General features: G+C 45.9%; 3 protein-coding genes, 1 non-coding gene and 4 pseudogenes across 19 annotated transcripts in view; 6 read left to right on the forward strand and 2 right to left on the reverse strand.

Annotated features, from left to right (window-relative positions):
- Window positions 1-17465: 17465 nt before the first annotated feature.
- Window positions 17466-37021, forward strand: LOC147099992 (uncharacterized). Of its 2 annotated transcripts, XM_085968554.1 has the most exons (6): window positions 17474-17533; window positions 24679-24738; window positions 25616-25779; window positions 27551-27707; window positions 33099-33240; window positions 36720-37021. In XM_085968554.1, exons 2-6 carry the CDS (start codon window positions 24681-24683, stop codon window positions 36955-36957), a joined length of 759 nt encoding a protein of 252 aa, XP_085824680.1. In that variant the 5' UTR covers window positions 17474-17533; window positions 24679-24680; the 3' UTR covers window positions 36958-37021. The 2 variants fall into 2 exon arrangements, with proteins under 2 accessions (XP_085824681.1, XP_085824680.1); XM_085968555.1 differs by lacking the exon at window positions 24679-24738 and having other exon boundaries at window positions 17466-17533.
- A 5650-nt stretch (window positions 37022-42671) lies between these two features.
- On the reverse strand, window positions 42672-42744 carry trnar-ucg (transfer RNA arginine (anticodon UCG)). The gene has a single exon. It is a non-coding gene; the product is annotated as a tRNA-Arg (tRNA).
- Window positions 42745-46864: 4120 nt separating this feature from the next.
- Window positions 46865-90155, forward strand: polg (polymerase (DNA directed), gamma). Of its 3 annotated transcripts, none has more exons than XM_085968560.1 (24): window positions 46866-47105; window positions 47184-47239; window positions 48881-49491; window positions 50196-50391; window positions 52023-52190; window positions 53263-53409; window positions 54833-54912; window positions 55776-55958; window positions 56473-56615; window positions 58584-58707; window positions 59424-59648; window positions 61027-61144; window positions 62411-62497; window positions 63034-63159; window positions 64914-65074; window positions 72012-72065; window positions 72950-73067; window positions 77873-78008; window positions 80923-81169; window positions 82449-82571; window positions 85114-85282; window positions 86031-86239; window positions 86851-87011; window positions 89612-90155. In XM_085968560.1, exons 3-24 carry the CDS (start codon window positions 48902-48904, stop codon window positions 89674-89676), a joined length of 3630 nt encoding a protein of 1209 aa, XP_085824686.1. In that variant the 5' UTR covers window positions 46866-47105; window positions 47184-47239; window positions 48881-48901; the 3' UTR covers window positions 89677-90155. The 3 variants fall into 3 exon arrangements, with proteins under 3 accessions (XP_085824688.1, XP_085824686.1, XP_085824687.1); XM_085968561.1 differs by having other exon boundaries at window positions 46866-47089; XM_085968562.1 differs by lacking the exon at window positions 47184-47239 and having other exon boundaries at window positions 46865-47105.
- fanci (FA complementation group I) lies at window positions 89532-185815 on the reverse strand. Of its 4 annotated transcripts, none has more exons than XM_085968558.1 (38): window positions 185747-185815; window positions 182858-182982; window positions 181628-181700; window positions 180988-181118; window positions 173919-174072; window positions 173658-173715; window positions 168385-168426; window positions 168112-168235; window positions 167769-167854; window positions 167340-167472; window positions 161354-161446; window positions 156476-156612; window positions 155813-155993; window positions 155183-155270; window positions 154286-154416; window positions 152812-152882; window positions 148614-148728; window positions 147488-147610; window positions 146972-147040; window positions 144945-145046; window positions 142288-142470; window positions 140284-140405; window positions 138514-138678; window positions 134871-135050; window positions 134233-134399; window positions 125136-125215; window positions 124880-124945; window positions 118687-118738; window positions 117986-118113; window positions 112261-112329; window positions 111284-111380; window positions 103398-103582; window positions 100564-100620; window positions 95804-95863; window positions 94864-94953; window positions 93324-93419; window positions 91302-91433; window positions 89532-90050 (listed from the first exon to the last, which is right to left on the reverse strand). In XM_085968558.1, the coding sequence occupies exons 2-38, from the start codon at window positions 182939-182941 to the stop codon at window positions 89985-89987; spliced, it is 3990 nt and encodes a 1329-aa protein (XP_085824684.1). In that variant the 5' UTR covers window positions 182942-182982; window positions 185747-185815; the 3' UTR covers window positions 89532-89984. The 4 variants fall into 4 exon arrangements, with proteins under 4 accessions (XP_085824684.1, XP_085824683.1, XP_085824682.1 ...); XM_085968557.1 differs by having other exon boundaries at window positions 111284-111377; window positions 124829-124945; XM_085968556.1 differs by having other exon boundaries at window positions 124829-124945.
- An 11231-nt stretch (window positions 185816-197046) lies between these two features.
- On the forward strand, window positions 197047-198693 carry LOC147099996 (UDP-glucuronosyltransferase 2A1 pseudogene; annotated as a pseudogene).
- Window positions 198694-201257: 2564 nt separating this feature from the next.
- On the forward strand, window positions 201258-210825 carry LOC147099997 (UDP-glucuronosyltransferase 2A1 pseudogene; annotated as a pseudogene). Of its 2 annotated transcripts, none has more exons than XR_015073802.1 (2): window positions 201258-201433; window positions 208002-210825. The product of XR_015073802.1 is annotated as a UDP-glucuronosyltransferase 2A1 pseudogene, transcript variant X2 (transcript). The 2 variants fall into 2 exon arrangements; XR_015073801.1 differs by lacking the exon at window positions 201258-201433 and adding an exon at window positions 204831-204919.
- Window positions 204829-236374, forward strand: LOC147099998 (UDP-glucuronosyltransferase 2C1 pseudogene; annotated as a pseudogene). 4 transcript variants are annotated; one of them, XR_015073803.1, is made up of 5 exons: window positions 204829-204919; window positions 221007-221179; window positions 223653-223740; window positions 233134-233222; window positions 233971-236374. The product of XR_015073803.1 is annotated as a UDP-glucuronosyltransferase 2C1 pseudogene, transcript variant X1 (transcript). The 4 variants fall into 4 exon arrangements; XR_015073804.1 differs by lacking the exon at window positions 223653-223740; XR_015073805.1 differs by lacking the exons at window positions 204829-204919; window positions 221007-221179; window positions 223653-223740 and adding an exon at window positions 229912-229997.
- A 24646-nt stretch (window positions 236375-261020) lies between these two features.
- Window positions 261021-288358, forward strand: part of LOC147099999 (UDP-glucuronosyltransferase 2A2 pseudogene) — a 32035-nt pseudogene continuing 4697 nt past the window's right edge. The window contains exons 1-2 of one of the 3 annotated variants that reach the window (XR_015073808.1): window positions 281358-281494; window positions 284991-285052. The product of XR_015073808.1 is annotated as a UDP-glucuronosyltransferase 2A2 pseudogene, transcript variant X2 (transcript). Of the gene's footprint in view, window positions 261124-281357; window positions 281495-284990; window positions 285053-288358 lie in introns of those variants that run through there. The other 2 variants (XR_015073809.1, XR_015073807.1) reach the window with 2 other exon arrangements.

Below are 288358 nucleotides of genomic sequence, written 5' to 3' on the forward strand. Positions count from 1 at the left end.
TGGTCGGAGCAGAGAACCTGTCCGTGTACTGGGCTGTATCAGTTATTACTCTGAACTGGCCTATCTACTGGACCGGTCACTCTAGTGGACTGGTTCCAGTTGGGGAGTGGTTGGGGTTTCAGCAGCCAGTTGCAATGCCCAGTACCGAAGCCGATGAATGTGTCTGTAGGCGGGTTATTGGCGATTGTGGCAGGGATTCGGACTCGAGCGATCCCTCAGGTCTGGGACCATTTCTGACTTTGCCCAAATCAGCCTTTGATTTTCCTCAGTGTCTCACAATGTACATTATTGTCACGGGTTTCTGTCGTTTAAAATTCAATTTTAGTATAAAATACATTTCTTTAAAATTACAAGGATCCCGAATTCCCCAATAAAGGAGGATGCGGGAAACTTTCTCACCTTGACTAGCAGAAAACAGAATTTACCGTGTATATATATTGACAATCGCAAACTTCAGCCACCAGGACACCCTAATGCAATCTTTTACGAACGTTATATTTTTCATTTAAATGATCTGTAGCAGAGATTTTTTTTTGCATTAACTTTTTAAAAACATGTAAATTCTATTCCGAGTCTCCTCCTCCACAGACTTGAAACTATAAACCTAGAAGGGTTACAAGTGTGGGTACAAATCAGTCAGTGAGCTTGCAGTGCACAACTTGCAAAATACACAAATGTTTCTTGAACTTTCAAACTTACTGTGTGCCACTTGTTTGCTCTGTTCCCTCCCGCTGCCGCTGTGACTGGACTCCACTTGGTGACTGCGCGGCGCTGAGCCGCGGCTCGTGTCCGCCATCTGCCGGGCGCGCTGGGGAACTGCAGCGGGGACGGGTGCTGACTGAACACTGGGAGGGACAGAGATGAGGCCCATAAAGATGACCAAAAACAGCAGACAGATAGTTTGGGGTGCAGTCGCTTTGCTGCTATCACAGTTTCGGCAAGCCACAAAAAAAAAGGGATTTCACAAAGCAAAAGAACAGCTGTGGCTCAATGGGTAGCACTCTCACCTCTGAGTCACAAGGTTGTGGGCTCATAGTCCTACTCCAGGGCTTGAGCTCAAAAATCTAGGCTGACACTCCAGGGGAGTGCTGAGGGAGTGCTGCACTGTCGGAGGTGCCGTCTTTCGGATAAGACATTAAACCGAGGCCCCGTCTGCTCTCTCAGGTGGACGTAAAAGATCCCATGGCACTATTTCGAAGAAGAGCAGGGGAGTTATCCCCAGTGTCCTGGCCAATATTTATCCCTCAATCAACGTAACAATCAACATAACAAAAACAGATTATCAGTTCATTATCACATTGCTGTTTGTGGGAGCTTGCTGTGTGCAAATTGGCTGCTGCGTTTGCTACATTACAACAGTGATCACACTCCAAAAGTACTTCATTGGCTGTAAAGCACTTTGAGACATCTGGTGGTCATGAAAGGCGCTATACAAATGCAAGTCTTTCTTTCTTTTTGACTCACACTAAATTCCACTTTTAATTGTATTATTATTAACAAAATTAACAATAATAAACACTTCTGCTTTCTCCATCCCATTCATCCTGATGACATTCTGTTGAATCGAAAGATCTTTTTATGGGGAAATTGTTTTGATTCCCAGTGTGAATGGGTATTGTTGAGGACACTCTGAATCTAATAAATGGAACAGCTGTTTACAGTAGAGAGTCCCAATTAACAAGAGTTTAAGTGTACTATACACATCAATGTTAAAGTATTTAAAAATTGTTTTTGTTTCAGAACTCCCAAGAGATTTGCAGATTTGTAATCATGTGCTTTCCTATCAAAAAATCTCAAACAAAAGGCAGTTGGGTTTTTTTCTCTCCAGAGGGGCTGTTTTTGTTCGGGTACAGTTCCACAATCCAGCCGCCTTCCAATACCAAGTGGCTCAAGCAGCCATTCTGTGTCATCCACGACAGCACAGCTATATTCAGTGCCCTCATCACCAACGTTCACCTCCATGTTCTTTCCAGCAGGGATTACTGGGTAGAGGATAGGAGCAGGAAGCCTGCCTGATTTCCCCCCTTGCTAGCCCAGTGGGACTGAGGTTAATCGTAGTGTCCTGGTCCTGTCACCCCAGCCTGTGGAGCCAGCGCAGACCATGGAGGAAACATGGGATTTTTCATCTTCCCATTGTGTACATTTTATTTCCACACTGACTAGTACTCCTACTGACTGAGACAAGAAAAAAAAGACTTGCAGTTATTTGCGCCTTTCACAACCACCGGACGTCCCAATGCGCTTTACAGCCAATGAAGTACTTTTTGAAGTGTAGTGACTGTTATAATATAGGAAACGCGGCAGCCAATTTGCGCACAGCAAGCCCCCACAAGCAGCAATGTGATAATGACCAGATAATCTGTTTTAGTGATGTTGGTTCAGGGATAAATAAAGGATTACATAAAACAAGATGCAAGTTCTTGAGGTTAGAAACCATTAGTGATGACAAAAGAGAGAATATTACACCATCACACTGAAGTTGTGACTGTTATTTCACAAAGACAGTTCTACCAGCACATGACAAGAATCAAGGTCTTTCTCATAATTGAAACATACTTCAATAAAACACTATCACGTGTGTGACATTTCAAGAGTTATTTAGATAAGTTTCTAAACAATGTTCCCTATAATCTGCATGGCTGCGCAGTGCTCCAGGGAACCCATGCAGCCAACTTGCTGGCTTTTCAATATGAAAACCGCGCATTCGCAGTATTTTGAATGGCCCACGCGGTCCCTTAAAGGGGCCATGCAGGGCCAAACAAAATTAGAGGGAACATTGTTTCTAAAGTAATTCCGGAAAGTGAAGTGTGATAATGCATTGCACTGAGCTATTGCTTTTAATGACCACACACTGAGGGATCACATCAATGGCCAGTGAAATTACCAACAGAGTAAAAGTACCTCTACCCTCCCAGTCCTCTCTGAAGTCCTTGAAGTGTTGCTCCTCAACTTCATGCTGATCTCTCCAGTTTGAATCCTTTCAGTCTAGTTTCCACCCTGCCTACAGCGCGAACACCATCCTGGCCCAAATCCCCAACATTCTTTACAACGTTGTCAGTCCACGTTCTGCTTTACTTTTCCATGGCATTTGATATGATCCACAATGCCATCCTCCTCCACTGTCTCTCCTCTGTGATTCGCCTCTTGTGGAAGTGCCCTTGTAAAGTTCCAATCTTCACTGTACCAATGCAGCCAATATATCTCCAACAATGGATTCTCCTCCCGCCCCCACATGCTCACCTCTGGAGTCCCCCCTAGAGGGATCTAACCTTGGCCTGACCCACTTTCCCATCTACATCATGGCCCTCAGTGGCATCATTTGCAGGCAAGAAGGTCAGCTTCCATATGTATGATGATGACTTCCAACTATACTTCTCCACCACTTCCCTGGACTCAGAACTGCCTGTGTGCTGCCAAACTGCCTGACTTAAGATGTGGATCAGTCAGAATTTCCTCCAACTGAACGTCCATTTTTGCTGGCTCAAATCATCCAAAATTCTGCCATCCACATCCTGTCCCACACACCTGATGAACCGATCACCCTCTTACTGCCAAAGCCAATCTAGGCCCAAATGGAGGAATATTGCTACTAAGTGAATAGTGATTGGAAAATATATTCAGTGTAGATATTTCCTTTCCATTCCTCTCATCGGCATACGTCTAGCCACATAGCCCAGGTTGGAGAGCCTAGAACTAGGGGGCAGAGTTTCAGGATAAGGGGTCGACCATTTAAGACTGAGATGAGGAGGAATTCCTTCACTCAGAGGGTTGTGAATCTTTGGAGTTCTCTGCCCCAAAGTGCTGTGGATGCTCAGTCGTTGAGTATATTCAAGGCTGAGATCGATAGATTTTTGGACTCATGGGGAATTAAGGGATATGGGGATAGGGGAGGAAAGTGGAGTTGAGGTCGAAGATCAGCCATGATTTTATTGAATGGCGGATCAGGCTCGAGGGGTCGTATGGCCTACTCCTGTTTCTACTTCTTATGTTCTTAATTTCTAAAAGGAATATGTTTCTATCCAGGACCATTACATGGACTGTTCTTTGAGAGTGCTGAAGAGTATTAAAATAATTGTATGTGGGGGAGTGAGCTCTTCCAGCTCATCAGATTAAGAGGCGATAACATAGGAATGCAACACTTCTGATACCCAATGGTAGCATCAGGTACTCCCATGTTAGGCATAGCGTGGTTAGGTGTGGAGTACGGCTCCCACACAGGCAGCAGGGTGCTGAAAGGGACTGATCATTTATAGCCCATTACAGTCTAGGCTCACACATGACACATCAGCGGGGTGCTGGGAGACTGTTGGTACCCAACAAGTATCAGTGCCTTTAGAGGAGGAGAAAATAAGGACAAAAAAATATCAGTTGCTGTTGACTTACATTAAAGTCAGAGGGGTCTAAATTTAACATCGCTGTCCCCGTTTTATGGGCCTAAAGCAGGCACAACAATAACCAGCAAAGGCCGGGATTTCGGGCCACTGCAAAACTGGTCGGGGCCTTTTATTGGGCAGCCCCGACAGCCGCCTGAAATGAGTGCAGGCCTCATTTCAATATAGAAATGAGGCTCATGCTCATTTCAGACTCGGACTTCTAAATTTGTTTGCGAAGCTCAAACTTCGACTGGCATTTCTGGGATTTGACCAGCCTAACTCGCGGTCCTTAAAGGGACAGCTAGTTGCCGGCTGCTCGAAAAAGGCTAAAAAACTTGGAAAATGTTCAGTATTTTGTGGAGTGAGAAGGTGCAGTAATGCTCCTCCTGGCTCCACAAAACAACTGTGGGTCACTACCGGCTCACCTTTGCTCTCCCCCCCCCCGCTCCCTATGTCACTATTTCGAAGAAGAGCAGGGGAGGTCTCCCCAATGTCCTGGCCCAATATTTATCCCTGAATCAACATCACTAAAACAGATTATCTGGCCATTATCATATTGCTGTTTGTTGGAGCTTGCTGTGTGCAAATTGGCTGCCGTGTTTCCTACATTACAACAGTGACTATACAGGTATTTCAAAAAAAGTACTTCATTGACTGTAATTCACTTTGGGACGTGTTGAGGTCATGACAGGCACTATATAAGTCTTTCTTTTTCCCGAGTGTCTCTAGCTTCTGGACTTAGCTCTGGACATCGGCGCGGGCTAAAATTTGTACGGCCTCGAAATTTGTACATAGAAACATAGAAGATAGGAGCAGGAGTAGGCCATTCGGCCCCTCGAGCCTGCTCTGCCATTCAATGCGATCATGGCTGATCATCCAAATTCAGTACCCGGTCCCTGCTTTCTCCCCATATCCCTTGATCCCTTTAGCCTTAAGAAATATATCCAAATCCTTCTTGAATATATTTAATGAATTGGTCTCTACTGCCTTCTGTGGTAGAGAATTCCACAGGTTCACCACTCCCTGGGTGAAGAAATTCCTCCTCATTTCTGTCCTAAATGGCTTACCCCTTATCCTTAGACTGTAACCCCTGGTTCTGGACTCCCCAACCATCGGAAACATCCTTCCTGCATCTAGTCTGTCCAGTCCTGTCAGAATTTTATAAGTTTCAATGAGATCCCTTCTCATTCTTCTAAACGCCCCCAAAATTCATAAGGCCCTGACAGGCGAGCTGCATCGGGGCATCTGATTTATTCTAAGGAGACATGAGGATGAATTCACTTCGGTCCCCAGGCCTCACCATTCCATGCGCTGCTGGAATCACACCCAGTTTGGGTCTTTAGGTTAAGGAATCTAGGCCCCCCAGAGTTTTAAGGAAAACGGCAGAGTTCAGAGAGAGAGAGAGAGAATTTGCAGTATCTTGATGCCTCTTTTCTGATGATTCCGAATTTGAGGGCTTTGAATTAGAGTGGAGGTAGACCAGTGAAAAGGGCCTTTGTTGTCAGGAACGTCAGGCTGTCTGCTGCCTAGAGGGTGGCTCGTGCAGCTTTATCAAAGATGGAAAAGATGTGCGATCCCATTGTGACTTTTCTCACAGTACAGATGTTTCAGAGCAGTTTCAAAAGGCATCTTATTCATCTAAAATGTTTTACACAGTGACCACACTTAAAAAAAACCTCTATTGTATATCTTTATTGAAGGAACACGATCGCCCTTTGGTTCCACTGCAAGCTCAGTATTTGACACTCAACATGGTAAAACATGTTCATCATCGCTATTGTGACAGTTCATGTCATTCTCACGTGTTGCCACAATTACACATCTCCTCCTTAAGACTGCAGCAATGCATTAACACACGCAGAAGCTTGTTATCGCTCTCTCACCTCTTGCCTCCAATGTCTTTCTCACTCAGTCATAACCTTTCCTACAGACTGTTTAAAGATTGATTCTCAGCTAAGCTGTGTTTAATTTCTCTGCACCCTCGCTCACCTCAGCTGAGGTGAATTCCAACAGCTCATCTTTGAATTTTTGTACCAACTCCAAATTCTCTCTCTGTTATAACCTCTCTTGTCTCTCTCTCTCTCTCTGTTATAACCTCTCTTGTCTCTCTCTCTCTCGGTTATAACCTCTCTTGTCTCTCTCTCTCTCTGTTATAACCTCTCTTGTCTCTCTCTCTGTTATAACCTCTCTTGTCTCTCTCTCTCTCTAATATAACCTCTCTTGTCTCTCTCTCTCTCTGTTATAACCTCTCTTGTCCAATTCCAATTCCAATTCCAATTAAAATGCTTTATTGGCATGAAAGTTTACAGAGAACCATATTGCCAAAGCTTACATAGCAAAAAGGTACAGTTTTCCAACATTCTGTAGGTGTCAATCGATTTGACATTTGTTGGGTACATACAATATTACTTTTAAACAATATTAATTTTAAACAGTCTTTGTACTTCATTTGGTACGTTCAATATTAATTTTAAACAGTCTTAATTTTAAACAGTCCTCAGGTTGTGACATGTTGTTACATATTTGGCCCCAAGGTATGGTCTGTCTCCTTCTCCTAGGACTAATCTCAATTTTGACAGATCATCCAATTCCTTGAAATCTGGGGTTATTTGGCTTAGCTTGTTGAATAATATGTTTCTTGATGTGTTGAATTTTTCGCATTTTAGGAGGAAATGCATTTCTGTTTCAACCTCGCCAGCCAGACATTGATCGCATATTCTATTCTCTCTAGGCTGCCAGGATTTCTTGTATCTGCCTTTTTCAATTTCCAGTTGGTGGTCGCTTAGTCTGTACCTGGTGAGGGTCTGTCTCTGTTTTGTGTCTCTGATGGTCGTGAGGTAGTCTGCCAGTTTATATTCTCTTTTTAGGGCCCGGTAACATTCTAATCTGCTTTGGCTTTCGGTTATTTTGTTCCAATGTTCCAGGTAGGTTTCTTTGCATTTTTTAATGATTTGGTTCACTCGGATTGGTGTTTGGACGGCTGTGTTGGTCTGGGGCTGGTCAGGGTCCGGCTGAGTACTTAGTTTCCGTAGCAGCTGACTCAGGGGACTCTTTTCTGGGTTTAGCTCTTGGGTCTGAAAGGCTTTGAAATGAAGGGTGTCTGGGGAGCTAGATTTGAGGTGATTTAGGAAGTTTAGTGCTCGTTTTTGGATGTTTATTATCAGTGGGTATCTGCCTAGTTCGGCTCTGCATGCATTTGTTGGCGTTTTTCTTTGGGTGCGAAGGATGCTTCGGCAGAATTCTGCATGTAGGGCTTCTATTGTATGTTTTTCCCATTTAGTGTAGCTTTGGTGATTTAGCGGGCCCCATACTTCACTACCGTACAGTGCAATGGGCAGGATTATGCTGTCAAATATTTTGAGCCAGATTTTGATTGGGATTTGGATGTTGTAGAATTTTCTTTTTATTGCATATAGGGCTCTTCGGGCTTTTTCTTTTAGTGCATTCACTGCTATGCTGAAGCTCCCTGATGCTGTAATAGTTAGACCAAGGTAGGTGTAGCTCATAGTGTGTCCTATAGTGATAGTCCTATTGTCTCTCTCTCTCTCTCTGTTATAACCTCTCTTGTCTCTCTCTCTCTCTCTGTTATAACCTCTCTTGTCTCTCTCTCTCTCTATTATAACCTCACTTGTCTCTCTCTCTCTCTGTTATATTCAATTCAATTCAATTCAATTCAAATCGCTTTATTGGCATGATGACAAGGTACATCTTATGTTGCCAAAGCATCAAAAAACATTCATGGTTGTACACAAAAATACAGATCTACCCATACAGTGTATAAACAGATATATCCCTGAGAGTATAAATATACATTCATATAATTTGTATATACTCTTTTCTTATATTTAGTGGTTGTCCCTCTGTTTATGGCAAGCTGTAACATAGTGTGCCGCTAATGTTACACAATTTCTCTCTTCCCCTAGTAGGTATGGGAGTTTTTGGTCGTCATTCAGATTTCTGAATTCCGGGCATATTTTTGTGAATTTTGGGTAGAAATTCTCCCTTATGCCCTGATATTTTCTACAAGCTGTGAGGAAGTGCATCTCTGTCTCCACCACTCCCTGACTGCAGTGAGAGCATATCCTGTCCTCTCTTGGTAGCCGGGTCTGCCTGTGTCTACCTTTTTCGATCGCCAGGCTATGTTCACTAAGTCTGTACATTGTCAAGGTTTTTCTCAGTTTGCTATCCTTTACCATGGTCAGGTAATCAGCCATGTTGTATTGTCTGTTTAGGGCCAAGTAGCAATTGAGTTTGCTTTGGGTTTTTGTTGTTTCTGCCCAATATGACAGATATTTTTCCTTTTGCTTAGCGACGATTGTGTTGGGTCGAATTCTTTGTGTTACCCTGTCACTGTCCTGGGGCTGGTTATTGTTAGTAGTGTTAGTAGATACTTCACTGAGTCCCAGGACTAGTTGACTGAGGGTATTCTTCTTTATGGTCCTCTCTTGGCATTTCAGGGCTTCGTAATGATAGCATTGGGGGTTGCTCATTTCTAGGTGTTTCCAAAATTTGGTGGCTCTTTTTTGGATAGTGATTATTAATGGATATTGGCCCAGTTCTGCCCTGCATGCATTGTTTATGGTTTTCCTTTGAGTCCGGAGGATACTTTTACAGAATTCTGCATGTAGGATCTCAATTGGGTGTTTGTCCCATTTTGCAAATTCTTGTTGTGTTAGCGGTCCCCACACTTCACTGCCATAGAGTGCAATTGGTTCAATTACTGATTTGAAAATTTTGAGTCAAATGCTAATTGGGATTTCTATTTGGATTGATTTTTTAATGGCATAGAAAGCCCTTCTTGCTTTCCCTTTCAGTTCATTCACAGCCAGATGGAAATTTCCCGTAGAACTGATTTTTAAGCCCAAGTATGTGTAGTTAGTGGTTTGTTCAATTTTGGTTGTTCCTAGTGTGAAATTTATTTTGGGTCCCTGATGTCTGGATCTTTGCTGGAACACAAGGACTTTGGTTTTTGGGGGATTTATTGTCAGGGCCCAGGTCTGGCAGAACGACTCCAGCAGATCCAGGTTCTGCTGTAGACCCTCCTTAGTTGGTGACAGCAGAACCAGGTCATCTGCATAGAGGAGGAATTTAACCTTGGATTCATATAGGGTGAGGCCGGGTGCTGTAGATTGTTCAAGTAGTTTTGCCAATTCATTTATGTAAATATTAAAGAGTGTCTCTCTCTCTCTGTTATAACCTCTCTTGTCTCTCTCTCTCTCTGTTATAACCTCTCTTGTCTCTCTCTCTCTCTGTTATAACCTCTCTTCTCTCTCTCTCTCTCTGTTATAACCTCTCTTCTCTCTCTCTCTCTCTATTATAACCTCTCTTGTCTCTCTCTCTCTCTGTTATAACCTCTCTTCTCTCTCTCTCTCTGTTATAACCTCTCTTGTCTCTCTCTCTCTCTATTATAACCTCTCTTGTCTCTCTCTCTCTCTGTTATAACCTCTCTTGTCTCTCTCTCTCTGTTATAACCTCTCTTGTCTCTCTCTCTCTCTCTCTGTTATAACCTCTCTTGTCTCTCTCTCTCTCTATTATAACCTCTCTTCTCTCTCTCTCTCTCTATTATAACCTCTCTTGTGTCTCTCTCTCTCTGTTATAACCTCTCTTGTCTCTCTCTCTCTCTCTGTTATAACCTCTCTTGTCTCTCTCTCTCTCTCTGTTATAACCTCTCTTCTCTCTCTCTCTCTCTATTATAACCTCTCTTGTGTCTCTCTCTCTCTGTTATAACCTCTCTTGTCTCTCTCTCTCTGTTATAACCTCTCTTGTCTCTCTCTCTCTCTGTTATAACCTCTCTTGTCTCTCCCTCTCTCTGTTATAACCTCTCTTGTCTCTCTCTCTCTCTGTTATAACTTCTCTTCTCTCTCTCTCTCTGTTATAACTTCTCTTCTCTCTCTCTCTCTGTTATAACCTCTCTTGTTTCTCTCTCTCTCTATTTGATTGAAACCACAAGAAAACATCCCTTGGAAATGGTCACGGTGAGTGAGAGGATGCACTGTTTAAGGCTGCAAAGTCTAATGGCTGTTAAGTTAAAAACTAGGTGAGTTCATATAGGGGTCAATTAAGAGACCACAGATATTCTGGCTTCAGTATTTTGTGTTCCGGGATTGTTTCTTTACACTTTCCTTTGTAGTATGACTCAGAAATGTAAGTGTGACACTTGAAGGGTGGCAGAGAAGTGTGACGAATAGGAAATGCATATTAGACATACTGTTGAATCTGGCAGGGCAGGTTGAGAAAGCGGTTAAAAAAGCATACGGGAATCCTGGGCTTCATAAATAGAGGCATAGAGTACAAAAGCAAGGAAGTTATGATGAACCGTTATAAAACACCGGTTTGGCCTCAACTGGAGTATTGTCTCCAATTCTGGGCACCGCACCTTAGGAAGGATGTGAAGGTCTTGGAAAAGATGCAGAAAAGATTTACAAGAATGGTTCCAGGGATGAGGGACTTCAGTTACGTGGATAGACTAGAGAAGTTGGGGTTGTTCTCCTTAGAGCAGAGAAGGTTGAGAGGAGATTTGATAGAGGTTTTCAAAATCATGAAGGATCTAGACAGAGTAAATAGTGAGAAACTGTTCCCATTGGCGAAAGGGTCGAGAACCAGAGGACACAGATTTAAGGTGATTGGCAGAAGAACCAAAGGCGACATGAGGAAAAGCTTTTATAAGCAGTGAGTCGTTAGGACCTGGAATGCACTGCCTGAAAGGGTGGTGGAGGCAGATTCATTCACGGCTTTCAAAAGGGAATTGGATAAGCACCTGAGGAAAAAAATTTGCAGGGCTACGGGGAAAGGGCGGTGGAGTGGGACTAGCTGAAGTGCTCTTGCAGAGAGCCGGCATGGGCTCAATGGGCCAAATGGCCTCCTTCTGTGCTGTAACCATTCTATGATTTTTTTATATTGTAGATAGATAGAGGGTCATTATTCCTATGAACACTCCTATCTTGTACCTCCCAATCTCCAAATACAGCATCCTACTCTCTGCATCTTCACTGTGCTGAAATCAAAACTTCTCCTGCACTAACTCACTTTTCCCCAAGGACTTCAAGCTACAAATTCCCTCTTGCAATCTGCAGACTTTTAAACCCAAAATTGGCATCACCTAATCATTACTTCTTCATTTGCCTTGTCTCCTCTCCTGTTCTTATCAACTCTGGCAGTCTCCTGCATATTGGGTATTTTTAATGGCAACAGTGGAACTGGACAACCAGCGCTTTAACTCATTGATGTCTGACATTGCATTTATGCAACATTTTTATTTTTTGTTAAAACAAAGAGCAAAAATTACTTCCATCCCCACAATGAGGACTGACAATGACAGGGGCGTCAACAGTGACATGAATCGCCATCTACGACAGGAAGCACTGAGTGTGACAGGGAGCTCCGAGTGTGACAGGGAATTCCGAGTGTGACAGGGAGCTCCGAGTGTGACAGGGAGCTCCAAGAGTGACGGGGAATTCCGAGTGTGACAGGGAGCTCCGAGCGTGACAGGGAGCTCCGAGTGTGACGGGGAATTCCGAGTGTGACAGGGAGCTCCGAGTGTGACGGGGAACACCGAGTGTGACAGGGAATTCCGAGTGTGACAGGGAGCACCGAGTGTGACAGAGAGCTCCGAGTGTGACAGGGAATTCCGAGTGTGACAGGGAGCTCCGAGTATGACAGGGAATTCCGAGTGTGACAGGGAGCTTCGAGTGTGACAGGCAGCTCCGAGTGTGACAGGAAATTCTGAGTGTGACAGGGAGCTCCGAGTGTGACGGGGAATTCCGAGTGTGACAGGGAGATCCGAGTGTGACAGGGAATTCCGAGTGTGACAGGGAGCACCGAGTGTGACAGAGAGCTCCGAGTGTGACAGGGAATTCCGAGTGTGACAAGGAGCACCAAGTGTGACAGAGAGCACCGAGTGTGACAGGGAGCTCCGAGTGTGACAGGGAATTCCGAGTGTGACAGGGAATTCCAAGTGTGACAGGGAGCTCCGAGTGTGACAGGGAGCACTGAGTGTGACAGAGAGCTCCGAGTGTGACAGGGAGCTCCGAGTGTGACAGGGAATTCCGAGTGTGACAGGAAGCAGCGAATGTGACAGGAAATGGTGAGTGTGACAGGGAGCACCAAGTTTGACAGGGAATTCCAAGTGTGACAGGGAATTCTGAGTGTGATCGGGAGCTCCAAGTGTAACAGGGAGCTCCGAGTGTGACAGGGAGCACCGAGTGTGACAGAGAGCTCTGAGTGTGACAGGGAATTCCAAGTGTGACAGGGAATTCCGAGTGTGACAGGGAGCTCCGAGTATGAAAGGGAATTCCAAGTGTGACAGGGAGCTCCGAGCATGACAGGGAATTCCAAGTGTGACAGGGAGCTCCGAGTGTGACAGGGAGCTCTGAGTGTGACAGGGAATTCCGAGTGTGACAGGGAGCTCCGAGTGTGACAGGGAGCTCCGAGTGTGACCGGGAATTCCGAGTATGACAGGGAGCACCGAGTGTGACAGAGAGCTCCGAGTGTGACAGGGAACACCGAGTGTGACAGGGAATTCCGAGTGTGACAGGGAGCTCCGAGTGTGACAGGGAGCTCCGAGTGTGACAGGGAGCTCCGAGTGTGACAGGGAATTCCGAGTGTGACAGGGAGCACCGAGTGTGACAGAGAGCTCCGAGTGTGACAGGGAGCTCCGAGTGTGACAGGGAATTCCGAGTGTGACAGGGAGCACCGAGTGTGACAGAGAGCTCCGAGTGTGACAGGGAGCTCCGAGTGTGACAGGGAATTCTGAGTGTGACAGGGAGCTCCGAGTGTGACAGGGAACACCGAGTGTGACAGGGAATTCCGAGTGTGACAGGGAGCTCCGAGTGTGACAGGGAGCTCCGAGTGTGACAGGGAGCTCCGAGTGTGACAGGGAATTCCGAGTGTGACAGGGAGCACCGAGTGTGACAGAGAGCTCCGAGTGTGACAGGGAGCTCCGAGTGTGACAGGGAATTCTGAGTGTGACAGGGAGCTCCGAGTGTGACAGAGAGCTCCGAGTGTGACAGGGAGCTCCGAGTGTGACAGGGAATTCCAAGTGTGACAGGGAGCTCCGAGTGCGACAGGGAGCACTGAGTGTGACAGGGAGCACCGAGTGTGACAGAGAGCTCCGAGTGTGACAGGGAACACTGAGTGTGACAGGCAATTCCGAGTGTGACAGGGAGCTCCGAGTGTGACAGGGAGCTCCGAGTGTGACAGGGAGCACCGAGTGTGACAGGGAACTCCAAGTGTGACAGGGAGCTCCGAGTGTGACAGGAAACACCGAGTGTGACAGGGAATTCCGAGTGTGACAGGGAGCACCGAGTGTGACAGGGAATTCCGAGTGTGACAGGGAGCACCGAGTGTGACAGGGAATTCCGAGTGTGACAGGAAGCAGCAAATGTGACAGGAAATGGTGAGTGTGACAGGGAGCACCAAGTGTGACAGGGAATTCCAAGTGTGACAGGGAATTCTGAGTGTGACAGGGAGCTCCGAGTGTAACAGGGAGCTCCGAGTGTGACAGGGAGCACAGAGTGTGACAGAGAGCTCTGAGTGTGACAGGGAGCACTGAGTGTGACAGGGAATTCCAATTGTGACAGGAAGCAGCGAGTGTGACAGGAAATGGTGAGTGTGACAGTGAGCACCAAGTGTGACAGGGAGCACCGAGTGTGACAGGAAATGGTGAGTGTGACAGGGAACTCAGAGTGTGACAGCAAGCTCTGAGTGTGACAGGAAGCTCTGAGTGTGACAGGAAATTCCAAGTGTGACAGGGAATTCTGAGTGTGACAGGGAGCTCTAAGTGTGAAAGGGAATTCTGTGTGTGACAGGGAATCCGAGTGTGACTGCGAATTCTGAGTGTGATAAGATGCGGCTATGGTGATAGAGGATTCCGAGTGTGACAGGGAATTGAGTGTGACAGGGAGCTCCAAGTGTGACAGGAAGCTCTGAGTGTGACAGGGAGCTCCGAGTGTGACAGGGAGGAAATTCTGTGTGTGACAGGGAATTCCAAGTGTGACAGGGAGGAAATTCTGAGTGCGACAGGGAATTCTGAGAGTGACAGGGTGGGAACTCCAAGTGTGACAGGGAATTCCGAGTGTGACAGGGTGGGAATTCCGAGTATGACAGGAAGCACTGTTGCTGTATATTTCCCTAATGGAACTTTCCTCATTCAAAATACACAGAAATTTATTTCATACACGTTAAATGACAAGAAACAGAATCAGAATTTGAAATCATTCAGTGTTGAAACAGTTAATTTGAGTTTGAACTTTATTTTTTATTAATTTTATGTGCAAGGTGAGAAACATCATTGCTAGAGAATGAAAATCTATCAATTTTTGGGGCGATTTTAACCCAAGTTGCTCAACAGAAACCTGGCGAGTGGGCAGTTAAAATCACCCTGGGCTCTTACCTGTCTGAAAGCCGCCCTGATCGCAACATCTGAAATTTTAACCTGCTCTCCTGAGCAGGCAGCAAGGACACACGCCCGGAGCCAAAAGGGTCCTTCTTTATATATGCATGTTGCAGCCCGATGACAAAGTTGAGACCCGACTGTAATTTTAACTCAGGCTAAGTGAGGAATCCACCTGGAGTTAAAATCGGGACCTATATATATGTGTAGCATTTGTGGGACAGATACAGCATGGGTTAAGATATAAAAAGACCACTGAGCACTCGGCTTTAATCAACTGTTTCACAACCATGAGATTCTAGTTACATCACTAGTTCCTGGTTACAGAAACATCCTGAGCAAGCTGGGCCCACGCCCAAGTATTTATACTCCTTGGATGGCGCCACCAGCTGGCCGTCCAGTGTTATTTCATGAGTCATGATAAGATTCATGACAGGTTAGATGCAGAGTTATGCTCCCTCTCCAGTATCAGTAAATTACTTCAAGCCTTAATGACATAGTATTACATAGAATTTCCAAGGGATGCCCCTTGCATTATATGAACATACGAACATACAAATTAGGAGCAGTAGTCGGCCACTTGGCCCCTCGAGCCTGCTCCGCCATTCAATAAGATCATGGCTGATCTGATTACTCCGCATTCCCGCCTACCCCCGATAACATTTCACACTATCACTGTGGCACTTCTTTTCCTCATACAGGCTATGCATGTGGGAGGGTGAGTGAGATTACTAAATTAGTACGCCCAATCTCAGTTTTACACAGGGCCCTTACAGCATTCAATAGAGGCAACTTTCAGCCCAATCACTCTGGCCTGGATTTCAACCCAGGTCACAGATAGAAAAATATACGGCCTGGTTTTAACCCCCCCCCCCCACCCCTCCCACCGCACCCGAAGCGAAGTGATTAAAATATCGGCAGCGCGGCACTCACCGGAGCCATTTTAACAGCGTTCCAAGGTAGCGTGTGAGGCCTTCGCCCCAGCTAGGTGAGGGCTTCATTGTCGTTCAAAAGTCGGGGTCTGATGACGCCAATCTAGGGTTGCCAACCCTCCAGGGTCGTCCTGGGGTCTCCAGGAATTGAAGATTAATCTGCTGGACCCTGCTGCGAGAAACACCTGGGAGAAAAATCATTGGGGCATGAAAAAAAAAGTGGGGTTTTTGTTCATTTTTTTTTCAACACTTAGCTTTATTAGTGATTAAAATATTGGAGACGGGGAAAAGGAGTCTGTTTGACCGAGCAAGGCATTTGGAGGCGGGAAGTCATGTGATGAAACCTCCCGGAACACGTCCAATCAGAGTTGGCGACCCTACATCAAACAGGCCCCAACACTAATTCAACCGGCAGCAGCGAGTTTGGCGCCTGGTGCCAGCCTCGCCAGGAAAACTCGGCACAGAGGATCAGCAGGCCTAGAAGACAGCTGATAAGGTAAAAATATTTGACCTTTAAAAGCTTTCTCTGGGGGCCAGGAGTACGTCTCCGGGTCCCACAAAGGATCCTTGGCCTCCTCTGCCACTAGCTTCCCACGATCGCCTGGAACCCTCCCTTCGTCTATTTTGAACGTTGCGGCTGGTCCTCAGCTGTGGCCTCCTGCCACACTCAACAGACTCCCGCCGGCCGGCCCGATGTCATTGATGCCAGGTTTGGGCGGGAGTCGGGCCTGGTCTATTTAAATGAGGCCCGGGAGTTAAAATGGCCCAGGCCTCATGTCAAGAGGCCCACACTTACCGCTTGCCCTGAGTTAAAATTGGGCCTATAGTGTGTAAATCACTAATCCAACCAGTTTAGGCTTAATTTTAACAGTATTAATTTTTACCCCATATCATATGCTGGTACTTAATGATTCTCTATTATGCCTAAACCATTATTGCTGCTAATCTGAGGCATTTGATGTATGATTGTGGATTCATAGGTGGACGTCAAATATGGATGCCCACTAGACAAAGATATTTGTTCCGGGGGCTCGGTAGCTTTCCATCGCACAATTTTGCCCCTCCTCCACCGACACACATAAGGAGATATTAGGACAGGTGATCAAGAGCTTGGTCAAAGACGTAAGCTTTAAGGAGCGTCTTAAACAAGAGAGAGTTAGAGAGGTGGAGAGGTTTAGGGAGGAATTTCATAGTTTGGGGCCTAAACAACTGAAGGCACGGCCGCCAATGGTGTGGCGATGGAAATCGGGGATGCACAAGAGGCCAGAATTGGAGGAACACAGAGTTACGGAGAGTTGTAGGGCTGGAGGAGGTTACAGAGATAGGGAGCCAAATTTAGAACTCATGTCAGGAAGATTTTTTTACACAAATAGTGATCGGCAGGTGGGATGGATGTTTGGGTAGGGTAGCGGAGACTAAAACCCCTGGAATCATTAAAAAAAGCATTTGGATGCTGTGATGGCAGAACTGTAGGCGCTGGTTGAATGATGAGCTAGGATGGGCTGAATTTACTTCCTCGTCTGTACCCACCCTGTGTGAGACAATCTTCTGGAGATGGTTTCACAAATCTTGCCTAAGTGCACCTCTGCTGACATCCCACTTGAATCACACAAAATATTCAAAATCACTTCAGATCTATATAGGCTGTGCATTGTAAGTGAGCAAGTAAATACCAGCAAAGCTGGAACACTTATTCTGCCTGGGCAAGGTTCTTACCCAGCCTGGTGAATTCAGCAGCACTATGTGCAGTCACCTAGCAACCAGCAATGTAAACACAGCCCATTCCATGGCTCAGAACACACCTTGATCACAGGCTCCTGGGGTTTTCACAGACCAGAGTGAGTAATTCATCTCATTTTTAAAACATTGAAAACAATTTTGTTTCACTAGAAAATGTGTTCAAGCTGGTTCAGGCTGTGAGTAGCTGAGCCATGCTAACCCATATTTAATCCCTAGTCTGTGCTATTAGCAAGATAACGGTAGGGAGGATATTCAGTGTCAGCTGTGGCTCAGTTGCTACCACTCTCGCCTCAGAGTCGGAGGTTTGTGGGTTTAGAGACCCACTCCTGAGACTAGAGCGCAAAATCTAGGCTGGCACTCCAGTGCAGTACCGAGGGAGTGCTGCACTGTTGGAGGTGTCGTTTTTCAGATGAGACGTTAAATCAAGGTCTCATCTTCCCTCTAGGTGGATGTAAAAGATCCCACGGCACTATTCGTAGAAGAGCAGGGGAGTTCTTCCCAGTGTTCTGACCAACATTTATCCCTCAACCAACATCATTAAAACAGATTACCTGGCCATTATCTCCTTGCTGTTTGTGGGGCCTTGTTGCGTGAAAATTGCGTTTCCTACATTACAGCAGTGTTCAAAAGAACTTCACTGGCTGTACAGCACTTTGAGATGTTCTGAGGTCCTGAAAGGCATTATAAAAATCCAAGTTCTTTCATTCTTTATAACTGGTCTCAGTGACATTGGGATAGGGAAGGGCAAATCGTCCAGGGTTCCTTTTTCTGAGTGAGAAAGATAGAAAGATAGAAAGAAAAAAAGAAAGAAAGGAAGAAAGAAATAGAGAGAGAAAGAAAGAAAAAAGAAAGACAGACAGACCGACTTGCATTTCTATAGCGCCTTTCACGATCACCGGACATCCCAAAGCGCTTTACAGCCAATGAAGTACTTTTGAAGTGTAATCACTGTTGTAATGTAGGAAACGCGGCAGCCAATTTGCGCACAGTAAGCTCCCACAAACAGCAATGTGATAATGACCAGATAATCTGTTTTTGGTTATGTTGATTGAGGGATAAATATTGGCCAGGACACCGAACTCCCCTGCTCTTCTTCGAAATAGTGCCATGGGATCTTTTACGTCCACCTGAGAGGGCAGACGGGACCTCGGTTTAACATCTCATCTGAAAGACGGCACCTCCGACAGTGCAGCACTCCCTCAGCACTGCACTGGGAGTGTCAGCCTAGATTTTGTGTGCTCAAGTCTCTGGAGTGGGACTCGAACCCACAACCTTCTGAGTCAGAAGGTTGTGGGTATCCAGTTACCCCTACGAAAAAGTGCGTGTGGGTGTGTGTGTGTGTGTGGCATGAAGACAGTCAAGCTCGACTGCGATACTCGTGACTGTTGAATAACCTGCTGACACTCACAATCCAGGCTCATGCATGAAGAATAGTATCATGGCTCAGCTACCAGAGGACAGCCAGGATCTGTACAACTGTATCCCAGCAGAGAGTCATCTCCTTCTGCAGAAGGAGGGGGAGTAATTGTAAAACAAAACTCAAGGCATTGCACTGTGCATAAATGAGGTGCTCATACTGGTGGCTATTGATTTCTATTGGCTCGTTTAATTCTGTATCGCCCAGATTTGCAATATGCAAAACTTACTGTGATGTCCCTATAAATTCTCGTGAGAAAGAAAGTCTGGAAATAAAGATCCCATCTGGCACCTTCATGGGACTTTGAGCCGGAGCTGAAACAATGCCAAATGGGTCTGTTCAGCAGAGAATGAGTTCATGCAAATGAGGCTGAGTAGACGCATAGAATGCTGTTGATTGGCCGACAAGTACTGTAAAACCCACAATAGAGGCCCAGTTTCACACAGTCGCCAGAACCCCTCATTGTTCTGTCCTGAAACTGCTGCTGTGACAGGAGGGAATCACACAGTGCCAGCAGCGAAACTCAAAAAGTTTGCCATAAAAATATTAAATGAACGCGTTGTTTAACAGTAACGCCGAACTCAAAGGCAGGAATGTATCTCTCCCTTCAGCCCATTATTATCCACTTTCGTATTTTGTTTCACATTTTGTGAGCACACAGACCCTGGTTTGATGAAATCCATGATACACATGGGTCTTTCAGTTCATTAATGCCTAATTGAATTGATTTGGTTGAGTACGAGACTCCCTTGTTTGCATTTTATGACTGGCAGGCCTGCTGAATGAATTGTTTCCATGTGTGGTATGGGAGTACGATGCCACCAGCGGGCACACTGGGTGCCATGGTTACGATGCAGCAAGCGTGCCAGCATGGTGACATCATTTTCAGTACTGGCGCCTATCGTTGCTGGGAGACTAAGAGCTGGGCTGTGAAATCATTTTTTTCTTTAAAAAAAATCTAAATACATAGCTTAGAGTAGGCACAGAATGTCACATCGATGCCAGGCAAATTCAACTGATAGACAGACCTGGGCTTAGTCTGTCTCCATCCGCTTAATAAAACAGCACTGTTACTGCTCTGCTACCATTGAGGGTCCAATGCTCTCCAACTGAAATCCATTTACATGGACTGAATATGAATTTGAAACAAAACACATTCTCCATACCACCCCCTCCCCTTCTTAGTAGTAAAAAAGAAAAAATGTCTTGCATGTATATAGCGCCTTTCACGACTACCGGACGTCCAAAAGCACTTTACAGCCAATGAAGTACTATTGAAGTGCAGTCACTGTTGTAATGTAGGAAACACGGCAGCCAATTTGCACACAGCAAGCTCCCACAAACAGCAATGTGATAATGACCAGATAATCTGTTTTCAGTGAAGTTGATTGAGGGATAAATATTGGCCAGGACACCGGGGATAGCTCCCCTAACTCCCCTGCTCTTCTTCGAAATAGTGGCATGGGATCTTTTACGTCCACCTGAGAAGGCAGAGGGGGTCTCAGTTTAACGTCTCATCCAAAAGATGGCACCTCTGACAGTGCAGCACTACACTCAGTACTGCACTTATGTGGCAGCTCAAGTCTCTGGAGGGGACTTGAAACCACAACCTTCTAGACTCAGAGGCGAGAGTGCTACCCACTTTTTTTAATATATATTATTTATTGAACATTAAAAACATTTACAACATTGTGATCATTCCATTGTATCATACCAATCCATTCCGCCGCTCTGCACAGCCATTCCTCCACCACATATTAACATCAAAACCTGAAGTTTAATTTGTTTCCCATAACATATACTAATCTATTGTACTTTAAAAATTGATCAATAATCATAGCTCTGAATAAGGGAAGTGTGCCTGATAACCCCCCCATCATTTAATCGCCGGCCCTTCCCTCCTCTCCTGCTCCTTCCCAACTTTTCGGGCAGCTGTTGCTTTCTCCTGCAGCCTCCGGCTCTTTTTCACCTCCTGTTTGAACCTTCCCTGCAGTTTCAGCCTCTTCCTTACATTAGGTTTGAGCTGAGGAGCTGCCCTTTCTCCCTCCTTCTGCCCCTCACTAACCTTTCCCTTTCCACATGATGCCACCCCACCCCCCACTGCCATGTCTCTGTCCCCCTCTGACTTCTCACTCTCGAGCTCTTCTGTAACCTCCCATCCCTGCTCCCCGTCAGATACATAATCTCCCTTAGAGAGTCTTCCTGCCATCACGGTTTCTCCAACAGTGTCACTCCCTTCAGCCTCATCTCCACTGCTGATCCTTGCTCCCTGTTTCTTCTCTCTCTGGGTCAATGGCGCATTTGCACCTATCTTGCTCCTTTCTGGCCTCTGTCTCCCGCTCCCATCCTGCTGCCCCTTTAAGGCTCCTGCCTCTTGCACCCTCTCCTTGTCTTTCCCCCTCCTGCTCCCCGAGATGTCTGACTCCCCGTCTTTCTTTGGAGCAGTTACACTTACCCCGCACCCCGCTCCCGCCTCCTCTCCCCCCGTGGACACCAGATACTTTAGGGAGAGGCGAGCCGTATTATGGCTCATCTCTACCCTCAACCCGCTGCTGTCTTTGTCCTTTTCCACTGTACTTGGTGTGTTTTCCACCATCTCCATCCTGTTCTCTGCTCCGCAATTTTCAGCCTCTTCCTGCGCTCTTTTCTCCTTCCATTTACCAGTTGTGTCCTCCGCCTGCTCCGCTCCTCCAGCTGTTCCACACACACCTCCTGCTCCTTCTCCTTCTCCCATCTCCTCGTCACTCAAGGGGCTTCCTTCTGCTACACACTCACAGTGGGTGGGGCCTTTGTGACACGCCCCACAACTCTCTACCTTGCAGCTCCAAGCGATGTGTCCAGACTCGCCGCAGTTATAACAGTACAAGTCTGGACAGTTTCTTACAAGATGGCTGTGTCCAAGACAATAATAACAAACCTTCATACAAAAGCAAAATACTGCGGATGCTGGAAATCTGAAATAAAAACAGAAAATGCTGGAAATACTCAGCAGGTCAGGCAGCATCTGTGGAGAGAGAAACAGAATTAACGTTTCAGGTCGATGATGAAATAACAAACCTTCACCTGGTTATCCTTCAGTACCTGGAGGTCTGCATGCCTTCCATTGTCTCAAATTTCATGCTATACGGCAATGACTTCACCCCTTCTGGGAACCACACCTTTAAATAACAGGTTCCATCTGCTACCGGCATTCCTGGATAGTATCTCCTCTTCATTGCTGAGCAAATTTTAATGTCCCACGACTCCAACGTTTTTATTTGCACATCGTCCTCAATATAAACCGGCAGGTTTAAGAATGAGACCACTGCCTCTTCAGAATATAGCAGAGATACCTCCAAGAACTTATCTCCAAACTTGAAACTCAGTAAAAGTCTTTCCACCTCCTCTCGGCCACTGACCGTCACCTCGAACCCAACATTCGGCTTTGGTCGGCAGGCAAAGCAGCTTCCCTCATTGCAGTGCTCATGTACCGCCTGTATAATATCCCAAGCTCGTACAGGAAACTTTCTGGTATCCGGCACGGACGGGACCGACCTGGTGCCGGTTCATCAACAATTCCGGATAACCGAACACTATAGTAAAAGATACGGAGTTCAGAGCTCTGTATAAAGCAACAAATCCTGTTGCTCAGCTTCAAAACAATCGGCACAAGTTGCAAGCATCTCTGTAGCTTAGCAACAGCTTCAGCTACACCCTTGCACAGCAACAAATGGAGTTTAAAAAGGTAATAAAAGTAATAAAAGTTAACGGAACCAACTCCTGAATTTTGCCAGTGGATAGAGTGTTCCAGTTATTTAGGGGCCGGTTAATCAAAAGTTTCCTGTATCTCCTTATCCTCGCACTGAACCACCACCAAGTTTTCTTTTCCAAACCTCCTGGGGTCCCGGCCCAAATCTTTGGGCCTTTTTTCTCCCTTCCCCTGACATTTTCTCCCCTGATTAAATTTATCCTGGGAACATTGTCCTCTGAGGAGCCCGGCACTCCTCAGCTGTTGTTTAAGGTCCAAAAAGGCCCTAAAACCTGAAAAAAAAAGCTACCAACTTTTTACAAACTCACTCCAACTCCCTGCAGTAATCAAGCAACCAGCAGCGCCTGCTCACTCCTAGCCCCTCCCACCTCGAGAGTGCTACCCACTGAGCCACCGATGATACCTAGCAGTGTGGTTATGACATAGACCCCAGGTTTGATCCCTAGGCTGTGTCAATCTGAACTGAGGAGGCAGTAGGAGATCTATAAATGGCCTCAGCATCCTTGAACTAGGAAGCAAAACAACCGCTGAAAGTTCCAGCTCCTTATCACTGCTCCATCACCCCTGTTGAAAAATACACATGTGTGGATATCGGGTGAGATGAGGACAGGATTGGGATCATGTATGATGCCTCCTCAACAGCTTGTTCATGCTTACACGTGAAGAATAGCCACTTGACGGAGGTGCCTGGGGAACCGTACCCCAGGGCAGGTTAATATCTTCGGAAGAGGAGGGGAGAAACCTGAAGGTGGAAAATAAAGAAAGCTGAACTTAGTTAAATTGACACTGTGATGACACAGAGGGGATTTTCACCCCCACACAATGTTCTGGGACCCCAGGGGTTAACTGTTTGGTGTAAGATGTTTCATTGTATTCCCATGGCCTTGTTGCTATGACAGCCGAATAGTAACGGATCTCTCTCACTACAACATAGCTTGCTCATCCTATCCTCCCCGAGAACAGGCAGGGAGCAAGCGCTCAGTTCTGTTCTACGGGGAGGTTCAGAGCGTGAGTTAATCTCTCAGGCCTTGCCTGCAAAAGCCAAGATGGCACAATTCAAAACAACTTTATATATTTGTCAAAAAAAAATCATTTTCCGCTTCCGTTGTCCTTTAGCTCCCCTCCTTTTCTGCAGACTTTTGTTGAGTGATGGTTCTAGAGGTGCTGGTCACACACTGGCAGTTCACTCAAGTGTGAATCTTCACACTTCACCTGTGAGCCTGGGCAGTAAGTGTCACTGAGCGGGGGGTGGGGTCCTCAGAAGCCAAGCCTGATCCTGGTCATCACCCAATGTCCACACATGCACTTTCTAGCAGGGGTCTGTTGATAGTGCCAGCCGTGGTTCAGTGGGTAGCACCCTTGTCTCAGAGTCATGAAGGTCATGGGTTCGAGTCACCCTCCAGAGACCTGAGCACTAAGATCTAGGCTGACACCCCAGTGCAGTGCTGAGGGAGTGCTGCACTGTCAGAGGTGCCCTCTTTCAGATGAGACATTAAACTGAGGCCCCGTCTGTTCTCTGAGGTGGATATAAAAGATCCCATGGCACAATTTCAAAGAAGAGCAGGAGAGTTATCCCCGGTGTCCTGGCCAATATTTATCCCTCAATCAACATCACTAAAAAAACAGGTTATCTGGTCATTATCACATTGCTGTTTGTGGGAGCTTGCTGTGTGCAAATTGGCTGCCGTGTTTCTTACATTACAACAGTGACTATACAATACTTCAAAAAGTACTTCATAGGCTGTAAAGCGTTTTGGGACGTCCGGGGGTCATGAGAGGTGCTGTAAAAATACAAGTCTTTCTTTTTAGGAGCAGGAACCCTGGTTGCTATTCCCCTCCCGAGCCCAGAGGTGCCGAGGCCAGTTGTAGTCCCTCCTGCAGCCACTCTGCCTGAGATCAGCTAACACAGCACAGACCAGGGATGCAACCCGGGACCCGCCTAGTCTGTGTGGCGCAGTCACATATTAAACTGACCAATCTGACCGTTGGGAGAACTGCCTGTGCAACCTGCCGACTGTTATTTCAGCAGAAGGAGCTGTAGCAAAATCACTTTTCCCATTTTTTTTTTCTTTTTACAGCAATGATCAAACCAGCAACTAAGATGAAGAAGTCATTTCTCAGTGGCTCTGTTTACACAGGTCAATAAATTTGGAGTAATTCTCGCATTTGTATACACTGTTAAGTTGATATTTCATTGTGGCATTGAACAGGGAGGAGGGCAAGGTCAGTCAAGGTGAGAAAATGGAATTCAAGTTACACTATGGAACATGGTCACAGAACCTCTAAACATGTCAGTCATCTTCAAGGTGATACTTGTCTGACGAAAGGTCATCGACCTGAAGCGTTAACGCTGCTTCTCTCCCTACAGATGCTGCCTGACTTGCTGAGTATTCCCAGCATTATTTCAGATTTCCAGCATCCGCAGTACTTTGCTTTTGTGATACTTGTCTTGATGGTCACCTGGGTAAAGACAACATCAGAGTCTCGTGGCCAGTTACCCATGGCCCAAAATCTGTCTGCCCTTTCAATCCTTTTCTCCGCCAATTTTTCTTCCCTGCACCTCCTCTCCTGAAACGAAAGCAAAATATTGCTGGAAATCTGAAATAAAAAACAGAAAGTGCTGGAAAACACTCAGCAGGTCAGGCAGCATCTGTGGAGGGAGACACAGAGGTAATGTTTCCTGTTGATGACCTTTCATCGGAACTGGAAGATGTTAGAGACGAACAGCTTTTAAGCAATGGCAGAGCCAGGGAAAAGCGGGCAGGGAAAGAACAAAAGGGAAAGGTCTGGAATAGGGTGTGGGGCATTAAGGAGTGATTAAATGACAAAAGGGATGATGGTGCAAGGCAAAAGTGTGGGGGGGGGGGGGTTCTGGACCCATCTTTTGTTTCTTTACTTGTCCCACTATCACCCCCTTTTGCCTTGCATCTGGATTGTGGTTAAGGAGCAAATCAAAATATTGAATTGCTGACTATAAAGCTACCTACAAATTAAATAGAAGTGTTTAAATCCCAGATTTCAGAGCTAACCGTGAAAATGAACGGAGTGAAGATTTTCATAAAGATGTGATTCGGGCGAATCTTTCCCCAATTGTCGCACAGCTCCAGATGTCACCAGTGTTCTACAGACTTCTACGGGAAAAAGGGATTCTGTCTGACCAGCAGATCCAAGTAATCCAGGTAAAGGAGGAAAAAAATGTGCGTTTTAAATTTAAAAAAGTGGAAATGCCTAATGACAGTGATGCAGGTGCTAAAATTGGCCTCAGTATCTCTGGACTAGAAAGGGCAAAATCAGCTAGACTTTCTACCCTTGCATGCTACTCAGTGACTTGGGCTGATGTCGGCAGAGAATGGGATCAGGCTTGGCTGTGATGCCACTCATTGTTAAAGATGCTGCCAACGCTCACTGTCTAGACTCACAGATAAAGACTGACAACGAGGTTGAGGTGCTGGATAGCTGCCGGCACCTGTGGAATTGTACCCAAGCAATAGTCAGCAGGTTCACGAAAGAAGGGGAGAAAATGGGGGGAGGAATCAGAGAAAATTAACTAAACTAAACTAAACAAGAGGTTACTTTGGAGGGGCAGTAAATAAAGGGTGATTTTTTTTTTGTTGCACTTGCTCCGTTGTTAAAGAAAAGAAAGACTTGCATTTATATAGCGCCTTTCATGACCTCAGGACATCCCAAAGCAATGAAGTACTTTTTGAAGTAGTCACTGTTGAAATGTAGGAAACTCGGCAGCCAATTTGCACACAGCAAGCTCCCACAAACAGCAGTGTGATAATGACCAGATAATCTGTTTTTGTTATGTAGATTGAGGGATAAATATTGGCCAGGACACTGGGGAGAACTCCCCTGCTCTGCTTCGAAATAGTGCCACGGGATCTTTCTCGTCCACCTGAGAGTGCAGACAGGGCCTTGGTTTAACGGCTCATCCGAAAGACAGTGGGGGAGAAATTCGGTATCGCCCCGTTTGGGGTGCAATTATTGGCTGGGCGCAAAGTTTAGCACCTAGCGCTAATTATCGCCTCCGACTGCAAACTTGGCTTCTATCGCGCCTGGAGGTGGTTGGAGCGCTAAATCAGGTGCTACACACCTGTCTTAAGGTGCAAAGGCCAAGGAGCGAGGCGCTACCTCAGAGCGCGGGCGAAGCTCATGTGATATCAGTCAGCAATGGAACACAGACACACTGGCGCCGGCCAGTTCTTAAAGGGAAGGGTCGATCTTGCTCTCCATCCACACCCTGCTCATTGCAGCCTCGAATCTCGGCCTGGAGAGACCTGTACATCAAATCTGCTGGAAAGAACAATGGAGAGGCCCAGGGAAAGAGCTCAGAGTGCAGCCCCCATAGTCTCTTCTAAATCGATGCAAGGAAGGTCAAATCAAAATGAACCTGCAAAGTGCTGCTCAGTACCCAAAACTCCTTCACACAGTGTTGAATCTCTCCAGAAGTCTCTCTCTCTCTCTCAGAATGCGTGGTGCAAAAATGTCAACAACAAAAAAAGGCAGGAAGCGGTCACCTTTAAATAGCACTCCCCCAGTCCCTTCCTGACTGCAAAACGTTCCCCTCAACCTGTCATTGCTAGTGGCAGGCAGTAAGGCGGGGAGCGCCACTCAATATCCAGTCCGGGGCGCTACCAGGGTGTTGCACGCTCGACTGACGTCACGATCTGCTGGTGTAGGAGATCATGGCGGTAGTGTTTAGTGCCGCCGCAAAATGTCTGCGCCCCATTGGCAACCAAATTTTCCCCCCAGTAACTCCTACAGTGCAGCACTCCCTCAGCCTAGATTTTTGTGCTCAAGTCTCTGGAGCGGGACTTGAACCCACAACCTTCTGACCCAGAGGCAAGAGTGCTAACACTGAGCCATGGCTGACACTGTTGAAATGTAATTTTAGTTTCTGAATTTTAAAAAAAAATTTACGTTGTGTTCTATCCCTTTTTCCTGCAGAGGGAAAGCAGCCAAGAGTTTAAAATTGCAAAACTGCTCTCACTGTTGGAGGGGGAAGGATGTTGGGTCTTGAAGCCATTCTCTGATCTGCTGAATGAGACAGGCTACATTCAGTTGGCCAAAGTCTTACGCAACACAGCATTAACAAGGAGCCTAGGTAAAGAAAGCTGATGTAAACTAGGAATGGTTATCTTTATTTGCATGGGAAGCACGTCCCAACCGGGAGGCTCGAGGATGGCCCGAAATTGGGCTTCCGGGCCTCCTTTCAATAATTTGGCCAGTTAATTCCAAGTGTTGACCACTGTTTGTTTGAAGAAGATCTTCCTGACGCCAGTGCTAAATGTCAGGAATGTCAGTGTCAGCACTGACGTCAGGAAGTTCTTCTTCAAACAAACTTGGAATTATATTCTGCCAGTGCCTCTTGCACCTCCGTAGGCAGCTCACCCATCTCCGAAAATGAGACAAGCGGCCCTCAAGTAAGTGCCGGGAAGTGGGGGTAGGACAGCAGGGGTGGGGGGCGGTGGGGGGGCAATCGCAGCTGGCAGCAACCATCGGGAGTGCCGTGGAGCTGGGAGGAGCACTCGCTGGCTCCATATGAATTTCAAAAAGGCAATTAACTTACTTACCTTCTCGGTGGGAGTCACTGGCTAGGCCGCATCCTCGCCTGGAAAATCAGAGCATGATGGCCAGCCTTTTCCAGGGCAGCCCAATCTCCCTGAGAAGTACTAAAAGAGGCTTTAGGCCCCCTCATTAGCATATGCAAGCGGCCTAACGCCTGGTTTAGGTGGCCACTCATCAATCATGGATGATTGGTCACCGACCTGAAACGTTAACTCTGTTTCTCTCTCCACGGATGCTGCCTGGCCTGCTGAGTATTTCCAGCATTTTCTGTTGTTATTTCAGATTTCCGGCATCCGCAGTATTTTGCTATTATATTCGCTTTTGCCCATTTTGAGCGTTCGCTGAAGACCAATTTCACCCCCAAAATCTAACATTATTCATTCTTGAATGATGCCCGTTTTTGACACAACATTTTTAATGTTCCCAGCAGCTCAGGAAACATCATATTCAAAAATGCATTTGATCCGAATGAGACGGGACCTAAAGAAGTATAGAAAATAGTTAAAGGTACAGAAACTGTAAATTTGGAACATTACTTCAAATTAACCCATAACATTCAGACACTCACAACTTGCAAAAATCAAATTTAGCACTGACGTCAGGAAATCATTCTTCAAACCAACAATGGTCAACACTTGGAATTAACTTCTGGGTAGGATAGTAGGTAAGAGGCTTGCATTTATATAGCACCTTATCACATCTCTCAGAATCATCTCAAAGTACTTCACATACAATAAAGTTCAGTGACTGTTAAGCAAGCACACACTACAGCCATTTTGTACACAGCAACATATCACAAGTAGCAATGAGATAAATGACCACTTAATCTGATTTTTAGGTGTTGGTTGAGGGAAAAATCTTGGCCAGGACCTCGGGAGGACTCCCTTCTCTTTTTTGAATAGTGCTATGGGATCTTTAACACCCACCTGAACCATCTGACGAGGCCTTGGTTTAATGTCTCACGTGAAAAACAGGACCACAGCAGTCCCTCAGTACCACTTTACAGTGTCAGCCTAGATTATACACTCAAATCCTAGAGTGTGGATTGAACCCACAACCTTCCAACTTGGAAGCAACGATGCCATCAGCTGAGCCAAGCGAATACAAAAATCTTGAAGTCATTTTAAGATAGCTGGATGTTGTGATGGGGTGAGCTAAGGTGGACTGAACAACCTTGCTCATCTGTGTCTGTGGTGTGATCTCTATCTGTATTTATCCTCATCAGCCTCAATTAAATTCAAGCTTATTTTTCACTGATGTGGAATCAAGATGTGCAGACACGGAGATGCCAATGTTTTAATCGCTGGAGGACTTCAGTAGCACTTCTGTATTAAAATGTAAAAACAAATCTAATCCTACTTTTAGATTATGTAAAGATTAGTTAGAATTCAAATTCAGATGTTTCTGGCTTTTTGTTCAAAAGAAAGACTTGCATTTATATAGCACCTTTCACAACCTCAGGACATCCCGAAGAATTTACAGCCAATGAAGTACTTAGAAATGTAGTCACTGTTGTAATGTAGGAAACACAGCAGCCAATTTGCACACAGCCAGCTCCCACAAACAGCAATGTGACAGTGACCAGATAACCTGTATTTTTTTAGTGATGTTGGTTGAGGGATAAACGTTTGCCAGGACGCCGAGGAGAACTCCCCATTCTTCTTTGAAATAGTGCCATGAGATCAGTTAAGTCCAGCTGAGAGGGTGGATGAGGCCTTGGTTTAATATCTCATCCGAAAGACAGTACCTCCAACAGTGCAGCACTCTCTCAGTACTGCACTGGGAGTTTCAGCCTAGATTTTGTGCTCAAGGGGGTGATTTTCTCAATGGGAAGCTTTTGGAGGCGGGACTCCCACTTGTCGGGTTTCAGTCCCGCCTCCATCAGCTTCTGGCCAACCAGCGGGATTTTCCCGATTGACCTTGTTAAGCCCGCCCGGCGGGCTTAGCAGGCCAATTAGGGCGAAACCGGTTGTAGAGCACGTCAACGTATGACATGCCATCTGTCAAGAATTTTTGAAAGAAGAAATGTCATCGTATGACAGCTCTGTGAAGCTGTCAAACACTGACATTCTGTGTAGTTTGATGAGGTCCTGCATACAAGGCCTCATCAACCTTCTTTCTTTTACAGAAATGAGATGTTTGTTGCATATGAGAATGCAACGGACATCTCTCATCTGCAACACAGAGGTGCGAGACTCTCCGCATACAAACCGACTGAAGCCTGCAGGAAGAAACAAAGGTAAGTATACTTTTAATAACACTTAGGACTTACCTCAAATACTCACCACTACACTCTTGCACCCATCACTTACCTTCACACCGCACTTTTGCAGCCCCCCCCGACCCCCGCAGACTCTCTAATCGCCTCGGTGACCCTGACGGGTTTCGGAGTATTCGGGAAGCCTGCACCTGTGAGGGCAAAAACGGGATAATCCTATTTTCTGCCTGTTAACAGGCAGTTAATAGGCTTTAATCCTTTCCCGCCTCCAAGGAGACGGGACCCGGTGCGGGACGGCAACCTGCCTCTTGGGAAGGAGGGTGCCTCCATACCCGCCTCCTCGGGGCTGAGAAAATCACCTCCCAAGTCTCAAGAGTGGGACTTGAACCCACAACCTTCTGACTGATAAGCAAGAGTGCTACCCACTGACCGTCAAGTCAGGTGTTAAAAAAGAAAGACTTGAACGACTTGCATTTCTATAGCGCCTTTCACGACCACCGGACATCTCAAAGCGCTTTACAGCCAATTAAGTACTTTTGAAGTGTAGTCACTGTTGTAATGTGGGAAACACGGCAGCCAATTTGTGCTCAGCAAGATCCCACAAACAGCAATGTGATAATGACCAGATAAACTGTTTTTATTTTGTTGGTTGAGGCCGGGACACCGGGGATATCTCCCCTGCTCTTCTTCGAAATAGTGCCATGGGAACTTTTACGTCCACCTGAGAGAGCAGTTTAACGTCTCATCCAAAAGACGGCACCTCTGACAGTGCAGCACCCCCTCAGCACTGCACTGGAGGGTCAGCCTAGATTTATGTGCTCAAGCCCCTGGAAGTTAAAACCTGCAACCATAATGATAGTAGGCAATGCTACCTGTGACTGGTTTATGTCGATTGATGAGCAATAGTTACGTAACCTGCCCACCTTCAGAAAGTGCCAATGGCTTCGGGTAAATGAGCACCTGGAGGAGGGGCGTGGGACCCTCAGTGGAAGAAATGACATCAAAAAGCGGATGAACTAAACCTTGTATTACCCAACGGCCTCCACAACCTGCAAGCTGTGATGCTTCTGCAGTACGTAAAAAGTTAATGAAACTGGAAAGTCTGAAACACAGCACCAGGGTTCTCAAGAGGTGTGGAGGATAGTCACAGGTTTTTAATGACTGTAAATTGTGGGAGGAAAGGAACAGTGAGGGAGATAGGAGGTGAACATTTTGGAGGTGCTAAGACTAGAAGATAATGCATTTTTTAAATTCATTCATGGGATGTGGGTCATCACTGGCGAGGCCAGCATTTATTGCCCACCCCTAATTGCCCTTGAGAAGGTGGTGGTGCGCTGCCTTCTTGAACCGCTGCAGTCCGTGTGGTGAAGGTACTCCCACCGTGCTGTTAGGGAAAGAGTTCCAGGATTTTGAATTAGCGACGATAAAGGAACAGCGATATATTTCCAACTCAGGATGGTGTGCGACTTGGAAGGGAACTTGGAGGTGGTGGTGTTCCCATGCGCTTGCTGCCCTTGTCCTTCTAGGTGGAAGAGGTCGCAGATTTGGGAGGTACTTTCGAGATAGTGAAGATGTACCGAGAATGAAGGGTGTATAAAATGGTGCGTTTGGAGCCCAGGGGAATAAGAAAGACAAGCTCAGAGGAGCATTGACTTCATTAATATGAATAAAACATCTTACGTTATCGTATCTCCCAAACTACTGTATGGATAATGAATCAGTGACTATTATTACGTGGGTAAATATAGCAGCCATTTTACACACAGCAAGGTGGCACATACAGCAATGAAGTGAATGATCAGTTAATCTGTTTTTGATGGTGTTTGTTGTGGGAGACATGTTACGCAGAATATCTCCCTGATCTTCGTTGCATAATGTAATGGGATTTTTAATATCCACCTGAATCATTGGAGTAAGAATTGTAACATTTTATACAAAAGACAGCACCTCCAACAGTGCATAGAAACATAGAGCAGGAGTAGGCCATTCGGCCCTGCTCCGCCATTCAATGAGATCATGGCTGATCTTCCAAACCCTAGCACCTGGTCCCTACACTGACAGCCATCCCACCCAAGCCCTATCCCTGTAACCCCACGTATTTAATCCCCCCTAACACTAAGGGTCAATTTTTTTATCATGGCCAATCAACCTAACCTGCACATCTTTGGACTGTGGGAGGAAACCAGAGCAAACCCACGCAAACACAGGGAGAATGTGCAAACTCCACACAGACAGTCACCTGAGGCTGGATTTGAACCCAGGTCCTTGGCGCTGTGAGGCAACAGTGCTAACCACTAGGCCACTGTGCTGCACTCCCTCAGTACTGCACTGGAGTGTCAGCCTAGATTATGAGTTCAAGTCTCTGGAGTGGGACTTGAACCCACAACTTTCTGCTTCAGAAATGAGAGTACTACCGAGTGAGAGAAACTAACACCTAAAGAGCGTGAAATGTTCAAGGCTAGGGGTAAACGAAGAATCACTTAGCGTATGACTAAGTGTTTTCTTAATGACAATTCCTCCATCACCCAGTCCCTTACTGGTTCAACAATTGCAACCGCAAACACTAAGACTGAAATCTATTGTCTCTCACATTCATACAAATTCTACCCTCATATTTTGTCTATTTCCATAGACATAGATGGCTATAATTTTCTATTTTTGAACTGGTTGAGCGACAATCTCACAAATGATGCTTGTGTGTGTTTACAGAGAAGCAGGACACTGGCGGTAAGAGAGCTAAACTATGGAGACAAATGCAAACCCTTGAACAAGAGCTAGAGAAGGGTTATGTGGAGGAGGCACTTACCCTCAAAAAAACCCTGGGAGACATGAAGAGAGAGTATTTACTGCGGTAACATAATGCCATATTATTATAATTACATATTAGCATGATTCTGATAATGGTAACCAATGCCATCAAATGTGCTTCCGGTTATATTTCTTTAGAACCATTTTAATTTTATAAATTCAAGTATGAAGTTATGTTTTTTTTCAACTTTTAAAACAATTTTACTTGAAGATGTTGATCACCAGCAGTGTTTTTTTAAGAAGCATTGGAATATTTACTCCCTGCAGGGTCCGATCCAATATGTAAAATATGTAAACATAACAACGCATGGAACAGGAAAAGGCCATTTGGCCCAACACACACAGTTCTTCAACAATCTATCCTATCACTGATACTATCCCAACCCTTCAACCATCTATCCAATCATTAACAGTATCCCAATTCTTCAACAATCTATCCTATCGCTGATACTATCCCAACCCTTCAACAATCTATCCCATCACTGATACTATCCCAACCCTTCAACAATCTATCCCATCACTGATACTATCCCAACTCTTCAACAATCTGTCCTATCACTGATACTATCCCAACCCTTCAACCATCTATCCAATCATGAACAGTATCCCAACTCTTCAACAATCTATCCCATCACTGATACTATCCCAACCCTTCAACAATCTATCCTATCGCTGATACTATCCCAACCCTTCAACAATCTATCCCATCACTGATACTATCCCAACCCTTCAACAATCTATCCCATCACTGACACTATCCCAACCCTTCAACAATCTGTCCTCACTGACACTATCCCAACCCTTCAACAATCTATCCCATCACTGATACTATCCCAACCCTTCAACAATCTATCCCATCACTGACACTATCCCAACCCTTCAACAATCTGTCCTCACTGACACTGTCCCAACCCTTCAACAATCTATCCCATCACTGATACTATCCCAACCCTTCAACAATCTATCATCACTGATACTATCCCAGCTCTTCAACAATCTCTCCTATCACTGACACTATCCCAACCCTTCAACAATCTGTCATCACTGACACTATCCCAACTCTTCAACAATCTATCCCATCACTGACACTATCCCAACTCTTCAACAATCTATCCCATCACTGACACTATCCCAACTCTTCAACAATCTCTCCTATCACTGACACTATCCCAACCCTTCAACAATCTGTCATCACTGACACTATCCCAACCCTTCAACAATCTATCCCATCACTGACACTATCCCAACCCTTCAACAATCTGTCATCACTGACACTATCCCAACTCTTCAACAATCTATCCCATCACTGATACTATCCCAACCCTTCAACAATCTGTCATCACTGATGCTATCCCAACTCTTCAACAATCTATCCCATCACTGATACTATCCCAACCCTTCAACAATCTGTTATCACTGACACTATCCCAACTCTTCAACAATCTATCCCATCACTGACACTATCCCAACCCTTCAACAATCTGTCATCACTGATACTATCCCAACCCTTCAACAATCTATCCCATCACTGATACTATCCCAACCCTTCAACAATCTGTCATCACTGATACTATCCCAACTCTTCAACAATCTATCCCATCACTGATACTATCCCAACCCTTCAACAATCTGTCATCACTGACACTATCCCAACCCTTCAACAATCTATCCCATCACTGACACTATCCCAACCCTTCAACAATCTGTCATCACTGACACTATCCCAACTCTTCAACAATCTATCCCATCACTGATACTATCCCAACCCTTCAACAATCTGTCATCACTGATACTATCCCAACTCTTCAACAATCTATCCCATCACTGATACTATCCCAACCCTTCAACAATCTGTTATCACTGACACTATCCCAACTCTTCAACAATCTATCCCATCACTGACACTATCCCAACCCTTCAACAATCTGTCATCACTGATACTATCCCAACCCTTCAACAATCTATCCCATCACTGATACTATCCCAACCCTTCAACAATCTGTCCTCACTGATACTATCCCAACCCTTCAACAATCTGTCTCATCACTGATACTATCCCAACCCTTCAACAATCTCTCCTATCATTGACACTATCTCAACCCTTTTAGCATTCTGCTCAGTTTGCACAAATTTCCTTTGTTCCCCTAAAAGTAAATCAAGCAAAACTCCTGAATATATCCCTAATCCCACATCCTGCATTATCCATCCTTGGCTGGCTCCCTTCCTTGCTATGACAGTTCGATCATGCTCCACACAGCATTCAGTCATCTCTAATCACCAACAGCTTATTTTTCACTGATGCAGAACCACAATATGTAGATTTGGACATCAATGGTTTAACCCTCAAAGCTCTGCAGTAGTGTTCTGTGCTAAAATATATTCAAAAAATAGGATTCCATCTTTTTCAGCCTAATCAAAGATTACTTAGAATTTAAGTTCAGACATTTTTTGGCCTATTGTTAAATAAATGGAGGGAGATTCTGTTTTCAGTGTCAGCTATAAGACGTAAGAAACAAAGACTTGCATTTATATAGCGCCTTTCACAACCACCAGACGTTCCAAAGCTCTTTTCAGCTAATGAAGTACTTTTTAAAAAGTAAATTAAAGTATGGATAGCAATATAACTTCATCAGTCACAAAATCAATTATTTTACATATATTTTCCCCCAATTTTCTCACACCTTTTCTGAAAGTGCTAATCATTTGCTGTGATTCAATTCCATGGGTATTTATTGATTGGCTACTTGGGCATAGAGATGGACAGCCTTTCTATATGTGTGAGCTTGGATTGTAGCCCTGGTTTTTCAAGTCAATGGAGTGTAAAATCGGGTGGGGTGCAAAACGGGTGACCAACCCAAACCCGCCCCATTCCTGCCAGGCGGGTTAGGTTACAATCGAAGCTAGTGAGTGGGGAAGGAATCACAGCCAAGCCCAATCCAGCCCCCATCCAGCAATCGCACACGGACATGAATATACATCTTACCCTTCTAGAGGGCCACAAGGGTGGTCCAGAACATTTTCTGATCAGGACGTCATCAATCATTGTGAAGAAGTCAACAGTTTCACATTGAGCTGATTATTTATTGCAATCTACCCCAGCCACCAGACTCCTCCGGGCCCCACAAGGAAACCTTGGCCCACAACTGCCTCGGCCTTAACCCTCCACCCTCCTTCCCCCCTTCCCCCCACCCCCCGACCCCCGAAGGGGATTCTGTGCAGAGCCACTTCCCGACGGTCCCCGGCAGCAGCTTCCATGCCACGTGATTTTAATGTCCGGGCAGCCATTACTTGGCCCGTTTCTTCGGGAAAACAGCATGGTGATGAAATTGACCCCTCAATGTCCAGGCTCACACATGAAGAATGGACACTTGGGCATGATGTCCAACATCTGTGGAACTGTGTCCCAGCATGTGACAGCACCTACAGGAAGGAAGGGGAGAAGCTGGGCTAGGGGTGGGGTGGGGTGGGGGAGAGGAATAAAATGCTCTTTGACAAGACTAACCGCTACATAATAACTTTCAGGTTGCAGGATTTGGAAAATGAGTTGGTTTTCGTGGAAAGGGAGCAAGATGTGGCCAGAAGGGAGCGATATGTGGCCTTTCAGGAGAGAGAATCGCTACTGAGACAGAACAAGGAGCTTCTGAAAACATTAAAACACTTGCGCCAATCCCTGGAACACCAGGAAAGCAAATGGTGTGGAGAAGCCCAGACCAGTCAAGCACTGCTCTATAAGGCACCCACCAGAAACAAGTGGAATTAATTCCCGATGGTCCCAGCAGAATTTGATATTCACAATAATTAAAATGGCTCACTTTGCTAATCTTCTGAAATGGTTTGGGTTGCATTATATATACAGTGCACTAGCAGATCTGCCGTAGTCTTGTTCCTGATGTGTAAGAGTGTGCTGTCTGAAGCGTGACAGATGTGATGCTTACTGGAACTGTACAGTCTATGCAAGATTCTTTATACATTATATAAATACTGGGGCGGAAGGTGAAATAAAAAAGTCAGCAAGAATGTCCAGCAAAAGAATATAGAACAGCAGCAGGGGTAGAAACAAATGTGCCTCTTTCTTGATTATTTTGCTTTGAAAAAAAACCATGGGTGGTGTACCACAGGAGCAAGGGTTTGATTTTGGCCCAGACTGATGGGATTAAAGCCTCCCCTTTCTGCTGGCTGTAAGATTTTGGGCCAGTCCCAACCCAGTTCCTTGTGAGCCTTACAATGTCAATTCTCCAGCCCAACAGATAAATAAATTTTTTTTTTAGCGATTCCAACCGCACCACAGACTAAACGTCCTCCAGCATTTCCTGCTTGCGAGCTCTCATCATTTCCACCTTTGCCCAAGTCATCGTCCATCTCATGAACCACAGGTCTATGTCCAATAATGGACCTTTCTCCTGATAGATGGAGCAGTTTATCCTTCATTTCAAAGATGGCCACACCATGTTATTAGCCTCCACATTGCCAAGATCACCAACATGTTTTTCTTGGTTGTCTGGTCCACTGTGATGTTTTGCAAAAGGGATGTAAAAGGGTTTTTGCAAAAACAGCTCTGAATTCAGCACTAAATTTCTAACCCCACTCACAGAAGCCATAGGATGACTGATATGAGATATTGAAAAATATAGTGGCCCTGCATGGGCTGGACTACTGAGGTTGGGATAAGTTGTTAAGTTAGACCAGAGGGAGCTTTCCTCTACATCTAATATGTACTGTACCTTACCTGGGAGTACTTAATGGCAAAAAGAAGGAGCTTTACTCTACATCTAACCAATGCTGTCTGTATCTTACCTGCAAGTGTTTGATACTGGCACGGGGTGCCTGGAATGGAGAATTGTTCTATTCCTAATAATAACATCCCAAGTGAACACCAAAACAATTTTTTTCTTTTTAAGCGATGTAACGTTTCTGTTAGGCCTGCAGCTGGCAGATGTCATTTAACATAGATTAACGTAGTGTTATGCACATGGGCAGGGCAATGCTAAGCATGTTTACACCATGCAAGGTTGCATGCTCAAGGCTGTTGAGCAGAAGAAACATAAGAACATAAGAATTAAGAGCAGGAATAGGCCATACTGTCCCTCGAACCTGCTCCGCCATTCAATAAGATCATGGCTGATTTTCGACCTCAACTCCACTTTCCTGCCCTATCCCCATATCCATTAATTCCTCTGGAGTCCAAAAATCTATCGATCTCAGCCTTGAATTCAACAATTGTGCATCCACAGCACTTTGGGGCAGAGAATTCCAAAGATTCACAACCCTCTGAGTGAAGAAATTCCTCCTCATCTTAGTCTTAAATGGCCTGCTCCTTACCTGAGACTATGCCCCCTAGTTCTAGACTCTCCAGCCAGGGGAAACAGCCTCTCAGCATCGACCCTGTCAATCCCCCTCAGAATCTTATATGTTTCAATGAGATCACCTCTCATTCTTCTAAACTCCAGAGAGTATAGTCTCAATCTACTCAATCTTTCCTCATAGGACAGCCCTCTCATCCCAGGCATCAATCTAGTGAACCTTCGTTGCACTGCCTCTAAGGCAAATATATCCTTCCTTAAACAAGCAGACCGAAACTGTGCACAGTACTCCAGGTGAGGTCTCACCAGAGCCCTGTACAATTGTAGCAAGACCTCTTTACTCTTATACTCCAACCCTCGAGTGATAAAGGCCAACATGCCATTTGCCTTCCTAATTACTTGCTGTACCTGTATGCTAACTTTCTCTGTTTCTTGTACCAGAACAGCTAAATCTCTCTGAACACCAACATTTAATAGTTTCTCACCATTTAAAAAATATTCTGTTTTTCTATTCTTCCTACCAAAGTGAATAATCTCACATTTCCCCACATTATACTCCATCTGCCACCTTATTGCCCACTATATTATTACCTGTCTATATCCCGTTGCAGGCTCTTTGTGTCCTCCTCACATCTTACTTTTCCACCTAGCTTTGTATCATCAGCAAGCTTGGGTACATTGCACTTGGTCCATTCATCTAAGTCATTAATATAGATTGTAAATAGCTGAGGCCCAAGCACTGATCCTTGCGGCACCCCACTAGTTACAGCCTGCCAATCTGAAAATGGCCCATTTATTCCTACTCTCTGGGGGCGATTTTCCCAGCCCTGGGGAGGCAGGTATGGAGGCGGGACTGCCGGAAAAATGGCAGAATCTGGGAGCGGGTACCCATCCCGCCCCCAACTCGCCTCCGTGCCATCTTCCCAGGAGGCGGGTACCCGACCCGCGCCGGGTCCCGTCTCCTCGAGGCGGGAAGGGGATTAGTGCCAATTAACTGCCTGTTAACAGCTAATTAACAGGCTAATCCCTCTTTTGAGCCCTAAAGTGTGGGCTTCCCAATGGCTCCGAACCTCGCCAGGGTCAGCGCGGTGAGCCATGGGTCAGTGGGGGTCGGAGGGGCAGAGATGTCCGGTGTGCAGGTGAGTGATGAGTGTAAGTGTCGAGAGGTAAGTGTGTGAGGTGAGTCTAAAGTGTTTTAATAAGATTACTTACCCTTGCTTCTTCCTCCAGGCTTCATCCCTTTAGGCCGAGGAGCTGCCTCACCCTCACAGCAGAGATGACAGAATGGCTGCTGCATTCTCCGATGCAACAGCCATCTGATTTCTGCTCAGGAAAGAGGTTTGGTGAGTCTTGAGTACAAGGACTCACCAAAGAACAGAGATTGTCAGTGTTTGGCAGCTTCGCAAAGCTGTCAAACAATGACAATTCATCTGTCAAAAATTTTTGACAGATGAAACGTCATACGCTGACGTTCTCTGTCACCAGCTTTCACTTAATTGGCCTGCTAAGCCCGCTGGGCGAGCTTAACAAGGTCAATCAAGGGAAAATAGCGTGGGTTGGCTGGACATCGATGGAGGCGGGACTAAAACCCGACAAACAGCAGTCCCGCCTCCATCACGTCCCCATTGATAAAATCACCCCCAAAGTTTTCTGTCTGTTAACCAATCCTTTATCCATGCTAATACCTTACCCCCAACCCCATGTGCCCTTATCTTGCTTAACAACCTTTTATGTGGCACCTTATCGAATGCCTTTTGGAAATCCAAATATACTACGTCCCTTTATCTACTCTGCTAGTTACATCCTCAAAAAACTTTAATAAATTTGTCAAACACGATTTACCTTTCATAAAACCATGTTGACTCTACCCAATCAGATTACGATTTTCTAAGTACCCTGTGACCACTTCCTTCATAATGGATTCCAGCATTTTCCCGACGACCGATGTCAGGCTAACTGGCCTGTAGTTCCCGGTTTTCTCTCTCCCTGGAAAGACCTGGACATTATAATACATGAACATCGGAAGGTGACTAAGGCTATTGCAAAAGTATATAGGCCTAGAAATTGATGCTTGGAAACCTAAGGCCCCAAAACGGTTGGCAGGAAGCTCATGGTACAATTCCGTCCAGAAGTATACCGACCGCCATATTGGTTAAGGACAAACACGAGGCGTCCTTTACCCACGCCTAAAGCAGGCGATAGGCCCTTTGCATATGCAAATAAGGGGCCTAACATCTGCTTGAGGTCCCCTCTCCAAGATTGGTTTACCCTGAGGAAGCCTGCGGGAAACCAGCCCTAGGGATCGCCTGCAACAAATAAGGTGAGTAATTTACCTGAATGTGGAGCTGGGAGGAGCAGGAGTGCAGTCGCTGCAACCCCCAATCACAGACCCCTGGCCTCCTCTCCCAACCCCCAATTGCAGACCCCCGGCTTCCTCACCTGACAGCCCACGCACCCAACCCTGACACCCCAATCTCCCTCATCCCCAGCCTCAACCCCGCTCCTTCTGCCTCTCCGGCCCCCAACCCCTGTCTCCCGGCCCCCACGGCTCCAGACTCCCTCAACCCGATCCCAACCCCTGACCTAACCCTGGCTCCTGAGACTCCAGGTGCCCAACCTGATCCTGACCCCCGGTCCTGCGCACATTTAAGGAATTCCATTCCCCTTTATCCGTTTACTCCTTTTGTTCCAATAAATGAGTGGATAATTAAAATCTCCTGGAATAACAATTCCTACTCACCTCCCTGATCCTGTCTCCACCCATGCCTCAGCCCACCTTCTGCTGAAACCCTCATCCATGCTTTCGTTACCTCCAGACGCGACTATTCCAATGCTCTCCTGGCCGGGCTCCCATCTACCACCCTCTGTAAACGTGATCTCCTCCAAAACTCTGCTGCCTGTATCCTAATCCGCACCAAGTCCTGTTCATCCATCAACTTGTGCTTGCTGACCTACGTTATCTTCCGATCCACCAACGCCTTGATTTTAAAATTCTCATAATTGTGATCAAATCCTTCCATGGCCGCGCCCCTGCTTATCTCTGTAACCTCCTCCAGCCCTACAGCCCTCCAAGAACGCTATGTTCCTCTAACTCTCACCTTTGTGCATCGCCCACTTCCTTTGCCCCACCATTGGTGGCCTTCAATCACTTAGGTACTGAGCTCTGGAATTCCCTCCCAAAACCTCTTCACCTCTCCATCTCTCTCTCCTCCTTTAAGACTCTGCTTAAAACCTACCTCCTTGACCAAGCGTTTGGTCATCTGACCAATGTCTCCTTCTTTGGCTTGGTGACAATTTTTGTCTGATTATGCTCCTGTGGAAAGCCTTGAGACGTGGTATAAATATTGCCCTGCTCTTTTTTTCCTTACCTATTCTGTCCCTACTAGTAATGTTGAAGTGTTAATTTCCACTCCTGCCCAGTTTGCAACCATTTCTGTTAGTGCTATTAAATCTATATCTTCCTATGACAGAATTCGTTCTAATTATTTCCCACATTCTGAGGATCACAATATATGCACTGTATTTTTTCCTTCATAATTTAAGCTACTCTTTTTACATTGATTTTTTTTTGTCCGTGATGATTGACAGACATTTTTTTAGCATGCTGTCCTGTAGCAATACCAAATTGAATTTCAATTAATTCAGAGTTAAGTAATTACAATGCAAGTCAGAACTACGTGTATGATTAAATAGGGGCACAAAACTAAGATCATAGTCAGAAAAATGAAGAGAAAGACTTGCATTTATATACCGCCTTTCACGACCAATGGACGTCCTAAAGTGCTTTACAGCCAATAAAGAACTTTTGAAGTGTAGTCACTGTTGTAATGTAGGAGTCAGGAGAATTTGTTTATGCGGAGATTTCTTAAGACATGGAATGCCCTACCAGAAACAGTGGTGGTAGCAAAATCCATAATAACTTTTTAAAAGGGAGGCGGATAAATATTTGAAAATAAAACAGTATGAGGGTTGGGGAATATGACGAGGTGGATCGAGAGGCTTGTACAGGCATGATGGGCTGAATGGCCTCCTGTGCTGTAAAATTCCCTGATGCTGACTTGTTCTGATGAGGGATACAACTCCAAATGCATTTAAATCAGTTACTTTCTCCACTGCTGAAAGCTGCAGTTAAATTTGGTTAAAAAGATTTAATTATGGAGTGAAATTAAAAATTCGACCGCGGCAGGACTCGAACCTGCAATCTTCTGATCCGAAGTCAGACGCCTTATCCATTAGGCCACGCGGCCGACAAGCAAAAGGGTGGCAGCAGCATAGAAAAGCACTCGGAGCGCCGACTGGCCACGCCCCTTCCTTCAATTCAACCGCGTTTCGGAGAAAGACATGGATCCATCGAATACGAGGACTTTTTTTTCCCTTTTAAGTCTATTGGGACAAAATTTAACATGTTAGTGTTTATTTTGGCAGCGCCGGTTGCAACTGTCGCCCCATTTTAAATGGATTTAAAGATGAAGCGCGCGGGCATATTGTGATAAAGCCGGGGGGGGGCGGGGGGGAGGGGGCGACTGGTCCTCCTCTCCCTACACAGCGCCGCCTGGAGGAACCTGCGTTCAGCACACATCGCTCCCCTGCAGGAAACATCTCTCCGCTCAGAGCGCCGCCCTGGCGGATCTACGCCTCCCTGCAATAGGTCTGCACCCTCAGGATCTCAACCAAAGGGCAGAGAGCCCCTTGCTGGAACCTGCTGTCCACATTCACTGTGCTGCCTGAAATTATGGTTGACCAGGAAGGCTGCAGATTCCATCCCAGCTCTGTGTTGAGATGCTGATCTCAACCAGAGAGTTGTACTGGTGTAAAAACAGAAAATGCTGGAAATACTCAGCAGGTCAGGCAGCATCTGTAGCGAGAGAAACAGAGTTAACGTTTCAGGCCGATGACCCATCAGCAATATCTTGGAGGTCACCATTTACCATAGGCTGAACTGGATCAGCCATATCAACACCCGTGGCTACAAGAGCAGGGCAGAGGCTGGGTATCTGTGCCGTGGCTCACCTCCTCACCCCTCAATGCCTCTCTACCATCCTAGTCAGGTGTGTGATGCAATACTCACCACTCGCCTGGGTAGGTCCAGCCGCAACAATACTCAATAAGTTCAACACCATCCAGAACAGAGCACTTCACTTGATCAGTGCCCCTGCCACTGGATTCAATATCCAATATCTCTGGTGCTCTGTAGCTACAGTATGTATGATCTACATTGACCAGAAACTTAACTGGACCGACCACATAAATACTGTGGCAACAAGAGCAGGTCAGAGGTTAGGTATTCTGACCCCCCAAAGCCTTTCTACCATCTACAAGGCACAAGTAAGGAGTGTGATTCAATACTCTCCAATTTCCTGGATGAGTGCAGCTCCAACAACACTCTAGAAGCTTCTTCGATCCTTCATCATCGCTGGGTCAAAATCCTGGAACTCCCTCCCTAACAGCACTGTGGGAGTACCATCACCACACGGACTGCAGCGGTTCAAGAAGGTGGCTCACCACCACCTTCTAAAGGGCAATTAGGGATGGGCGATAAATGCTGGCCTTGCCAGCGACACCCACATCCCATAAACGAATAAAAAAAAGGAATAACTGCAGCAATTCATTAAGGTTACATCGACAGCACCTCCCATCATCAGTGGATCAATATCCTAGAATTCCGTATTGTGAGTTGAAATTTACAGTGCATGGGTGATAGGAGGCCAACGAGCAGAGCATCAGAATAGTTGAGTCTGGTGGTAATAAAGACATGATGATTTCAGGAGCAGATAAGTTGAGGAATGGTTGGAGGCTGGTGCTATTGCAGAGGTAGAAGTTGGCAGTCTTTGCGATGGAGATGATATGGGTTTGAATTACATAAGATTACATAGGATATACGGCACTGAAACAGGCCATTCGGCCCAACCAGTCCATACCGGCATTTATGCTCCACTCGAGCCTCCTCCCATCTTTCCTCATCTAAATCTATCAGTGTAACCCTCTATTCCCTTCTTCCTCATATGCTTGTCCAGCCTCCCCTTAAATGCATCTATACTATTTGCTTCAAACACTCCCTGTGGTAGCGAGTGCCACATTCTCACCACTCTCTGGGCAAAGAACTTAGCTCGGGTTTAAATAGGATGGCATGGTTGCAAACAGTTTGGTTTGTCCTGACACAATGGCTGAGGAGCAAGTTGGAATGGGTGGTGAGGGTAGAGTTTGTGGCGAGGACTGAAGACCACGGCTTTGGTCTACCCAAGATTTAGCTTGAGGAAATGACAGCTCATGCAATACTGATTGTCGGAAAAATAGTCTGACAGCACAGAGGCAGTGGAGAGGTGTTGGAGAGGTAGAGCTGGATTTTATCAAGGTACATGTATAAGCTGTGCATAATGTCACCAAGGGGCAGCAGGTTGATGAGGAAGAGGAGATTACCAAGTATGGATCCTTGGGGGACACCTGAGGTGATGATGCAGGGATAGGAAGAGAAGCCATTGCGAGAGACGATCTGTCTACAAGTGGATAGGAAAGAGTGGAACCAAGCAAGGGCAGTCCCATCGAGCTGGACAACGGAAGAGAGACATCGGGGGAAACATAGAAACATAGAAGATAGGAGCAGGAGTAGGCCATTCGGCCCTTCGAGCCTGCTCCGCCATTCAATGAGATCATGGCTGATCATCCAAATTCAATACCCTGTCCCTGCCTTCTCCCCATATCCCTTGATCCCTTTAGCCTTAAGGAGAAGAGTGTGGTCAATTTTGCCAAAGACGGCAGAGGTTGAATCACAGAGAAAGCTAAAAAAAAAAGGTCTGTTCAAACTAAAACAAATACATGTGAATAAAACTGGTTTTAATTTGGAATTTGGAGATTTAGCACTCAATGTCCTGTGGTGCCCACCAGACATGAAAATCATTGAGTGAACTGATGGACACAATTTGTTTGTACTCTGTGGTCACCCAGCATGTGCCAGAGATCAAATCGGTTCAATTAGATGCTGCTTTGGGGGGAACCTGCAGGTTTTTCCAGATATATGATATAAGAAGGGTTAAATCGCCTTTCCTATCCGAGAAGATTTTTCTTTTCTTGTGAAAAGTCTAACGCCATGGCAAGTTGGCAATGTGGGAATACTATGGGCTGCAGCTGGAAGTGCCTGAAAAACTGTCTCACCCTTGGTTTAACTAACACTGTAACATAATACTATTCAGTTGAAAAGTGATGATTTCATCAGGTTTATAGTCAGCAAGGCCAGAATATGGGTAAAAGTGAGAACCTGGAAAAAAGGTAGACAAGTTGCAAACCCACTGGAATGAAGGGACCTGGGTCTATTTCTTTAGGTGTTTTTCTTTCGGGGGGTGGAACATATCTAGCCGAGATTAATGAAGTATTAACCCGCTAGCAAAAAAGATGTTGGAATACAATCAGAAAATATTGGAAACATAAAGCAAGTTCATCAGCACTATAAAGTGAGTTCCGCAACCAGTGGGCACTGCAAGGAATAGAGTGTCTGGTAGACACAAATAACAACATCATGATTTCGATTTTATAAGTTTTCCATTTTTAATTAAAGAACTTGCATTTCTATAGCACTTTTCACGACCTCAGGACGTCCCAAAGCACTTTACAGCCAATGAAGTACTTTTGAAGCGTTTGTCACTGTTGTAATGTAGGAAATTAGATTTTATGTTTGAATTATTATATTAGTTGTGCTTCCTCACGAGGGAGCACTTGTAAGTTTGTTTTCCTGTTGATGACACTCCCAGTGACACCCTTATATGACACTCCAGTGCAGTGCTGAGGGAGTACTGCTCTGTCGGAGGTGCTGTCTTTCGGATGAGACTTTAAACCGAGGCCCCCGTCTGCTCTCTCAGGTGGACGTAAAAGATGCCGTGGCAATATTTCGAAGAAGAGCAGGGAGAGTTCTCCCCGGTGTCCTGGCCAATATTTATCCCTCAATCAACAGAACAAAAACAGATTATCTGGTCATTATCACATTGCTGTTTGTGGGAGCTTGCTGTGCGCAAATTGGCTGCCGTGTATCCCACATTACAACAGTGACTCCACTTCAAAAGTAGAGCGGTTTGAGACGTTTGGTGGTCGTGAAAGGCGCTGTATAAATGCAAGTCTTTCTTTCTTATCGGCCAACTAAAAAGAGGTACTGTAAAGAGAAGAGACAATTAACATTTTAAGTGTAGTCACTTTGTCAAAATCATTCTATTGAAGGGTCTCATTAAACTGCCTTTTTTTCTCTTTGCCGAAGCTGACAGTCCTGCTTTGTATTTTTATCATTTTCTTCCGAACTTATGAATGTTCGAGTTGGGTTCCTCGCAGTCCTGCAGATGGCAGTGTGGCTAGAGGTTTCCAACGCTTCATCCGAGGCCATCATTTCCTTTCCTCCTTTGCATTCGGCTGGAAGTCAAGTGTGTTTCAGCTCTCCATGTGTCGAGGTAGCTGCGGTGCAATGTGATGTTTGCACCATGATTTTGTTGGGCTCACATCACTAGGCACCAGAGGAGAGTCAGCTTTCAATCTTCAGAGTGGGATGCATCAAAACCGATGTGTTCAAACCAAAAACCGAGCACTTAAAGAGACTTTTCACAACTCTGCCTCTGAGTTTGTATCTCAACTGGTGCGTTAACTTAATTTATGGTGAATTGAAATGCATTTTGTTTTTAATTAATGAACGCATTCCCAACTTTTATTTCAGGGACTCGGTGAAGCAGTGACCTCTGCTCCAGCTGCCAGACTAACTGCGAGATTCAGGTGCGTTTGCCTCGCCAAGTGCAGAGCGTTTTCGCTGGAGGTCGATGGGAATCGGAAGAGGGAGGCGCTTTCTTGCACACAAGGGGCGTGTTTTCAATCAGGGTTGGGTGCAGCACTTTTGCCAAGGCTAAAACCAGATGTGGGGAGGAATAGGGACGGAGGGGGTTAGGAGTGAGGGGATTGGGAATAGGTGCAGGGTATCAGGAACAAAGGTGGAGGGGAATCAGGATTAGGGAGGGGCAAATGAGTGCTCAGAACTTGGGGTCTGCTAATGTTTTGTTTTGCTGTTAATTAAAAGAAACAACAACCTGTATTTATACAGTGCCTTTAAGGTAGTAAAATGTCCCAAGGTGCTTCACAGGAGCGCTCTAAAACAAAATTTGACACCGAGCCACATAAGGAGAAATTAGGGCAGAGCTTGGTCAAAGAGGTAGGTTTTAAGGAGTGTCTTAAAGGAGGAGAGAGAGGTTTGGGAGGGAATTCTAGAGTTTAGGGCCTTGGCAGCTGAAGGCACGGCCATAATGGCGGAGCAATTAAAATCAGGGATGTTCGAGAGGCCAGAATTAGAGGGGTGCTGATATCTTTTGGGGTGGGTTTGTGGGGCTGGAGGAGGTTACAGAGATGGGGAGGGGAGAGGCCATGGAGGGATTTGAAAACAAGGATGAGAATTTTTTTTAATGGAGGCGTTGCTTAACCGGGAGCCAATGTATGTCAGCGAGCACTGGGGCGATGGGTGAACGGGACTATTGGGTGAACCCCAGGAATTAATCAATCCCTCCACGCCATGAGGCTTCAGTGGAAGTGGAAAAAATTGGCTTCTATTTTGAAAAAACAGACTTTTGATGTTTAGTTTTACATTTTGGACATTTTAGGGCAGTTCACAACGCCAGTTAGGACTGGCTGGGAATGCTGAATAAACTGAGAAATGTAGTGACAGTCGAGATATGAGAGCTTGATCTGACCTGTAAAACTGCATGAATATTAATGTTTAATTACAACCTATTTGAAATCTTGTCATTACACAGTGCAACCTAATGAATCATGAACAGCGCTTTGCTGGGTCCACACTCCACAGCTTAAGATGTTTATTTTTGACCCTGTCTCCTTGCATCATACATCATCCCCACGTGCGAGGACATGCAGAAGCCTAGCTCATAGTACTCTGTGACTGGCCCAGAGGTGCTGCTTGAGGGCAGCCCAGGCTGAGCCATCCTCCCTTGCACAGTTTGGGGAAACCGCCCAGTGTTTGTGGCCCACCAGTATCTGATGGGAATTTGCCAAGTGGAGAATCGCATACGGTACCCCTTCTGGATTAGACTGGGGATAGCAGCTGATCAATAGTGTTTAGATTGTGGTCTTTAAGTGAGCTGTCAGGTCAGTACAGTGCCATTATTAATTAATTATGGTTATTTTTAATTCTACCATTGCCTCTCCATGTAGCAGTGACTGGGGGGGAAAAAAGATGTCTAAAGATTATTCCAACTACACGCCATTCAAACTGCCAGTGTAGCAATGAGACAAAGCATTTTGATCATTTTCTGGTTTTATTTTGCTTTTTTTTCCATTTCATTTGAGAATAGAATGATAGGAAGAGTAAAAGCTTGTTCACCTTGCTCCCTTTCCCCATTTCTTGCACTGTAGGAATGATGAGCGAGAGATAGAATGAACCATCTGTTATTGAAGAGGACATCACTGGCAGCGTTGCTCCCAAAATGGAGGGTCACCGCATCAAGATGGGCCAACAACTCTACTGCAAGCTCCAACCCAAAGGAGTGTGCCGATCATGGAAAAACTCAGATCCGTATGAATCCATTAAATATCCAGATGCTGTCCAGTGGTCTCCATCAGCAGATCTTTGGAGATATCCAGGTTGAGTATTTGGAGGAGGCAGTCCAGAAGAGCATTGAGCACCTCAAATGTCACAACCTCTGGGGCAAGGAAACCTCCATACTACGTGATGTTGAATTGCAGCTGCCCAAGATGCACGGCAGCAACATTGACGAGCATTTTTGTATTCTTGCTCAGAAGCAAAGCTTCCCTTACTTGGAGGCAGCAAATGAACTCCTGCAGTGTGACCTCCCTGCGATGCCCTCAGAGTGGACCTGGGCAGTTGGCTGGACAAAGTATGGTCTGGATGGACAAACAATACCTGTGGACTTTCCTGATGACAAGGCACTGGTGTTTGATGTGGAGGTGTGCACATCTGAGGGCCAATGCCCAACATTAGCTGTAGCTGTCTCTCCAAGTGCCTGGTAAGAACTTAGTCATAAATGAGAGAGAGAGGGGAATTTTATGCTCCATGCGAGGGAATGAAACCTTTTTTTACTTTGTGCACCCAGTGTTAACAAGCTCTCCTTGGTAAGCACAGCACTAGTTAGATACAGAGTAAAGCTCTCTTACCGCCAGCCTTGGAAGAACTTCATTTCGTGAACTCTTGCAGTTTCATTGCCAACTTAGTGCTAATTTGGGGACTATTTTACATGCCCCCGAGGAACTAGGTTGAGAGTGACCAAGTAATTTCACTTGGGACCCTTCCAACCAAGAGGCATAAGACTTGCATTCTATCAATCTGGGTTTGATTAGAAATCAGGATCTATAGATTAAAGGTCATTCCACCATACCACCCACTTATTTGGGACCCTTACCCAGCAAGTAAAGAATTAGGCAGGGTTCCTGCTAGCCATTGACCACTACCAGAAACTGGGTGGGTGATCGTATTTAAATGCGATGTCCACAATGGTCAAATGCCCTCCTGACACTCGCCGTCTAGCCTTGTAATTGAAGAATATGCATTTGGTGGAGGTGCTGGATTGCGGGCAGTGCCCGTGGATTTGTATCCCAGCAAGAGTCCGCATCTTGAGAGGCGGGGCACGTAAGGCCTTGGCTATAATGTGTGATGTGTAAAGCTGTCTTGCATTCAGATTGGATTCTGTATATGCCTTGCCTACTCCTCCAGGTACTCCTGGTGCAGTAAGCGTCTCATTGAGAAGCGGTACACCTGGTCCAGTCAGCTGGTCCTGGCCGACCTAATTCCCCTGGAGACATCTGGAAACTCCACCAATCCACCGAGAGGCGACAGGCCAGAGAAACTGGTCATTGGCCACAATGTCAGCTATGACAGAGCAAGGGTCAAGGAGCAGTACCTGATGAAGGTGAGTCCGCCGATTGATAAATGTTTTTCTCCGACAAATCCTTTGCCGGATTTCCAGCACCTTCTGTCAAAGGCATCTTCAGAGTGAGAAGTTGATGGCAGAAGATACTGGAAGGATTCTTGCCACTGTACCATCTCATGAAGAGTATTAATGTGATGGCTAGACAAGGAAGCTCCTAGGTTTGATCTTGGGCTGTCCTGGGTACTCTAACTGGCCTCACCGCCCCTGGTCTAAGGAAGGGGGGGGGGGGGGGGGTTAAAAAAAAATCAGCCTGGGTTGCTGCTGCTGATTGCTATGTGGAAAGTGTGTGGGTGTTGGGTGAGGACAATGATTGGGATCAGCTGTGCTGTGGTTCAATAGCTTGACAAAACACTTTTTAACGATAGCCACGTGGGCAAGCTTCCAGAGAGTGCCCGGCAGCCATAATATAATACTGCCGAAGGAGCCCGAGGTATTAGAAAGCAAGAAAATGATTTTTTTTAAATAACTCAAATAGCAAGGAGAAGTAGGATGAAAGATTTAATTTTAGTTACTAGTCAATCTCCTGTGGCATTGCACATGGAGAGTCAAGATCAAGAGTAGCCTTGGGTGATGTGGAGGGTGGGAGATAACGGGATCAGGGCATACGGATGTATTTTAGTCCCTATGTTAAAGCCATCAACTCTGTCCTTATTTTTATATAATAGTTTGCTTTCATGTTATTGCTTACAATTGAGTTGAAAAAGTTAGCACAGTTTGGGAAGCAGAAAAGTTGAGTTGATTGGAATAAAGGAGTTTCTCTGCAGTACAGACTGAGGAGCTCAAGTACTACAGCGACACCACAGGCTGGAGGGTATAATTACATTGAGAAGCTTACATCAACAGGTTTCCATTATAAATGTGTTTATAGGAATTTATCATGGGAAAAGTTGACACAAAAGTGTGACAAGAAGTAGTTAAGTTTTGTAATTAGGGAATCCATTAGACGCAAAGTTTTTAATGCATTATAGATGAACTCCGCTCGCAATTGAAGTGGGAGGAGTATTACACAGTACATAGTATTTACAGCACAGAAACAGGCCATTCGGCCCAACATTCATGCTCCACATTAGCCTCCTCCCACCCTCCTTCATCTAACCCCTTCAATATATCCTTCTATTCCTTTCTCCCGCATGTGTTGATCTAGCTTCCCCTTAAATGCATCTATACTATTCGCCTCAACTACTCCCTGTGGTAGTGAGTTCCACATTCTAACCACTCTCTGGGTAAAGATGTTTCTCCTGAATTTCCTATTGGATTTATTAGTGACTATCTTATATTTATGGCCCCCTAGTAGTTGACTAACTAAGAGGGTGTCCTCACCATCATTCCCTTTAAGTTGCACGGCTGTGCAGCGCTCCAGGGATTCCGCGCAACTGGTTTTTCAATGCAAAAATCGCGCATGCACCGTATTTTGAATGGCCTGCGCAGTCCCTTAAAGGGGCCGCGCGGCGGCAAAAAAAAAAATCAGAGGGGACATTGCTCCTCACACTCATGTACTTTCCTTCTTTCTCCCTCCCTGGTCACTTTTTGCTGTTTCTGTGTGACTGTATGCTCACGATTAGTGTCTGACTGCTCACGTAACGTGAACTGTATTCACTCTGTGTCTGCAGGGGACAGGGCTGCGCTTTCTGGACACCATGAGCTTGCACATGGCTATCTCTGGCCTGACTGGCTTCCAGCGCAGCCTCTGGATGGCGAGTAAAAAAGGGAAGAGGAGGGGCCTGGAAGAAGTAAAGCAGCACATCAAACGGACCACCAGCAAGCCCAGAAGTCCGGGGGTAAGTGCCGCAAAATAACCTCATCTTGCTTGACTAACAATCAAGCCATGAAAATATTCAGAATCTGGAGCAAGAGATAAAGTGAAAGGAAACACAAGTGACTTTAATCCTAGTGTCACGCCAAAAACAGAGCTGTACCTGGAGGAATCTGGTCTGTACCAGGACATTGTACAGCCATCCATATTGTCTGTCCGTAGGTGGGAATACTTTTACCTTCTGTGGCTTCCAGGTGACATATCTCGCCTCCTATAGGTTTTCCTGACTTTTTCTACTTTATACCTTTTTTATAGAGGGGTATTTAAGTAAGTTTCCACCCTTTTATGGAGGTATTTATTTAGATGCACTTCCCCCTGTATTTGTTTAATTTTTATTCTTCATTCAGAGGGCAGATATGTGCCTATTCCGAGCTGCTGCTGCCAATGCCCTCTGGTGGAAGTGTCAGGAGCAACCCAGGTCTTGCCCTCTACTCTGACCCCCTTCTCCCTGCTGGAGTTTCTATAGCCTCCATTGTCACCTCAGCACTTGACCGGGCTCGGAGTGAACTCAACTTGCATCCATCCTCTGAGGCACCAAGCTTTTCCTCACCTCAGTAGATGTTGCATTCAGATTAGAACAGTAATTTAACGTGCATGTGCCTGTGGGGTGGATGGAGAACACTTCTCACCGGGAGATAAACGTGAACTCCATTTCCACTGCCGTAAAGGGTATCCTGAGGTGAAACATCAGTACAATCAATGGGCTGAAGGCCCCGAGCCAGTGTTCCATCATGGCAGACACTGAGACTCCCGGGTCTTTTGCTAAGTGGCCTTGATGAGGTTAGGCAGCCTTAGGGATTTTATAATCCAGTGGATTTTGTACCTGCAATTTGGGGAAGAGGAGCTACCTTTCTACTGATGTGGAATATAAATGCGGGTTAGGCACTCTGATTTGATTCATTGCTCTCCATTGACCCTGTGTGTTTCTAGCCCCTGTTATCAGTGGGCTTGAAGTTACGGTGGGATTCATTATTAAATATTGGAGCGGAAACAGACACATTTGCTGGCGGCCCATGTTTGTACTGTTCTTCTGGTAGGTTGGAGCCTGGGACTGGGTGAACATCAGCAGCATCAATAACCTGGCCGATGTCCACGCACTCTACGTGGGGGGAAAGCCTCTCGAGAAGGAGGCTCGCGAGGTTTTCATCAAAGGCACCATGAAAGATGTTCGGGAGAACTTCCAGGTAAAACAACAATGTAGACCGCTGGTTACTGTGACACTTTATCACATAACATGCGCCGTAGCAAAGGATCCAAAAACATTAGGCTGTTTTGTAGATGTTTCTTTTTTAAATATATAGAGGCAGAATTTGCAGTCGGTGTGACACCGACTGTATTATCCTCATTGTTGGCGCAGAGCCGGGCTAATTGCCCAACAATTCCGCATGAAAATTTTACTGCTGGTGCAAACAGGCGCGGAGCCAGAAGATTGTGGGTTGAATCCCACTCCAGAGACTTGCGCACATAATCAAGGCTGGTACTTCTTTCAGAGGTGCTGTCTTTCAGAGGAGATGTTAAACTGAGGCCCCCATCTGCCCCCTCGGGTGGATGTGCAAGAGCAGGGGAGTTCTCCCCGTGTCCTGGCCAACGTTTATCCCTCAACCAATAGATCACAGAATCACAGAAACCCCACAGTGCAGATAGAGGCCATTTCGGCCCATCGAGCCTGCACCGACACATATCCCACCCAATCCCCGTAACCCCACATATATTAATCCCCCTAACACTAAGGGTCAATTTATCATAGCCAATCAACCTAACCCGCACATCTTTGGACTGTGGGAGGAAACCGGAGCACCCGGAGGAAACCCACGCAAACACGGGGAGAATGTGCAAACTCCACACAGACAGTCGCCCGAGGCCGGATTCGAACCTGGGTCCCTGGCGCTGTGAGGCAACAGTGCTAACCATCTGATTATTTATTTCATTGCTGTTTGTGAGATCTTGCTGTGCGCAAATTGGCTAGCGCGTTGCCTACATTACAACAGTGACTACACTTCAAAAGTATTTAATTGGCTGTAAAGCGCTTTGGGACGTCCTGAGGTTGTGAAAAGCGCGATATAAATGCAAGTTCTCTCTTGCTAGGCAAACGTGCCATGCTGTAATTACACCCTCTTACCTATGGTGGCGCTGTAGCTTCTCTGCCTGTACTGCAGAGAAATTCCAACCAACTCAACGCTCTCTGCACCCTGGTCCAATTATCCTGTCCTCTAACCCTGTTTCACCTGAAGGCCACTCTTGGTCTTGACTCTTCATGTGAAATGCCACGGGAGATTGAGTTAGTATAATTTGAAACGATTTATTAAAGATTGAGGAAACTTGAAATCTTCTGTCTTGAAGGAGATAAGTTTAAGAGATGATCTAAATAGAAGTATTTGAGATAAGTTAATAGTATGAAAAAGGAAACCCAGCATATTACTTTAAGGTAAATTGCATGAGTAGAACTAGGCAACACAGGTTCTTAATTAGAATGCAGTTCCCGTGGGAAGTATCCAGAAAAAACACAGGCAGACAATTTATCTTTTACATGAATTGCTTTATTTTTTAATACCACATTTTGTGTGTAATATTCCAATGCGATTTGTGCTTTTATTCCACTGGTTACAGGAGCTGATGCGTTACTGTGCACTTGACGTTAAGGCTACCTATGAGGTGTTTTGTGAGGAGCTTCCACTCTTTCTAGAAAGGTGAGTCGTCTTTTCTGAGCGACTGATCTCGTCTCTGCTTCCCTTGTTGACCGGCAGCCAGAGTAGGCCAGTCACAGGGCGACAGCGACTGCATCGCTGGATCTCCCTCTGTAAAATCTTCTGCTCAAACAGTTCGAACAACAGTGATTCTAAAAGAACACTAAAAGCACTGCCTAGTGCGATGCTGAGCCCCGCACACAGACCAAAACGGTCCTAGACTCAATCCCCAGTCGATGCGAGCTGATTTCAGCAGGATTTTGTTAGAGGTGTTCAATTAAGCCCCTATGTCCCTGAGCTAGGACGGGTTCCTGCTCCCAAACACTGTCCAGAGACTCGCTGCTGGAAGTGCATGTGTGAGGACAGAATTGGACTTGGTTGTGATTTTTTCCCCCCACCATTGTTGAATAGACTGCCAACATTTCCTGTCACGGATCATATTTGGGTTGGGAGCCATGGGGCGACTGGGACCTGTAACACTGTACCCTTCGGAGTTGAGGGGTATCTATTACAGCCTTAGTGCCTGCTGAATGTGAAAAGTGAGGCCGGTTTAACTCGGATATTGCTATCTGGTATAGATGCTGTCTGCCTCCTACACGTCTTGCTGCTCGGATGGATTGGCGGTGTAGACAGGGTGGTTGGTCTCCCCTTGCTCAATAGACTTACTCTGCATTGAGGTGGATGATACCCTGATCCCCTGTTCGAGGACTTTTCCCTGGCAATCCAGTTAATGAGTAAACAACAGGACCCACAGCTGGGGACGTCACTAGCCAGAGCCCTAGTGAAGGGCGCTGCTTCCTCGCTGGGCAGTTGGACTCATTCTGCGCCACACAGAGCACTAACTGTGGCTTCTCCTTTCTGATTAGGTGCCCACACCCGGTGACTTTTGCTGGCATGCTGGAGATGGGGCAGTGTTACCTTCCCATAAACCACAACTGGAAGCGATACCAGGATGAGGCGCAGGGTACGTATGAAGAGCTGCAACGGGAGATGAAGCAGTCTCTCATGAACCTGGCCAACGATGCCTGCCAGCTACTCTACAATGAAAGGTGCGTTACTTTATTTTAAAAATTCACTTGCCAGAGCCCCACCAGTAAACCGGGACTCTATCGTGCTTGAGCACATAATCTAGGCTGACACTTCACTGTAGTACTGAGGGAGTGCTCCGTTACCGGAGGTGTCGCTCTTCAGATGAGATGTTAAACCGAGGCTCCATCTGCCTGTTCAGGTGAACATAAAGATCCTGTGGTACTATTTGAAGGGGCGCCTCGCAGGGAGCTCTCCCCATGTCTTAGCTAACCTTCCTCCCTCCCACCCTCCCTCCTAATGCAGTAAATACTGAAAGGGCTACGGTTTGGCAGGCATTCAAAGAGGAATTGGATTGATCACTGACTCATCAGGAAGTAGAGATGCGTGTTTCACTTTGCGGTCAAAGGTTGCAAAATTGGTCAGACTGCGACCCCTGATAATGGACCAAAGTGGTCCTTTCTCGTTTGTATGGTTGATAGATGAGGCAAGTGTTGCTGTCATTATGCACCTATTCTATGTCTCCCTGATTTTCAGGTACAAAGATGACCCCTGGTTGTGGGACCTTGAATGGGACACCCAGGAGTTTAAACAGAAGAAGAACACAAGGAAAAAGAAAAAAGGGTCGATCGGCACCAGTGAAGTTGCAGGTTGCATCTCAGCGGTGACGTTTGAGGAAGGTCAGATAACTCTGGAACTTACTGTTTGCATTCATATGACATTTGTTGTCTGTTAAACTCAGCTTTAGGGGCTCTGGATGTGAAGTGTTCATTCAGTGTAGAGTGCACCTCGATGATGGCATTTGAAGAAGGCCAGATAGTGATTGTGGGTGAGGAGGCTCTCATCTGTTTATCCTTCTCCTCTGCTTGGAAAGGCTCTAGCGAAATGAGGCTGCACTGTTGGGTTTATCAGAATTCCAGTGCAACACTTAAGTTTTGCTCCTGTGACATCAGAAATGGAGGCCACTGCCACCTTCATTATGTCACTGGAGCAGAACTTTATGATGTCACATCTGGGGGTTCCCTGCTAAATGGCTGCACACAAGCCATCTCTAGCCACCACTTCAAAGCATAAAGCACTTCAGCAAGGGAGGAATTTTCCTCTCCTGTTCTCCCAAGCTCCAAGTGGTCCATTCTACAGACGTTATCCTCGCTATGCTGAAATGAAGGCTCATTGCACCATCTCCTACTCTCGCGCTTTTCCAAGATCACAAAACTGCAACTTTTTACATACATAAGAACATAAGAAATAGGAGCAGGAATAGGCCACTTGGCCCCGCGAGCCTGCTCCGCCATTCAATAAGGTCATGGCTGATCTTGGGCTCAAAGCCACTTCCCTGACTGCTCCCCGTGACCCTTCACTCCCTTATCTTGCAAAAATCTGTCTATCTCCACCTTAAATGTATTTAATGACCCAGCCTCCACGGCTCTCTGGGGCAGAGAATTCCACAGATTTACGACCCTCTGAGAGAAGAAATTCCTCCTCATCTCAGTTCTAAAAGGGCAACCCTTTATTCTGAAACTATGCCCCCAAGTTCTAGATTTCCCCACGAGGGGAAACACCCTCTCTGCATCTACCTTGTCGAGCCCCCTCAGTATCTTATGTTTCAATAAGATCACCTCTCATTCTTCTAAATTCCAATGAGTATAGGCCCAACCCGCTCTCAATATTCACGCCCTCCTAAATCTAAAGACTTTTAAAAATCAAGCTTGGAGTCACCTAACCGCTATTATCTTATCTTCTCTTGCACCGTGGGCCATGGTCTTTCACTTGGGTGACAACGTATGTTGGGAATTAAGCTTTTAGTCACCCATCGTAATATCTCCTTCTTTAGCTCAGATTCAATTTTTGTCTGATTTACGCTCCTGTGAAGCTCCTTGGAATGTTTTACTACGTTAAAGGCACTGTATAAATGCAAGTTGTTGTTGTTGAATCAGGGAACGATTTACTTGAATATACCGGCCCATTAACTGTATGTCTTCAACTGATGCCGAGGAGGATTTGCTCATCTATCTGTATACCTCTGTATCTTCCTGTGCACTTGTGTTGCTCAGTGACTGGATGTGGTAGAAGTAGAGTACAGGATACTATTGGGATGGAATTTGATCTGTTGGTGGGTTGGATCTTTAAACCACATTACACATGGGGAATGGGTAACAAAGTGCCAGCCTTGGCTCAGTGGGCAGCATTCTTACCTCCTGAGTCAGAAGGCCGTGGGTTCAAGCCCCACTCCAGAGACTTGAGCACACTGTCGGAGTTGCCGTCTTTCAGCGAAGACAATAAGCAAAGGCCAGGGCAGACGTAAAAGATCCCATGGCGCTATTTGAAGAAGAGCAGGGCATTTCTCCCAGTATCTTTGCCAATGTTTATCCTTCAACCAAAATCACTAAAACAGATTGATCATTATTTCATTGCTGTTTATGGGATCTTGCAGTGCGCAAGTTTGCTATCACATTTCCCTTCAGTGGCTACACTTCAAAAGTACCTCATTGGCTGAGGTTGTGAAAGACGCTATATAAATGCAAGTTTGTTCTTTCTTGCTGTTTGTTCATGGAACGCACTGCGTCCCTCCCACCTTGCTACAGCCTACTGTTCGTTGTCAGTTTACAGCTGAGGTTTCTTCTGATGCTGTAGTTCTATTCTTACAGATCCAGGGCCTCCCTCAGAAGAAGAGGAGATGAAGGCTCCCGAGAGTAGAGCCCTCCTGGAAAATCTGCAACAGACAGTCAGCCTTCTTCCAAAGAGGAGACAGCACCTACCAGGCCATCCAGGGTCAGTGGGCCACATTCAAAAATAACTTTGAGCCATGGATGGCGCCATTGTACACAATGTAGTTGTAAGCCATAAAGGCCAGGGAGATGACAGGTTCATTCCCCAGTCTATGTCGAGTTAGCTGATCTCAGACATTGTGGTGGTAGAGGTACTCTAATTGGTATCCATGTCCCTGGGTTAGAGAGGAGAAGAAACAGCCAGGGTTCCTACTCCTGACTATTAACTGACCCTTGCTGGAAAGTGCATGTGTGTGTAAATTGGGTGGAGACAAGGTCCCACCTGGCTGTAGTGTCTACTGACACTCATTTGTCTCGGCTCACACGTGAAGAATGACGAGTTGGGCAAGGCAACAGACAGTTATTAGCAATGTTCCCTTTCATTTATTTTTGGGTGCGCGGGCCCTTTAAGGAGCTGCGCGGCCCATTCAGATTTCTGCGTGTGTGCAGTTTTTCCGATTGTGAAGCCAACAAGCGGCCTGCGCGGGACCTCCAGCGCGCCATGCGGCCGCGCAGCTTAACGGGCACATTGGTTATCAGTATCCGTAAAATTATAACTCGACATTGAAACTTGTGTTGAAGACTGAGTTTGGTCAGTTTTAGGCTGAGGAGTATTGTTGGTTAAGGTAAGGCTGTTGAACTCAGACATGAGGTGGCACAGGAAACGGCTAATAGAGGCTTGTAAGCCATTGAATCCATTTCCTTGCTGTGCTCTTCCAGATGGTATCGAAAACTATGCTTGAAGTGGAATCATCTGCAATGGTTGCCAGGGCCCAGCCTCATTAGTCTCCAGATGAGAGTCACTCCGAAGCTGATGCGCTTGACCTGGGATGGATTCCCACTGCACTATTCAGAGAGCCATGGGTGGGGCTATCTGGTCCCGGGAAGAAAGGACAACCTCCTAACTAACCCTAATGAGACAGATGCACCTTCCTGTCCATACAAGTAAGTAAAGACTTTTTTATCCATACAAGTAATAAGCTGCCTCCTATCTGACAGAGTTTATTGGACAGTTAGATGACTGTTATTCCCTGGTTACACTTAGAGGGTTTGTGCATGCCTTTCCCAGGGCTGCCCTGATGCCCTAGTAGCACCAGCCAGTGTGATACTGAGCCATACGATCCATTTTCAATCTTTTTATTCATTCATGGGATGTGGGCATTACTGGCAAGGCCAGCATTTATTGCCCGTCCCTAGTTGCTCTCGAGAAGGTGGTGGTGAGCCGCCACCTTGAACCGCTGCAGTGCGTGTGGTGAAGGTGCTTCCATAGTGCTGTTAGGGAGGGTGTTCCAGGATTTTGACCCAGCGACGATGAAGGAATGGTCTATGCTGAGCTAGCTGATGTAGCCTTGGGCCAGGGAGGGCAAAATTAGCCAGGGCCCTTGCTCCTGATGAGTATGTATTAACTCCAGTCTAAGCTCATAGTGATTTGCAAAAGGAGGGAACTCAGAAAATTCCAAACAATTGGTCCTATTTACAGGCTATAAAGCCCATTAAACTGTCTTTTGAAACATCATGCCTTTGTTACCTCTAGACTTGACTATTCCAATGCACTCCTGGCCAGCCTCCCATATTCCACCCTCCATAAACTTAAACTCATCCAAAGCTCAGCTGCCCGTGTCCTAACTTGCACCCAGTCCCATTCACCCATCACCCCTGGGCTCGCTGACCTACATTGGCTCCCGGTTGAGCAATGCATCAATTTTAAAATTCTCATCCTTGTTTTCAAATCCCTCCATGGCCTCGCCCCTCCCTATCTCTCTAATCTCCTCCAGCCCCACAACCCCCCCGAGATATCTGCGCTTCTCCAATTCTGGCCTCTTGCGCATTCCTAATTTTAAACGCTCCACCATTGGCGGCCGTGCCTTCAGCTGCCGAGGTCCTAAGCTCTGGAATTCCCTCCCTAAACCTCTCTGCCTCTCTACCTCCATTTCCTCCTTTAAGACACTCCTTAAAACCTACCTCTTTGCCCTACTATCTCCTTATGTGGCTTGGTGTCAAATTTTGTTTGTTAACGCTCCTATGAAGCGCCTTGGGACATTTTGCTACGTTAAAGGCGCTATATAAATGCAAGTTGTTGTAGTTAGCATATCCATACATAACTTTTACCTCTTGTTGCAACACTCCCCCACCATCCCCCTTTCCCCCCCACCCCCACCCCCTCACACCATTCTGGGCAGTCCTCGTGCAAGATCTGAACATTAATCTTGTCTTTTCTCTTGCAGCCTCTGACAGACCTGCCGTGCATTTTCCGTTTTATTTCAGATGTCTGGCAGTGGCGGGGTTTATCTTTCTATCTGAATTTCTGCTCTTTCTTTGTCAGAACCATTGAGATGTTGCACCGAGAACATTGCAAAAAGAAAGGGAGAGAACAAACTGAGCCGCTAGAGACGCCCTTCAGCGATGAGTTCATGCTGACGGAGAGCAGTGTGTGGGAAATGGTGAGAGCGGGGAAAAAATGAATTAAAGATGGTTGCGATCTATAATTTAATCTTCCTTTCTGTGTCGTACCATATGAACATCCGAAAATGCCGGACAGGAAAAGACCATCTGGCCTGTCCCATACTGTTGTGATGCCTGATTCATCAGGTCAAGAGACTCCCAACCCCGCCTAGGTGCCATTCTTGGGTAAGGGTATTAAGGGATAGGGAGCTAAGGTGCAGTTGAGGTATAGATCAGCCGTGATTTAATTGAATGGCGGAGCAGGTCCGAGGGGCTGAATGGCCTATTTCTGTTCGTATGTAATCTCCTGGGAAAAGCAAAAGCCCAAGGGCCAATTAGGGAAAGTCATAATAAGCTGTCCCATATTTTATATATAAAACTAAAACTGTAAATGTCAAGTTTAGAAAGCTCAGGTTCAGTCGTGATTCCATGCTGTTAGTAGATCTCCTTTGGGGCAACATTAAGTACTTCATAGTTAGCCTCAGTGCCCCTGGGCTCAGGATAGAACAAATCAGCTTGGGTTCCCACTCCTGATTGTTATCTAGTGATCTTGTTAGAAAGTGCATGTGTGGGGTTTGGATGAATGCAGGAACATCAACAACAACAACAACTTGCATTTATATAGCGCCTTTCTTCCCAAGGTGCTTCAAAGGAGCATTAACGAACACAATTTGACACTGAGCCACATAAGGAGATATTAGGACAGGTGAAGAGGTAGGTTTTAAGGGGCGTCTTAAAGGAGGAGAGAGAGGTAGCGAGACGGAGAGGCTAAGGGAGGGAATTCCAGAGCTTAGGGCCGAAGCAGCTGAAGGCACGGCCGCCCAATGATGGAGTGATTAAAATCGGGGATGCTCAAGAGGCCAGAATTGGAGGAGCGTAGAGATCTTGAAGGCTGGAGGAGGTTGGAGAGATAGGGAGGGGCGAGGCCATAAAGGGATTTGAAAAGAAGGATGAGAATTTTAAAATTGAGGTGTTGCCGGACCGGGAACCAATATTGGTCAGCAAGCACGGGGGGTGATGGGTGAACGGGACGTGGCTACGATGGCCACCATGGTGAAAAAGCAGACGACATTCACCGCCTAGGCTCTCTCCTGAAGAATGGTACCAAAGGGAGAACAGTGCTGGTGTAGGACTGCACTCCAGTAGGAGTGAGTGCTTCCGGGGGAGGAGGGGAGCAAGTCAAACAACAAATTGGCATTGTAATAGGATGTAAGCAGCAGAATTCTTTGGGATTATTGTGTGACGAGTTTATCTGTTGCCACCAGGTGGAGGAGCTGAGCCACTTGGAGCCTGAACACGAAGCTGATTTCCAAGGGTCTGGTAAGGGGAGCGGAAAGAAGATTTCTGAGCAGGTGAGTCTGTTTAAAAATGTTCTGGTATTTTCCTCGGTTTGTCTTCTCATTCTGAGAGGTGCTTTAGAATGAGTGAGCAAGTCATCGATCTGGCATTCTCTCACCCGGTGACTTGCGGCAAAAGGCCCCCATCTACCCCCTCGGGTGGATGTAAAAGATTCTTTCTCCTTTTATCTTAAATTGTGCATGTGCTTCCAGTCCGCTTACCGTGAGAGTGGCAGCATCATGCAGGCCTCGCTGTGACCTGGTGTTCATCCATCTGTTCGCCTATCATGACTGCCTGATTTTGATTTACAATTGGTTTTAAATATTGTAACAGTGCTTATATTAAGATATCATGATACCCCCAACAGGTTCATAACACCTCTTGTCTTTCCCCCGCCAGAAAAAAATACTCCGTGGTTTTAAAAAGTCACGTGGTGCTTGAGCTATTGCCCTGCATTGTAAATTGCCATGGTTACTGATTTATTCCACTACATCAGTTGACTTAATTTCCAGTGATGCAGAATGTCATTACTCTGTGTTTTTTATTTTAGGATCAAAATGGAGAGGCACAGCCGCAATCATTTCTTGAGGACAGCTGCCAGTCATATCACCACGGCAACGGTCCGTACAGTGACGTCAGCGTGCCTGGATGCTGGTTTTTCAAACTTCCACACAAGGTTTGTTATTTTCCCTTCCCGGGTTGATTGTTTCCTGTGCTTATTGTCTCCTACGCTGCCTGGCTATGGGTTGAGCTGATGGTGCCAACCTTGTTTTGTCCCAGTTTTCTCCTCTTGTCTCCTGAGGTTGCTGACTCTTGCTGGCTTATGATTCCACACGTACAGACACCCTCTAATACCTCATGCAGCTGCCCATTCGTCATGTCTTTCCGCGAGTATCGGCAGACAGTGCATCATCAGCAGCAGCATTTTTGCATTTACATAGCACCGTTAACGTCGGAAAACATCCCAAGGCGCTTCACAGAGCCTGACTCGAACAATGGAGGTTGCGCCAAAGCAGGAGATATTATCAAAAGCTTGGTCAGAGAGGTGGGTTTTAAGGAGGCGAGGCAGATGGCGAGGAAGAGGGCTTTTGGGAGGGAATTCCAGAGCAGGAGGTCCAGGTGACTGAAGGCACAGCCGCCAGTGATGGGGCGAAGGGAGGGAGGATGCACAAGAGGCCAGAGTCAAAGGAACAGCGTTCAGGGGAGGAGTTGTAACGCTGGATAGGGTGAGGCCAGGCCACGAAGGCACTAAAACATGAGGAAATGTGGCGAGGGGCTGTGATTATTGAACCGCTGGCAGAGTCCAAAGGCACAATGGTGGGTGGAGTGACCAAGATGAGAAGGAGGTTGGCGAGGTTAGCTCACTGCATGGGAAGGTTGGACAAGAGAGGAGGCGGGTGCAGTTTGTGACACCTTGGTGTGTGCAAATCAGCTGCTGCATTTACTGAAACAACAACAGTGAGGGCACAATCTAATACAGTATTGTGGGGACATTTGCAAGATATTATAAGTTGCTATATAAATGCAAGTTCTTTCTGCCAGCAGAGGCACTGGATGGGGATGATTTTGGATAAGTTTTCCCTCCCCAATTCAAGACCAACTACAGCACCACAACTGATGGCTCGCCTAACCTCCGCTAACTTGGCACATACCAGGGATTGAAGCTGGGGCCTTTCGTATGAATGGTTTACTACCACACTGGACCTTTGGCCACTGAGCTATCAACAGTGTTTGGCAGCCGCTATTCTGCGCCCAGAGCTGCCCCTCGGGAATGCTGACCAAGCTGCCTGCCCATACTGACACGATGGTTTTCCATGACCGCTGGGACTTGAACCTGTGACCTATGAGCTTTAGAAAGAAAGAAAGACATGCATTTCTATAGCACCTTTCACGACCACTGGACGCCCCAAAGCGCTTTACAGCCAATGAAGTGCTTTTTGAAGTGTAGTCTCTCTTGTAATGTAGGAAAAGCGGCAGCCAATTTACACACAGGAAGCTCCCACAAACAGCAATGTAATAATGACCAGATAATCTGTTTTAGTGATTTTGATTGAGGGATAAATATTGGCCAGGACACCAGAACACTCTTCTGCTCTTCTTTGAAATAGTGCCGTGGAATCTTTTACGTCCACCTGAGAGGGCAGACGGGGCCTCGGGTTTAACGTCTCATCTGAAAGACGACACCTCCGACAGTGCAGCACTCCCTCAGCACTGCACTGGGAGTGTCAGCCTAGATTTTTGTGCTCATTCTCTGGAGTGGGACTTGAACCCACAACCTTCTGACTCAAGAGGCAAGGGTGCTACTGATTGAGCCACGGCTGACACACTTATACTTTAGTTACCCTTTTCACATGTTCTCCGTATTGGGATAGAAATAGGTGAGGTGATGGAGAAACTGAATGTGTGTTTTCTTCCTTATATCTACTTCAGGACGGGAACCAGAACAACGTCGGAAGCCCCTTCGCGAAGGATTTTCTCTCGAAGATGGAAGATGGCACGTTGCAGGCGAGCACCAGTACAACAAATGCGGCCAGGGCGCTGGAAATCAACAAGATGATCTCGTTCTGGAGGAACGCCCAGAAAAGAATCAGGTGATGGGTGATCGCCTCTCTTGTTTTTACCCACGTTTACTCATTTGCCATGCAGTCTCTGCCCATGCAGTCTCTTCCCAACACCTCCAAGTTCAGCTCCAAGTCACACATCATCCTGACTTAGAAGTATATCGGCCATTCTTTCGTCGTCGCTGGGTCAAAATTCTGGAACTCCCTCCCTAACAGCAATGTGGGAGCACCTTCACCACACGGACTGCAGCAGTTCAAGAAGGCGGCTCAACACCACCTTCTTGAGGACAATTAGGGATGGGCAATAAATGCTGGCCCTGCCAGCGACGCCCACATCCCATAAAAACGAATTAAAAAACCCACAGGGGTGTGTGCGCAGTGCAGGCTGTCTGGCTGCAGGGAAATGTGATGCTGCGTTTATCACATTTAGGAAGCTGGTTTTATAAGTCTGGAGCAAGTTTGATCGTGAATAACCCTGGCCACATCCAATTTCATGCAAAGGGTCAGTGTTTTCTCTGGTTTGAATTGTTCATGTTCAGCTAAATGAGTGTTGTCAGTGTCTGGGAACCGAAGTCGGCATTCTCTGTCAGCGTCAAGCAGATCGGATCAGGTGCAGCATAGGTTGGAGGCACAGTTTTTAAAAAAAGACTTGCATTTATATAGCACCTATCACGACCACCGGACGTCCCAAAGTGCATTACAACCAATGAAGTACTTTTTGAAGTGTAGTCACCGTTGTAATGTGGGAAACGCTGCAGCCAATTTGTGCACAGCAAGCTCCCACAAACAGCAATGTGACAAGGACCAGATATTCTGTTTTTGAGGAATAACTATTGGCCAGGACACCGGGGATAACTCCCTTGCTCTTCTTTGAAGTAGTGCCGTGGGATCTTTTACATCCACCTGAGAGAGCAGACGGGGCCTCGGTTTAACGTCTCATCCGAAAGACGGCACCTCCAGCAGTGCAGCACGCCCTCAGTACTGCACTGGAGTGTCAGACTAGATTTTGGTGCTCAAGTCCCTAGAGTGGGACTTACACTACAGTTGTGGGTTCATGTGCCTTTAAGTCAGAACTACTTTTTACAGCTCCTGTATACTGTAGTACCGGCAGTGACCACACCGGTATATAAGCTGTGCGCATGCCTCTGTACCCCAGTCTAGAGATTACCCTCCTCCAGTAAAGACCTGTTATTTGTTAATGTACAGCATCCGTGTGATTATTTATCCACTGAACCATGGATCTAACAGTGGCGACGAGTGTCGATTCGAATCTACCTGCAACATTTTATTAAAAAAAAAAAAAAAAAAATAGTCGAGTCCAGGAACACGGGCGTCGACCGCGAGCAACCGCCCAGCAGTCAGGCAGAGATCCAACTTCGCTGGGGAGGCTGTGGAGAGCCGGGCTTGGTTCCCCAGCCACAACGAGTAGTAAGAGACCGACGACAGGTCCAGAGCAGACCCTTCCCGAGCAGCAGCGGCTGGAGCCGACCGACGGCAGAGAGAGAGAGAGCCGAGCAGCGTCGACGGGGTAAGAAAGAGGGTGAAGAGAGCAGGGCGCAGCCGGGGGTTGATCACCGAGCGGCGTCGAGGAAAAATACTGCAAACCGGAGAGAGAGAGGGTAAGAAACAGCCGGGTTCTAGACTGAGCGGTGTCGACAAATATCAAGAGAAGAACGCGCAGAGCACAGCCAGGGATCACGGGCTGATCAGGGTCCGCGGGGCGAAGCAAGGGGAGACGCCATTGAGCCGCGGAGAAGCAGGGAGAGCGCGGGAGACGCCATTTTGCGAAGCCGCAGCGGAGAAGACGGGCGAGCGTGGGAAGGAAGGAAAGCGCGGGAGATGCCATTTTGTGCCAGCGGAGAAGGGGAAGCGCGGGAGGCGCCATTAGTGATAGTTAACGCACAACCAAGGATGCCGAAGAGTGGCAGTATCTCTACGTTCGACAATGAAGTCGAAGATTGGGCGACATGTGGAACGTATTGAGGTGTACTACAGGGCGAATGAAGTGCCAGATGCTAATAAAGCACTGGTTCTGTTAAATTCCATGGGTGCAAAAACTTATGGGTTACTGCGAAATTTAATAACCCCAGAGAAGCCGGTAAACAATTTTGAAAGCATAGTAGAAATCCTACAGGACCACTTAAACCCCACACCGCTGCTGATAGCAGAATGATTTAAGTTCCATAAAAGGAACCAACACAAAGATGAAAGCAATGCTGAGTACCTAACGGAACTGCGCAAGCTATCGAAATACTGCCAGTTTGGAGCGGGACTAGCAGACACGTTAAGGGACAAGTTTGTGTGTGGGCTACAAAGTGAAGGAACCCAGAAACGGCTTCTATCAGAAAAGGACCTTACGCTGGACAAAGCTTTCAGTATGGCAGTATCACACGAAGCAGCCGCAAGGGGCGCTGCAGAGATACAACGGAGACCGCAAGAATATGGCACCAATGAAATTACCTATGGAACAGGGAAGTGCTATCGCTGCGGCAGAACAACACATGACCAGAAAGATTGTTGGTTCAAGGACCAAGTGTGCAGACAGTGTGGGAAAGCAGGACACATAGCAAGAGTCTGCAGGTCTGGGAAGAAAACCAACAGTAAGAAATCTCCACAGGAGAAGTACAAAAAGGTACACCAGGTGACGGACAGTGGTTCAGACGAACAAAAAAGTGACCCAGACTCCAGAAGCAAGGAGCTGGGTTGTCTAAAACTACATAATGTAACCGAAATGGAGGATCACCAGACTATCTGGGTTACACTCAAGATAGACGGAGTCCAAGTGGAAATGGAATTGGACACAGGGTCAGCTCTAACAGTCATAAATCAAAGAGACTACAAGCGGCTATTTTCACACATACCCTTGAAAGCTACAGAGATTGTCTTGAAGACGTATACGGGGCAAAAAGTCTACCCCAAAGGGAAATAAGGGTGAAAGTGACATATAAAGGTCAGGAAATACCTAAAATGGATATATATGTATTGCCAAATGGAGGACCACCACTGCTAGGACGTGAATGGATCCGAAAGATACAATTAGATTGGCATTCCATACAGGCACTGACGGTTGAGGCCAAAAAGGATGACGACGTCACACCTGGACGACTGTCAAAAATACTAACTGACGCAAAAGAAGTGTTCCAGGAGGGACTAGGAACACTAAAAGGAATAACAGCAACAATTAAAATAGAGGAAAATGCAAGCCCAAAGTTTCTGAAGGCCAGACCAGTGCCTTATGCGATCAGACCAGCAGTTGAAGCAGAGCTGGAACGGTTGGAACGTTCAGGAGTACTGTCCAAAGTGGACTGGAGCGAGTGGGCTACACCCATCGTTCCTGTAATGAAGAGGTCGTTGAGTAATACGCCTGGGGAACCAAAGAAGGTCCGCACCTGTGGGGATTTTAAGGTGACAGTGAACCCAGTCCTTCACACGGTGCAATATCCGCTTCCACGAATTGAGGATATTTTCGCCTCGCTATCTGGTGGTAAACGCTTCACCAAAATTGATCTAGCCCAGGCGTACTTGCAAATGGAGGTAGAAGAAGCTTCGAAACATTACCTTACGATCAACACCCATAAAGGTCTCTATCAATACAACCGGCTGGTGTTTGGAGTAGCCTCGGCTCCGGCTATCTGGCAAAGGGCGATGGATCAGGTCCTGCAAGGGATTCCAGGGACCCAGTGTTATTTGGACGACATCTTGGTCACGGGCGAAAATGACGGTGATCACCTCGCTAACTTGGAGAAGGTGCTCGCCAGATTAAAGGAATATGGGCTACGAGCTAATCGCCACAAGTGCGAGTTTTTCCAGAAACAGATCTCGTATTGCGGCCACGTCATCGATGAAGAGGGGTTACATAAGTCCCCTGACAAGGTTGAGGCAGTAGTCAAGGCTCCAGCACCGGAAAATGTGTCACAACTGAGGTCGTTCCTCGGGCTGGTAAACTATTACCACAAGTTCTTGCCAAATTTGTCTACGGTATTACACCCACTGAACACCCTACTGCAAACAGGGGTACCATGGAAGTGGGATGATGAACGTAGACGAGCTTTCCTGAAGTGTAAAGAATTGATCACATCAAAAGAGGTGTTGGCCCATTTCAACCCAGCACTACCAATTCATTTGGCATGTGATGCATCACCCTACGGCATTGGAGCGGTGCTGTCGCACAAATTCCCAGACGGGTTGGAGAGGCCAGTAGCCTTTGCGTCTCGGTCACTAACCTCAGCCGAGCGCAACTACGCCCAGATTGACAGGGAGGCCCTCAGCCTAGTATGGGGAGTAAAAAAATTCAACCACTATCTGCATGGGCAGAAGTTCACCTTGCTGACTGACCACCAACCAACCACTTGTCTCCATCTTTAATCCTAAGAAGGGCGTGCCAGTAATGACTGCACAGCGGTTACAAAGATGGTCCCTGTTTCTAGGGGCGAATCAATATGAAATAGAATATAAAGGCACGAAACAGCATGGGAACGCTGATGGGCTATCGCGCCTGCCACTGCCTACGGCGGAGGAAGCACCAGCAGTGGACCCTATCGAGATATTTTATTCGTCGATAATTGAACGATTGCCAGTAACAAACGCGGATATAGAGAAGGAGACCCGCAATGATCCGACGCTGTCACGGGTATATGAATTGACGGTGAGGGGATGGCCAACACATGGCGACTCACTGTTGCCAGCATTCTCATCCAGAAGAGAACAGCTGTCAGTATGCCAGGGGACAGTGATGTGTGGATCCAGAGTGGTGATTCCACCCAAGGGAGAGAGTGCTAAATGAGTTACATGAAGGTCATCTGGGGGGAGTGAAAATGAAAAGCCTTGCTAGGGCTTATGTGTGGTGGCCGGGAATCGATCAACAAATCGAAGACCTAACGAAGAGCTGCTTAGGAGGCCAGAAGGTCCAAAATGCACCACCACATGCCCCTCTACACCCATGGGAGTGGCCCTCCTCTCCATGGCAACGGGTGCACATTGATTTCGCTGGTCCATTCATGGACTCAATGTTCTTAATAGCAGTGGATGCTCATTCAAAGTGGCCTGAGGTGATAAAGATGTCTTCAACCACTACAGAGAAAACGATTGCAGTCCTACGGACCATATTTGCCAGAAACGGGTTGCCAGAGCAGATCTGCTCTGATAATGGACCACAGTTTGTGTCCGACGAGTTCCAAAAATTCACGAAAAGGAATGGGGTAAGGCATTACACATCCGCCCCGTATCATCCAGCCACCAATGGATTGGCTGAGAGGTTCGTACAAACCTTTAAGAAGGCGATAAAGGCCACGTGCGACGAGGAAATTCCACTATAGCATAAGCTGGACAATTTCTTATTAGCCTACCGAAACATGACACATGCAGTTACCAACCAGACCCCGGCCATGATGTTCTTTAACCGAAGGTTGAGATCTCGCCTGGACTTGCTCAGACCAAATGTGCGAAGAAATGTTGAGGACAAACAATTCCAGCACATCAACGAGAAGCCGACAAGGAGCTTCAATATAGGGCAACCAGTCTTGGCCCGGGACTATCGAACAGAGAAGTGGCAACCCGGAACGATATGTACAAGGCAGGGGCCATTAATGTACACAGTGGATGTCGGGGAGAACATTGTGAGACGCCACGTCGATCAGATCTTAGCATCACAGGAATGTGTCAACCCCATGTCTCGAATACCTGGGGATGAACCCGACATACCGGTAGCATCTACTTCAGACCCAGTAGCAGTGGAGCCCGATGAACTACCCGATGAAAAGGGGTCAGAATCGCCTCTGCACCAAGAACAAGAACCTCTGGAAAGGTGCTATCCCGAAAGGGTCAGGAAGCCGCCCCAAAGACTGAATCTATAAATGGACTTTTGTTATTGAATGTACATGTAAAAATGTAATTGTTATTTGAATATTAAGGGGGTATTATTAATCTAAAAAGGGAGGAATTGTAGTGTATGTGCCTTTAAGTCAGAACTACTTTTTACAGCTCCTGTATACTGTAGTACCGGCAGTGACCACACCGGTATATAAGCTGTGCGCATGCCTCTGTACCCCAGTCTAGAGATTACCCTCCTCCAGTAAAGACCTGTTATTTGTTAATGTACAGCATCCGTGTGATTATTTATCCACTGAACCACGGATCTAACAACAACCTTCTGACTTGGAGGCGAGAGTGCTACCCACTGAGCGACGGCTGGGCCACAGCTCCCTCTATTCTGTTCCATCAAACTTTCTCGGGTCATTCCATTTTAGGCAGCCACTGTCAGCATCAATCTCTCCATGTTCAGCTCAAACACATTTAGATACAGAGTGAAGCTCCATCTGCTCTGCATCAACAATGTACCTCAGTCCCAGCTTCCGAAAAAAGCACCCGTACTGCACCAGTGTCACCGTTTATATTTTGATTTCCCACGCTGGCCATTCTGCAGGCTCTGCGACCAATATTAATAATTAGTCCTGAATTTGGGATAATTTTCTGCTGCGGACGCACGTGTACAAAGAACTGAGCCACCCGAGAGTAAACTTGTCGGTCTCACCTGAGACTGTCGAGAGGAAATGTCGTTTCCAGTGTCAATCAAGCACTCCCCCTGCTGGCCAGGTAGCCACACAGCAGCACTGTTTAGTTACAGATTGCTTTCTTTGCCTTAAACACGTGACAAAAACCACAGTCCTGCATAGGGAATATTTAACTTCTCTGTGCTTGCTGAGAAGTTGACAAAATGTCAAAGGGCACAGTGAATCGCTCTCCCTCCCACAGAGTATTATGTACTTTCAGGATCTGTATGAACTTGCTTGCTGCGCGGCCCCAGATGTGGGGTCCTTGCTGTAGCACGAATTGTACCATATGTCGAGCTTCTGGGAGCTGGGATTTCAGGGGATATTAACGTCAATGTTATCAGTCCTGGTAAACATGTTAACAGCAGGAGGCTGTTAAACTATGTAATGAAATAACATCAATTCGATTCCTTCTGCAGTTCTCAGATGGTTCTGATGCTGAAGAAAAGCGAACTACCTCGAATAGTCACCAGGTGTGTAACAACAACAATAACAACATGCATTTATATTGCCCCTTGAATGTAGTAAAACGTCCCAAGGCGTTTCCCAGTAGTGATACCAAACACAATTTCACACCGGGCCACATAAGGAAATATTGGGGCAGACAGAGGTAGGTTTTAAGGATCGCCTTAAAGGAGATAGAGGTTATGGGAGAGTATTACAGAGCTTGGGGCCTTGGCAGCTGAAGGCACGGCTGCCAATGGTGGAGCGATTAAAATTGGGGATGCTCAAGAGGTCAGAATTGGAGGAGTGCTAATATCTCGGAGGGTTGTAGGGCTGTTGGAGATTACAGAGAAAGGTGAGGCCATGGAGGGATTTGAAAAGCAGGATGAGAATATTATCACCAGTCCTTGTGCTTTTTATCTTGTCGCTTTTCTCCTCATCTCTACTGACTCCTTGCTGGGGTCTGGTTACTCAAATGGATGCCATTCAAGTGCCTGTTCTTCCATTTGTGAACCTAGAGATTGAGAGTCGACCGGCTATTTTACCAGGGAGGGCATCACAGCCGAGCCCGGTATTGTCTCCACCCGAGGTTCGCGCAAACTTTCCAACTGGGATTGTTGGATAAAGGCACGGAGCCGAGGCTCCTCTACACAGCGAGGCGAGGACAATCTGCTAGGAAACCCGTCTGAACTAAAACATACTGGGGGATGGACCCTCTTGGACAGGAGTCGCGCTCTGTGCACTGAGCCCTTTAGTGACTCCCTATGGTTAATGAACCTTCTCCAGGGCAATTCGGGACGGGCAATAAATGCTGGCCTTGCCGGTGACGCCCACATCCCAGAAACGAATTAAAAATAAAAATTATTGGAATATTGACCGCATCCTGTTAAATGTTTGACTTTCACAATTGCAGGCATCCTGCTTACGACGAAGAGAACGGTTATGGAGCCATTTTGCCACAGGTGATCACGGCTGGCACAGTGACCCGACGGGCGGTCGAGCCAACCTGGCTAACTGCCAGCAACGCACGGGTACGGGAGGGTAACTGAGAATGTTAGGAATATGGACTTCTTCCTCTAAACACTGTTGATAACCGGCCCATTCCTCACTGTCCTCATCTGAAGGAAATGGCTTGATGGGACAGTGTAGAGGGAACTTTACTCTGCGTCTGACCTATGCCGTTCCTCGGCTGGGTTGCTTAACGCTAATAATCAATGCAAAATGTTCACATTTCAAGCATTTATCAGTGTCGGCCGTGGCTCAGTGGGTAGCACCCTCGCCTCTGAGTCAGAGGGTTGTGGGGTCAAGTCCCCACTCCAGGGACTTGAGCACAAAAATCTAGGCCGACACTCCAGTGCAGTACTGAGGGTGTGCTGCACTGCTGGAGGTGCCGTCATTCGGATGCGACGTTAAACCGAGGCCCCATCTGCTCTCAGGTGGACGTATAAGATCCTGTGGCACTATTTCGAAGAAGAGCAGAGGAGAATTCTCCCTGGTGTCCTGGCCAATATTTATACCTCAATCAACAATAACGTCACTAAAACAGATTATCTGGTCATTATCACATTGCTGTTTGTGGGAGCTTGCTGTGCGCAAATTGGCTGCCACGTTTCCTACATTACAACAGTGACTACACTCCAAAAAGTACTTCATTGGCTGTAAAGCGCTTTGGGACGTCCGGTGGTCATGAAAGGCGCTATAGAAATGCAAGTCTTTCTTAATATTGCAAGATATTGTAAACTAGGGCACAGTTCCTATTTTATTAAAGATTTCGGGGAGCCTGTGATTCAGGTGCCAGTGTTTTGCTCCTGACTAGGTCAGACTGTGCTCCTGCAGCTGGTCATTAATAGAAGTCCTTAATTGTGTAACAGCCTCAGAATTAACGACATAAGCATCAGTTTTAAAAAAAACTCTTTTTTGTACTGTCCTGAAAACACCAACTTTTGCCAGGCCACAATTCCCCAGCTGCCCTCTGTTATCTGACCGAAGCAGCCATTCTTCAAGCATGAGCCCAAACACTGTAGATACTCGAGGTAATGTTGACTTCGTGCGATAGTGTAAATCGGACGATAGCGAATCGGCAGCCCGTTTCACATCTCTTCCCATTTTTATTTCCATTGACTTGAATGGAAATATAAAACGAGGGATGTAAAACAGGCTGCCGATTCGCTATTGTCTGATTTATACCATCGCACAACAACAACTTGTATTTATATAGCACCTTTAACGTAAAACATCCCAAGGTGCTGCACAGGAGTATTTTAAGACACAAAATTTGACACTGATCCATATAAGGACATATTAGGGCAGGTGACCAAAAGCTTGGTCAAAGAGGTAGGTTTTAAGGAGCGTCTTAAAGGAGGAAAGAGAGGCGGAGAGGTTTAGGCAGGAAATTCCAGAGCTTAAGGCCTGTGCAACAGAAGGCACGGCCACCAATGGATGAGCGATTTATAATCGGGGATGCTCAAGAGGGCAGAATTAGAGGAGCACAGATATCTCGGCCGGGGGGGGAGTGGATTGTGGGGCTGAAGGAGGTTACAGAGATAGGAAGAGGCAAGGCCATGGAGGGATTTGAAAACAAGGATGAGACTTTTGAAATCGAGGCGCTGCTTAAGGTAACAAAGGCATGGATGAGGCTTTCAGCAGCAGATGAGCTGAGGCAAGGGCGGACACGGGCGATGTTACGGAGGTGGAAGTAGGCGGTATTTGTTATGCTGCGGATATGTGGTCGGAAGCTCATTTCAGGGTCAAATATGACACCAAGGTTGTGAACAGTGTGTTTCAGCCTCAGACAGATGTTAGGGAGAGGGATGGAGTCAGTGGTTAGGGAACGGAGTTTGTGGCAGGGACCGAAAACAATGGCTTCGGTCTTCCCAATATTTAATTGGAGAAAACTTTTGCTCATCCAGAACTATATGTCGGACAAGCAGCCATTTAGACACCGTGGAGGGGTCGAGAGAAGTAGTAGTGAGGTAGAGCTTGGTGTCGTCAGCGTACATGTGGAAACTGACGCTGTGTTTTCGGATGATGTCGCCAAGGGACAGTGTTAATGAGAAATAGGAGGGGGCCAAGGATCGATCCTTGGGGGATACCAGAGGTAACGATGCGGGAGCGGGAAGAGAAGCTGTTGCAGGTGATTCTCTGGTTATGACTTGCATTTATGTAGCACCTTTAACATAGTAAAACGTCCCAAGGCGCTTCACGGGAGCGATTATCAAACAAAATTTGACATCAAACCATATAAGGAGATATTAGGGCAGATGGCCAATAGCTTGGTCAAAGGGGTCGGTTTTAAGGAGTGTCTTTAGGGAGGGAATTCCAGAGTTTAGGGCCTACGCAGCTGAAAGCACGGCCACCAATGGTGGAGCAGTTAGAATAGGGGATGAGCAAGAGGCCAGAATTGGAGGAGTGCAGATATCGGAGGGTTGGAGGAGGTTAGATAGGGAGGGGCGAGGCCATGGAGGGATTTGAAAACAAGAATGAGAATTTTAAAATTGAGGCGTTGCTAGACCGGGAGCCAATGTAGGTCAGCAAGCACAGGGCTGATGGGTGTTTGCATTGGTGTTTACCAAGGAAGAGGACTTTGCTAAAGCTACAGTAAATGAGACAGTTGCCGGGACACTGAATGAGATAAACATAGATAAAGAGGAGGTACTAGAAAGGTTGGCAGTACTTAAAGTGGTTAAGTCACCAGTCCAGATGGGATGCATCCTAGGTTGCTGAGGGAAGTAAGGATAGAAATTGCGGAGGTGCTGGCCACCATCCACCAATTCTCCTTAGATACAGGTGTGGTGCCAGAGGACTAGAGGATTACAAATGTTACACCCTTGGATAGACTAGAGAAGCTGGGGTTGTTCTCCTTAAGATAGAGAAGGCTAAGAGGAGATTTGATAGAGGTGTTTAAAATAATAAAAGGTTTAGACAGGGCAAATAAAGAGAAACTGTTTCCAATGGCTGAACGGTCGATAAGCAGAGGTCACAGATTTAAGGTGATTGGCAAAAGAACCAGAGGATTTGAAATGCACGGCCTGATAGGGTGGTGGATACAGATTCACTGGTAGCCTTGAAAAGAGAATTGGATAATTTCTTGAAGAATACATTGCATGAATAATGGGGAAAGAGCGGGTTGTGGGACTAACTGGATTGCTCTTCGAAAGAGCTGGCGCAGACTCGATGGGCTGAATGGCCTCATTCTGTGCTGTATTATTCTGATTCTATGGGTGAATGGGACTTGGTAATAATAATAATCAACTTTATTGTCATTGTTGGTGCACAAGTGCAGTACAACGAAATGTAGGCTTGCGGCTCCCGAGAGTGTACATTTAGATTAAGACATTTAAACATTCAACATACATTTGGCTTGTAATACATTAACATAAACATAACCATAATAAAGTGCATTGGCAGATGTGCAGGCTTTAGAGTTTATTTGTGGAGTTCAGTAGGATGACAGCCCTGGGAAAGAAGCTGTTCCTAAATCTGGTCGTACGGGTGCGAATGCATCTGTAGCGTCTCCCAGATGGCAGGAGGGTGAACAGACTGTGGCTGGGGTGGGTAGGGTCTTTGATGATGGACCGTGACCTCCGTAAACAGCGTTTCTGGTATATGTGCTCTATGGTTGGTAGCCGGGTGCCGGTAATGTGTTGGGCAGTTTTGACTACCCGCTGCAGGGCTTTCCAGTCATAGTAGCTACAGCTGCCATACCATACCATACTGTGATACAGTTCGTCAGGATGCTCTCTATTGTGCAGCGGTAAAAGTTAGAGAGGATCAGGGGTGACAGGTTACATCTCTTCAGCCTCCTTAGGAAATATAGGTGCTGCTGGGCCGCCTTCACCAGAGAGGAGGTATTGAGGGACCAGGAGAGGTCTTCCGTGATGTGGATTCTGAGGAACTTAAAGCTGTCCACCCTTTCCACCACAGCCCCATTGATGTGGATGGGGGTGTGACTTCCGCCTTTAGACTTCCTGAAGTCCACAATGATTTCTTTGGTTTTCTTGATGTTAAGGGCCAGGTTGTTATCAGCGCACCACTTCACGAGATGCTGGACCTCCTCCCTGTAGGCTGACTCATCGTTGTTGGTGATCTGGCCTACTACCGTGGTATCATCCGCAAACTTGATGATGGTGTTGGAACCATGCACAGCCACACAGTCGTGGGTGAAGAGGGAGTAGAGGAGGGGGCTCAGCACACATCCTTGTGGGGCCCCCGTGTTCAGGGGGTGGGGGGGGGGGTGGGGAGGTGTGGTTACCTAATTTGACAGACTGGGGTCTGTGTTAGGAAGTCCAGGACCCAGTTGCAGAGGGAAGTGTTCAGGCCAAGAGTGTGGAGTTTGGTGGCCAGCTTGTTGCGAGTTGGGATACAGGCAGCAGAGTTCTGGCTGAGCTCAAGCTTATGGAGGGTAGAATGTGGGAGGCCGGCCAGGAAAGCGTTGGAATAGTCAAGTCTAGAGGTAACAAAAACATGGAGGAAGGTTTCGGCACAAAGTCAAAAATACCCCAAGTCTCTGCAGACTATTCAAAGGGTGTGGGGGGCTGGGTGGCATCACGGCCAATCCCAATCTTACTGTTATTTAACATCCACACATGTTCAGAGGGTCATTGGGTAGTGATCAAAAGCAAGATCGTCAGGTAATTTTTCCCTGTCCCTAGCCCAATTGTCCTACAGCTAACTTCACACAGATTCAGAATGGAATTTTCCTGGTCTACACAGCACATTACCGCCCAGGACCATGCATTTACTCACTGCGGTGCCATCATGGGAGCCATTATTATATTATTAACCCAACGAAGAATGTAAATGGATTGCATTCCTTCCCCCCCCCCCCACCTCACAGGCCGATCGTGTGGGCAGTGAACTAAAAGCAATGGTTCAGGTGCCTCCTGGGTACCACCTGGTCGGAGCAGATGTCGATTCGCAGGAGCTGTGGATTGCTGCCATCCTCGGTGAAGCCCATTTTGCTGGAATACATGGTAAGCAATGTTCCCTCTTATATTTTTTTTGGGGTGCGCGGCCCCTTTAAGGGACTGCACGGCCCATTCACAGTTTTGCGCATGCGTGATACTGTACATTGGAAAAAACCGGTCTGGGGCTGCTGGGTCCGGCAGAGAGGGCCACGCACCTTATAGGGAACGCTGATGGTAAGCTGGTCACACTGTTAGAGGTGTCATCAGACTCCTAGAACCACAAACTCCAACAGTGGACTACATCAAAAGGTTCAGGTGTTGATCTCATTTACATAATTTACATATCGAGGAAGCACTCCCAATTGATTTTTTATCATGCACAGATCCCATGATCACATGGCCTTACAGCCTGAAGCCATGATGAGTTATTTACATCTTTCTACTTTTTATATTAAGGGGGTGGGTAAAGCAGTAATGCTTGATGGGAAGTGGGTGGTGGGACTCTGGCCTCTTGTGCATCCCCCCTCCCTTTGCCCCACCACTAGCGCAGGTGCCTTCAGCCTTCTAGGCCCCATGCTCTGGAATTCCCTCCCTAAACCCCTCCACTTCCCTCTCCTCCTTTAAGACCTTCCTTAAAACCCACCTTTTTTACCAAGCTTTTTGTCACCTTTCCTAATATTTGCTTTTTTGGCTCGGCATTCATTTTCATCTGATTATGCTTCTGTGAAGTGCCTTGTTACTGTTTTTCTATGTTGAAGCTGCTATATAAATGTAAGTTATTGAACTTTTTTTTTACATTGGGATTTATGTGTGAATCCCCACTTAGACTGTTGAAATGCAATGCTGATTGTTAGGGTCTGAATGAAGTGCATTTGGGCAATCTCAGTTACTAGTGGGGATGGGCTTACAGCACAGTACTGCAATCTCGCTCAGGCCAGCATCGAAGCTTTGACCACGCTCGATCAGCTCCGATGGATGGGTCACATTGTCGACATGCCCGATACGAGACTCCCAAAACAAGCGCTCTACTCGGAGCTCTGACACGGCAAGAGAGCCCCAGGTGGGCAGAGGAAAGGCTTCAAGGACACCCTCATAGCCTCTTTGGAAAAAGTGCAACATCCCCACCGACACCTGGGAATCCCTGGCCCAAGACCGCACAAAGTGGAGGAGGAGTATCCGGGAAGGCGCCGAACACCTCGAGTCTCTTCGCCGGGAGCAAGTGGAAGCCAAGCGCAAGGAGCGCACGTCAACCCAAACACCCCACCCACCGTCTGCCCCACCTGTGACAGAGACTGTAGGTCCCGCATTGGACTCCTCAGTCACCTGAGAACTCATTTTAATGTGGAAGCAAGTCATCCTCGGTTCCGAGGGACTGCCTAAGAGAGAGACTGCAATTTGGCACTAAAGGAAATTACAAATTTGGGTCTGCCGTTGATACCTTCTTGGGTTCAATGGCATTCGTCACTCCTCTAAGCATTGTGCACATGTTGTGTTTATGGGACTTGACTTGCACTGCCCTACAATAGCAGGATTGTAACCAACCCCTTTGTGACTAGAGCTGGATTGTGTCTTCGCACGCCTGCTTCTTCAATCTCTCCAAAGGCAACCAACAACAACTTGCATTTATATAGCGCCTTTAACACAGGAAAACGTCCCAAGGCACTTCACAGGAACGTAATCGGACAAAACTTGACAAATTTCTAAAAGGAAAAGTTGACCAAGCAAACACTTGGTTGTATAGGGCCAAATACAAATCGATAGTAAAATCGATCAGTAAAGTGAATATACAGAACAGTAGTTATAATCGGACATACTTCATTCAATCAGCACATTACGTAACACAAAATAAAGAAAATGCCACGCTTCCTCACATCAGTGAGCTTTCTTACTTGACTTAAACAAGAGGACTTCTAACTGTCCTTCAGCATTTCTAACCGTTTAGATGCAGTCTTTGCGGAACCTGACTACTTTGCAGCGTTCTATTTCAAAAATCCGACTCTTTCTCTGTGTCCCTGTCTCTGTTTTATCTTCCTTTGTTTACAGCCAAAAAGGAAAGCTGCCAGACACTCCCCGCCGAGTGCTCAGGAGCAGAGACTTGCCAATGCAACCGTTGTGACGTGTTTATCGATTAGAGACACGTTAACAAATTACCTTTTCTTTAGTCTTTGGGGAATACAATGAATATTAACCACCTTTCATTTATAGGTGCCTTTTTTCTGCATGTGCTGAATGGCCATTTGTCATTGTTGGCTTTTCTTAAGTTCTACAATTATTCCAGTAATGACGGAACAAAGCGGGAAGGTGACCCATTTACAGGAACATATAATGGACCAGTGTGTATGTACATACAGTGATAACAATCAGTCTTGAATTAACTTATGGGGGCTGTCTGGGGTTTAAGCAGAACGATGGGCTATCTATGTAGGCGGCATATAGTGACCCCACTATTCCTGGCTAGAATGGAGTTAATTAGGTAATTCCCCCATCTATCACACCTGGAGACTGCACTGCTGTAAGGGACTGGGATTGATTTTAAGCACATAATTTGTATGTAACTGTCCTCCACTCACTGTATTTGGCTGGAGCAATCACCATGCTTTTATCGGGAGAAGTTGCTGCAGTTTCGGTCATAGATTCTGTTTGCTGTATTTGGTAGAACTCTATAAATAGACTCTGTAGACTGTTTGCTGTAGTACGCTGTTCAAACGGACTCTATTTACTCAGTAAATAGAGTTTGTTTGAGTCCTGCCTTAAGTCCCACCCTGCCTCCAACTCATTGGCTGACAGTGTCGCCAATAGACACACTGATCTGTGTACACCCTGGTGTGCCAGGATAATGTGGATACTTCTCCTCAGCGGGATCCTCAAAAATGGATTTTCGCTCTCGCTGTCTCTGATGTAATTAGCCAACAGTTCAGCTTGGCGACTCTCCTACCTTTTGGCGATAAAAGACGTTCCACCTACCCCTCTCTCCCCTCAGGCTGCACTGCATTCGGCTGGATGACACTTCAGGGGAAAAAAAGCAGTGGTACGGACCTGCACAGCAAGACAGCTGCCACTGTGGGAATCAGCCGGGAGCACGCCAAGGTTTTCAATTACGGACGGATATACGGTGCCGGGCAGCCATTCGCGGAACGGCTCCTCACGCAGTTTAACCACCGTCTGACGCCTCAGGAAGCCGAAGAAAAAGCCCGGCAGATGTACGCAGCGACAAAGGGCATCCGGAGGTAAGCTCTCTACAGTCCAATTCACTCTTGGTGACAAATAATCTGTTTACAGTGACGCTCGTCAGCCCTTTGACAGTGCTGGAGAGCATGAGGCTGGGGAATCCAGGGACCACACCAAGCACCTCTTGGGTGGGTACCATTTGTGTCACTTGATTTTTCAGTTTTTCACACTAGCTGATTCAGGTTGCACATTCGTGTTAATTTTGAGTGTGATTTTGTGTGCAGACACACCCATTTCTCTTCCATTAGGATCCTTGACTGTCATCTGAGGAGACATTTGTCCTGTCTGCCTGGGTTGGATTAGATGGGACTGTGAGGAAAGAACTCATTGTACGTGAACAGTTTAGGGAAACGAATCCACACTGAATTAAATTGATTACTTTTCAGGAATACTGTATGTCTATTTGTGCCTCCTCTTTTCCCACCACTCAGTTTTTCCACCTCTGCCACCTATTTTTCTCCATCTCTCATGAAGGCAGTGACTCTTGGAGATATAGCTCCACAAGCACCAAATATTCTCCTGTACCTCACCCAAGTGAGTCTAAAGCATGAGTGTCGGTAGCTTGTCCTGATGCAAATCCTGGTGTGCGCTAACTGAGCTACATCAGCAGTGGCTAAGGATACATGCACAATACAGATTAAAGCAGACAGTGATTCAAATATTTATTTAGAGAATTAGGCGATTACTTAACTGTTAATGTTTGTGGAGTGGCAAGTCGTCTTCATCGAGTCCACAAACACAAATATATTGACGTTTTCCTCCAGTATAATAAACTGGATGTGAAGAGTTTAAATGACAGGTAAAAAGGAGGAGGATCAGGGAAGGCCATTGCAGTGGACAAAATAAATGTTTTCAAGAGATGATTTCTAGTGAAAAGGAGGGTGGGAGGGACTGATCTCTGAACAAGAAGAAAGACTTGCATTTATAGAATGCCTTTCAGGATGTCCCAAAGCGCTTTACAGCTAATTTTGAAGTTTAGTCACTCTAGGAAACACGGCAGCCAATTTGCACACATCTGGATTTTTTTTTTTTTACTGATGTTGATTGAGGTGATCAATATTGGCCAGGACACCATCCACAAACAGCAAATAAAAGTATGCTGAAGTTGTCCTCTGATATAATAAACTAATGATGAAGAGTTCAAATAACAGCTAAAAATGAGGAGGCAGGCTCGTTAAGCCAAATGGCCCAAGAGTCTCCTTTCATGACACTAATATTAAAGAGCAGAAACTGAAGTGATTAAGCCTGAATTCCGTCTGCTACTTTGGTTTGAAACAGGTGTGTGCTTTCAGAAGATGGGGAGTGGCTGGTGAAGGAATTGGGCATCTCTGTGGAGAGGGCAGAAAACGGAACCGTCTCTACCGCAGACGTGCGGAGAATCCAGAGAGAGGCTGCAAAAAGGTCGGTGTGCTTTTGGAAATTGGTAAATATCTAAATATAATAAATGTATCTTGCTAGCTATGTCAGTGACTCTTCTAAAAGCCATGGGGTTATTGCTATTTGCAGCCTGCCTTTACTTCCTCTGTGGCTTTCAACAGACTGCGTGTTTGACTGTAGGGTACTGACTGGCTATAGGGTATTGACCTTTCTGGGATTCAACTGCCTCCTTTTCTTGCTCTTTGACAAAAAAGTGAGGGAATGCTATTAGGAGGTAGGAATATCCTAGCAATTGAAATTCCTATTAAAATACAAGTATTGAGCTAGTAAAAAAATACTGCTCACAATGGCGATTGAAATCAATAGCTCACCATCTAGGGGAATCGCATATCCCACCGTAGTGTATTGGAGTGGGCTCTAGACAGGAAGTTAGTACTGGTATGTAGTTATATTAACATATAGAAATACTGCAGTGTCCAAATGTAATGTGTGCATTTAGTTTGCCTGCAGTATTTATCTTTCTTAGGCAGTCCCTCGGAACCGAGGATGACTTGCTTCCACGATAAAAATGAGTTCGCAGGTGACTGATGAGTCCAATGCAGGACCTACAGTCTCTGTCACAGGTGGGGCAGACGGTGGTTGAAGGGGCGGGCGGGTGGGGTGCTTGGGTTGACGTGCGCTGTTTGCGCTTGGCTTCCGCTTTCTCCCGGCAGAGACTCGAGGTGTTCGGCGCATTCCCGGATGCTTCTCCTCCACTTTGTGCGGTCTTGGGCCAGGGATCCCCAGGTGTCAGTGGGGATGTTGCACTTTTTCAAGGAGGTTTTGAGGGTGTCCTTGAAGCATTTCCTCTGCCCACCAGGGGCTCTCTTGCCGTGTCGGAGCTCCAAGTAGAGCGCTTGTTTTGGGTGTCTCGTATCGGGCATGCGGACGACGTGACCCGTCCATCGGAGCTGATCAAGCGTGGTCAAAGCTTCGATGTTGGCCTGAGCAAGAACACTGACGTTGGTGCGCCTATCCTGCCAATGGATTTGCAGGATCTTGCGGAGGATTATACATGCAGGGATAGGCTCCTCTAGTTAACATAAGCGAAAATGTCAGACTATAAAACAGGAAAACCAGAGGAAATTACACCTGATGAAATTAAAAGTTATTTAAGTGTGTCCAAGGTAAATCGAAACACGGTTTCTTTTGGTGCCACTGGACGCTGTAGTAGGATTGTTAAGTTGGCCTTTGCCTCTGGGCAGCGTTCTGTTGATGCTGAAGACTCAAGTGGCTGAGTACAACAGAACCCTAATCAACAGGCAGTGCCACAGAATGTTGGGATGGAGATTTGCATCTTTCCATTGATGCACTATTCCATGTCCTCCAGCCCAGTGAGTTTCAGCAGTGGCACTGATCAAACAAATTTTGTTAGTACAGGGAGGGGGAAAAAAGCTGTGAGAAGTTATCCAAGGAGGTGTATAAAATTATTAGGGGCCTAGATAGAGTTGATAGGAAGGACCTATTTCCCTGAGCAGAGTGGTCAATAACTAGGGGGCATAGATTTAAAGTAATTGGTAGTAGGATTAGAGGGGAGTTGAGGAGAAATTCTTTCACCCTGTGGGTTGTGGGGGTCTGGAACTCGCTGCCTGAAAGTGTGGTAGAGGCAGAAATTCTCGATGCATTTAAGAAGTACAGGAGACTTTGGTTTATCCGGAGGTTGTATGTCCGGAAACCTCGATCTACCGGCAGAAATCGGGAGCTGTTTTGTTAGTTTTTTTTTCTTCTCGTGGCTTTTTTTTCCAACAGTCAGGCTCTGGAAAGTCTCTCTGAAGCTGTTGCTAAGCTACAGAGACGCTTCCAAGGTACGGGCCGACTGTTTGAAGCTGTTGCTGAGCAACAGTGTTTGTTGTCAGATACGGAGATGAAAACCTCCGTGTGCTTCAACATTAACGCTGGTATGTCCGGCAGTTTTGATAGATCGGCAACAGCTCGGGCCCGTCGGTGCCGGATATAACAACGTTTCCTGTACTTGGATATGCATTTGAAGTGCTATAACCTACAGGGCTACGGGCCAATAGCTGGAAAGTGGGATTAGGCTGGATAGCTCTTTTTCGGTTGACAAGGACACGATGAGCTGAAAAGCCGCCTTCTGTGCTGTAACTTTCTATGATACCCCTCACAGCAGTTTGTGAAGAGACTCAAGAGACAAAGTCAACTATGACCTCTGGGGACTCATAGGGTAAATACTATGGGGTTCGCCCCATGGACAACAGACTAAAAGCCAATTTCTGGTCTGTGCTGAGTTGACTAATCTCAGCCAATTGGCTCGGTGCCTTTGGGCTAATTGCATCCCATTACAACCCAGCACCGTTAAGGGTGGGTAGCAGGGATTTGCCAAAATAAAATTGTACCAAGTTCATCCAGAGCCCCCAAAAGCCGGGTACGAGCCTCCCTGCTTTATTTCTCTAACTCCGTTCATTGCTGTTCTTATGTTCAGTTAGAATCTCCACTCATTGCTGTTCTTATGTTCAGTTAGAATCATTCAATAATTTTAAAGTATTTTCTTTCACCTTTGACTGTACAGGTCTAACGGTGCCAAGTGGAGGGTTGTGAAACAGCGGGTCTGGAGTGGGGGCACAGAGTCCGAAATGTTCAACAAATTGGAAAGTATCGCCACATCCCACTCCCCCCGCACTCCAGTGTTGGACTGCTCTATTAGCAGAGCTCTAGAACCGGGTGCAGTAGGATATGAGGTATTGCTGACCCTTTTAATCTGATTCCTACTCTTCGTTTCAAAAAGGTTTCATGTAGCAGTGTCTAAAAACCCACAAGCACAAATGGCATTTAAGCAGGAGCAGCATTAATCCATCTGACCTCCCTCATTCTTCAGACTTTTAAAGCTTAATCTAGAATCCACCTAAATGCAACATCCTGCACTACCTTGTCTTGTCCTCCTATACTTTGCAACCTTGGTGTTTTTGCATTGTGGACTTAGCCCCTCTCAACTTATCAATAAACAAATGCTCCCAGGCTATGACCAGATTTTTCTTTGTACGATGTGAACTTTTTCCTTTTATGTACAAAAGTGAAAATATGAAGTTTGGAAAATGTGCAAACTGTGACTTACCCTTCTTCTGCACTTTATTTTCTATGATTCAATGAGAATATAAGCATGTTTAAAAAAAAAAAAAAAAAAAAACTTTAGGCCTATCCAAAAGGGACTACAGTGGTCTTTCCAAGCTTGTACATTGCTAAGTTCCTATAACTATTCAAAATGTAGGTAATGGTTGTCTCTCTGTTTCAAAGAAGGCTGCTGGCCTGAGAGTTGTTGAAACCTGAACTGTTCAAACGCAGGCCCATGGGGAGGGGAGGAGAAAGAGTGAAAGCAATTCCAGTTGTGATATTTTAAGACTTTTTACAGCAAAAAATTTGATTCATACACCCTAGACATGTGGAAGTAGTTCTGACCATTTTGATCTGCCATTCCTTCCCCCTCCACAGTTCATGACTAGCCGTGTGAACTGGGTGGTGCAGAGTTCGGCTGTGGATTACCTACATCTGATGTTGGTGTCCATGAAGTGGTTGTTGGAGGAGTTCGGTATTGATGGTAGATTCTGTATCAGCATTCATGATGAAGTCCGTTATTTAGTGAATAGTGAAGATAGATATCGAGCCGCACTGGCACTGCAGATTACTAACCTCCTAACACGGTAAGAGACTTGCTTTATCTTTCGATGTTACTTTGATTTCAGGCAGGTACTCATGCAAAACTAAACTGGTATTTTTGTCATCTCCAATGGCTCAGTTGATACGCACACTGTCCAGTGTGGAACTGAGCGATACACCTGAGCAGGTCTCAAGTTCATGTCTGTTCCTGTGTTGAGTTAGCTGCTTGAGGGTGCTGCATTTGGCTCTGTAATGGGGAGGATGTGGGGTTGGGATATCAGTCATGGTTCCTGCTCCTGACCCCGTGACCACCTGCTTAAAAGTACACGTGTGGACGCAAAGATCAGGCTTAGTTGGAACTTCCCCCTGCTGTTAATTGCCTCCCACCACTCACTGTCTATACCTAAAACGTGAAGAACGGCCACTTCGGTGAGTCGCTAGAGGATAGTCAGTGTCCATGGAACTGTACTTCAGCAAGAGTCAGCGTCGTCAGGACAGGAGAAGAATAATTGGGGAAAAATAGGCAGGGAAATTTATTGTAATGTTGGGACAAAAGACAGTAAATAATCTGCAAGCTGCACTCCAGATATAGTGTATGAAATATTTTGGAGGCAGACCTGAGCTAACAGTGAACCCCATTTCTTCTCATTTCAAGCTGCATGTTTGCCTACAAACTAGAGATGCAGGACCTCCCACAGTCTGTAGCATTCTTTAGCGCAGTGGATGTCGATCAGTGCCTGAGAAAGGAGGTGACGATGGATTGTGAAACTCCATCCAATGTCACAGGACTGCAGAGACGATATGGGATCCCACAAGGTACAGTTGTCAGCCGTGCATGTGTGACAAATTGTGAACGTTGCGCTCCTACCTGAGAAATTGAATAAAATGTCAGATAAAATGTAGAATGAATGCTGGTAACTTGAAACAAAACAATAGAAATGCACAGGAAGGCAGAAAGAGAAAGATAGGATCAGAACTTAATTATGTCTATCTTTTAATTGGATGTTGGGGCATTTTTGGTTACATTTACAATGAGAGATTTTCAAACTTAAGTACTCCCCACCCAGATAAGTTTATTTTTCCAAACTTATTTCAACCATCGTTGAGAAATTTTCCATTTTAACAGCTGTGAGGGCCCCGCAGTAGTAAGTTCCTGATTTTTAAGGAGTGGAGAAGCCACGATTAATAAATGGAAACATCACAGGTTAGCTTAGTATCTTGGTGATACCTGCTCTAAACATCCAAGTAATTATTATTCCACCTTCGGCAGTAGACACCCCATTTTAAAATTTTTTTAACTTCTCAGATCAGCGTACTTTCTCTCCTCCTCAGTTACTCTTCAGCCACTAGGCAGCAGTAAAGCATTTCTCAGTTTCAAATATATCAGTACATTAGTTAGCTAACAAATGCAACTGTTGCTTCACCTCAAAGCCTATGGTACAAATCAGGCAAACTATGTAGTGTATAGGAGCTGACACTATTCTAGACTACAGTAACTGTGATTTTCGGAAAGAAGCCAATCTAATTGAATTTTTCCAGATTGTGAAGGCATTTGACAAGGCAGAATGTTCACTGTGCGGAAATGTTCAAATCCCAGGGGATGTAGGTTACAAATTAGAAATTGGCAGCAAGAAGGAAAGTGAAGGGACCATTTTCAGCCAAAGGCTAACTGAGTTACCAGGGAAGAGCATTGAAGTAGGCAGTGATACAATTGGATTAATCTCTAGAGAGAAGGTAGAGATGATCTGAAATAAATGGACAACGTTGTTGGGTCGAATGAACCTTTTCGTGCTGCTAAAATGTCTTCTCGTCTGTGATGATCAGGTGCTACGTGGGTTTTGACTAACTCATGAACACTCCACTCAAAATTAAGTACTTCACAGCCCCTTAGGTTGAATATGACACACACATCCACGTGCTAGACAAGCGAACAAATTGGTTCCTCTACGGGAGGCTTGCAGTTCTCTGGTCTACAGCGTACAAAAGAATTGACAGAGGGGCTTCCAGGAGCTGCACAGTACCAGATGTTAATTAATTATCAGCTTTTACTCTTTGCTTTAAAAGATTAATGTGGCACCACTTTAGTCATTATCTTTTGGAGCTTACAAAATATACATCTGCGTTTTTTGGCACCATCTGGAAAAAATAAATCTTATAAAAAGTTCTGAATGCTGGCAAATGGCCCATTCAACACTCTACCTGCCTCCCACAAGCATAGCTTTTGTCAAACTCTCAAGCAGTGGATTTGATACTGACTATAGCCAAATCCAATCTTAATCCACCCCTTAAGATGGATAATAGTTCTTCCTAATATGTGGTTATATATTAAACTATCTAAAACTGGAGTACTGCAGTTGGCATCTGAGCTAGGGAGGAGAAAAATCAGGCAGGGTTTCTGATGATTACTATCCCATGAATCCTGCTGTAAAGTGTGTAGCTTCACTCACAGCAGTGATGTCCCCCTCCCTCAGTTGAATAGCTTTAACACTCAGTCTAGGTTCACACAAGAACAGCATTCTGGTGAAGTAGTAGTGAGACTGTATCCCCAGCAAGGGTCAGCACCTTCCAGAGGTGGGTAGAAAATTAAAACTCTAAGCCTTTTTTCATAGTTAGGGCTGCACATTCTTAAGAATTCAAATCTTCTAGTCTATTAATGTATTGTTGATTGGGAACAAATCCTCCCTACCTTACAAAGGAATTGGATGTCAAAGCCACTACTAAAAGTAAAAATGGGTCTTTCAACTGCTGCCCACTGCAGCAAGCTAACCTGATGTTCAACTGGTAGAATCAACATCTAGCTGGGCTGAACCATACCAACTAGGTCTACCGTTCTGTGCTAAGTTAGCTCATCTCAGCCAAGGTGACAAGAGTTGCCACAATTGACCTCAATTCCCCCAGCAAGACAAGGGAAGTATCAACCAGGATTATCATTCCAAATAGATATATCCATTGGCTCTGTTGGGAAGTACATAGTGACAGGATTCGGCTTGACTGAGTTGCCCCAGTAGTTGAAAAGCCTGTCAACATTCACTCAAAATGTAGGCAGTTGGATGAGGTAGTGGAGTTACTAGCACCTGTGGACTGTACCCCAGCAAGCGTCAGTGCCTTTCGCAGATCACAGGAGGAGGGATATCTCTCCTGCCGCTGCTGATACCATAACCCCAATGCCTGAGACATGCAAACTTTTGTTGAAAAATGAAATCTCTTCACAAAAGCAAGAAACACTTTCTTCAGAGAACATGTCCACCGAAATGATTGATTATGGAATTGGCTCTCCTGATCAGGACATGTTCATGAATAAAAGACAGCACCTATTACATGGAAAAGTAACACGAGTTAAGGTTTTGTCACTTTTTAATACTTGTGCACTTTTCAGTTTTTACATTTTTTATAATATATACTTTTCTTTCCTGCAGGAGAAGCATTAGATATTTATCAAATCATTGAAAAAACAAGTGGGTCTCTTAACAAAAGAAAATAAACACAAAACAGGAATTCCTCAGACCAAAGTGAAGCAACGATACAGCTAACCCAATTTATCAGGTCTCAGTTGAGAGTGTGGTATTTCTCTGCTGCTCAATTTGTACAAATTGATGAACCTTTGAGAATGTCAAGACAACCCCATGAAAATCACGTTGGGAAATTATTTGCATAAGTGTGACAGAGGCTGAACTGAGAGGCTGGAGAAGGATGATTACATTTTGAATGGTTCAGATCCTGCGATGGGTGCAAATTTGACCCCAGTGTCCTCACTTAGTGGACACCCCATCTGCCTTTGCTGTTACAGTTTCATCTTTTTCTTTTTTTCTTCTTTGGTTCTCTGTTTTCCTGGTTTTCATTTACAGCGATATTTGACTAAAGAAGGACAGTAAAAAGTTCTGCTGTATTAATTGTACAACATACAAACCTCTATTTAAATGTATTTGCTTCATTTAACACAGAATTTCAGTAATGCTGTAAGACTTCTCTCTTTCCTGTGCTGTAATTACTATAATTGTATCACGATGAGCTATGAACAACCACTTGGCAAATCAACATGATCATTTCCCACTGATTGTTCATGGGTCAGGGATTAGCACCATTGGGTAGCAGTAATAACTGGGTACATTTAAAGTCTCAAGATGAGCACGCTACTTGGCACAGCTCTCACTATAATTGTGTGCTCCATACTCATTGAAGACATTCCTCATTACCAATCAGAAGGGAGTTGACTCACATTTAATCGAAGCGTACAGTTCAGACTTCCTTTTCACCCCTACGGTGTGGAATTCCTGACACTAATATAAAATCCTCTCGATTTGTGGGTTAATTGCTTAACATATGAACATCTGCATTTTTTTGGTATGTAATAAGGTAAGAATTGTCTGGTTGCTATATAGGTAGTGATATCAAAAATGCATTCATAAATCTCCTTTTAGAACACATTTGAAATCATCACAGTGACCATGGCAAGTTTGCTTACCACTTACCCGCCCCCACCCCACGATTTAAGCTGCACTTTATATAAATTATGACAGACTACATTAAAACGCTGAGTAACCAAGATACAAATAGTTATTCAGTGACTCTTTAAATTCTTTTGAACTAAAGTAAAATTGTTTCGTTAGTTAAAAAACTGCAATTGACGTGAAATATTTAAAGTATATAATGGGAATAACGATCATGAAACAGAGGGACTCATTATCCCAAGACCATTTACAGTCCCTGTTCATTTCTACTTATAGCCCTTGACAGAAGTGCTGCACCATGTGCCTCTAGCTTCCATTCAGCCATCCCAGATGACATTCAGTGCTTGCTTTCTTTCTTTCTTACTCCCCAGCAAAAAAAAAAACACAACCATGGAATACTATTAGGAAGTAGGGTTCTCTCAGCTCCCATACAAGTAAAAAAGGCCACATTAAAATAGAACTATTCAATAAATTGCTGACCCTGTACTTCCTCCCCCTTTTCCTCTGGTATTGCAAAGTGGAGGTACGTCCCCAGTGTGGGGTTTTGCACCCTCCCGCCATGGTTTGGTGTATTACAGCAGTCGAGAGTAATCTTTGAATGGGACATTGCTTGAGATGTGTGCAAACTGACCTCACAAGAAGAATCAAAGTGCTTTACCTGATCACCGCCTTCGTTCTCACCATCCTGGATTTCCTCCGCTTCCTGTTCTTGAAGTGCTGCATCCAACGTGGCTGCATTAATCCGGAAATCTCGTGACGTGCTGAGCTTCATATACTGCATCAAGTTCACCTACAAGAGGAAAAAAAATCTTAGACTGAGGAAGTGCAGAACATTGGATCACATGGGCTGTAGCAGCTTTTCAAAGATGACTTGTTAATTCATTTGTAACAATCAAGGCTGATCCCACAGAGAAACAAGATACAGTAGTAAACAATACAAATTAAATTGCAACAGTAGAAACAAAGAAGCACAGATTCAAACTAATGAAAGATAGTATTAGAACATATCAATAAGTTCTTCACACAGCGTGATCAACGTGTACAATAGACTTCCAGATAGGATAGTAAAACCCTGTAATCACTTAAGGACTAGTTGGACACTGGTTGGGCGGCAGGAAGAAAGTGAACAACTGCAGCATCTTTCTGGAAGGATGGGCCGAGTGGCCTTCACAACAGTATGTAGTGAAAAAGAACCAGCTTAGCTTGGCAAAGTTGTAAAGCAAGAACTACATGTTGCCTCAATTCTCCCCATTGATATATTATCAGAAATGTGTGCTTTGTAAAGTGATTCAATTGCCACGGCTGTCTCTTCCAGATTATTCTGAATATATCTACAGCTTTACCAGCTGCTGCCAACCCCTTATCTGAAACAGAATAAGGCAAGGGATACACTTGAGAATCAAATCTTGCAATGCTTTTTCCAAATGATGTTTCCTAGACTTATTCAAGGGGCAGTTAGGCGGTCAAGGGGAGAATATAGGTTTCCCTGGATTAATGAAATGAACGGGCCAGATGTCCTCATCTGTATCTATTCTTAAAAGTAATCATTTTAAGTTTGTGGATCTTCGTCTCCCTGTGAATCGGAACCAGTCTGTGGCTTTTTTTTAAATAAAAGAGACAGCAAATCTGAGTTTAAAAACTCATACATTTTTGCACTTTACCATGTTTTAAACTAGCATCACAGTAACCAAATTCAGCAGTCAGATCCGTGATCACAATGCAAATTGAAACTATGGGCCAGATCAGTGTACTAAATTCCAGTAGCAGCCATCTTACTGGCACCATTGGTAGAAAGCAGCAAAATACCCATACCATTAATTGCACTAATGTCTGTTGTATGCCACTTTGAGCTATTGTGATATATTTGAGGAAAAAATCATTTTCTTTGCTGTGAGGTAGGTACATTTTCAGAAGAAAATTTTTCAACACTCCATTTGTCATGGGCAAATGTACTTTGCAATGTTGCAACAGTAGCAGAAAAAAAACATCCCTTGTCCTGATTCAGGTTTAAGTACCAGCTTTTTGTTTGCTAATTTTTACATAGTTTAAGGGTCTTTATCTGGTGCACTGTATGCAGTTTTGGTCAGTTGATACGAGAAAGGATATTACTGCCCTTGAAAGAGTACAGAGAAGAGAGCAACATGTTTCAGAAATGTAATTGAGGAGAAAGGTTAAGGAAGTTGGGTTTGTTTTCTTTGCAACACAAATGATGTTTTCAGGATTATGAACAGGTTGGGAAAACTGATCCAGGCAAATTGTTCAGTGATGAAAGGCTGACATCACAGGGGACTAGAATTAAAACCAACTTTGGAGTAAGGAAAATCAGAGGTTTTACTTCTTCACCCATAGGGTAGTCAAGTCATAGAATAGGTCACCAGGAAAGAATATTGAAGATAGTATAAATGGGCTCAAGGCAATTTGTTGTATTGCTGGAGAGAGAAAGAATTGAAGGATATAGACTTGTTGGGCCTAATGGCTTTTTGCCTGATTTGTACATACAGGTGCCACAAACAGGATTATAAAGGAGATTAACTGCCCTAGGGATAAACTGTTTATATTTCCTTCAGCGTCTTCTGTCTCTCCACGATTATTTGTTTTTCCAGTCAGAAAAATTGCATTAAGTAAACTCATTGCAAATCAACACTATTTCCCCAAAAGAAGTAGGAGGGCAGCCACCTACCTTTGATTTCTTGGTAAGGTGAATCAGAAATTTCTCATACTGCTCAATGGCAAATATCAGGTTGGGTATTGGCTTGGTTTCACGGAGCACTCGGGCCTGAAAATAGAACGAGATGAGACGTAAACTACTGTCAGCCTGAAAGACTACATGCAGGTCAATGAAAGGGGCAGAGTATTGATCACATCATGTCCTTTGACAATGCCCTAAGGATCCACAATTATCCATGAAGATCTCAATGGTTATTAGCAAGTTATAAATTTATTTCACAAGTGCATGTTAGAGTAACATTTTGCAAATGACAACACCAGAACTCAAGCCAGAGGTGAGGCATTTTGTGGACAAACTGGCATTTCCAATAGCCTAGGCCTAATGGTTCAAAGCACCACGTGGCATAGTACGGAGCCACAGAAGGTCTCCTGTTCGATTCCTAGACTAGGTTGAGTTTATGGATCTTCATTAGGCACTTCTAACTAGCTTCTGTGCCCTTGGGTTGGAAGGCAGAGGGAAAAAACCTGTGTTCCCACTGGCAATCACCATCCAATGACCTCTGCTGGCAACCATGGATCTGCACCCCAACAAGAGTCAGCACTTTCAGGAGAGGAGGTGAGAAAACTGGTGGGGAAGAAAAGGTATTCCAACATGGAAGCATTCCGCTATGCCACACAAGAGTGAAATGAAATAACCAAATCCTGCCACAGAATGAATTTGGGCAAAATCTCAACACTAAAATACACTCAGAATTTCTTTCATTTATAATTAATTCTATGTAACCATTACTGTTGAAACTAGTTAATTAAAAAAAATCTTTTACTGAAAATTGTGTTCATAAACATCAAGAGATACTAGGATAAGGCTTGGCTGTCATGCCCTCCATAGTTGAGCAGCTGGCTGAAGCATACCATCTTGGACTCGCACACAGTGACCATTTAGCTGGGCCGGTGGGCTGCCAACACCTGTGGAACCACACCTCAAAAGTCAGGAGGGGAAAGCTAAAAGAATCAGATCCTTACACCTGCCATAAATTGAATCTATTACAAGTACTATACCGTTTCTAACTTGCTTGAATTGAATTCTCAGTGCAATGCCCTTGAACCCTTCTGAAGAATGATACCTATTTGTGCCTACTGAATATATTTTTAGATAATGTAATAGTTAATGGTCATTATCCCTCTTAACATGGGTCAGAGTCATGAGTAGAGATATAGATGTATATAATTTTCATGTAATATATGTAAATAACTTTAAAATAAATTGTATGAGAGGGACAAAGCGCCACAAGCTCAAACCAGTAAATGGCAAATTTAAGATTGATATCTGGAAATTCTTCTTCATACACCGTGATCAACACTGGGAATGGATTCCTCGAGAGTCATGGAGAAGAAAACTCTGGAATCATTTAAGAACCATTATATGATGCAATGGGAGGACTGTAGGGTCATTCAGGATGGATGGACAAGATAGCTGAATGGCCTTCCTCTCTGTATTTATGTTGTGAAGAGAAGGCCTCTGAACTGGGTTATAGATTTTACAGATCCTATACCGTTGCTGCGGTGATGGCTGCCATCTCCTTCTTCTTGTCCTTTTTTTTTTCTGCGCCTCCTCCGAAGCTCACCGTCTCACTCTGGATATTCTATTCGGGAAGCAGAGTTAGAATTAGAATCGCCGACAACATGTTCCTTCCCCTGCCCTGCTCCAAAACAGTAATGAAATATTCACATAGTTACAAGAGCTACAACCTATTTAAAATAAATGGACTTCAAGCTATGATTTGAAACTTTGGGGGTTTCCCCAACTAGTAATGGTTGACATTTCAAACAGAACAAATGCACAACTAAAATACAGATTTTTTTTTCAAAAATAAATATTAAAATAAGCTAAAAGAGCCCCCATTTTCATCATAGCTATACTGAATTTAGTCATTTATTTACATTAAACAGGTTACATTAGCTCAGGTAAATAAATCGCTTGGTGTGCCACAAGTCAATAAGTGCAGGTTGCAAGTTCAATCCCTGGTCTGTGCCGAGTTGACCAAGATCTCCAAAGGTGCTACAACTTCCTTTGGGTTGGGGGGAAACATCAGTCCGAGTTTCTGCTCCTAATTACTATCCGATGACCCTTACTAGAACGTACATGTGCATGCATCAGGTGAGAACAGGATTAACCTTGGTTGTGATGTCCCTCCCCCCCCCCACTCCAGTCAAAGTCTGCTGACTTGGGTGAGATGCAGGAGGGCAGTAAGCTGCACATAGAATCATACTTCAGCAGAAATCAATACCTTCAGGACAGGAAATGCATGTGTTATTTCTTTAGATAATGAACAGAACTAAAAATCATGAAACTGACTGAGTTATGTAACATAACAAACATCCAACACTGGCCATCTGCAAACAAATATTAAACTCCAACTTAAAATGTACCAAAATTGCTATAAAATCATATACAACTGTATGAATAAATACTAAAAATGAATTGTTACATACCTGAACATAGGTTATGAAAGCATAGCATTGTGGGGTCAGGTGTGATCCTGAAAGTTTAACCTAAAGGCAACAGATAAAGGACTTTAATGTACTGCTCAATTGATTGTTTATCATATACCTAGATTCCATAAAGGCAGAGAGTGAGAACTTTAACACGTTACGCCACGTGGTGGCGGGATGTAGGTTTGCTGTCAGGTGCTGCTCAGTTCCTGATTTCGCTGCAACGCTGTGGGAGGTGCCATGCTCCGCACGACAGAAGAAAAATGAAATAAAAATCAGAGGAAGCATCATCTCTCGGTTCCTCTTAGGACACTGGCGGAGCCTGAGAGCAGGTCGTCCCTCAGCCTGATGTGGTTTGCGGCCCACAGCAGAGGGATTCTATACTGCTCTTTGACCAATCTTTTAATCACCCTATCATTTCACTCAGTGGCTTTGCATCCATTTTTTTGTAACCCCTTCACGGTTCTTTAGATATATGTGAGATGTGGTCTCTGTTGTAGACAGTATTCTATAGTCCAGTAAGGAGATCACTACTACAATGGCTTAATTCTAACTATCTTACTTTATAGTTTTAACATCAGACAGTATAAGAAGATTACAGGTCAATGAACTAAATTAGACATTTGCATACATTAGAATGACTCTAGACATAATAAACATACATTCTCCATTTACATGGATTCAAAGGAGAATCTGTCCCTGTGTCCAAATTCGAGTGCACTCTTTCGTTGGCGCGCTTAAGTTGCAGCTCATGGTATGTATAATGTCTGCAAGACTTACGACTCCGAACCCCTTCGTTGAATTCTCTTCACAATCACTGAATCCCACTTTGAGTTCTGGATGCAGAGCACACAGCAGCCGCTGGAGTTGGTGACTCTCTGCAGCTTTTCCAAGTAGCTCCCCATCAGCACGAGGCAAGCAGCTCTCCCCAGACCTCTGCCTTGCAGATCTGGGTTCAGACGACGATCCCCCTTGCAGCCAGCCAGTTCAGGATGCAGTGCTACTAATACGAAGGGCGGCGGCCGAGTTTGGAAGCCCGGGACGGGATGCGGCAGCCATTTGCCTCCTGAGCCCTCTTTTCAGAGCTCCTGCCCTCTCCTCTTCCAGTCGCTCTCTTTTTCCCGCTCGAAAACCCCGACTCCACCCCTTCCTCCTGGGGTTTCTGCCTGGAGACTGCCAGCCTCACTGTCTGCAACAGTTGATACTGGTGCAGAATTATGGAAAGTCTGCTCTTAGTCACATTGTGTCCTTAAAAGTTCTTGCCGTACCTTCACAGGGGCAACTTTAACCCAGGGATTTATAACAATGATAATACAGTGTCTAAGTTAAAGATTGATAACCATACTTAGCGTACATAACATTTCCAGTGGGTATTACATTTTGATTTGCCAGTGAAGTACCTTGGGATGTTTTTCTATGTTAAAAGGTGCTTTATAAATGTAAGTTCTTGAATGCATTATGCTTTGGATGGCAGGACAGCAGATTGTAGCTGCAACTTCCCACAGGACAAGAGCCCAGTATTGCCTGTGCCAGCAAGGATGGGCAAAGAGGATCAACTGCTTCCCTACAAGGATGAAGGGGGGGAAAATACATGAACTGCCAGACAAGCTCCCGGGACACCCTTAATCGTTTCCTAAGCAACTACTGGTAGAAGACTGGGGCTAGCTTTTCTGCCTTTCCTTCTGGCTGGGAAATGGTGCACGAGCTGGAGGGGGAAGATATACATTAAAAAAAAAGCTGGTTCCGCCCAATGGCTCTGTGGATAAATACACTGGTGTGTTACTGAGGTATACAAACCAGGAAAGTCTCAGGTTTAATCTCTGATCTGTGCTGAGTTAACTGATAACAACTGGTGACTTAGGAGTGGTGCTAATTGGCCTCAGTATCAGGGAAGGAGAATCAGCTAGAATCCTGACTGATATACAGTGACCCTATGTTGGAAATTGCGTGTGCCTACACTTCAAGTAAGGACATGAACACGTAAGGACTGTGATGCCCTCCATGGTTTAATAGCCTACTGACACTGTCCAAGTAGAGATACAAAGAATGGGCACTTGCGTGAGGTACTGAAATGCTGCCGGTGCCAGTGGAACCAAGTCACGCGTTCAGGAAAGAAAAAAAAAAATGATGTAAATCAAGGCCCGTAATTTCCGATAGGAGGCTTCCTGCCTGCGGACGCCTCCTATCGGAAAAAAATCTACGAACTTACCCGAGGGCTCCGCGGACACTTCTGCTCCTGGGCCTGTCCACAGTCGAAATGCGCAGGGCCCACGTATCCCAGGGGCGCATGCAGTTCGCAAGCGTCCCTGGGCTCACGTGGGCCAAGCCAGCCAATAGGAGGAGGGAATCTCCCTTCATACTTTTGACAGATAGACCTGTCAAATATATGAATGGCGATCACCGCAAAAAGACACTAAAACATTAATTTTTTTTTAAAATCACGTTTTAAAAATGTTATAATTACATTAAATTAAATTAAATATTTTACAGAAAAATTAATTTTTTTGAAAAAAATAATGTTTTTTACGACGTTAAAAATAAACGTACCTTTTTAAAATTATAAATGAGTAAATTTTTTTTAATTACTTTTTTCAAACCCTTATTGCTGGTAAAAGCAGAACTTACGCCTGCTTTTACCAGGCCTAAGATTTCTAAGGGTTTTCTGCGGGCGGAGGTTCTGCAGAAAGCGGAACTCTCCCCCCGCAGATGCCCTTCTCCAGGGCAGACGTCCGATCTGTCAAGAGCATTCTTGACAGATCGGAAATGCCGGTTTTCAGCGCATGCACTTCACATGCCTGAAACCGGCATTTCCGATGTCCCTATGGGTGTGTACACAGCGCGCACACACCCGTACACAGCCCGTACACAGCCCGTAGGCATCGGAAAATACGGGCCATTATTGTTTTAATCTATCCCACCAACTAGCACTGGGGTCGTTTGTTGCTCTGGCGCTACCAGTGCATTGTTTTGCTGCCCTCTTGTGGTACCACTGCTTGTAAGAAGAATGCAACACCTGACATTATCAGCAACTGAACCTCTGCTGACCTGACATGTACTTTGTAGACTTTAACTATAAAATACACAAATAAGAATCTATACAATGTGTATAAAACATCAGGGTATACAGCAAATTTTATTAAAGGGGTACTGTCTTAATTGAAAACGCAATTGCATTTGGGGAGGGAGAACTGCTGTAGGACATCATGTGCAGATAGATGTCACAATTATTCTTTTGGAGACACACTACATCATTGTGTTCTTCATTTGCTAACAAACGAGAAAAAATGTACCCAATGCTTTTTCATAAAGATGGTGCTCTTTTAAATAAATACTCCACACCTTTCACGAGAGAGAGAGAGAGAGAGAGCTGTACACCAACTGAGATCCCTTTGCCCAGCAATTCATCTGGGAATCAGGACAGGCCCAGAATACAAAGAAAGTAATGAGGTGCACAGAGGAAATATGGTAAAAAAAACTTGCAAGTGATAGCATTAAGAGGAATAGTGCGGTAAAGGGAAATGTGGGCCCAATAAATATAGATGCATATAAATATAACGACCAATAAGGAAATGGCAGACTTGCTGAATGAGTCATTTTTAATTGGTTTACCCAGTGGAGAAAGGACAAAATACCAGTAGTACAGGGGAACCTAAAAGTAAGAACTGGGGAAGAACTTAGTAGATTTAATATAAATAAGAAAATGGCAATGGAGAAAATAACTGAAGATAGACAGATCTCCAGGACCTGATGGCTTCCACCCCAGGGTATGAATAGAAATGGGGGGGGACAATTACAGATGTGTTAGTCATAGGGGAGCGAAATTGGGTGGCTTTGCGCCTCCAGTTAGCGCCCCCAGGGGGCACAAATGGCTTTGCGACTGGGCACGGCGCTGACATCGACTCCCACCATATTCGGCAGGAGTTTTGCGGCAGCGCTACAGCGTTGTGCCCCGATCTTCTTTGCCCGGAGATCGTGACGTCATCGCCCTGGACCCGAAATTGACTTCCGCCCCCTGTAGCAGCGCTGGGTGAAAACGCCAACAGCTGCAGGAGGCGTGCATCAGTTGGCCGGCCGCTTTGGGGGGTAATGATTAAAGGCGAGGTGGTTGAGGCAAGTAAAAAAAAACTTACCTTTCTTGCTCTGCTTTTTTTCGTGGGTTCCTGGCCACGATCGATCAGCCCAGCACTCTGCTCGAGTTCCGGGCTGATCGCACGGGATCGCGGCTGCCTTGGTGGTCCAGGTAGGTAATTTTTCTATTGCAGAGCCTGCAGCGATGGCCCTTCCCTTTAAGGGAGGGAAGGAGCCTTTGAATGTGGCAGCGCTGCACGGCCCAGTGAGCAGCGCTGCTGAAGTCTCCGCCCCGCCTGCTGCTGACTGCGCTCCAAGAAGGAAGTGGAGAGCTTGATTTAGCAATCCACTTCCTTCTTAGAGCATAAAACCGAATTTTTAAAAAGTTTATAAGCATTCGCGCCTGGCGTTAATTTTCCAAACTTTTAAAATTTAACGCCCCAAATGGGGCTATAATGAATTTCTCCCCCATAATGTTTCAAAGTTCTTTAGGTTCAGGAATTGTGCCTATGGATTGGAAAATTGCAAATATCACTACTTGATTTAAGAAGAGAGGAAGGGACAAACCAAGCAACCACAGTTTAAATTCAGTTGTGGGGAAGTTACTGGAATCGAACACCCCACATCAATGTTTTTTATTTAAAGACAAGGGGGAGGCAGCTTCAGAAAATAATCAATAGTTTGATACTCACCAGCTTCTCAAATCTTGCAGGAAGACATGCCACATGTCCCGTGTAACCCTGGATATACTGGGTGGGAGGAGAAAAGACATGAAAAGTTAAAATACCATATAGTCAAGTAAAAAAGCATTTTCTCATATAGTCAGGATGTTCAGTTCCTCCCATCTACCCAGGGGTACTGGTTCCCCAGGCACTTACATGTAATACTATTAAAGCAAAGGTGCTCCTCCCCCGTCCTCTTCCCAATCTACACGATCCCGGTTAGATTGGCCAATTGGTGCACCAGAGAAAGGTGAACACAGACAATTCTTCCTCCTCCTTCGTGTAACTTGCCCAAGAAACATTCAAAAGGAAACTGGATTGATTCCGGATTTAGCAGGGAATGGAGTACGTTTGGGGTAAGAAAAAGATGAAGCATGGTCAGATTGGATCTTGAAACTGGGACTGAACAATGAAGTGAGGTTGTCTGGCTGGCCAAACTCATTCTCTGTTGTGATTGTTTTGACAGAAAAATTGTCAGCTGTCCACCTATAAAGGAGAAATTAATGGGACTGAAAGCTGATAAATCCCCTGGACTTGATGGCCTACATCCTAGGTTGACTATAGAGATAGTGGATGCATTTCCAAATTTCCATAGATTCTAGAACGGTTCCCGCGGATTGGAAGGTAGCAAATGTAACCCCACTATTTAAGAAAGGAGGGAGAGAAAAAACGGGGAACTACAGACCAGTTAGCCTGACATCAGTAGTAGGGAAAATGCTCGAATCTATTGTTAAGGATGTGGTAACAGGGCACTTAGAAAATAATAATAGGATTGAGCAGAGTCAACACAGATTTATGAAAGGGAAATCGTGTTTGAAAAATCTGTTGAGAGTTTTTTGAGGTTGTAACTAGCAGAATAGATAAGGGGGAACCAGTGGATGTGGTGTATTTGGATTTTCAGAAGGCATTCGATAAGGTGCCACACAAGAGGTTATTAAACAAAATTAGGGCTCATGAGATTGGGGGTAATATACTAGCATGGATTGAGGATTGGTTAATGGACAGAAAACAGAGAGTAGGAATAAACGGGTCATTTTTGGTTGGCAGGCTGTAACTAGTAGGGTACCGCAAGGATCAGCGCTTGGGCCTCAGCTATTCACAATCTACATCAATGATTTGGATGAGGGGACCAAATGTAATATATCCAAGTTTGCTGATGATACAAAGCTGGGTGGGAATGTAAGTTGTGATGAAGATGCAAAGAGGCTTCAAGGGGATATAGACAAGCTAAGTGAGTGGGCAAGAACATGGCAAATAGAATATGTGGAGAAATGTGAAGTTATCCACTTTGGTAGGAAAAATAGAAAAGCAGAGTATTTTTTAAATGGTGAGAGATGGGGAAATGTTGGTGTTCAGAGGGACCTGGGTGTCCTTGTACACAAATCACTGAAAGTTAACATGCAGGTACAGCAAGCAATTAGGAAGGCAAATGGTATGTTGGCCTTTATTACAAGAGGATTTGAGTATAAGAGTAAAGACATCTTACTGCAATTATATAGAGCCCTGGTCAGACCACACCTGGAGTATTGTGTAGTTTTGGTCTCCTTACCTAAGTAAGGATACACAGGAAACTCTTTTTTATCCGGCACCGACAGGACCGGCGTGGTGCCAGTTTATCAAAAAGTCCGGATTACCGAGAGCTATAGTTAAAAGGTATGAGAGCTGAGAGCTCCGTATACAGCAACAAACCCAGGCTTCCCTGTTGCTTAGCAACAGGTGCAGGAACAATGGCCACAAGATCCAAGCGTCCCTGTTGCTTAGCAACAGCTGCAGCCACACCCGATTGCACAGCCACAGATCGAGGAACGGCCAGTAATATGAAGTAAAACTTACCTGAACCTACTCCTGAATTTTGCCGGTTAACCGAGATTTCCAGTTATTTAGGTGCCGGTAAATCGAGAGTTTCCTGTACTTGCCATAGAGGGAGTGCAACGAAGGTTCACCAAACTGGTTCCTGAGATGGGGGGGGATTGTCTTATGAGGACAGATTGAGTAGACTAGGCCTATATTCTCCAGAGTTCAGAAGAATGAGAGGTGATCTCATTGAAACATACAAAATTCTTACAGGGCTCGACAGGGTAGATGCAGGTAGGATGTTTCCCCTGGCTGGGGAGTCTAGAACCGGGTGTCACAGTCTCAGAATAAGGGGTCGACCATTTAGGACTGAGATTAGGAGAAATTTCTTCACTCAGAGGGTGGTGAATCTTTGGAATTCTCTGCCCCAGAGGGCCGTGGAGGCTCAGTCGTTGAGTATATTCAAGACAGAGATCGATAGATTTTTGAATATTAAGGGAATCAAGGGATATGGGGATAGTTCAGGAAAGTGGAGATGAGGTAGACGATCAGCCATGATCTTATTGAATGGCGGAGCAGGCTCGAGGAGCCGAATGGCCTACTCCTGCTCCTATTTATGATGTTCTTATGTATGTTCTTAAAGGCACACAAATGATTTTGCCTGCAAGAAAGTTTCTTGCACTTACCTACTAAGCCATTAAAGGAACCCCCACTTTTTAATATTTATTATTTTTCCCCTTCCCTTTTCTTTGCTCTCCCCGTCACCCCCATCACGACTGTACGGTGAAAGAGACAGGAAATTCAGGTTGGGGCTATGACGTGGTGGTTCGTCTCACCATTCAATTTCACCCCCTTTCTCACCACTATCCTGTACGATTTTGAGCAGGATACCAAAAGAAAATCCACCCATAAATGCATTGCTCACAACACCTCCTGTCCTATTGTAATCATGGCCCAGTATATTTCTCAGTATTTATCAGGATTAAGCAGCACCAGCTCTGCATACTTACATATTTCACTAATGAGGTGAGAATGTTGTACATTTTGGCTAGCTCCTTCAGGAGAATGTCCACACTGCTCCCAGATGGAATGGATGTCTGGATCAGCTCATGGAAAGCAGTCAACAGGGTGCCCAGTTGAAGGACTATGGCTTTCTCTACAGGTTCTCTCACAGTTGATGCTTGAGAGTTCTCATCTGGGATGGAGAACAAATTTAATATTTAATATGAGCAGCCAAGTTGTTGAGAGCTTGAGTTACAACCTTTAACCCCCCCTCCCTGTGTCAGCTGTGGCTCAGTTGGTAGCACACTCACCTCAGAGTCAGAAGGTTGTGGGTTCAAGTCCCACTCCAGGGACTTGAGCACATAAAGCTAGGCTGACACTCCAATGCAGTGCTGAGGGAGTGCTACACTGTTGGAGGTGCTGTCTTTCGGACGAGACGTTAAACCAAGGTTATGTCTGCTCTCAGGTGGACGTAAAAGATCCCATGGCACTATTTTGAAGAGGAGCAGGGGAGTTATTCCCAGTATAACATAAAACGCTGGAAAAGCTCAGCAGGCCAGACAGCATCCGTGGGGAGAGAAACAGAGTTAACATTTCAGGTCTGGGACCCTTCAGAGCTGATGAAGGGTCCCAGACCTGAAACATTAACTCTGTTTCTCTCTCCACGGATGCTGCCTGGCCTGCTGAGTTTTACCAGCGTTTTCTGTTGTTATTTCAGATTTCCAGCATCCGCAGTATTTTGCTATTGAGTTATTCCCAGAGTCCTGGCCAATATTTATCCCTCAACCAACATAACAAAAACAGATTATCTGGTCATTATCACATTGCTGTTTGTGGGACCTTGCTGTGCACAAATTGGCTGCCGCATTTCCCACATTACAACAGCGACTCCACTTCAAAAAAAGTACCATTGGCTGTAAAGCGCTTTGAGACGTCCGGTGGTTGTGAAAGGCACTATATAAATGCAAGTCTTTCTTCTTTCCCTTGTATCTCTGACAGTTCTTATTGGTTATGTAGTCACCTCCAGTTTGCAGTCAATTACTACTAAAGACTGATTCCATTCAAACGGATCCCCATTTATCACCTTACAGGGATCTAAAAACATGCAGCATATATAATGAACATGAATACAGTTCAAAAGGGCAACAGACCCTTGCAAGAAAGTGTGCATATATGTGGATATGGGGGGAGACAGGAATGAACTTGGCTGTGATTCTCTCTCCTCCATGATAGAATAGTCTGTTAACACTCACTGTGCAGACAAACAACAACTTGCATTTATATAGCACCTTTAACGTAATAACATCCCAAGGTGCTTCACAGGAGCATTATCAAACAAAATTTGACACCTAGCCACATAAGGAGATATGAGAACAGATAACCAAAGCTTCGTCACAGAGGTAAGTTCTAAAGGTGCGCCTTAAAGGTGGAGAGAGAGAGTTAGAGAGGCGGAGAGGTTTAGGGAAGGAATTCCAGAGCTTAGCACCTAGGCAGCTGAAGGCACGATCGCCAATGGTGGAGCGATTAAAATCGGGGATGTGCAAGAAGCCAGATTTCGAGTAGCGCAAAGATCTTGGATGGTTATAGAGCTGAAGAAGATTACAAAGATAGGGAGGAGCAAAGCCATGGAGGGATATGAAAACAAGGATGAGAATTTTAAAATTGAGGCGCTGAGAGTTAGGATACGGGCAGCAGAGTTTTGGATGAGCTCAAGTTTATGGAAGGTGGAAGATGTGAGGCAAGCCAGAAGAGTGTTGCAATAGTCTAGTCTAGAGGTAACAAAGGCATGGATGAGGATTTCAGCAGCAGACGAGCTGCGGTAGGGGCAGTGTCAGGCGACGTTACAGAGGTGGAAGTAAATGGTCACGCTCATGGAGCAGATATGTGGTCAGAAGCTCATTTCGGGTCAAATACAACTCCAAGGTTGCGACTGGCCTGGTTCTGCCTCAGACAGTTGCCATGGAGAGAGATGGAGTTGGTGGCTAGGGGACGGAGTTTATGGCGGGGACCGAAGTCAATAGCTTCGGTCTTTCCAATATTTAGGTGGAGAAAATTTCTGCTCATCCAGTACTAGATGTTGGACAGGCAGTGTGACAAATTAGAGAGACAGTGGAGGGGTCAAGAGTGGTGGTAGTGAGCTGGAGCTGGGTGCTGTCAGCGTACATGTGGAACCTGGCGTTGTGTTTTCAGATGATGTTGACGAGGGGCAGCATATAGATGAGAAATAGGAGGGGGCCATTGTTGGACTCCAGAGGCAGCCTTGCAGGAGTGGGAAGAGAAGCCATTGCAGGTGATTCTCTGGCTACAACTGGATAGACAAGAATAGAACCGGGTGAGTGCTGTCCCACTCAGCTGGACGATGGCAGAGAGGAGTTGGAGGAAGATGGTGTGGTCAACCGTGTCAAAGGCTGTAGACAGGTTGAGAAGGACTAGGAGGGATAGTTTACCACAGTCGTAGTCATAGGATGTCATTTGTGACTTTGATGAGAGCCATTTCAGTACTGTGGCAGGGGCGGAAACCTGATTGGAGGGATTCACACATGGAGTTCTGGGAAAGATGAGCACAGATTTGGGAGGCGAGAACACATTCAAGGACTTTGGAGAGGAAAGGGAGGCTGGAGATGGGGCAGTAAGTTTGCATGGACAGAGGGGTCAAGGGTGGGTTTTTTGAGGAGGGGGGGATGATGGCATTATTGAAGGGAATGGGGACCAATGTTCCCTTTAAGCTGCGCGGCTGCACAGCTCTCTGGACCTCCCACACAGCCAGCTCACCGGCTTCGCAATAGGAAAAATTTTGAATGGGCTGTGCACTCAAAAAGAATTAATGGGAACATTGATGGGGACAGTACCCGAGGAGAGAGAACCGTTAACAATATCAGCTAACATGGGTGTGGTAAACCACTGTTGTTGTTGTTACACACTGTTGTACCTATGCATGCCTCAACATGTCTCGGCTGGCTCCACCCACACAGGCCCAGGTATAAAGGTGATTGACCTGCAGCCCCCTGCTTTCTTGGAACCCAGTCAACCACGAGAGGCATGCTCTGTTCTTTGCTAATAAAAGCCTTTAGTTACTCTCTTAACTCTCAGTCTTTTATGAGTAATTGATAGCGCATCAATTTTATTAGCAAAAACAAAATGTCGACATTTGCTGAACAGCAGGCTGCTGCACCAAACGCTGAGCAACAGGAGCTGCTGCGAGCCCTCAGACCAACATGTCTGGACCTAGACCCCCAAGAAGCGGGTTCGGCTACCAAATTCGCGCATTGGCTGTGTTGCTTCGAGGCCTACCTGCAAGCCTCAACTGTGACCCTGGACGAAAACAAGTTGGAAATCCTGGCCTCAAAGGTGAGCCACCAAGTTTATACAATAATCCAGGACGCGACGACCTACGCGGCGGCTATCGGTCTGCTAAAAGGGCAATACGCACGCCCGGTAAATACGGTCTATGCCCGGCACCTCTTAAGATCCCGCAGACAGCAGCCCGGGGAATCGGCGGAGGCCTTCCTACGGGCACTACGGATACTCGGCCGAGACTGCGATTGCAAAGAAGCATCAGCCGCAGCACACACGGAGGGACTGATCCGAGATGCTTTCGTTGCAGGTCTAAGGTCCGACTACTCCCGGCAGAGACTGTTGGAAAAGGGAGAAATGGACCTGAGAAAGGCAGTGTCCCTCGCGCTCTCGCTCGACGCGGCCCACAGGAATATGGACGCCTTCTCCCCTAACCGCTCCGCAACGTGGACGCCACAACCTTGGGTCATGGGACCGCCACCTTCAACTGCTGCTGCGATGTCCAAGGCACAGAAATGTTATTTTTGTGGCCAGGCAAAACACCCCAGAGCACGCTGCCCGGCGAGAAACGCTACCTGCTCCGGCTGCGGGAAGAAAGGACACTATGTCAGCGCCTGCAAAGGTAAAACCGCTAACGCCAGCAGCGCCGCGTGCGAACCGTGGGGGCAGCCATCTTGTCCGCCATCTTGGGCTCCCCCAGCCGCGTGGGGATCGGGACCATGGGCGCCGCCATTTTGTCCGCCATCTCGGACGTCCCCAACTTCAACCACGGGGGACCCGGACTCAACCACCGCCTCATCTGACGACCACATCGACTCGCTCGACCATACGCTGGCCTCCGTGACGCTGGACCAATCTCTCCCTCATCAACTGTCCAGGTCCATGATGGACATTAAGGTAAACGGCCGCGCCACTACCTGCCTTTTTGACAGCGGGAGCACGGAAAGCTTTATCCACCCCGACACGGTGCGCAGTTACTCTCTCCCGGTCCTGCCGACGCGACATCGGATTTCTTTGGCTTCCAAAGCCCAGTCAGCGGACGTCGGTGGCTACTGTGTAGTGACCCTTTCAGTAAGGGGCACAGAATACAAAAATTTTAAACTCCTGGTCCTGCCCCATCTTTGCGCTGCCGTTCTACTGGGGTTGGATTTTCAGTGCAACCTTAAGAGTGTCACATTAGCGTACGACAGACCCCTCCCCCCACTCACAGTCTGCAGCCAGCAGCTTTTAAATCGCCCGCCGCGCACCATTTGCAGCCTCTCCACCCTTAAAGTCCCCCCCCCCCTTGTTCGCTAACCTCACCCGCGACTGTAAGCCCATCGCTACCAAAAGCAGGCGTTACAGTGCCGGGGATAGGAGCTTCATTAAATCCGAGGTAGCAAGACTCCTGAAGGAAGGGATTATTGAAAGTAGCACCAGCCCATGGCGAGCACAAGTGGTGGTAGTGAAGACTGGCGAAAAACAGCGCCTAGTTATTGACTACAGCCAGACGATCAATCGCTACACCCAGCTAGATGCATACCCACTCCCCCGCATATCTGACATGGTCAATCAGATAGCACAATACCGGGTGTTCTCGACGATTGATCTGAAGTCAGCATACCACCAGCTCCCCATCAGGGCTGAGGACCGCCAGTACACAGCTTTTGAAGCTGACGGTCGTCTCTACCACTTCCTCAGAGTTCCCTTCGGCGTCACCAACGGGGTTTCAGTCTTCCAACGGGAGATGGACCGGATGGTCGACCAGAACGCGCTCCAGGCCACTTTCCCCTATCTAGACAACGTCACCATCTGCGGCCGCGACCAGCAGGACCATGATGTTAATCTAGAGAAATTCCTCCGTACGGCCCAGCGGCTGAACCTAACATACAACAAGGACAAATGTATGTTTCGTACCAAGCGCCTTGCCATTCTTGGCTGTGTAGTGGAGAACGGAGTCATCGGCCCCGACCCCGACAGGATGCGCCCCCTTATGGAGCTCCCCCTCCCCCACTGCCAAAAAGCACTGAAGAGATGCCTAGGGTTTTTCTCGTACTATGCTCAGTGGGTGCCCAACTATGCGGACAAAGCCAGACCCCTCATCAAGTCCACCTCCTTCCCCCTGACAGCAGAGGCCTGTGCAGCCTTCACTCTCATAAAAGGAGATATTGCGAAGGCCACAATGCACGCAATGGATGAGTCCATCCCTTTCCAAGTGGAGAGCGACGCATCCGACTTTGCCCTAGCTGCAACCCTTAACCAGGCGGGGAGACCCGTGGCCTTTTTCTCAAGGACCCTCCAGGGCCCCGAGATTCGACACTCCTCTGTCGAAAAGGAGGCCCAGGCCATTGTGGAAGCTGTGCGACATTGGAGGCATTACCTGGCCGGAAAACGATTTACCCTGCTCACTGACCAGCGTTCAGTAGCTTTTATGTTTAATAATAAGCAGAGGGGCAAAATCAAGAACGACAAGATCTTGAGGTGGAGAATCGAACTCTCCACCTACAATTACGATATCTTGTACCGGCCCGGGAAACTCAATGAGCCCCCAGATGCCCTATCACGTGGTACATGCGCCAACGCGCAGGTCGATAGACTGAAGACCCTCCACAATGACCTCTGCCACCCGGGGGTCACCAGGTTTTTTCACTTCATCAAATCCCGTAACCTGCCCTACTCCATCGAGGAGGTCAGGACCATGACCAGGAACTGCCAAATCTGTGCCGAGTGCAAACCGCATTTTTATAGGCCAGACAGAGCAAGCCTGATCAAAGCCACGCGCCCCTTTGAACGGCTGAGCGTCGATTTTAAAGGGCCCCTCCCCTCCTCCGACCGCAATGTGTACTTCCTCAACATAATTGATGAGTACTCCCGTTTCCCATTTGCCATCCCTTGCTCAGACATGACCAGTACCACGGTCATTAAATGTCTGAATGACCTCTTCGCCTTGTTCGGTTTCCCTAGCTATGTTCATAGCGACAGGGACTCATCCTTTATGAGCGACGAACTCCGGCAGTACCTGCTCTCGAGAGGTATCGCTACAAGCAGGACCACCAGCTACAACCCCCGGGGGAATGGCCAGGTGGAAAGGGAGAATGCGACGGTCTGGAAGGCAGTCCTTTTAAACTTGAAATCTAAGGGCCTTCCGACCTCTCGCTGGCAGGAAGTCCTCCCTGCGGCGCTCCATTCCATTCGGTCACTGCTCTGTACAGCCACCAATGCTACCCCTCACGAGAGAATGTTCTCCTTCCCCAGGAAGTCCACATCGGGGACCTCGTTACCGACATGGCTGACTTCTCCAGGACCCGTCCTACTGCGGAAGCACGTGAGGTCCCATAAGACGGACCCCCTGGTCGAGAGGGTGAGCCTCCTCCATGCCAACCCTCAGTATGCTTACGTGGTGTACCCGGACGGGCGGGAGGACACAGTCTCCATACGAGACCTTGCACCTTCGGGTGCTCCCGAAACACCCCCCTCGCCATCCACCACTACCCACGCCTACCCCCAGTATGCTTACGTAGCGTACCCGGACGGGCGGGAGGACACAGCCCCCACATGAGATCTCGCACCTTTGGGTGCCCCTGAAACACTACCATTGCCATCCACCACTACCCACAACCCAACCCCGCTAGACGGCATGCCGCAGCCCCAGGACCCGTCATTGACCACCCAACCACTCAATGAGACGCCAGACTCAACGTTGGATGCTGCACCATCACCGCCGCCACCACGACGATCAGGACGGCATACAAGGCCACCTGATAGACTTACTTACACGAACCTTTAGTACACTTCACCCCGCCGGACTCAATTTTAAACAAGGGGTGAATGTGGTAAACCAATGTTGTTGTTGTTGTTACACACTGTTGTACCTATGCATGCCTCAACATGTCTCGGCTGGCTCCACCCACATAGGCCCAGGTATAAAGGTGATTGACCTGCAGCCCCCTGCTTTCTTGGAACCCAGTCAACCACGAGAGGCATGCTCTATTCTTTGCTAATAAAAGCCTTTAGTTACTCTCTTAACTCTCAGTCTTTTATGAGTAATTGATAGCGCATCAATGGGGGGGTCAGGAAAGGAAGATGGGTGGCCATCAGTTTGGTGGGAGTAGGGTCGAGGGAGCAGGAGGTGGGTCTCATGGACAAGATGAGCTCGAGAGGGCATGAAGAATAGCCACTTGGGTGATGGAAGGGTGACTGAAAAACATGGAACCGTATATCAGCACAAGTCAATGCCTTCTGGAGCGGAGACGAGGAGAGAAAACAGGTAGGGAGGTTGAAGTAAACGTTTTCTCTCAGGTATGCACGCTTCATTTTCTGGTCACACCTCTCAGAAGCCTGAACAGTTAGCCCTCTAAACACATAATCAAAACAAGAAGTTAGTGCAATGAGACTATTGTAGTCACTCTCCCAAGTATTGCAAATACTTCACCTTCAGTGTTAATCTGAGGTCAGTTATACCAGCTCCTTCACTGATGAACTAAAAGGGACTAAACTAAAACACTGTATTATATGACTAGTCAATTATGGGCTTAGACAATCTTGTACACTGCTCCAGTGACTCCCTGTTGCATTGCGAAGCCACTCACTGGTCACCTGCAACTATCTATTCTTCCTTTACCTGTCAGCTCTTTGTCAGAGCTCAGCTGACCCTTCAGCTTGGTGATGAGCCAGTCGACTTCTTCCAGGACCTTCTCCGCTTGGGACAAAACCAGCTGCTACAAAAGAAAAAGAGATTCGTGCAGCAACTACTGATTTCGGTAACTAAATATTCTTTGTACAGTGGTTAATTCAAACGAGCATAAAACTCATTTAAAAAAGGTGTAAAACAAAATGCGATGCTTTTGTAGCAATGTCGTTTTTTGTTTGTTGACCAGATGGATTTTATTAAATGTCAAACATGAGGGAAATACTGATGCTGGGCTGTCTCATCTCTAACAGGCAAGTTCCCCTCCTAGCCAGATACCATCCTGACTTGGACATATATTGCCATTCTTTCATCATCACGGAGTCAGAATCCTGGAGTTCCCCACGGAACACTACTGTGGGAGTACCATCGCAAAGACTGCAGCAATTCAAGGCGACCCACCACCACCTTCTCAGGATAACTAAGGATGGGCAATAAATGCGGCCACACCAGCGTCACCCACATCCCAAGAACAACTTTTTTTTTTTTTTTTTTTATAAAGGCAGCTTAAAGTACCACTGGCAAAGCCAAGGGATGAGCAGACTTCTCGAATGCAAGAGGTGAGTGACCTAGGCAGACTAGGGAGAAATCAAGATCCTCGCAAGGCTGCAGCAAAAATGCCAGTACTGCATACTAACTCTCCAGCACAAGAGGCCAATCGTCACTCCCTGCCCTATGGAATTCTCTAAGCCACTCCCAATTTGCTATCTCTCCCTGGCTTCAAAAGCCTCTTAGAAACAGATCTGTTTGATCACGGTTTTAGTCTCCCTCCCAAGTTTCTTCATTCCCTCACCCCCTTGTAATGCACTAAAGAGACGTTAGTTTATGAAAAGAGCGCTATGTAATTGCAAGTAGTTATTGTATCAAAAAAATGCAGCCATTTTTCTGAGGGCCTGGTACAATGTGCTTACCACCACAGTTGGAGCTGCAGTTTTCGAGTTCACCATGGCAAAATGGGATTGGTCCTCTATTTCAATGTCCTTTAGAACACAAGAAAACAACATGGTTATTGCACAGTAAACAGCAAAGCACAACCACCCAGTATAAGACAGGAACCAGTTGAGCATGAATAATGCAGAATACTGTATACAGATAGATAGGTATTCTGGTTGCTTTGTGTACCAACATCATAAATAATTGCAGGAAGATTTCCTCTGTTTTATATTTCTAGTGAAATTGTAAAACACGTTCATAAAATACATTTACCAATTCATTAGAAATTCCATCCAGAGAAAAATCATTCCCATGGATTTATCTTTGGGGGACGGTGACAGAACCTTTCCTCAGGAGATGAAATTAGTGGGTAGAGTCCATGACACAACTGATTGTACTGGTCTGTGAAAGAAGCGAGCCAAATGGGCAAATGGCCTTTCCTTATTTCATACTTTTTATTTTTTTAAAGTCTCCAAGACTAAATGATTCAGATCATAGACTGCATCATGAGATCCGAGAGAGAAATGTGGTACTGAGCGGAGGGAATGGAATCCCTCATTTTTACCTCCTCAATTTTTGATGTCCAGGAACAAACACACTAAAGTCAAAAAATGCTTGTAATGGAAATGTGAAAGGCTATTGGTATAAGTATACACATAGCTGGTTAAATAGTCCATGAAGCAGCTGGTCTCTATTCCTGTTCAATCCATTACAAAAAGCAGATAAGCAGCTTTGAAATCAACAGCAGATCTATGATAAACTGGTCTAAACGGAAAGCTCCACTGCGCCTCAGCTCGGGGACCATCAGCTTCCACCACATTGCCGCAGCCCTCCCACCACATCCAAACTAGAAAAATAGACAATAGCGGAGAATACTCAATTGGCTTTGATAATATTACACAACAAAACCAAGGCAATGATAAAAGTGAACAAGTGCACGCAGCTCACACCTAACAAACCAGGCATCGCTTTATAACCTGCACAACAATCACTGCACTCCAAAAAGTAATTACAGTAATTGTGCAAAGTGCTTTGCAATATTTCAATGACAAACAACGAGTTACATAAATGCAAGTGTTTGGTTCTTTCTTCAATGGATTACTTCAGTATTAAAATGCTATGTATCTAGGACAAGAAAAGGCTGTTAGGCTTCCATGCGCTCACCCTATTTGATGCTAGATTCATCCCCATGTACCAACACTTCTTCCTCCATCTCTTGGGCGAGGCAAAAGAAAAAAAAAGTAACCAGGTCAAGAATGCCCCGTCAAAAATTCCTCTCTAACCTCTCAAAGGTGATAGGGCAAGCTCCAGGGTGCTGCAAACCCATTCGTTATTTCACAGAATAATTCATCTTGTCTTCCCTCTGCCATGTCATTTTTAAAAAACGTGTCTAATGCCTTCTTGAAGGACTGCAATGAGCCAGTCCTTGCTACCAGCTCTGGAATCCTGTCCCACAGGTCATTCACCCTCTGAGAAAAGTAAAACTAAAGCACATCTAACCTCACTTCCAACAGGTTTCCCCTAGTTCTACCTGGCATTCAATATCTAGCTGTGTGGTGGGCTTCTGCACGTGTCTGACATCTAGCTGACCAAAAAACAACCGCAGTAAAAATAACTTGCTAATAAGTTAACAGATATAGAAAAAGTATAGAAATAAAATGAGACAGAAATCTGATGATCTTATGTCCAGTTATATCCCTTATGTCCAGTGACAACAGTTGGAAAATCTATTGTCTAAAGCACCGTCAGTGTGCCAATGTTAAAAAAAAATTCTTGGTGAAAAGTAGTTTCCCCACAGTTTCTGTAGTTATTTGTAAACCAAGTACATTCTTGTCCTAACATGGACACAGTTTACAATCAGCTGGCACAATCAAACTTTAATAAAAGGGACGTCAAAGTATTTGGTGCAGTTTTATCATTCGAAAATTATAGAGTTGGTTCTGAGCTTCTGAGAGAGGCTGAGTTTTGTTCAGTATGCTAAACCTGTATTCCTTAATTTCAGTCCTAAAACTCTTTCCCTAAATGCTTCATGCAAAAATATGACATTTCCTTTGGTATGTCAATCACATCATCATTGCCAGATCTATAGGATGCAGTTATATTCAAATGAGGCTAATTCCCAGTTCACAATGCAAGTTACTGTGTTCAACAGTTTTAACATTTCCATCCATATATACAATAAATGTTTTCTGAAATATAAAATATGCATTCTAAAGTATGTACTAGAATGCACAATGGCATTGTGCTCGGTTACACATAGTCATCTTTACAACACACCAGATTTATTCAGACAATTGTATATTTTCAGGTAGGCAACTACTTCTGCAAATTTAAGTTTTTACAAACCTCCTTGAAAAAAATCTTGATTCACGCACTGTATAATAATCTACCAACAACCCAGCTAAAGCACTGAATTATCTTCAGACCAATTTTGTGTGTGAATAGTTCTGTGTGGGCACAAATTACTGGTAAGGCATGCAATGACCGTTCTTTTCTTTCACCAACGAATATAAATACACCAGAAACTCTATTTGACTGCATTTTTACTGCCCAAGTCCCAATTTAAAAACTATAAATATCTCTCAACCAACATTCTATCAAAGAAGCCAACCATTATTTTTTGTCCCAACCCCTCTGAAGTGGTTTGTTTAGCTTGGGCGGTGGGATAGTAGCATCCGTGTATCGGCTTACACAGTTACATTGGTAATCATAGCCCCAAAATGTGGGCCAAAGATTCTGCTGCAACGACAAGTCAGCTGGTCCTAGCAACGTTAATGAAGGAAGTCGACACATGGATGCCACTCTCCCACCATCAAAACTGAATAAGCACCAATGAAAATACACTGGGCTGAAAATTCAGTAGGGTTAGCGCCCCATTTGAGGCGCTAGAGGGCCTAGCGCCGGAGTTATGGCCGGTTTGTAAATTCAGTGGGGCCCTGCCATCGGCGTTAGACCGGTTGCGCTGCGCCGGCACCGATGACGTCATCGGTGTGCGCAGCGTCCCGGTTGCCGTGGTGACGGGCCCCAACGCCGAAATTGAGTTGCGGCCGCCTCGCCCGTGGCAGCCGCAACTAACGATGTTTCAGCAGAGTCCTACGCGAGTTAGCGCCGGCGCATTAAGGTCGCGCGGCGGCCGGCCGCTTTCCCGCCGGCCGCCTGCCTGCACCTCCCTCCCCGGACTCCTCCACCCCCCCCCGCGGAACAGATGCGTCTGGCCTGCGAGCCCGGCACTTCTCCGAGGTGCCGGGCTCATTTTTTTCAAGATTTCAACGGCCAGCGGGCGGGTGCAGGCAGCTCCTCCTTAACTGAAGGAGGAGGCCTGCACTTCCCCAGCCTGCCGCACCGCATCGGGTGCCGCAGCGCCGGAATTGCGCCGCAATGCGGCAGTCAGCGCCCATTTTGAGGCGCTGACACCCTCCTGTAGCGCCGGCAGCCGTTTGGGCGCGGCGCTACTGAATTTTTGGCGCGCGCAGGGGGACTTAGCGCCGGCGCTAAATTTCCGGCGCTAAAGCCCTGGCGCGGCGCCAACTGAATTTCTAGGCCACTAAGTTCACAGCCTCCCTTTACTGTGATCTTTTGATTGAACCCCAGTTATTCCATTGCCAACTCCCCGATCAGAACAATTAAAGAGTCAGGTACTGCTGCTTCAATAAAAATACTACTGCATCTGAACTAAATTCAAACTGAACTGTGTGCTGCACAGCCATGATATAGCACAAGTGGAAGATAAAAGATTAATTTTTTGACACTGGAAGGATTCCTACAGAAATTCAGATTTGAACCTCAATAGAAATCTTGCCAATTTCTGAAAAGATTTATTTCTTATGCTCCACTTGCACACCAGAATTAGCTGTAGGACGAGCTGCATCAGCCAATACACTATAGGAGGATCAGTTAGTATTGAACTCGCCAACTAATGCTACAACGGCTTATCCATTGGCTCACAAATAAGACGAAGTGAGTAAACAAGGATGCGGTCTTTAAATAAGCTCACTTACAACACCTTAGAACAGTGCCACACTCGCTCCAATTACACCCAAATACTGTACAAACACACTTGGTATTCAATTAAAGATTGCTGGAATGTGGACAAGTCCCTCCAAATCTATCACCTCTCTAAGTCGACCACTTGCCCAGTCTTATAGGTGACTGATTTAGTGAGACTCATGTAACAGACATCAGTAGCCCAGTACTTCTGTACATAGAGTAGTGTGTGGCGGGGACAGGTTGGTAGAGGACCTTTGTCTTACAGATGTTGAGTGTAAGGCCCATGCTCTCGTACGCTTTTGGTGAAGGTGTTAACGATAATTTGGAGTTCGACCTCCAAGTGTGTGCAGACGCAAGCGTCGTGCCCCCGCCACACAGTACTGCCCCCCGATTATCAAAATCCATGACAAGGTCTTGGACAACGTGGACCACTTTCCATACCTCGGGAGCCTATTGTCAACAAGGACAGACGTCGACGATGAAGTCCAACACCGCCTTCAGTGAGCCAGTGCAGCCTTCGGTCACCTGAGGAAGAGAGTGTTTGAAGACCAGAACCTCAAACCCAGCACTAAGCTCATGGTCTACAGAGCAGTAGTGATACCCGCCCTGCTGTATACCTCAGAGACATGGACCATGTACAGCAGGCACTGGAGAGGTATCACCAACGCTGCCTCCGCAAGATCCTGCAAATCCATTGGCAGGATAGGCACACCAACGTCAGTGTTCTCGCTCAGGCCAACATCCCCAGCATCGAAGCTTTGACCACACTCGATCAGCTCCAATGGACGGGTCACATCGTCCGCATGCCCGATACGAGACTCCCAAAACAAGCACTCTACTCGGAGCTCCGACACGGCAAGAGAGCCCCAGGTGAGCAGAGGAAACGCTTCAAGACACCCTCAAAGCCTCCTTGAAAAAGTGCAACATCCCCACCGACACCTGGGAATCCCTGGCCCAAGACCGTACAAAGTGGAGGAGAAGCATCCAGGAAGGCGCCGAATACCTCGAGTCTCTTCGCCGGGAACAAGCGGAAGCCAAGCGCAAACAGCGGAAGGAGCACACGTCAACCCAAGCACCCCACCCACCCGCCCCTTCAACCACCGTCTGCCCCACCTGTGACAGAAACTGTAGGTCCCGCATTGGACTCATCAGTCACCTGAGAACTCATTTTTAATGTGGAAGCAAGTCATCTTCAGTTCCGAGGGACTGCCTAAGAAAGGGATAAGAGAAAGACATAGAGCACTGACTCATAACTAAACTCCAGGTATATAATTAGGAGCTGTGGGCTAAGATTGATATCCGTGGCTAAACTGATAAAATGGGATGTGAATCGTGGTCTGTGCTAGTCCATCTGTATCTTCTGAATCATCATGTAATTTGGTTAATTATTTGCCAAATTTGTGGTATAAATTGCCAACAGTTAGACATCAGTATTAATTTTTACTGTAAACTAAATTACTGCATGCATTGCAAAATGTTTTTGGTGACGACAGTGTGAAAGCTTTCTTTCTGGTTTCCTGCTGTCTGTTCTTAACTGTAAAGTCCATGGAATAAGAAGGTTTCGCTGAGATGGCACCATGCGTGGTATGAAGTCAGCTCCCATAGTATATCAGGTCCAAGGCAGTACAGGTTGTGCTTATTGCACTGGGTGAAAAACAGCCCAACTGGGCCAAGTGATCTAGTTATGTTCCATACTTCCTTGCACAGGGTTCTTACCTGATCAATATCCCCCAGGCGACTGTGGACATCTTGGGACAGCTCTTGTAGCAAGCTCACTGGACTCTTACGCAGCACATGCAGACTGAACATCATACTCATCAACCCTTTACAGAACGGCACATCCTCTGTGGAGCCAACAACACATTTATACAGTATATTATACCAGTGTCTGCTTAAAGAGGTGCTGATCCTCTGAGGAACATTTAAAGGTAGTTTGTGTGCAAACCCATTCCAGATCACTGCAGCATGAAGTTATATCAATAGATCTAATATCTTGTTTCACTTGAGGTTCATTTTAAGATTAAAATTCAGCGGTTTCTTTTTGACACTACCACAGATAATGTGCTTAAAGTCCAACATGCATCTGCCTCCGAACAGAACCCAGAGATTATAGCTCTGCCAGTAAGTTAGGAACCAGAAATATTCAGAACTTATGAATAAATTCCATTTGCCCTTCACTATCAACTTTAGAAAAACCTTTATAAATCTAATTTTAAAGATCCATATTTAATAGACAATATACTTTACTTAGGGCAATTTTTTGAGAGTCCACTTTGGTGCCTGATGCAGCGTCTGACTTGCAACATTACCCTGTCTTTTCTCTTTCACATGCTGATGGACCTGCTGTTCATTTCCAGCATTTTCCATTTTATCTCTAAATATTATGAATCTCAGGTCTGTGCTTGAAGTAGTCTTACCCAAGTTATTTTCCTTGCAAATCTTTAATGTCCATGTTAACATTTGGGCAAACTATCAAGAAAACACAATAAATTAATGGTAGATCACATCATGCACAGTCAGCTGATAATCAGCGCTAATCTTTTCACCTCACACATTAAGACAGGAAATAAATGTTTTGGATTACGAGTAAATTTGCACGCATTTTGTTAAAATAAAAACACTATCTATTTTTCCTTTTCAGCTGAAATATAATAAAACCAACTGCCTGCCAAAGAAAACTGGCATTGCCATAGTAACATATTTATTGTAGAGAAAGGGACATAATCAGCGTTGCTATTCTAAGAATACCTCAATCGTGACTACTTTTGTGAAATTGTTCACTGTGTCATTGGGGTGACTATGTTTCTTAAGTACCTGTCTCATTTTCCAAGTTATTTTCTTCTCTGAATATTATCTGATGAAAAAAATAGCAGCAAGCAGAAGAGTTTTTTTTGTTGCTTTAAACATTTATGCAACATCACTGCAATATTCCACACAGAAGAGCAAAACAGTTTGGGGGACAAGTTTCACCACATCTACAGTCAGTAACTGGTTAACAGATGACAGACTTTGCCAAAGTGACAACCAGCCCACTGGCCCTGGGGCAACGGTATGTTACTGGCAACTGGTGAGCATGCAGGGCACGTGAAGACATCTGCCAAATGGACAAGCAGTTTTTCTTTCCCCTCATTTTCATCTGCTTGAAATTCCTCTCTCCCTAACTGATGTACCTCCATTAACAAAGCATTGGGCCTTCTACTTGCAGGGAGAATCAGGGAGCTCAATTGGAACTCAGGGCTGTCCCAGCCTTATGAAACTAGTTTTTCACTACAGGTAATAGAAACATAAGTACCTAATATAGATGCTGCTACACCCAATTACTTTGGCAAGTTACCAAGCTTGACTCAAGCCCACCAATAGTAAATGGTTTCTTACAGAAGAGAGCATCAGAAACAGCTTTTATATAATGTATTACTACTTAACCAAGAGCAAAAATTGCACACAACTTATTTGAGGCAACATGACTCGAGATTGCCAATCTCCCACACTCATGTAATACATACACAATTACAAAAACTCTGATTCTCTTTTTATATATTTATATTGTTTGCAACTTCTGGAAAAAGACACATAAAATGTACTTTTTCTGACTAGGTGATGCTGTGAACATTCATCTCTGGCACCAGGGTTCAAATCCAACCCAGAATGATGAGATGAAAAACTCCTCTATCTGCTAAGTGGTTTAAGTGAAATATGCTTGGAACAATCTCAGTACAGTTCCTCGTGGGCATGGGCCCACAGCACAAACTGTCCTTAATTGCAAACTGCCCCCTGATGCGCTATCAATTCTAATAAAAGGCTGGGCAGAGTTCAGAACGACAGGCTTTTATTAACTACTGAATTGCACTTCAGACAGATCAGGACTATGCCTCTAGTGGACGACCGAATGCCAGGAGCTGCCATGCGGCCGCTCTTATACTCGGTAGCCCAGGGGCGGAGTCAGCTGAGGCATAGTCAGGCACAACAGTGAAACAAGAGTGAACGACAACAACAACAACAACAGTGAACACAGTGAACTACAGTGGTTTACCACATTCACCCCTCGTTTAAAATTAAGTCCGGCGGGGTGAAGTGTATCAAAAGTTCGAGTAGGCGAGTCTGTCGGGCGGCCTCGTTTGCCGTCGAGATCTTCGTGGCGACGGTTGCGATGGTACAGCTTCCCACGACGCGTCTTGAGCGGGGTCCAGCACCGGCGTATCGTCCCCTTTGGTGTTGGGTGGGCGAGTGGACTCCGGCTGGTCCTGGGGGCGCGGCATGCCGTCTACTGGGGTGGAATGGACAGGGGTGAGAATTGGGTCTACTGAATTTTGGGCCGTGTCGGAGGGGGTCGTGGTGGGGGGCAATGGTGGCGGGTCAGTGGACCCCGAGGGTGCCAGATCTCTAATGGAGACTGTATCCTCCCGCCCGTCCGGGTATGCCACGTAGGCGTACTGGGGGTTGGCATGGAGGAGGTGAACCTTCTCTACCAGGGGAGCCGTTTTGTGGGACCTTACATGCTTCCTCAGCAGGACGGGCCCTGGGGACGTCAGCCAGTGTGGTAGTGAGTTACCGGATGTGGACCTCCGGGGAAAAACAAACATTCGCTCATGGGGGGTTGCGTTGGTGGCTGTACACAGCAGTGACCGGATGGAGTGGAGCGCATCGGGTAGGACATCCTGCCAACGGGAGGTCGGAAGGCCCCTGGATTTTAAGGCTAGGAGGGCCGCCTTCCAGACCGTCGCGTTCTCTCTTTCAACCTGTCCGTTCCCCCGGGGGTTGTAGCTGGTGGTCCGGCTTGAGGCAATACCTCTCATGAGCAGGTACTGACGGAGTTCGTCGCTCATGAAGGACGAGCCCCGGTCGCTATGAATATAGCTGGGAAAACCGAACAGAGCAAAGAGGTTGTGCAGGCATTTAATGACCGTAGCGGTGGTCATGTCCGGGCAGGGGATGGCAAAAGGGAAACGGGAGTACTCATCAACTATTTTGAGGAAGTACACATTGCGGTCAGAGGAGGGGAGGGGCCCTTTAAAGTCGATACTCAGGCGCTCAAAAGGGCGGGTGGCCTTGATCAGGTTTGCTCTGTCAGGCCTATAGAAGCGCGGCTTGCACTCTGCACAGACTGGGCAGCTCCTGGTCATGGTCCTGACCTCCTCGATGGAGTAAGGCAGGTTGCGGCCCTTAATGAAATGGAAGAACCTGGTGACCCCCGGGTGGCAGAGGTCGTTGTGGAGGCCCCGTAGTCTATCGATCTGCGCGGTGGCGCATGTGCCTCGCGATAGAGCGTCTGAGGGTTCGTTGAGTTTCCCTGGCCAGTACAAGATGTCGCAATTGTAGGTGGAAAGTTCGATTCTCCACCTCAAAATCTTGTCATTTTTGATTTTACCCCTCTGCTTGTTGTTGAACATGAAAGCAACTGAACGCTGGTCAGTAAGCAGGGTAAATCGTTTTACAGCCAGGTAGTGCCGCCAGTGGCGCACCGCCTCCACAATGGCCTGGGCCTCTTTTTCCACAGAGGAGTGTCTGAGTTCGGAGCCCTGGAGGGTTCGTGAAAAGAAGGCCATGGGTCTTCCCGCCTGGTTAAGGGTAGCGGCCAGGGCAAAGTCGGATGCATCGCTCTCCACCTGGAAGGGGATGGACTCGTCTACCGAGTGCATGGTGGCCTTGGCAATGTCATCTTTTATACGGTGAAAGGCTAAGCGGGCCTCCGCCGTCAGGGGGAAGGAAGTGGACTTGATAAGTGGACGGGCTTTGTCCGCATAATGAGGGACCCACTGGGCGTAATAGGAAAAGAAGCCCAGGCACCTTTTGAGGGCCTTGAGACAGTGGGGCAGGGGAAGTTCCATCAACGGGCACATCCGGTCAGGGTCAGGACTGATGACTCCGTGTTTCACCACGCAACCAAGGATAGCGAGGCAGGCTGTGCGGAATATGCACTTTTCCTTGTTGTACGTGAGGTTTAGGAGTTGGGCCGTGCGGAGGAACTTATCAAGATTGGCGTCATGGTCCTGCAGGTCATGGCCGCAGATGGTCACGTTGTCCAGGTAGGGAAACGTGGCCTGTAACGCATTCTCGTCGACCATCCGGTCCATCTCCCTCTGGAAGACGGAGACACCGTTGGTGACGCCAAAAGGAACCCTGAGGAAGTGAAAAAGGCGGCCGTTTGCCTCGAAAGCTGTGTACTGGCGGTCCTCAGGGCGGATAGGGATTTGGTGGTATGCTGCCTTGAGGTCAATGGTCGAGAAAACGCGGTATTGCGCTATCTTATTAACCATGTCGGCTATGCGGGGGAGGGGGTATGCGTCCAACTGGGTGTACTTGTTGATAGTCTGGCTGTAGTCGATGACTAGGCGCTGCTTGTTGCCAGTCTTAACGACTACCACCTGGGCTCGCCAGGGGCTGGTACTATCCTCAATAATCCCCTCTTTCAGGAGCCGCGTCACCTCAGATCTTATGAAGGATCTGTCCCCGGTGCTGTATCGCCTGCTCTTTGTGGCGATAGGCTTGCAGTCGCGGGTGAGGTTGGCGAACAGGGGGGGGGGGGGGTGTGATTTTGAGGGTGGAGAGACTACAGGTGGGGCGCGGCGGGCAATTTAAAAACTGCTGGTTGCAGACAGTGAGCGGGGGGAAGAGGTCCACCGTATGTCAAGGTGACACTCTTAAAGTGACAATGAAAGTCCAACCCCAGTAGAACGGCAGCGCAGAGATGTGGCAGAACGAATAGCTTTACATTTTTATATACGGAGCCCTTCACCGAGAGGGTCACTACGCAGTAGCCGCCGACGTCTGCTGAGTGGGATTTCGAGGCCATGGAGATCCGATGGCGCGTTGGCCGGACCGAGAGGGAATAGCGCCATACTGTATCAGGGTGTATGAAGCTCTCCGTGCTCCCGGAATCAAAAAGGCAAGTTGTGGCGCGGCCATTTACCTGGATGTCCATCGTGGGCCTGGCTAGCTGGTGGGGTCTGGATTGATCCAGCGTGATGGAGGCCGCTGTGGAGTCGGTAGCGTCGCTGTAGAACCCCGGTGAGGCGGCGGTGGGTGAGTCGGGGGCCCGTTGGCAGAATGGCGGACAAGATGGCGGCGTCGGAGAGGAAGGACAAAATGGCGGCGCCCATGACGATCCCGATCCCCACGAGGCTGGAGGGAGGCAAGATGGCCGCTCCCACGAATCGCACGCGGCGCTGCTGGAGGTAGGGGTCTTCTGACTTCTGCAGACGCCAGCGTAGTGTCCCTTCTTACCGCAGGCAGAGCAGACCGCGTTTTTCGCCGGGCAGCGCGCCCTGGGGTGTTTGGTTTGGCCACAGAAATAACATTTCTGGCTCGGGCGGGACATCGCTGCAGAAGTTGAGGCCAGGGCCCGTGACGGCGCCGCGTCCCAAGGTGGCGGCGGCTGCGGCATCCATGAGGCGGCCGCGCGGTCCGGGGAGTAGGCCTCCATGTTCCGGTGGGCTACGTCCAATGAGAGGGTGAGTGAAATCGCCTTCTTCAGGTCGAGCTTGCTACTTTCCAGCAGTCGCTGCCGTGTGTGAGTGGACCTGAGGCCCGCCACGAGGGCGTCCCGGATGAGCTCCTCCGTATGTTCCGTGGCTGTTACTTGCTTGCATTCGCAGGCTCGGCCGAGTTCCTTCAGCGCCCGTATGTATGCTTCTGTGGGTTCCCCGGGCTGTTGTTTGCGAGACCCCATGAGATGTCTTGCGTAAACATAGTTGACCGGGCGTGCGTATTGCTCCTTCAAGATGTCGATAGCCCCCTGGTAGCTCGTAGCGTCCCGGATAAGGGCAAAGGCTCGGTGGTTTACTTTAGAGTTCAGCACCCTGAGCTTGTCGGCATCGGCGGCGACGGTCTCGCCGGATGCAGTCAGAAAGGACTCAAAACAGTGCAGCCAGTGCGAGAACTTAGCAGTCGAGTCCGGTTCTTGCGGGTTGAGTTCCAGGCACTTGATCTTAAGAATCTGCAGCATCGTTTTTTTTTTTTTTTTCAGTAGTTAATAAAATTGATGCGCTATCAATTCTAATAAAAGGCTGGGCAGAGTTCAGAACGACAGGCTTTTATTAACTACTGAATTGCACTTCAGACAGATCAGGACTGTGCCTCTAGTGGACGACCGAATGCCAGGAGCTGCCATGCGGCCGCTCTTATACTCGGTAGCCCAGGGGCGGAGTCAGCTGAGGCATAGTCAGGCACAACAGTGAAACAAGAGTGAACGACAACAACAACAACAACAGTGAACACAGTGAACTACAGTGGTTTACCACACCCCCTAACTGGGCAAACTTACTCAGAGAGCCTGCTGTGGGAGATGGAAAAACATTACACGTTTGCAGGAGCGAGCACCCTACTGGGGTAGGGGGTAGAGTAGATACAGAATATTGCTTCCTCTAGCTGTGCTATATCTGACCTAGGAGTGCTTGTTGCAGCCACTGGACAGTTGCAATGAGAACCTGTTCCAATCCCTAGCAGTAACAGTCCTCCCGTTGATGATCACAAAAGAGAGAAGAAATTGTGCTTTTTGTAGGACTCTTAAACATTATACTGGTGAAAAATTAGAAAGAGCTGTCAGAGTTAACGTTTACATACTTGTTCAGACACGGGTTCTAATAGCCGAGAGAGTGTTGACAGTATGCTCACTAAAAGCTGTGCTTCCTTGCTGTTAAAATCCTCTTCATCCCCACTCAGTTGTGTCACAAGGGATCTCTGACAGCAAATGGATCAGAACAAATATATTTTAATGTGAACAGTGAATGGAAAATAGAGGGATATCACATGCTTATAATTAGAAACATAAATAAGATGCATTTATTATAGATTGTTGCAGGTGCACAATAATGCTATAGAAAGATGCTCAGTTCTGATTTTAAAGCAGCATCAAGCACAAGAAACTTACCTGGAACTGTCTGATGTGGAAAGCTGCTTTCTCTGTAATATTGATGTTCTCCTGTTCTCCTTCCCCATCACTCACCACATCTAAAAATAAAATACATAAAATGTTTTTTCTCCATTTGCTCCTCTCCTGAATGGTTAGTGTTCCACAGGCACCGCTGGTACCTCTCATTAACTAGTCTTCAAGGAACCCAATGGGAGCATCAAGTACTCCCAGATCAGGTACAGCATTGGTTAGATGCAGAGTAACACTCCCTCGACAATGCTTCCTCAAAAATTCCCAAGTCAAGTACAGGACAGGTTGGATACAGAATAAAGCTACCCCATTTCTGTTCCATCAAGTTCTTCCACGTCAGATAGAGCATGGGTTGAATGCCTTTATTGGCCTTTATTGCAAGGGGGTTGGAGTATGAAAGCAGGGTATTGGTGAGACCACACCTTTTGAGTACTGTGTACAGTTTTGGTCTCCTTATTTAAGGAAGGATATACTTGCATTGGAGGCAGTTCAGAGACGATTCACTAGGTTAATTCCAGAGATGAGGGGGTTGACTTATGAAGAAAGGTTGTGCAGGTTGGGCCTATACTCATTGGAATTTAGAAGAATGAGAGGTGATCTTATTGAAACATATAAGATACTGAGGGGGCTCGACAAGGTAGATGCAGAGAGGATGTTTCCCCTCGTGGGGAAATCTAGAACTCGGGGGCATAGTTTCAGAATAAAGGGTCGCCCTTTTAGAACTGAGATGAGGAGGAACTTCTCTCAGAGGGTTGTAAATCTGTGGAATTCTCTGCCCCAGAGAGTCGTGGAGGCTGGGTCATTAAATACATTTAAGGTGGAGATAGACATAGACAGATTTCTGCAAGATAAGGGAGTGAAGGGTTATGGGGAGCGGGCAGGGAAGTGGCTTTGAGCCCAAGATCAGCCATGATCTTATTGAATGGCGGAGCAGGCTCGAGGGGCCAAGTGGCCTATTCCTATTCCTTATGTTCTTATGCAGAGTAAAGCTCACTCTACATTGTCCCAATAAGAGAAGAGCATGATACTTAATTCTTGATCATTAGGGGGAAACTCAATTAAATCTTGGATCCAGTTGCAGTATGAACAAGGTGTTGGGAGCTAGATGCCATCTTTTCTTCTTCCACCTTGTTAGGTTCCTGCCCACATCACACACCGTTTCTCATGGTCCGACCCTTAATTTACACAAAACAAGCTCTAAACTCCAAATGGTTTCCCCTGACAGAGGAAAGGATAATCCAAGAAACTGTCACTGTCCACATGTTCTAGATGCTAGTTCAAAAGAAGTTTCTCTTTCACATCCTTGGTCAGTTAAGGAATTGGGAAGGGTGGGGGCAGAAGGAAGGAGGAAAAGAAGAAAAGGAACAAAGCAAAACCATCACAACTACTCCACTGCTCTTAAATATTAAAAACTATAAAGCTTTATATGCATGAAGGACAGCTCATATGGGAATGTCAAATACAATGGCAAACAATCAACAGCAAGAAAATAGAAATCTAAACAAATGCTTTTGAACAATTTCAGATATGATCAAACTTGCTGATGCAGGTCAGTTTTAAAGTGACTCGAATATACAAGTTACTATAAAACTGCAGAGTTGCACACTTGTCACCCTGAGCCAGTCACTTATACATGGATTTCTAGGCTGCAAATCACATATTCTCAACAATGGTTACCGAGTTCAGAGTAGTGTGGCAGTACTTTTGACAACCACAAGTTGCACTTTTGACCAGACTTCTTCTCACTGAAGTTGCCACTCTTCTGTAATCAGTTTTTACTTGAAGGAAAAATTACAAAAACACAGCAATGGGACACACAGCCAGCTGAATATCATAAAACATGCTAATATACAAGTAACTCAGGAATAGCAAAACTACACACATTTACCAGCATGCCAATAGATTCGCCATGCACAATGCAGTATGTTTACAATATTAATGGAAGGAAGGAAAAGAGAGAAAGAACAAACTTGCATTTATGCAGCATCTTGTGTGTCTCAAATACATCCTAAGGCACTTTACATAACAAATGACTTTGAAATGAAGTCACTGTTGCTACAGGCAGGCGCTATAGCCATTATGCATACAAGATTCTAGGAACAGCAATTGTATGAATAACCAATTGATTTTTTGTTTGATAGTGTTGGTTGAGGGACAAATACTGACCAGGACAGCAGGAGAACTCCCTGCTCTTGTTTCTAATGCTGCCATGGGATTTTATTGTCCACCAGCCTAAGAAGAAGCATACCGCAGACAGGGCTTCCGTTTTAACATCTTATCCAAATGATGTCACCTCCAACAATACAGTACTGCACTGAAGTGTCAGCCAGATTATGCGCTCAAGTAGAGCTTGAATCCATAACTTTCTAACACAGAGGGGAGAGTGCTTTCAACTGAGCCAAGTGGAAACTATTATGTAGGTGCTCAGTTTTATTTAATTTATATCAATGTATCACACATTTTAACATGAATGAGCCATTTCATAAACACAACATCAGGTATGTTTCGCCTCAACCTCCTATACTGTTCCAATGAAGCTCAACGTAACCTCGAGGAACAGCACCTCATCTTTCGATTAGGCACCTTACAGCCTTCCGGACTCAACACGGAGTTCAACAACTTCATATCATAACTTATGCCACCATTTTTTCGGACAGCAAGTGCCGATTTGCTATTCCCATTTACACCTCTTCTAGACCCATCTTTTGTTTTTTTACTTTTTTTAAAATTCATTCATGGGATGTGGGCGTTGCTGGCAAGGCCAGCATTTATTGCTCATCCCTAGTTGCCCTTAAGAAGGTGGTGGTGAGCAGTCTTCTTGAACTGCTGCACTCCGTGTGGTGAAGGTATTCCTACAGTGCTGTTACAGAGGTAGTTCCAGGATTTTGACCCAGCGACGATGAAGGAACGGCGATATACCTCTAAGTTAGGATGGTGTTTGATTTGGAGGGGAACTTGGAGGTGGTGGTGTTCCCATGCGCCTGCTGCCCTTGTCCTTCTAGGTGGTAGAGGTCGCAGGTTTGGGAGGTGCTGCCAAAGAAGCCTTGGTGAGTTGCTGCAGTGCATCTTGTAGATGGTACACACTGCAGCCACGGTGCGCCGGTGGTGGAGGGAGTGAATGTTTAAGGTGGTGGATGGAGTGCCAATCAAGCGGGCTGTTTTGTCCTGGATGGTGTCGAGCTTCTCGAGGTTGTTGGAGCTGTACTCATCCAGGCAAGTGGAGAGTATTCCATCACACTCCTTACTTGTGCCTTGTAGATGGTGGAAAGGCTTTGGGGAGTCAGATGGGGAGACACTCGCCGCAGAATACCTAGCCTCTGACCTGCTCTTGTTGCCACAGTATGTGTGTGGCTGGTCAATGGTGACCCCAGGATGTTGCTGGTGGGGGATTCATCGATGGTAATGTCATGGGGCGGTGGTTAGACTCTCGCTTGTTGCAGATAGTCATTGCCTGGCACTTGTGTGGTGCGAATCTGCCACTTATCAGCCCAAGCCTGAACGTCGTCCAGGTCTTGTTGCATATGGGCATGGACTGCTTCATTATCTGAGGAGTTGTGAATGGCACTGAACACTGCAGTCATCAGCGAACATCCCCATTTCTGACCTTATGTTGGAGGGAAGGTCATTGATGAAGCAGCTGAAGATGGTTGGGCTTAGGACACTGCCCTGAGGAACTCCTGCAGCGATGTCCTGGGGCTGTGATGATTGACCGCCAACCACCACAACCATCTTCCTTTGTGCTAGGTATGACTCCAACCAGTGGAGAGTTCCCCCCCCCCCCCCCCCGATTCCCATTGACTTCAGTTTTACTAGGGCTCCTTCATGCCACACTCGGTCAAATGCTGCCTTGCTGTCAGGGCAGTCACTTTCATCTCACCTCTGGAATTCAGCTCCTTTGTCCATGTTTGGACCAAGTCTGTAATGAGGTCGGGAGCCGAGTGGTCTTGGCAGAATCCAAACTGGGCATTCGTGAGCAGGTTATTGGTGATTAAGTGCCGCTTGATAGCTCTGTCGATGACACCTTCCATCACTTTGCAGATGATTGAGAGTAGACTGATGGGGCGGTAATTGGCCAGATTGGATTTGTCCTGCTTTTTGTGGACTGGACATAGCTGGGCAATTTTCCACATTGTCGGATAGATGCCAGTGTTGTAGCTGTACTGGAACAGCTAGTTCTGGAGCACAAGTCTTCAGCATGATAGCCGGGATGTTGTCGGGGCCCATAGCCTTTGCTGTATCCAGTGCGCTCAGCCGTTTCTTGATATCACGTGGAGTGAATCGAATTGGCTTCTGTGATGGTGGGGACCTCAGGAGGAGGCCGATATGGATCATCCACTTGGCACTTCTGGCTGAAGATGGTTGCAAACGCTTCAGCCTTGTCTTTTGCACTCACATGCTGGGCTCCACCATCATTGAGGATGGGGATATTCATGGAGCCGTCTCCTCCCGTTAGTTGTTTAATGGTCCACCACCATTCACGACTGGATGTGTCAGGGCTGCAGAGCTTTGATCTGCTCTGTTGACTGTGGGATCTCTTAGCCCTGTCTATAGCATGCTGCTTCCGCTTTTTAGCATGCATGTAGTCCTGTGTTGCAGCTTCCCCAGGTTGGCACCTCATATTTAGGTATGCCTGGTGCTGCTCCTGGCATGCTCTTCCTCACTCCTTTAGTAGGTTTTTATCTCGTGTTGGTTCTCTCACCACCTGTCGCAGGCCCAGACTGGCAGCTATGTCCTTCAGGACTCAGCCAGCTCGGTCAGTAGTGGTGCTACTGAGCCACTCTTGGTGATGGACATTGAAGCCCCCACCCAGAGTATATTCTGTGCCCTTGCTACTCTCAGTGCTTCTTCCGAGTGGTGTTCAAAATGGAGGAGTACTGATTCGTCAGCTGAGGGAGGGCGGCAGGTGGTAATCAGCAGGTTTCCTTGTCCATGCTTGACCTGAAGCCATGAGACTTCATGGGGTCCGGAGTCAATGTTGAGGACTCCCAGGGCCAATCCTTCCCGGCTGTATACCACTGTGCCACCACCCCTGGTGGATCTATCCTGCCGGTGGGACAGGACATACCCAGGGATGGTGAATGGAGGAGTTTGAGACATTGGCTGAAAGGTATGATTCTGTGAGTATGACTATGTCAGGCTGTCCCATTACCACCCCCTTATCCCTTTTGTCATTCAATCTTTCCTGCTTTCCCGCCCATCACAGATGTTCCCTTTTGTTCTTTCCTCCTGGTGGCAAAAGCAGGAAGGCAGATTATTATCTGAACGGCAATAGATTGGGAGAAGGGGAAGTGCAACGAGACCTGGGTGTCCTTGTGCACCAGTCGCTGAAGGTAAGCATGCAGGTGCAGCAGGCGGTTAAGAAGGCAAATGGTATGTTGGCCTTCGTAGCGAGAGGGTTTGAGTACAGGAACAAGGATGTCTTGCTGCAGCTGTACAGGGCCTTGGTGAGACCACGGCCCCGATTTTCTCCCAGCCGTCGGGCAGGGGCCGGAAAAAAAAAAAAAAAAAAAAAAAAAAAAAAAAAAAAAAAAAAAAAAAAATCGCAGAAATAGGGGGTCGCGAACCCCCCCCCCCACCCGATTCCCCGCCCCGCCCGACTTTCACCCCCGCGTTTCAGCGGCACCTGAATCAGTCCCGCCCGCCGCAGGCGGGAATAGTCGGCGGGAGCCTAATGGCCAATTATTAGCATGTTTAAACCTATTTTCAAGGGCCCTTGCAATTTTCTGGCTTCCCCCACGTAAAACACGCCTGGTGAGAACACTGCTGATGAAACCTGGCGTGAAGAGTTGGCTTGCTTGCTTTCAGCTGCAGGTCAATCAGGACTGAAGAGATTTAAACAGGCAGCATTTGCAGGCTGCAGAACCTTGTTGCTGAAGGCTTGGGGCAACTTTTTGAAGGCTTAGGCACAGCTGTGGAAGGTTGGAGCCTCACACTTCTCCAGTGTGAGCTCCTGGGAAGCCCCTCTCACCACCCTAACTCAGCACCTCCTCAACGGCGGCATCTGCCAGAAGCATGGGAGGCCTTTTGTTCCTTCCCTTCCTGGCATTAGAGGATCTCCAACAGCAGAGGAGGCTGCAGCAACACCAGCAGCACCAGCAGGAGCGGCAGGCTGCAGCTCAGCGACCTGGGGCAGCACAGGCCAGAAGGGGCCAGCGCATGGAAGGCCGTCGGCGCAGGAGATACCCCCCAAACAGGGTCTAGACACAGGGTCAGCTACCTCAACATGACTGAGCAGCAGTGCCAGAGGCGGCTCCGACTTTCGCGAGAGGTTGTGACTGACATCTGCACAATGCTGCAGCAAGACCTGGAGCCCAGAGCACCAGGTCCACAACTACTTACCAGTGGCCATCAAAGTCACCACCGCACTCAACTTTTATGCCTCAGGCTCCTTCCAGGGATCAGCAGCAGACATCAGCGGCATCTCCCAGGCGGCCGCACACACTTGCATCACGCAGGTAACCGATGCCCTCTTTGCCCTCGCGTACAATCACATCCATTTCACTAGGGATCGCGCAAGTGTGACGGCGCGAGCGCGTGGATTAGCTCAGCTGGCAGACTTTCCAAGGGTGCAGGGCGTCATTGACTGCACACATGTGGCCCTTAGGGCACCCCACAGCAATCCGGGAGTTTTTGTCAACTGCAAGGGCTTCCACTCTCTTAACATTCAGCTGGTGTGTGACCACAAGGTGATTTTGCATGTTTGTGCCAGGTTCCCTGGCAGCTGCCATGACTCCTTCATACTGCGCCAGTCTACTGTGCCTCCGCTATTCAGTCCGCCAAACGAACTTCAAGGATGGCTACTTGGAGACAAGGGATATCCCCTGCGCTCTTGGCTAATGACGCCGTTGAGGAGACCAGCCAGCGAAGCTGAGGAGCGCTACAACTCCAGCCACATTACCACCAGATGCATTATCGAGCAAACCATCGGATTGCTGAAGATGCGCTTCAGATGCCTCGATAGATCAGGTGGAGCCCTACAGTACTCATCAGCCAGGGTCTCCAAAATCGTCGTGGTATGCTGTGTGCTTCACAACATGGCACAGCGTCGTGGCTTGCCGATTCCGCACAACCAAGAGGCTCCTCACAGAGCCGCCTCGGATGAGGATGATGCTGAGGAGGAGGACGGAAACGAGCATCCTGCAGAGGCCCGCCAACCAGCGGCACCAGTGCGCGAGAACATTGCTGGGCGGAATGCAAGGAACGCACTCATCCTGGGCAGATTTGCATAGCCTGGTACATCAAACACTGCAGCCTCACTGCTTCTTAACTGACCATGGACAGTGGCCTATGCCTACACTTTCCTACCTATTTGACCAGCTTGCTGACATCTGCAAGTTATCCTAAGGCCTCTATGTGATATCCCCATTCGCCAAATGACAGACGCCATAACTGCAGCAGCTGCCACCAGATTTTTTATGTACAGGAAAATGATGGCATTAAAACTATTTACAAGACTGGATGGTGGAATAGTTCTGTGAATGTGAGCATAGAGAGATACGGACTGGGTAAGGGTGCATGGATGTGACTGTGAAGTGGGATGTGGAGGAAGAGATTGCTGAAGCTGAGTGCTGTTGGGGAAAGGCAATGGGGATCAGGTTGAGGGTGATGGAAACTTCGTACTTGCTTTCCCTGTGCGGTGAAGGTCATGGAAGCGCTTCCTGCACTGCATCCAGGTGCTACGGGTGACTCCCAGAGAGTTTACCTCTGCTGCCACCTCCATCCAGGCAGCCCTGGACTCTTTGGGAGGCCTCTTCCTCCCTGAGCGAGGGTAGAGGACCTCCCTGTGGGCCCTTACCCCATCCACCAAGGTCTGCAGTGACGTCTCGTTGAATTTGGCCGCAGCTCGGCCTCTGCCGCTGGCAGCAGCTGGTGCAGGCTCCTCTGCCATTGTGCAAGAGTGGTTGAGAAGCCTGCCGAGGTGGAGAAGCTTGCTGGACACTTTAAAAGCCCCACGAATGATGACATCATACTGTGGGGCTTTCTGACTGGAAATGGACACTTAGCAAGGCTGCCCACATGCTGGAACTTAATTGGCCACTTGAGGGAAAATTGCGTCCAGCTGGCTGACCCATTTTTTTTTCGGGTTGGAACCCCACATTTGGGGAACCCGAACATTTCCCGCACGATCCAGAAAATCGGGCCCCACATCTTGAGTATTGTGTGCAGTTTTGGTCGCCTTATCTGAGGAAGGATGTTCTTGCCATGGAAGGAGTTCAGCAAAGATTCACCAGGCTGATACCTGGGATGGCAGGAATAACGTATGAGGAGAGATTGGGTCGATTGGGCTTGTACTCGTTGGAGTTTAGAAGAATGAGAGGGGATCTCATTGAAACTTATAAAATTCTGACAGGACTGGACAGACTAGATGCAGGAAGGATGTTCCCGATGGTCGGGGAGTCCAGAACCAGGGGTCACAGTCTAAGGATAAAGGGTAGGCCATTTAGGACAGAAATGAGGAGGAATTTCTTCACCCAGAAAGTGGTGAACCTGTGGAATTCTCTACCACAGAAGGCAGTAGAGGCCAATTCATTAAATATATTCAAGAAGGAGTTAGATATATTTCTTAAGGCTAAAGGGATCAAGGGATATGGGGAGAAAGCAGGGACCGGGTACTGAATTTGGATGATCAGCCATGATCGCATTGAATGGCGGAGCGGGCTCGAGGGGCCGAATGGCCTACTCCTGCTCCTATCTTCTATGTTTCTCCCCTCCCTCCTTTATCTGCCTCTGTACTTGCTTAAAACCTGTTAGACAACATTTTCCAGTTCTGATGAAAGGTCATCGACCTGAAACGTTAACTCTGTTTCTCTCTCTACAGATGCTGCCTGAGAGTTATTTCCAGCATTTTCTGTTTTTATTTCAGATGTCCAGCATCCACAGTATTTTGCTTTTGTATCATGTATGTTTCAGTGGGATACAGCATTAGAAAAACCTGACTGGATGTTAAAGACTCATGATATTCTCATTTGGGTGATCCGATCAGTCTCACTCATTGTTTAAAAGCAGTAACGCATGGGGACCCATATGATATTCTCCTTACATCTTAAGAAGGATTTCTCAAGCAATACAGATCATGCCCACTAACCTATTGCACTGAGGAACTGCTGAATCTTGTTCTGGTATCTGTGTTGCACTGTGTTAAATATGCGCAGTAACCCCTCCAAACAGAGTAACGAAATAGTCCTTCCTTTCTCTTTCTTCCCAGATTCTTCCACTGCCGATGGGATCGAAGTGTATCTCCAAAGCAGAACTCTGCCAAGTAACAAATAACTGCGGGTGACGATACAGAATCGCTTTATTTCTCACCAAAGAGAATCTGTAGTTTGCTGGTACCAAATATGAATTTTTAGAATGTCAGTTATTTTGCTATTTGAATACTAGACAATGAAAAATAAATTTAATTCTCAATAAAAATCAGAAAATGCAGGAAATACACAGCAGGCGAGACAGCACTCGGAGAGAAACAGTTTACATTTCAGGTGAGATTCTTCAATGGAACCTGAAACACTAAAACCGCCTTTCCCTTTCAGATGCTGACTGAGCTGCTGTGTACTTGCAATATTCTCTGTTTTTATTTTAGATTTCCAACATTCGCTGCTTTTCCTTTTTTTTTATTGCTGGTAAAAATTTAAAAACGTTTGACAAGATAATTTTACAGAAATGTTTTGGAATAGCTAATATACCGTTATGTGATCTTGCAGATACGTGAACATACTGTCTTACCGAGTGATATCGCTCAGATATTTGAATATTTTCTCAGCATTTTGCCCATCTGCTCCATCTGCCTGTCCGGTCTCCTCGAGCTGCTGTATTTTCTGCAGCGCCACGCTTACTGCATAACGCATAAACTCGTTACTGGCGCGCAGCACAGACAAGCTCTCCTCATGGCTCTGTGCATTATCTCTAAAAAGAAATCACAGCTCCTTTTAGGAAATTATAAAGTTGATCTTTGGTACATATTATCAATTAAAAGTTTTATGACCAAGATTTATAGATTTTTAATAGGTAAGGGTATCAAGAGATATGTAGCAAAGGGATATGTAGTAAATGGAGTTGATGTACAGATTAGCCATGATCTAATTGAATGGTGAAACATGCTTCAAGGGCTGAATGGCCTACTCCTGTTCCTATACTGCAGTTCCATGACAAAAATCAGTAGATACCGTACACACAACAGGAGTTTTTAAGATGGGGAACAAAGACTGTTTAATCTCTAATGGACTAGCAGGTACAGGCACTATCCTTTAACAGTAAGTCTTGCAGGCCTAAAAGTTCCAAGTTTAATTGCCCAGTGTGTGTGGAGTTGGGTGTTCTCAGACAGGACAGAAGTTGGGGTGCTACACTTGACCTTAATACCCTTGGGCTGGTGGAGGAGGAAGGAAAGTGTGCCCGGATTCCTGTTCCTGATCACCAGCCAGCAACTACAGCTGGAGACTGTGCACATGTTGTCAGCCAGGTATAGGATCTGGCTATGATGCCCCCCATTGATGAGCAGCCTGTCACCACTCACTATCTCAGCTCACAAAAGGCAAACGGCCATTTGAGCAAAGTTCAAGAGGGCTAACCCCACTTAGGGAGCTATATCTCAGCAAAAGCTGTTGCCTTCAGGAGAGGAAGGGAAGATCATTGGGGAAAAACCCTGTAATATTTATAGCTCTGCAAATTTATAAAATGAAATTGGGAAAACAAGCGAAATCACTGTGCATACACAGGAGATTATCTTTTACTTTGCTTTCAGTGGTCCGCTGGGCAAAAACAAAAGCTTTGCTAATTATTATACTAAAGAAAAAACTGTGACACATTTCAACTGAAAAGAAAAAAAGTATAATAAATTGTCCTGCTTAGTACAAGAGCTGAGGAGGTGGAGCAGCACCGAGACATTTGGTGACAATAGCACTTTCACATCAAGTACAGCAAACTACACTCTGAGGCATCTTCATGTTTTCTAAGTACAGGAGAGAAAGTCATGATTTGTGGGACTTCTATCAAAATGAGTCATAAAAAGAGAAACAGGATCATTTGCAGTAATAAAAATGAAAATGGTGGATATGTACAGCAGGTTGGAGAGCATCTGAAAGAAAAAAGACAGATTAGTGTTTCAGGAAGGTTCATTCAGTTACATTTTTCCCTTTTCAGATGCTGAATAACCTGCTATGCATTTCCAGTGTTATTTCAGATTTCCCTCATAGTTACGTTTTTCCCCCAAGTTATTATTCAGAGTCCTGGCTTGTACACCAGTATATTGATTATCAAAATTTGCCTTTCAAGGAAATAATCAAATCATCAATGAGATATTTTCCTCAAAGCATACGCAAGCTGCTTTTATGTTTCACTACTGGATCGGTTCCCGATGTACGGGTTTCACACAGCCAGTGGCAGCTCCAAAGTAACTTTGCGAGATTCACTACAGTTAATGGCAAGTTTACTTTGGTGCATCAGCAGCCAACCCCACTAATGTCATATAAACATGGCTAAGGGGGGGGGGCTGTTCCATAACTGTTATGGAGGGAGGAGCAGGAGAAGCCAACAAAACTTCTCCTTTGTGTTCTTTGCTCCTCTTAAAAAGAAAGCATAAAGCATGGGCTTTTTTGGTAGTCTTGGCTGTTATAACTGTGTAACAGTCACTTCACTCCAAAAGTGCTGCATTTTGTGAAGCACTGAGATGTTTTTATGATGAGGCTCAACGGAAATGTGAGAACTTAAGAACATAAGACGTAGGAGCAGGAGTAGGTCATTTGGCCCCTCGAGCCTGCTCCGTCATTCAATAAGATCATGGCTGATCTGATCTTGGCCTCAACTCCACTTCCCTGCCCGCTCCCCATAACCCTCGACTCCCTTACCATTCAAAAATCTGTCTATCTCCACCTTAAATATATTCAATGACCCAGCCTCCACAGCTCTCTGGGGAAGAGAATTCCAAAGATTCACGACCCTGAGAGAAGAAATTTCTCATTTCCATTTTAAATGGGTGCCCCCTTATTCTGAAATTATGCCCCCTAGTTCTAGATTCCCCCACGAGGGGAAACATCCTCTCTGCATGTACCCTGTCAAGCCCCTTCAGAATCTTATATGTTTCAATAAGATCACCTCTCATTCTTCTAAACTCCAATGAGTATAGGCCCAACCTGCTCAACCTTTCCTCATAAGACAACCCCTTCATCTCCGGAATCAACCTCATGAACCTTCTCTGAACTCCCTCCAATGCAAGTATATCCCTCCTTAAATAAGGAGACCAAAACTGTACGCAGTACTCCAGGTGTGGTCTCACCAACGCCCTGTGCAGTTGTAACAGGACTTCCCTACTTTTATACTCCATCCCCCTTGCAATAAGGGCCAACATTCCATTTGCCTTCCTAATTACTTGCTGTACCTGCATGCTAACTTTTTGTGATTCATGTACAAAGACCCCCAGATCCCTCTGTATCTCAGCATTTTGTAATATCTTCCCATTTAAATAATAAATTGCTTTTTTATTTCTCCTACCAAAGTGGATAATCTTGCATTTTCCCACATTATACGCCATCTGCCAGATTTTTACCCACTCACTTAGCCTATCTATATCGCTTTGGAGATTCTTTGCAGTCTCCACACAATTTGCTTTCCCACCTATCAGTAAATTTGGCTACATTACACTCGGTCCCTTCATCCAAGTCATTAATATAGATTGTAAATAGTTGAGGCCCCAGCACTGATCCCTGCGGCACCCCACTAGTTAGTTTGCCAACCTGAAAATGGCCCATTTATCCCGACTCTCTGTTTTCTGTTAGTTAGCCAATCCTCTATCCATGCTAATATATTACCCCCAATCCCGTGAGTTCTTATCTTGTGCAGTAAGTTTTTATGTGGCACCTTATCGAATGCCTTCTGGAAATCCAAATACACCACATCTACTGGTTTCCCCTTTATCTACTCTGCTCGTTACATCCTCAAAGAACTCCAGCAAATTTGTCAAACATGATTTCCCTTTCATAAAACCATGCTGACTCTGCATGACTATATTATGATTTTCTAAATGTCCTGCTACCACTTCCTGAATGATGAACTCCAGCATTTTCCCAATGACGGATGTTAGGCTAACTGGTCTATAGTTGCCTGCTTTCTGTCTCCCTCCTTTCTTAAATACGGGCGTTACATTTGCGGTTTTCCAGTTCGCTGGGACCTCTCCAGAATCCAGGGAATTTTGGTAGATTACAACCAATGCATCCACCATCTCTGCAGCCACTTCTTTTAAGACCCTAGGATGCAGGCCATTACAGCATGGTATAAAGTGCATTTCTCTATAACATGGGGTAATCTCATTCATGCACAAAATTGTTGCTGTATGCAGTACTTCGACTCTGCAGGCCACCGAGCAGATCAATGTTACCTGAAAAGTGCAGTCAGTAAGCAGGAGACAAAACTGAACGTTAGAAGACTCCTGGCCATTTTACTGGACGAGGGGGATTTGCCTTTTCCAGATTTCTCTTTCAAAAGTTCGGAAAGCTTGTGGTAACGGTTGAAAAGGCTGATAACATCTTCAAACCGGTTCATACTACAACAAGTTAGAAATAATCTCATAATTTCTTACTTTAAACATAATTTATCAGTGAAACAACTTAAAAATACCCAAGAAAGGATTATTCAGGAGGTCCAGGAGGGAATAAAATGTTAAACGTTTACTCAAACAATATACAATTAAGAAATATTCTGTCATGCTACAATTTTGCTTCTCCTTAATTTTACTGGAAATTTTAGCTAGTGTAAATCAATATGAATCAATTTCTAGAGGCTCCAAATTCAGGTTTGCTCTCAGCCCAAGTCAGTGTACGGAAACAAACATACAGAAACCAACCAATTATCAGACAGCAGAATCACAAAGTAACATATTAATAAGGAGGATTTCAGTTTCCTTTAACTTTTGTCTCCCCAATTCCTCCACTCCTGAGAACATCAACTTGTCCAGTAGTATAGTTCCACAGGTACCAAGTGGTTGTTCTGTGTATGTGACCCTAAATGGCAGACGTCAGCAGGCTGTACTATCGCAGCCAAGCCTCATTCTACTCTCACACACGATGTGGTCATAAGATAGCTTTATTGAATGCGGACTACAGCCAGTTTTCCCCATCCTTAGGCTGCAGGTGTGGAGGTCAAGTGTAGCGCCTGCACCATCACCCCAGCTGAGACAAGCTAACTCAGCAGACTAGTAATCAAATCTGGGACCTTCCTACTCTGAATGGCTCAGTATCATGTCACATAGTGTATTTACCCACTGAGCCATTGGGAGTATTATTAGGAGATATATATTTTAAAAATGTATTTAAAATATACGACAAGAAAGCTACACAAAGCTCAGCCACATCCAGAATGATGGTGCCTTGCAGGATTAAGAAACAATCTGCTAATGGCATTGGAAGCCATGAATTTCAAAAGAAATGCAATTTAAAAAAAACTGTACATTATAACGTACAAAAAATGATGACTGAACTCATGCTGCAACATGCACTCATGATTTAAAGGCTATATAAACTTTTGGGAGTTCACAACATGCCAAGTACCTGCACTCATACTCAAGGGGAGAGAAATTTCATGATCTATCATCCAACTGTCTCAATACCTTCAGCTATAAGCAAACTAAACACAACCACTCATGCATTATAAACAATTCATGAATAATACATATTTTAGGAACAAGAAAGGCCATTAAACCCAACATTACAGCCCTTTTTCATAGATCTCACCATACTTCTCAATCCCTTCTCTCCAGAAGCAAAACGCTGTGCCAGTTTAAGTCCCATTCCAGGATTTGATCATATACCCTCGGCTAACACTTTAGTGCACTACTCAGGGAGTACTGCATTCTTGGATGTACCATCCTTTGGGTGAGATGTTAAATACAGCTCACTCTGTCTGTTCCACTAGTTCAGGTGGGCTTAAAAGATCACATACCACTATTTGAAGAGCAGAGTTCTCTCAGTCTTGACTGTCTTTACTCCCTTAACCGATACAACCAAAAGCATATTAACTGGTTATTCATCTCATTGTTGCAAAATGGCTGCCACATTTGTCTACATAAGTCACTGTACTTCAAACTAATTAATTGTATGTGAGCACCGTGATATAGTTCTGAGAAATGCAATGGGGCACTTCAGTGCAGTACCTGTAGTTGCTGGTTATGAAGTTGTACTCCATCAGAACTTCATAGACTTCCATTACCAGGATGGCATAGATGTTATTTTTAATGCCAACGTTGGACATTAATGAAAAATCTGCTGATTTGTCCTAAAAGCAGGAAAAGAAAAGGCATTTGATAATATTTTGCACAAGAGATTACAGATAAAATGGAAGCACATAGAAAATGGAAGCAATCTCATGGCATGGATAGGAGACTGGTTAGGAAATAGGAGACAGAGAATTGGTATTCTCAGATTGAGTGCAGTAGCAACGGTGTTCCCCAGTTTTTCACTGAGATAAATGACCTGGATTTACCGATGGAGCGGTATATATCTAAGTTTGCAGATGATAATAAATGAGGATGCATAGTGAATTGTGAAGAAGGGAGAAGAGAAATTTTAAAAGGACATAAATAAATTAAATGAATGGACAGATAATGGCAGTTGCAGTTCAATGTAACCAAGCACGAGGCAGTACATGTTGGTTGCATGAATGGCAATTGGGAGTAAAACCTATATGGGAAGCACTGGGGGGAAAAGATGAACAAAGGATATTGGGGTCCAGGTACATAACTCATTAAAAGCTACTTTGGAGGTGAAAAAGCAATCAAAAAGGCTAACAGGAGGATGAGCCTCATCACAATAGGTATAGAATTTGGAGACAAGGCGTTACTACTGCCATTACATAGAGCACTGGTAAGATCTCATTTGGAATACAGGTGTTCAGTTTTGGGCACCTCACCTTCTGACCTTGGAGAAAGTCCAGTGATGATTTATCGAGATGATATCAGAGATAAAGGGATTGAGCTACAACGAGAGACTGGGTAAACTTGGGTTATATTCCTTGCAGGTGAGGAGGTTAAGGAGTGTTCTGATCAAACTATTTAAAATAATAAATAGCATTGACAGAGTAAATAGGAAACAACTCATCTCTAGTAAGTGAATCCAGAATAATCTTAAAATTTGAACTGTGCTAAAAGTGAATTCTGGAGCACAGCGCCTTAGAGGATTGTAGATGAAAAAAGTCAATGACGTGTTCAAAAGGGAACTAGATACTTACTTGGGAAGTAAGGGAGATGGAGAAAAGGGGAGGGAATTGGGATTAAAAAGACAGAGATGCCAGGCTTAATGGCCTACTTCTGTTCCTATGTATGGACAGCATTAGCAGGATGACCACCAGCAGTCACAGCAGGAACTGGAAATTTACCAGGGAGTATTTATCTGTATAGATAAATGTAAATGAGTTGGATCATTTCTTTGTTCAGGAAAACAGAATTACTTTTTTGAAAAGGAAGCTTTATTAAAAAAGTGTTTGTACTAGATTCTATATAGAAACTATAATAGGGTTTCCCCCGATGGCGCCGTTGGTAACAGCAATGTGTAACTAAGCCGTGCAGAACCAGTAACTTCAGCTTTTTTTCCCCTCCAGTCTGAATGTCTGCATATCCACAAGCCCAGTCTTGCTAACAAATGTATTTTGTTGGTCCAGATTAAAAAGCATATCTCTCATACTTGTTGACAAATGGCCATCGACCTGAAATGTTAACTGTGTTTCTCTCTCCACAGATGCTGCCTGACCGGCTGAGTTATTTCCAGCATTTTCTGTTTTTATTTCAGATTTCCCGCATCCGCAGTATTTTGTTTTTGTCTCTCATACTCGTTATCATTTGGTGGTCCAAAATTCTGGAGCCTAGTGGTAGGTGAGGGGGGTTATAAAATCAAGGCTAGGGAAAGGTAAAAACATTTAACAAAGTACACACAGAATGAAAAAAAAGTTACAAAATATCTGACCATAAACACATTCAATAGAAACAGATCTAAAATAGGGTGAAGTGGGAAGTTAATAATATTTTGATATCATCCAATTGCATGTTTGAAGCAAGAAACAACCCAGACCAAATAGCTTTGACACAAATACTCTTCAAGGTAGCATAAACGAAGAGGAGCTAAATAAAATGTGGGTACATTGCTCCAAAACCTATGAGAGTTACCAGTTCAAAGTCTTCCAGTTCACTCTTAACCATTCTCCGAGTGATTGAGTCCAGCTGCTCCTCCAAGTCATGCTGAAAACTACCTTCATCATCATCTTCATCATCATCATCACCACGATGATCATGTAATAAGGACTGTTTATACCAGGCCAAGCAGTTCTGGATACAGCACAGAAGGTGTGCCTGTGCCAAAAGAAAAATACAAGAACTGGGCAACTAATGGAGTCACATTAACTGAAGTGAATCACTCAAATATCATTTGATTTGTGTGCGTCAGCCATGGCTCAGTTGGTAGCACCCTCGCCTCTGAGTCAGAAGGTGCTGTCTTTAGGATAAGGCGTTAAACCGAGGCCCCGTCTCTCAGATGGATGTAAAAGATCCTATGGCACTATTTTGAAGATGAGCAGGGGAGTTATCCCCGGTGTCCGAGCCAATATTTCTCTCTCAATCAACATCACTAAAAAAAAATTATCTGGTCATTATCACATTGCTGTTTGTCGGAGCTTGCTGTGTGCAAATTGGCTGCCATGTTTCCTACATTACAACAGCAACCACACTTCAAAAAAAAAAAGTATTTAATTGGCTGCGATACCCAAAGCATTTTGAGACGTCTGGTGGTCGTGAAAGGTTCTATAGAAACACAAGTCTTTATTTTTTTCTTTTCATTTGAAAAAAAGACTTGACTTTATATACGGGTAGACTATCCCTTATCCGCAATTCCGAAATTTGAAAACCTCTGAAAACCGAAAGTTTTTTCGTGGAGCGTAACTAGAGTATTTATGGTCTATATTTATCCCACTATTTAATTTACCAAATTATTACTGTACAAATAAACTGTGTAAAGTCCGCGCCTCAATAATACACGGACTTCGGGAGAACAGTTTAACAGGTACTTTACTGAACAAGAGGCAGCTTGAAACTGAAACTACAGAAGCCTGCTAGGGCCTTTTATACAGGGGTGGTCACTGCCGGTACTGCAGTCTAAGACCAGTTATTCCCTTAAAGGTACATACACAACAAACTGTAATACTATTTATAGTCTTTATTTATCCCACTCAGTGTGAATATTCATACGGTTCGCTGCAGAAAAAATAATGTGTTTGCTTACGGGGTGCTGCCCAGACCCCCGCTAGGGTGTTACATACTGATTCTGAATACCGTTCTGAAATCCGAAAAATTCCGAATTCCGAAAAACATCTGGTCCCAAGGGTTTCGGATAAGGGATAGTGCACCTGTAGCTCCGTATCACATCTCAGAAAAATCCCAAATAAAATGTACAAAACATAAGTGAATTATGAAAAGTAGTGACGGTTTGTAGACAAACATGACAGCTATTTTGCATACAGCAACATGCCAGAAACTGCAATCAGATGAGTGATCAGTTAATCTGTTTTTATAAGTGGTGTTGGTTGAGGAAGAAATAACAGCCATGGGATCTTAAACATCTACCTAAACCACTGGAACAGGCAGATGGGGCTTCAATTTACCATCTTATCTTAAGGACAGCATTTGTGACAATGTAACACTGCCTCAGTACTGTAATGTACGTGAGAAGCATCTAAATTACACAATCAAATCAAGGAGCAGGGCTTGAACACATACCTTTGGAATTAGAATGCTGCCAACTGAGCCCAATTGACACTACGCATGTAAAATATCATGGCCATTGTGAAAGTCACTTTCAATGTTACCGCGAATTTTTTTTTGGGTGCACGGCCCCTTTAACGGGCCATTCAATTTCTCACGCATGCGCAATTATTTCAATTGTAAAGCCGTTGAACGGCCTGCGCGGGACCTCCAGATCACTGCTCGGCCGCGCAGCTTAACGCGAACATTGGTCACTTTCCTGCTGTACAATAAGTCACTTTTACTAACATATTTAAATATAAGCACATTCTTGCTTTTTTCTTTCTGTACCTCTCCTGAAGGCTCTTGGTGCGGTACAGTTCCAGAGGCATTAGCTGCCCTCTGGTACTTCACCCAAGTGTCCAATCTTCACTTGCGAGCTTTGACAGCTAGCAAAGACTATTGAACCCAGGCCACGCAACATCACAACTAAGCCCTGTGCTGCCCTCAACAGACGTCCACATGTGCATTTTCTGGTGGGGGTCACTGGATCAGGAGCAAATATCCTGCCAAACTCTTCCTTTCCCCACCCTAGGGAAATGGATGCCAATTGTAGCATCCCTACCACCAACCCAGCTGAGATCAGCAGGCTCATAGACAAGGGACAGAACCTGGGACCTTCCAAGCATGTACGGCTCACTCCTACATAGAAGTGAACTTACCACATGAACCAGAATAGTACTTGTCGCAAATAACAACAGAAAATGCTGGAAATACTCAGCAGGCCAGGCAGCATCCGTGGAGAGAGAAACAGGGTTAACGTTTCAGGTCTGGTCCTTGAAGGGTCCCAGACCTGAAACATTAACCCTGTTTCTCTCTCCACGGATGCTGCCTGGCCTGCTGAGTATTTCCAGCATTTTCTGTTGTTATTTCAGATTTCCAGCATCCGCAGTATTTTGCTATTATATTAGTACTTGTCGCAACATTTGAGTACGAAATCATAAAAGCCTTCATATTTCAATATAGTCATTTTTCATTGGATCTATCCAGATGCATAAATTAACAAACTTAATAATAAATTATTTGATTACCAGTGGTTCTTGGAGGTAGATCTGGCCTCCCTGAGTGGTGATGCAACCTTCCAGCTTGAGAGGTGGCAGCAGGTCCTCCTCCCGTTCATAATATCGCTTCAGCTGAGGCAAGATGTTACAGCAGTACACGTTTATTTTTAGTGCTGGGAGATGTGATGTCAATCAGTATCTATCATTCAGTAATCAAGATAACTGTTGAAAGTCTTATCTGTCAGGCTCCTGCGTGAATGAATATGGGACGTTTTCTAATGTGCATGGCCCGCAGCAAAAGTGGCACTAATTAAAAATCTCACTTGAAGACACCCATGGTTGGTGTGGGAAATAGGAAAATAAATAACATTGGTACAGTAGCAGGCGTTTTTGAGAGGTTGGAACAGTATGTAGAGAGAGCTTTAGTCTGCATCTAACCTGGAGCGCTTAATGAACAGCTACATATAGCCAATGTTCCCATTAATTTTTTTTAGGTGCGCGGCCCCTTTAAGGGGCTGCGGGGCCCATTCAAAATACCACGCATGCTCGGTCTTTTGCATTGAAAAGCCAGCGAGCTGGCTGTGCGGGCGGTCCAGAGAGCTGCACGGACGCACAGCTTAAAGGGAACATTGCATATAGTACAAGCTGACTTGATACTGATATTTGGTGCCTGATCTGGAAAGTGTTCCAGTCCCCAGCACAGATCTCTCTCACCTGGACCACAAGGTTCAAACATAATGATTTAAAAAAAAATAAGTGGCTTGGTTCTGACACACATCAGTGCATGTTCAAGAAGGAGTTTCTATATTCAAGAAGGAGTTAGATATATTTCTTAAGGCTAAAGGGATCAAGGGATATGGGGAGAAGGCAGGGACAGGGTACTGAATTTGGATGATCAGCCATGATCTCATTGAATGGCGGAGCAGGCTCGAGGGGCCGAATGGCCTACTCCTGCTCCTATCTTCTATGTTTCTATGAGCACATGACAGTGATAAACACAGATTTGTCCCAACATAGAGGTGATTTTTATTTACACATTCCCAATCAGAGTTTAGTGTCCAAGGAAAGCAGTGACCAAATCATGCTGCGAGAACAGGAGTAGGAGGGGAAAGTTAAGTTAATTACTGACAATTTTAAAGGGGGTGCGGGAACAGAGAGGCTTGGGGGTTCGCATGCACAAATCTTTGAAGGTGACAGGGCAAGTTGATAACGCAGTTAAAAAAAGCATGTCGGATCCTTGGCTTTATAAATAGAGTACAAAAGCAAGGAAGTAATGATAAACCTTTAAAATTCACTGGTTAGGCCTCAGTTGGAGTATTGTGTCCAATTCTGGGCACCACACACTTTAGGAAGGATGTCAAGGCCTTGGAGAGGATGCAGAGGAGATTTCCCACAATGATACCAGGGATGAGGAGCTTCAGTTATGTGGAGAGACTAGAGAAGTTGGGATTATTCTCCTTAGAGCAGTGAAGGTTAAGGAGAGATTTAATAGAGTTGTTCAAAATTATGAGTGATTTTGATAAATAAGGAGAGACTGTTTTCACTGGTAGGAGGATTGGTAACCAGATATCATCGATTTAAGATAATTGTCAAAAGAACCAGAGGGGCGATGAGGAGAATTTTTTTAACGTAGCGAGTTATAATGATCTGGAATGCACTGCCTCAAAGGGGTGGGGATGGAAGCAGATTCAACAGCAGCTTTCAAAAGGGAATTGAATGTATACTTGAAACGGAAACATTTGGAGGGCTATGGGGAAAGAGCAGGGGAGTGAGTGTAATTGGATAGTTCTTTTAAAGAGGCAGCACAAGCACGATGGGCCAAATGGCCTCCATTTGTACTGTATGATTTTATGGCTACTCTCGGAAGCCTCCCAACAGTTGGTTCAAAAGCAGCAGAGACCTGTAAGTAGGTGGGCTACCTTCGAAGTGCAGAATAATTTATAACCAAAGGCCGCACAACTAGGAAGAATACATATTTAAAAATTCTAATGGGTAATTTGCCCAAACTTTCATCTTGGCAAACCAGTGCCACTGTTGATCTACATCCTGGCACTCACCTGTGAAAGCAGGGTTTGTAAGATGGTATTTGCCAGCTGCGAATTTCGGCGTAGAACATCAAATAAGCCCTCCAAAAAATAGAAGAGAGGAACAATTAAACAAACTACCAAAGAGCAACTCTTTAACTTGTTCAAAGATAGAATGAGAGTCGGGAGCGACAGGGATGGGTCAGTAACAACAATCATCGACTCTCTTAGATGAATGCAACACTGACAAAGTACCCAGCACGGACCACACATATCAGTTTGCTGAAGCAGTCCTCTTTCAAAGAGATAAAATAAATAAGAAATGACTGGCTCTTAACTATGTTACTAGTTAAAGCAGTGGACATGGAATCAGCAGGTTCAGGTTACCCTGCTGACTGAAAAAGAGAAAAAATTAATGCTGATCTAAAAAGTGAAGAGGAAGATGTGGGGTTCAAAAAGAAAACATCTTTCAAGCTGCACAAATAGTGCTAACAGTTATTATAGGGATCAAACTTGACATATTACAAGGATAACTTTTAACATCAATACCTCATAGAGCATGAGCCTGACATCAGCTTGCTGGCTAAGACAGCGCCTCAGGCTGCCCAAGATCTCCAAGCATAGAGCTTCATTAGCAGAGGCGTTGTAACGCATATGCACATCCACTTGCACCTGAACAGTGACGAGATGAAAAATAATATTACTTCAGTGCTGCTCACTACTTATGATGGGCATAAAGATCAAGCAGCATTCCGGTTTGCTCCCTGGTGTAATTTACGTTTAATAAAACATTAAGATCAGCCTAATTGATTGTCTCAGACCATTCCTCCATGGCAACCAGCATGCAGACCTTGATCCTCTGCTCTCCACTGAATCAGGGGACACAGTTTGGATTCATTCCTCTAGATGGCAGGCTGCTTCTTAAGTTCAACTGGTTCCTTAGCTCAAAGTCACTAAGAGTTCGCTCGTTCTGCACAAATCCATATCCGCTTCCAGGTACAATTTAACTTATTTTCTTGGTCCTTTTTCCAAAGAAAGGAAAGCTGCTCATTAACAGAGAGCACATTAACCAACTACCACTACACCAGGATTTTTAAAAAATAAGACTTAAAACTAAGACAAAAAACTTAGGGGTAAAAATTCAGTTGCTTTGCACCTCCCGTTAGCGTGGGCGCTAACCACAAAGCAACTAGTGCCCGGGCACGGTGCCAGCCACGCCTCCCAAGAAATTCAGCAGGAGGTTAGCAGCGGCGCTAACCAGTAGCGCCCCACGGCGCTGCGCTGCCGGTGATGACGTCATCGCCGTGCTCGGCGCCCCGCTCGCAATTTTTGGGAGCGCCCCCTGACTTAACGCCGAACGCTATGTCCGACAGGGTCGGGAGGTCTACCTGCAGCCGGGGAGACGCTATTTAAAGGCAAGGTGCGGGGCGGCCATTTTTGTTGCTGGCCGCCAGCCAGCGCTCCCGTCCCCGGCCTCCTGAACCGCCCCCCCCACCGCGGAATGCCGGGCTCTTTTGCCGGCACGTAGCGCCGCGATATTCCCTCGCCAAATGGGGTGCTACTCAATTTTTAAGCCCTTAACCCCTAGGGGCCAGGTCTGTAAAACCTGATGAAAAGTCAACATGATTATTATAGTTATAGATATAAGTGGAAAAAATGAATGCAGATGATTTACCTGACTGGCCGTGAGCGATTGGGTACACTGACTGGAAGCCAGACTTCCCAACACCTTAAAGTTCTTCAGCAACAGCAGAAAGCCAGCAACTGCCGACTTTCGGGAGTCCAAGTGGCTGAAGAAAATAAAGAAAGAGTGAGGCAGATAAGCAGTAAAAAGGGTATTTATAAACACGCCAGATCAAAGTTACAAATGTGATGCAGTTTGCCCAGTGATACAATTAAAAATCTGTGCCTCGTCAATCGCACTGTCATTTTATTTTGATGAATAGAGTAACCTCTCCCCTCTCCACAGACAGCCACCATTCAGCATTTTTTCACTAGTTCACCCGCGCTGCACATACATAATTTCAATCAGATCCAAAAACACAGAAGATTTCGAAGCTGCTTATAACAAACAAATACTGAGATTGGATGGTACATGGAAAATCTGTTCCGCTCTATTCACACCTTCCAGTTCAATCGTCCGGTTATCTTCCAATTTAAGCATAGATCTCTCTAGAATGTATGAAGTTATAGAAGCACAGACTATAATATATCATATTATGACATCCATTTATACGGCTCATGTCAAAATGCCTCAAAGCACTTTACACAATTAATTAATGTTGGAGTGTAGTGACTGTTGTTACGTATGCAACTTTAGACAGATGTGAGAAAAACACATCAGCTTAAGTGAGTCACAGCAGCTTAATACTCCCTTTCATTTTTTTAAAATGTTCTGCTCATCCAGGTGAAGGAATGTTAGTGCTGGGAAATTCAAGACTGTCCACTTAAGGCACCCAGGCCTAGAAATTCATTAAGGCGCTGCCAGCTTTGCGGCCAGTTACCGCCTAAAGAGGGCTTCTGCGCCAAAAATGAGTTTGCGCTGATATTCAGCGCAGCGGTATTGGCGGCGGTAGTTGTTAGCGCTGCACCGGCACCGATGACGTCATCGGTGTGCGCAGTGCCCCGGTTCCGCCCCGATCCCCATATTTAGTTGCGGCCGCCTGTTCCGCAGCGGCCGCAAACAGCGACCAGAAATCGGGGCCGTACTCTAGCCTTAGTGGGGCGCTTTAAGGTGGAGGTGCGGCCGGCCGCTTTTTCGGCGGCCGCCTGCCCGCACCTCCTTCCCCGGCCTCCTCCCCACCCCCCCTCCCCCGCGGCATTGCCGGCTGCTTTCTGCGAACCCGGCACTTCTCCGAGGTGCCGGGCTCATTTGCCGGCACTCTCCAGCGGCGATCTCCCCGTTGCAGGCAGCTCCCCCTTAAGAGAAGGAGGAGGCCTGCAGTACCGCAGCCTGCCGCTCCGCAGCGGCTGGCGCAGCGGCGCCAAGATCGCTGAAATTCACTTTCAGCGCCCCAAGCGGAGGCGGGCACACCCTGGAATAGCGCCCGGTTCCGGATTGGGGCGCAGAAGACGAACATCTGACGGTCGCAAATGGCTCCGCGCCCAGCGCTAACTTTTGGGCGCTAGCCAGCTGGCCGCCCCAAACTGAATTTCTAGGCCCCAGTGTCAGCATCAAGCTCTTCCAGGTCAGGTACAGCAGATGCAGAATAAAGTTCCCTCCACTCTGCCCTGGCAATGTGCCTCAGCCACAATCTCAGAAGAACACCCCAACTGCAACAGTGCGGCATTTTTCCCATTTCCATGACCAAACTTCCACACTTTGGTCTGAACGGTCAATCAGTAGCAATTGGGTCAATTTTGTGCCTTGGGCCCATGCCCACAAGCAACTGGATTGAGACTGCCCAAAGTAGTTTCACAAACAACTCTTGCAACCAACATTCATTCCATTAGTCTGGGTTGAATCTGAATCCAAAAATACCACCGTATCAGACCCACCCAGTTCCCCTCCACTTTAGTTTATTATATAAATGCATTGCTCAGCCATAAAGACCATGGGGGGAATTTTGCGGTGGGGGTGGGGGGGTCAGCAGGCGCGATCAGTGGTGGGTCGGGTGGGAAAATGTTTTTTTTGACAGCGAGTCGGGACCCCACTGTCAACCCGCCGCCACACGTTCTTCCCAAACGTCGGGTCTGCCAGCACTGAGCAGACCCAACATGCAGCGGCGGGGGAGGCAATTGGAATCATTAGTGGCTTGTTTACAGCCACTTAATGCTTTTATTTTGACAGATCGCCCACCGGTTTTCCACTGTGCCTAGACCTCGTCAGTGAAGCTGAAGCAGGAGGTGACTTGCCATTGTTTCAGCTGATAGCTTCAAATGTCAAGTCAAAACTCCCAGCTGAATCAGATATCTTCCCTTAGCCACTAGCTTCTGTAAACTGCATTTCCACTACAGATCCAGAATGCTGCAAGTCTTTACACAAGTCTCCATCCAGCCTGACCTCATTACCACTCCCACCATTGACAGATCGCTTCTGTCATCTCTACTTCACCTGCGATCTATTCCATCAGCATCGGTGCCCTTGAAACTATCTCACCTTGATCCTCAGAATCCCACCATGATCAGCCCCAACACCGGCAGCACTAACAACACCAACCTTCTCCGCAATCAACTGATGTTGCACAGGACACAGGGCATCAGCACCCAACCACATTGCTGCCCGGGACACCAGGGATGGCCTCACCATTGCCAGATTTACTTAACTTCACTTCATGCTGTACACCCTGGCTGCCACATGATGCGCCAGGTTGGCACCACTCCACACCAACACCATAAAGCATTCCTACAATGCCCAAGCCATTCCTTTCAGACTCATCACCATTGCAGGGGGTGCCGTTATATCTCACCATTCACTGCAACTCACTAAGCCACTTCCAAAGGTGCACACAAATCTGTCTAAAGCAAAGTGTTCAAAATAAAGGTTTCAATGTTTGACACCACATTAACAGAAACTTTACATGAACATTGCATAAAACAGCCAAGTGCCTAACCTTGTGTGTTGTTAGTTGGTATGATTGCACAAGGATGATGGTGAGTGTGAGGGGTGGCTGGTGAGATGGGGAAGTGATAATGTAGATAGAGAGGGATGGGTGGAGGTGCAAGGTAAGTTGGTGCAAATAAGGATGTGCAGGAGTAGGGTAGGGAAGGCAGAGTGATGGGGATGTGATGAGTGGCACAGCAGGATGAGGTTGAGTGTGGCCTTGCAGTAACATTTCGTGATTTCCTGAGATCATTGAAAGGTTTGCGCCACTGCAGTCTGGTCCTCTTGACGACATCCCTGCTTGTGTCCTCCTGTGCGATGTGCAACCAGGTTGCATTGATCTCCTGCCCATTGGAAGGGAAGGGAACCTCCCTGCGTGCTGTGACTCCCTCCATAAGCATATGGAGGGAGTCATGGGAGAGCCTGGGTGCATCAGTGCACCTCTGCAGTGCTCGTCAGTGTACCTCTACAGTGCTTGTAGCACCTCAATGCTGTAGAACAGACAGCACAAATGTCAAAATTAATTTGCGCATGGCTCCTTTAAGGAATCCGGCTGATGATGCGTCATCAAATGATGTCATCAGACCCGCTTTCTTCAATTGGTCGACAAACGCGCTGGGCGGGCTCAACAAGCCCAATCAGGGGAAAATCATTTTGGACAGCGGGCTGGAGCTGGCAGCGAGGCCAGGACCCGCCACCGACGTCGCCCGCCACGGACCCGCCGAGGTTGGTAAAATCCAGCCCCATGAGTTTACTAATTTAATTCCCAGTCTGCACTGAGTTAACTGACCTCCAGTTGGGTTCCTGCTCCTATTTACTATAGGTTTACCCCTGCAGATATATGGGCATTGAGTGAGGACAGATTTGGGTTCAGCCATGATACCTCCACGGTCAGATGGCCTGCTAACACTCACAATCTATACATGAAGAATGGCCACATGGAGAGGTACCAAATGGCTACTGGTATCTGTGAAGCAACCCTGGCAAGAGTTAATTCCTTCAGCAGAGAATGAATGGGAGATTAAAAAGTAACTTGTGAAATCAGTACATTATGGGGTTTTTTTTTTTAAATGTACACAATGATAAAGACCAGCCCATTAAAAACCTGCCACATGTCTTAGGCCACTGTAATCTCCCAAGGTCATTCAGGTGCCTTCAAATGGATGCTATCCAACAGATTAATTATTGAAAAACTAGTCCGTAGAGTAAACAAGACATGGGCTCTGCTGTACCATCAGAAACTAACACGGCTGTGCTCAGCTACTGAGAATAAATTTATTTTTGAGGGATAAAATCCCAGACAGCTCTGGTTGGTTTGTTAATTATTCACCTGGAAAACATGGCTTTCCGCAGGACCAGGATTAACGCATCTTTCATGGACATACTGACCTTCAGCAAGGGCTTTTAAAAAAAGAACAAAACAGGTTATTAAAATAAACCACAGTGCAATATATATAAGTAATTGACTTAAGGCACTTGCATAACTTTGGGCTTCATATCACATTAAGCATAGGCGAAAAGTTGGGCTGTCCCGCTAACTGAGTTTGTACATGCATTCCACAGTGTAGTAGAGCCGTGCCAACTTAGCTGATCTGAGCTGGGGGAGCAGTAAGGGAGCTACAATTGATCTCAGCACTCCTGTAGTAGGGAAGGAGAGTAGAAAAAAACCAACAGTCTTTCTGTTCGAGATCACTGTCCATTGACTCCTGCTAGAATGTACAAGTATGAGGACAGGATCTGACTTGACTAGAATACCATTACCATGCTCAAATATCCTGCTTTATAAAGATGGGATACAACTGAAGGTTTCAAAGTTACACCAAAATGCATCAAGTATATCAAATGAATCCTGAAACTGCAGCCTGAATTTTAATGGGGAGGCGGGTTGGGAGGCTCCAAAGCGGTCGGGAAACCCGGGAGAATGGGTTTCCCGCAGGCCCTGCCGAATTTAACGGCAGGGCCCGATTTGCATGGGAAATCTCTGTTTCCCACCCACAACCAGCCAGATTGAGAGACCTGCAAAACCCGACCAGTTAAAGTTAAATTCAAAATGGAGATTAAATCAGAGACTTCTAGCCTCCTTATAATATTTATAAATGGGTGACCTGCCTCCTGGGAGCGGGTTGGCTGCCTGCCCCGTCCCGCCTCTTAAAACTGGAAGTGGGCGGGTTGGGATTCAGATTTTTAACACTAACTTCTCATCCGCCCCCAACCCACCTGTTTCTTTAGGTTAAAATTCCCCCCTGCATTTCAGCCACTGCTCAGTTCAACCCAATCAGTTTAAGCCAATGGTCTTCAATACATTATATAACGACTAATGCACTTATAAATGATTACAAATGTCAGTTATGCAGGTTGGCCCTGACACTGTTCCCAAACATATGCTATGATGGTCTTCTTTTAAACACAGGCTGTCATGACACGTGACTGAATGAAGGAATACAGCAGATTGAAGAAAGAGCTTCCTAATCTTCTTTGAGTAGTGCCCTGGGCTCTTTAACACCCACCTAAACCACTGAGAAGGCAGATGGTTTAACATCTCGTCTGAAAAACAGCATCTTCGGCAATGCAAGACTCCCCTCGTATTCAACTGGAGTATCAGGTTAACTCAAACTCCTGGTATGAAGTTCAAAGTAAAAGCACTACCAAATGAGCCAAGCTAACATGGATCAAAGTTGTTATGTAACAGTAACATGTTTTATATTGTGACTAGGAAATTACACAACGTTCACAGAATAGAAACCAGTCACAGCTTATTGCAGTATTATAGAAGCTGACAAAACAACTGGAACAAAACGTTTTACCTGCACAGCCTTTAGTAGTCCCTGGACTGTGCTAAGGGGCAAGTAGGACAAGTGGTCAAATGCCTCAATAACCTTGGAGGAAGAGTCCAGGAGAATGAGAGGTGCAGAGATGACAATATCAGACAGCAAGTCTGAGAAAGAAAGAAAATAAAGGGTTTTTTTCCCTTCAAAGAGTTCACCACAAACAGCATAACCTGTAAATGACCCGGTGGTGGAAAAACAAACTACAGGAAACTTTGTGCTATCCGGCACCGACGGGACCGAGCTGTTGCCGTTCCCTCAAAACTGCCGGACAAACCAGCGTTAATATTGAAGCATACGGAGCTTTTCATCTCCGTATCTGGCAACAAACACTGTCGCTTAGCAACAGCTTCAGAGAGACTTTGCAGAGCCTGACTGTTGGAGAAAAAAGCCACGAGAAGAAAAAAAAAACTAACAAAACAGCTCCTGATTTTTGCCGGTGGCTCAAGCTTGCCGGACATTTAGCCTCCGGATAACACAAAGTTTCCTGTATTGAGTAATACTTGAGGGCTCAGATCAGTCACCACCTGAATAGAATTAAAGACGATTGGAGTTCGAGATGGCCTTATGGATTTAACAGGTTAAAGCTGCAGCATGCCAGTGGAAATCCAGATTTACAATGTATTCTCACTCACTGCAAGGACAAATGCAACATATGCCAACATCCAGTTTGGACAGGGAGAAATTAAATAACAATGTCTTAAGACTCTGTCTTCCCTACTCACCGCCCCCCACCCACCCCACATGTGGAAATTTAATTGGGTGATTATGGCAACCTAGAGTTAAAGTTCTCAAATCAACATGCTTTACACTCCAGCCCAGTGCTGTGAGAGTTGTACCTTCATTCTCACAGGGTTAAGTTACATGTCTACTTGCCTATATAGTGATTGATGGGTGAAGTGGTCTTCGTCACCACCCTGTTCAGAACTTGCTCCAGGATTTCACTTCTAATTGGCTCATGCACCTGAATCAAGAACAATTTTTTAAAAAACATTAATTCTGTTGCATATCAGCCAGACCTAAAACCTGGATATTCAAAATGAGGACGGGGGAACAGTAAAGTCAGGATAATTAAATTAAAACACATTAGAAAGCATCCATCCTTGGGATCTGATGTTAAACGGATACGCTTGTGCTGACGAAGAGTCATGGACCTGAAACGTTAACTCTGTTTCTCTCTCCACAGATGCTGCCTGACCTGCTGAGTATTTCCAGCATTTTCAGTTTTTATTGTGCCTATTCTAGTTGCTCAGATGGATGTTAAAGATCCCATGCCACTCTTTGGAGAACAGCAGAGTTCTCCCAATTCCCTCAGCAACATTCTCCCCATAACATCACCAAAATAAAAGCAGATTAACTAATCATTGCACTTATTCTGAACTCGTTCTGCGAAAATTGCATGCTACTTTAGGCCACATCACTGGAACTCAAAGGAATTCACTGTATGAAGATCTTTCTGAAAGATAAGTGTGACAGAGTGCAGCACACAGCATTTCACACACTCACCTTGAATGTTTCAAGAAGGACCTTGGCTCCCAGTCTGCACGTCTGTTGTGCTGGAGTTTTTGCTGCGGTTGGATTCGTCTCAGCAACTTTCCCGAATGGACCTGCCTTTGGTCCAAAGGAATCCATGAATATAAATCCCAGCTGTACCAGAGCTTGGGTAACATGGTCCCACCCAAAGACACTGCAGAGAGAAACAAGGGAAAAGGCTCAAACTGAGTGCAAATAATTTATTTAATCAAACTCTAATAACCAAGCTCAAAATTCAATATGTGGGTTACCAGACAGTCGAATCTTTAGCGGTTGAGTCACTAGTCTACAACAGAAAATAATGGCTCAAACCCAGCAGTTTTTAAGAAGTCAAACTCCCTTAAGAGGAGTCCAATACCTGTACATCTATTACCAATTAAAAAATATTTAAGAGCAAGATGTTCTGTTACCATTATATTACTAAACACAGGCTGGTTAGACAGATATTTTTGTATGGCAATGGGATACCCCCCCCCGCCCCCCCCTGCTGTTTGATCTTAAAATAAATTTAAAAATAACATTTTATTAGAATTGGAAGAGCAGCAAATACCTGAAATGTCTCTTGTAATAGTAACAGTGATGGTGCACATCAGCTTATATACTGAACAGCAACTAGTTGAAAGGTAAAGTACAAACCTGTTTGTCACAGTCTCCAGAATCATTTCAGACACATTGCACTGACCAGGGATCAAATCCTGGAGGAATTTAGAATTCTGATGAAACTGTCCATCTTTAAAACTTTTTATAATCGCTGTTTTCAGAAAGTCAAACACCTAAAAGGTAAATAAACAAAAATCATCAAAAGAACCCATCTCTGGCAAGAGCAATTACAATATATTGTTCAGCCACCTTTCATGCGTCAGCAACACAATCTGAAGATATTAAAATAAAACCAACTATTGTTGAAGATTGTATGTATTTAAAATTATTTATTGGGATATATAACCACAAACTCTGGAAATACACAGCACCTGAAAGACAGACAGGTCACTATTCCAAAGAAAGACTTGCATTTATATAGCACCTTTCATGACCACCGGACGTCCCAGATCGCTTTACAGCCAATGAAGTACTTTTTAAAATGTAGTCACTGTTGTAATGTAGGAAATGTGGCAGCCAATTTGCGCACAGCAAGCTCCCACAAACAGCAATGTGATAATGACCAGATAATCTGTTTTAGTGATGTTAATTGAGGGAGAAATATTGGCCAGGACACTGTGGATAACTCCCCTGCTCTTCTTCAAAATAGTGGCATGGGATTTTTTCCATTCACCTGACAGAACAGATGAGGCCTCGGTTTAACATCTCATTCAAAAGACGGCACCTCCAACAGCGCAGCAATCCCTCAGCACTGCACTGGAGTGTCAGCCTAGATTTTTGTGCTCAAGTCCCTGGAGTGGGACTTGAACCCACAACCTTCTGACTCAGAGGCGAAAGTGCTACCAACTGAGTCACAGCTGACATTTCAGGTGAAACCTTCCTCAGAACATGCATAACAGAGGGTCTCCTTTTCCGCATTGTACATTTCCAGCATTTTTGTTAAAACTGAAAATTGTTTAGAGCCCTTCAAGCGATTAGAATTGGGATGGAAATAAGTAGAAATTCTCATTGTCACCTGATTTGTCATCTGAAGAGGTCAATCTGCTGTTTTTCTAATTATACATCGGTATATCCCTAGCATTGCACAAGACTCAAGCTCGCAAAATCAGCCGATTAGCTGGTTCTCCGGAAACTACACACCTGCCCCAGCACTCAACCGAATTTGATGCTTTCCAACACATCGCAGGTGAAGAGATAAATCTCCAATAAAATGAGAATTCAGACAGAAAGCGGCACAGTAGTGCAGCACACCAGTGTCCAAAGCTGTCTCCCATGCTGCAATGGAATAGACAAACCCACAGTTCCCAATCTTGACCACATTCACGGTGTATTACCTGTGGCCTACGTCTACCTTATTTTATAGTCACCCCTTCAGGTAGGGCTGGATTCAAACCCAGATGCCAAGAAGTAAAGGGGCAGTATTCTAACTCACTATTCCACGTGGTCTCGCACACAAATTTTTAAACAGAGGAATATAGAGGAGTGTTGCAAATTACAGTTTATAAAATAAAATGTTTGCATCTGTACAACTGCCCAATTGTCTATTCTTGTTCCGCACTAACTATTTGGTATTGTCGGTCAAGCGGTTAGCAGGAACTGATCAGACATGAGAATCACTTTGGACAATGAACAGAGAGGGCAAACATGATTGCTCCACACCAAAAACTGAAAATTGAAGTAAGCTGAAATTACTGATCATGTTAAAAGTTGTAACTGAAAGTTTAAGAAAAGCTAAACATAAACGTTTAAAAGTTCAAATTCCAGCTGAAAGTTTAACTTCGCAAGCAGCCACAGGACAAACTAAGACATGCATAGGATCCAGGGCCCGGATTAATAAGCAGCCTCATTTACTTTTTCTGACTAACGGAGACCAGGGAGTCAAAGTTATAAACTGCTGAGGCAATTCCAAAATATTTATTTTGAATGTTGTTAGTGAGCACCACCATGGGAATTTAACTACTCCATTTAAAATTCACTCGTGAAACTTTTAAATTTGTGCTAGACCAGCTCTACTTGTGTAATAAACATTATGGGGGAGAAATTCCCCCGGGGGGCCATAACGGGGCGCGAACAACTTACCGACCGGGCGCTGCGAAATGAACGATTCCCACTAAATTGGCCAAGAGGTTTGCGGTGGCAGTAACACTTTGCACCACGATCTCCTGCGCCTGGAGATTGTGGCCTCATTGCCGTGCGCATCGCCCCAATAGCGCCCCGGTCCCGAACTTCGGATCTGTCCCCTGCAGCATCGCCAGGCGACAACACCGACAGCTGCAGGAGGCGTTGTTCGGGAGGCTGGGATCTTCGGAGGCGCAGCCGGAGGATTCCTTCAGCGCAGCATTGGCCCTTCCTTTTAAGGGAGGAAAGGAGCCTGTAAAACCGGCAGCGCTACACGGAACATTATGCAGCCCTCTGCCGCTACCACCCCTCTCACTCCCTTTAGCGCTCTAATGGAAGTAGTACCGATTGATTTAGCGCTCTACTTCCCTCTTGGAGTGCAAAAGTGGAAGTTCCCGGCAGATTCAAATGTTTTTCACCCGGCGAGCCCCAAACGGGGCACTATGCAATTTCTAGCCCAATGGGGTCGATTTTCCTGGAGCCGTCAGGCGGGGTTTCAGGCGTGTGGTGGGGGGGGGGGGGGGGGGGGGGGAAATCCCGATTTCGGGGGTCCCGACACCATCCCACCCAAAACCCGCCTCCACGTAAGTTTCAGGGGAGGCGGGTACCCGCCCCGCACTGGGACCTGCCGACCCGAGGCGGGAGGGGATTAGTGCCAATTAACTGCCTGTTAACAGGTAGTTAACAGGCAGTTTTTAGCCTAATCCCTATTTTGAGAGGTGTCGTGTGGGATTCCCGACGGCTCCAGACCACGCCAGGTTACAGCAAGCGAGCCGTCGGGTTGAAGTACTTGGAGGGGTCGCGATGTCGGTGTTCAGGTGAGTGATGGGTGCATGAGTGCAAAGGTAAGTGTGTTTGGTGTGTGTATATACAAGGTATTGGTGAGACCGCACCTGGAATACTGCATAGTTTTGGTGTCCATACTTAAGAAAAGACATACTTGCTCTCGAGTCAGTACAAAGAAGGTTCACTCGGTTAATCCCGGGGATGAGGGGGTGGTCATATGAGGAGGGGTTGGTCATATGAGGAGGGGTTGAGTAGATTGGGACTCTACTCATTGGAGTTCAGAAGAATGAGAGGCGATCTTATTGAAACATAGAAGATTATGAAGGGGCTTGATCGGGTGGATGCGGTGAGGATGTTCCCAATGATGGGTGAAACTAGAACTAGGGGGCATAATCTTAAAATAAGGGGCTGCTCTTTCAAAACTGAGATGAGGAGAAACTTCTTCACTCAGAGGGTGGTAGGTTTGTGGAATTTGCTGCCCCAGAAAGCTGTGGAAGCTACATCATTAAATAAATTTAAAACAGAAATAGATAGTTTCCTAGACGTAAAGGGAATTAAGGGTTACGGGGAGCGGGCAGGAAATTGGACATGAGTCTAGGTTCGGAATGGTCATGGCCCTGTGGGTAGTGGAGTGGGCCCAGGGGCCGTGTAGCCTGGTTCTGCTCCTACTGTGTTCTAATTCTGTGTTAGATTTCAGGAGATGGTTTTATTCCTGTTCCTGGCTGGGGTGGAGATCGCCTTTACAGAAGGTAAGTACTGTAGAAAATATAGGGGCAGAGTGATCTCCTGGAAGAATTTCGATCGCCTAGATGGGTCGGAGAGGAATTTCCCAAATTTTTTTCTCCCAAATTGGCCATTGGGTCTTTTATCTGGTTTTTCGCCTCTCCCGGGAGATCACATGGGTTCGGGTGGCTGGAGAGTGATAGAAGATTTGAGGTTAGGATCAGATCAGCCATGATCTTATTGAATGGTGGAGCGGGCTCGAGGGGCCGATCGGCCTACTCCTGCTCCTATTTCTTATGTTCTTAAAGTGATTAAAGAAGTTTAAATTACCTGTACTTACCTTAACAGCCTTTCTTCCTCTAGGCTTCGGGAGACCATCACTGAAAGCAAAATGGCTGCGAGTTGTCAAAAGTGACAGCCTTCAGCTTTCATTGCCGGTGAGACTTCTAACTGAGTCTGTGTAGAAGGACTCAGGTTGGAAGTCAGACTGTCAGTGTTTGACAGCTTCAAACAGCTGTGAAACACTGATATTTCATCTGCCAAGACCTCTTGACAGATGAAATTTCAATCCGTGACGTCACCTGTTGCCAGGTGGCCCTTAATTGGCCTGCTGAGCCTGCTGGGTGGGCTCAACAAGGTCAATCAAGGGAAAATCACGTGGATTGGCCGGACGTCGATGTAGGCGGGACTAAAACCCGAAAGTTGTAGTCCCGCCTCCTTCCCGACAGCTTTATGAAAATCTACCCCAATATCTCTAATCTAAACATTCTGTTCTACTCTATCCAAGGTCGGTTGGTTGCAATCACCAGCTGTTACTAAGTGAAATCTATCTCTCTCTCCAATGATTCCAACCACATTTTCTCCCTTATGGAATGAACTAACATGAACACCTTTCAGAAGCTGAATTAACCAAATTCCAGATACCAACAGCTCTCTCTCCGCCCCCCCCCCACCCCTCCAAAGCTTCAAATTTAAAATTCTCATCCTCATTTTAAAATTTATTCATAACCTCACCCTTCTGTATCTGCGGAACCTCCACTAGCCCGACAACCCCCAAAACTCCAAACTTTCTGTTCCTCTGATGGACAGCCTTGGCTCAGTGGTGGCACTCGGCTCGGAGCAGAAAGTCATAAGTCCTACTCCAGAGACTTGAACATATAATCTATAATATGCCAACAACAGTACCTCATTACTTGATGATTCAGTGTAAACGGCCTTCCCAGTCAGCTCCCACTCAAGTCTATTTGGAGATTCTAAATGAAATAAAGTGATGGAATATAAACATACCTGATCCTCGAATCGGTGTATCCTAGCTACAGAGAGCATCAATGCAATGTTAAAAGAGCAGAGGACCTGGCTGGTATCTCCTTGCTGACCAGCCTAGACAAATGGCAAACATAAGACATTGCAAGATTTTCAGTCAAAACAGTTTTTTAAAAATATAAATAGTATTTTTGGAATAAAATACTCCTTTTTTCCTGTTATTTTTGTCCGCCTGATTCTTTACCTCTACAGCCACGAGAGCGGGTACATACTGGCTCCTGCATGACCACCAATGCCACCTGTAGCTGACCATTGGAGGCAACAAGACCTTGGTGATGTGACCCTCTCCACCCCCTCCCTGATTCCATTACCCTGTTGGGAGACACTACAGCCTCTGCAACTGACAGAGTTCACACTGGAAACAGAATGGAGAGGGGCATCCAAACCCGCATCTGTCCCCACTGTCTGGCACCAAGCATTAACATGCCAATGCCACTGCCCCCCAGACCCAATCTTTTGAAAAATTGCATTTATACAGTCCATTTGACATCTGAGGTCACCATCATAGGTTGTCATGCCCCAGCAGGCATAGAATGGGGGGAGGGATAAGGGAGGTGAACAAATGCACTGTAGAAGACGCGAGTTTTAAGCACATTTTGAAGGAGAGACCGAGCAAGAGTTTTGGGAGTGAATTCCAGAGTTTAGTGGCCAAATGACTGAAGGCTCTGCAACCATTTTTACAGCAAAGGGAAGGATCGCGATGTAGGCCAGAGGTGGAAGAACAGGCTGGAGGAGGTTGCAACAGTAGGAAGGGGCAAGATGATAGAGTAAATTATAATCGATGTGCTGAGGGACGAAAAGCCAATGGAGGTCAGCAAGGGTTTGGGCGATAGTTGGAGGAGATTTTGTGCAGGATAGAAGCGATTTATATATGGTGCAGCTGTGGAGCCCAAGGAGGAGGGTGTTGGAAGAGATGAGTCTTGCGTGACAAGAGTTTCAGAGGCAGTGCAGGTGAGATAGAGGCAGAGACCGGCAATATTTCAGAGGTGGAAGTTACTTCACATTCAACTGCCCAGTGCCTAAAACCTCCAGGATCCAAGTAAACAGGTGAATAAGAATCATATCTCCACTGTGACAGATCAACTCTCATCAACGAAGCATGACTAGCAATAACTGCAGCCACAGGAAAATTTGCAACTCAGACCATCAGCAATAACTTGCATTATTTTTTCACCTTTAATGTATTAAACATCTCAAACTGCTTCACGAAGCCAAAACAAATGCCTGGAAGCAAGGTCAAAAAGATAGGCTCCATCTTCGTAACATCGCCCATCTCCGCCCTTGCCTCAACGTATCGACTGCAGAAACCCTCATCCATGCCTTTATTACCTCTAGACTTGATTATTCCAACGCACTCCTGGCCGGCCTCCCTAGTTCTACCCTCCATAAACTTGAGGTCATTCAAAACTCTGCCACCTTTGTCCTAGCTCACACCAAGTCCCGCTCACCCATCTCCCCTGTGCTCGTTGATCTGCATCGGCTCCCAGTTAAGAAACGGCTCAATTTTAAAATTCTCATCCTTATTTGCAAATCCCTCCATGGCCTCGCCCCATCTTATCTCTGTAATCTCCTCCAGCCCCATAATCCTCCTAGATCTCTGCGCTCCGTCTATTCTGCCGTTTTGAACATTCCCGATTCTAATTGCGTCACCATTGGCTGTCGCGCCTTCAGCTGCCTCGGTACTAAGCTCTGGAATTTCCCCCCTAAATCTCTCCGCCTCTCCACTTCTCTTTCCTCCTTTAAGACGCTCCTTAAAATCTACCTCTTTGACTAAGTTTTTGGTCATCTGGCCTAGCATCTCCATTCTGGCCTAACATTTAAATTTTGCTTTTTTTTGATAACACTCCTGTGAAACGCCGTGGGACGTTTTATTACATTAAAGGCGCTATATAAGTTGTTGTTTCGATGAGGCTTTTGAAGACAGGGCGAGAAGTACCAAGCAAGGGGTTAAGGAAGGAATTCTAGAGATTAGGGCTGAAACAACTGAAGGCTCTGGAGTGGAGGGAGAGGGGAGGTGGGTGCACCAGAGGCCAAAGTTTGAGACTGAAGTGTGCAAGTATACCATCTTATGGGAAAAGCATCATGGCGGAGAGGTGACGAAAGAGAGTTATATCGGAGTAAAACTGAATTGAAATTTTAAAAAAACTGCTGTCTTAGCAACTCTGAAATGAAAACAGAAACAATAATTTAAATGGTAAAATCCACAGGCAGACATAATTTTTTTTAAATCTCAGCATTTTGATCGTGACGTGAGTAGGTCACAAAGGTGATGCATAATTGATTATTTAGAGAGAAGGAACAAACAGATGGATATTGAATTGTTGGAAACCACATGCCCCCATTACACGGAATTGTGTATCAGATGTATTTGACTGAAAGTAGAACAGGATTATGTATCTCAGAAAACCATTCTGACCAAGGGAAAAACAAACTTACATATATATTTGATTAAAAAGCTGCCTTAGAAGCTCTCTAAACTTTCCTCTCAATTATCCCAAGCTTTAGACAGGCTACCCTACACATATTTCCTCCTCCAAGTATCCTCAATATTTAAAACAAAACTTGTTGCACAAAATGAGAAAGGGCTAATCAATAATCTTGTGGTAAAGGGACCTTTCGGGACAAGTGACCATAATATGATTGAATTTTATATTAAGTTTGAGAGTGATGTAGTCCAATCTGAAACTAAGGTCTTCAATATAAACAGAGGAAACTACAAGGGTATGAGGGACAAGTTGGCCATGGTAGATTGGGAGACTACACTAAAAGGTATGAAGGTGGACATACAATGGCTAACATTCAAGGAAATAATGCATAATTTGCAACAAACATATATTCCTCTAGGGCATAAAAACCCAAAAGGAAAAGTGATCCAACCATGGCTAACAAAAGAAATTAAAGCTAGCATTAAGTCAAAGGAGGAAGCTTATAAAGTTGCCAGAAAAAGCGGTCAGCCTGAGGATTGGGATCTTTTTAGAAATCAGCAAAAGGGGACCAAAAAATTGATAAAGAAAGGGAAAATGGAATATGAGCACAAACTAGCGAAAACTATAAAAACGGATTGTAAAAGCTTCTATAGGTATGTGAAAAGGAAAAGACTGGCGAAGGTAAATGTAGGTCCTTTACAGTCAGAGATGGGAGAATTTATAATGGGGAATGAGGAAATGGCTGAGAAATTAAATAAATACTTTGGGCTCGAATTTCATCGGGCCGTTGAGGCGGGATTGGAGGCGTGTGGGGGGTTAAAATCGTAAAATCGGGGGGCATGAACCTATCCCGCCCCCATGCCCGTTTCCCAGGAGGCGGGTACACGACCTGTGCTGGGAGCCGCTTCCCCGAGGCGGGAAGGGGATTAGTGCCAATTAACTGCCTGTTAACAGGTAGTTAACAGGCAGTTTTTAGCCTAATCCCTATTTTTATCCCTGAAGTGTGGGCTGCCTGACGGCTCCAAACCACGCCAAGTTAGCGAGGCGGACCGTCGGGCTGAAGGGCTTGGAGGGTTCGAGATGTCCGGTGTTCAGGTGAGTGATGGGTGCATGAGTGCAGAGGTAAGTGTGTTTGGTGTGTGTAAAGTGTTTAAATAAGTTTTACTTACCTTTACTTACCTTTACAGCCTTCCTTCCTTCAGGTCTCGGGAGTCCCTCATCTCACCGGCACAGAAAGCAGAATGGCCACGAGCTGTCAAAAGCTGCAGCCTCTGTTTTCTGCTCTGGAGAGATCTCTAAATCACCCTGAGAGGAAGGAATTAATTTAGTGTACAGATTGTCAGTGTTTGACAGCTTCAAAGAGCTGTCAAACGCTGATATTTCATCTGTCAAAAGCTCTTGACAGATGAAATGTCTGTCTGTGACATCACCTGTTGCCAGGTGGCCATTAATTGGCCTGCTGAGCCTGCTGGGCGGGCTCAACAAGGTCAATCAAGTGAAAATCGAGTGGGTTGGCCACAACTCGATGGAGGCGGGACTACAACCCCGAAAGTTGTAGTCCCGCCTCCTACTCGCCTCCATTGATAAAATCCAGCCCGTTGTTTCTGTCTTCACGGAGGAAGACACAAAAACCCTCCCAGAAATGAGAAAACCAAGGGTGTGGTGAGAATGAGGAACTTAAAGAAATTATTATTAGTAAAAAAAAACAGTACTAGCAAAATTAATGGGACTAAAAGTCGATAAATCCCAAGGACAGGGTGACCTACATCCTAGGGTTTGAAAGAGGTGGCCATTGGGATAGTGGACGCATTGGTTGTCATCTTCCAAAATTCTAGATTCTGGAACGGTTCCTGCAGATTGGAGGATAGCAAATGTAACCCCGCTATTTAAGAAAGGAGGGAGAGAGAAAACAGGGAACTACAGACCTGTTAGCCTCACATAAGTAGTTGGGGAAATGCTGGAATCTATTATAAAGGATGCAATAACTGGGCACTTAGAACCTAATAGTAAGATTGGGCAGAGTCAACATGGATTTATGAAAGGCAAATGCTGTTTGACAAACCTATTGGAGTTCTTTGAGGATGTAACTAGTGGAGTAGACAAAGGGGAACCGGTAGATGTGGTGTATCTGGATTTTCAGAAGGCCTTCGATAAGGTCCCACACAAGAGGTTGGTGAACAAAATTAGGGCACATGGAATTGGGGGTAATATACTAGCATGGACTGAGAATTGGTTAACAGACAGAAAACAAAGAGTAGGGATAAACGGGTCTTTTTCAGGATGGCAGGCTGTGACTAGTGGGGTACTGCAAGGACTTGGGCTCCAGCTATTCACAATCTATATCAATGATTTGGATGAGGGGACTAAATGTAACATTTACAAATTTGCTGATGACACAAAGCTAGGTGGCAGTGTCAGTTGCAAAGAGGATGTGAAGAGGCTTCAAGGGGATCTCGACAGGCTCAGTGAGTGGGCGAGAACATGGCAGATGGATTATAATGTGGATAAATGTGAAGTTACCCACTTTGGTAGAAAAAACAGAAAGGCAGAGTATTTCCTAAATGGTGAAAGATTGGGGAATGCAGATGCTCAAATGGACCTGGGTGTCCTTGTACATGAGTCACTGAAAGTGAATGTGCAGGTGCAGCAAGCCATTACGAAGGCAAATGGTATGCTGGCCTGCATTACAAGAGGATTTGAGTACAGGAGTAAAGAAGTCTTACTCCAATTATATAGGGCCTTGGCGAGACCACACCTAGAGCACGGTGTACAATTTTGGTCTCCTTACCTAACGAAGGATATACTTGCCATAGAGGGAGTGCAACGAAGGTTCACGAGATTGATTCCCGAGATGGCGGGACTGTCGTAGGAGAAGAGATTGAGTAAATTAGGCCTGTATTCTCTTGAATTCAGAAGAATGAGAGGGGATCTCATTGAAGCATACAAAATTATTACAGGGCTTGATAGGGTGGATGCTGGGAGAATGTTTCCCTTGGCAGGGGAGTCAGGGGCCACAGCCTCAGGATAAAGGGTAGGCCATTCAGGACTGAGATGAGAAGAAATTTCTTCACACAGAGGGTGGTGAATCTTTGGAATTCTCTACCCCAGAGGGCTGTGGAGGCTCAGTCATTGGGTATACTCAAAACAGAAGTCGATAGATTTCTGACTAGTAAGGGCATCAAGGGATATGGCGATAAGGCCGGTGAATAGAATTGAGACAGAAGATCAGCCATGATCTCATTGAATGGCAGAGCAGGCTCGAAGGGCCGAATGGCCTACTCCTGCTCCTATTTCTTATGTTCTTTCCCAGGACCTCAAAACTGCTGAACTTCTTCTATCAATCTTCCCTTTCACTTACAATCTAAAGGCTTTTAAACTTCAGCATCACCTAAGCTCCACTACTTCCTGAATTATTTCATCTTGTTTTCTTTTCCCAAACTTGTCCTGCACTACAACCCTTCACCTAGGTTCCTCAATAACACAAAAGTAAAAGCTGCTAACAGAAACTGGAGATCCTGCCACACCTTCAGATATTTGATGAGTTCACGGCCCAGGTCATGGTCCAGCTTGATGGCGAACACGATGTGAAGAATGACTGTTCCCTCTATGTGACGGAGCTGGTCCTGTGGCACAGTGGCAGCCTCTAACTCCATGGACCTTTACAACAAAAAAACACAGCACCCTTCAGCGTGTAAAAAAAGTGGTAAAGCAGCTTATGGAATATGAAAAGCAGAGATTTTGCAATCTCCAGCACACTTTGAGCAGAGGGAGGTAGGGGTGTGGTGGGAAGGCAAGAGGGGAATGTTCTTGATCTCTATGCAGTAACCCATGTTAGAAAATACATCAGGTAAGGTCAGGATCAGGCTCAGAAATGTGATGCCCCCTTCCTACATTCATTACCTAGGTTGACACATGAATAATGGCTACTTAGATGAGAAATGGTAATAACTCACTCAGTTCCTGTCTGTTCTTCTTTCTGCAGCTGATCCTGTTGATGGAAGAATGCTATGATCCCTTCCAAAAGAGTTTTCTTACAACCCTGTTGAATAAAAGGAACAATCACTAAGTAAAGAGACAGTGACCTTTCTAATTTTTCATCTCTAACTGTAATCTTTATCTAGCAGTGAATAACAGGTATGATTTCTTAACTAGATCTAGCCAGTCTACATTTACTAAAATCCCAAGGATCATATTGAAGGATTGACACACATCTTGTACACTGAAAAAAGTACGTTTTCTAAAAGGGAGTAAATCTTACTGTAAACCAGCACATCAACATCTGTTCTGTCATCCTACCTTAGCGGAGAGAAGGAGTAACTGGTAGATAAGTGGAGGCAGTTCCTGCAGGTCCAACTTGGGGAACATTCTCAGCACTTTCACCATAACAAACTGAAGTTCTTCTGTACTGACAGGCACATCCCTGTAGGAAAGAGAACAAACAAGGATGGATATGGAGATGGAGATATATATATACACACACACAATTTTTATCTACTGAAATTTATTTGAAGAGGGGGTTGCTTTTCCAAAAAGTTAGTGATTGAACTGACCGAACATTAAAAACTTTACCTAAACATCGATGTGAGGTGAATCACACACTTTGGATCCCATCTGGAAAATATTCAAAATATTTTTTTTTTTTTAAAAAAGCTATTTTCTTCATAAGCATACAGTCACACTATTAATACATACAAAAGAAATTCAAGAACAAAGCAGAAACATATGATTTATAGATATATATTATACCCAGAAGTACATTACAGGCTGGAAACTAATGGAGGAGTTTGCTTAGTTTACATATAGAATAATGGACACTAATTTTTTTTGGGTGCGCAGCCCCTTTCAGGGGCTATGTGGCCTATTCAAAATACCACGCATGCGCGGTTTTTCCTATTTAAAAGCCAGTGGGCCGGCTGCGCGAGCACTGCAGAGCGCTGCGCAGCTTAAAGGGAACATTGCTTGGCAGTGAGTTACATGCACCCGTAGGAGTCGCTGGAAATCAACAGACTGCGAGACTTTCGTAGCAGCAAAGAAAAACGCGTGTTAGCTTTATTAACTCTCCGCATGGGCTGAGGGACTCGGCTTCGTCGCAGGGCTATGACGTCATCACACAATCGACGACTCTTAAAGGGACCCTGCCCCGATAACCCAACCAAGTTCCGTACATAACGTGGAGCGATAACAACATTGGCTATACATAGTGAATTGTGTTACTGTCCCTATGTGGTCTCCGCCACATACGTCCCCCCAGAATTCACTAGAACTGGCAATGTCAGTCGTTGAGGGGCCCGGATCACACGGCCGAAACGTCTCCTTAAGTCCGGGGCGGGGACCGGGGGGGGGGGGTGGTCGCAGGAGGGTCCCCGGGCGCTCGGTGGTGGACTGAGGGTGCAGAAGCCAGAGGTCAGCCCCGCCGTGGGGGCTGAGCCAACCCAACGGGTCGGTCCAGATCCAGGTGGGCCGGCTTAAGACGGTCCACAGAAATGTAGTCCGGCTTACCGCCGACATCCACCACGAAGGCCTTGTCCCTGGCTTCCAGGACGCGGAATGGTCCATTGTAGGGTGGGTGAAGAGGTCCCCGGTGGGCGTCGTGGCGGACGAAAACGTACTCTGCCACACGAAGGTCGGGCAGAACGTGGGACTGAGGGAGACCGTGCTGCGACGTGGGCACCGGCGCAAAAACCTTGGCGTTGTCCAGGAGGGCGGACCGCTGACAGGCTGCGGACCAAGGGTCCGTGACGTTGGGGACGAAATCCCCGGGAACCCGCAGCGGCTGCCCATAGACGAGCTCGGCGGACGAGGACTGGAGGTCCTCCTTGGGGGCGGTCCCGAGTCCCAGCATGACCCACGGGAGTCTGTCGATCCAACTGTTGGCCCGGAGGCTGGCCTGGAGCTCGGCCTTCATGGAGCGATGAAACCGTTCGCACAGCCTGTTAGCCTGAGGGTGATATGCGGTGGTGCCTCAACCCGAGGCCTTGGGCGACAGCGTTCCAGAGCTCCGACGTGAACTGGGGCCCCCGGTCGGAGGAGACGTCAGATGGGGCGCCGAACAGGGCAACCCAAGTGTTGATGAATGCCCGAGCCACATCGGCGGACGTTGTTGACGACAGCGGGACGGCTTCTGGCCATCGGGTGGTTCTGTCGACCATCGTGAGGAGGTGGGTGAACCCGCGGGAGGGCGGCAGGGGCCCCACCAGGTCCACGTTAACATGGTCGAACCGCCTCTCGGGCACCGCAAAAGGCGCCAACGCAGCCTTAGTATGGCGATGCACTTTCGAGCGCTGGCATACCACGCAGGTATTGGCCAAGTTGCGAACATCCTTCTTGAGCCCGTGCCAGACGAACTTAGCCGCCACCAGCTTCTGTGACGGCTTCCTGCCCGGGTGGGAAAGGCTATGGACGGTGTCGAAAACCTGCCGTCTCCACCCGTCGGGCACGACGGGGCGTGGCTGCCCAGCGGAGACGTCACACAGGAGCGTGGTACCAGCATCGTCAAACGCGACGTCCGCTAACTGAAGGCCCGTGACAGCCGTCCTGTAGGCCTGGACGTCCGGGTCGGAGGCCTGGTCGGCCGCCATGCGGGTGTAGTCGATGCCGGGGTGTACGGCACTGGCGACGGCCCGGGAGAGACAGTCGGCGACAGGGTTGTTTTTCCCAGCCACATGCTGGATGTCCGTCGTGAACTCGGAGACGAAGGAAAGCTGGCGCTGCTGATGGGCCGACCACAGCTCGGAAACTTTGGCCATGGCGAAGGTCAACGGCTTGTGGTCCACGAACGGCGTGAACGGGCGGGCCTCCAGCAGGACTCGGAAGTGTCGGACGGCGAGGTAGAGGCCGAGAAGCTCGCGATCGAAGGTGATGTACTTCCGCTCGTTGGGGCGGAGCTGCCGGCTGAAGGCGGCGAGCGGCTGCCAGGTGCCGTTGACCAACTGTTCGTGGACGGCGCCGACAGCATAGTCTGAAGCGTCAGTGGTGAGAGCGATTGGCGCATCGGGCAACAGATGCGTCAGCATGGTCGCGTTAGCCAGGGCCCTTTTTGTGTCCGTGAAAGAATTGGCCATCTCCTCGGACCAGTCGACGGCGAGCTTGGTGGGCTTGCCTTCGAGGGCCTCGTAAAGGGGCCGCATAAGCTGGGCTGCCCGGGGAACGAAGCGATGATAAAAGTTCACCATGCCCAAAAACTCCTGCAGGGCCTTCACGGTGAGGGGTCGCGGAAAATCCTTCACGGCCTCCACTTTCGACGGCAGTGGCACCGCCCCGTCCTTCGTGATGCGGTGCCCGAGAAAGTCGATCGAGGACAGCCCGAACTGGCACTTGGCTGGATTGACAATTAGGCCGTGCTGGCTGAGGCGTTCGAAGAGAGTCCGGAGGTGGGACACATGCTTCGTCCTGGAGGCGATGGCAATGAGAATGTCGTCCAGGTAGACGAACAGGAATGGCAGGTCCCGTAACACGGTGTCCATTAGGCGTTGAAAAGCCTGAGCGGCGTTTTTGAGACCGAATGGCATGCAGAGGAATTCGAACAGCCCGAACGGGGTGATCACCGCAGTTTTTGGGACGTCCTGCGGCCGGACGGGGACCTGGTGGTAACCTCGAACGAGGTCTACTTTAGAGAAAACAACTTTCCCGGCCAGGCGGGTGGAAAAGTCCTGGATGTGTGGAATCAGGTAGCAGTCGGGGGTTGTAGCGTCGTTGAGGCGCCAGTAATCGCCGCACAGGCGCCAACCGCCGCCTGGCTTCGGTGCGATGTGGAGGGGCGAGGCCCACGGACTGTTCGACCGGCGAATGATGCCGAGGCGCTCCATCGTATCAAACTCGGCTTTAGCGATGGCGAGTTTCCCCGGGTCGAGGCGCCGAGCGCGGGCATAGACAGGCGGACCGGTGGTCGGGATGTGGTGTTCTACCCCGTGCTTGGTGGTGGCGGACGAGAAAGTGGGCTTTGTGAGGTCCAGGAACCCGGCGAGGAGGCGGGAAAACTCGTCGGAGGCCGAGAGTGCGCTGGACAACTTTGTCGTGCCAGAACCACTGAGCGAACACGGGAGCAAACTGAAAGTCTCAGCATTGACAAGGCGTCGGTTCTTGACGTCCACCAAAAGGCCATTGGCGCAGAGGAAGTCAGCGCCGAGAAGGGGGGGGGTTGGACACTTTCGCTGTAACAAAGTCCCAAGCGAAACGCTGCCCGCCAAAACACAGCGCCACGCTCCGTTTCCCGAAGGTACGGATGGAACTGCCGTTGGCAGCTTCGAGGGCGGGGCCGTGGTTCCCCCCCTGTATGTCTACAGTTGACGCGGGCAGGACGCTCACCTGGGCACCCGTGTCGCAGAGGAAACGACGTCCAGAGTCAGTGTCCGTAATGAGTAACAGACAACCTGAACGGCCGACAGCCATGGTAGCTAATGAGTGGGCCTTCGCGTTTCCCAACGCGGTAAAGCTGCATGGGGGCCGGCACTTCTTAGCTTTGGGGCCGAACTGCGCGTGGTAGAAGCACATGCTTGGAGGCTGCCGCTGTTGGGCTGTGGCGGTGGGGGCAGGGCCCCGCATGGCCGCGCAGTAAAATTTGTCGGCCTCCTTGGCCAGGTCGTGGAAATCACTAATATGAGAGTTGGCTAAAGCCGACCGTACCTGCCCTGGCAGCTGTTGTAGGAACAGTTCACTGAAGAGGAAGCACGGCTTGTGCTTGCCCAGGAGGGTTAACATGTGGTCCATCAGTTGAGGGCTTGGAGTCGCCAAGCCCGGGCAGAGAGAGAAGCTGGCGTGCGCGCTCGGGTTCAGTTAGTCCAAAAGTCTCTAGGAGGTGCGTTCTCAGCGTCGCAAATTTGTGGTGCTCCGGGGGGTCCTCGAGCAGGCTCACGACTCTGGCAGCGGTGAAGCTGCCGAGAGCAGACGACGTAATAATACTTCGTGTCGTCCGCGGTGATGTCCCGGAGTGCAAACTGAGCCTCGGCCTGGGCGAACCAAGCGGCAGCCTGTCGTTCCCAAAACTCCGGTAATTTGAGAGAAACGGCGTTCGTCGCCATCTCGGATAAAGTCTTTGGAAACGTCCAAAACAGAAACGGGGTCACCAATGTGGGAGTCGCTAGAAATCAACAGACTGCGAGACTTTCGTAGCAGCAAAGAAAAACGCGTGTTAGCTTTATTAACTCTCCACATGGACTGAGGGACTCGGCCTCATCGCAGGGCTATGACGTCATCACAGGGCTATGACGTCATCACACAATCAACGACTCTTAAAGGGACCCTGCCCCGATAACCCAACCAAGTTCCGTACATAACGTGGAGCGATAACAACATTGGCTATACATAGTGAATTGTGTTACTGTCCCTATGTGGTCTCCGCCACACACCATTCTTAGTCCGAGCAGAGTTAGCTGATCCTGGCCGACACATCATTTGGGGGCACTGCAACTGGCCTCAGCACCCTGGATTAGGGAATCCAGATTCCCATTACTGATTACTCTGCAGTGACCCCTGCTGAAAAGTGCATGTGCAGATGATGGAGAGGACAGAATCAGATCTCCACAGTGAGTTAGCCTGGCAACACTCACCATCTAGGCACATACATGAAGACTGGCTACGCGGACAATTTACCAAGGGGGATGGGTACTGCCATTCGTAGAACAGTACCTCATATAATGTCAGAATTTTCAGGAGAGATGGGGAAGGAGAAAAACATTGCAACTAAATTTTTCAAAAAAATAATCTTAAATTACCAGGAAATTCTCTGGTTTTCGTAGCACATATTCTCATGTTGCTAATTGCTTCTGGATCAAATATCTAATTACCTAAACCTTTTCCATCTAATGATATGGTACATTGGATTAGCCAAACATGCCTTTACTTGCCTGCTGGAGCATAGAGTGTTTATCAGTTGCTTCTTGTATTCTTCACCACTCAATTGACCTAGTAAAAAAGAAATGGAACAAAAATATTTAAAGCTATAGACAACAGCGGGCTATAATCCCTTAAAAATATATAATCTACCTGCCAAGGGTGTTTGGGGCTGGTTCAAGGAACAAAAGGCACATACATGCCCTACTCCTGCATGTGTTACACCAATAAATATATTGAGAACAAATGTTAAATATTTTTCAAACTTTCCTTACCTCCACCATAATTCAGGCTTTCTTGAGAGGCCAGAACAGTAAGTATCGTAGGGAAAAGATCCAGCGATTTGCCATTGATAATGCCGCCACCTTTGATGGTATCGACATACAGGCTCGCCAGCTCCGCTAACGTGGCGCCAGGCAGCTGATGAGCCTAAAATCAAGAGTTCAGATTATGAAGATATAATGTGCACATACCCGATCGGATGTTGCAACTTCTTATCCCACCCCCTACACTCTCCCCATCCCACCCCCCCCCCTCTGTACACACACACACCCCCCTCTGTACACACACACCCCCCCTCTGTACACACACCCCCCCCCTCTGTACACACACCCCCCCCTCTGTACACACCCCCCCCCCCTCTGTACACACACCCCCCCCCTCTGTACACCCCCCCCCCTCTGTACACACACCCCCCCCCTCTGTACACACACACCCCCCCTCTGTACACACACACCCCCCCCTCTGTACACACACCCCCCCCCTCTGTACACACACACCCCCCCTCTGTACACACACCCCCCCTCTGTACACACAATACAATACAAATCGCTTTATTGGCATGATAAGGTACATCTTATGTTGCCAAAGCATCAAAATACATTTATGGTTGAACACATAAACGCGGTTCCATTCATACAGTGTATAAACAGGTATATCCCTGAGTTTATAAATATACATTCGCCTTGTTTATATATACTCTTGTCTTAGTTTACTGGTTGTCCCTCTGTTCATGGCAAGCTGTAACATAGTGTGCCGCCAGTGTTACACAGCTTCTCTCCTCCCCCAGTAGGAATGGGAGTTTTTGGTTGTCAGTCAGATTTCTGAATTCAGGGCATATTTGTGAGAATTTTTGGTAGAAATTCTCTCTGATGCCCTGATATTTTCCACAGGCTGTGAGGAAGTGCATCTCTGTCTCAACTACTCCCTGACTGCAGTGAGAGCATATCCTGTCTTCTCTTGGCAGCCTGGTCTGCCTGTGTCTGCCTTTTTCGATCGCTAGGCTATGTTCGCTAAGTCTGTACCTTGTCAAGGTTCTTCTCAGTTTGTTATCCTTTACCATGGTCAGGTAATCAGCTATGTTGTATTGTCTGTTTAGGGCCAAGTAGCAATTGAGTTTGCTTTGGGTTTTTGTTGTTTCTGCCCAATATGACAGATATTTTTCCTTTTGCTTAGCGACGATTGTGTTGGGTCGAATTCTTTGTGTTACCCTGTCACTGTCCTGGGACTGGTTATTGTTAGTATTGTTATTAGTTACTTTATTGAGTCCCAGGACTAGTTGACTGAGGGTATTCTTCTTTATGGTCAGCTCTTGGCATTTCAGGGCGTCGTAGTGATAGCATTGGGGGTTGCTCATTTGTAGGTGATTCCAAAATTTGGTGGCTCTTTTTTGGATAGTGATTATTAATGGGTATTGGCCTAGTTCCGCCCTGCATGCGTTGTTTACTGTTTTCCTTTGAGTCCGGAGGATACTTTTACAGAATTCCGCATGTAGGATCTCAATTGGGTGTTTGTCCCATTTTGCAAAATCTTGTTGTGTTAGTGGTCCCCAGACCTCACTGCCATAGAGTGCAATAGGTTCAATTACTGATTTGAAAATTTTGAGCCAAATGCTAATTGGGATTTCTATTTGGATTGATTTTTTGATGGCATAGAAAGCCCTTCTTGCTTTCTCTTTCAGTTCATTCACAGCCAGTTTGAAGTTTCCCGTAGAACTGATTTTTAAGCCCAAGTATGTGTAGTGAGTGGTTTGTTCAATTTTGGTTGTTCCTACTGTGAAATTTATTGTGGGTCCATGTTGTTTGGATCTTTGCTGGAACACAAGGACTTTGGTTTTTTGGGGATTTATTGTCAGGGCCCAAGTCTGGCAGTACGACTCTAGCAGGTCCAGGTTCTGCTGTAGACCCTCCTTAGTTGGTGACAGCAGAACCAGGTCGTCGGCATAGAGGAGGAATTTAACCTTGGATTCATATAGGGTGAGGCCGGGTGCTGTAGATTGTTCAAGTAGTTTTGCCAATCCATTAATGTAAATATTAAAGAGTGTCAGTGAGATTGGCGAGCCCTGCGTCACCCCCCGCCCCTGTGGGAAGTATTTTGTTTGTTTGTCTCCAATTTTAACTGCACATTTATTGTTTGTATACATTGATTTAATTACATCATATGTTTTCCCTCCTACCCCGCTTTCGATAAGTTTCAGGAATAAACCGTCATGCCAGATGGAGTCGAAAGCCTTCTGGAAATCTACAAAGCATGCGTAGATTTTGCTTTTGTTATGGTGAACGTGTTTGTCAATTAGGGTCTGTAGGGTGAAGATATGATCGGATGTTCTATAGTTTGGCAGGAATCCAATTTGGCTTTTACTCAAGACATTGTGCTCTTCAAGGAAGTTTATAAGTCTTTTGTTTATGATGCTACAGAATACCTTCCCCAGGTTACTGTTTACACAGATGCCTCGATAGTTGTTTGGGTCGATTTTGTCCCCACTTTTGTATATGGGTGTTATGAGTCCTTTGTTCCAGATGTCAGGGAAATAACCGACACTCAGAACCAAGTTGAAGAGTTTTAGGATAGCCAGTTTCAGTTTGTCGTCTGCGTGTTTAATCATCTCGTTTAGTATGCCGTCTGTCCCACAAGCTTTTCCTGGTCGCAGGTCCTTGAGTTTTTCAAGAAGTTCTTTTTCTGTTATTATGGCGTCTAGCGGGTTTTGGTTGTCTTTTATGGCCATTTCAAGCTTTTCCAGTTTTTTGCGTATTTGGTGTTGCTCTGGTCTTAGTGTGTTTTTCTGGTATAATTTTTCAAAGTGGTTTACCCATGTGTCCCCATTTTGAATGGACAAATCGTCGTGTTGTTTTTTGTGTAGTGTTTTCAAGTTGTCCCAGAAACAATTCGACTCAATGGATTCCTCCATGGAGCTGAGTGTATTCTTAATAAATTGCTCTTTTTTGGTCCTGAGTGTGTTTCTGTATTGTGTTAGCGTCTGACAATAAGTAAGGCGTAATTCCTCGTTTTCTGGATGTCTGTGTTTTTGGTTTGATAGTTTTCTAAGTTTTTTCCTCATGTTATGGCAATCATGGTCAAACCATTTTTCATAGTTTTTTGTTTTGGGTTTGTTCTTGCGAGCTTTCAAGTTTGCATTTGTTGCCAAATTATCAAAAATATTGTTTAGTTTACTAACTGCCCGGTTTACACCTTCTTTATTGTGAGTGTATATGTTATCCAGAAAGGTGTCTAAGAGAGCTTGAGTTGATGCATTGCTAATTGTTTTCTGGTATTTTTCCGTGTCATTTTTGGCCCATCTGTACGATTTTTTGGTGTTGTACAGTTTACTGGGTTGTGTTTCTATGTTGTTTGTTTCTGTCTTTTTGAGAAACATAGTAATTTGGCTGTGATCTGACAGTGTTGTTTGTGGTTTGACTGTGAATGCTCTGAAAGAGGATGGGTCCAAGTCTGTAATCATATAGTCTACTGTGCTGCAGCCAAGAGGTGAGCAGTAGGTCGATCTTCCTAGGAGGTCTCCTATGAACCTACCATTGACAATGTACAGACCCAGGTTTCGACAGAGCTGTAGTAGCTGTTTACCGTTGGTATTTGACTGCTTGTCGCAGTTATGCCTGTATGGAAGGGAAGGGATGTCAAAGTGGTTATTCCCGAATACGTAATTGTTTCCCTGATTATTGGTGAAGTCTGGTTCTTCGCCCGTTCTTGAATTGAGGTCCCCACAGATCAACCTCTGTACACACCCCCCCCACCTCTGTACACACCCCCCCCTCTGTACACACCCCCCCCCCCTCTGTACACACCCCCCCCCTCTGTACACCCCCCCCCTCTGTACACACCCCCCCCCTCTGTACACCCCCCCCCCTCTGTACACACCCCCCCCCCCTCTGTACACACACCCCCCCCCCTCTGTACACACACCCCCCCCCCCTCTGTACACACACACCCCCCCCTCTGTACACACACACCCCCCCCTCTGTACACACACACCCCCCCCTCTGTACACACACACCCCCCCCTTCTGTACACACACACCCCCCCCTCTGTACACACACACACCCCCCCCCTCTGTACACACACACACCCCCCTCTGTACACACACACCCCCCCTCTGTACACACACACCCCCCCTCTGTACACACACACACCCCCCTCTGTACACACACACACCCCCTCTGTACACCCCCCCCCCCCTCTGTACACCCCCCCCCCTCTGTACACACACCCCCCCCTCTGTACACACCCCCCCCCCCTCTGTACACACCCCCCCCCTCTGTACACACACCCCCCCCTCTGTACACACACCCCCCCCTCTGTACACACACCCCCCCCGTACACACCCCCCCCCCTCTGTACACACACCCCCCCCTCTGTACACACCCCCCCCCCTCTGTACACACACCCCCCCCCTCTGTACACCCCCCCCCCTCTGTACACACACCCCCCCCCTCTGTACACACCCCCCCCCCCCCTCTGTACACACCCCCCCCCCTCTGTCCCCTCTGTACACACCCCCCCCCTCTGTACACACCCCCCCCCTCTGTACACACCCCCCCCCCTCTGTACACACCCCCCCCCCTCTGTACACACCCCCCCCCTCTGTACACACCCCCCCCCCTCTGTACACACCCCCCCCCCTCTGTACACACCCCCCCCTCTGTACACACACCCCCCCCTCTGTACACACACCCCCCCCCTCTGTACACACACCCCCCCCTCTGTACACACACCCCCCCCTCTGTACACACACCCCCCCCCTCTGTACACACCCCCCCCCCTCTGTACACACCCCCCCCCCCTCTGTACACACCCCCCCCCTCTGTACACACCCCCCCCCTCTGTACACACCCCCCCCCTCTGTACACACCCCCCCCCCTCTGTACACACCCCCCCCCCTCTGTACACACCCCCCCCCTCTGTACACACCCCCCCCCTCTGTACACACCCCCCCCCTCTGTACACACCCCCCCCCCTCTGTACACACCCCCCCCCCTCTGTACACACCCCCCCCCCTCTGTACACACCCCCCCCCCCTCTGTACACCCCCCCCCCCCCTCTGTACACCCCCCCCCCTCTGTACACCCCCCCCCCCTTCTGTACACCCCCCCCCCCTCTGTACACACCCCCCCCCCTCTGTACACACCCCCCCCCCCTCTGTACACACCCCCCCCCCCCTCTGTACACACCCCCCCCCCCTCTGTACACACACACACACATACATTTCAAAATTTAGTTTAAAAAAAAAATCATTTTTGGGGGACAGCAAAAGGCCATCATGTCCACATGCCTTTTGATAGAACTCAACCCATCATACCCGCCCTGCTGTATGCCTCAGAGACATGGACCATGTACAGCAGGCACCTCAAAGCACTGGAGAGGTACCACCAAAGCTGCCTCCGCAAGATCCTGCAAATCCATTGTCAGGATAGGCGGACCAACGTCAGTGTCCTCGCTCAGGCCAACATCCCCAGCATCGACGCTTTGACCACGCTCGATCAGCTCCGATTGACAGGTCACATCGTCCGCATGCCCGATACGAGACTCCCAAAACAAGCGCTCTACTCGGAGCTCCGACACGGCAAGAGAGCCCCAGGTAGGCAGAGGAAACGCTTCAAGGACACCCTCAAAGCCTCCTTGAAAAAGTGTAACATCCCCCCCGACACCTGGGAACCCCTGGCCCAAGACCGCACAAAGTGGAGGAGAAGCATCCGGGAAGGCGCCGAACACCTCAAGTCTCTTCGCCAGGAGCAAGCGGAAGCCAAGCGCAGGAAGCACAAGGAGCGCACGTCAACCCAAGCACCCCACCCACCCGCCCCTTCAACCACCATCTGCCCCACCTGTGACAGAGACTGTAGGTCCCGCATTGGACTCATCAGTCACCTGAGAATTCATTTTTAGCAAGTCATCCTCGAGAGACTGCCTAAGAAGAGAAGAGATCTCAACCCCACCAAGTTTCGCACCATATTCTCTTCTCTCACTAGAAACACATCTAATTGTCTCTTGAGCCAATTTATCCTGTCCACTTCAATAGCCTTCCCGGTGAACTAACCCACAACTCTGTCATACTTTGGTTGCCAAGTTTCCACTTGACTTCTCTATTTTTAATGTGTTCTCTGGTCTTTTAATCTTTCACCTGCAGTGAACAATTATTTTGTCAATTCCTTTCATAATCTCAAAAACGTCAACTGGGTCACCTCAAAGTTTTTACTTTTACAAAGAAAACAAGATCTACTTCGTTAACCTTTCCTCAGAACATTGATTACTCCTAACGGGAAAAACTGAGGAGCTTATAATGTGTGACATTGTGTGAATTTTCAGGCAATCTAATGGGAGTCAATAGCAAGTGCAACAACTGCAGAAGCAGAATTTCCAATCAGATAACATGGCTATGTTAGAACACAAAACACTGCCATCCTCACATGGCAGATCGCTCATTTTTGCCACTTAAAGGTTTTCTTTAGGCTACTTGTTTCTGGGCTGGTGGGTGATATGGGACCAGGGACCAGTTAATAAACAAATATTGCTGAACAATAGATATTTCAAATATTATTAAATCTCTCGCTAGTAAGTTGTACAGGTAGACTATCCTTTATCCGCACTTCTGAAAACCGAAAGTTTTTTTGTGGAGCGCAAGTCGTGCGCACGATATGACCCGACACGGCCGATGCTTTTCTGACCTGATTTGCGGGCCTGCTTAGCGTAGGAGTCAGCCGATATCCGGCTTTCCCACAACTGGCGGCGGCAGTCGAGCCCCAGACCCCCGCTAAGTCAAGGAATTCAGATACGGAGCAGGGGGAGCTGTAAACAGACTGGGAGCAGCAGCACAGAGAAGCAGGAAGGGGAATGAGACACGGAACAGTCGCAAGAGGTAGCCTGAACTTTTAAAATTTATATTAAATACAAATACTAATTACCAAATTAATTTAATGTTCAGAGTTTCCCAGTCTGAAATAATACCTTCTGAAATCCGAAAATTTCCGAAAACCGAAACACAGCTGGTCCCAAGGTTTTCGGAGAAGGGATAGTGGGTGTATAACCTGTATAACTTTTATCAATTTCATAATTTACCTCAAGCATCAGCAAACCAATCATGTCTGTTGCTGTATCTGATTGTAGGTCTCCCGATTCAACGAGCTGCATGCAGTGTTTGTAAACAAAAAGCCTCAGACAAATTCCTTCATTCGGAGAACATGGGGAACCTATAAAAGGGAAACAAAAGATGTACTAAATCAGCATTCCACCAAATTTCAATGAATTCATCGGTTAAGAGATGAGAGATCAGGTGCAGCAGAGAGTTAGCACACGGTCCTTTCAAGGCTGGGACCTGGATTCAAATCTAGACTTCTTTCTTAGCTGTGCTTAATAAGTGCAATTAAGCAGTGCAAAACTGCCCAGAATTTGATATCCCATTCACAGCAGACACAAGAACAGCCAGATTCAGGCTCACGGCTATAAATGTATTTTGTTCATTTATTTATTGGGGCTAAATCAGTAAAAAGCCATTTTCAATTGTCTTCAATGGTATATTAATACATTTATATTGCTGAAAATATAAATGTGTCCCCAGTTCATTTTTTGTATGCAATAAACTTTCAATGTGCATTTATTCCAACCAAGTACAAAGAGGGTGGGGGCGGGGGTAGAATCTGTTGCATGCTTACAACTGGAATGTGCGAGGCAAAATGTTCTCTCTTTTTGATGCACTAACCTTTAAAAATAGCTCTCACAAGCATCCCAATCTCCTTCCCTTTCAAAGCATGCCGTGTTATTAGGGCACCAACCTGTAACAAGAGAAGTAACAACATTCAAAGTGTAATTTTAGACTGTTGACTAATGAACAAAAATGAACAATTTTATAAGATGGAAGCGTCTCTGAAGCTGTTGCTAAGATACAGAGACACCTTCCAGAGCCTACCGTATCTGACCACAAACACTGTTGCTCAGCAACAGCTTGTAAACACTCGGCCCAGTAGCTTGGAAGCGTCTCTGAAGCTGTTGCTAAGCTACAAAGACGCTTTCCAGAGCCTGCCTGTGAAAAGAATGCTAGGAGAAGAAAAAAAACCTAACCAAAACGGCTGCTGATTTCTGCTGTTAGATCGAAGCTGCCGGACATTCAACCTCCGGATAGCACAAAGTTTCCTGTAAATCACATCATCTATAAAATCACACTAATGTACACATTCCTTTTCTATAACAACAACTTGTATTTATATAGCACCTTAACATAGTAAAATGTCCCACGGTGCTTCACAGGAGTGTTACAAGACAAAATATTTGACACTGAGCCACATAAAGAGAAATCAGGGCAGGTGACCAAAAGCTTGGTCGAAGAGGCAGGTTTTAAGAAGCATCTTAAAAGAGGAGAGGTAGAGAGGTTTAGGGAGGAAATTCCAGAGCTTAGGGCCTAGGCAGCTGAAGGCATGGCCACCAATAGTTGAGCGATTATAATCAGGGAAGCTCAAGAGGGCAGAATTAGAGGAGCGCAGATATCTCGGGGGTTGTGGGGCTGAAGCAGATTACAGAGATAGGGAGGGGCGAGGCCAAGGAGGGATTTGAAAACAAGGATGAGAATTTGAAAATCAAGGCGTTCTATAAACAATTATACGCTTTAAAAAGCACCAACAGAATTTACAGATGGAAACTTTTCCAAGTATACTACACTACCTGGGAAAATCCCCTCAAATGTTTTCAGAATCATACAGGTGGAAATGAACCAGTCAGTAAAGTATTTGCTCAATAAAATTGGCTTTTCTTTTTGTAAAAAGGGGGACAATATTCTGATATTTGTACTTTTTAAGTTTATATTTGAATGCAGCATACCATACCATTTGAAGTTAAAAAAAAAACACATTCATTTTAATTAAAAATAAATACATTTTAATCCCACTGGACTTCACTGCTGCATTGCAGAACCCAAGGAACCACAGCAATCGCTCACCTCCTGCTCCTTCATACGCTGCAGGCATTCCTGCAATCCTTCCAGATCCTCAGCTGTTGCCAAATCCAAAATCTTCTGATCCATCTCAACTCACATCAAATCAACACTAAAATTATTGAACATACCTAACCAAAAAAAAACTAGTTTAGTATTTAATAGAAAGACCTGCATTTAATAGAATGCCTTACCACATCTTTCAGAAATATCTCAAGACGCTTCACATACAATGAACTAATACAACAAGAACTCAAAGAACAATGAGATGAATGACGAGTTCATCTAGTTCAAGTCCCACTCTAGGGACTTGAGCACATCATCCAGGCCGACACTTCAGCGCAGTACTGAGGGCATACTGCACTGTTGAAGGTGCCGTCTTTCAAATGAGACGTTAAACGGATTATCTGTTTTTCTTTCGTTCTCTCTCTTTCTTTCTTTCTTGGTTGAAGGAAGGATATTGGCCAAAGTACCCGGAGAACTCGCTGCCCTTCTTTGAACAGTGCAAATATAAATCGGAGTTATCCCTGACAATTTTCTGTGAAACAATAAACTCGTAATGTGAATTTTCTCTGATCAATTGTGAAGAAAACAGGGAGGATAAAATCTGTTAGTTGCTTAAAATAGGCACATGCTGTACGAATGTGCCACAACACAAAGATAGACCTCTGGTTTAACGTCTCATACGAAGGACACCAACTCTGACAATGCAGCACACTGTACTGGAGTGTCGTTATCAGGCAATATGCAAAAAATCTTTATTTTAATTAAAATCAGAATAAATTGGTGGGCATGCAGTCCAGTTGTGTAAAATCCTAAACTACAATGACATTCGCAGGGGGCCTTTCCCTGAAGCATAGGGAAAGCCCAACATGAAGTAAGCAGCACGGGGCCCATATTCCAGAGAAGCAGATGTCATTATAAATTTCATTGGGACTGATGAAGGTAACAAACAATAATTTCAGAATACAACCAATTGATAGACAAGGCAGAAGACCGACAACCATTGCCTTCTATATGTTAGTAAGATAATACTACCCTCAAAGTACTATTTACAGGACATTGTTGATCTCTGTTGAATTATGTACCACAGATAGGTAAATCATACAAACAAACGTATTAAACCTTAGGGTACAAAGTGGATATGTTACCATTATACTCTTTTGCTAGTTTATCATATATTTTGGCAGAAGCCAAATATTAGTTGCATGTACACAACGTCCAAGTCGGTCAAAATAATTTTTAATAATCTATTGAGGGAACACAAGTTTTCCTGAAATTCATCTTTTTGGAACAATCTCGGTGACAAGATTTAAATATTAACGACATACAGGAAACTTTGGTTTATCCGGAGGTTAACTGTCCGGAATGCTCGAGCCACCAGCAAAATTCAGGAGTCGGTTCAGTTGGTGTTTTTTCTTTTCGTTGCTTTTTTTTCCACCAGTCAGGCTCTGCAAGGTCTAGCTAAAGCTGTTGCTTAGCTACAGAGACGCTTGCAAGCTACGGCCGACTGTTTAGAAGCTAAGCAACAGGGTTTGTTGCTAGATACGGAGCTCAAAAGCTTCCGTATGTTTTAACATTAGCGCCGGTTTGTCCGGCAGTTTTGATGGCACGGCAACAGCTCAGTCCCGTCGGTGCCGGATATCACAAAGTTTCCTGTAAATGAGACAGCCAACACAGCATCACTATTTCAGTAACTTTCTAAGCAGGTTGTATCCCGATACAGTAATGCACCCCCTTTTAAGTATAGTCAATTCAGGTCATGATCAATCTAACCATACATGAGACCCAGGATTTGATTCGAGAGCTGCACGGGCATAATCAGCCACTGGGAGTTATTAAATACTTTCCCCAGGTATGTACAAACTTTTGATTCCTAAGTGAAGTAACCAGATTCACATCAGCCTGATATGTGTTTCCTGTCATGCAACACTTGATCTGGGTGCAACGTAGCAGGAGACACCACAGGAATCCAATGCAAGTAAATAACTCCACACACTTCTATTTATAACCTAACCTGCCACTGTAATTCTAAATCATATATTCACAAATAAATTCTAATTTATCTGAATAAAATTCAAAACATACCCTTTAAGTGAGACTGATTGCAAACATAATTGAGCTCTGATGAAGGGTTCAACTGAAAACATTAGCATATCATTTCTATTGCAAATGATGGCTAACCTGCCTACATTTTCTATTTTTATTTCAGAGTTCTAGCATTTCTGGTTCAGTAAAATCACCAGATGGTCATCCCCAAAACCAGATCGACAAGAGTGTGAAAGCAGGTCACCCTGGCAAACTAGTGGGAAATCACCCTGGCACAGTGAGAGCAGGGTCACCCCTGGCACAGTGAGGGAAGAGGGTCACCCCTGGCACAGTGAGGGAAGAGGGTCATGCCTGGCACAGTGAGGGAAGAGGGTCACCCCTGGCACAGTGAGGGAAGAGGGTCACCCCTGGCACAGTGAGGGAAGAGGGTCACCCCTGGCACAGTGAGGGAAGAGGGTCACACCTGGCACAGTGAGGGAAGAGGGTCACACCTGGCACAGTGAGGGAAGAGGGTCACACCTGGCACAGTGAGGGAAGAGGGTCACACCTGGCAGTGAGGGAAGAGGGTCACCCCTGGCACAAACAGACTGGGGGATAAGGGGGTCGCCCTGGCACAGAGGTGACTCGAGAAGATTGGTGGGGGGGGTTACCATGTTGCTTGCCTGAGGCATTAATGCAAATGCCGTGCAGCAGCTGCACTCTCCGCAGGCAGAAAGACAGCCCCTTCTACATACACAAACACACCCAGAACTGAGTGAGACTGAGGTACCGAGCCCTGCCTGCCAGAGGCAGAGGCAAAGGCTTTAACACCCGTCCGCCCCGCGTATTCCCGCCCCTCAGTGTTACCTGTTCCCAGGCTCCGGCTCAGACGGGCAACACCGCCATCACACCTCCCGCGCAAACACAGCCTCCCCATTGGCCAGCACTCAGCCCATCCTCTCCTCTCATTGGTCCAGACCGTATCCAATCCGCTAAAAACAGACGACAAACGATGACCCGCCCCGCCCTTTCACTGGTCCCCTCACTGCCATTGGACAGCAAATCTGTCAATCGACAATTAGGCCCTGTCGATTGGTCCGTTGCTGCGACCCATTCGGATGAATGAAGTTTATTCAAATAAAATGGCAGCTGAATCCAAAAACAAGCAGCTCCGGGAGATTAATTGCGGCCAGCAATAAATTAAATGCACTTCATGCCAATCGAATGACAGGAGGAAACAAAAACAGTTTCAAACACATTCTCTGGGTATTTTGTTTGAATTGGTGACCTGAGTTCAAAAAATCTAAAGCACGGTCCCCAATAACTGTATTTCATTAAAATTGATTCTGAATCGGGGGTTTTTAATCGGCTGTTTGCCGGTCGTTGAACAAAGGTAACGAGAAAAAGCTCTTCATTTGAATAACAAAACCATTTGCAGCGAGTTCCTAAGCCCAAATGTAGTTAATTTTCCTATGGGCCAGTGGCGCAATGGATAACGCGTCTGACTACGGATCAGAAGATTCTAGGTTCGACTCCTGGCTGGCTCGAAATTTTTTGCCTCCCCCAAGAAAACTTAAAAAATACTGTTAAAATTAATAATCCTTGATAAATATATATTCCCCATTCTGCAATTATTACAATTTTTATATTTTGTGAATAAATAAAGTGAATACAAATGATGTAAATTGCTGCCAATTTTTTACAATTTCTGCTTTCAACAAAAACAACTTGTATTTATATAGCACCATTAATGTAGCAAAATGTCCTAGAAACATAGAAACATAGAAGATAGGAGCAGGAGTAGGCCATTCAGCCCCTCGAGCCTGCTCCGCCATTCAATGAGATCCTGGCTGATCATCCAAACTCAGTACCCTGCCCCCGCCTGCTCCCCATATCCCTTGATCCCTTTAGCCTTAAGAAATATATCTAACTCCTTCTTGAATATATTTAATGAAATGGCCTCAACTGCCTTCTGTGGTAGAGAATTCCACAGGTTCACCACTCTCTGGGTGAAGAAATTCCTCCTCATCTCTGTCCTAAATGGCTTATCCCTTATCCTTAGACTGTGACCCCTGGTTCTGGACTCCCCCGCCATCGGGAACATCCTTCCTGCATCTAGTCTGTCTCGTCCTGTTAGAATTTTATAAGTTACAATGAGATCCCCTCTCACACTCCAGCGAGTATAAGCCCAATCGACCCAATCTCTCCTCATACGTCATTCCTGCCATCCCAGGTATCAGTCTGGTGAATCTTCGCTGCACTCCCTTCATGGCAAGAACATCCTTCCTCAGATAAGGCGACCAAAACTGCACCCAATACTCAAGGTGTGGTCTCACCAAGGCCCTGTACAACTGCAGCAAGACATTCTTGTTCCTGTACTCGAACCCTCCCGCTACGAAGGCCAACATACCATTTGCCTTCTTAACCGCCTGCTGCACCTGCATGCTTACCTTCAGCGACTGGTGCACAAGGACACCCAGATCTCGTTGCACTTCCCCTTCTCCCAAGCTATTGCCGTTCAGATAATAATCTGCCTTCCTGATTTTGCCACCAAAGTGGATAACCTCGCATTTATCCACATTATACTGCATCTGCCATGCATCTGCCCAATCACCCAACCTGTCCAAATCATACTGGAGTTTCTCGGCATCCTCCTCACAGCACACATGCCCACCCAGCTTTGTGTCATCTGCAAACTTGGAGATATTACATCTAGTTCCCTCATCTAGATCATTAATATATATTGTGAATAGCTGGGGTCCTAGCACCGATCCTTGTGGTACCCCACTAGTCACTGCCTGCCACTCGGGAAAAGACCCGTTTATTCCAACTCTTTGCTTCCTGTCTGCCAACCAGTTCTCTGTCCAAGTAAGTATCTTGCCCCCAATCCCATGTGCCTTAACTTTACACGCTAATCTCTTATGCGGGACCTTATCGAAAGCCTTCTGAAAGTCCAAATACAGCACATCCACTGGTTCTCCCTTATTTATTCTACCAGTTACATCCTCAAAAAATTCCAGTAGATTAGTCAAGCATGATTTACCTTTTGTAAATCCATGTTGACTTTGTCCAATCCTGTCACTGTTTTCCAAGTGCTCTGCTATTACATCTTTTATAATGGACTCTAGCATTTTCCCCACTACCGATGTCAGGCTTACTGGTCTATAATTCCCCGTTTTCTCTCTACCACCTTTTTTGAATAGTGGGGTAACATTAGCTACCCTCCAATCCATGGGAACGATTCCACAGTCTATAGAATTTTGGAAGATGACCAGCAATGCATCTACTATTTCTAGGGCCACTTCCTTAAGTACCATAGGATGTAGATTATCAGGCCCTGGGGATTTATCGGCCTTTAATCCCATCAATTTCCCTAACACCATTTCCCTACAAATAGTGATTCCAGTCAGTTCCTCCCTCTCATTAGACCCTATGTTCCCCGACATCTCTGGGAGGTTATTTGTGTCCTTCTTTGTGAAGACAGAGCCAAAGTATGTATTTAATTGGACTGCCATTTCTTTGTTCCCCATTATAAATTCCCTTGATTCTGACTGCAAGGGACCTACGCTTGACTTCACCAATCTTTTTCTCTCCACATATCTATAGAAGCTTTGACAGTCAGTTTTTATGTTCCCTGAAAGCTTACTCTCATACTCTATTTTCCCCCTCTTAATTAGTCCCTTTGTCCTCCTTTGCTGAATCCTAAACTGCTCCCAATCCTCAGGTTTACTGCTTTTTCTGGCCGATTTATATGTCCTCTCCTTGGATCTTATGCTATCTAATTTCCCTTGTTAGCCATGGTTGAGTCACCTATTTTGTTTTATTTTTATGCCAAACAGGGATGAACAAATTCTGTAGTTCATTCATGCGATCTTTAAATGTTTGCCATTGCCTATCCACCGTCAACCCTTTGAGTAACATTCTGTAGGGGGTTTTTGGTTTGGGGTTTGTGTCTGGTCAGTCAGTCGTGTGTCTGAGCTGCTCCAGCCCCGTGCGGTTCGAATCGCTTCCCCTTTTTGGTTCTGAGCACCGGACTTATTTACAAGTAGCGATATAGACAAATGAGACCAGTGGTTCGGTGCAAAGAAAACCAATGTTTATTAAATTAGAGAACAATTACTATACAGAGAAAATCACTATGGATGCAGCACAATTACACTTAATGGGGGAGGAGAAACGGACACATCGAGGGAAAATGACTAAAATGACACTTTAGCAATTCCCCTTAACTCCCACCCTTTACACCTATCTAGGTTATCTTGTGATGGGCCAGAAAATTGATGCTCACCAGTCTAGGATGTTGAAACGCCTGCTCCGTGCCCTGTTGTCTGCCGATGTCTTAGGTTTTCACCGCCCCAAAGCAGAGATACCCCAGTAATTTAAACGTAACTGCGGGTATTCTATTTCCCTGGACGGGCTCTTCATTGACGGTCCTTTTTGCTGGGTTGATGGTAAGGCAGGGCACCGGAGGTGAGGCAGGAGAGAGAGAGAGAGAGTGATACGGCTTCCTGAGGGACTAGTTATACCCTTCCCGGTAGCCCTTATCTCCCGCCAGATCAGCTCATTTCTTTTGTCTAATCTGGACGTATTGAAACTTATACAAAAGGTACCGATCTGGGCCCATCGACCTGGATGGCCGGTAATCGGTTTTACTGATGTCATCAGTGTTCCCCTTTGTCCAACTGGTTTCGTGATGGGGCCATTCCCGTCTGAATGCCCCGTTGATCGTTTGTAAACAGTGTTGGTGTTCTCTAAACGAAGGCCTGAATGCTGCTGAGCTTGTCCCACTACATATTCAATAGGCCCTGACTGCTGTTGATTGTTTGTGCAAACAACTTTGATGGCTTTTAATCAGAAGCCCGAATGCCACTGGGTTTGTTTCTCATGCATAAATGCAGAAGGTCTGTCTGCATTCAAGTTCTGGAAAATTCCTTCTCACAGTCATCAGAATACAAGTTTGTCCGTCCAAACTGAAACTTACAGGCTTTGGCCATGAGGCTGACCGCAGCCATCTTGTTGAGCCCTGGATTCCAAACTCAGTCCAACCAGGGCTTCTTTAATAAGCCAAAAGTAAATCCTCGGGGGAGACATGAAATTTGCGAATCCTTTCAATTCCCCAATCAGTCCTACCCAACTCTCGCCTCATACCATCGTAGTTTCCTTTATTTAAATTTAGGACCCTAGTCTCTGAGTCAACTACTTCACTCTCAATCTTAATGAAGAATTCTATCATATTATGATTGCTCCGCCCCAAGGGGACTCACACAACAAGATTGCTAATTATTCCTTTCTCATTACATAATACCCAGTCTAAGATGGCCTGATCTCTAGTTGGTTCCTCGACATATTGGTCCAGGAACCCATCCCGTATGCAGTCCAGGAATTCCTCCTCCACAGTATTGTTACTAATTTGGTTAGTCCAATCTATATGTAGATTAAAGTCACCCATGATAACTGCTGTGCCCTTATTGCACATGTCTCTAATTTCCCGTTTAATGCCATCCCCAACCTCCGCATTACTGTTTGGGGGTCTGTATACAACTCCCACTAATGTTTTCTGCCCCTTGGTATTTCTCAGCTCTACCCATACAGATTCCACATCATCAGAGCTAATGTCCTTTCTTACAATTGTGTTAATCTCCTCTTTAACCAGCAATGCTACCCCACCTCCTTTTCCTTTTTGCCTGTCTTTCCTGAATATTGAATACCCCTGGATGTTGAGTTCCCAGCCTTGGTCACCCTGGAACCATGTTTCCGTAATCCCAATCATATCATATCCGTTTACATCTATTTGCGCAGCTAATTCATCCACCTTATTACGAATGCTCCTCACATTAAGACACAAAGCCTTCAGGCTTGTTTTTTTAACACTCTTAGACCTTTTAGAATTATTATTTACTGTGGCCATGTTTGATTTAAACCCTTGATTTCTCTGACTGCCACTTTTGCTTTTCTCCTTCCTGTCTTTTGCTTCTATCCTCGTTTCCCTTTCCTCTGTCTCTCTGCACAGGTTCCCAACCCCCTGCCATTTTAGTTTAAACCCTCCCCAAAAGCACTAGCAAACACTCCCCCTAGGACATCGGTCCTGGTCCTGCCCAGGTGCAAACCGTCCAGTTTGTTCTGGTCCCACCTCCCCCAGAACCGGTTCCAATGTCCCAGGAATTTGAATCCCTCCCCCTTGCACCATTCCTCTAGCCACGTATTCATCTGAAATATCCTTCTATTTCTACTCTGACTAGCATGTGGCACTGGTAGCAATCCTGAGATTACTACCTTTGAGGTCCTATTTTTTAATTCACCTCCTAACTCCCTATATTCAGCTTTTAGGACCTCATCCCAGTTTTTACCTATATCGTTGGTACCTATATGCACCACGACAACTGCCTGTTCACCCTCCCCTTCCAAAATGCTCTGCAGCCGCTCCGAGACATCCTTGACCCTTGCACCAGGGAGGCAACATACCATCCTGGAGCCTCATTTGCAGCCACAGAAACGCCTATCTATTCCCCTTACAATAGAATCCCCTATGAGGCAGAGCTGGGTGTCATCAGCGTGCATGCCAAATTCATTCAACTCTAGTGGCTGGGTCTCAACTATATTATGCCTGGGCAATTTACAAGTTTTGTTTACTGAAAAGTGCCCTGGAGTAAAACTTTTGCACTTTGTCCAAGAATAACGATAACATTAAACTTTTGTTAATGTTTGATGGACAAGGTATTACTCCGTACTTCCATGCTGTGTTTAGTAAAGTAGATCAAGTGAGGAATTTTAATCTTGAATAATTACAGATGCAGTTACAGAGAACAGTTAGGGTGATATACACAGATTAATGGTTACCAAAGGGTATCTGGGTAAGCAAAGCACACGCTTCATTCCATCTGAGTTTTGAAACCTTTCCTGTTTTGTTTCAGATTCCAGAATTTCCATTTTTTTTATCTAATCATTATTATTAATTTAGCTTGCTCCTGTGCTACTTATTTCAACCTTGCATCCCCCATTCTCTTCACCCCAACATTGTGCCTACAGCCATCTAACCCCTAAACTCTGGAATTCCCTCCTTAAACCTCGCCGCCTTCCCCCTCCCTCCTTAAACCCCACCTCTCTGAGTAAGCTTTTAGTCACTCCTCCTAATAAATCCTTTTTTTGGCTCAGTGTTTTGCTGTTGTTGTGTCTCAATTTGAAAATGATGTTCATAAAACGGAAAAGACTTTGCAGTCCATCAGCCGGTCGCAATGACCTATCCATTGTCCACTACCTCAGTTATCTATCTAATTCTCCTGTAAAATTATACAAACCGTTTGCTTCCACTGCCTCCCTGGGCAGCCAATTTAGCTCTAAGCTAAAGCGCTCAACTTTTTCCCCTCAACAACAACAACAACAACAAATGTAGTAAAACATCCCGAGGCGCTTCACAGGAGTGTTATAAAAGAAAATTTGACACGAGCCACATAAGGAGATATTAGGGCAGAAGCTTGGTAAAAGAGGTAGGTTTTAAGGAGCGTCTTAAAGGAAGAAAGGGAGGTAGAGAGGCGGGGAGGTTTAGGGAGGGAATTCCAGAGCTAATGGCCTCGGCAGCTGAAGGCATGAGCGCCATTGGTGGAGCGATTAAAATCGGGGATGCGCAAGAGGCCAGAATTGGAGGAGTGCAGAGATCTCGGAGGGTTGTAGGGCTGGAAGAGAATGCAGAGATAGGGAGGGGCGAGGCCTTGGAGGGATTTGAAAAAAACGATGAGAATTTTAAAATCGAGGCATTGCTTAACCGGGAGCCAATGTAGGTCAGCGAGCCATGGGGTGATGGGTGAATGGGACTTGGTGCGAGTTAGGACACGGGCAGCTGAAATTTGGTGATGTCAAGTTTACGTAGGGTAAAACGTGGGAGCCCAGCCAGGAGTGCATTGGAATAGTCAAATCGAGAGGTAAATATATTCACCACCCACCACATAAAGTAATTTAATCTAAACTCTTCTAAGTTTGAGCCTGTGTCTCCATTCTAGAGTTCCTGGCAATCTCACATATTATCTGGCTTCAATTTATGCATTTCCTGAGGTATTTTGAATATTTGAGGAATATCTCCAAAGTAAACAATCCAATCTTTTCAATCTATCCTCATAGCTCAAATGCCTTAAGCTAAGTATCAGCCTGGTTGCCTTTTTTGGTATTGCCTCCAATGCCTACATACCCTTGCTCCAGTATCACTACCAGAATTTTATGGGGTACAACAGTGATTTGCACAGACTTAGAGCTCCGAGTGTTGGTACTCTATTCCTCTTTAGATATGGATAACATAATTTCCAACAGTCTGTTTTTTGTAAGGACATCAGATCATCTTCCACTTCCCATTCATACTGATCATGTGGCAGCCAGAAAACAGTTGAGTTTTCTGTGTGACCCCGCAACCCCCCCACCACACCACACCTTCCGCCCCCCCACCCCAACCCCCGCCCCCCCCCCCCCCGGGGGGAAGGAAATTTTGAGTGTGAACGCAATCTTGCACTTAAATGGCTATTTGTAAAACATTTCTGTCAAATACAGGCGAGCAGATAGCAGTGGAATGCTTCCTTACCTGCGCATGGCGCATTGCACTAACCCTCACAAAGTCCCACTCAACCTATACCCCTGTATTCGCTGACCTACTTTGGTCTCCGTTCCACCAACGCCTTGATTTTAAAATTCTCATCCTCGTGTTCATATCCCTGCACGACCTCGCCCCCCTCCCTATCTGTGTAACTTCATCCAGCCTTACAACAATCCAAGAACTCTGTGTTCCTCCAACTCTAGCCTTTTGTGCATCTCTCACTCCCTTCACCCACCACTGGCGCTGTGCCTTCAGCCATCTGGGACGGAAGCTCTGAAATTCCCTCTCTAAACCTCTTCACCTCAGTCTCCTTCTTTAATACGCTTCTTAAAACCGACCTCTTTGACCAAGCTTTTAGTCAACAGTTCTAATATTCCCTTCTTTGGCTCGGTCTCAATCTTTGTATGATAACGCTCCTGTGAAGCGCCTTGGGATGTTTTCCTATGTTAATGACACTATATAAATGCAAGCTGTTGTTGATTTGAAGCTGGTTGTTCTGGTCACATCTTTTCTGCATGTGTCTAATGCTTTAGCGCATGCGCCAAAGAGATGAGCTGCGACGCAAATAGGGACGACCTTAGCCAGGCAGAAACCAGCAGTTTCCGCGGCCCCTGTGCAAACAGCACAACTGGGGGCTCGGAATGCTCCAGTTCTATTTTATGCCTTTAATTACTGGCGTAGCTTTCATGACAAATAAATTAGTAGATAAAAAGAAAGACTTGCATTTCTTTAGCAACTTTCACGACCATGGGATGTCCCAAAGCACTTCAAAGCCAATGAAGCACTTTTGCAGTGTAGTCACTGTTGTAACATAGGATACGCAGCAGCCAATTTGTGCACAGCAAACTCCCACAAACAGCAGTGTGATACTGACCAGATAATCTGTTTTAGTGATGTTGATTGAGGGATAAATATTGGCCAGAACACCGGGGAGAACTCCCCTCCTTTTCTTCAAAATAGTGCCATAGGATTTTTACATCCACCTGAGAGGGCAGACGGGCCTCAGTTTAACATCTCATCTGAAAGATGGTACCTCCGACAGTGCAGCGCTCCCTTGGTACTGCACTGGAGTGTCAGCCTAGATTTTTGTGCTCAAGTTTCATGGAGTGGGACTTGAACCCACAACCCAGAGGCACGGGTGCTACCAACTGAGCCATGGCTGACACTAGCTCCTCCTTGATTCTTAGGAGTGAGGCTGCCCCTCCTCCTAGTTATAGTGATGGCTATTTCTTGGAAGTGTTAACCTATCTTCCTACCAAACACAACCAGGCACTGATAACGAGAGAAATGTATGATCCAGAAAATAGCTTTAAACTTAAATCTATAATGGGTTGCGGATTGCAATCAACATCTGAAAAGATCATTTTCATCTTTTTTTTACAGAGGAGGGGTCATTTGAAATTCTGTAGCACACATATCGAAGGTTAATTAGGATTCTGCACTGTGAGACATAACTAGATATAACAAGACAGAAAAGAGTGAATAATGCAATGAAAATAATAATGGCAGAATATTTTAATTGATTTTTATTTATATCACATAAAGTTTACTGATGCAATTAGACAACCATAAACTACTGCAAAGAACATGTTACAGCGTGATTATGTGAGCTGTTAAAAGGTGAAGCATTCTACAAGTTGAATTACAAGAATTGTACAGCGACCTTTTTGAGAGCCTGTTGAAGGAACAGAGCTTTAAGGATGAAGTGTGAGCAAATTCTCAAAGTTTCTGCATTAAGTAAAGTGGTAACAATTCTGGACAAGTTAACCACAAGAACAAAGAAATTGTACTATTAACCTTTGCTACTTTCGCTAGTGTTCCATGGATAGATAGTTCCTTCTTTAATTTTATTAAGTTTGCCTTATATGAAGTTATTTTTCTCTTCTCATATGATGAGTAGACATACTGTGAGTCAACGTTAACGGGACACCAGTGGTCAGGTACACGTATGCTTTTAGAGCTTAAATAGCAGGATAGTGAGCATCTTAGGCAAACATACCTCCAGGAAGAAGGAAGCTGACAGACCCAGGCTAGACAGATACTGGTACCTTCCAGATTGGTAATGTACGATGTGTTTATGAATAAAGCTTATAAAGGAATTTTGTGTCGTGGAGTGTTTCATTTTTATAGTCTCTAACCTAAATGACTTAAGACTAAGGATTAAAGTATAGAAAAGATCATAACCCTTTGATTAATATAACATTGTCACAACTAGTAATGAATGTTTTTGGAAGATGAGTTTAAAAAAATTGCTTAGGGTTCCTTGATGCACTTTATTTGTCTGTGTCAACCTATTATGTATCATTAAATACTCAAAACATAAAATGCTGGAAATCTTTTTCTCTGAGGTAATTCCAACAATTCCACAGCAGCGCGACCAGCGATTGGCTGCCTGATCGGCTAGATACAGCGAAACTATCTCCTCTGATGGGGAAATCCAGAACAAGAGGGCATCAGCTAGGCCATTTAGGAGTGAAATTAGGAAGCAATATTTCACACAAAGGGTAGTGGAAATCTGGAACTCATTCCCCCAGAAGGCTGTGGATAATGGGTCAATTGAAATTTTCAAGACTGAGATTGATAGATTTTTGTTAGGTAAAAGTATGAATGGAAATGGAACAAAGGCGGGTAAATGGACTTCAGGCACAGATCAGCCATGATTTAATTGAATGCCGGAACAGGCTCAAGGGGCTGAACGGCCTACACCTGTTCCTATGAGACTGATGGGCGGACACAGCCCACACTCATACTACAAACACACTGCTGCACACACAAAAGGACTTACACTGCCAGTACATTGCCGTCACATTGCACTTCAGCTTCAAAAACACTAACAGGCCGTGTACACGCAGAAGAACCTGAAGAATGGGCTCTCACTGGACATATCTAGACAGAGCAATCTGGCAGGTTCAAACTGATCTTCACGACACACCCCTCCCCCTCCTCCCAATAAAGGCAAAATTTGGAAGACCTGGTGATGTGGTTGTTCATGCTGAAGTTATTTACAGCTTTCCTCTCATTGTTTTTCCCACATCACACAACAACCATCTCCCAGCGACCTGCTCCCAGCGTTCTATCATAGCTGCTGTTCCTTTGAATGATGCAGGTCTACAGAAGTGGCTCAGGCGAATTCCCCTCTTACCCTGTGAGGCAGAACCTGGTATCCATGACAGAACTTACCAGGCCAATCACAGGGTCACAGTGCTGGAACTTAATGGTCCCCTGGCGCATTGTGCTGGAACTTGCTGTTCCCTGAAGGACTATACTAGCAATTGCTGCTTCCTAGTGCATTTTTGCTGCAAGTTCCTGCTCCATGTTGTGCTGTCCTAGAATGTAATATTCCTGGTACACCGTGCTAGAGCTCATTGCTCCCTGGCCATGTGTTGGAAGTTGCTGCTGCCTCGTCATGAGCTGCAAATCAAACATAATTTGCTGCTGTAGCATCCAAAATTGTGATTCCACGTGGGAAGGCTTGCTGGACCACAGGCCCAATTTGGTTGAAGTCAAACCCTGAATGGGTTGTAAAGGCGTAAATGTCTCAGAAATGTCCTTTGCCAGTTTATGTCATATCAACAATATTTCTATTCAATTCTCCAACAGGATCTGGATATCATTTCCTCTCAATATGGAGTGTCCTGGATGGAAAAGCAGATTGCAGGTTGCATCTGTTCTTGCTATCGTCATCACCCTATCTTGTCCAATTACCCAGGCAGCTAATATATTGGTTGTACCTGTTGATGGAAGTCACTGGGTCAATATGAGAATTCTAATAGAAGAACTGAGACTTCATGGGCACGATATCACTGTGCTTTATTCCTCATCAGCTTGGTACATCAAAGAGAGGCCTGATCTATATCGATCCATTGTGGTTGAACTGCAAGGAACCAGTGGGAAAACTGAAGTTGAAGACATTACACAAAATTTTCTACAAAAGACACTGGCAGCCTTACAGAATGGCCGGACACCATGGGGCTTTGTTCAGCTCCAATATGAGATAGTTACTTCTATGCATGCACGTCATAGTTGGATTCAAGAGTTCAGCACAGCAATTTTCGAAAACAAGGGTGTGTTAAAGCAACTTGAAGATGTAAACTTTGAACTATTACTTACAGATCCTGCTTTTGGTACCGGGCCAATGCTTGCTTATTATTTAAAACTTCCTTCAGTATATAATGTTAGATGGGCCATCAGTGTGGAAGCTCATTACCTCTCTGCCCCATCACCACCTTCCTATATCCCAATCCCTGGCTCACAATTGACAGACAAAATGAATTTTCTCCAACGAACACAAAATTACATCCTAAATCTTCTTCAATTATACATTTCAAAATTTATCATTCACCCAATTTACAATGAAATTTGCCATCGATATCTGGGTCCAGACACAGACATCGAGACAATTCTCCTCAGGGCAGATGTGTGGCTCATGAGAGCAGATTTTATATTTGAATTCCCGAGACCCACCATGCCAAATATTGTGTACATTGGAGGGTTCCAGTGTAAACCACCCAAACCTCTAGCAGCAGAGTTTGAAGAGTTTGTCCAAAGCTCAGGGAAGCATGGGATTATTGTGATGTCATTGGGGACCATTGTCAGCTCTTTGCCAATGCCAATTACAATGAAAATAGCAGAGGCCTTTGCTCAAGTACCCCAGAAAGTTATTTGGAAACATGATGGAAAGATCCCTCCCAACATAGGAAATAATACACTACTGGCAAAATGGATCCCTCAGAATGACCTACTCGGGCACCCCAAGACACGGGCTTTCATTGCCCATGGTGGCACCAATGGAGTTTATGAAGCCATCTATCATGGGGTGCCAGTAGTTGGCATACCTCTGCTTTTTGACCAGTTTGACAATTTACTTAGACTTGAAATCCGGGGTGCAGCAAAAGTGATTGATGTCATAACCATGCAGCCAACAGATCTACTGCAGGCGCTTAACGATGTTATAAACAACACATCTTATCGGGATAACATGCAGAAACTTTCTGCTCTCCACAGGGACCAACCAGAGTCTCCAATGGAGAGAGCCATTTTCTGGATCGAGTATGTTGCACAACACAAAGGTGCAGCACATTTGCGCTCAGAATTTTACCGACTCCCCTGGTACGCTTACTATTGTGTAGATGTGGTGATCTTCCTGTTGTCTGTGTTACTAATGGTCACAGTGCTGACGGTTCTAATATTGAAGAAACTTTGTAACATCGCTCGGAAGAAAAAGCAAAAGACTCGGTAAGATTTATCCTATTGAACTGGGAGAGGGGCTTTGAGTTCTTTCAATTTAACAATAGTAAGTTTTAATCCAGTATCTAATGCATGCAACCCCCTTATTAGATATCATGAATGTTAACAAAGACTATTAGTGAAGTACCACAGGAGTGGCATGTCAGTCAATAGTAATTCTGGTGTTTACATATGGAGAGGGAATTGCTGTACTTAAATCAAATTTAATAGGAAAGGACATAATTATTAAGTATTATTCAACACTAATCATCATATTAGTTCACTTGTGGTAGGGTACTTCTTTGGCTGTAAAGCGCTTTGGGATGTCCGGTGGTCATGAAAGGCGCTATATAAATGCAAGTCTTTCTTTCTTTTCTTTCTTTCTCTGCAGGTGGAGCAACAAAAGTTCCTAGCTGTTTACTTTCTGTTCCTTTTCTCTTTATCATTTTGTTTTTGGTGAGGATGTGTATGTCTCTAAGCGAAACGCCTTCCTTCACTTACTCTGTTTTTGCCAACTGCGGCAGAGAGGATGAGCAGGTGACTGCTTCTCAGCCAGTCACTGGGAAGTGTGTGAGAGCTGCACTCTCCCAGTCTGGGGAAATGCCTGGCCTATGCTCAGTGTCTTCCACAGAGCGTAGCTGGAATCAGGAAATCAGCAGAGCAAAGAATCGAACAGACTCCTTCCACTGTGCAGTACTGTGTGTTTTTGCTGTAACACATTTCCCACACTCTCTGTCTTTGGTCTAATGTGAACAGACATCGGGGCGGGGGAGGGGAGAGAAATTCCTTGCAGTGAAACATGTTGTTCTTGAATGCCTTTATGACCTCACTTCACATAGATCTCAATTCTCTGTGGAATCTAAAATCTGTTATTACTCAGAAACATGTAGAACATCTGTTCCATGGGGCAGGCCAGCTTTTAGATATTAATATGGTTATCAATTATTAACTATTTCATGGTTTGTAATAATTTTTAGTGCACTCATTTCAGTGTGGATTATTAACTGCCATGTACATGGAATGTAGAGTAATAAACAGTAACTCAGCAAATTCTCAGTGTCTGCTTCATCCAAACTCTGTCACTCTAGTGTTAACCCCATTCCATTTCAGCTATGAGAAAGGGTCAGGCTCAGACTCACAGTGTCAGATATGTGATCAGTTGTGGGGGTTGCATTAAAACCAGATCCAACTGACAACGTAAACCCTTCTTTGGTTAAATGTCTTTCAACTTTGTCCAAAATGCTGAATGGGGGACAAATGGAACAAAAACAATAGTTTCTTTGCTCCTCTTTGCTAGTGTCAGCATAATTGAAATGCACCATTTTTGTTTTGATGGACTTTAGTTTTGCCAATTTTTCTAAAGTTGCAGTTCTTGCTGCTATAAATAATGGCCAGGTTCACAAGTGAACTAGGGTGAAAGAAACATTTCCTGACAGGCTGCGTGTTAGAGGACCTGGCATCTAATAGAGGGACAAAGCTGTGTGTTGGCGATGGAGGAGCTGGCATTGAAGGATGGAACAGGCTATGTGCTGATGGAAGAGCTGATATCTGAGAGTGGGAGTAGCATTTGCCATAACAAGCTAACATGCGGCTATTGAAGAGAGTTAATTTACATATTAATGTGGCACATGAGTCACGTGATAAGAGCTTGTCTTCAATTGATATCTGACCTTTATCCACACTCTGTTAAACAGTAGCAGTAAAAACAAGTTCACAGGGTGAGAGAGGGTGACTGACCTTGTCAATCGCTAGTACAGGAATGAAATTTGTCTTGATCAATCTTTGTTCTAATTTTTTTTATTGCTTTAATTATTTTATACAAGATGTTTTCCCACTCGCAGGACATGTGATGGTGCCTTTTTCAGCATACATCAGGGTAAATACAGTAAGGGTCATCCATAGATAGGCAGTTCTATGCAGCAAAGTAAGGTATGCTTGAGTAATCCCTTATCAAGGGGTGCAGGGACCTTACGGTGCTGCAATAGGTTATAGCTCCAGCAGCTCCTTGTTAGCATTGTTTATTGTGGGAATGACTCCTCAGTAGTTCTGGTTTTGTGGTGTGGAGATGCCGGTGTTGGACTGGGGTGGACAAATGTAAGAAGTCACACAACACCAGGTTATAGTCCAACAGTTTTATTTGAAATTACAAGCTTTCGGAGCGCTGCTCCTTCGTCAGGTGAAGTGGAGAAATGCCTATAGACACAGATTATATAGTCAGAGAATAATGCCAGATGATTACAGGTAATCTTTCTAACTGCCATTTATCACACCGCGGCAGAGAGATAATCACAGCAATCAAAGGTGTGAATGGTGTCCAAACAGGTCAGTCAGGAAAACATTACATCAAAGAACAATGAGGTGGGGTCACAAGGGGTAAAATGTTGCAGATGCTGGGGTCTGTATGAAAAACAAAAAACATTTTCTTTGCTGGAAATCACAGCAGGTCCGGCCGCATCTGTGTAGAGAGAACAAGCCAACGACAACTCGAGTCTGGATGACCCTGGCTTGTTCTTTCGATTGGACTTATATAGTCAGATGATCGGAACTTTGAAGGATAAAAGAGGGATTGTGAACATTCAAATGCAGATAGAAAACCTAAGAAGGATGTCGAGCTTGTGTAGGTGGATGTAAATGCTGGCTGGAGCCTAACACCTACCTAGCTAAAGAACAAGACGACGCACGCCACTCGGTCCAGTGACTGAACGGGTAATAACCATTCAGGAACTGTAAATTACTGCCATGAGATGCAAAAGGTATTGATCTCTGCCATGTACTAATAAAAGATTTACTGTAACCAATTGGTATCAAGTCCGAATCCTTACAAGTGGGACCTCAGTAACCTTGTGACTGGTAGGGGTTCCTTCTTCTGCTAGCAGTAGACCAAGTATGCATGGACTTGGGTCCAGAGGGATGCCTAAGGCCCATCATCACCTTAGTGGTTGGGAGGTGGGGTAGGACCAGAATGTGTATGGCAGGGTGACCTTCAGGACATAGCTCTGGCAGCAATTATCTGCATGGGTCGGATGGAATTTTCTAAGTTTGTGCAGAGTGAAGTATGCATAGTAGAAGGTTCTGAGTTGTACTTTTTTCATTCTGTTGTATCTGGAGGTCATGAGGATCTCAGTATCTCCTTCCACTTTTGAGATGAAATGCCCCAAGTCGTGTTCCTAAGAGGCATGTCTGGTGTAGCAGTGGGTAGAGGGCTGCTGAGGTGTGCTTGTGGGGGCAAGTTTTCTGTTGCGGAGGTCTGATTTTAATTAGGTCGATTTGCATTGAATTTTACAGAGCACGATGGGCTCTTTGTCATGTTGAGCTGTATGAAGCTAGTTGTTGGAAAGGCATGAAACTAGGCAGCATAGGCTGTTTGGCAGCATGTGTGAAGAGAGAAACAGAGTTAACGTTTCAGGTCGATGACCTTTCATTAGAACTGGGTTCTGACAAAAGGTCATCGACCTGAAACGTTAACTCTGTTTTTCTATTCACAGATGCTGCCTGACCTGCTGAGTATCTCCAGCATTTTTTGTTATTATTTCAGATTTCCAGCATCTGCAGTATTTTCTTTTTGTATTAGTGTTTAATTCACCGCCACTTCTCTTCCAGGAATGCCCACCTTGAAGAAGTTCTGCTCTTCTCTCCGACAGGATTTTCGTTTGTCTTTTTTACCTTGTTCATCTTCATTGCTTTCTGTCTCCCTTCTCGTGTTTGATCAGGTATCTACCAAAACTCGCTTTTACAGCCACATATCTTTCCTCAGCAACTGTCTCTGGCTCTGACTTACTCCACGTGGATTCCAACTGAAATTCCACCCTTCGTGTTTTGGATCCACCCAGGACTACAGATATCTCCAAGATATTCAGCGTTCCTCGAACCACTTCTCTCGCCGTATCCTGAGATCCACGCTGAATGCCGTGCGCCGGCACATGAACACTCTCGACCTCTCTCTTCAGCAGCACCAACTCACTCCATCTCAAAGCTGTCCTGGTCCGCAGTTCCATTTCATCCTTCGTCTCATCCGGCGCTTTAACAAAAAACTTTTTTTCTTCCTTTCCGGTGTCAAGGATCGTAAGCTTCAACAACTCTTGGACACCAACGCCCCTCCGGAACCTTCTTCCCCTTCACTTTCCTCTGACCCCATCCCTTCTCCCAATCTCACCCCCTGCCCTGTTTTCACTATCCCCTCTGACCTTCCCCTCTCTGACCCCGAACGATCAGTCCTTAGCAAAGGCCTGAGTTTCATCCCCTTATGCCCCCGTCTCAATGAATTTCGAGCTCGGCACGATGCTGAGCTCTTTTTCCGCTGCCTTCGTCTCCGTGCCCACTTCTTTGGCCAGGAGTCTTCCCCCCACACGGCTGAGCCTTTCTCCCGCTTTCAGAATTCTCGTTCTACCTGGACCCCTCCCTCTGGCCTCTTAACCTCTCTAGATCTTTTCATTGCAAACTGCCAGCATGACATCAGCCATCTCAATTTCTCTGCTCCCCTCACTCACTCCAACCTACCTCGCTCTGAACTTTCAGCACTCCATTCTCTCAGATCCAACCCCAACACTGTCATAAACCTGCTGACAAGGGTGGTGCTGTTGTTGTTTGGCGAACCGACATCTACCTAGCGGAAGCAGACCGCCAACTCTCCGATACCTCCTCCTACCTCCGCCTGGACCATGACCCCACTACCGAACATCAAGCCACCGTTTCCAAGACTGTCACTGACCTCATCTCCTCTGGAGATCTTCCCCCCACGGCCGCCAACCTCATAATTCCCCAACCCCGCACAGCCCGCTTCTACCTCCTGCCCAAGATCCACAAACAGGACTGCCCTGGTAGACCCATCGTTTCAGCCTGTTCTTGCCCCACGGAACTTATCTCTTCCGATCACGACTCTATTTTTTCTCCCCTTGTCCAGTCTCTTCCCACCTACATCCGTGACAAAAGCCAGTTCTGACGAAAGGTTATCGACCTGAAACGTTAACTCTGTTTCTCTCTTCACAGATGCTGCCTGACCTGCTGAGTGTCTCCAGCATTTTCTGTTTTTATTTCAGATTTCCAGCATCTGCAGTATTTTCTTTTTGTGTAGCATAGGCTGTTTGTTGGTGATGGAGGAGCTGGTATCTGGCAGTGGCCCAGGTGCGTGTTGGTGATGGAGGAGCTGGTATCGATAATGGGACAGGCTGCATACTGGTGATAGAGGAGCTCGTATCCAAGAATGGGACAGACTGCGTGTTGGTGATGGAGAAGCTGGTATTATGCCTTTCATATACCACATCTCGAAGCTGCTAGCACAGGGATTTTCTGGCACATCCTTGTTATGCCACAGTGGGGAGTGAATCAACAGGTGCACTGGCACTTTCGTATGCTGCCTCAGTTAACATAATTTCCTCTACACTCTACAGGCTCTCCCAAAGCCCCAAGATGCACAAGCCCCTTTAAGCAGTCACAAGTCTTTAAAGCCGACAACAGTCTTGCAATTTCCTGTCCTGGCCAAGGTGGCCATTAACAGGTCCATGGCAGCGCGCAGTCGAGGGGGTCGTTCGGCCCAACTGCCTGCCTCTCTTCCGCGGCTACGGTGTTCCTGGAGATGGAGCACGCGGTGTCCACTGGCACGCTTGAGGCCTTCCGCGACCTGTGGGCACCAGAGGGATTGGAGTGCTTCATCACCCCAGAAAATAGAATTTTGATTAAGTTTTTGTTAATTTTGGTTTAAGTTGCAGTTTTATTGGTTGTGCTCCTTTAAGAAGGAGGCATATGCTTCCTCCTAATTGGTGATGGCAATTGCCATCAATTAAGTTTTAACCAAAAGAGGTTGCTATTGCCTGGGCCCTTATGTTTTAATAATCCCCAGCAAAATCAGCCCTGTATCTGACTTCCCATTCCACGGCCTTAGCCATTCTTACCCTAATTCAGCCTTTTCTGCCCTATTTTAAGACTAGGGGGAAAAAGTTCCTTCAAAACCTTGTCCACACACTAATATGCATATGTTATTTTCATGAAAACTGAGCAATTCAGAATGAAAGGGGTTAATCAGACCGACAACTACTGAACAGAGTAAAGACCATCAGCTGGCCCATGGCGGGAAAGAACTCATTGCAAACCAAGAACAATGCATCTAATGAGGCTCAGAATTACAAAATCTTAGACTTTGGCCTATCGCACTGATAAACTAAACTTATTTTTCCACCAAAAGTTGAAACCTATAGTTGAAACCTCAGCTACCGGGAACGCAAGGCATTTTACGGCGCCCACCAGTAAGTAAACGATTACAGCTTTATTTATGACTTTAAGAATTTTACCATCTACAGGCTAAAGCTAATTGTTTCAGAATGTGAGCAACCGGCCCGAGTTCAACTCAGACCCGTAGCTGCTGTACAAACAATTGCTCAAAAAATTGTAAGTGGGGTGGGGAAACTGAACCAAATAACGTGGCAGCCCAACTTCCCGTTAAAGGATGAACTAGAATCATATTTTCCGATGATAACAGCCTGCTGCCATGTAGCGCGAGTGGTAGCCGCTCTGCTGGTTCAAGAATGTTAAAAAAAACAATTTCGTGCAAAAAGAACTATTGTGCGTGTAATCAAGCATCATGTGATCGGCTGTATGGGTTTTTATTTCGTCCTTTTGACTTGTAATTCCTACACGAGGGGCGCACGGGCAGTGACAATGAAACCTCGGCAGTTGTGTCAGTGTACCGCCAACTACATTTAGGCTTAAGTGTCCATAGGTGCAGAAGAAGATCTGGATTTTACACCGCTGGCAATGATTCTAGGACAGAAGGAGGCCATTCGGCCCGTCGAGCCCCTGCCGGCTCTCTCCCAAGAGCACTTCAGCTAGTCCCACTCTCCCGCCCTTGCCCGTAGCCCTGCAATTTTTTCCCCTTCAGGTGCTTATCCAATTCCCTTTTGAAACCCACAATTGAATCCGCCTCCAGCAGCCTTTAAGGCAGTGCATTCCAGATCCTAACCACTCACTGCGTTAAAGTTTTTCCTCCTGTCTCCTTTGGTTCTTCTGCCAATCGCCTTAAATCTGTGTCCTCTGGTTCTCAACCCTTCCGCCAATGGCAACAGTTTCTCTCTATATACTCAGTCTAGACCCCTCATGATTTTGAACGCCTCTATAAAATCTCCCCTCAACCTTCTCTGCTCTAAGGAGAATAACCCCAGCTTCTCCAGTCTATCCACGCAACTGAAGTCTCTCATCCCTGGAACCATTCTTTTAAATCTTTTCTGCACCCTCTAAGACCTTCACATCCTTCCTAAAGTGAGGTGCCCAGAATTGGACACAATACTCCAGTTGAGGCCGAACCAGTGTTTTATAAAGGTTCATCTTAACTTCCTTACTTTTGTACAATAGCAAAATACTGTAGATGCTGGAAATCAGAAATAACAATACTGGAAATACTCAGCAGGTCAGGCAGCATCGTGGAGAGAGAAACAGAGTTAACGTTTCAGGTCGATGACCCTTCATCAGAAGTGGAAAAGGTTCAGAGAAGCAACACCTGCCCTTTTACCACCTCCTCCCTTCCCACTGTCCAGAGCCCCAAATGCTCCTTCCAGGTGAAACAGCGATTTACTTGTACTTGCAATTTAGTATACTATATTCGCTGCTCACAATGCGGTCTCCTCTACATTGGGGAGACCAAAATGCAGATTGGGCGACCGCTTTGCGGAACACCTCCATTCAGTCTGTAAGCGTGACCCCGAGCTTCTGGTCACCTGTCACTTTAATTCTCTTCTCCGCTCCACTCCCACTCTGACCTCTCGGTCCTCGGCCTCTTGCACTGTTCCAATGAAGCTCAATGTAAGCTCGAGGAACAGCACCTCATCTTTTGATTAGGCACTTTACAGCCTTCTGGGCTCAACATCAAGTTCAACAATTTCAGACTATAACCTCGGCCCCTATATTTTTTTTCTCATCTAGTCATCTTTTTGTTTGTTAACTTGTCCCATTACCATCTCCTTTTGCCTTGCACCATCATCCCTTTTGTCTTTTAATCTCCTACCTTACAGCCTATCACCGACCTTCCCTTTGTTTATTCCTCCCCTCCTCCCTTTCCCTGCCCCACACTTACTTAAAAATCGGTTACTTTTCCGGTTCTGACGAATGGTCATTGACCTGAAACGTTAACTCTGTTTCTCTCCAAGATGCTGCCTGACCTGCTGAGTGTTTCCAGCATTTTCTGTTGTTCCTTACTTTTGTACTCTGGCACTATTTATGAAGCCCAGGATCTTCTATGCTTTTTTTAACCGCTTTCTCAACCTGCCCTGCCACCTTCAGCAATTTGTGCACATATAACCCCAGGTCTCTCTGTTCATGCATCCCCTTTAGAATTGTACCATTTAGTTTATGTTGCCTCTCCTCATTCTCCTGATGCTCACACACACTCATACTGCAAACACACTGATGCTCACACACAAACATCTTCCCTGCTAGTAAGACATATTGCATTTCATTTTCAAAAATGGTGACAGCCTGGGCTCTCGCACAAGTACATGAGGAATGTGTTTAGGCGGAATCACGTGGCTGGTGTGAACTGGTCACCCCTCCCCTCCACAAAGGTCATTTGGTTATAGGTGAGGGGACTGGGTAGCATTGAGACTGATCCTGAACGTCTTTGCACATCACGCTGCATCCATGGCTCAGACAGGAGGCTGTGACCTGCTCCCAGAGGTTCTACTATAGCTGCTATACCCCTGAATGTGTCAGATCTTAAAATAAATCACGCAAGATTTTTTTTTATCCCCCTCACCCTGTGAGGAAGAACCTGGAACTTCATGAAAGGACCACTGAAATCAGTAATTCTCAAGCATCTGGTCATACTTGAGGTTTACAGCTCCCTAGTGTACTGTGATGAAACTTGCTATGGTCTTGTCACCAGCTGCAACTCAACACATTTTCCTATTCTGGAATTGAACATGTTGATTTCACATGCAAAAGCTTACAGGGTCACGAGCCTGATTTCACACAATCACAGAAACCCCACAGCGCAGATAGAGGCCATTTCAGCCCATTGAGCCTGCACTGACGCATATCCCACCCGATCCCCGTAACCCCTACACCAACACATATCCCACCCTATCCCCGTAACCCCACGTATTTAAATCCCCCTAACACTAAGGGTCAATTTCTCATAGCCAATCAACCTAACCCGCACATCTTTGGACTGTGGGAGGAAACCGGAGCACCCGGAGGAAACCCACGCAAACACGGGGAGAATGTGCAAACTCCACACAGACAGAACCCTGAATGGGTAGTAAAGGGGTGGATGTAGCAGAAATATCACATTGCTGATTTATCTTGTATCACCGATACTTTTAATCAATTCTCCAACAGGGTCTGAAGATCAGTCCCTCTCAATATGAAGTATTCCGGATGGAACAGTAGGTCACTGGCTACATGTATTCTTGCTGCCTTCATCACCCTGTCTTGTCCGATTACGCAGGGGGCTAATATATTGGTTGTACCTATCGATGGAAGTCACTGGGTCAATATGAGAATTCTAATAGAAGAACTGAGACTTCATGGGCATGACATCTCTGTGCTATATTCCTCAACGGCTTGGTACATCAAAGAAAAGCCTGATCTATATCATTCCATTGTGATTCAAATGCAAGAAGGCCTTAGCAAAAATGAAACTGAAAATATAATACAAAGTTATCTACAAAAGACACTGACAGTCTTAAAGAATGGGGAGACATTGTGGGCCTTTGTTCAGCTACGATATGAGCTATGGTCTGTTTTGTATTCATATCATCTTCGCGCTGGAGAGTTCACCACTGCAGTTTTCAAAAACAAAGGTGTGCTAAACCAACTTGAAGATGCAAACTTTGACTTGTTACTTACCGATCCTGCTTTTGGTACTGGTCCAATGCTTGCTTATTATTTCAAACTCCCTTTGGTGTATAATGTTCGATGGTTCACAAGTGGAGAAGCTCATTTCCTCTTTGCCCCATCGCCACCTTCCTATATCCCAATCCCTGGCTCACAATTGACAGACAAAATGAATTTTCTCCAAAGAACACAAAATGTCATCCAAAATTTTCTTCGAATATCCGTTTCAGAATTTCTCCTTCACCCCATTTACAATGAATTCTGCCATCGATATCTGGGCCCAGACACAGACATCAAGACAATTCTCCTCAGGGCAGATGTGTGGCTCATGAGAGTAGATTTTATATTTGAATTCCCGAGACCCACCATGCCAAATATTGTGTACATTGGAGGGTTCCAGTGTAAACCACCCAAACCTCTAGCAGCAGAGTTTGAAGAGTTTGTCCAAAGCTCAGGGAAGCATGGGATTATTGTGATGTCATTGGGGACCATTGTCAGCTCTTTGCCAATGCCTATTACAATGAAAATAGCAGAGGCCTTTGCTCAAGTACCCCAGAAAGTTATTTGGAAACATGATGGAAAGATCCCTCCCAACATAGGAAATAATACACTACTGGCAAAATGGATCCCTCAGAATGACCTACTAGGGCACCCCAAGACACGGGCTTTCATTGCCCATGGTGGCACCAATGGAGTTTATGAAGCCATCTATCATGGGGTGCCAGTAGTTGGCATACCTCTGCTTTTTGACCAGTTTGACAATTTACTTAGACTTGAAATCCGGGGTGCAGCAAAAGTGATTGATGTCGCAACCATGCAGCCAACAGATCTATTGCAGGCCCTTAATGAGGTTATAAACAACACATCTTATCGGGATAACATGCAGAAACTCTCTGCTCTCCACAGGGACCAACCAGAGTCTCCAATGGAGAGAGCCATTTTCTGGATTGAGTATGTTGCACGACACAAAGGTGCAGCACATTTGCGCTCAGAATTTTACCGACTCCCCTGGTACGCTTACTATTGTGTAGATGTGGTGATCTTCCTGTTGTCTGTGTTGCTAATGGCCACAGTGCTGACGGTTCTAATACTGAAGAAACTTTGTAACATCGCTCGGAAGAAAAAGCAAAAAACTCAGTAAGATTTATACTATTGAATTGGGAGAGGGGATTTGAGTTCTTTCGATACAATAGTAAGTTTTAATCCAGTATCTAATGCATGCAGCCCCCTTTCTAGATATCATGAATTTTAACAAAGGCACAGGAGTGGCATGTCAGTCAATATTTGTTCTGGTGTGTAGCTACGGAGAGGGAAATGCTGCACTTAAATCAAATTTTATAGGCAAGAACAACATGTTTTTCAAGTAAAAATCAAAACTAGTTGTCATATTAGTTCACGTGTGGTTGGGAATGTAAAATTAGAATGTGACACTTCTGGGATTCACTGGCGGAGAGGCCCATTTCCCCCACAATCATCCCACCCACTCTCTAATGACCAAAGAGTTCCACCACAGCTCTCTCTCTGTCAGCCTGTTTGGTTCCTCTACCATACCCTCCATTGGTGTTGGTCATGGCCTGGCAAGTTGAAGTCACGTTTCTCTTTAGTGAGCTTCACCATACCCTGGAAATATTTCCTCAGCTGCTGCCTGGGTCAGCTGGTGTTCAACTGCCTTGTCATTTCCTCCCAAACATTCTCTAGCAGTTGGGTTGGGGGTTTCGCCCCCTGTAGACAGTAATTCCTGAATAATGACTTACATTTCCACGTCTGTAAATCAATTTGCTTCTCGTTTTCCCAGCTACACTTTCTGATCAGTAAATTTGGATTATGGGGTTAACTGTGTTCAGAACTCGGCTCAGATAGGATGGTCTCATTTACTGAAAGGCAGATATCATGTTGGTGCTGAGGAGGAATTGCTGCATTCCTACATGTTGGGAAGTCGCATGACTTGTGGAATCATTTCCTTCATTCGGTGGGCCTGAATGTACAGCAGGCCTCACATACGCTGCTGTGAACTCCATGTATTGCCACACCATTATGTATTAAAAGTGCCATAAAAATGTACAATGGTGTCTGTTAAATAGTTATCAGAAATTCTGCTGAAGTCTGGGAAAACAAAGAATTAATTATAAGAACCATGGGTCCATCTAAGACATTCCTGCTAAGGATCTTCTACAGTTAGCATCAGTGATCAGAGCTAGAAACACACAGGATTGTTGAGGTTAAATGGAGGGTCATGTTTGTTGAACAAGATAAGAACAACATACTGTCTGATATTAAAATGCTGTAAGTATACAATCAAAAGTATTAATAAAGAAATGTTACTGTACGATTTGTCTGTCTTCTCTGATTCGTGTCCGCGCCGGCCAACAAAGCGCGATCCAGCCTAATCCCACTTCCCAGCTCTTGGTCCGTAGCCCTGCAGGTTACAGCAACCCAAATGCACATCCAAGTACTTTTTAAATGTGGTTAGGGTATCTGCCTCTACCACTCTTTCAGGCAGTGAGTTCCAGACCCCCACAACCCTCTGGGTGAAGAAATTTCCCCTCAAATCCTCTCTTAAACCTTCCCCCAATTACTTTAAATCTGTGCCCCCTGGTTTTTAACTCCTCTGCTAATGGAAATAGGTCCTTTCTATCCACTTTTTCTGGCCCCTCATAATTTTATACACCTCAATAAGGTTTCCCCTCCGCCTCCTCTGTTCCAAGGAAAACAGACCCAGCCTTTCCAGTCTTTCCTCCTAGCTAAGATTCTTTACTTCCAGCAACATCTTTGTAAATCTCCTCTGTACCCCCTCTAGTGCAATCACATCTTTCCTGCAATGTGGTGATCAGAACTGCACGCAGTACTCTAGCTGAGGCCTAACTAGTGTATAATACAGTTGAAGCTTAACCCCCCCTGCTCTTCCAACTTTTTGATTAGCGCATCGTCCTCCATCTAAACTGGCAAGTTTAAGAACGAGACCACCACCTCTTCTGAATATAGCAGAGATACCTCCAAGAACTTATCATCAATCTTCAAACTGAGTAAAAGTGTTTCCACCTCCTCTCAGTCACTGACCGTCACCTCGATCCCAACATTCGGCTTTGGTCGGCAGGCAAAGCGGCTTCCCTCACCGCAGTCCTCTTGTACTGCCTGGATAATATCCCAAGCTCGTATCTCCTTATCCTCGCACTGAACCACAACCGTGTTTACATTTCCAAACCTCCTGGGGTCCCGCCCCAAATCTTTGGCCCTTTTTCTTTCTCTTCCCCCAACATTTTTTCCCCTAATTAAATTCATCTTGGGAATATTGTCCTCTGAGGGGCCGGCACTCCGGGCCCCTCAGCAGCCATTTGGCTGCTGTTTATAGAAACATAGAAACAGAAGATAGGAGCAGGAGTAGGCCATTTGTCCCCTCGAGCCCGCTCTGCCATTTAATGAGATCATAGCTGATCATCCAAATTCGGTACCCTGTCCCTGCTTTCTCCCCATATCACTTGATTCCTTTAGCCTCAAGAAATATATCCAACTCCTTCTTGAATATATTTAATGAATTGGCCTCAACTGCCCTGTGTGGCAGAGAATTCCACAGGTTCACCACTCTCTGGGTGAAGAAATTCTTCCTCATCTCAGTCCTAAATGGCTTACCCCTTATCCTTAGACTGTGACCGCTGGTTCTGGACTCTCCCCGCCATCGGGAACATCCTTCCTGCATCTAGTCTGTCTAGCCCTGTTAGAATTTTATAAGTTTCAATGAGATCCCCTCTCATTCTTCTAAACTCTAGCGAATATAAGCCTAATCGACCCAATCTCTCCTCATACGTCATTCCTGCCATCCCAGGTATCAGTCTGGTGAATCTTCGCTGCACTCTCTCCAGGGCAAGAACATCCTTTCTCAGATAAGGCGACCAAAACTGCACACAATACTCAAGGTGTGGTCTCACCAAGGCCCTGTACAACCGCAGCAAGACATCCTTGCTCCTGTACTCAAATCCTCTCGCTATGAAGGCCAACATACCATTTGCTTTCTTAACCGCCTGCTGCACCTGCATGCTTACCTTCAGCGACTGGTGCACAAGGACACCCAGGTCTCATTGCACTTCCCCTTTTCCCAATCTTTTGCCGTTCAGATAATCTGTCTCCCTGTTTTTGCCACCGAAGTGGATAACCTCGCATTTATCCACATTGGGCAGATGCAGTATAATCACCCAACCTGTCCAAATCATACTGGAGTTTCTCTGCATCCTCCTCACAGCACACGCGCCCACCCAGCTTTGTGTCGTCTGCAAACTTGGAGATATTACATCTAGTTCCCTTGTCTAGATCATTTTTATTTATATATTAGTGAGTAGCTGGGGTCCTAGCACCGATCCCTGTGGTACCCCACTAGTCACTGCCAGCCATGTGGAAAAAGACCCGTTTATTCCAACTCTTTGCTTCCTATCTGCCAACCAGTTCTCTACCCAAGACAGTACCTTACCCCCAATTCCATGTGCTTTAACTTTACACGCTAATCTCTTATGCAGGACCTTAGCGAAAGCCTTCTGAAAGTCCAAATACACCACATCCACTGGTTCTCCCTTGTCTATTCTACCAGTTACATCCTCAAAAAATTCTAGTAAATTAGTCAAGCATGATTTACCTTTTGTAAATCCATGTTGACTTTGTCTGATCCTGTCACTGTTTTCCAAGTGCTCTGCTATTACATCTTTTATAATGGACTCTAGCATTTTCCCCACTACCGATGTCAGGCTTACCGGTCTATAATTCCCTGTTTTCTCTCTACCACCTTTTTTAAATAGTGAGGTTACATTAGCTACCCTCCAATCCATGGGAACTGTTCCAGAGTCTATAGAATTTTGGAAGATGACCAGCAATGCATCTACTATTTCTAGGGCCACTTCCTTAAGTACCCTAGGATGGACTAAAAAGACTCCAAAACCTGGAGAAAAAAAAACCCCCACCATCAACTTTTTACAAACTCACTCCAACTCCCTGCAGTAATCAAGCAACCAGCAGCACCTGCTCACTCCTAGCCCCTCCCAACTAGAGAGTGCTACCCACTGAACCACAGCTGACACTGTGAGCACAGGAGAGTTTGTCAATTCTTTAGTCTTGAAGTTAATCCTGCTCCAAACTTGCTGAGTCATGCAGCAAAGTCCCCTGTAGCTGCGAGCAAGTTCTATCAGCTTCATATCTGAGTGTTCCCTCCATAAAACAGACTGGCCAATGTTTGTGTTTGTAACATTGAAGTTGAGATTTTGCCTCTACTTATGGGAAAGGGTTTTGAGGTCTAATGGCCTTGGGTAGAAAATCAAGTGAAGCTCTTCATTCTGGGTGTGGCTCTTTCTGACATCTTATGCTGTGTTTGTTACTTGAGTTTGAGTTTCTGTGCTCATTTTGGGATGTAATTTCCAGCAGAGCTTCTCTACCTTAGGAGCTTGTGGCAAACAGTCTGAAGGGCGGTGGAGGCTCAGTCATTGAGTATATTCAAGACAGAAGTCGATAGATTTTTGGGAATATTAAGCGAATCAAGGGATATGGGGATAGTTCAGGAATGTGGAGATGAGGTAGAAGATCAGCCATGATCTTATTGAATGGCGGAGCGGGCTCGAAGGGCCAAATGGCCGACTCCTGCTCCTATTTCTTGCGTCTCATATCCCAAATCCTTATTGAAAACAACACCCTCCACCTTTCTAATACTTCCTTCCCATGTCAGGGAGCTCCCCCCCCCCCCCCCCGCCTCCTATGGCATGGTTTTCCATCCCCAGTCTTTGGGATCGCTCCATTCAGCTTCTCCTCCCTCCCCACCCTGACCAAAAATCACTTGTAAGAAATCCTGAGGCTTGAATCATCTTAACAGGACAGGATTGTATTTTTGGAACTTGAGGGCTGGCCAACTGGACTGAAAGGGTCTTTCCGCTCAACAAAACTAAAAAGAGTGAGTGAACATTGCGCATTAAAGGAGAAAACTGAACAGGGCATTGACAGGTCTAATGACAAATATTATATTTTAAGTTGCATGCAATATAATAAGTGGACAGACTGGAGAAACTGGGGTTGTTCTCCTTGGAGCAGAGAAGGCTAAGAGGAGATGTGATATCGAGGTGTTTCAAATCATGACGGGTACTGATAGAGTAAATAAAGAGAAACTGTTTCGAATGGCTGAAGGCTTGATAACCAGAGGCCACAGGTTTAAGGCGATTGGCAAAAGAACCAGAGACGACAGGAGGAAAACGTTTTTTATGCAACAAGTGGTTCGGATTTGGAATGCACAGCTTAAGGGAATTCACAAGGGAATTGGATGAATACTTGAAGGAGAAAAATTGCAGGGATATGGGGAAAAAGCAGGGGAGTGGGACAATCTGGATTGTTCTGCGAGAGAGAGCAGGCGCAGACTCGATAGGCCGATTGGCCTCCTTCTGTGCTGTGCTATTCTCTGTGATTCAATAGGTTGCTTTGTGGTGTAGTTCAGAGAGAATTGAGCCAAAGGCTCGAGGGGCAGTTGTATCCAGGCAGAGCGGCAGCGTGCAGCAGTGTCTGTCAATGTCTTTGAATCCTTCCCGAGCACTCACAAGCTTGCTCAGGGTGCGCACGATTGCTACGACACACTTTAAACAATCCCAGACTCCATCCCTTGGCTGTCCATTTGGCTCAGGTGACCACATATCCGCAGCATAACAAAGACCACCTACTTCCACCTCCGTAACATTGCCCGTCTCCGCCCTTGCCTCACCTCATCCACTGCTGAAACCCTCATCCATGCCTTTGTTACCTCTAGACTTGACTATTCCAATGCACTCCTGGCTGGCCTCCCACATACCACCCTACGTAAACTTGAGGTCATCCAAAACTCGGCTGCCCGTGTCCTAACTCGCACCAAGTCCCGTTCACCCATCACTCCTGTGCTTGCTGACCTACATTGGCTCCTGGTTAAGCAGCACCTTGATTTCAGGTTTCTCATCCTTGTTTTCAAGCCCCTCCATGGCCTCGCCCCTCCCTGTCTCTGTGGTCCCCTGCAGCCCCCTGAGAGTTCTGCGCTCCTCTAATTCTGCCCTCTTGAGCACCCCTGATTGTGGTCACTCAACCTTTGGTGGCCGTGTCTCCTGTTGCCTGGGCTCTGGAGTTCCCTCCCTGGACCTCTCCGCCTCGCTGCCTCTCTTTCCTCCTTTGAGACGCTCCTTGGAGCCGTCTTCTTTGACCAAGGTTTTGGTCACCTGCCCTGGTGTGTCCTTGTGTGGCTCGGTGTCGAATTTTTTGTCTTGGAGTGCTCCTGTGCAGCACCTTAGGACGTTTTGCTGCGTTGAAGGTGCTATATAAATACAAGATGATGATGTTGTTATAAAATTTGCCCAGGGACAAAAAAGTTGCTGGGAGGAGTTTGTGGCGCACTCAGGACAAATAAAAATTAGAGGAACATTGGTAATGAGGGCAGATTGAATGGAGACTTGTGTAAAGACTTGCAGCATGTTGAATCTGTTGTAGAAATACAGTGAGGAAGAGTTTATGGCCGAGGGAAGATAACTCTGTAAGGTGGGAGCTTTTCCTGTACATTTGAAGCTGTCAACTCAACAGCTGATTCAATGGCCACTGAACTCCCGCCTCAGCTTGACAGACACCGATGACATCAAACTTGGGGGGTGTGGCAAACAGTGAGGATGATACCAATCGACTGTAACAGGACATAGAAAGGCTAGCAGAATGGGCAGACAAGTGGCAGATGGAATTTACATTTTGGCAGAAGGAACAGGGAGAGGCAATATACACTTAATGGCACAGTTTTAAAGAGTGTGCAGGGACAGAGGGACCTCAGAGTTAATGTGCATAGGTCCCTGAAGGTGGTGGGGCATATTGAGAGAGTGGTTAGCAAAGCATATGGGATCTTGGGCTTCATAAATAGAGGTATTGAGTACAAAAGTAGAGAAGTTATGCTGAACCTTTATAACGCGCTGGTTAGGCCACAACTGGAGTATTGCGTCCAGTTCTGGTCACCACACTTTAGGAAGGATGTGAAGGCATTTGAGAGGGTGCAGAGGAGATTTACCAGAATGGTTCCGGGGATGGGGGATCTTAGCTACAAGGACAGGTTGGAGAAGCTGGATTTGTTTTCATTAGAGCAAAGAAGGTCGAGGGGTGGTTTGATAGAGGTGTACAAGATTATGAAAGGTTTGGATAGGCTAGACGGGGAAAGGCTGTTCCCACTAGTTGATGGTACAAGGACTAGGGGACATAGATTTAAGGTTTTGGGCAAGAGATGCAGGAGGGAAGTGAGGAAAAACTTTTTTACGCAGCAAGTGGTGAGGACCTGGAACTTGCTGCCAACGGAAGTGGTGGAAGCGGAGACAAGGGGAGACTGGATAGGCACTTGAGGGAAATAAACTTGCAGGGCTATGGGGATACAGCGGGGGAATGGGACTGACTGGATTTCTGTACAGAGAGCCGGCACGGACTCGATGGGCCGAATGGCCTCCTTCTGTGCCATTATTCTATGAGTATGACCATTAATTATTGATTCACTTATAGCCCCTCCATACATATAGCGACACCCTCCACCAAATTAACAGTTTCCAGTTTCCTGGCCCTAACCGTCTCCTTTTCACCATGGACGTCAATCCCTGTACGCCTCCATCCCCCACCAGGACAGCCTGAGGGCTCCCCACTTCTTCCTTGAATGCAGGCCCAACCAGTCCCCATCAACCCCACCCTCCTCCACTTGGCTGAACATGGTCTCACATTGAACAACTTCTCCTTTGACTCCACTCACTTCCTCCAAATAAAAGGTGTTGCTATGGGAACCCGTATGGTCTTAACTATGCATGAATTTTCGTGGGATTTGTGGAACATTCTTTGTTCCAGTCCTACTCAATTACCCTCTCTCACCTCTTTTTCCGGTGCAATGATGACTGTTTATCGGTGCTGTTTTCTGCTCTCATCTCGAACTGGAAAATGCAATCAACTTTGCTTCTAATTTCAACCCTTCCCTTGCCTTCATATGGTCCATCTCAGACTCTTCCCTTCCTTTCCTCGACTTGTCTGCCTCCATTTCTTGGGATAGGCTATCGACCAATATCCACTATAAGCCCACTGACTCCCACAGCTACCTTGACTGCACTTCCTCCCACCTTGCTACCTGTAAGTACTCTATTCTATTCTCCCAGTTTCTCCGTCTCCATCGCATCTGTTCCGACCATGCCCCCTTCCATACCAGTGCTTCTGATATGCCCTCCTTTTTCCTCAAATGAGGATTCCCCTCCACTGGTTGACAAGGTCCTCGACCATGTCCATTCCATTTCCCACACTTCTGCTCTCAGCTCTTCCCCTCCCTCCCAGAACCACGATAGGGTTCCTCTTGTCCTCACCTTCCACCCCACGAGACTCCACATTCGATAGATCATCCTCCGCCATTTCTGTCACCTCCAGTGTAATCCCCACATATATATTTTGGCCTGGCCTCCTTTTTGCTGAGTGCCCTGTGGCTGGATTGAACCCAGAATATGAGCATGTGGGGCAATTGAGATGGAACCCATCTGGGGTTCTTAAGACTGGGTCCTGGCCTGAACTCCTGCCACCACCCCAAAAGAAATTGCCAGCATTTCTATAAGATCAGCTCTTAATAAATTAACCTACTGTGTGAAGGAATGAGCCATACCTATTCAGAAAAACACACCATCCTATGAACAGAATTCTGACTTTATTAAAACATGACAAACTGGGTTTAAAAATCTAAAAAGCCTCAATGACACAAAGCTGTAAGCAGAATACAGGCTTTTGAGATAAGAATCAGTTGTTGACACTGAAACAATAGCCCTATTGAAGTAAAGGGTTAGAGCTTCCAGAAAGTCTGAACGTTGGGAAGAACACAATACCATAACCCAGTTAAATTGTTTTAAACCAACACTTTGTAAACAGGCACATGAAAGAGCACAATGGTATAATAAGGTATCATAAACCAACACTTCGAGAAACAGAAACACAGAACATTAAAGAAACATATGCCTTCATAAATATGACATCAAATGAAAGACAGGAGACATAATTCTTCATACAACCAACTAAGGTAGCTAGGAAGACAATCATGTACTCAGTTGAAGTGTTTTTAATTTACATGTTGTAAAAGATACAAACAGAAGACTTTGTAAATGCGACATCAATAGATGCCCCAAGCAATCACACTGTTTTTGTGTTGAACTTGGAACACATAGGAGATGCGCAGACTGCTTACAACCAGCTAAGGTGACTTAAGAATTGAAGTCTTTTGTAAAAATGGCATCAAATAAAAAACTACAATCACATTGTTTTTATGATAAGTTTTGAACACCTACACAGCAGACAGAATTCTGCATGCTACCAGCTGAACTGACTGTAAGACTAGCAGGGGGTCAACAGAAAGATGATGAGATAATTAGCTTACATCAGCAGAAAACTTCAAAGGATATACCACTGAAAAAAGGGTATAAAATACAGAACTTTCAAATAGGAAGACAGAATTCGCTGGAAGGGGCAAAGTGATTCTCAGCTTCAGAACCACTCTGTAAGCCTACAGCTCTTTGAGTCTTGGGTAATCAAAGGTATTTGATTTTGGTGGCTATCCTGGATTAGGAATAAGTAAGAAATGTAAAAATGTAATAAAGTTAAGATTTTAGAATAAGGATCTCTGAGAATAAGAATTGTAATCTATTTGTATTTTGAACTGTTAAAGTTGCGATTGAATCACCAGCTGTAATTACATTTCGGTTCTTTACTAAATCTATATATTTTTAGAATTGTCTCACATAGTACTTCTGTATCAAACTCGCAAACTCAATCTCTGTACACTCTTTGGTGAGGAGTTGCAGAATTCTGGGGGAGTTTTCCAGACCCTCATATTATCTGGAAGGTTACAGTCTAGTTAAACTTATTAAAAGTGCTATCTGGATGACGGTAACATCTTCAGGTCATTCCTTTCCTTTAGGGAGAGATAGTCTGGACCTTTAGACCCAATTAAGCGTCTTATAGGATTCGGCTATCTCTAACTTTAGTTGAAGGTGAACGTCTGGGGAATACGCCTGATCTGGGGTAGCCTGAAAAGGGCTAGGACTAGTAATTATCCCTTCAATTGAGCAGGGAGGCCCTCAGAAACAGTACCAGCTGTGCCTTAGTTTTCACTGTTTGACTGATGCTTCAAAGGTATTCAGCTCCATTTCCATTGGCACCTGAAACTATCCTGTTAATAACCTGAACCAAAACCTTAATCCCAACATGGAGGCAGATGAAACCCAAACCCAAAAACAAGAGAGAAACAAACACATTTTATGTTTGCATTTGGGAAAGACCAATGTTCCAAGCGATCAACTAGTTTAGCATAACTTTTTGCAGTAAATTAAATCCACTTCTTGGCCGCGATTTCGCCTACCTGAGCGGGTTCATGTGGGAGAGGGCGGTGGTGGGATCAATCCCGCTGCTGCGTTGATCCCACTGGAAAAAAAAATCTTCCCATAATGGGCCTTGTGAAGCCCGCCCTGCACGTTTCCCAGCCCAATTAAAAGGTGCGGGATATGGTGACGTCAGCAGATGATGCGATTCTTGCCGATATATTTAAAGGGGCCATGGCCCCATTTGCTTTCAGTTGTAATTTCACAGAATTCAGTGCTGGGAGTGTCTGTAGGTGTGCACAATGTGCTCCCAGTGCCAAAGAGCTGCGCCTCGGTTCAGTGATGAGTCCCTCCATCATCTTGTGCAGGGAGTGACGGTACGTAGGGAAGTTTTCTTCCCTACTGATGGTAGGAAGAGGCCTCCCCAGGAGACGAAGGCAGCATAGCTGCAGATTGCGCAGGAGGTGACAGGCATGTCCGTAGTCGTTTGGATCTGGGTGCAGTACCACAAGAGGTTTAATGATCATCTAAGATCAGAAAAAGTGAGTATAAAGCCATACTTGATGCTACGGTGCCTGTCATCACTTCTCTGCATTGCCGTCTCTACTCCTGCACAATGTTATTCACCTCAACATCCCTTGGACCTTCATCCATCCCTTTCTCTCTATCTACATTATCATCTTAATATGCTCCCCTTACACTCCACCTCATCGTAATGCAAAGACATCAACTAACAACACAAAAGGATGCTACTTGGTATTGGCACTCCACTGCATCATCGTCTCCCTCTAAAGCTCTATCCCATTCCATTCCTTACACTCATTCCATCACTCTCCCTCAACCTTTTTTTTCCCTCCTTGCTGGAAAAGAGAGCCCACAATAAGGGGGAGAGGGAGAGAATGGGAGGAGGGCCTCAAGTCATGGTCTTTCTGACCATTGCAGAGGAGGCAGCACTGGATATCACTGGAGTGTTCGACCAGCCAGAAGTGGGGGACAGAGAGAGGGACTCATTAGAATAACCTGGTGACAGAATTATTTCCATATACTTGCATAGTTTTCATCAGTCACTCATATGGGGTCTAATGTCAACAGGAATTGAATGCTCATCATGTGGATAACGGTATGTGTCTGCAGTCGCCATCTCATATATCTAACTGATGTCTTTACTCTCCCACAGATCCATCAGGAGGCTCCCCCCTCACTGTCCAGGAGGAAGAGCCTCCTGCCTCTGAGGGCGCAACGCCACCTCGTACAATACAAGGCAAGCCAGCACCAGTGCAGAGACGCACACCTCGGTGGGGCCGCTGCGAGATACAGTAGCGTTGTCACCTGGTGTAGTACACATCACAGGTGAGCAAGAGCAGATGGTGGAGACAGTGACAGCAGTGGCGACTCCTCGTCAGAGGGCGCAGGAGTCTCCTAGCTCTGCTCAGCTGCATGCAGACCGTGCGCCTCGGGTCCATCCAGGAAGAGGGCGATCCTGGAGCTGTAGGTACAAGTGCAGGAGGCTCTGGAAGGTTTCTTGACCGCGGTGACTGAGTGTGCAGAGAATGGAGGAGTCTATCTCAAACCATGAGCACCACCGTGGTGCACTCACTGGCAACTATAAGTTCCTCCATGGACAGGATGGCCACCTGCATGGAGAATGTAATGTGCCAGTCTCGTGAGAACATGGTCTTACTTCAAAGTAGTTGGGCATCTATTCAGGAGAGAAACCAGAGGCTCACAGATGTTCTTTCTAGGAGGGGTATCAGTATAGACATGGGCCCTCATGGCCTCACTTAAGTGCAGCAAGGTGCTCTCCAGGTACGTGCTAGCAGGGAAGTGCAGGTGGCCCACGAGAGCGATGATGGTGGGAGGGGACATGGAAGTGGGGTCTCCTCTCCAAGCGCTCAGACTTCCACCCCCTTACCAACCCCTCGCTCAGAACCCCAGCTGACACCAGGAGGAGCAGACTTTGGCGGGGCCCTCACAGGCTCCAAAACCCAGAGGACAATCGCCAAAGGCGTCTAAGCAGGGGCGCAGCAGGGAGGCGAGGAGGCTGTGTCTACCTCTGCTGAAGCCACAGGGATAGCACCACATAGAAGCACTTGGAAAAGAAAGATCCCACACAAATAGTCACAAGGGTAGTCATGTAGGTGTGTTTTTCAATATAATTGTGATGTTTAAATTCTATGAATTAGCTGTAATAAATCATTTATTTGTCACACTTTGCAGTCCTTTTTCAAATGTGTGTGCTCAAATGGAAGTGGCAGAGTGAATGGTCAGGGCTCATTTGAGCTCCACCAATGGTGGCGAGAGTGAAAGGAATGGAATGGTCATTGTTGGACTGCTCTACGGTGTTGGTGTGGGGTGATGCCAACCTGCGTACGCCTGTGGCAGCCACATGTCTCAGCTTTTAAATTTATGTAAATGTGCCATTGATTAGGGCATCCCTGGTGTAAGGGCAGCAATGTGGTCACATACTGGTCGCAATGGCACCTCCGGCTCCTCCAGGTCTTCCTCACCATCGTTTTGAAACTCATGCTGTTCCTCCTCCTTCTCAGGGGATGTGCGCTCTACGCCGTCTTCCTCATCCAGCGCTAATCCTCGCTGCTGCGCTATGTTGTGCGGGGTGCAGCAGACCACGACGATTCTGAAGGTCCTGGCTGGTGCGTACTGAAGGGCTCCTCCAGATCTGTCGAGGCATCTGAAGCACATCTTCAGCATGCCTATTGTCTGCTCAATGACACTTCTCGTGGAGATGTGGCTTTGATTATAACGTCCCTGAGCCTCGTTTGTTGGCCTCCTCAAAGATGTCATGAGCCACGTCTCCAAGCAGCCAGCCGGAAAGACTGTTTGGCAGTGCGAAGAGCTGAGGGACAGTGGACTGGCGCAGGATGTACGAGTCATGGCAGCTGTCAGGGAACTTGGCGCACACATGGATGATATTCCTACGGTTGCAGACCAACTGCACGTTGAAGGAGTGGAACCCCTTGCGGTTGACAAAGACTGCTGGGTTCTGATGTGGTGCCCTGATGGCCACGTGTGCCGTCCATGAAGCCCTGCACCCATGGGAAGCCAGCGAGAGCGCCAAAGCCAAGTGCCCGCTCATTGACACTGCCTTCATTACTTGCAAAGTGGATATAATTGGCAGACTTGTTAAAGAGGGCATCAGGGACCTCTGTGATGCATGTGTGGGCGGCTGACTGCGAGATGCTGGAATTGTCTGCTGCAGATGCCTGGAAGGAGCCTGAGGCGAAGATGTTGAGGGTGCTGGTGACTTTGACAAAGACTGGTAAGGGGTGTCCACCCCTTCCTCTGGGCTGTAGGTCTTGCTCCAGCAATATGCAAATATCAGCGACGACCTGGCGCGATAGCCTGATCCTCCTTTAGCATTGCTGCTCCATCATGTTGAGGAAGCTGATCCTCTGCCTGTATACCCTGTGTTGGGGGTACCGCCTCTGGCGCAGTGCAGGCCTGCGCTGGTGCCCTCTGCCCTGTGCAGCATCAGGTGGTTCAGGAGAAGGTTGGCACTCTTGCCGCTGCTGCTGGTGTGCCTGGTTCTGCTGCTGCTGCGACTGACTGTCATCAGATTCTGAGGACCAAGGTGCGAGAGCATAAGTCATGCCCATTCTGATGTTATATATGGCGGCTGCTGTTGAGATGACAGAAGCAATCTGTCAATGGTGAGATAGGTTGTTCCAAGGAGGTGACAGTGGATAGAGAGTTTACTCCCAAACTTCATAAACCTCAAAAGTGTGTTCCAAATCGTGAAGGCTCCAGCTTCTCAGATTGGAAAGTGAACAGCTGTGAAATGCTAGCTTTTATACCACTTTTGCAGCTGTCAACTATTCAGAGGAATGGAGATTCATTGACAGCCTTCCGTGATCCCCGAGCGCCGCGAACCTCATGAAAAAGCTGGTAAAATGGTAAGTACATGGTAAAATGGTGTTTAAATACCTTTTAACAAATTCTTAAGTATCTGAATTGGTATCAGGTCTGTAACGCGCAGACAGACACGACACTTGGGAAACTGACAATGGAGGCGGGTTGATTTTTGATTTTGACAGCGGACCCGCCTCCGAACTCGCCCTCTGAGCACCGGCAAAATTCCGGCCCTTGGGCGGGCTTCAGGACGAAACCCAGCATTTCCTGCATTGGACACAGCACAGCATAGTTATTTATTTTAAATGGCTTACCATCAACATTAAACACGTGCCAATTGAAAAATTCACTCTTGTAAATCTGTTACCAATTTCCACTACCAAATAAATGTGCCCAACCCAGCACCTTTCCCACAAACATACCCTTTTCCAATTTAGCCATTCTTACCCTAAATCGGCCTTTCCCCTCTCGTATTAATGTTGGGGGGGAAAGTTACTTAAAAAGTTTGCCCATGCACTAATATACATTGGTACTGTCCTTGAAAATGAAACAATTCAGAATCAAGGGGTTAATTCTAAAGGCAATGAAGACTCGGGACACTCTTCATCTAAGTTTATCAGTTGTTCATGCCATCAGAAAGATAATTGTAAAACTTGAATAATAGATCACGTGAGGATCAATATTACACAATCAGAAATTTACTTAGCCTTTGGACCAAGCAGTTAGATTCAACTACTGCACTCTTACTTTATATGAAATCTCAGCTACCTGGAATACAAGACGTTTTACAGCGCTCGATCTGTGCTTCATCAGGAAGTGTAAGATTACAATTCCATGACAAAGAGTTTTTTTAAACTACAAGTTAAAATTAATCTTTCAGAGATGGCCAATAGCCAGCCTGAGGCTAGATAGGCAGCAGTGTGTTTAGTTTCTGTACGAACTGCTGTTCAAAAATAGTACTCGTGGAAATCGGAATTAAACCAGGGCAGCAGCAGAGGCCCAGACTTCTGTTGTGGTGCCCAGACTTTCCTTCAGGGGCAATGTTCCCTTTAAGCTGCGTGGTGCTCTGCAGCTCCCATGCCGCCAGCTCACCGGCTTTTAACTAGGAAAATCCGCGCATGCACACTATTTTCAGTGGGCCGCGCAGTAAAGGGGCCGCACACCCAACAAAAAATTAAAGGGAACATTGCACAGAGGAGCACTCCTGCTGCTATGGGCCCCACTAAGAAACATTAAAAAAAATTTTTTTATCGCAGCGGGCCTCATTGGCATCCCAACAGCTTTACCTTGCGGGGTGACTGCAGCAGGTGCTCCACTAAGGAGGGTGTTAAAATTCCACCAGAGTCCCATGTATGATGTTGCACCCAAACTTGCGTTTATTAATGATCTCCACTGGAGTCCGGTGGGACCCTCATCCACCACGAAAAATCAGCAGCGTTAAAATCGCAGCTTGGCGGGAACAGAGCGGGAACATTTCTCCTAAACTCTCCCTTCATTTTTTGATGATATCAACAGTGCAACAGGGACTCCTGCAAAAGTGCCGTGTAACCGGGACTCCTGCACCTATGGCCGTGTACGGGGCTCTCGTACCTTGGTTGTCTGTGTTAGAAGCATAGAATCATAGAGTTATACAGCACTGAAAGAGGCGCTTTGGCCCAACGTGTCCACGCCGGCCATCAAGCCCTGTCTATTCTAATCCCATTTTCCAGCAAGTGGTCCGTAGCCTTGTATGTTATGGCATTTCAAGTGCTCATCTAAATGCTTCTTGAATGTTGTGAGGGTTCCTGCCTCTACCACCCTTTCAGGCAGTGAGTTCCAGATTCTAACCACCCTCTGGTTGAAATTTTTTTCCCTCTAAACCTCCTGCCCCTTACCTTGAAACTATGCCCCCTGGTTATTGACCCCTCTACTAAGGGGAAAAGTTCCTTTCTATCTACTCCCCTCATAATTTTGTACACCTCAATCAGGTCCCTCCTCAGCCTTCTTTGCTCTAAGGAAAACAACCCCAGCCTGTCCAGTCTCTTCATAGCTGAAGCTCTCCAGCCCAGGTAACATCCTGGTGAATCTCCTCTGCACCCTCTCCAATGCAATGACATCCTTCCTATAGTGTGGCGACCAGAACTGCACACAGTATTCCAGCTGTGGCCTAACTAGCGTTTTGTACAGCTCTATCATAACCTCCCTGCTCTTATATTCTATGCCTCGGCTAATGAAGGCAATTATCCCATATGCCTTTTTAACCACCTTATCTACCTATCCTGCTGCCTTCAGGGATCTATGTACATGCACACCAAGGTCCCTCTGATCCTCTGTCCTTCCTAGGGTCCTACCATTCATTGTGTATTCCCTTGCCTTGTTAGTCCTCCCAAAATGCATCACCTCACACTTTTCAGGGTTAAATTCCATTTGCCACTGTTCTGCCCATCTAACCAACCCATCTATATTGTCCTGTAGCCTGAGGCTTCCCTCCTCGCTGTTTACCACTCCACCAATTTCCGTGTCATCTGCGAACTTACTGATCATACCTCCTACATTCATATCTAAATCATTAATGTACACTACAAACAGCAAAGGACCCAGCACTGATCCCTGTGGTACACCACTGGACACAGGCTTCCAGTCACAAAAACAACCTTCGACCATCACCCTCTGCCTCCTGTCACTAAGCCAATTTTGGATCCAATGTGCCAAATTACCCTGGATCCCATGGGCTCTTACCTTCTTGACCAGTCTCCCATGCAGGACTTTGTCAAAAGCCTTACTGAAGTCCATGTAGACTACATCAACTACTAATGGTCACAGTGCTGACGGTTCTAATATTGAAGAAATTTTGTAACATCGCTCGGAAGAAAAAGCAAAAAACTCAGTAAGATTTATCCTTTCGCATTGGGAGAGGGGCTTTGAGTTCTTTCGATACGATAGTAAGTTTTAATCCAGTATCTAATGCATGCAGCCCCCTTTCTAGATATCATGAATTTTAACAAAGGCTTTTAGGAAAGTGTCACAGGAGTGGCATGTCAGTCAATAGTAGTTCTGGTGTGTAGATATGGAAAGGGAATGCTGCACTGAAATCAAATTTTATAGGAAAGAACAGCATGATTTGTCAAGTATAATTCAAAACTAGTCATCATATTAGTTCACGTGTCGTTGGGAATGTAAAATAAGAATGTGACACTTCTGAGATTCACTGGCGGAGAGGCCCATTTCCTCCACAATCATCCTACCCACTCTCTAATGGCCAAAGAGTTCCACCACAGCTCTCTCTGTCAGCATGTTTGGTTCCTCTACCATACCCTCCATTGGTGTTGGTCATGGCCTGGCAAGTTGAAGTCACGTTTCTCTTTAGTGAGCTTCACCATACCCTGGAAATATTTCCTCAGCTGCTGCCTGGGTCAGCTGGTGTTCAACTGCCTTGTCATTTCCCCCCAAACATTCTCTCTAGCAGTTGGGTTGGGGGTTTCGCCCCCTGTAGACAGTAATTCCTGAATAATGACTTACATTTCCACGTCTGTAAATCAATTTGCTTCTCGTTTTCCCAGCTACACTTTCTGATCAGTAAATTTGGATTATGGGGTTAACTGTGACTGTCGGAACTCGGCTCAGATAGGATGGTCTCATTTACTGAAAGGCAGATATCATGTTGGTGCTGAGCAGGAATTGCTGCATTCCTACATGTTGGGAAGTCACATGACTTGTGGAATCATTTCCTTCATTTGGTGGGCCTGAATGTACGGCAGGCGTAAACAGCAGGCCTCACATATGCTGCTGTGAACTCCATGCATTGCCACACCATTATGTATTAAAAGTGCCATAAAAATGTACAATGGTGTCTGTTAAATAGTTATCAGAAATTCTGCTGAAGTCTGGGAAAACAGAAAGAATTAATTATAAGAACCATGGGTCCTTCTAAGACATTCCTGCTAAGGATCTTCTACAGTTAGCATCAGTGATCAGAGCTAGAAACACTCAGGATTGTCGAGGTTAAATGGAGGGTCATGTTTGTTGAACAAGATAAGAACAACATACTCTTACTGTCTGATTTTAAAATGCAGTTAAGTATACAATCATAAGTATTAATAAAGAAATGTTACTGTACGATTTGTCTGTCTTTGATGATTTTGGCAAGTAGAACTTAACTCTTCCATGCATGCATCCAAACAGGGAATTGATGGTCTGTAGGCTTACTTACAACAATATAAACTTTAAAGTAAAATTTGGGCCAGTCGATGTAAGTCAGTTAAAGTAAGCCAAACTTAGGCATCTCGTGCCTCTCTCATACTGGTCAGTAATTTTCCGAATGGTTTCCCTGCTGCTTTTTCCATTAAAAATGTTCTATTATTGTCTGTTTCTTTAAGTTTATAATATTGTAAGTAAGCCTACAGACCATCATTCACTTAAAACACCTCCCCACATATAGCTACACTGTTAGAAACATAGGAGCAGGAGTCGGCCATTCAGCCCCTCGAGCCTGTTCCACCAATCAATTAGATCATGGCTGATCTGTTTCTTAACTCCATCCTCCCGCCTTGGTTCCTTAACCCATAATACCCCTGCCTAACAAAAATCTATCAATCTTAGATTGAAATTTTCACTTCATCTAGCCTAAAAAGTTTTTTGGCGGAGAGAGTTCCAGATTTCCACTACCCTTTATGTGGAAGAAGTGCTTCCTGACTGTCTTGTTTTGCACACTTTGTACAAAAATAATAAATTGCAGGACAACGGAGTATTACAGTTTAAGCTCTTTTAATGAAGCATTAGGTTTGTTCTGACTCGCAGCAGTACAGCACCCTGTGGACAAGATGGAGTCCGGGCCCCTGGGTCTTGCAAACAATAGCAGTCCTTACAGATGCCTGCAGGCCAATGACAACTCAGCATGTGATCACATGTGAATATAATAGGTATTCCTTACAGATGCCTGCGGGCCAATGATAATTCAGTATGCAAATGCTACACTGACATCACCCCTGAACAGCCTAGTTCTAGTTTTAAGGTTATGTCTGGAGTCCTCAACAAAGGAAACGCTTCTCTCTATCTACCCTATCGGCTCCTTTTAATCATCTTAAACACCTCAATTAGATCGCCCTTTAGTCTTATATACTCAAGGGACTACAAGCCTAGTCTATGCAACCTGTCCTCATAATTTAACCCTTTAAGCCCAGGTATCATTCTGGTGAATCTGTGCTGCACCCGCTCCAAAGCCAATATATCCCTCCTGAGGTGTGATGCCTAGAACTGAACTCAGTACTGTAAATGACGTCTAACTTTAGATAACTGTAGCATAATTTCCTCTCCTTTGTATTCCAGCCCACTTCAGATTATATCATTATTTAGTGTCCACTACAACAACAACAATTTACATTTATATTGGACCCTTAATGTCATAAAATGACCCAAGGCACTTAACAGGGGATTTATTAAACAAAATTTGACACCGAACTACACGAGATATTAGGAGAGGTGACCAAAAACTTGGTCGAAGAGGTAGATTTTGAAGAGCATCTTAAAGGAGGAGAGAGAGGTAGAGAGTCCGAGAGGTTTAGGGGGTGAATTCCAGAGCCTAGGACCGAGGTTGCTGAAGGCAAGGCCGCCAATGGTAGGGCACTGAAAATCGGGGATGTGCAAGAAGCCAGAATTGGAGGAGTACAGAGATCTCGGAGGGTTGTAGGACTGGAGGAGGTTACAGATATAGGGCAGGGCGAGGCCATGGAGGGATTTGAATACTAGTATGAGAATTTTTAAATCGAGGCATTGCTGGACTGGGAGCCAATGTAGGTCAGCGAGCACAGGGGTGATGGGTGAACAGAACTTAATGGAGTCGGTGGCTAGAGAATGGAGTTTATGGCGGGGACCAAAGACAATGGCTTTGGTTTTCCCAATATATAGTTGGAGATAATTTCTGCTCTTCCAGGACTGGATGTCAGACAAGCAGTGTGACAATCAGAGACAGTGGAGGGGTTGAGAGAACTGGTGGTGAGGTAGAGCTGCATATCCTCTGTGTACATGTGGAACCTGATGTTGTGTTTTCAGGTGATGTCCACGAAAATGGAACAATTCAGAATTAAAGGGTTAATTCTGAAGGCAATGATGACTCCGGAAACATTCCATCTGAACTTATATGTTACAAAGATAATTGTAAAATGTGGATAAAAATAGCTCACTTGAGGAATAGATTACACAGTCAGAGATTCACTTAGACTTTGAACCTATCAGTTGGATTAGATTACTGTACTCTTTCCTTTAATTGAAATCTCAGCTATCTGGAATACAAGACTTTCTACAGCGCTTGAACTGTGCTTCATCAGTAAGTGAAAGATTACAATTTCATGACAAAGAGTTTCATAAACTGTAAGTTAAAATGAATCTTTCAGATGTGGTGAATAGCCAAATATGGTAAGGTCAGTGTAGTGTCCGAGTATAAATAATACACGGACTGCAGGAGAACAATAATAACAGGTATTTACTGAACAGAAGGTAACTTAAGACTGAAGTACAGAAGCCTGCTATGGCTTTATATACAGGGGTGGTCACTGCCGGTACTGCAGTATAGAATCAGTTCTTCTCTTAAAGGTACATACACAACAGTCAGATATGCAGCAGTGCATTTAGTTTTTGTACGTACAACATTGCAGACGCCCTAACTACAATGTTCCAAAGTTTGCTTGACTTACAAACTGTTCCTTTAGATTTTAAAATTGCACATATCAATCTGCTCTTTAAGAAAGTTGAGAGAGGGAAACCAGGGAATTATAGCCTAACAACTGTTGTTGGGAAATTACTAGAGTCTCTAATTAAGGATAGAGTGACTAAACACCTTGAAAATTTTCAGCTGATCAGAGAGAGCCAGCAAGGACTTGTAAAGGGTAGGTTGTGCCTGACAAACCTGATTGAAATTTTTGAAGAGGTGACTAAAGAAGTGGACAGGGGAATGTCTATGGATCTGTGTTGGGGCCTCAACTATTCATTATATTTATTAACGACTTAGATGATGGGATAGAGAACCACATATCCAAGTTTGCTTTTGACATAAAATTAGGTGGCAGTGTAGATGGAAGCATAAAATTACAAAGAAATATTAATAGATTAAGTGAATGTGCAAAACTGGCAAATGGATTTCAATATCGCCAGGTGTGATATCATCCAAGTGTGATAACCTAGCAGTTAAAATCTCCTAGGCCTCTGATTTCCACTTCCACACGGGATTGCTCTCGACACCCACTGGCTTCCTGCCAGGACTTAAAATCAACCCTCTTGTTTTTCATTGCTCCACCCATTAGCACTTTCTATCAGTATCTCAGGCTACCTGTTTGTTGCTTTTGTTTAATTCGGATTTCCCCAAGTACGATTTTTGAACACTTGTAGGAATAGGAGTAGGCCATTTAGCCCCTCGAGCCTGTTCCACCATTCAATGAGATCAAGGCTGATCTGTGACCTAACTCCATTGCCCCATATCCCGTAATACCTTTGGTTAACAGAAATCTGTCAATCTTGGAGTTGAAATTAACAATTGACCTAGTATCAACTGCGTTTGCAGAAGAGAGTTCCAAACTTCTACCACCCTTTGCATGTAGAAGCATTTCCTAAATTCACTCCTGAAAGGTCTGGCTCTATCTTTTAAGCTATGTCCCCTCATCCTAGACTTTCCAACCAGCAGAAATAGTTTCTCTCAATCTACCCTATCAGTTCCCCTTCATAACTTGAAAACTTCGATCAAGTCACCCTTTAAACTTCTAAATTCCAGGGAATACAACCCTAGTTTGTGTAATCGCGCCTCATAATTTAACCCCTGGAGTCCAGGTATCATTCTGGTAAATCTACTCTGCACTCCCACCAAGCCCAATATATCCTTCCTAAGGTGTGGTGCCCAGAACTGAAGACAATACTCCAAGTTTGGTCTAACTAGCTTTGTATAGCTGTAGCATACCTTCTACCCCCTAGTTATAAAAGCCAGCATTTCATTAGCCTTTTTGATTATTTTCCATATCTGTCCATGGCATTTTAATGATCTATGTACATGGACCCTTAAGTCTCTTTGGACCTCCACTGTTTTTAGCTTTTCACCATTTAGAAAGTACCCTGTTCTATCCTTTTTAGGTCCAAAGTGGATGACCTCACATTTGCCTACATTGAAATCCATTTGCCACTGTTTTGCCCATTTACTTAATCTATCAATAGCCCTTTGCAATTTTATGCTTTCATCTACACTGCCTACAATGTCGCCTATCTTTGTGTAATCGGCAAATTTGGATATTTGACTTTCTATCCCATCATCTAAGTTGTTAATAAATACGGTGAATAGTTGAGGTCCCAACACAGATCACTGCGGGACACCACTAGTCATGTCCTGCCAATTTGAGTACCTACCCTTTATCCCTACTCTCTCTCCTGCCGCTCAGCCAATTTCCTAACCAGGTCGATAATTTGCCCTCAATTCCGTGGGATTCTACCTTAGTTAACAGTCTCTTGTTTGGGACTTTATCAAATGCCTTCTGGAAGTCCATATAAATAACATCCATAGACCTTCCCCTGTCCACTACTTTAGTCACCTCCTCAAAAAATTTAATCAGGTTTGTCAGGCATGACCTACCTTTCACAAATCCATGCTGGCTCTCTCTGATCAACTGAAAATTTTCCAGGTGTTCAGTCACCCTATCCTTAATTATAGACCCTAGCAATTTTGCGACAACAGATGTTAGGCTAACTGGTCTATAATTCCCTAGTTTTCCTCTCTTGCCATTCTTAAATAGCGGAGTGGCATGCACAATTTTCCAATCTAAAGGACTTTGGAAGATTATAATTAGGGCATCTGCAATGTGCTCACCTACTTCCTTTTAATCCCTGGGATGGAAACCATCTGGCCCTGGGGATTTGTCACTCTTTAATGCCATTATTTTCTTCGTTATTGTTATTTTACTTCCGTTAATTTTATTGATTCCCTGTCCCCGATTCAATATTCATTTCCTTGGGATTTCTGGTATGCTATCCTCTTCCTCTACTATAAATACTGACGCAAAGTAATTATTCAACATGTCCGCCATTTCCTTATCATTGACAATGTCACTGCTTTCTGTTTTTAAGGGGCCAATATTGCTCCTGACTACCCTCTTTTTCCTAATGTAATTGTAAAAATTCTTTGTATTGATTTTGATATCTCTTACAAGTTTTTTTCATTCTCCCTTTTTGTAGATCTTACTATCTGTTTTGTGGCCCTTTGCTGTTCTTTGTATGTTTCCCATTCACCAGGATCTGTGCTATTTTTTGCATTTTTGTATGCATTTTCATTTAGTTTTATGCTGTCCCTTACCTCTTTAGTTGTCCATGGCTGTTTTTTTTTGGCAAATAGAGATCTTGTTCCTCAGGGGTATAAACTGGTTTTGTATCACGTTAAATTATTTTTTAAGCATCTCCAACTGATCTTCTGTCGTTTTACCCATTAACAGATTTGCCCCGTTTACTGTGGACAGTGTCTGCCTCATCCCATTGAAGTCGGCCTTACCTAAATCTACCTTACCTAAATATTTTTTAAAAGGTGAGAGACTTGTAAATGTTGGGTGTCCTTGTAGACGAATCATAGAAAGTTAACATGCAGATACAACAAGCAATTAGGAAGGCAAATGGTATGTTAGCCTATAAGGGGATTGTAGTATAAGAGTAAGGAAGTCTTGCTGCAATTATATAGGGCTTTGATGAGACCACATCTGGAGTACTGTGTACAGTTTAATCTCCTTACCTAAGGAAGGATGTACTTACCTTAGAGGGGGTGCAACAAAGCTTCACGAGATTAAGTCCTGGGATGACAGGGCTGTCCTATGAGGAGAAGTTGAGTAGAATAGGCCTATATTCTCTGGAGTTTAGAAGAATGAAAGTTTATCTCGTTGAAAGGTATAACATTCTTAGAGGGCTTCACAGGGTACATGCTGAGAGGCTGTTTCCCCTGGTTAGAGAGTCTAGAACTAGGGGTCATAGTGGCTATTTAGGACTGAGATGAGCAGAAATTTCTTCACAGAGGGTTGTGAATCTTTGGAATTCTACAACCAAGAGTGCAGTGGCTGCTCAATTTTTGAGTATATTCATGACTGAGATCGATAGATTTTTTGGGTACCAAGGGAATTAAGGTATAGGGGGTTAGGGTGGGAAGGTGGAGTTGATGTAGAAGTAAAGCCGTGATCTTATTGAATGGTGAGCCAGCTCGAGGGGCCGTACGGCCTAAACCTGCTCCTAGTTCTTACGTTCTTATGTTTTTCAATTTATGTTGCATAACCAATATATCTATTCAGTTCTCCAACAGGATCTGGGTATCATTCCTTCTCAATATGGAGTGTCCTGGATGGAAAAGCAGATTATGGGTTGCTTATGTTCTTAGTATCATCAACACCCTGTCTTGTCCGATTACACAGGCGGCTAATATATTGGTTGTTCCTGTCGATGGAAGTCACTGGGTCAATATGAGAATTCTAATAGAAGAACTGAGACTTCATGGGCACGACATCAGTGTGCTTACTTTCTCACCGGCTTGGTACATCAAAGAAATGCCGGATCTATATCGATCCATTGCGGTTCAAATGCAAGGGAACTTTGGGGAAACTGAAAGTAAAGACTTTATGCAAAGTTTTGTACATAAGATACTGGAACCTTTTGAGAATGGTTGGACTACATGGGGCTTTGTTAAGTTTCAGTATGAACTAATGTCTTTTATTCGTGGCTGTCATCATTGGACTCGAGAGCTTACTATTACACTTTTTGAAAACAAAGGTTTGTTAAACCAGCTTGAAAATGCAAACTTTGACTTAGTACTTACAGATCCTGCTTTTCCTATAGGTCCAATGCTTGCTTATTATTTCAAACTCCCTTTGGTGTATAATGTTCGCTGGATCACCAGTGGAGAAGCTCATTTCCTCTTTGCCCCATCGCCACTTTCCTATATCCCAATCACTGGCTCACAATTGACAGACAAAATGAATTTTCTCCAAAGAACACAAAATGTTATACATAATCTTTTTCGAATATCCTTTTCAGAATTTCTCGCTTACCCCATTTACAATGAACTCTGCCATCGATATCTGGGCCCAGACACAGACATCGAGACAATTCTCCTCAGGGCAGATGTGTGGCTCATGAGAGTAGATTTTATATTTGAATTCCCGAGACCCACCATGCCAAATATTGTGTACATTGGAGGGTTCCAGTGTAAACCACCCAAACCTCTAGCAGCAGAGTTTGAAGAGTTTGTCCAAAGCTCAGGGAAGCATGGGATTATTGTGATGTCATTGGGGACCATTGTCCGCTCTTTGCCAATGCCTATGACAATGAAAATAGCAGAGGCCTTTGCTCAAGTACCCCAGAAAGTTATTTGGAAACATGATGGAAAGATCCCTCCCAACATAGGAAATAATACACTACTGGCAAAATGGATCCCTCAGAATGACCTACTCGGGCACCCCAAGACACGGGCTTTCATTGCCCATGGTGGCACCAATGGAGTTTATGAAGCCATCTATCATGGGGTGCCAGTAGTTGGCATACCTCTGCTTTTTGACCAGTTTGACAATTTACTTAGACTTGAAATCCGGGGTGCAGCAAAAGTGATTGATGTCATAACCATGCAGCCAACAGATCTACTGCAGGCCCTTAACGATGTCATAAACAACACATCTTATCGGGATAACATGCAGAAACTCTCTGCTCTCCACAGGGACCAACCAGAGTCTCCAATGGAGAGAGCCATTTTCTGGATTGAGTATGTTGCACGACACAAAGGTGCAGCACATTTGCACTCAGAATTTTACCGACTCCCCTGGTACGCTTACTATTGTGTAGATGTGGTGATCTTCCTGTTGTCTGTGTTACTAATGGTCACAGTGCTGACAGTTCTAATACTGAAGAAACTTTGTAAAATCGCTCAGAAGAAAAAGCAAAAATCTCAGTAAGATTTAACCTATTGAATTGGGAGAGGGGCTTTGATGTCTTTCAACTTAACAAATGAAAGTTTAAATCCAATATCTAATGCATGCAGCCCCCTTTCTAGATATCATGAATGTTAACAAAGGCTACTAGTGAAGTACCACAGCAGTGGCATGTCAGTCAATAGTAGTCAATAAGAAGAGAAGAGTCCTTGTGTGTAGATATGGAGAGGGAAATGCTGTACCTAAATCAAATTTTATAGGAAAGTACAGCATAATTTTTTAAGCATTATTCAAAACTAATCATCATATTAGTTCCTGTATGGTCGAGAACATAAAATAAAAACCTGACTCTTCTTGGGAAGTCGCATGACTTGCACAATCATTTTCTTCATTTGGTGGGCCTGAATTTATGACAGGCGTAAACAGCAGGCCTCACATGCTATTGTGAACTCCATGTACTGCCATAGCATTATGTACTAAATGCGCCATAATAAAGTTCAAATGAATGTAAAAACAGAGTTATTAGCGATTCTGCTGAAGTCTGGGAAATCAGAAAGAGTTAATTATAAGAACCATTGGTCCTTTCAAGACATTCCTGCTAAGGATCTTCTACAGTTAGCATCTGTTTCCCATCTGTGATCAGAGCTAGATACACTCAGGATTGTCAACGTTAAATGGAGGCTCATGTTTGTTGAACAAGAGAAGAACAACATACTCTTACTGTCTGATTTTAAAATGCTGTTAAGTATACAATCATAAGTATTAATAAAGAAATGTTACTGTACGATTTGTCTGTCTTCTTTGATGATTTTGGCAAGTCGAGCTTAACTCTTCCATGCATCCAAACAGGGAATTGATGGTATAATTTGGACCAGTTGATGTAAGACAGTTCAAGTAAGCCAAATTTTGGCATCTCGTGCCTTTCTCGTACTGGTCAGTAATTTTCCGGATGGTTTCCCTGCTGCTTTTTGCATTCTATTGTTATTGACTGTTTCTTTGACTTTATATTGTTGTAAGTAAACCTACAGACCATTATTAATTCATTCACTTATAGCACCTCCATACACATAGCTACACTGTTGGGAACATAGGAACAGGAGTAGGCCATTCAGCTCCTCGAGCCAGTTCCACCAATCAATTAGATCATGGCTGATCTGTTTCTTAACCTTAAAATTAGAGCTAGGAATTAGTTATGTCTGGAGTCCTCAGCAAAGGAAAACGTTTTTCTCTATCTACCCTATCGGCACCTTATAACCATTTTAAACACTTCAATTAGAGCGCCCTTTAGTCTTCTATACTGAAGGGAATACAAGCCTAGTCTATGCACCTATCCTCATAATTTAACCCTTTAAGGTCAGGTGTCATTCTGGTGAATCTGTGCTGCACCCACTCCAAGGCTAATATATCCCCCCTGAGATGTGATGCCAAGAACTGAACACAGTTACTGTAAATGACATCTAACCAGAACTTTAGATTACTGTAACATAACTTCCACTCCTTTGTATGCTAGCCCCCTTGAGATTATTTAATTATTTTGTGTACCTGTCCACTACAACAACAACTTGCATTTATGTAGCACCTTTAACGTAACCCAAGGCACTTAACAGTAGCTTTATCTGATAAAATTTGACACTGAGACACATAGGAGATATTAGGACAAGTGATCAAAAGCTTGGTCAAAGAGGTAGATATTAAGGAGCGTCTTAAAGGAGGAGACAGAGGTAGAGAGACTTGGGGATGCAATTCCAGAGCCTTGGGCCCAGGTAGCATGGTTGTCAATGGTGGAGTAATGAAAATCGGGGATGCACAAGAAGGAGTGCAGAGATCTCCGAACGTTATAGGGCTGGAGGAGGTTAGAGAGATAGGGAGGGATGAGGCCATGGGGCGATTTGAAAACAAGGATGAAAATGTTCATCTATCGAGGCGTTGCTGGACTGGGAGCCAATAAAGATCAGCGAACACAGGAGTGTTGGGCGAACTGGACTTGGTATGAGTTAAGATACAGGCACAGCAGAGTTTTGGATGAGTTCCAGTTACTGGAGGGTGGAAAATGGGAGGCCGACCAGGAGACCACTGGAGTAGTCAAGTCTAGAGGCAACAAATGCATGGATGAAGGTTTCAGCAGCAGATGAGGTGAGGAAGGGGGGAGACAGGCAATGTTACATAGGTGGAAGTACCACTGCATGTGGTCGGAAGCTCATCTTGGGGTCAACTCGGATGCCAAGGTTACGAACGATCTGGTTCAGCCTCAGATAGTGACCAGGGAGAGGGATGGAGTTGGTGGCTCGGGAACAGATTTTGTGTCTTCAGACTTCCCAATATTTAGATGGAGGAAATTTCTGCTCATGCGGCACTGGATGTCGGAGAAGCAGCGTGAAAAATCGGCCCTGTACAGGCCAGACAGGTTGCACTTCAACAGAGCCGGAACCTGTTATGTATTGGGTGTTCTCCTCCCACCTGTGGTGGCGCTGTCACAGCAGATAAATGGTTGGGGTTGTTCTCTTGGTTAAGTTTAGTTCTCTTTGTTCGGTACTCTCTCCAGAACCTTCTTTTTGAATAAAGCACTTCATGTTTGAATCTCTGAGTTCTGAGTCCTAAATTGTGTCTAGGTAGAAAGGTACAGACACAACAAAGTGGCGACGAGGATCGGATGAATCTGCGTTGTGGGAACTTTCTTGTTTTCGACTACAAAACACTCGGAACAGAGACTGCAGCATTACATTAACGTTACGGGTGCAGTGAGAAAACAGAAAATAAAATTTGAAACGTGAGATTGCTACTATATTAGGAAACATCAGTGATTTTGATGAAAATGTGGAGCAATGGAGCGCTTATACGGAACGTTTTGACTATTTTGTTTTGGCAAATGCGGTGGCAAACGAAAAGGTCGTGCCTACCTTTTTGAGTATAATGGGGGCAAAGACATTCAATTTACTTCGCAGCCTTGTACAGCCAGATAAGCCAGGAACTAAAACATATAAACAACTAGTGGAAATTCTTGGAGCACATTTTTCACCAAAACCTCTGGTTATTGCTGAGAGATTTAGATTTCACAAACGGAATCAAGAGGAGGGGGAATCAGTGATGATGTTTATTGCTGCTTTAAAAAGGTTGTCAGAACACTGCGAGTTCAAGGAGGTGCTGAATGACACCATTAGAGACAGACTTGTGTGTGCTAAGTGCAGCCACACAAAAGCGCCTTCTTACTGAGGACAACCTTACTCTTGAAAAGTCCATTGAAGTTAGTGTCTCCATGGAGATGGTGGAAAAGGAGGCTCACCAGTTGAATTCAACAAGGAGAGTTCACAAGGTGTCGTCTGAGCCTAAAGGTGCGCGGAACGGCACATGTTACTGTTGTGGGAAAACGGGCCATCACGCTAATGACTGCTGGTGTACGGAGCTGGAATGCCGAAATTGTGGCAAAAAAGGTCACATTGAACGTGCCTGTAGAGGTAAAAAAAGAACAGACAGAGCTGGGAAGCATGAAAGCAAAATGTCTATTTGGACAAGAGAAGTAAAAGAGTGTTCATTCAGTGCAGTATGATGGAACAAGCAAAACAGAGGGGAGCGACACCTCTGAGGAGGAAGAGGTGCACATACTGACGGTTGCAGGTGGTCCAAATGGCTACTGGGTGTCGCCACTGGTGGAGGGACAATCAGTGCGGATGGAGGTGGACACAGGCGCGGCTGTGTCCCTTGTTTCAGACACTGTCTACAACAAAATGCTAAAGCATCTTACCCTTCAGCCAACAAACATTGTGCTAAAGACGTATACCGGTGAACCTGTGGCCATGAGAGGCGCCATTGAGGTGACAGTTAAATTGAATGGACAGACTGCGAAACTGCCACTATATGTGGTAAAGGGAAATTACCCATCTCTACTGGGATGTGCGTGGCAAGAGAAAATCATGCTGGACTGGCCTGCAGTCTGCATGATGTCAAAAGGGGAGTCAGGTCTGACTGCAGTTTTAAACAAACATGCAGAACTCTTCAATGGTGAACTTGGGAGCATGAAAAAGATTAGCGTGAGACTGGACATTAAACCGGACAGCAAGCCGAAGTTTCACAAAGCCCGACCTGTACCCTATGCAATTAGGCCAAAAGTTGAGGCTAACTTGGAGGCCTTAGTCGAGAATGGAGTCCTGGAGCCTGTGAGCGTGAGCAAATGGGCCACACCCATTGTTCCTGTCCTGAAAAAGAATGGATCTGTTCGAATCTGCGGGGATTTTAAAGTGACTATTAACCCGGTGCTGTCTGCGGAACAGTATCCTCTTCCCCTCATTGGTGATCTTTTTACGGGCCTGGCCGGAGGGCAAAAGTTCAGCAAAATAGACTTATGCCAGGCTTATCTACAAATGCATGTCGATGACAAATCAAAGGAGCTGCTGACAATTGTGACACACAAGGGGCTATACAGGTACTGCCGCCTTCCGTTTGGAATTAAGTCGGCCCCTGCGCTATTCCAAAGGGCAATGGATCAGATTTTGAGTGGACTGCCAGGAGTCCAGTGCTACCTGGACGACATCCTTGTCACTGGGACAAATGAGGAGGATCATCTTCTGAACTTGGATGCGACACTACAGCGACTGAAAGAGTACGGACTCAGAGTTCGTAAAGACAAATGTGAATTCTTTTAGTCTTCAGTCGAGTACCTGGGGCATGTGATTGACACTACTGGCCTGCATAAGGTGCCGTCAAAGGTCAAGGCGATCGTGGAGGCCCCAGCACCCCAGAATGTGAGCCAGTTACATTCATTTCTGGGGCTACTTAACTACTATGGGAAGTTTATTCCAGACTTAGCAACATTGCTGAAGCTGTTACATCAGCTGCTATGTCAAGGCAAAACATGGAAATGGACTGAACTGTGCAACGAAGCTTTCATAGAAACATAGAAGATAGGAGCAGGAGTAGGCCATTCGGCCCTTCGAGCCTGCTCTGCCATTCAATGAGATCATGGCTGATCATCCAAATTCAGTACCCTGTCCCTGCCTTCTCCCCATATCCCTTGATCCCTTTAGCCTTAAGAAATATATCCAACTCTTTTTTGAATATATTTAATGAACTGGCCTCCACCGCCCTCTGTGGCAGAGAATTCCACAGGTTCACCACTCTCTGGGTGAAGAAATTCCTCCTCATTTCAGTCCTAAATGGCTTACCCCTTATCCTTAGACTATGACCCCTGGTTCTGGACTCCCCGGCCATCATAAACATCCTTCCTGCATCTAGTGTGTCCAGGCCTGACAGAATTTTATAAGTTTCGATGAGATCCCCTCTCAATCTTCTAAACTCCAGTGAGTATAAGCCCAATCGACACAATCTCTCCTCATACGTCATTCCTGCCATCCCAGGTATCAGCCTGGTGAATCTTCGCTGCACTCCTTCCATGGCAAGAACATCCTTCCTCAGGTAAGGCGACCAAAACTGCACACAGTACTCAAGGTGCGGTCTCACCAAGGCCCTGTACAACTGTAGCAAGACATCCTTGTTCCTGTAATCGAACCCTCTTGCTATGAAGGCCAGCATACCATTTGCCTTCTTAACCGCCTGCTGCACCTGCATGCTTACCTTCAGCGACTGGTGCACAAGAACACCCAGGTCTCTTTGCACTTCCCCTTCTCCCAATCTATTGCCATTCAAATAATAATCTGCCTTCCTGTTTTTGCCACCAAAGTGGATAACCTCACATTTATCCACATTATAGTGCATTTGCCATGTTTCTGCCCAATCACCCAATCTGTCCAAATCGTACTGGAGTTTCACGACATCCTCCTCACAGCTTACCCTCCCACCCAGCTTTGTGTCATCTGCAAATTTGGAGATATTACATCCAATTCCCTCGTCCAGATCATTAATATATATTGTGAACAGCTGGGGTCCTAGGACCGATCCTTGTGGTACCCCACTAGTCACTGCCTGCCACTCGGAAAACGACCTGTTTATTCCAACTCTTTGCTTTCTGTCCGCCAACCAGTTCTCTATCCAAGTCAATACCTTGCCCCCAATCCCATGTGCCTTAATTTTGCACGCTAATCTCTTATGTGGGACCTTATCGAAAGCCTTCTGAAAGTCCAAATACACCACATCCACTGGTTCTCCCTTATCTATTTTACCAGTTACATCCTCAAAAAATTCCAGTAGGTTAGCCAAGCATGATTTACCTTTTGTAAATCCATGTTGACTTTGTCCGATCCTGTCATTGCTTACCAAGTGCTCTGCTATTACATCTTTTAGAATAGATTCTAGCATTTTCCCCACTACCGATGTATTCCCCGCTTTTTCTCGACCACCTTTTTTGAATAGTGGGGTAACATTAGCTACCCTCCAATCCATGGGTACTGTTCCAGAGTCTATCGAGTTCTGGAAGATGACCAGCAATGCATCTACTATTTCCAGGGCCACTTCCTTAAGTACCCTGGGATGTAGATTATCAGGCCCTGGGGATTTATCGGCCTTTAGTCCCATCAATTTTCCTAACACCATTTCCCTACAAATACTGATTTCTTTCAGTTCCACCCTTTCATCAGGCCCTATGTTCCCCGGCATCTCTGGGAGGTTATTTGTGTCCTCCTTTGTGAAGACAGAACCAAAGTATGAATTTAGTTGGTCTGCCATTTCTTTGTTTCCCATTATAAATTCCCCTGATTCTGACTGCAAGGGACCTACGCTTGACTTCACCAATCTTTTTCTCTTCACATATCTATAAAAGCTTTTACAGTCAGTTTTTATGTTCCCTGCTAGCTTACTCTCATATTCTATTTTCCCTTTCTTAATTAATCCCTTTGTCCTCCTTTGTTGAATCCTAAACTGCTCCCAATCCTCAGGATTATTGCTTTTTCTGGCCAATTTATATGTCGTCTCCTTGGATCTTATGCTATCCCTAATTTCCCTTGTTAGCCACGGTTGAGTCACCTTTTTTGTTTTATTTTTATGCCAAACTGGGATGAACAAATTCTGTAGTTCATCCATTCGGTCTTTGAATGTTTGCCATTGCCTATCCACCATCAACCCTTTGAGTGCCATTCCCCAATCAATCCTACCCAACTCGCTCCTCAGACCATCGTAGTTTCCTTTATTTAAATTGAGGACCCTAGTCTCTGAGTCAACTACTTCATTCTCCATCTTAATGAAGAATTCGATCATATTATGATCGCTCAGACCCAAGGGGCCTCGTACAACAAGATTGCTAATTAATCCTTTCTCGTTACATAATACCCAGTCTAAGATGGCCTGATCTCTGGTTGGTTCCTCGACATATTGGTCCAGGAAACCATCCCGTAAACACTCCAGGAATTCCTCCTCCACAGTATTGTTACTAATTTGGTTGGCCCAATCTATATGTAGATTAAAGTCACCCATGATGACTGCTGTGCCCTTATTGCACGCTTCTTTAATTTCCCTTTTAATGCCATCCCCAACCTCCACCTTACTGTTTGGAGGTCTATATAACACTCCCACTAATGTTTTTTTCCCCTTAGTATTTCTCAATTCTACCCATACAGATTCCACATCATCAGAGCTAATATCCTTCATTACAATTGTGTTAATCCCTTCTTTAACCAGTAATGCTAGCCCTCCTCCCTTTCCTTTTTGCCTATCTTTCCTGAATATCGAATACCCCTGGATGTTGAGTTCCCAGTCTTGGCCATCCTTGAGCCACGTTTCCGTAATCCCAACCAAATCATATTCGTTTACCTCTATTTACGCAGCCAATTCGTCCACCTTATTACAAATGCTCCTCGCATTAAGACACAAAGCCTTCAGGCTTGTTTTTTTAACGCTCTTAGACCTATTAGAATTATTATTTACTGTGGCCATGTTTGATTTAAACCGTTGATTTCTCTGACTTCCACTTTTGTTTTTCTCCTTCCTATCTTTTGCTTTTATCCCTGTTTCCCTTTCCTCTGTCTCCCTGCTCAGGTTCCCAACCCTCTGCCATTTTAATTTAAACCCCCCCGAACAGTGCTAGCAAACCTCCCCGCAAGGATATTTGTCCCGCTCTGGTTCGGGTGCGACCCGTCCGACTTGTACAAGTCCCACCTTTCCCAGAAGCAGGCCCAGTGATCCAGGAAACTAAAGCCCTCCCTCCTGTACCAACTCTTTAGCCACGCATTCATCTGCTCTATCCTTCTATTCCTATACTCACTAGCACGTGGCACCGGGAGTAATCCAGAGATTACAACCTTTGAGGTCCTGCTCTTTAATCTGCTACCTAGCTCCCTAAATTCTTGCTGCAGGACCTCATCCCTCTTCCTACCCATGTCATTGGTCCCAATGTGAACCACGACCTCTGACTGTTCACCCTCCCCCTTCAGAATGCCCTGAAGCCGTTCAGTGACATCCTTGACCCTGGCACCAGGGAGGCAACAAACCATCCTGGAGTCACGTCTACGGCCACAGAAACGCCTATCTGTACCCCTTACGATAGAATCCCCTACCACTATTGCTCTCCCACTCTTTTTCCTCCCTTCCTGAGCAGCAGAAGCACCCCTGGTGCCAGGAAGTTGGCTGCTGCTGCCTTCCTCTGGTAAGTCAGCCCCCTCAACAGTATCCAAATCGGTATACCTGTTTGAGAGGGGGATGGCCACAGGGGTCCGCTGCACTACCTGCCTGCCTCTACTGCTCTGCCTGATGGTCACCCATTTCCCTTCTGCCTGTGCAGCCCTTACCTGCGGTGTGACCAACTCAGTAAACATGTTATCCACGACCCTCTCAGCATCGTGAATGCTCCAAAGCCCATCCATCCGCAGCTCCAGCGCCGCAATGCGGTCTGCTAGTAGCCGCAGCTGGATGCATTTCTGGCACACGTGGTCATCAGGGACACCGGCAGTGTCCCTGAATTCCCACATAGAGCAAGAGGAGCATAACACGGGGCTGGGCTCTCCTGGCATGACTTACCCTTTAATTAATTTAAATTAATTCACTATCACCAATTAAAGATAAACTCTAAGGCGCTTGTATGGTTTACCAACAGTCCCTGCCCCACCAGAAAATACCTTAGTAACTATAAACTACAGAGTTAAAGTTTAAAAAAGAGAAATACTCACCAACCAATCACTTACCTGCTCCCTGGTGACATCACACTTTGATTACTTTTTACCTCTCTCCCCGCTGCTGAGTTAGTCAGGCCTCGCCTCGCTCCTCCGTTATACTGCCGCCTCGGTGCTCTCCTGGTCCGATCTGGTCGGGCCTCACCTCGCTCCTCCTTTATACTGCCGCCTCGGTGCTCTCCTGGTCCGATCTGGTCGCGCCTCGCCTCGCTCCTCCTTTTAACTGCCACCTCGGTGCTCTCCTGGTCCGATCTGGTCGGGCCTCGCCTCGCTCCTCCTTTTAACTGCCGCCTCGGTGCTCTCCTGGTCCGATCAAGGTTTCTTTCTTCGCCCAAGCAAAGAAAGCATTGCTGAAGTCGGAGGTCCTGACACACTTCGACCCAAAGCTATCCATGCAGCTAGCATGTGATGCACCACCATATGGTGTGGGAGCAGTCATAGCCCACATCATGCCTTCTGGGGAAGAGAAACCTATCGCCTTCGCATCACGCACCTTGAACAAGGCCGAGAGTAACTATGCGCAGATTGAGCGCGAGGCCTTGGGAATCGTTTTTGGAATTCGAAAATTTCATCAGTACTTGTTTGGGAGAAGGTTCACACTCCTGACGGACCACCGTCCATTGACTTCAATCTTCGGGCTCCACACCGGAATTCCGTCTCTTGCTGCAAGCAGGATGCAAAGGTGGGCTTTACTGTTGTCAGGACACACATACGACATCAAATATCGCAAATCAGACTTGCACGGCAACGCAGACGGTCTCTCGAGGCTGCCCTTGCCTGTTACTCCCCCAGAGCCTCGTCAGATAGATATCTTCTACTTCAGACAAGTAGAGGGAGCACCTGTCACTGCAGTTCAGGTGCGAAGGTACACCCGCAATGATCCAGTCCTGTCCGAGGTAATGGACGATGTCATTCGAGGGAGAGCTATAGGAGATTCACCAACGTCTGAACAGCTTCCTGTTGTCCTACAGGAACGAGCCGCATGCCACAACCAAAACTTCCCCCGCTTCGCTCATGATGAAGAGGCAGTTGCGGACAAGTTTTGACTTACTCAAACCTCCAAGGGCAGAGCAGGTTGTCCATCGTCAACAACAAGCTCAAGTTGAAAAGAGAGAGAAAAGAACCAAGGAGAGACGGTTTCATCCTGGAGAGCACGTCCTAGCTCAAAACTACAACACTCGACCGAAATGGGTTCCTGCTACGGTGATCGCGCAGACGGGCCTTGTGTCTTACACGGTTGAGACTGCTGAGGACGTTGTCTGGAGAAGACACACAGATCAACTGTTGCTAGGAGCAGAGACAGCCACAGAGGCTCCAATGGCTGGTTGGCCTGAACTGTTTCCGGATGATACCGCAAACCAGCATCCTTTGCCAACACCTGTGCAAACTCCTTTCAACTGACACAGGAACCTTCTCTATCTAGGCCTGTGTCAATGCCTACTGCTGTGGAAGCCAGCGATGACCGCCGGTATCCTGTCAGAGAGCGGTGGCCTCCAAGACGCTTGAATCTGTAGGCTTAGTGACTTACCCACAAGACTGGGGCAGAATAAACCCCAGGGTAAAGTCAGGGTTTGAGGCAGTCTACCTCTACCCTTGGTTAGTTGAGTGCATTGAAAGTAACTTACCTGTTGAGGAATAATGTGGGCCTTTCATTTAAGAGGGGAGGACTATGTTATGTATTGGGTGTTCTCCTCCCACCTGTGGTGGCGCTGTCACAGCAGATAAATGGTTGGGGTTGTTCTCTTGGTTAAGTTTAGTTCTCTTTGTTCGGTACTCTCTCCAGAACCTTCATTTTGAATAAAGCACTTCATGTTTGAATCTCTGAGTTCTGAGTCCTAAATTGTGTCTAGGTAGAAAGGTACAGACACAACAGAACCAATGTCCTCGCCGGGGGGTGGGGTGTTGGGGCGGGGGGGTTGCTAATGCTGTTGGGGAGGGTGTTATGTCTGCACACTGGGCTACAGTGCTGCATTAGAGTTACTCTAGCACATGAAGTTTGACAGTGCTGTTATCGTTATATTATGTCTGACATTGGTGATAGGTACTCGATTGCCTTGGCCTGTAAGGGTTAGTTGGATTGAGCATTAAAATGACACGAGTTGATTTCTACATGCTGTCATTGAGTTATCCTTGTAAATGCAACAGAGGGTTTAACCTAATTTGGCAGGAGAATGGACACCAGGATGTAGCAGAAGAAAGGAGAAACAAAGTGCATAAAGGATTGGGAGAGACAGATAGCACTAGAGTAAGAAATAGCAAGATATTAGAAGGTCTAAGATAGGTTAGCAGTGCAAGTGTGTAAATGCACGAAGCTTGGTAAATAAAGTTAGTGAGCTGCAGGCGGAAATAGCCACGTGGGAATATGTTGTTGTGGCGATAACAGAGACCTGGCTCAAAAAAGGGCAGGATGGGGGTTTAAATATTCCTGGATATAGGGGGCTAGAAATTCATTATAGCCCAGGAATGGGCAGTATAACTAGAAAAGTTGTAGAATTAGCGCCAGGTGCTAATGCTTTAGACTGCACGCAAAATTCATGCTCACTGCTCAAAGAAATGATTGGAGCGCTAATTCAAGTCTTAAAGCCCAAGCTCATTGGCGTTACACTCAAAGAGTGGACCAATATCAGGTGCAACCTAATCACAAGTCATGATTGCCACAGGATTTTTTCAGTTCTTAAAAAGGAGTTTCATTGATACTGCAGGATCTTATTCTCATCATTGCTAGTTGTGCAGCTGCCTCAGCAAGTAGCAGCAGGAGAAAGAGCTAGAGGACTGAAGCAGCTGTACTCATGGCAGATCTACGTCCCTGGAAGACAGCCCACAGATTCTGTGATCAAGCATTGGAAGCATTGGTGTTCGTTGTGGAGAGACGGAGGGCGGTGCTCTACCCGTCAAGTGGCAGGAGGCCCTTGCCGCAAGTCTCCTGCACCATGTGGAGGGAGGTAGTGCAGCACGTCTTGGGCAGCACTGTGGTCCCCAGGAGCCACACACAATGCAGGAAGAAATTTAAAGACCTCACTCGGGTGGTCAGGGTGAGTCAATGCTTCAACAAATGTTATTTACCACCATCTAAACCACAGACATCTCACACCTTGCCCACAATGACAGCTATTCAATTATGGCAGGCACATCACCCAGATACGTTGCTCCACACTCAATCACATACTTTCCTTTCTCTTGCAGGCCAAGGTAGCTCACAATAGGAGGGAGCAGGAGCACACAGGCAGGGGACAAGCTGACACCCAGCCACAGTCTATGCTGGAACACAGAGTTCTCTAGATTACTGGGCACCAGGTGTTGCCCTGGGGGAGTGGCAGTGTGTCAGTGGAGCAGGAACCTGCTATCCTCTCTCAGGATGACAGCATTCTTGCTCCTACCACTGTCACTCCTCCATTGCCCTTGTCTCTGCCTGTCATCTAGCTAACCTGGACTGCTGCCACCCATGCTGAGGTGGTGCAGTCTACAGCCGGGCCTTCTATGTCCAGAGCTGGTCGAGGGCATCCTGCAAGGCCATCTGAAGTCTCCCGCACGGACACTCAGCAGCCTTCCACCAGCCCTGCTGCAGCCACTGGGCCAACACTTCATAGGAGCACTAGAATAGGCAAAGGCACAGTATCGAGAGGCAATAAGGGATTGCACAAGGGTGAATCTATATATATATATAATAAAAGGACGTGCAGCCTGTCTGTGTGTATGTGTGTATGTCCGGGCATCACTCAAAAGTTATAGAGCGTACCGACAGATAGGTTATATCAAAAGAAAGCTTATGATTAGGGGAGTGTCATAGGTGTATTTACGTTTTGGTCAGACAAAAATTGTTCAGACAGTAGACAAAAAACAGAAAAAAAGCCGCTCATTAGCGGTTGACCAATCCTACCGTTCATTAGCATTGAGTGATGTGATGGTTGACCAATCCGCGCGCTGTGTCACGGGGGCGTTTCATGGCATTTGTGGGCGGGGCCTAATCCTTCAAACTGCCGTTAGTGAGGTGAGTGGCGGCCATTACAGACCGGCCGGGCCTGAAGCTTAAAAAATTTCTCTCTCTCTCTCTCTCTCCTTCCCCTCTCTCTCTCTCTCCTTCCCCCCCTCTCCCTCTCTCTCTCTCTCCTTCCCCCCCTCTCTCTCTCCCGAAGCGGGAGTACACCCTCACGGCCATCAGGCGCCATTCCCTCCTTCCTCCCCGCCCAGCGAAAAGCAAGCTGTGGCTAATCGTGTCAGGTGAGTGCGGGACCGGCAAAACCGGGGCTTTCACACGAGCTGTCCCCGACCGAAATCGGACACGGGAGTCCGGAGTGAAAGGCGTTCCACTGCCGCCCGGCCAACCGGGTCCAAAGGCCCGCCGCGTTAACCATGAGGAACCCCGGCTTGCTTCGGAGCGATGGGCACCCGGCCTCCCGGTGTCGGACTGACTCCGTTCTGGCACCGAGGTGAGTCGGGTCGGGCCTGAGGCACTACTTCTCTTCCCCCCAGTCGCTCTCTCCCCCCCAGTCTCTCTCTCTCCCCCCGTCTCTCTCTTCTCCCCCCCGTCTCTCTCTCCTCCCCCCCGTCTCTCTCTTCTCCCCCCAGTCTCTCTCTCGATCCCTGGGCCTCTCTCCCCCCCCAGTCTCTCTCTCTCTCTTCTCCCCCCAGTCTCTCTCTCTCTCTCCTTCCCTCTCTGTCTCTCTCTCTCCTTCCCTCTCTCTCTCTGTCTCTCTCTCCTTACCCCTCGCTCTCCTTCCCCGCAATGTCAATCATCAAGGCACAGGGGCAGACTTTGTGCCGGCACCACTGGGCACTCCAGCTAGTATTTAATATTTTTATTGTAAATATGTCTTCACTGATTTTTGATAAATTTATTAATTCAGTTTCGATTCTTTAACGGTGTGTCTCATTTCAGCTTTGTGCTGTGATATGGCCTGCGACAGGGATAGAATGATAGGGATATGTTGAGCAATGGGGATCTGGTGTTTAATTCATTCAAACCACAGTCTGATGAGGCGATCCGGAAGGCCGATTGAATGGCTGCCTCCTCCCTCGCTTCTATTCCTCCTCCCCCTCTTCCTCCTCATCCTCCTCTTCCTCCTCTCCCACTTGCTCATCCTGAGGTGGTCCCACAATCGCTGCTGGCACAGGCTGGGCCCTCATGATGGCCAAGTTGTGGAGCATGCAGCAGACCACCACGAAATGGGACTCCCGCTCAGCCGAGTACTGGAGCGCTCCTCCCGAGCAGTCAAGGCAGTGGAACCATTGCTTCAGCAGGCCGATGGTCTGCTCAATGATGTTCCTGGCGACAGCATGGCTCTCATTGTATGAGTGCTGGGCAGGAGTGTTGGGGTTGCGGAAGGGAGTCATGAGCCAGTTGGAGAATGGATAGCCCTTGTCTCCGACCAGCCAGCCGCGAGCTTGACATGGTGGCTGGAAGAGTGCTGGCACACCGGTCTGGCAGAGGATAAAGGCATCATGGCTGCTGCCAGGATAGCGGGCACTGACATTGAGGATTAGCTGTCTGTGGTCACACACCAAATGCACATTAAGTGAGTGGTAGCCTTTGCGGTAATGGAAGATCTCAGGATTGTTATGAGGTGTCCTCAAAGCCTTGTGGGTGCAGTCAATGGTGCCCTGCACCATGGGGAATCCCACTATCCTGGCAAACCCACGTGCACGCTCGTCCTGCTTCTCTCTGGTGATGGGGAAGGAAATGACACCCTTCTCTTACTGTAGAGAGCCTCTGTGACCTCCCGGATGGCAAACTGTGAGATGTTTGCTATGTCTCCTGTTGCAGACTCGAAGGATCCGCTAGCGAAGAAATTGTGGGCTACGGTGACCTTGACTGCCACTGAGAGAGCCGTGGTCGCCCTGATCTGAGGATGGAGGTCTGGTTGCAGGAGATGGCAGAGTTCTGCGACCACCTCCTTGGTGAAGCAGAGCCTTCTAATACACTGTGCCTTGCTTAATTGGAGGTAGAACTGCTCTCGGAATACCCTCGGAGGGTAAGGCCTCCTGTTGAGAGCCTTGATGGTCCTCCTCCTCCCTCTGGGCACACGTTCTAGGCTTTCTCACTGCCTCCTCTCCCTCCACCTTAGATCCTGAAGGGTGAGGTTGACTGTCAATACAGCCCCCATTAATGTAACCAAGTGTAGCAGTTTGATTTTTTAAAGAATAAATGTTCCTACTTTTTAGTTGCCACAACACTCCTGATACAAAATAACCTTGAAATTACAGAATCAGAATGTTGGACTATGTGAAACTGACAAGAAAACACTGAAACTCCACTAACCTACAGCTGAAACTCATTACTGATGATCCCTTTAAATAACGTCCCTGGAGCAGGCTTCCTGGTGCTTCACACCAGCTCTCCCTGTCACTGTTTACTCCAGGTGCTAAGGTAGGTGGTGATAATCAATTTTGCAGATTGGGCATTCAGTGAGCGTTGCACACTCACTGGTGTAACGGTCCATCTGGTGTTAAGGTGCCTGGCGATAACTGTTAGCAGCAGTGCTGTGGGGGGGGGGGTGGATTTGGCGTGTGTTGTTGGATTCACCTTGCCCCGGCGATAATGCTCCAGTGCCCTGTTAGCACCATCTGCTGGCGCTAACGGGAGGCGGTAAGTTACTGAACTTTTCCCCCAAGGTGGTCAGGAAAGATAGGGAAGGAAAGAAAGGAGGTGGGGTGGCAGTATTGGTTAAGGAGAATGTTACAGTGCTGGAGAGAGAGGATGTCCTGGAGGGGTCAAGGACAGAATCTATTTGATTAGCGTTAAGAAGTAATAGAGGTGCCAATACACCACTGGGTGTATTCTATAGGCTACCAGCTAGTGGGAAAGATATAGAGGAGCAAATTTGCAGGGAAGTTACAGAGAGGTGCAACAATAATAGAGTAGTGATAATGGGGGGCTTCAATTATCCTAATATATACTGGGATAGTAATAGTGTAAAGGGCAGAGAGGGGGAAGAATTTCTGAAGTGTGTTCAGGAGAACTTTCTTGATCAGTACTTTTCCAGCCCGACGAGGGAGGAGGCATTACTGGATCTGGTTCTGGGGAATGAGATGGTCAAGTTTAGCAATGTCTGTAGGGGAATATTTAGGGAACAGTGATCATAGTATCATAAGGTTTAGATTAGCTATGCAAAATAACAGGGAGGAATCAAAAGTAAAAATACTTAATTGGAAGAAGGCAAATTTCAGTGGGTTGAAAACAGATCTGGCCCAGGTAAATTGGAATCAAAGATTGGCAGGCAAAACTCTGCTCGAACAATGGGCTGCCTTTAAAGAGGAGATGGTTCGGGTACAGTCGAGGTGCATTCCCACAATGGGGAAAGGTAGGGTAACTAAAGCCAGAGCTCCCTGGATGACGAACAATTTGAGGAAGGTATACAGTGGTGTTCCCCAGGGGTCGGTACTAGGACCACAGCTTTTCTTGATATATATTAATGACTTAGACTTGGATGTACAGGGCACAATTTCAAAATTTGCAGATGACACAAAATTTGGAAGAATAGTGAACAGTGAGGAGGATAGTGATAGACTTCAAGAAGAGATAGACAGGCTAGTGAAATGGGCGGACACGTGGCAGATGAAATTTAATGCAGAAAAGTGCGAAGTGACACATTTTGGTTGGGAGAATGAGGCAAGGCAATATAACAGGTACAATCCTAAAGAGGGTGCATGAACAGAGAGACCTGGGGGTAGATGTGCAAAAATTGTTGAAGGTGGCTGGGCAGGTTGAGAAAGTGGTTAAAGAAGCATATGGGATCCAGGGCTTCATAAATAGCAGCAGGGGGCTCGATTTTAACAGCCCTGAGGAGGTGGGTTTGGAGGCGGGTCCGCAATGAAAATCGGAGAAAACGGCTTCAGACTGCCAACCTGCCTCCATCCCGCCCCCATGTGATTTTCTGACCTGACTGGAACCGCTGGGACAGATAGTTAACTGCCTTGATAATCCTATTTTGATAGTGGATTCCCATTTTCGTGCTTCTGGCTCCTGTTTCCCATCTTGTCAGAAATAGGCCAATTGAAAGGCGATGAGCTGCTGGAGGAGATGATTTGTAGTAATTGCTGGAGCACTTTAAAAGCGCTCCTGTAACATGGCTGACGTTCAAATGCAACAACCTTGTTGTTGGAGGTTTGGGATTAGATTTTACAAATCTACTGACCTTGACTGTTCAAGCTGACAGCCATCTGCAGTGTGACCTGATTGGAATAATTTCAGGCCACTTCGACTGTGCGCTTGCAAGCTTCTTGCCTCAAGTGAAATCTATAGCTATGGGATGGGAAACATTTATATCCTCTCATCCTGGTTGTCAGATTCAAAGGAAGAGCAGCCGTGGCAGCACCACAACCAGCCACGACAGCAGCACCAGCACCAGGGGCGCCAACCTCCTCCTCACCCACCTGACAATGCACAGGGCAGAGGGCCTCAGTGCAGGGCTGCACCTCGCCGCACTGATGAGGAGGCCATCAAACGATGCTGAGGAGCTGTACAATTTGAGCCACAAATCCACCAGAAACATCAACGAGCAAACCATCGGCTTGCTTAAAATGCGCTTCTGATGCCTAGCCAGATCTGGAGGAGCCTTGCAGTATGCACCAGCCAGGATGCCCAGAATCATTGTGGTCTGCTGTGCCTTGCTCAACAGCGCAGCTTAGTGCTGCCGGATGAACAAGTGGCTCAGCACACAGCCTCCTCGGAGGAAGAGGAAGAGGATGAGGAAGAGGACGAGGACAGGGAGCGATGCCTTGCGGGTCCGGATGTGGCCAATCCAGCAGCAGGCGACCACATTGCTGGCCGTCAGGCAAGGGATGCACTCATCCATGCCAGATTCACGTAAGCTTACGCTTCACCCACAGGTGGCTGGCACATGGAGATGAATATAAGTCCGACATTCTCAAAACCCCGGGCATCATCTGTCTACTAAACGGTGTTTTGTGCTCAGTGTCACCGCCAACATTTTACATGGCATTCGCCCTGAGCCCTTCTACATTTTATGCAAAGAGGACATGGCTCCTTTAAATTTTTACTCAAATATCGCGTCATCAGACGGGAGAAACTGACATGCTCCAAGTAATTGACTGGAGTGACTCGCATGTCGGCTGTAACCAGGTAAATCAAGCAAAAATCGGAACTGCGGGCTGGCGGCATCCGGGAGCAGGTCCGAAAGCTGCCGACCAGCTGACCCGCCCCATCCCCCCATCAGAATTAAATTTGCGGCCATAGAGTACAAAAGCAATCTTTCGATGTTACGATGAACTGTTATAAAACACTGGTTCGACCTCAACTGGAGTATTGTGTCCAATTCTGGACACCGCACTTTAGGAAGATGTGAAGGCCTTAGAGAAGGTGCAGAAAACATTTACGAGATGGTTCCAGGGACTTCAGTTACGTGGATAGACTGGAGAAGCTGGGGTTGTTCTCCAGAGCAGAGAAGCTTGAGAGGAGATTTGATAGCCGTGTTCAAAATCATGAAGGTCTAGACAGAGTAGATAGAGAAACTGGTCCCATTGGTGGAAGTGTCGAGAACCAGAGGACACAGATTGGTGATTGGCAAAAGAACAAAAGGCGACATGAGGAATGCACTGCCTGAAAGGGTGGTGGAGGCAGACTCAATCAATGCTTTCAAAGGGGAATTGGATAAGTACCTGAAGGAAAAAAAATTGCAGGGCTACGGGGAAAGGGCAGGGGAGCTGGACTAGCTGAGGTGTTCTTGCAGAGATGCGGATGGGCTCGACGGGCTGAATGGGCTCCTGTGCTGTAACCATTCTATGATTCTATGACACTAGGACGCACTGCTGGAGGTATTTCTGTGGAAATAAAGAGCCAGGAGGTGTGCAGAATCAGTCGCGGAGCAGAGAAACAGTGACAAAGTTAGAGGTCATTATTGGATCCAGAAGCGTTGAAGAAATGGACTTCACGGCAGGAGATTGAGTTTCTGGCCCGAAGCCACAATGCAGCAAAATAAAGCTGAAAAACCAGTCGGACTGTCATAAGCTCAGCAGGTAACAGCAGCGGTGGGGGATGGGCTGTAGGCTAAAGAAACTCAGTGTCACAGCAGCTGAGTCTTACAGTGAAGTCCAGTGGAGTAGCATAGGCTTGATGGCAGAGAAGTCCAAGAATTTGGAAGCCAAGTTTGAGCAAAGATCCAGTGCTCACTGATGAAAACAAAGATCATGGTCGGCGGACGGGCAGTGGGCCCAGGTAACTTTAAACTTGCATCTTGAAGTTGTAGTTAGGGCTAAAATGCACCCACTAGTAGAGCCAGGAGAACTTAAACAGCGGAAGAGAGGGGATTGGGGGAGAAAGGGCAAAGGATGGCCAAGCATAGAGCTGTACAGCAAAGGAGTTCTCTCGGGAGCTGCCAGCCCAGGAGCCATCTTGAAACCTAGCCTTTAGTGACTTCTGTACTTGGTCCCCTAAATCTCTGCTCCTCCACAGTTCCCAGCTTCTCACACTAGAGAAAATACACTGATCTATCTATCTTCGTTCCAAAGTGGATGACCTCACATTTCCCTACACTGAACTCCAAATGCCACAGTTTTGCACACTCACTGAATCTATCAATATCCCATTGCAACTTTCTGCTCCCAGCTACAGTATTTACTGTGCCCCCAACTTGGTGTTGTCAGCATTGCTTTCCAATGGTGTTAAAATCAAGCCAATTCGGACATAGCCATGACTTTAAGTGTAATATATAGAAAATTTCTAAATAAATGATTTTCTTCAAATGCTGAATCACAATATTTTTTCAAACTACTGGAACTTGCATTAAAATGTGTCACAAATCAAAACTTCTCAGAAGTTGGATCTGTCTCCAGACCTCTCCCAGGAAGTAAAATTTGCACCAGCAGAACTCACTTCTCCCGTTAAGAATGTTTAAATCCACCACTACAAAAAATGTTCTTTTGTCTATGTCAGTTTTCTCCCCATAAAACAACAGATGAAATATAGGAAGTAGGTGCAACCTAAGCCATGGTGATCCCCAAAATCCGAGTGTGCATGGGTTTCCATCGGAGCCTACTTGGTGTAGAACCTCAGGGCAATTGAGATGGAACCCATCTGGGATTCCAAGTCTGGGTCCTGGCCTGAACTCCCGCCACCACCCAAAAATAGATTGCCAGCATTTCTGTAAAATCAGCTCTTAATAAATTAACCTACTGAGCAGGGAGGCCATCAGCAACAGTAGCAGCTGTGCCTTAGTTTTCACTGTTTGACTGATGCTTCAAAGGTATTCAGCTCGATCTCCACTGGTACCTGAAACTATCCTGTTAATGACCTTAAGCAAAACCTTAATCCCAACATGGAGGCAGATGAGACCCGAACCCAAAAACGGACGGAAGTCTCATATTAATCTTGCCCCTGACCTTAACCCTGTTGTGGAGGGTAAAGTTGACCGTATAATCTTACCCTCATTTTAACACAATACAAAGGTAACACTAACCCGCATCCTAGCCCTGACTTTAATGCTAACCCTACTGTGGATGTTCACACTAACTGTAACTTTCACTCCACTTCCGCTCAGCATCTCTTTTGCAGAAGGTTTCAAGGCTGCCCAGTGTGTTCCAATTTTCTATTTTTAGTGACTCAGAGACGTACAAAGAGGGGCAGAGAGGAAAAAGGAGGCAGAAGGAGTGGAAGACAAAACAAGAGAACAGAAATCACGCAAATATTTAGCAGGGAGATGTTATGTTCATTAATAACTAGTCATTTTTATTAAGAACAGCTAGCTTTTGCTAGACACTTTATTGCGCACATGTGGACTAGGTACAGTATCTGTAGAGGCCTCCATCTTGACTGCTGCCTTGTGGGTAGCCTAGTGCATTGTGGGTAGCCCACTCTTATATACATACAGCACCACCTAGTGTACCATTCCAGAATGACAGGTTACTGATCATTACATCCCCCTTTCTTTGAGGTTAAACAAAATCAGTATCAATCAATATCAATCAATAACATAAACATCTTCACCAGTCAATACATTTTCAACGTGTGGATCTTCTCAGCACAGGTAAGTCTGATGTGTTTTCATGAGAGCCTGTATGTGTATTTGTGTTAGATTGTTCTGGTGGTGAGTGACGAGCTTCAGTTGCAGCATTGTCCTCGATTTGCTCTTCGATAGTCTCTTGTGTTTTTAGGAGGGAACGGCGGTTCCTCCTGAGAATCTGTCCTTCCTCAGTTCTAACAGTGTATAACCTTGGTCCTACTTCCTCAAGAACTGTAGCTTTCCTGTTCCATGCATCTGGATCCTCAATCCTGACAACATCATCCCTTGTCAATGGTTTCAGAGTTTTGGATGACTTGTCATAGTATGATTTCTGTTTCAGCTTTAACAGTTGAAGTCTCTGTCTCAGTTCCTTACTCTGCTTTTCTTTTGCACAGCAGGGTAGCGTGGTACGCAACTTGCGACCCATTAGGAGTTCAGCAGGTGAAGAACCAGAGTCTAAAGGTGAGGCTCAATAGCTCAGCAGGGTGAGATAAGGATCAGACTTGCTTTCTGTCGCTTTCTTCAGTAGCTGCTTGAGAACTTGAACACCTTTCTCTGCCTTACCATTCGACTGAGCATACAAAGGACTGGATGTGATGTGTTGAAAGTCATAATGTGCTGCAAACTGTTGCCACTCCTTACAGTTGAAGCACGGACCATTGTCGCTAACGGCAATCCTGGGAATTCCATGTTTGGCGAAGGTGGATTTCACATGCATTATGACACTGCTTGCTGTGGTGCTTGAGAGCAGCGCCATCTCAGGATAGTTAGAATAGTAGTCTATCACTATTAGATAGTCTTTAGCATTTAAGTGAAAAAGGTCCATACCAACCTTTTGCCATGGTGCTGTTGGTATGTCAGCTACTATCATTGGTTCCTTTGCTTGTTTGTTTTGGTGTTTCTGACATGTCTCACATTTGCCTATCATGTTCTCAATGTCCTTATTTATGCCAGGCCAATAGACAGTGTCTCTTGCTCTCCTTTTGCATTTTTCAATTCTGAGGTGTCCCTCATGAATCCTTTTGAGCATGTCTTGACATAGAGCCTGTGGAATGACTATTCTGTTCTGTTTTAGTAATAGTCCACTTGCGACACTCCACTTTGACCTTCTGTGAAAATATTTTGGACAGGAACCTTTTGGCCAACCATGATGAATGTTCTCTATTACTGTTTGTAACACTGTATCTTTTACTGTTTCTTCTGCTATTTGCTTTGATTTTGTGTCTGACACGGGCAGCGCAGCAGTGACCATACTCACATGAACATCCACGTCTTCTTCAGTAGAGCTCACATGACTCATTGTGGGTGCTTGGGACAGTGCATCTGCTAACACTATGTATTTGCCTGGTGTGTAGATCAGTTCAAAGTCATATCTTTGCAGCTTCATCATGAGTCGTTGAATCCTTGGAAACATCTCATTCAGGTTCTTTTTTATGATGGCAACCAGTGGGCTGTGGTCTGTCTCAGCTGTGAAGGTGGGAAGTCCATATATATAGCCATGAAACTTTTCTAGTCCAACTACCAAGCCTAGACATTCCTTTTCAATCTGGGCGTATCGACACTCAGTATCAGTCATAGACCTGGAGGCATAGGCAACAGGCTTCCAATCTTCACCGTCTGCTTGTAGCAAGACCGCACCTAGGCCATCTTTTGATGCATCCGTTGACACTTTGATTCTTTTTGTTGGGTCAAAGAAGGCGAGTACAGGTGTGGTTGTCAGCACGGTTTTGAGGTTTATCCACTCTTGTTCATGTCTTTCTGTCCATGCGAACTCATTTGTTTTACGTAGCAGGTCTCGCAGATAGGCTGTCTTGGCTGACAAGTTAGGAATGAACTTTCCAATGAAGTTTATCATCCCCATGATGCGTAGCACTCCTTTTTTGTCAATGGGTCGGGGCATTTTGAGTATGGCGTTTACTTTTTCCATATCTGGCTCTATTCCTTTACCAGATAGATTATCTCCTAGGAAAGTGACTTCCTGGATGCCAAACTGACACTTGGCTTTGTTGAGCTTCAGTCCATTCCGGCATATGCTCTGTAGCACTTTAGTCAGTCTCTCATTGTGTTTTTTCAGTGTGGAGCCCCAGATGATGATGTCATCAACATAGACCCGAACTCCTTCCAGACCTTCAGTTATGTGTTCCATCGCTCTATGAAAGATTTCAGATGCAGATATTATCCCGAAAGGCATTCTGAGGAAACAATACCTGCCAAATGGTGTGCTGAAGGTACAGTATTTGGTGCTCTCTTCATCCAGTTTTAGTTGCCAAAATCCTTGTGAGGCATCGAGCTTTGTAAAGTATCTGGCACCTGACATTTCACTGGTGATTTCTTCTCACTTGGGAATCTGGTAGTGTTCACGTTTTATGTTTGCATTTAAGTCCTTTGGATCCATGCATATTCTTAGATCATTGTTCTTTTTCTTTACACATACCATGGAGTTAACCCAGTCTGTTGGCTCTTCGACTTTCCTGATGACTCCTAGTGTGGTCAGTCTGTCCAGTTCTTTCTTGAGCCGGTCACGCAGGGGTGCTGGAACTCTTCGTGGAGCATGTACCACTGGCTGAGCATCCTCCTTTAGCTGGATCTTGTAAGTGAATGGTAGAACTCCAAATCCTTTGAACACATCCTAGAAATTATTTACTACAGAGTCCACTGAGTCATCTGGTCTGCTTATGGCACAGTTTATACGGTAGACTCTCTTGACCAGTTCTAAGTCTTCACAAGGTTTGTCACCTAGTAGTGAATCAAGTCCTTCAGCCACAACAGAAAACATGAGATGATGCACTTTGTCTTTGACTGTCACTTTAAATCTGCATACACCTAAGCCATCTATTTTCTGACCATTATAGTTCTTCAGTAGTACTGACTTTTTCTGTATTTTGGGCTTTTCTTTCATGTTTTTAATGTCACTCATACTGATTAAGTTTGCTTTTGCCCCAGTGTCCAGTTTCAATGTAACTAATGCTCCATTTATCTGCAGTGGGATCATCCATTTGTCCTCTTTTACTGCATTAACTTTATGTTCAGCATTGTCCATATCTGAGGGCTGCACATTTTCTGTATTCTTTTCTATATTGTCACATGACACCATTCCTACAAAAAATGTCTCACTTAAATCAGTGTCCTTAATTACATTAACTCATTGCCCTTTCTTAGTTTTTACTTTTGAAAAGCATTGTTTGGCAAAGTGATTCTTTCCATGACATTTTGTGCACATTTTTCCAAATGCTGGACATTGTTTTAACTGGTGTTTGTAACCACAGCGTTTACAATTAAAAATTCCTTCCTCCGATTGCTTTTCACTTCTGTTCTGCCCATGTTTCTTCCCCTTGTAGGACACAGCACCGACAGCAGCACTTACTGCAATCGCATCATCATTGATTTCACTGAAAGTCTTGGCATGCTTTTGAGCTAGCTTGCTAGCTTGGCATATTTTCACAGCAATTTCCAATGTTAGTTCGATTTCTCTCAACAGACGTTCCCTGACTTTTTTTTATCATGAATACCAAACACAATCTGGTCACGAATCATGGATGCTTTCAGCTCAGAGAAATTACATGTCTGTGCTTTCAGTTTCAGATCAGTCAAAAAGCTATCAAATGTCTCATTTTGCTGCTGTGTCCGAGAACGGAAGATGTACCTCTCATAGGTTTCATTCTTTTTGGGAGAACAATGTGTATCAAACTTCTTTAGCACATCGTCTAATTTTTCTCTGTTCTCCTCTGGATTAAATACAAATGTATTAAATACATCTATCGCCTGTGGGCCTGCAACCATGAGCAGCAACGCTATTTTCTTGCGTCTGGCTTCGTACCGTACCCGATGGCAGCAACGTAGAGTTCAAATTGTTGTTTAAAAGTATGCCAAATGTAGTCGACATTTCCTGTGAGTTTCAAACGCTCTGGTGGCTTCAAATTCTCCATGTCGTGTTGCACAATATTCAGCAGATCTTACCAATCCTGGTACCATGTTATGTTCATTAATAACTAGTCATTTTTATTAAGAACAGCTAGCTTTTGCTAGACACTTTATTGAGCACATGTGGACTAGGTACAGTATCTGTAGAGGCCTCCATCTTGACTGCTGCCATGTGGGTAGCCTAGTGCATCGTGGGTAGCCCACTCTTATATACATACAGCACCACCTTGTGTACCATTCCAGAATGACAGGTTACTGATCATTATAGGAGAGAGGCAGACATACACATACATGGAGAGAGAAACAAACACGTACGTAGGTACTTTCCACAAAAATGGAACAATTTGGAATCAAGGGGTTATTGCTAAAGGCAATGATGACGCAGAAGAAACACTCCATATGAATTCATCAGTTGTCCATGCCAACAGAAAGATAATTGCGAAACACGAATAATAGATCGCATGAGGATTAACTTTACACAATCAGAAACTCACTTCGACTTTGGACCTACCAGTTGGATTAAATTACTGTACTCTTTCCTTCAGTTGAAATCTGAGCTACCTGGAATACAAGACTTTCTACAGCGCTCGATTTGTGCTGCTTCAGTAAGTGAAAGATCACAATTTCATGACAAAGAATTTTGTAAACTACAAGTTAAAGTTAATCATTAGGATCCATTCAATAGCCAGCCTGAGACCAGACAGGCAGATAATGCATTTAGATTTTGTACGAACTGCTGTTTAAAAATAGTACTTGTTGAAATCAGAAATTTTAGTGGCTCAGAGACACATAAAAATGGGCAGAGAGGGAAAAGGAGGCAGAAGGATTGCAAGAAAACAGAAAGCATGCAAATATTTAACAGGGAGACAAGCAGACAGACAAATACATGGAGAGAGAAACAATCACAAAATCCTCAACTGGAGTATTGTGTCCAATTCTGGACACCGTACTTTAGGAAGGATGTGAAGGCCTTAGAGAGGGTGCAGGAAAGATTTACGAGAATGGTTCCAGGGATCAGGGACTTCAGTTACGTGGATAGACTGGAGAAGCAGGGGTTGTTCTCCTTAAAGCAGAGAAGCTTGAGAGGAGATTTGATAGCCGTGTTCTGTTCTGTCGGTACCTTTCTACCTAGACACAATTTAGGACTCAGAACTCAGAGATTCAAACATGAAGTGCTTTATTGGAAGGAAAGGAAGTTCTGGCAAGTTCCGAACAAAGAGAGCTAGACGTAACCAAGAGAACACCCAAACATTTATCTCCTGTGACAGCGCCACCACAGGTGGGAGGAGAACACACAATACATAACATTTCCTCCCCTCTTAAATGGAAGGTCCACATTATTCCTCAATAGGTAAGTTACTTTCGATACACTCAACTAACCTAAGGTAGAGGTAGACTGCCTCAAACCCTGACTTTACCCTGGGGTTTATTCTGCCCCAGTCTTGTGGGTAAGTCACTAAGCCTACAGATCCAAGCGTCTTGGAGACCGCCGCTCTCTGACAGGATACCGGCGGTCATCGCTGGCTTCCACAGCAGTAGGCATTGACACAGGCCTGGATGGAGAAGGTGCCTGTGTCAGTTGAAAGTCAGGAGTTTGCACAGGTGGAACAGTCTCTTTGACTTCCTGTGTTGGAGAAGAGCACTGTGGCAAAGGATGCTGGTTTGCGGTATCATCCGGAAACAGTTCAGGCCAACCAGCCGTTGGAGCCTCTGTGGCTGTCTCTGCTCCTAGCAACAGTTGATCTGTGTGTCTTCTCCAGACGATGTCCTCAGCAGTCTCAACCGTGTAAGACACAGGGCCCGTCTGCGCGAGCACCGTAGCAGGAACCCATTTCGGTCGAGTGTTGTAGTTTCGAGCTAGGACGTGCTCTCCCGGATGAAACTGTCTCTCCTTGGCTCTTTTCTCTCTCTTTTCAACTTGAGCTTGTTGTTGACGATGGACAACCTGCTCTGCCCTTGGAGGTTTGATTAAGTCAAAACTTGTCCGCAACTGCCTCTTCATCATGAGCGAAGCGGGGGAAGTTTTGGTTGTGGCATGCGGCTCGTTCCTGTAGGACAAGCCTACAGTCCAAAGATGTGCGGGTTAGGTTGATTGGCTATGATAAATTGACCCTTAGTGTTAGGGGGGATTAAATATACGTGGGGTTACGGGGATAGGGTGGGATATGTGTTGGTGTAGGGGTTATGGGGATTGGGTGGGATATGTGTCAGTGCAGGCTCGATGGGCCGAAATGGCCTCTATCTGCACTGTGGGGTTTCTGTGATTCTGTGATTCTGTGAACAGGAAGCTTTTCAGACGTTGGTGGATTGAGCCCTGACCTTGCGAAGCCTTCAAGGCGTGCTTCAAAGTTTGCACGAACCTTTCTGCCTGGCCGTTAGTAGAGGGATGATAGGGCGCAGACCTGATGCGTTGGACACCATTCACATGCAGGAAGGTTGCAAACTCCTGTGATACAAATTGTGGACCATTGTCACTTACAAGTTGTTCCGGTGAGCCATAACGGCTGAACATCTCACCAAGTTTCTCAATTGTTTTCTCTGCCGTGGTAGACCTCATCACAGCGACCTCCGGCCACTTGCTACGAGCATCCACAACCACCATAAACATCTTCTCTTCGAAAGGACCGGCGAAGTCCACATGTACTCGCTGCCACACTTCTGCAGGCCAATCCCAGGGGTGTAGGGTTGCCAGCTGTGGAACATTCCGGACCCTTTGACATGGGGAACATGTTTTGGCTTTCTCCTCAATATTCCCATCGAGACCTGGCCACCAGAAGTAGCTTCTTGCCATTTCCTTCATCCGAACCATCCCACTGTGGCCTGTATGAAGTTGTTGCAGTATAGGTTCCCTCAGAGGTGGCGGAATGATGACACGGCGTCCCCAAAGAAGACAACCTGCCTGGACGGAGAGCTCATTTCTTTTTGAAACATAAGGTTTCAAACTAGGAGAATCTCCTATCACTCTCCCTCGAATGACATCGTCCATTACCTCAGGCAGGACTGGATCGTTGCGGGTGTACCTTCGCACCTGAAATGCAGTGACAGGTGCTCCCTCCACTTGTCTAAAGTAGAAGATGTCTATCTGACGAGGCTCTGGGGGAGTAACAGGCAAGGGTAGCCTCAAGAGACCGTCTGGGTTGCCATGCAAGTCTGATTTGCGATATTTGATGTTGTATGTGTGTCCTGACAACAGTAAAGCCCACCTTTGCATCCTGCTTGCAGTGAGAGACGGAATTCCGGTGAGGGGCCCGAAGATTGAAGTCAATGGATGGTGGTCTGTCAGGAGTGTGAACCTTCTCCCAAACAGGTACTGATGAAATTTTCGAATTCCAAAAACGATTCCCAAGGCCTCGCGCTCGATCTGCGCATAGTTACTCTCGGCCTTGTTCAAGGTGCGTGATGCGAAGGCGATAGGTTTCTCTTCACCTGAAGGCATGATGTGGGATATGACTGCTCCCACACCATATGGTGATGCATCACATGCTAGCTGCACGGGTAGCTTTGGGTCGAAGTGTGTCAGGACCTCCGAATTCAGCAATGCTTTCTTTGCTTGGGCGAAAGCTTCATTGCACAGTTCAGTCCATTTCCATGTTTTGCCTTGACATAGCAACATTGCTGAAGCTGTTACATCAGTTGCTAAGTCTGGAATAAATTTCCCATCGTAGTTAAGTAGCCCCAGAAATGAACGTAACTGGCTCACATTCTGGGGTGCTGGGGCCTCCACGATCGCCTTGACCTTTGGTGGCGCCTTATGCAGGCCAGTAGCGTCAATCACATGCCCCAGGTACTCAACTGAAGACTGAAAGAATTCACATTTGTCTTTACGAACTCTGAGTCCGTACTCTTTCAGTCGTTGTAGTGTCGCATCCAAGTTCAGAAGATGATCCTCCTCATTTGTCCCAGTGACAAGGATGTCGTCCAGGTAGCACTGGACTCCTGGCAGTCCACTCAAAATCTGATCCATTGCCCTTTGGAATAGAGCAGGGGCCGACGTAATTCCAAACGGAAGGCGGCAGTACCTGTATAGCCCCTTGTGTGTCACAATTGTCAGCAGCTCCTTTGATTTGTCATCGACATGCATTTGTAGATAAGCCTGGCATAAGTCTATTTTGTTGAACTTTTGCCCTCCGGCCAGGCCCGTAAAAAGATCATCAATGAGGGGAAGAGGGTACTGTTCCACAGACAGCACCGGGTTAATAGTCACTTTAAAATCCCCGCAGATTTGAACAGATCCATCCTTTTTCAGGACAGGAACAATGGGTGTGGCCCATTTGCTCACGCTCACAGGCTCCAGGACTCCATTCTCGACTAAGGCCTCCAAGTTAGCCTCAACTTTTGGCCTGATTGCATAGGGTACAGGTCGAGCTTTGTGAAACTTCGGCTTGCTGTCAGGTTTAATGTCCAGTCTCACGCTGATCTTTTTCATGCTCCCAAGTTCCCCATTGAAGAGTTCTGCATGTTTGTTTAACACTGCAGTCAGACCTGACTCCCCTTTTGACATCATGCGGACTGCAGGCCAGTCCAGCGTGATTTTCTGTAGCCACGCACGTCCCAGTAGCGATGGGTAATTTCCCTTTACCACATATAGTGGCAGTTTTGCAGTCTATCCGTTCAATTTAACTGTCACCTCAATGACGCCTCTCATGGCCACAGGTTCGCCGGTATACGTCTTTAGCACAATGTTTGTTGGCTGAAGGGTAAGATGCTTTAGCATTTTGTTGTAGACAGTGTCTGAAACAAGGGACACAGCCGCGCCTGTGTCCACCTCCATCCGCACTGATTGTTCCTCCACCAGTGGTGACACCCAGTAGCCATTTGAACCACCTGCAACCGTCAGTATATGCACCTCTTCCTCCTCAGAGGTGTCGCTCCCCTCTGTTTTGCTTGTTCCATCATACTGCACTGAATGAAAACTCTTTTTCCTCTCTTGTTCAAATACAGACATTTTGCTTCCATGCTTCCCAGCTCTGTCTGTTCTTTTTTTAACCTCTACAGGCGCGTTCAAAGTGACCCTTTTTGCCACAATTTCGGCATTCCAGCTCCGTACACCAGCAGTCATTAGCGTGATGGCCCGTTTTCCCACAACGGTAACATGTGCCGTTCCGCGCACCTTTAGGCTCAGACGACACCTTGTGAACTCTCCCTGTTGAACTCAACTGGTGAGCCTCCTTTTCCACCATCTCCATGGAGACACTAACTTCAATGGCCTTTTCAAGAGTAAGGTTGTCCTCAGTAAGAAGGCGCTTCAGTGTGGCTGCATTTTGCAGACCACACACAAGTCTGTCTCTAACGGTGTCATTCAGCACCTCCTTGAACTGGCAGTGTTCCGACAACCTTTTTAAAGCAGCAATAAACATCGGCACTGATTCCCCCTCCTCTTGATTCCGTTTGTGAAATCTAAATCTCTCAGCAATAACCAGAGGTTTTGGTGAAAAATGTGCTCCAAGAATTTCCACTAGTTGCTTATATGTTTTAGTTCCTGGCTTATCTGGCTGCACAAGGCTGCGAAGTAAATTTAAAGTCTTCAGCCCGATTACACTCAAAAAGGTAGGCACGACCTTTTCATTTGCCACCGCATTCGCCAATACAAAATAGTCAAAACCTTTCGTATATGCGCTCCATTGCTCCACATTTTCATCAAAATCACCGATGTTTCCTAATATAGTAGCCATCTCACGTTTCAAATTACATTTTCTGTTTACTCACTGCACCCGTAACGTACGCAGATTTATCCGCTCCTTGTTGCCACTTGTTGTGTCGGTACCTTTCTACCTAGACACAATTTAGGACTCAGAACTCAGAGATTCAAACATGAAGTGCTTTATTGGAAGGAAAGGAAGTTCTGGCAAGTTCCGAACAAAGAGAGCTAGACTTAACCAAGAGAACACCCAACCATTTATCTCCTGTGACAGCGCCACCACAGGTGGGAGGAAAACACACAATACATAACATGTTCAAAATCATGAAGTCTAGACTGAGTAGATAGAGAGAAACTGGTCCCATTGGTGGAAGTGTCGAGAACCAGAGGACACAGATTTAAGGTGATTGACAAAAGAACCAAAGGCGACATGACGAATGCACTGCCTGATTGGGTGGTGGAGGCAGACTCAATCAATGCTTTCAAAAGGGAATTGGATAAATACCTGAAGGAAAAAAATTTGCAGGGCTATGGGGAAAGGGCAGGGGAACTGGAATAGCTGAGGTGTTCTTGCAGAGAGCCGGCACGGGCTCGATGGGCCGAATGGCCTCCTTCTGTGCTGTAACCATTCTATGATTCTATGACACTGAGATGCACTGCTGGAGGTATTTCTGTGGAAATAAAGAGCCAGGAGGTGTGCAGAATCAGTCGCGGAGCAGAGAAACAGTGACAAAGTTAGAGGTCATTATAGGATCCAGAAGCGTTGAAGAAATGGACTTCACGGCAGGAGATTGAATTTCTGGCCTGATGCCACAATGTAGCAAAATAAAGCTGAAAAACCAGTCGGACTGTCATAAGCTCAGCAGGTAACAGCAGCGGTGGGGGATGGGCTGTAGGCTAAAGAAACTCAGTGTCACAGCAGCTGAGTCTTACAATGAAGTCCAGTGGAGTATCGTAGGCTTGATGGCAGAGAAGTCCAAGAAGTTGGACGCAAAACTTGAGCAAAGATCCAGTGCTCACTGATGAAAACAAAGAACAGGCATGGTCGGGGGATGGGCAGTGGGCCCAGGTAATTTTAAACTTGCATCTTGAAGTTGTAGTTAGGGCTAAAATGCACCCACTATTAGAGCCAGGAGAACTTAAACAGTGGAAGAGAGGGGATTGGGGGAGAAAGGGCAAAGGATGGCCAAGGGTAGAGTTGCACAGCAAAGGAGTTCGCTCGGGAGCTGCCAGCCCAGGAGCCAATTTGAAAACTAGCCTTCAGTTACTTCTGTACTTGGTCCCCTAAATCTCTGCTCCTCCATGTAATGATCAGTAACATGTCATTCTAGAATGGTACACTAGGTGGAGCTGTATGTATATAAGAGTGGGGCTACCCACGATGCACTAGGCTACCCACAAGGCAGTAGTCAAGATGGATGCTGTACACTAGTCCACATGGCTGAATAAAGTGACTAGCTCAAGCTAGCTATTCATAATGAAAATGTTTATTTATTTATGAACATAATAACATGGCACCAGGATTGGTAAAATCTGTTGAATATTGTGAAACGCGACATGGAGAATTTGAAGCCACCGGATGGTTTGAAACTCACGGGGAATGTTGACTGCAATTGGCGGACTTTCAAACAACAATTCGAACTCTACATTGCTGCCATCGGGTTTGGTACGATGCCAGACGCAAGGAAAATAGTGTTGCTGCTTACAGTTGCAGGCCCACAGGCGATAGAGGTATTTAATACGTTTGTATTTGATCAAGAGGAGAACAGAGAAAAAATGGATGATGTGCTAAAGAAATTTGATACACATTGTTCTCCCAAAAAGAACGAGACCTATGAGAGGTACATGTTCCGTTCACAAACACAGCAGCAACATGAGACTTTCGATAGCTTTGTGACCGATCTAAAACTGAAAGCACAGACATGTAATTTCTCTGGACTGAAATCATCTATGATTCGTGACCAGATTGTGTTTGGTATTCATGATAAAAAGGTCAGGGAACGTTTGTTGAGAGAAACCGAACTAACATTGGAGGATGCTGTGAAAATACGCCATGCCAGTGAGCTAGCTCAAAAGCACGCGAAGACTTTCAGTGAAATTAATAGTGGTGCGATCATAGTAAGTGATAGTGCTGCTGTCGGTGCTGTGTCCTACAAGGGGAAGAAACGTGGGCAAAACAGAAATGCAAAGCAATCGGAGGATGGAATTTTTAATTGTAAACGCTATGGTTACAAACACCAGTCACGACATTGCCCAGCGTTTGGGAAAATGTGCACAAAATGTAATGGAAAGAATCACTTTGCCAAACAATGCTTTTCAAAAGTAAAAACAAAGAAAGGGCAACAAGTCAATGTGATTGAGGACACTGATTTAAGAGGCACATTTTTTGTAGGAATGGTGTCATGTGACAATATCGAAAAGGATACAGAAAATGTGCAGCCCTCAGGAATGGACAATGCTGAACATAAAGTTAATGCAGTAAAAGAGGACAAATGGATGATGCCACTGTAGGTAAATGGAGCATTAGTTACATTGAAACTAGACACTGGGGCAAAAGCAAACTTAATCAGTATGAGTGATATTAAAAATATGAAAGAAAAGCCCAAAATACAGAAAACGTCAGTACTACCGAAGAACTATAATGGACAGAAAATAGACAGCTTAGGTGTATGCAGACTTAAAGTGACAGTCAAAGACAAAGTGCATCATCTCATGTTTTCTGTTGTGGCTGAAGGACTTGATTCACTACTAGGTGACAAAGCTTGTGAAGACTTAGAACTGGTCAAGAGAGTCTACCGTATAAACTGTGCCATAAGCAGACCAGGTGACTCGGTGGATTCTGTAATGAGTAACTTCCAGGATGTGTTCAAAGGATTTGGAGTTCTACCATTCACTTACAAGATCCAGCTAAAGGAGGATGCTCAGCCAGTGGTACATGCTCCACAGAGAGTTCCAGCACCCCTGCATGACCGGCTCAAGAAAGAACTGACAGAATGACCACACTAGGAGTCATCAGGAAAGTCGAGGAGCCAACAGACTGGGTTAACTCCATGGTATGTGTAAAGAAAAAGAACAATGATCTAAGAGTATGCATGGATCCAAAGGACTTAAATGCAAACATAAAATGTGAACACTACCAGATTCCCAAGCGAGAAGAAATCACCAGTGAAATGTCAGGTGCCAGATACTTCACAAAGCTCGATACCTCACAAGGATTTTGACAACTAAAACTGGATGAAGAGAGCACCAAATACTGTACCTTCAACACACCATTTGGCAGGTATTGTTTCCTCAGAATGCCTTTCGGGATAATATCTGCATCTGAAATCTTTCATAGAGCGATGGAACACATAATTGAAGGTCTGGAAGGAGTTCGGGTCTATGTTGATGACATCATCATCTGGGGCTCCACACTGAAAAAACACAATGAGAGACTGACTAAAGTGCTACAGAGCATATGCCGGAATGGACTGAAGCTCAACAAAGCCAAGTGTCAGTTTGGCATCCAGGAAGCCACTTTCCTAGGAGATAATCTATCTGGTAAAGGAATAGAGCCAGATATGGAAAAAGTAAACGCCATACTCAAAATGCCCCGACCCACTGACAAAAAAGGAGTGCTACGCATCATGGGGATGATAAACTTCATTGGAAAGTTCATATATATATAATCTCTGGATTACTACCTGAGCCACATGCAAATTTGGCTAGGGTAAATAAAATTAGAGAGTTAAATGCGTGGCTCAAAGACTGGTGTGGGAGAAATGGGTTTTGCTTCCTGGGACACTGGCATCAGTACTGGGACAGGCGAGAGCTGTTCCGTTGGGACGGACTTCACTTGGCCAGTGCTGGGACTAGAATCCTGGTGAATCGAATAACTAGGGCTGTAGAGAGGGCTTTAAACTAATTAGTGGGGGGGGAGGTTTTAAGAGAGCAAAAAATAAAAATGACAGCGGAGAAGGCAAAAGAGCAAGGTAGCAGTGGGGGAATTAAAAACCAGAGCATGTCAGGAAGGGACAGAATGTATAATGATAAAGGTAAAGTCGTAAAAGGGGTAAAAGCAGGAATAAATTGTCAGAAAACATATTTGAAAGTTCTTTATCTGAATGCACGCAGCATTCGTAACAAAATTGACGAGTTGACGGTGCAAATAATTACACATGGGTATGATCTGGTGGCCATTACGGAAACATGGCTGCAAGATAATCATGACTGGGAACTAAACATACAAGGGTGTTTGACAATTAGGAAGGACAGACAGGAAGGAAAGGGAGGTGGGGTTGCTATGTTAATCAAGGATGGAATCACTGCAATAGTCAGAAATGATATTGGGTCAAAGGATCAGGATAGTGAAACAGTTTGGGTGGAGATAAGGAATAATAAGGGGAAAAAGTCACTAGTGGGCGTAGTCTATAGGCCTCCTAACAGTTGCAACTCTGTTGGTCTGAGTATAAATCAGGAAATAGTTGGGGCTTGTAATAAGGGAACAGCTATAATCATGGGGGATTTTAACTTTCATATTGACTGGACTAATCAAATTGGGCATGGCAGCATTGAGGAAGAGTTCATAGAGTGTATTAGGGACGGGTTCCTTGAGCAGTATGTAACTGAACCAACCAAGGGGCAGGCAATCTTAGATCTGGTCCTGTGTAATGAGACAGGATTAATAAAAATGTCCTAGTAAAGGATCCCCTTGGAATGAGTGACCATAATATGGTTGAATTCCAAATTCAGTTTGAGGGTGAGAGAGTTGGATCTCAAACCAGCGTATTAAGCTTAAATAAAGGAGACTATGAAGGTATGAGAGTAGAATTGACTAACGTGGACTGGGAAAACAGGTTAAAGTGTAAGACGGTACAAGAGCAGTGGTCTACATTCAAGGAGATATTTCACATCTTTCAAGATAAATATATTCCACTGAGGAAAAAGGGGAGTAAAAGAAAAGACAGCCATCCGTGGCTTAGTAAAGTAATAAAGGATAGTATTCGACTGAAAACAAGGGCATATAAATTAGCCAAATCTAGTGGGAGGATAGAAGATTGGGAAGCATTTAAAAGCCAGCAAACAATAACTAAAAGATTAATTAAGAAAGGGAAGATAGATTATGAAAGTAAACTAGCAAAAAATATAAAAACAGATAGCAAGAGTTTCTACAGCTATATAAAAAGAAAAAGGGTGGCTTAAAGTGAACGTTGGTCCCTTAGAGGATGGGACTGGGAAATTAGTGGTGGGGAACATGGAGATGGCAAAGACGCTGAACAAATATTTTGTATCAGTCTTTACAGTAGAGGACACTAAAAATATCCCAACACTGGACAAACAGGGGGCAATGGTGGGGGGGGGGGGGGGGGAGAGCTAAACATGATTAAAATCACTAAGGAGATGGTACTCAGTAAAATAATGGGACTAAAGGCGGATAAATCCCCTGGACATGATGGCCTACATCCTAGGGTCTTGAGAGAAATGGCGGTAGGGATTGTGGATGCATTGGTGATCATTTTCCAGAACTCCCTGGACTCAGGAAAGGTCCTGGCAGATTGGCAAACTGCTAATGTAACATCCTTATTTAAGAAGGGAAGTAGACAAAGAGCTGGAAACTATAGACCAATTAGCCTAACATCTGTGGTTGGCAAAATGTTGGAGTCCATTATTAAGGATACAGTAACAGAGCATTTGGATAAACATAATTTAATAGGACAGAGTCAGCATGGTTTTACGAAGGGGAAGTCATGTTTGACAAATTTGCTCGAATTCTTTGAGGATGTAACATACAGGGTGGATAAAGGGGAACCAGTGGATGTAGTGTATTTGGACTTACAAAAGGCATTTGACAAGGTTCCACACAAAAGATTACTGATCAAGATAAAAAATCACGGGATTGGGGGTAATATACTGGCATGGGTGGAAGATTGGCTATCTAACAGAAAACAAAGAGTTGGGATAAATGGTTCGTTCTCGGGCTGGCAATCAGTAACTAGTGGTGTTCTGCAGGGGTCAGTGCTAGGATCCCAACTCTTTACAATCTATATTAACGATTTGGAGGAAGGAACCGAGTGCAACATATCCAAGTTTGCCGACGATACAAAGATGGGAGGGAAAGCAGTGAGTGAGGAGGACATAAAAAACCTGCAAAAGGACATAGACAGGCTAAGTGAGTGGGCAGAGATTTGGCAGATGCAATATAATGTTGGAAAGTGTGAGGTTATGCACTTTGGCAGAAAAAAATCAAAGAGCAAGTTATTATCTAAATGGAGAGAAACTGCAAAGTGCTACAGTACAAAGGGATCTGGGGGTCCTGGTGCATGAAACACAAAAAGTTAGTATGCAGGTGCAGCAGGTGATCAGGAAGGCCAATGGAATCTTGGCTTTTATTGCAAGGGGGATGGAGTATAAAAACAGGGAAGTCTTGCTGCAGTTATACAGGGTATTGGTGAGGCCACACCTGGAATACTGCGTGCAGTTTTGGTTTCCATATTTAAGAAAAGATATACTTGCTCTCGAGGCGGTTCAGAGAAGGTTCACTCGGTTGATTCCAGAGATGAGGGGGTTGACGTATGAGGAAAGGTTGAGTAGGTTGGGACTCTACTCATTGGAGTTCAGAAGAATGAGAGGCGATCTTATCAAAACATATAAGATTGTGAGGGGGCTTGATCGGGTGGATGCGGTGAGGATGTTTCCACTGATGGGTGAGATTAGAACTAGGGGGCATAATCTTAGAATAAGGGGCTGCCCTTTCAAAACTGAGACGAGGAGAAACTTCTTCACTCAGAGTGTAGTAAATCTATGGAATTTGCTACCCCAGAGAGCTGTGGAAGCTGCAACATTAAATAAATTTAAAATGGAGATAGACATTTTCCTAGCAGATAAGGGAATTAGGGGTTACGGGGAGAGGGCAGGGAAGTGGACGTGAGTCTAGGTTCAGATCAGCCATGACCCTATTGAATGGTGGAGCAGGCCCGAGGGGCCGTATGGCCTACTCCTGCTCCTATTTTTTATGTTCTTATGTTCCTAACTTGTCAGCCAAGACAGTCTGTCTGCGAGACCTGCTACATAAAACAAATGAGTTCGCATGGACAGAAAGACATGAACAAGAGTGGATGAATCTCAAAACAGTGCTGACAACCACACCTGTACTCACCTTCTTTGACCCAACAAAGAGAATCAAAGTGTCAACAGATGCATCAAAAGATGGCCTAGGCACGGTCTTGCTACAAGCAGAGGGTGAAGATTGGAAGCCTGTTGCCTATGCCTCCAGGTCTATGACTGATTCTGAGTGTCGATACGCCCAGATTGAAAAGGAATGTCTAGGCTTGGTAGTTGGACTAGAAAAGTTCCATGGCTACATATATGGACTTCCCACCTTCACAGTTGAGACAGACCACTGCCCACTGGTTGCCATCATTAAAAAATATCTGAATGAGATGTCTCCAAGGATTCAACAACTCATGATGAAGCTGCAAAGATATGACTTTGAACTGATCTACACACCAGGCAAATACATAGTGTTAGCAAATGCACTATCCCGAGCACCCACAATGAGTCATGTGAGCTCTACTGAAGAAGACATGGATGTTCATGTGAGTATGGTCACTGCTGCGCTGCCCGTGTCAGACACAAAATCAAAGCAAATAGCAGAAGAAACAGTAAAAGATACAGTGTTACAAACAGTAGAGAACATTCATCATGGTTGGCCAAAAGGTTCCTGTCCAAAGTACTTTCACATTAGGTCAGAGTGGAGTGTCGCAAGTGGACTATTACTAAAACAGAACAGAATAGTCATTCCACAGGCTCTACATCAAGACATGCTCAAAAGGATTCATGACGGACACCTCGGAATTGAAAAATGCAAAAGAGACACTGTTTATTGGCCTGGCATAAATAAGGACATTGAGAACATGATAGGCAAATGTGAGACATGTCAAAAACCCCAAAACAAACAAGCAAAGGAACCAATGATAGTAGCTGACTTACCAACAGCACCATGGCAAAAGGTTGGTATGGACCTTTTCCATTTGAATGGTAAAGACTATCTATTAGTGATTGACTACTATTCTAACTATCCTGAGATGGTGCTGCTCTCAAGCACATCAGTAAGCAGTGTCATAATGCATGTTAAATCCATCTTCGCCAGACATGGAATTCCCAGGATTGCTGTTAGCGACAATGGACCGTGCTTCAACTGTAAGGAGTGGCAACAGTTTGCAGCACATTATGACTTTCAGCACATCACATTCAGTCCTCTGTATGCTCAGTCAAATGGTAAGGCAGAGAAAGGTGTTCAAGTTCTCAAACAGCTACTGAAGAAAGCAACAGAAAGCAAGTCTGATCCTTATCTCGCCCTGCTGAGCTACCGAGCCTCCTCTTTAGACCCTGGTTCTTCACCTGCTGAACTCCTAATTAGTCGCAAGTTGCGCACCATGCTAACCTGCTGTGCAAAAGAAAAGCAGAGTAAGGAACTGAGACAGAGACTTCAACTGTTAAAGCTGAAACAGAAATCATACTATGACAAGTCATCCAAAACTCTGAAACCATTGACAAGGGATGATGTTGTCAGGATTGAGGATCCAGATGCATGGAACAGGAAAGCTACAGTTCTTGAGGAAGTAGGACCAAGGTCATACACTGTTAGAACTGAGGAAGGACAGATTCTCAGGAGGAACCGCCGTTCCCTCCTGAAAACACAAGAAACTATCGAAGAGCAAATCGATGACAATGCCGCAACTGAATCTTGTCACTCATCACCAGAACAATCTAACATAAACACACATACAGGCTCATGAAAACACATCAGACTTACCTGTGCTGAGAAGATCCACACGTGAAGTAAAAAAGCCTGATAGACTTAATCTCTGAGTACAAAGAAAACTATATTGAAAATGTATTGACCGTTGTGAAGATATTTATGTCATTATGATTGACTGATATTGCTTTTGTTTAACCTCAAAGAAAGGGGGATGTAATGGTCAGTAACATATCATTCTAGAATGGTACACTAGGTGGAGCTGTATGTATATAAGAGTGGGGCTACCCACGATGAACTAGGCCACCCACAAGGCAGTAGTCAAGATGGATGCTGTACAGTAGTCCACATGGCTGAATAAAGTGACTAGCTCAAGCTAGCTGTTCATAATGAAAATGTCTATTTATTTATGAACATAACACTCCACAGTTCCCAGCTTCTCACACTAGAGAAAATACACTGATCTATCTTTCTTCGTTCCAAAGTGGATGACCTCACATTTCCCTACACTGAACTCCATCTGCCACAGTTTTGCACTCTCACTGAATCTATCAATATCCCATTGCAACTTTCTGCTCCCAGCTACAGTATTTACTCTGCCCCCTAACTTGGTGTTGTCAGCATTGCTTTCCAATGGTGTTAAAATAAAGCCAATTGGGACATAGCCATGACTTTAAGCGTAATATATAGAAAATTTCTGAATAAATGATTTTCTTCAAATGCTGAATCACAATATTTTTTCAAACTACTGGAACTTGCACTAAAATGTGTCACAAATCAAAACTTCTCAGAAGTTGGATCTGTCTCCAGACCTCTCCCAGGAAGTAAAATTTGGACCAGCAGAACTCACTTCCCCCGTTAAGAATGTTTAAATCCACCACTACAAAAAATGTACTTTTGTCTACGTCAGTTTTCTCCCCATAAAGCAACGGATGAAATATAGGGAGTAGGTGCAACCTAAGCCATGGTGATCCCCAAAATCCAAGTGTGCATGGTGATATGCCTATCAATTAGTCCAATAAAAGGCGACGAGTTAAGAACGTAACTGAAGGTTTTTATTGGCTAAATAACAGAGCCCACCCTCGTGGGTGATCCGATCCAACAGGGAGGAATACTAGCCAGTCAGCTACCTTTATACCTGGGCAGGTAATGGGCGGAGTCGGAGGTGGTCAGCCCAGGTATAACAGTGCGACAAGAGGCGACCTCGTGTAGTGATGTGACAGTGAGAACAATATACAGTGATAACTATAACAGTGGTTTACCACATTCACCCCTTGTTTAGATTAGAGTCCGGCGGGGTGAAGTGTATTACCAGCTCTGGTATGTCAGTCTGTCCGGAGGCTTCGTTAGCCTCTCCGATCGTCGCAGCGGCGGTGTTACATTATCCGGTGTTAAAGCTGGTGTCTGCGTAGTCGGCAAAGGCTCGTGGGGTTCCGGCATGCCGTCTACCTCGGCTGGACTCGGGGGGTTGGGAGGGGGGGGTGAGGGTGCGAGGTCTCGTAAGGAGACAGTGTCCTCCCGTCCGTCTGGGTAAGCCACATAGGCGTACTGGGGGTTGGCGTGCAGGAGGTTCACCTTCTCGACCAGGGGGTCCGTTTTATGGGCCCTCACGTGCTTTCGCAGCAAGACGGGTCCCGGAGAGGTCAGCCAGGTTGGTAGGGTGGTTCCCGTAGTCGACTTCCTGGGGAAGACAAACATTCAAGCATGGGGGGTGGTGTTAATGGCAGTGCAAAGTAGTGACCGGATGGAGTGCAGCGCAATCGGGAGGACCTCTTGCCAGCGGGAGGTTGGGAGGCCCTTAGACTTTAAGGCTAAGAGGGTGGCCTTCCATACCGTCGCGTTCTCTCTTTCCACCTGGCCGTTCCCTCGGGGGTTGTAGCTGGTGGTCCTGCTTGCTGCAATACCCCTCTCCAATAGGAACTGACGGAGTTCCTCGCTCATGAAGGAGGCGCCCCGGTCACTATGTATATAGTTCGGGAACCCGAACAAGGCGAAGAGTTTGTTCAGGCATTTACTGACCGTGTTACTGGTCATGTCTGGGCAGGGGAAGGCAAAGGGGAAACGGGAGTACTCATCAACGATGTTGAGGAAGTACACATTACGGTCGGATGACGGTAGGGGCCCCTTGAAGTCGATGCTCAGACGCTCGAAGGGGCGGGTGGCCTTGATCAGGCTTGCTCTGTCCGGCTTATAGAAGTGCGGTTTGCACTCAGCACAGATCTGGCAGTTCCTGGTCATGGTCCTGACCTCCTCGATGGAGTATGGCAGGTTGCGGGCCTTAATGAAATGGTAGAGTCTGGTGACTCCGGGGTGGCAGAGGTCATTGTGGAGGGTCTGAAGTCTATCACTTTGCGCGCTGGCGCATGTAATGCGTGAAAGAGCATCAGGGGGGTCGTTCAGTTTACCGGGCCGGTACAAGATCTCATAATCATAGGTGGAAAGCTCGATTCTCCACCTCAAGATTTTGTCGTTCTTGATCTTGCCCCTCAGCTTGTTATTAAACATGAAGGCAACCGAGCGTTGGTCGGTGAGGAGGGTAAATCATTTGCCTGCCAAGTAGTGCCTCCAGCGCCGTACTGCCTCCACAATTGCCTGGGCTTCCTTCTCGACCGACGAGTGTCGGGTCTCGGGGCCCTGTAGGGTCCTTGAGAAGAAGGCTACCGGCCTACCCTCCTGGTTAAGGGTAGCGGCTAGGGCGAAGTCGGATGCATCGCTCTCCACTTGGAAGGGGATTGACTCATCCACTGCGTGCATTGTGGCCTTGGCTATGTCTCCCTTAATGAGGGAGAAGGCCGCGCACGCCTCTTCCGTGAGGGGGAAGGATGTGGTTTTCAGGAGGGGTCTGGCTTTGTCCGCATAATTGGGTACCCATTGGGCATAGTAGGCGAAAAGCCCCAGGGTTCTCCTAAGTGCTTTTGGACAGTGGGGGAGGGGTAGCTCCATGAGGGGGCGCATTCTTTCGGGGTCGGGGCCGATGACTCCGTTCTCTACTACACAGCCAAGGATGGCAAGGCGCGCTGTGTTAAACACGCATTTCTCCTTATTGTAGGTGAGGTTCAGCCGTTGGGCCGTACGGAGGAATTTCTCCAGATTCACGTCATGGTCCTGCCGGTTGCGGCCGCAGATGGTGACGTTATCGAGATAGGGGAAAGTGGCCTGTAGTCCGTTCTGGTCAACCATCCGGTCCATCTCCCGTTGGAAAACCGAGACCCCGTTGGTGACACCAAAGGGGACCCTAAGGAATTGGTAGAGGCGGCCATTCGCCTCGAAGGCGGTGTACTGGCTGTCCTCCGGGCTGATGGGGAGTTGGTGGTAGGCCGACTTGAGGTCGATGGTCGAGAATACGCGGTATTGTGCAATCTCATTGACCATGTCCGATATGCGGGGGAGGGGGTATGCGTCCAGCTGGGTGTATCTGTTTATGGTCTGGCTGTAGTCGATAACCAGGCGATTTTTGTCGCCGGTCTTGACTACCACCACCTGGGCACGCCAGGGGCTGCTGCTCCCCTCAATAATGCCCTCTTTCAGGAGTCGCTGCACCTCAGAGCTAATGAAGGCTCTGTCCCCAGCGCTGTACCGCCTGCTCTTAGTAGCGACAGGTTTGCAGTCGGGGGTGAGGTTAGCGAACAGGGAAGGTGGCGGTACCTTGAGGGTGGATAGGCTGCAGGTGTTACGCGGTGGGCGGTTTAACTTTCGCTGGTTGTCGACTGTGAGTGGGGGGAGGGGTCCACCGTATGCTAGGGTTACACTTTGGAGGTGGGATTGGAAGTCCAGCCCTAGTATGACGGCAGCGCACAGCTGGGGGAGTACGAGGAGTTTAAAATTTTTATACTCTGTCCCTTTAACCGACAATGTCACGACACAGTAGCCGCTGATGTCTGTGGCGTGCGACCTCGATGCCATCGAGATGCGGCTGCGTGTTGGCAGGACGGGGAGGGAGTAGTGGCTCACCGTGTCTGGGTGGATGAAGCTCTCCGTGCTTCCGCTGTCGAACAGGCAGGTCGTGGCGTGGCCGTTGACTTTGATGTCCATCATTGAGCTGGCCAGGTGGTGCGGGCGGGCTTGATCCAGGGTCACGGAAGCTAGGGTGTAGATGAGCGCGTCGTTGTCATGACAAGATGGCGGCGAAGATGGCGGCCCCCGTAGTTCACATGAGGCTCTGTTTAAATCATTTGCCCCGCACAAAGATGGCCGCCCCTGCTGTTCCCATGAGGCTCTGCAGGCTTCGGCTGCCCCGCACAAAGATGGCCGCCCCTGGTTTTCCCATGAGGCTCTGCAGGCTTCGGCTGCCCCGCACAAAGATGGCCGCCCCTGGTTTTCCCATGAGGCTCTGCAGGCTTCGGCTGCCCCGCACAAAGATGGCCGCCCCCAGGGTTCGCATGAGGCACTGCTGGCTTCTGAGGATTTGCTTCTGCAGGCCTTGGAGAAGTGGCCTTTCTTGAGGCAGGTTTTGCAGGTCGAGTTTTTGGCTGGGCAGCGCGACCTCGGATGCTTCTCCTGGCCGCAAAAGAAGCAGCCAGCGGCCCGATCGGGGTTGCCTGATGTCGGGGCCGGTACCGGGGCTAGCGGGCCCGGTCGGATCCGTGATGCAGACGCTGAGGTAGGTCCCGGGGGCAGCGCTGTGAAGGGTGGTGGGGTGGGGGTCGGGCCCGAGTCCCAGGGTCGCGAATAGTACCTGGCAAACGCTTCCTGGTCTTGCTGGGTGGCCTCTAGGGTGAGGGCGAGGGCTTCGGCCTTGTCCAGGTCTATGTCCTTAGCTTCAAGCAGTCTTTGCCGTGTGTAGTCGGAACGTAGGCCTCTCACCAAGGCGTCGCGGACATTGTCTTCCATGTTCGCAGTAGCCGTCACCGCTTTAAAGTCACAGTTCCTGCCGAGTTGTCTCAGCGCTCGTGAAAATTCAGCTATCGATTCTCCTGGCTGTTGCTGGCGAGATCTTAAGAGATGCCTAGTGTACATGTAGTTTACCGGGCTCCGGTACTGCTGTTTCAGTAGGTTGATGGCGTCGTCGTACGTAGTCATGTCCTGGATGAGTGTATATACTCTCGGGCTCGCTTGGGCTTTCAGGACTCTTAGTTTGGATCTCTGAGGGACGACGGCTTCCTCCAGGTACGATTCGAAGCAGTCCAGCCAGTGTTTGAAGTCGTTGGCTGAGTTTGGTGCCTGTGGGTTTAGATCCAGGTATGGTGGTTTCAAGGCTTGCAGCCAAGCCGGCTGGTGTGGCCCGTTGTCTGGAGGCTGCTGTTGCTGTGCTGCTGGGTGAGCTCCTTGCTGTTGCTGTTCATTATCAGACATCTTTAAAATTTAGCCAATAAAATTGATATGCCTATCAATTAGTCCAATAAAAGGCGACGAGTTAAGAACGTAACTGAAGGTTTTTATTGGCTAAATAACAGAGCCCACCCTCGTGGGTGATCCGATCCAACAGGGAGGAATACTAGCCAGTCAGCTACCTTTATACCTGGGCAGGTAATGGGCGGAGTCGGAGGTGGTCAGCCCAGGTATAACAGTGCGACAAGAGGCGACCTCGTGTAGTGATGTGACAGTGAGAACAGTGAGAACAATATACAGTGATAACTATAACAGTGGTTTACCACACATGGGTTTCCATCCGGGCCTACTTGGTGTAGAACCTCAGGGCAATTGAGATGGAACCCTTCTGGGGTTCCAAGTCTGGGTCCTGGCCTGAACTCCTGCCACCACCCAAAAATAGATTGCCAGCATTTCTGTAAAATCAGCTCTTAATAAATTAACCTACTGAGCAGGGAGGCCATCAGCAACAGTAGCAGCTGTGCCTTAGTTTTCACTGTTTGACTGATGCTTCAAAGGTATTCAGCTCCATCTCCACTGGCACCTGAAACTATCCTGTTAATGACCTTAAGCAAAACCTTAATCCGAACATGGAGGCAGATGAAACCCGAACCCAAAAATGGACGGAAGTCTCATATTAATCTTGCCCCTGACCTTAACCCTGTTGTGGAGGGTAAAGTTAACTGTAAAATCTTACCCTCATTTTAACACAATACAAAGGTAACACTAACCCGCATCCTAGCCCTGACTGTAATGCTAACCCTACTGTGGATGTTCACACTAACTGTAACTTTCACCCCACTTCTGCTCGGCATCTCTTTTGCAGAAGGTTTCAAGGCTGCCCAGTGTGTTCCAATTTTCTATTTTTAGTGTCTCAGAAAGAGGGGCAGAGAGGAAAAAGGAGGCAGAAGGAGTGAAAGACAAACAAGAGAACAGAAATCACGCAAATATTTAGCAGGGAGAGAGGCATACAGACAGATACATGGAGAGAGAAAGAAACATATACGTAGGTACTTTCCACAAAAATGGAACAATTCGGAATCAAGGGGTTAATTCTAAAGGCAATGATGACTCAGAAGAAACACTCCATATGAATTCATCAGTTGTCCATGCCAACAGAAAAATAATTGCGAAATGCGAATAGTAGATCGCATGAGGATTAACTTTACATAATCAGAAACTCACTTCACGTTTGGACCTACCAGTTGGATTAAATTACTGTACTCTCCTTTAGTTGAAATCTCAGCTACCTGGAATACAAGACTTTCTACAGCGCTCGATTTGTGCTTCTTCAGTAAGTGAAAGATCACAATTTAATGACAAAAGGTTTTGTAAACTACAAGTTAAAATTAATCTTTCGGATGCAGTCTATAGCCAGCCTGAGACCAGAGAGGCAGATAATGTATTTAGATTTTGTACGAACTGCTGTTCAAATATAGTACTTGTGGAAATCAGAAATTTTAGTGGCTCAGAGACAGATAAAAATGGGCAGAGAGGAAAAAAGAGGCAGAAGGATTGCAAGAAAACAGAAAGCACACAAATATTTAACAGGGAGACAAGCAGACAGACAGATACATGGAGAGAGAAACAAGCACAAAGCACAGAGTGGACTTGAACAGTGTGTTTTATTTGGGAATTTGGAAAGGGTGGTAATTGGGAGAAGAGGGGGAAGGAATTGCTGCTTTTTGCCTGCACTACTTGTAGTGCTTTGTGTTACAGGTAGATAAGTAATTTCATTACCCATAACTTAATCTAGATCAACTAAGTAGTCAAGAAACTACACTGTAAACTAAGTTACCTAATTACAAATTTAATTAAATAAAACAAGGTCATATAGGGATGGCAGGGCAGGTGGTGTGCCACAACTGCAGCATGTCGGAGTTTGTGGAGAGCATTGTGATCCCGGACAACCACGTCTGCTGTAAGTGCCTGCACCTTGAGGAACTTCAGCTCAGAGTTTGTGAGCTGGAGTCTGAGGTGCAGACATTGCAGGGATGGGGAGAGTTACCTGGACACTTTGCTCCAGGAGGCAGTCACACCCATTAGGTTAGGTAGTGGTGCAGGTCTGGTTAGTGGTCAAGGACAGGAGGGTGTGACTGCAACTCAGGCAGGTAAGGGACCCCAGGTGTACTGCTGGAGAAGTCTCAGCCTTTGCACTTGTCCAACAGGTATGAGGTTGTTGCTGCCTGTGTGGATGAGGGGAAAGCCTGTATAATGGATGAGCAAACTGACCATGGCACCATGATGCAGGGGGCCATTCAAGTGGGGGGAATGAAAGGGAATATAGTTGTGGTAGGGGACAGTATAGTCAGGGGGATAGATACTGTTCTCTGCAGCTGCAACCGAGAGTTCCGAAGGTTGTGTTGCCTGTCCGGTGCCAGGGTTAAAGACATCTCGTGGCTGGAGAAGAACTTGGAGTGGGAGGGGGAGGATCCAGTTGTCATGGTCCACGTAGGAACCAACGACATAGGTAAAACTAGGAATTAGGTTCTGTTGAGGGAGTTTGAGGAGCAAGTATCCAAAGTAAAAAGCAGAACCTCAAAGACAATGCCTTTGGTCATCCCAATGTTTCATTGAAGGAAATTGTGGCTCATCCAAGACTGCATGTCGGACAAGTTGTCTGACAACACAGAGGCAGTAGAGGGTTTGAGAGAGCTGGTAGTGAGGTAGAGCTGGGTGTTATCAGTGTACATGTGGACCCTGACGTCATGTCTTCAGATGATGTCGTTGAGGGGAAGAATACAAATGAGAAATAGAAGGGGGCCAAGGTTAGATCCTGTGGGGACTCCAAATGTAATCATCTCTGGATTGTTACCTGAGCCATGTGCAAATTGGCATAGGGACAAACAGATTAGAGGTTTAAATGCGTGGCTCAAAGAGTGGTGTGGGAGGAAGGGGTTTCAGTTCATGGGGCACTGGCAGCAATACTGGGGAAAGAGGGAGCTGTTCCTTTGGGACAGGCTCCACTTTAACTGGGCTGGGACCAGTTTCCTGGTGAACTAAATAACTAGGGCAGTAGACAGCGCTTTAAACTAATGAAGGAGGGTGGGGGTCGGCGGGGGGGGGAGGATTCAGGAAAGAGTAAATTTAAAAGCAGTGAGAGAAATGTCAAGGCTCTAGAGCAGAGTAAATGTTTGGGTAAAAATAAGCAGATGGGTCAGGAAGGGACAGAGAGAGTAACAAAGGTATAAGGCATCAGTGACTAAGGTGACATTAGGGAAAAATATAAAGAAGTCAAAGCTAAAGGCAATCTTCTTCTTCTTAGGCAGTCCCTCAGAACCGAGGATGTATATCTGAATGCGTGAAGCATTCGCAACAGAATAGGTGAATTACTAGCGCAGATAGAAATGAACAGGTTTGATCAAATAGCTATAACAGAGATGTGGTTGCAAAGTGGCCAAGGTTGGGAACTAAATATTCTAGGATACTTAACTTTTAGAAGAGATAGACAAAATGGAAAAGGAGGAGGGGTAACCCTGATAATAAAGGATGGGATAAAGACAGTGGAGAGAATGGATCTTAGCTCCAAAAATCAAGAAGAAGAATCAGTTTGGGTGGAGCTAAGAAACAGCAAGGGGCAGAAATCATTGGTGGGAGTTGTTTATTGGCCCCCAAACAGTAGTTGTAATGTAGGGCAGAGTATAAATCAGGAAATTAGAGGCATATGTAACAAGGGTAATACAGTAATCATGGGGGACTTTAATCTACATATAGACTGGGCAAACCAAATTTGCAGTAATAGTGTGGAGGATGAATTCATGGAATGAATGCAAGGTAGTTTTCTAGATCAGTATTTTGAGGAACCAACGAGGGAACAGGCTATTTTAGATCTAGTATTGTGCAATGAGAAAGGGTTAATTAATAACCTTGTAGTAAAGGGGCCTTTAGTGAAGAGTGACCGTAATATGATAGAATTTTATATTGAGTTTGAAAGTGATTTAATTAATTCCGAATTTAGGGTCTTAAATCTAAACAAAGCAAACTACGTAGGTATGAGGGGCGAGTTGGCTAAGGTAGATTGGGAAATTACATTAAAAGGTATGATGGTAGAGAAGCAATGGCTAGCATTTAAAGAATTAATACATAATTTACAGCAAATATACATTCCTTTAAGGCACAAAAACACCACAGGAAAAGTTGTCCAACCGTGGCTAACAATAGCAGTTAAAGGCAGTATTAGATCAAAGGAAGAGGCTTATAATGTTGCCAAAAATAGTAAGCCTGTGGATTGGGAAGATTTTAGAATTCAGCAAAGGAGGACCAAGAAATTGATTAAAAAAAGGGAAAATAGAATATGAGAGTAAACTAGCAAGAGACATAAAAACAGATTGTAAAAGCTTCTATAGGTATGTAAAAAGAAAAAGATTAGCAAAAGCAAATGTGGGTCCCTTACAGGCTGTGACAAGAGAAATTATAATGGGGAATAAGGAAATGGCAGCGAAATTTAAAAAATACTTTGGGCTGGATTTTACTTACCGAGACGAGTTGGGGGCGGCACTGCTGCCTTCTGGGTTCTAGTCTCACCCCCAGCGACGTCCGACACACATATGCTATTTTCCCCTGATTGGCCTTGTTAAGCCCTGCCGGTTTGCCGGCCAACTAAAGGAAAGCCGGTGTCAGATGACGTCAGTTGATGACGCTTCATCTGCCGTTTCTTTTAAATGCACACGGAGCATAATTTTTGACAGATGATTTGACAGTGTTTAATAGCTTCGAGGTGCTGTCAAACACTAACAATCAGTACCATCGTGAGCCCTTGCACTCAGACTCTTCAATGACTCTCTCCTTAGGATAAAACAGATGGCAGCTGCAGGTGAGGATGCAGAAGCGATCTGTCACTTCTCCCAATGAGGTGAGGCCACACAAACACTTCAAAGCTTGTCACCTACAGAAAAATCTAAACACATTAAAACTGACTTTCCCAACATTTCCTTACCTCTGATACTCACCAGTGTCCCATTGCATCCTTCACACCACTTCTGCAGCTGTCATCTATACTCAAACATAACAACAGACCCACAGCACGCCTCACTTACCCTGGCTGGGTTCCCCGATGTCGGGAAGCCCGCAGCAGAAGTCACAAAGTTGGAAAAAAGCTTCTTAACTGCCTGTTAACAGGCAGTTAAGTGGCTATAATCTTCTTTCCGCCGCTAGGAGTTGGGTCCCTGCACAAGTCAGGGACCTGACTCCTGGGAAGATGGGTTGGAGGCGGGTTGGGAGCTGGTAAAATCCAGCACTTTGTATCTGTCTTCATGGAAGAAGATGCAAAAAACTACTTAGAAATAGTGGTGAACCAAGGCTCTGGTGAGAATGAGAAAATGAATGAAATGAGTATTAGTAAAAAAATAGTACTGGAGGAATTAATGGGACTGAAAGCCAATAAACCCCCTGGACCTGATGGCCTCCATCCTTGGGTTTTGAAAAAGGTGGCTATAGAGATAGTGGATGCAATAGTTGTCATTTTCCAAAATTCCATAGATTCTAGAATGGTTCCTGTGGATTGGAAGGTAGCAAATGTAACCCCACTATTTAAGGAAGGAGGGAGAGAGAAAAAGGGAAACTGCAGACCAGTTAGCCTGACATCAGTAGTAGGGAAAATGCTCGAATCTATTATTAAGGACGTGGTAACAGGGCACTTAGAAAATAATAGGATTGGGCAAATTCAACACGGATTTGTGTTTGACAAATCTGTTAAGAGTTTTTTGAGGTTGTAACTAGCAGAATAAATAAGGGGGAACCAGTGGATGTGGTGTATTTGGATTTTCAGAAGGCATTCGATAAGGTGCCACACAAGAGGTTATTAAACAAAATTAAGGCTCATGGGATTGGGGGTAATATACTAGCATGGATTGAGGATTGGTTAACGGACAGAAAACAGAGAGTAGGAATAAACGGGTCATTTTCAGGTTGGCAGGCTGTAACTAATGGGGTCAGCTATTCACAATCTACATCAATGATTTGGATGAGGGGACCAAATGTAATATATCCAAGTTTACTGATGATACAAAGCTGGGTGGGAATGTAAGTTGTGATGAGGATGCAAGGAGGCTTCAAGGGGATGTAGCCAAGCTAAGTGAGTGGGCAAGAACATGGCAAATAGAATATAATGTGGAGAAATGTGAAGTTATCCACTTTGGTAGGAAAAATAGAAAAGCAGAGTATTTTTTTTAAATGGAGAGCGATTGGGAAATGTTGGTGTTCAGAGGGATCTGGGTGTCCTTGTACACAAATCACTGAAAGTTAACTGCAGGTACAGCAAGCAATTAGGAAAGCAAATGGTATGTTCGCCTTTATTACAAGAGGGTTTGAGTATAAGAGTAAAGACGTCTTAAGGCAATTATATAGGGCCCTGGTGAGACCACACCTGGAGTATTGTGCACAGTTTTGTTCTCCTTACCTAAGGAAGGATATACTTGCCATAGAGGGAGTGCAACGAAGGTTCACCAAACTGGTTCCTGGGATGGGGGGATTGTCCTATCAGGAGAGATTGAGTAGACTGGGCTTATATTCTCTAGAGTTTAGAAGAGTGAGAGGTGATCTCATTGAAACATACAAAATTCTTACAGGGCTTGACAAGGTAGATGCAGGGAGGATGTTTCCCCTGGCTGGGGAACCTAGAACCAGGGGTCACAACCTCAGAATAAGGGGTCGGCAATTAGGACTGAGATGAGGAGAAACTTCTTCACTCAGAGGGTGGTGAATCTTTGGAATTCTCTACCCCAGAGGGCTGTGGAGGCTCAGTCGTTGAGTATATTCAAGACAGAGATCAATAGATTTTTGAATATTAAGGGAATCAAGGGATATGGGGATAGTGCAGGAAAGTGGAGATGAGGTGGATCAACCATGGCTTGAAGGGCCAAATGGCCTACTCCTGCTCCTATTTCTTATGTTCTTATATTAAACCAGGGCAGCAGAAGCCCAGAGTTTAGTTGTGGTGCCCAGACTTTTCTTCAGGGGGACGGAGGAGCACTCCTGCTGCTATGCGCCCCACTACGGAAAGTTTCTTTTCAAATGGTGTGACCACGGCAGGTACTCCATGAAGGAGTGGGTTAAAATTCCATCAGGGTCCCATGGTTTTTCCATTGGAAAGCTGGCAAGCGCCCTGCGCGGGATCTGCAGAGCACTGCGCGGCCGCTTAACACGAACATCGGTGACCGCGGCAGGCACTCTGCTAAGGAGCGGGTTAAAGTTCCATCAGGGTCCCATGTACGTTGTTGCACCCCCCATTCGCGTTTTGTTAATGGAGTCCAGTGGGACCCGCATCCGCCACCAAAACCAGCAGTGTTAAAATTGCAGCTCACCGGGAACGGAACAGGAACATTTCTCCTAAACTCTCCCTTCATTTTTGATTATATCAATTTATGCCTTCTAATTACCAACTCACTGACCAGTAGAAATTGTTTTTGCATATTTACCTGACGAAAACTTCTCTTAAGCTTATTTGCTCTTGTAAAAAAGTGCGGCAGTTTCTCTCATCTCTCCTCAGAACGAACGCTTTTCAAGCTTCGCATCCCTGGTACCATCCTAATGAATCCGTTCTGTACCCTCTCCATGGCTCTTGACAGCCATCCTAAAGTAGCGCCCAAAACACGACCCAATATTTTAACTGTTGGTCTGTTGGTTAGAGTTTTTCGTTTCTTTTCTGGGTTTGACTTAAGCCCAAACTGAGTAGATGGCTTTAAGTATGTACTTTGGTTTCTTCTTACCAATTTTCTCCCCATCTCTGCTGAAGATGGTGACTCCCGCTATGCTGCAATTCCACAGCCCTTCGAAGCTTTATCCAAGTGGTTATTATCCAAGTGTGAAACAAGGGGCCAGATTTTGCTGAAAAGTAACTGCGTCTGAATGACGCACAGTGTCATTAATGCACTAATTGGGCAGCAACTTGTAACGAGATAGTGATACCCGGGGAATTGCGAGTCGCCACAAGTTGCTGGTCGATTAGCATCGCGAAAAGGGCATCTCGCGCTTAACCTCCCCGTGATTTCCATGAAGTTCCTGCGTTTGTACATTAATTGCCCATTCAACTCGCCACAGAAAGGTTAAGTCATGTGATTAATAGCGTGAGCACCCTTTTAACGATGTGATAATTGTTAATGACTGCCAATAAACCTCTCTTGTCCAGAAAGTAAACAATTATATGTGTGAAGTCTCATTC

This window comes from Somniosus microcephalus, chromosome 27 (assembly GCF_052327205.1).
Source record: "Somniosus microcephalus isolate GS21.2 chromosome 27, FLI_Smic_1.0, whole genome shotgun sequence".
Classification (NCBI taxonomy): Eukaryota; Metazoa; Chordata; class Chondrichthyes; order Squaliformes; family Somniosidae; genus Somniosus; species Somniosus microcephalus.

Bases quoted from the DNA above. Each gene is read 5' to 3' on its own strand.
- LOC147099992 (XM_085968554.1), top strand. From the start codon at position 24,681: ATGATCAAACCAGCAACTAAGATGAAGAAGTCATTTCTCAGTGGCTCT. The intron at 27,708-33,098 runs GTAAAGAAAGCT...GTGTGTTTACAG, and splicing joins AGCATTAACAAGGAGCCTAG to AGAAGCAGGACACTGGCGGT. The intron at 33,241-36,719 runs GTAACATAATGC...AATAACTTTCAG, and splicing joins AAGAGAGAGTATTTACTGCG to GTTGCAGGATTTGGAAAATG.
- polg (XM_085968562.1), top strand. From the start codon at position 48,902: ATGAACCATCTGTTATTGAAGAGGACATCACTGGCAGCGTTGCTCCCA. The intron at 56,616-58,583 runs GTCAGATAACTC...CTATTCTTACAG, and splicing joins AGCGGTGACGTTTGAGGAAG to ATCCAGGGCCTCCCTCAGAA. The intron at 58,708-59,423 runs GTCAGTGGGCCA...GTGCTCTTCCAG, and splicing joins CACCTACCAGGCCATCCAGG to ATGGTATCGAAAACTATGCT.
- fanci (XM_085968556.1), bottom strand. From the start codon at position 182,941: ATGGATCAGAAGATTTTGGATTTGGCAACAGCTGAGGATCTGGAAGGA. The intron at 156,613-161,353 runs GTATGTTTATAT...TTTACCTTTTAG, and splicing joins TACACCGATTCGAGGATCAG to GTGTTTGACTTTCTGAAAAC. The intron at 155,271-155,812 runs GTGAGTGTGTGA...TTCTTGATTCAG, and splicing joins TCCTTCTTGAAACATTCAAG to GTGCATGAGCCAATTAGAAG.